The sequence below is a fragment of the Thalassophryne amazonica genome, chromosome 1 (assembly GCF_902500255.1).
Source record: "Thalassophryne amazonica chromosome 1, fThaAma1.1, whole genome shotgun sequence".
Taxonomy (NCBI): Eukaryota; Metazoa; Chordata; class Actinopteri; order Batrachoidiformes; family Batrachoididae; genus Thalassophryne; species Thalassophryne amazonica.
In genome coordinates, this window is record NC_047103.1 from 61,098,575 (window position 1) to 61,344,555 (window position 245,981).

Below are 245,981 nucleotides of genomic sequence, written 5' to 3' on the forward strand. Positions count from 1 at the left end.
AGTCAAAGCAAATGTAAGAATCACTAAGTTGTTTTTTTCTCTTTTTTTTAGATTGTCTATATCATCCCAACTTTTTTGATTTGAGGTTGTATATGGTTCGATGTATGTGGTACACCATTTCTCTGACTGTTATCAATTGTTGTGCATTATAATATACATTTATTTTTGTAGCATGATGAAAAATTACAGCTTATTTTAATGAAGAGAACATATTTATCTGGGGGAATTCCACATCAACTACTGTCTTTCTTTGTCGCCGTCATGCAGACTGACAGGAGGAAGCTCGTGTGTGCATGCGTGAGGTTTTGAGATTGCCTGTGACCTGATCTACTTGCTTGATGCGCCTTTCCACGCTAACATCTGCAAGATGTCTTGTAAATCACTTCTAAATGTGTTGTCTGGGTTCAAAAACAGCATTTTTAGATTTAGAAGTGTTTATTTCTTGCTAACTTTTGCAAACTATGAGAAACATGTTACATTTATACAGAAATAAGCTGTTTCAAAGCATTTTCCACCATCTTTGTTTATTTGTCTGAGCAAGCAGCCAGCTGCCATGACGCTGCCTTTCTTTACTCCGAGTGCCAGTCACTGTGTCCTTCCTGTCATGCTTGTGCAGATCGGGGGAAGCATCCATGTGATCTACTAAATGTATTTCATGGCATCTGATTGCTTAAATTTTTCCCCTTCAGGGGTCAAAATTCTAAATTGCTTCCAGACAGTGCAAATGTAGATCATACTGGCAATATCATATTGTGAATCCCTTATTTAAATGCTCAGGAATAAAATTATAGTGGCACCAAAGACAAAAACGTTTTTTTGTCTTAAGTCTAAAAAACAAACAATAAAACAAACAAACAAACAAACAAACAAAAAAAAAAAAAACAAAACAAAAACAAAAGCTGTACACCTTTAACCTTCAAGTGACCAAGCTATTTTAGCAACTGAATTGACCAAATGGGATCATTTATGACCTCATTATTTTTTTACAAGAAGAAGAATGTGTACACATAAATTTACAAGAAGGATTTTTCCCCTTAATGGCTCTATTTGGACTTATCATACCTTAAGTGTTTCCTTCATGTGTGACACATATTTTAAAATGTTTGAATGTAACTAGTGCATTGCCTGTGGTGATCCATGGGTTCTACATTGGGTAGTGTTGATAAAATAGGTAGCTGACATTTTTCAAGGATGGAAATAAATTATGCAAAGTTTCTATACTGATTTTACCTGAAAGTGCAGGAAATTAAAATGAGAAAGTTTTGTGAATAATTGTACAGTATTATTTGGCACATTTAGTTGACATCATGTTTTACAGATATTGCCTTTGTTCAGAGCCTGTCTGGTTGCCAGGGACTGATTAATGGTGACATCAACGTCCATTGTTCACCACTGTTACTTAATATCCCTTATTTCTGCAAAAACATTAGGCCAATCAACTTTCTGCTTTTGCAGCATTTATCCTTGACCCAAAATACAGAAGCATACCAAACGGCAAATGTCAGCGCTCAGTTTCTCCATAATCAAAGTTAGACACACACAAACATGCACGCACGCATGCACGCACACACATAAACAGAGGCCACTTCGCTTTGAATATGAGCGAAGCGTCGTGCAGCGGCATGAAGCTCGCTCATGGTACAGGGAGTCCTAAACAGGAAGTGCCAAATTTTGAATCCAAAGTAAAACAGGAAATGTTCAAATGTCAAACACTTCCTGGATTGACAGACAAGAGCCCGTGGAATCTCACAGGAACTCAGTGGCAAGCTCACACTCAAACAGGAACTGCCAAATTTTCAGTCACAGTGAAACAGGAAATGTCAAATGTTGAACAATTCCTGGCATGGGAATATTTTGGGCTATCTATGACTGAATGTTATGGAGTTTTGGGGTAAAAACGGCAAGAATGGTGACAAAGGTCAATTTCAGTTTATAATAAGTATTTGAACACCCTGCAATTTTGCAAGTTCTCCCACTTAGAAATCATGGAGGGGTCTGAAATTTTCATCTTAGGTGCATGTCCACTGTGAGAGACATAATCTAAAAAAAAAAAAAAAAAAAAAAGAAAAAAATCTGGAAATCACAATGTATGATTTTTTAATAATTTATTTGTATGTTACTGCTGCAAATAAGTATTTGAACACCTGTGAAAATCAATGTTAATATTTGGTACAGTAGCCTTTGTTTGCAATTACAGAGGTCTAACGTTTCCTGTAGTTTTTCACCAGGTTTTCACACACTGCAGCAGGGATTTTGGTCCACTCCTCCATTCAGATCTTCTCTAGATCTTTCAGGTTTGGAGTTTCAGCTCCCTCCAAATATTTTCTACTGAGTTCAAGTCTGGAGACTGGCCAGGCCACTCCAGGACCTTGAAATGTTTCTTACAGAGCCCCTCCTTAGTTGCACTGGCTGTGTGTTTGGGGTCATTGTCATACTGGAAGACCCAGCAATGACCCATCTTCAATACTCTTACTGAGGGAAGGAGGTTGTTTGCCAAAATCTCACAATACATGACCCCATCTGTCCTCCCTTCAATACTGTGCAGTCGTCCTGTCCCCTTTGCAGAAGAGCGCCCCCAGAGTATGATGTTTCCACCCCCATGCTTCATGGTTGGGATAGTTTTCTTGGGCTTGTTCTCATCCTCTAAACATGGTAAGTGGAGCTGATTCCAAAAAGCTCTATTCTGGTCTCATCTGACCACATGACCTTCTCCCATGCCTCCTCTGGATCACCCAGATGGTCATTGGTGAACCTCAAATGGGCCTGGACATGTGCTGCCTTGAGAAGGGGGACCTTGCTGCCCTGCAGGATTTTAAACCATGACAGCATCATGTGTTACTAATGTAATATTTGTGACTGTGGTCCCAGCTCTCTTCAGGTCATTGACCAGGTCCTCCTGTGTAGTTCTGAGCTTTCTCAGAATCATCCTTACCCCACAAAGTGAGATCTTGCATGGAATCCCAAACCGAGGGAGATTGACAGTCATCTTGTGTTTCTTCCACTTTCTAATAAATAATCATAACAGTTGTTGTCTTCTACCAAGCTGCTTGCCTGTTGTCCTGTAGTCCATCCCAGCCTTGTGCAGGTCTACAGTTTTGTCCCTGGTGTCCTTAGACAGCTCTTTGGTCTTGGCTATGGTGGACAGGTTGGAGTGTGATTGACTGAGTGTGTGAACAGGTGTCTTTAATACAGGTAACAAGTTCAAACAGGTGCAATTAATACAAGTAAAGAGTGCAGAATAAGAGGGCTTCTTAAAGAAAAATTAACAGGTCTGTGTGAGCCAGAATTCTTGCTGGTTGGTAGGTGTTCAAATACTTATTTGCAGCAGTAACATACAAATAAATTATTAAAAAATCATACATTATAATTTCCGGATTTTTTTAAAAAAAATTTTAGATTATGTCTCTCACAGTGGACCCCTCCATGATTTCTAAGTGGGAGAACTTGCAAAATCGCAGGGTGTTCAAATACTTATTTTCCTCACTGCTGTATCAACTGAAATTGACCTTTGTCACCATTCTTGCCGTTTTTACCCCAAAACTCCATAACATTCAGTCATAGATAGCCCAAAATATTCCTTTTTGGAATCTTTATAATCAGACAAGTAACGTGATGTAGTTTTCAATTTGATTGGAGCATTTTTAAATTTTGACCCCTGTGTAATTCTTCAGTTGACCCCTACCTGGTCACCTATTGAAAATTCAAGTGGCCAGTCGGTTTTTTTTAAAAGTGTAGTGTCTAAGCTGCATTTGTGCTGAATTTAATGGTTGTATCACCATTTGAAGGATTGTTTCAGTTATCTGCTGCACTAATAAGCCAACAGAGCATGAACCAGCTACTGTCTGTTAGCTTAAACATGTATATATTAAGGCAACCCGAATTAAAGGAGAAATGCTGCTTTTAACAACCTGGACCTCATTTCTGGCATAAAATATGGTCGTTTACTCACCAATATAAGTTTGGTGTCATTAGAAGTCCATAGTTCAAATGTGTTCAGTTTAAATCTGAGGCAAACGTTTTTCTTCTTCTACTAAAGTGGATTAGAACTTTTTGTGGTACACAGCAGCAACTACTGGACAGGAGGAACCCAGCAGTCAGTGTGACTTACTAATTTCAAAATTCAGCGCTTTCAACCAGATGTGCCGTGACATGTCAATCATCTGTGTCCAATCAGATTTCAGGGGAGTCCAGTGAAACCGTGACCTCTGCTCTAGCTCCACCCATGCCAGGAATTGTTCAACATTTGGCATTTCCTGTTTCACTGTGACTGAAAATTTGGCAGTTCCTGTTTGAGTGTGAGCTTGCCACTGAGTTCCTGTGAGATTCTACGGGCTCTTGTCTGTCAATCCAGGAAGTGTTTGACATTTGAACATTTCCTGTTTTACTTTGGATTCAAAATTTGGCACTTCCTGTTTAGGACTCCCTGTACCATGAGCAAGCTTCGTGCCGCTGCACGACTCTTCGCTCATATTCAAAGCGAAGTGGCCTCTGTTTATGTGTGTGCGTGCATGCGTGCGTGCGTGTGTGTTTGTGTAACTTTGATTATGGAGAAACTGAGCGCTGACATTTGCCGTTTGGTATGCTTCTGTATTTTGGGTCAAGGATAAACGCTGCAAAAGCGGAAAGTTGATTGGACTAATGTTTTTGCAGAAATAAGGGATATTAAGTAACAGCGGTGAACAATGGACGTTGATGTCACCATTAATCAGTCCCTGGCAACCAGACAGGCTCTGAACAAAGGCAATATCTCAACCTTGCCACTTGTAAAACATGATGTCAACTAAATGTGCCAAATAATACTCTACAATTATTCACAAAACTTTCTCATTTTAATTTCCTGCACTTTCAGGTAAAATCAGTATAGAAACTTTGCATAATGAGAAGGAGAAATGCTGCTTTTAACATACAAATAAATTATTAAAAACTCATACATTGTAATTTCCAGATTTTTTTTTTTTTTTTTTTTTTTAGATTATGTCTCTCACAGTGGACATGCACCTAAGATGAAAATTTCAGACCCCTCCATGATTTCTAAGTGGGAGAACTTGTAAAATCGCAGGGTGTTCAAATACTTATTTTCCTCATTGGGGGTCAAAAGGTAAAGAACTGCTCTAATTCTGGTAAAAAGTGATGCAACTTATTGGTTGAGTTAATAGGATTAATAAATGAATAGTTTTGACAGTGCTGAATGTTTGGTCTCCAAAGTAAAGGTCGAACAAGGTCAATGTGCATTGGATTCTGACATGTGACATATGTTACCCTGTAACATGAACTAAGCATGACACATGATGCAGTTACTTTTTAAAACCTGCTTAACACACACACACACACACACACACACACACACGGAGGCAACTTGTCTTTAATTATGTCGATTAGTTGTGGTTTAAAATCATTTTAAATAGACCAGTTGGTATAGACAGACAGACAAACAGACAGATAGATAGATAGATGAATGAATGACCCGGATGTTACAGTTTTCTTCTTTTCTTTTTTAATGTTCAGATATCCTGAAAATACAAGTATAAAATCCATACATGTACTACCCGCAGCTATAGCTTTATGAAGAAGTTTGTTGTCTTTTCTGTCAGTGACATTTACAGACACAGGGTTATTTGAAATGCCTGGTTCGCGCCAATAAACGAACATCCGCATGGCAAGACTTCACATATCAAACGCACAAACCGTTGAACGACGGTTCGAGTTCACAGACTGCGGTTGTTGTTTTTTTCACAGCAGAGAACAACACACATCCTGCCTTACTAATGTACAGGGAGCTGTAAAGATGTTTTTCTCCTACCTGCAGCAGAGTTGATCATCTGACCGTCTCCTCATCCACCCGCCGCTCGGCTCGCGCGCACTCCGCACTGCCGACCGAACACCACGTGACACTGCCGCGCGCACTGATCTGTATCAATCCTACTTCCCCACCTGTTAAAGTGTTCTCCACGTTTTAATCTTGAGTTAAATCATAACTCTGTGAAAGCTTTTCAAAAATTATGAGATTTTTTTTTATTATTATTTGTTTTATTTTGGCAGTAAAAGTAAAATTGCAGAAGATAGCACAATAAAGCATATATATATATATATATATATATATATATAATGAAGCTGTTTGTTGTTTTTAAAGCTGGTGTTGTGTTCTCTTTAGCTGCAACGACTTGAAGGAACTAATTGACACTGCTAATTCTTCTAATGCAAAAAACGTCCATCTTCACCTCATGAAATATTCGTACCATTGAACTCATAAACATTCATTATTTGTATTCTCTTCTCTTCTCTTCTCTTCTCTTCTCTTCTCTTCTCTTCTCTTCTCTTCTCTTTTTTACCATCCACATAGATGCTGACTTGATTGGCTTTGCTCAAAATGTAAATGAGTCCACCCACCACTTTAATCATACCTTAGATCTTGTTCTGACTTATGGTATGGAAATTGAAGACTTAACAGTATTCCCTGAAAACCCCCTTCTGTCTGATCATTTCTTAATAACATTTACATTTACCCTGATGGACTACCCAGCAGTGGGGAATAAGTTTCATTACACTAGAAGTCTTTCAGAAAGCGCTGTAACTAGGTTTAAGGATATGATTCCTTCTTTATGTTCTCCAGTGCCATATACCAACACAGGGCAGAGTAGCTTCCTAAACTCTGTGAGTGAGATAGATTATCTTGTCAGTAGTGTTATATCCTCATTGAGGACATCTTTGGATGCTGTAGCTCCTCTGAAAAAGAGAGTCTTAAATCAGAAGTGCCTGACTCTGTGGTATAACTCACAAACTCGCAGCTTAAAGCAGATAACACGTAAGTTGGAGAGGAAATGGCATCTCACTAATTTAGATCTTCACTTAGCCTGGAAAAAGAGTCTGTTGCTCTATAAAAAAAAAGCCCTCCGTAAAGCTAGGACATCTTACTACTCATCACTAATTGAAGAAAATAAGAACAACCCCAGGTTTCTTTTCAGCACTGTAGCCAGGCTGACAAAGAGTCAGAGCTCTATTGAGCCGAGTATTCCATTAACTTTAACTAGTAATGACTTCATGACTTTCTTTGCTAATAAAATTTTAACTATTAGAGAAAAAATTACTCATAATCATCCCAAAGACATATCGTTCTCTTTGGCTGCTTTCAGTGATGCCGGTATTTGGTTAGACTCATTCTCTCCGATTGTTCTGTCTGAGTTATTTTCATTAGTTACTTCCTCCAAACCATCAACATGTCTATTAGACCCCATTCCTACCAGGCTGCTCAAGGAAGCCCTACCATTAATTAATGCCTCCATCTTAAATATGATCAGTCTGTCTTTATTAGTTGGCTATGTACCACAGGCTTTTAAGGTGGCAGTAATTAAACCATTACTTAAAAAGCCATCAATTGACCCAGCTATCTTAGCTAATTATAGGCCAATCTCCAACCTTCCTTTTCTCTCAAAAATTCTTGAAAGGGTAGTTGTAAAACAGCTAACTGATCATCTGCAGAGGAATGGTCTATTTGAAGAGTTTCAGTCAGGGTTTAGAATTCATCATATTACAGAAACAGCATTAGTGAAGGTTACAAATGATCTTCTTATGGCCTCAGACAGTGGACTCATCTCTGTGCTTGTTCTGTTAGACCTCAGTGCTGCTTTTGATACTGTTGACCATAAAATTTTATTACAGAGATTAGAGCATGCCATAGGTATTAAAGGCACTGCGCTGCAGTGGTTTGAATCATATTTATCTAATAGATTACAATTTGTTCATGTAAATAGGGAATCTTCTTCACAGACTAAGGTTAATTATGGAGTTCCACAAGGTTCTGTGCTAGGACCAATTTTATTCACTTTATACATGCTTCCCTTAGGCAGTATTATTAGACAGCATTGCTTAAATTTTCATTGTTACGCAGATGATACTCCGCTTTATCTATCCATGAAGCCAGAGGACACACTCCAATTAGCTAAACTGCAGGATTGTCTTACAGACATAAAGACATGGATGACCTCTAATTTCCTGCTTTTAAACTCAGATAAAACTGAAGTTATTGTACTTGGCCCCACAAATCTTAGAAACATGGTGTCTAACCAGATCCTTACTCTGGATGGCATTACCCTGACCTCTAAACAAATATGTAGGACTGCTTTTTTTGCATTTGCGCAATATCTCTAAAATTAGAAAGGTCTTGTCTCAGAGTGATGCTGAAAAACTAATTCATGCATTTATTTCCTCTAGGCTGGACTATTGTAATTCATTATTATCAGGTTGTCCTAAAAGTTCCCTGAAAAGCCTTCAGTTAATTCAAAATGCTGCAGCTAGACTACTGACAGGGACTAGAAGGAGAGAGCATATTTCACCCATATTGGCCTCTCTTCATTGGCTTCCTGTTAATTCTAGAATAGAATTTAAAATTCTTCTTCTTACTTATAAGGTTTTGAATAATCAGGTCTCATCTTATCTTAGGGACCTCGTAGTACCATATCACCCCAATAGAGCGCTTCCCTCTCAGACTGCAGGCTTACTTGTAGTTCCTAGGGTTGTAAGAGTAGAATGGGAGGCAGAGCCTTCAGCTTTCAGGCTCCTCTCCTGTGGAACCAGCTCCCAATTCGGATCAGGGAGACAGACACCCTCTCTACTTTTAAGATTAGGCTTAAAACTTTCCTTTTTGCTAAAGCTTATAGTTAGGGCTGGATCAGGTGACCCTGAACCATCCCTTAGTTATGCTGCTATAGACTTAGACTGCTGGTGGGTTCCCATGATGCACTAAGTGTTTCTTTCTCTTTTTGCTCTGTATGCACCACTCTGCATTTAATCATTAGTGATTGATCTCTGCTCCCCTCCACAGCATGTCTTTTTCCTGGTTCTCTCCCTCAGCCCCAACCAGTTCCAGCAGAAGACTGCCCCTCCCTGAGCCTGGTTCTGCTGGAGGTTTCTTCCTGTTAAAAGGGAGTTTTTCCTTCCCACTGTCGCCAAGTGCTTGCTCACAGGGGGTCGTTTTGACCGTTGGAGTTTTTCCGTAATTATTGTATGGCTTTGCCTTACAATATAAAGCGCCTTGGGGCAACTGTTTGTTGTGATTTGGTGCTATATAAATAAAATTGATTTGATTTTGATTCTTCTCTTCTCTTCTCTTCTCTTCTCTTCTCTTCTCTTCTCTTCTCTTCTCTTCTCTTCTCTTCTCTTCTCTTCTCTTCTCTTCTCTTCTCTTCCTGCTGTATTCACATGTTGGCAGTGTGTGAAACACTAAAGGATGTTATATTGTTCTCACCAAGAACATGGGTTACTTTCGAATATTCATACTAGCTTGCTCTATAGTAGAGCCTGACCGATATATCGGTTGGCCAATAATATTGGTTGACATGAGCCTTTCACAGCGTACCAGACCCTTTACACCCCCATGGCAGGTGATGCGCCCTGATGGACTTGACAACATGTTGTTTTTTGTGGCTGAGCCTGACCGAGTCTGACAACTGTAGACCAGGCTACCAGGCACTCACCATCCAGGCCAGGGGCCTCATGGACAAAGACTTGCGTGGACTTTCTACTAAAAGTTGGTGTACGCCAAAACCCTGAATCTGGCGTAAGCACAAATATATTCAGATGTACGAAAGTGTGCGTAGGCATGAATTCACGCACGTTCCGTTTGTGCATCCCACTGAAGATGGAATTGAGTGCAAATATGAAATTTCATGTAAATAGGCCCTTGGAGCAGGGATTCCCCACGATGTCACATCAGACAACATGAACACAGAAAAAAAATTATACTATGGATTACTGGAAATTACCTGGAGACATGTAGGGACAGTTTATGCGGTAATGTGGTAGTTAAACAGATTAATAATAACACTGGAAAAATGTTCATGTGTGAGGCCGCACACACGCAGAACAGCACGCAGACACTGACGTTACAAAGGTGAGGTGCGTCTCTGTTGACAGTGTGACATTCACAATTTACACACACATTTCTTTAGAAATACTGAACACAGGAAGCCTGTGCAGAAGCTCTGCAGCTCACCATCAAGCAAAAATAAAAAAGACATTAATAATAATAATAATAAAAACATATTTGAATGCGCACATGCCCAAATGTGTCTGCACTGGTTTTCGTTCAGAACAGTTGCACAAATAAACTATTTTAACACAAGCAGCCCCCCATGGCTCGCCGTGCCAGCTGCCTGATGCACATTTGTGCATCACATATGATTTGAACATTGATGGAATGAAAATGTTTCCTATTAACAGAAACAAATTCATTATGTGATGGCGCCTTTATAGCAAAATGTGTGCAGTTAATAGCGCTGATTACATTTGGGAATCTGGCTCTTGCTGCAAAATGTGCTGTAATGTTGGAATGTACCTGGATGAAATTTGGATGATTGCGTTCCACACAGCTGGCATGGCTCCGTGCAAGATTGACTGGCACACGTCTGAACGATGACCCAGCTCACGCTGGAATTCCCATGATTCCAGGAAGCCCAGCATGGTCAGCAGCTGTGTGGGCACAGACAACCCTTGGCTCCTCGCTGTATTGCACTTTGGGCTGGCCGCAGTTCTGTGCGCAACTCCAGTTACAGTGGCCGGATTTTGTTGTGATTTGGCGCTTTATAAGCCGATTGAATTGAGTCTTAAAGTAAATAAATATGAACTTGGTCACTGGATCCTTAAACGTTGGACATAATAAACTCTACATGGTGGATCCTTGATCTCTGGACATAAATAGAAAAAAAAAAAACAACAAAATCTGTAGTTTTTGTCAAAAGCATTTCCTTTCAGACTTTATTGGCATAAATGTCTTTAATTCATAAAGAATACAGCACATCTCATTTTGGGAGAAAAAATGTTTTAGTCGATTGTAGTTTCTTGTCTGTAATACAATGTTTGTAAGAGGTGTCATTTTATTTAAAGTGGCAATTCGTTTTGAAGTTATTAATTCCAACCAGACTCTGTCTCAGAGCCGCGCAGTGTTTGGAGATGTGCCAATGGAACAGAGGACAATTCTCATTTCTTGACTGCAACAAGACAAGAGTCCCAGTTCGTGACTTTAATCCACACAAAAATGACTCACGGTATTTTAATGGCTTTGAGAGGGTTAAGAAGCGGACTTGTTGTTTCTGAAGAGCAGCGAATCAAAGAACCAACGAACTAGTGGATTGAAGCATTGCTTCAATGGTTCACGCTTCAAAGTGGAGTCGCGCTGCAGAAACGGTTGATTACAGATCCGCTGCAGACCAAACCCTGAATATCCGTAAGACTTTATTTGTACGTCCGTATGACTTTGAAACTCGGAAAAATCAGTATAATTTACGGACAATCCGTATAGGTTGACATGTATGCTCTGGGTGTTAGAGGATGGACAGACTAATGAATTCTGTCAGGTCTGCAGCAACCTCACAGGCTTTTATTTTGAAGGACAGACTCTTATTGTGGAAGTGCGTATTGATCCCATCACGTTGCTGTTTTGAGGACTTGAATCCTCATGAAAAAATACACAAATTCACAAGGATGAAAGTCAGATTTTTCTGGATTTCAGTTGATACACAAACACACAGAGGCCACTTATCTTTTATTATATGGATGGAGAATGTTCATGTCTTCATCTGCTGACTTGTCAAAAGAAAACTGGCTATTAAAGTGATGATTTGTTTTAAGAAATATTAATTAGATTTAGTTTGCCCAATTACTTACGGCCTCTGAAAATAGAGGGATTGTCACTAGACATCTATGTAACTCTTTCAAGTTTAATGCAACATTTTTCTTAAAACCCTTGAATCAAGGGGATTCATTTATTTTAAATTGGCAAATCTTATTTTTTTCAGTGATGTCTCACTACAGTCTACAACAGAATATAAATTCTTCAAAATTAAGTTTCATCACTGCACTTTTTTAATTTTATAAATTTGTTGCATTGTAACTTCCGTAGGTGGGCCTGGACCGAGGGCACACCGACCTCTCCCTCAACCACCGGAAACAACGGGGGCTGATACCCCAGACACACCTCAAAGGGGAGAGGCCGGTGGCTGAAGACACCTGGCTGTTATGGGCATACTCGATCCAGGCCAAATGGGTACTCCAGGCCGCCGGGTGCGCGGCAGTCATGCAGCGCAAGGCCTGTTCCACCTCCTGGTTTACCCGTTCTGCTTGCCCGTTGATCTGAGGGTGGTACCCGGACGAGAGACTCACCGTGGCCCCCAGTTCCCGGCAGAAGCTCCTCCAGACTTGTGAGGAGAACTGGGGACCGCGATCGGAGACGATGTCTGTTGGAATCCCATCCAGCCGGACGACGTGGTGGAGCAGGAGGTCCGCTGTCTCCTGGGCTGTTGGGAGCTTCGGGAGGGCCACGAAGTGGGCCGCCTTGGAGAATCGGTCCACTATCGTGAGGATGGTGGTGTTACCCTGGGCCGGCGGGAGGCCCGTGACAAAATCCAGGCCGATGTGGGACCAGGGGCGATGAGGCACAGGCAGCGGCTGGAGTAGTCCTGATGCCCTGCGATGGTCAGCCTTGCCCCTGGCGCAGGTGGTGCAGGCCTGGATATAATCCCGGACGTCGGCCTCTAAGGACGCCCACCAGAAGCGCTGCCGGACAACTACCACGGTTCTTCGCACCCCTGGATGACAGGAGAGCTTGGAGCTGTGACAGAAGTCCAGGACTGCAGCCCTAGCTTCTGGTGGGACGTATAGTTTGTTCTTCGGCCCAGTTCCGGGGTCCGGGCTTCGTGCCAGGGCCTCCCGGACGGTTCTCTCTACGTCCCAGGTGAGGGTGGCCATGATAGTGGACTCCGGGATGATGGGTTCCGGTGGATCCGGCAACTCCGCTTTGACTTCATCTTCATGTACCCGGGACAAGGCATCCGATCTCTGGTTTTTGGTCCCGGGACGGTAGGTGATCCGGAAGTCAAAACGGCCGAAGAACAGTGACCAGCGGGCTTGCCTGGGGTTCAGCCACTTGGCGGTCCTGATATACTCCAGGTTCCGGTGGTCAGTGAAAACCGTGAATGGCACGGACGTTCCCTCCAACAGATGTCTCCACTCTTCAAGAGCCTCTTTCACCGCAAGGAGTTCTCGATTGCCGACGTCATAGTTCCGTTCGGCCGGGGTCAACCTGCGGGAAAAATAGGCACACGGGTGAAGGACCTTATCGGCCTCTCCGCTCTGGGAAAGCACAGCTCCTATCCCTGAGTCCAAGGCATCCACTTCAACCACTAACTGGCGACTAGGATCGGGCTGCACCAGAAGGGGTGCAGATGAGAAGCGCCGTTTCAACTCCTTGAACGCGGCATCGCAACGATCCGACCAGGTGAAGGGGACTTTTGGTGAGGTCAGGGCTGTCAGGGGGCTAACTACCTGACTGTAGCCCTTAATGAACCTCCTGTAGAAATTTGCAAAGCCGAGGAACTGTTGCAGCTTCCTACGGCTAGTGGGTTGGGGCCAGTCTCTCACCGCCGCAACCTTGGCCGGATCAGGAGCGACGGAGTTGGGGGAGATGATAAACCCCAGGAAGGACAAAGATGTGCGGTGAAACTCACACTTCTCGCCCTTCACAAACAGCCGGTTCTCCAACAACCGCTGCAGGACCTGACGTACATGCCGGACATGAGTCTCAGGATCCGGAGAAAGGATGAGTATATCGTCTAGATATACGAAGACGAATCGGTGCAGGAAATCCCGCAAGACATCATTAACTAATGCTTGGAATGTCGCGGGGGCGTTTGTGAGGCCGAACGGCATGACCAGGTACTCAAAGTGACCTAAGGGGGTATTAAATGCCGTCTTCCACTCGTCTCCCTTCCGGATCCGAACCAGGTGATACGCATTTCTAAGATCTAGCTTAGTGAATATTTGGGCTCCATGCAGGGGCGTGAACACTGAATCCAACAGGGGCAACGGGTATCGATTACGAACCGTGATTTCGTTCAGCCCCCTATAATCAATGCATGGACGAAGTCCGCCGTCTTTTTTACCCACAAAAAAGAAACCTGCACCCATCGGGGAGGTGGAATTCCGGATCAACCCGGCGGCTAAAGAGTCCCGGATGTAGGTCTCCATTGATTCGCGCTCAGGTCGTGAGAGGTTGTACAGCCTGCTGGACGGGAACTCAACGCCTGGAACCAAATCAATGGCACAATCGTACGGACGGTGGGGGGGAAGGGTGAGCGCCAGATCCTTACTGAACACATCCACAAGGTCATGGTACTCCACCGGCACCGTCCCTAGATTGGGCGGGACTCTGACCTCCTCCTTAGCCTGGGAACCGGGAGGAACCAAGGAACCTAAACATGCCCGATGGCAGGTCTCGCTCCACTGAACCACTACCCCGGACGGCCAATCGTCAGCAGGGGGAGCTGTCACCACACGGAGCGTAGAGGCCGTGGAGCGTGGGGAGGGCGGAACTCGGTCGGAACCAGAAGGGAGAGGGACGGCGCGTGCCCGGCCACGCCCTTCGTCTCGTTCCCGACGGCGTTCTTCTAACCGATTGTCTAATCGCATAACGAGATCAATAAGCCCGTCTAAATCCCGCGGTTCGTCCTTGGCCACCAGGTGCTCCTTCAGGACCAACGATAGTCCGTTTACGAAGGCGGCGCGGAGGGCAGTGCTATTCCAGCCGGACCTCGCAGCCACGATGCGGAAGTCGACTGCATAAGCAGCTGCGCTCCGGCGCCCCTGTCTCATTGACAGCAGCACGGCTGAAGCGGTCTCTCCTCTATTTGGGTGATCGAACACTGTTCTGAACTCCCTCACAAACCCATCATATGTCAGAAGGAGCCGTGAATTTTGCTCCCAGAGCGCTGTAGCCCAAGCGCGTGCCTCGCCACAAAGCAGATTAATCACATAAGCTATCTTACTAGCCTCAGTCGCGTACATGACGGGACGTTGTGCGAAGACGAGCGAACACTGCATAAGAAAGTCCGCGCATGTCTCCACACAACCCCCGTACGGTTCTGGAGGGCTTATGTATGCTTCAGGGGAAGGTGGGAGGGGTCGTTGAACGACCTGTGGAACGTCACTATTGCGCACAGGATCGACAGGAGGGGGAGCCGCAGCAGCGCCCTGAGGGCGCGCTTCCACCTGCGCGGCGAGAGCCTCCACCCTGCGGTTAAGGAGGACGTTCTGCTCGGTCATCAGATCCAGCCGAGCCGTAAATGCGGTGAGGATTCGCTGCAACTCACCGATCATTCCTCCTGCAGACGCCTGTGCGCCCTGATCTTCCATTGGCCGTTCAACGGCCGGTTGACGCCCCTCGGGGTCCATGACGCTGGCCGAGATATCCTGTTGGGAAAGTGTAGGTACACGGACCCACAACAGGGGGCGCAAATGAACGGACAATGGAGGAAGTCAAATAACAACACTTTACTGTTGTGAATGGGCACAACAAACACAACAGATTACAACAATAGACAAAAGCCAAATCACAAAAGGTGTCGTGTGGGCAGGCTCGAAGATAGAAGACGTGTGTCCAAAGTAGAACCGGAACCACACGATTTCCTCCGCCACCAGACCCCGGGAATACTGGAGCCGCCAAGTCCCGAACTCCCAGGTGGCCACTGCCTCCGCATGTCGGACCTGGTACTGCTGGCGAGGAACAAAAAAACAATTAAATGTGGGCGCGTTTGCACCCAGCAATCCACACGGCAGGAAAACTACCTCCACCACTCGTTGGAAAAAGAGTCTGCTATACAATGCACAAAAGTCACAAAAGGTTACTGTCGAAAGATCACACAGTCTGCTGAGAACGTTACCTTCCAGGTAGAGCGATATCTCGGCAAAGAGGTGGAGACGTCGTCCTGCTGATGTACCCCTGCTGATCAGGTGATTGGTAACAGCTGTTGCAGGTGATGCGTGACAGCTGTCACCCTGGCTGCTCCTGTGAGGCGGCTGCGCCCTCAGGTGCCTGGAGCCCGCACTCCAGACAGGGCGCCCTCTGGTGGTGGGCCAGCAGTACCTCCTCTTCTGGCGGCCCACACAACAGATTTCCACATCATATAAAAATACGGGGGTGGGGGGGGACCAAGATTCTTGGCTATTAATTGAGCGTGTTCACTGATGTCATTAACGTGTGTATGAAGAGATTTAACATCTTGAATAACAAAGAGGTCTCCCTGCAGAAATAACTTCAGATTTTCTACTATACTGAAATGATCAGCATTTAATCCCATTGGTTACTTAGATTATTTAGATCAGCGATCTCATAACACTTTGCTGTTTGTATTTTAATATTAAATAGAGCCGACTGGCCTGATATTCTGTCCCCTTCAGAAATGTAGAAGCCATTTTTTCAAGAGGTATTTTAAGTGGAGTCAATTATGGAGAAGCAAATCAAATGCTGCAACAGTTTTAGGCCGAGCACTGAAGTAGAAGCACGTTGTCTGGTCTGCACTCATATTGTAAATCATCAGTTAGTTTCATATAAACATGTGAAAGGCCCACTGTTTCATAGCATATAATCAAATCCTTCTGCAAATGTAACAGACATTCTGTAATGTATCTACACTTGCTACTAGCATACACACACACACACACACACGCACACACACACACACACCCACAGTAAGTTGTCGCATAACATTGAAATGGAGATCTGGAGTCTTTCTTTTTTTATTATTATTATTTCGGAAGATTATATCAAAGATTCCTCCAGAAGTGGAAAAACTCCAGCTTCAGAAAGTAAAAGCACCATGTGTTGCTCCTACCTGTGCACCTAAAACAGGTGCTCTCAATAATTAGCTCACCCACCTGCCTGAAGAGCTGAACTAATTACAATCAGCTGAGTTTATTAGGAAGCTGGAACAAATATTTTACTTTTCCACCTCTGGATTCCTCCCTAATATTTTGGTCATTTCACAAGAGCAACGCAAAAAATTGAATGTAGCAAAACAAAATAAAATAAAATGCAGATGAATAATATATCAAATGTAAAGGGCTCAGAATTAAAAATGCAGGTTCATAGCCATGTTCATATGTTACAATTAACAAATGCAGAGATCAAGAAATCAAATGCAATGTACCTACAGGCTGTTTATGTTACTACTGAATATTTCTTATTTAATTATTAGATTGTTCCATTACACAGGGAGAAGACAACCTGGTCAGTTTTCCTCGTAGCTTGAGTGTGAGTCCACTGGTTTAGATAGTTTGGCTAATATTGGTTGTAAAGAAACATTCCTGTAGCATAATAACAAATATTAAAATGATATTTTCTTTGGTATCTGGATGGGCCAATTGACTGTTGTTACCTCTTGTACCTATGTTAGGGGCTTGCATCATGCTGCATATCATTTATATTGAAATGTTTGGGCGCCTACTTACAGCCTGGTCCAAAGTATTAGAACAACAAGGCCAAGTTACTTGTTTTTGCTACACACTGTAGACATTTAGGATACTGAGATCACAAAATGAACATGTAAAACAGATGAAAATGCCAGCTTCTATAGCCTGCTATTTACATACTCATGTGTTAAATAGTATGGAACATATATTAAGTCTTTATGTATTAAACCGCTCAAATTTTGGGTGAGCAAAGATACTGCAAGAGATCTTTCTTAGAATTAGTAGCACTTCCATTTTCCTTGTTTGCAGTAACTACACTATACCTGTCATTCATCTACTTCCTCTCCTTTTGCATCAACCTGTTTCAGTCACTCTTTTGTGTCTTATGATTTCTTTCCATTGCTACCATCATGAGTTGCATCATTGATAAGGGTTACTGATCCTGTTCCAGAATCAGCCATCCAAGCCAAGACATGACACTACGTGTTTCACAGATGATCATGTATATTTTGGAACATGAGCTCTTCACACTCTGGACTTTCTCTATCACTTTGATTCAGGTTAATCTCGGTCCACATCCGTCCATAAAGGTTGCAGTTCATCTATCACAGTGTTTCTCTCAGCAGCTGTTGTTTTATTTGGTTGATCCATAGAATGTCTGTTGTGGTTTCTTTCTATTTCAGAACATTTCCAGTTGTTATACTGCCGGTGCCCTGTGTTGTGCAATGCCTCTAGTTAATTTGACCTCTTGTTTTCAGGCCTCATTATAAAAACTCTGAAGAATCATGACTAAAATGTTCTATACACAAAAAGGCAGAAATGTGCAGACAGTAGTGTTCAGAATAATAGTAGTGCTATGTGACTAAAAAGATTAATCCAGGTTTTGAGTATATTTCTTATTGTTACATGGGAAACAAGGTACCAGTAGATTCAGTAGATTCTCTCAAATCCAACAAGACCAAGCATTCATGATATGCACACTCTTAAGGCTATGAAATTGGGCTATTAGTAAAAAAAAAAAAGTAGAAAAGGGGGTGTTCACATTAATAGTAGCATCTGCTGTTGACACTACAAACTCAAAACTATTATGTGCAACCTGCTTTTTTAGTAATCCTGTGAATCACTAAACTCGTATTTAGTTGTATAACCACAGTTTTTCATGATTTCTTCACATCTGCGAGGCATTAATTTTGTTGGTTTGGAACCAAGATTTTGCTCGTTTACTAGTGTGCTTGGTGTCATTGTCTTGTTGAAACACCCATTTCAAGGGCATGTCCTCTTCAGCATAAGGCAACATGACCTCTTCAAGTATTTTGACATATCCAAACTAATCCATGATAGCTGGTATGTGATATATAGGCCCAACACCATAGCAGGAGAAACATGCCCATATCATGATGCTTGCACCACCATGCTTCACTGTCTTCACTGTGAACTGTGGCTTGAATTCAGAGTTTGGGGGTCGTCTCACACACTGTTTGCGGACCTTGGACTCAAAAAGAACAATTTTACTCTCATCAGTCCACAAAATATTCCTCCATTTCTCTTTAGGCCAGTTGATGTGTTCTTTGGCAAATTGTAACCTCTTCTGCACATGTCTTTTATTTAACAGAGGGACTTTGCGGGGGATTCTTGCAAATAAATTAGCTTCACACAGGTGTCTTCTAACTGTCAGAGCACTTATAGGTAACTCCAGACTGTCTTTGATCATCCTGGAGCTGATCAATGGGTGAGCCTTTGCCATTCTGGTTATTCTTCTATCCATTTTGATGGTTGTTTTCCATTTTCTTCCACGCATCTCTGGTTTTTTTGTCCATTTTAAAGCATTGGAGATCATTGTAGATGAACAGTCTATAATTTTTTGCATCTGCGTATAAGTTTTCCCCGCTCCAATCAACTTTTTAATCAAACTACGCTGTTCTTCTGAACAATGTCTTGAACGTCCATTTTCCTCAGGCTTTCAAAGAGAAAAGCATGTTCAACAGGTGCTGGCTTCATCCTTAAATAGGGGACACCTTATTCACACCTGTTTGTTCCACAAAACTGACAAACTCACTGACTGAATGCCACACTACTATTATTGTGAACACCCCCTTTTCTACTTTTTTTACTAATAGCCCAATTTCATAGCCTTAAGAGTGTGCATATCATGAATGCTTGGTCTTGTTGGATTTGTGAGAATCTACTGAATCTATTGGTACCTTGTTTCCCATGTAACAATAAGAAATGTACTCAAAACCTGGATTAATCTTTTTAGTCACATAGCACTACTATTATTCTGAACACTACTGTACATGTCATTTTTGGGTATAAAGCCATGTGTATGTATGGTCCTCTCTTAGAAATCTCAGTCATGATAAAGTAATATGCATGTGAACAAATGTGATTTCCTTGCACATTATCACGGCACATCAACAAAAACATAATTATTACAACAACAATAACAATAATAAAACAATATTTCAATGTAAATAAGAAAAAAAAGCTCTTAGACATTTGGCTGCTTTGTTTTGTTAAATTTTGTCTAATTTTATTATTTTCCATTTTCCCATATCATGCTTACTCTGAGAAACATGAGTACACATGGTCTGATGTATACATGAAGTAAACACATTCCAGTTCATATGTAGGAAAGCATGACTTTTATGCATATGCAGCGTTTATAAATGATGCCCTGATACCTCATGCTAAAATCAAGAACAGACATTCAGGGCTATTTGCTGTCTTTTAGTATTCCATCTGTTAGATAATATCTGTGCTAATTCCTTATTCTGTCATTTTATGTTAGTTATCAAGTATTTGCTTTTGTTTAGAAATGCCTATAACCTGATTCAAAGTCTCAACAGAAGAGATACGTTTCACTTCCATTACACATGTGCAAGTTTCAGATAAAGGGAGGGCTCCCCTCTGTCTGTGGGGAGCCAGTAGGATTAGATGTGTGAGACTAAAACCCACCCACTGTACTGCCTACATTGTCCTGTGTAAAAACCAATTGTCGTCCATGTTCAGGGTCTCTCAGAAGATGGAGTCCCGTATGGGCTGTGTCTCTGAGGACCCGGGCCTGGCTCTCAGCGTGACTTTCAATAAATTCAAACTGAGGAATATATCAATTTTGTTTTTTGTAAGGGGCAGTATATTACAGTAAGAACCGGGAAGATTAACACATCCGAAAGGACATACCTGGGACACACACACACACACACACACACACACACACACACACACACACACACACACACACACACACACACACACACACACACACACACACACACACACACACACACACACCAGTGACATGTTTCAATGTTTTTGTCACCTGAAAATTGATAAAGGTGGTATGTTGCATGTTGTTTGACAAATTCCAATGTAACCTGAAAATAAAACCTGACATTTGACGCTGTGTTCTTGAGTTCAAACCCAAACATATTCAATATGTAGCAAAAAAAAAAAAAAAAAAAAAAAAAAGAGCCTAGTTGTTCCATTTATTTCAGAGCTCATTATAAAACAAGAGTGCACTTACAATCTGGTGATTGGGTTAAACCCCATTTTAAAGTGGACCATTTTCTATGTGAAACATTAACGATAAGCTAAAACACCCTGTGTAATCACGTACTAGCTCTTTACATATATAGCTAGTCTTTGAAGATAACAACTTTACCAGATTACTTGAAAATGGCACATGACATCAGTGTCACGTTCTCTGGAATACTTGATCTCTACTCTGGCTGTGTGTGTAGTTCCAGCTCGGGAGCAGTGATCTGTGACTCGTCATCAACCTGCTCTTTTATGCCGCCAGTTTGTTCTGAATCTTTAGCTGTAACCTTCTGCTTGGGTTTCTGCTCCTCTGACTCTGTTTTCTTCTCCTTGCCACTTTCCACTTTTTCTGCAAGAAGACAGTTTGGAATAAAGTGTGCAAGAGACAAGAATCATGACAGTAACTATGACAATAGTAATTCATACATATTTCAGTTCCTTCTCACCTTTTTTACTTGTCCTTTTCTGCATTTCTTTTCCACTAACTGCACTTTTCATCTTTTCCTTTGGGGTATTTGGTCCAAACATCACATTTCCATCTGCATCAGTCCAGTAAGAAGTCACTCCCAGGTCTGGCGTTCCCTCAGTGACCTCTATCTGTGTGGACATAAATTACAGTTGCACATCCCCGTGTATTAAAGACAAGCAATGCTGCTTGCTGCCTGTGCTGTAATATGGTGATAGGTTTCACACATATCCCTAGGTGTGATGAACTAAAGACAAACACTTTAGATCAGAGCCCTTTGCCACACTGCATAGCCCTCTGACTATACTCTCCATGGCTCATAATGTGTGAGAATTGTGAGAGAACTTTGTGAGGGGTTGATGATGGATGAAACTACATTGTGAGTGACTGGAGACAAAAACGATGATCTGACATTCCTCGTGAGAGTCACGCACGAGCTGTCCTGGAAGCACGCCAAAATAGTGGAGATGATGGGAGAGAGACAGCACTTCCGGAAGCGGCCGAGGGAGGCTGGCAGCCATAGCTCAACTGCTGACCCACATGCACGATGACCAGCAGGCTGGACACACCTGTCCACAGTAGCTGGGATTATGTTTTTTCCCCTTCTAAATCAGGGTCGCAATGGGAAAAAGTCTCAACCTGGTGGCTGTGAGCTGCATGCAGGCATGGTCAGCCCACATTCACAGAGGTGGGCTTCAGCACAGCAGTGGACAAATACTGGCCATTACAAGGAGGACATCTGTCCACAGGAGGATGTAGTGGACCATCCATGTGTGACGGTGTCAGCCAAGAGCTCTTCAATGGTGTGGAATGCCTCTTGTGTTTTTGGACCTTTCACTGCCTCTCTGAACGCTCTCCTGCCTATCCCGTCACAGACACTGTAGCCAGTTGTGGCGCACTCTCCTGTGTACCAACCTTTGACCCTTCCCATGTGAGACAATAAAGACTGTTTTTGAACTTGCTGGTGTTATCTTTGCGTTGGGGTCTGAACCATCCTTCCACTCGTGACACCCTGGTGCACAGCTACTGCACACCAGTGGACATGATCACTGCCCCTTCAGGTCACTGAAATTGTTCTACCGCAAAACAGAAAACACCCTCCACTAAATTTCAATTTCAGCCTGTAATTTTAATTTAGCATCAAAGTGACCTCACAGACAAAACTGCATTCAAGCAAAAATGATTTATTTTCAGATGCAGTAACCAAAACAAAACAAAACAAAACAAAACAAAAAAAAAAAAAACAACAAACAAACCTCAATACCATCTGGGAACTTAAGGAACCTAAAGTAAATGACACATACTGTATAACCCCCTATCTGCACAATTTAGAGTCCGATTATTCACTTTTGTGAGATCATGATGGGTCACAACCATAGACTGTATATGCTGGCAGCAGTGGCAGCGCTGTCTCTGGCTACATCACGATGGATCCATAAATGGATAGAGTTGGAGCGTGGGTTACTCAGCTGTCTGACAAAAGAAGCTTGAATATCACTATCTTCGAGTCTGAACCAGATAAACTAACAGGCTAATCTCATTTCAGGTGTTTATTAAATTATATTTTTAGAGACTGCATGGTGGTTCTCATAACGGTTTGCCTTGGTGTGGGCGTTACAAGTTATGAACTGCTTATTTTCTAACTAATCCGTCAGTAAAGTTGTCTACATTAAAATCTTTGAGACCTTCAATGAAGCCTACACCAGGCTTGGTCTCCATATCATCTTGAAGAAGACACGGTTCCTGAATCAGCCTCCACCCAACATGGTCAATCCAAAGCTTCCTGCTGTGAAACTGCACAGACAAGTCCTGGAGAACGCAACCCACTTTCCATAGCTGGTGAGCCATGGATCATCAAAGGCTGACGTTGATGATGAGACTTCACACTGACTTAGGTGTGCAGGAACAACCTGGTCTCACAGCAAGTCATGATTCAGCAGCACGAAATATACATTAATCTATTGGTTTGTGATATTGTGATGAAAAGCGCCTCATTTTTGTCACGGCAGCACAAATTCATTTTAATTCATCCCATGATGGCTGCACGAAATTAAAAGTGAAACGGGGGGTCAGGTAGTTATGATTAGGGTTGTGGGAAGGAGTAGAGTTAGGTTATGGTTAAGGTTTGGGTTGGGGGTAGGAGTAGGGTTAGTAATAGTGATTTAAAAAAAACCCTGTCACGAAATTTGACACAATTCGTGACATGAGTATGAAAAAACGTGAGACTGGGCTGGCAGGAACTGCCTTAGGCTGGCTTTGCACCTGTGTTTTCAACAACGTCAAAAAAAGGTGGGCAAAAGATCCTGCACTTTTCCTGTGAATCAGATAAACTCAAAGAGAACTTAAAATGAAAAGAAAAACGAAGTGAACGTCGACCTCGATGCTTTAAATGAAATCAAAATGAAACATTCACGATGACGTGACTGAAAGCGGGAATAAAACCGAGTGCACATGTAGGCCAGCCAGAAATGGTTGAAACGTAAATAGTCAAAGTAGTTGATAAAATGTTCTTAACGTGATTGTGTCTGGATGAAAACGTTGCTTTTTTGTCCCAAATATGGACGATTCATTAGGGATACAAGGATGTTTCGTTCAGCTCATCGAAGCTTTAGCTACTGATTCATTGAGATATTGTCAACCTTCATTAAAGATGTCGGACCTGGGAGGTTGAACAAAAGTTGGACGACAGCAGGGCTTAATTTGAGGGGGAGCAAGCCGGAGCGCGCTCCGGAACCTCGGACACGCGCTCCGGAACCTCTGACGTTGGCTCTGCCAGCTATTTATACTGGATCCGTGATCCGCCACCTCTCTTGACTAACAAAATATATATATATATAAAAAAAAAATCACCGCGATTGCTCTCACTGCCAGTCACACCGCCGCCCTCCTGTCTGCTGTGCGGAATTGCGCCAAATCTGGCAACAGGTCCAGAGGCTATGCTCGCTGTTTTGATCCGGATGTTGACCGTAGCTGCAGAGCTCTGTGGCCACCGAGAGAGGACTTGGATTCTTTGCGGGTCCCGCATCCGTACTCCCGGAGGCAGTGAGTGAAGGGAGAGCCGCGCATTATGTTCTGCGTGTGTCTGTTTATAATCTTCTCGCACAGAAGAAAAAAAAGAGTGTTTACACAAGAGAGAAAAGTGAGAAAATGTTAATGCCTGTTTGAGAAAAGTGTGTAGTGAGGGGTTTTACAGCCTTAAAACATCTATAATAAGTGTAAAAAATAGCGCTACTTTGCGGATTTCCGCCGCGTTCACACCGGGCGCGATCAGACGCTACAAATTTGCGGGGGTCACCCCGGTGCATCATCAAATAGGAGGAGCTTCCATCATCATGACGGACCTTGATCACACGGAGCGAGTTGTTGTGAAAAGCTCCCAGTACAGAGAGTATCATTATTTGCTGCAGGAGCTGCGTCTGGATGATGGCTGCTTTCAGTGGTCCTTTCGCCTCTGCGGGACCCAGTTTGAGGACCAACTGTCCCGTTCACGCGCGCACATGTAAACAATTAAAAATAAAAGAAACTCCGCTACTTGCTGCAGCTCGCTCTTCCCCCAAAAAACTCTGTCATAATTGTGCTTAGAAACCAGTCACCATTTGTTTTATTATACATCTGTGTAGTTAATTAATAAAATATTCTCCACACAGACAATTCGCTCGTGTGCGCACGTAACAAAAAAAAAAGAAAGAACAAAACTCCGCTGCTTGCTGCTCCTCACTCTTTCCCAAAAAACTCTGTCATAATTGTGTTTATAAACCAGTCACCATTTGCTTTATTATACATCTGTGTAGTTAATAAGTAAAATAATCTCCATGGATGATTCCTTTGCGCGCGCACGTAAAAAAGAAAAAGAAACTCCGCTCCCGCTGCTGTGGGGCTGCTGCTCGCTCCAAAAACTCTGTCATGATTAAAGAGACATAAGTCCTGCTCACAGGCTGCTACCAGAGACAGGACATGTTCACATCCTCAGTCAAACTCCAGACATCTCCATGTCACTACATATTCAGTCCCTGATTGGTCATCGTGGCGCGAAGAGACAAAAAAGTTCATTTTTTTCAACTTGGGGAGGAGGGCAACATGACGTGATTTCTAATTGAGCCTCTTCATTGGAACCAGAAGCCCACACCATTTATCTGTTGTGGATATTTATATAAATGTATCAAAACATGGTTATTTAGGGTCTGCTCCATTCTCTGCCCCTCACCGAGGAAATATCTCTACATCTGGAGTTGGTCCCCGGGTGCCGGACTCTGGCTGCTCACTGCTCCTAGTGGTTTGATTGTGTCTAACTGTCATTAGGATGGGTTAAATGCAGAGGACAAGTTTTCACCAAAAGTCCAGCACCCTGAGCTTCTATGACCATTGCAAGGAGGGTGGGTGAGGTTTAGTGAGTGTCCGAGCCACAATACAGGATGAGATGAGGAACAGCCATGAATACATCAGAAAGATGCCCCCTCCCCTCCCCACCCCAAGATCAGCTGCTACAAGAATGTCTCACGTACCTGAAGACAGACAGTGACAAGGAACACAAGGAGGAGATATCATGCTAGACCAAGCCCCTCCATGGGATGTACCATCGACAGATAGAGGAAGTGGCTGACATCAAGAAGACCTACCAATGGCTAGAAAAGGCGAGCACCAGATCCATAAAAGCAGAAATCTACCAAAGCCGACAGGACTCAAGTTGCAGGCTGTGCAAATATGCCCGAGAGACAGTCCAGCACATAGTAGCATCATGAAAGATGCAAGCCAGGATAGGCTATACCAAAAAGCAAAACCAAGTGTACAGGAACATCTGTGCCGCATACAGATTAGAAGTCCCCACGTCCTGATGGGAGATGCCACCAAAGGTGGTTGAGAACAACAGGGCTGAGGTCCTCTGGGACTTCAAATTCCAGACAGACAAGCAGCTGCTGGACAACCAACCAGACATAGTGGTGATTGACAAGGGGAAAAAAAATGCAGTTGTGATCGATGTGCCAATCCCAGCTGACTGCAACTTCAGAAAGAAGGAGCACAAAAATCGAGAAGTACCAAGGGCTGAAGGAGCAATTGGAGCAGATGTGGAATGTAAAGTCCAAAGTGGTCCCAGTGGTAATAGGAGCACTAGGAGCTGTAACCCCCAAATTGGAAGAGTGGCTCCAGCAGATTCCAGACACAGCATCAATACTTGCTCAATACTTTGTTGATGCACCTTTGGCAGCAATTACAGCCTTACGTCTTCTTGAATATGATGCTTCAAGATTGGTGCACCTATCTTTGGGCAGTTTTGCCCATTCCTCTTTGCAGTATCAGTGCACAGCCAATTTCAGATCTCTCCAGAGATGTTCAATCAGATTCAGGTCTGGGCTATGGCAGGGTCACTCAAGGACATTCACAGAGTTGTCTTGAAGCCAGTCCTTTGACATCTTGGCTGTGTGCTTAGGGTCATTGTCCTGCTGAAAGATGATCCGTCACCCCAGTCTGGTGTCAAGAGCGCTCTGGAGTAGGTTTTCATCCAGAATGTCTCTGAACATTGCTGCATTAATTTTTCCCTCAATCCTGCCTAGTTTCCCAGTTCCTGCTGCTGAAAAACATCCCTACAGCATGATGCTGCCACCACCATGCGTCACTGTAGAGATGGTGCCTGGTTTCCTACACACATGATGCCTGGCATTCATGCTAAAGAGTTCAATCTTTGCCTCGTCAGACCAGAGAATTTTGTTTCTCATGGTCTGAGAGTCCTTCAGGTGCCTTTTGGTAAACTTCAGGCGGGCCACCATGTCCCTTTTCCGAAGGAGTGGCTTCAGTCTGGTCACTCTACCATACAGGCCTAATTGGTGGACTTCTACAGAGATGGTTGGAGTACTGAACAAACCCACTTTGCTAAAGGACAAGATGTCTGTCTTTGTCCAACCGCCAGTATAAACACACTCAAAGCAAAAACTCTAACTAGAAGTACCAAAAAGAGATTACTATGGACTAGTATCCCATACAGGGGGCGGTGTATCCTTGTCACACTATGCTATTCAACAATAATTACTGGCTTGATAGGCCTCAGAGCTTGTATGGGAATTACTTCATGTACTTGTGCAAAAAGCATTCTTTGATCCACGCGAAAATCCAGATATGGATTTTTTGTAGGAATCATTTGGAAGTGTTTGGAAATTGTTATTTTGTACAACATTAACAATCTTTTCTATGTACAGTTTGATATATGAGGGCTCTGGTGTTTAATAGTGGGAAGTGATGGACCACTGCTTACAGAAGCAGCCTTGTAATTATGGGATTGTTCAATCTCTTGAAAAGGCAGAAAACTGACTGGTGAAAGTACAGTACTTGTCTCCCTCTCATTATCAGCATTAGGTACCCTGAAGTAAGGTTGTTAATACCCAAGATTCTCTTGGTGTAAAGATGTCTCTGGAGATTCATCCAGGTCATGGTATCCACGCAGGTTGAGGCAGATCATTCTGATGAAGCTTTTCTGGATGAAGATTGAAATGAGTTAAACTGACACAGCCTGGTTGGATACTCCTGGAGTGATGCTGAGCACCATTGTGTGTTGCTGTGAATGTTACGCATCATTATTAAATATATGAGTGCACAATTGTTTTGATGGTGACGTCATTTCCCTGTGGGCAGGCCTTGAGTGAGATTTGGTCCCGCCCTCTCGGCTGAATTCCTTTGTTTCACACGCTGCTCGAGACGGCGCGCGTTGCTTTATCAAAATTTTTTCTGGACCTGTGAGGAATATCCGAGTGGACACTATTCGAGAAATTAAGCTGGTTTTCTGTGAAAAGTTTAACGGCTGATGAGAGATTATGAGGTGTTTCTGTCGGTGTAAGGACTTCCCACGGAGCGGGACGTCCTGCAGCGCTTCCAGGCGCTGTCGTCGGCCTGTTTCGAGCTGATAACATCCTAATTTAAGGCTTAATTCACCCAGGACATCGTGAGAGAACAGAGAAGATTCAGAAGAGGCCGGCATGAGGAATTTATGCGGACATTCCACTGTTTAAGGACATTTTTTTAATGAAAGACGTACGCGCAAATTCGCCGAGTCGTTTCCGTGACGACTCGGCAAATCTGTGTGCGCCGCGACAGGAAAAACACCTCCGTGTTGAAAACCATTTGTAGAATTCAGGCGGCTTTTAATGGCTTTCAACAAGTGAGTAACTGAGAAATTGTTTAACAGCTTGGGCATGTTCCAACTTGCCCGTTAAGATTTCCAACGGAGGTGTTTTTCCTGCCGCGACCCCCCGCGGTCGGGTCCAGCCCGACATGCGACTCTGCCCGCACGTTCTTTCATTACAAAATGACCGTTAACAATGGAATGTCCGAATAAACTCCTCATGCCGACTTCTTCTGAAAGTTCTCTGTTCTCTGACAACTTACTGCGTCAACAGAGCCTGAAATGTGGAAGTTTTCAACTTGAAACGGTGAGACGCTGCCGCCTCGAAGCGCAGATCGCCGTCAGGCGCCGTGGACCGTCCTTAAAGCGACACTACCAGACCAAAATCTCTCATCAGCCGTTAAAATTTTTAGCGAAAACCAGCTGAATTTATTGAATGGTGTCCACTCAGTTGTGCCTTACAGTTTTGAAAAAATTTTTATCAAACAAAGCAACAGTCTCTGAGCCATTCCTAAACAATGAAAAAAATCGACGAGCGGGTGAACGACTCCTCACTCAAAGACTGCCCACAGGCGAATGACGTAACCGACAGGCGTGAAAAAACTCTCGCATGCCCACGAGGGTTCAAGCATGTCTGATGTAATCACACGTGATTCAAATCCATATGGTTTTTGAAAAAAATAATAAGGTCGGATACTTTTCTAATAGACCTCGTACATCAAGTGATGTCATGATAATGTCACTGAAACATTATGAAATGATATCAATATACTCTTTAAAACACATTTCATGGATATGTACAACCAGCAGGGCTAAATGTACAATCTGGTGTAATGTCTCACTGCTACCTCTCCTTGTATTTTCTATCTTCAGATGACTATGGAGCGCTCTCACAGTTACAGACATTTTGTGGAGTAAAATTTATTATTTTTAGTCCGACTCCAGGGCAACACGGTGGATTAGTGGATAGCTCTGTTGCCTCACAGCAAGAAGGTCACGGGATCCATTCCCATCTGTGGCCTTTCTATGTGGAGTTTGCATATTCTCCGTGTTTGTGTGGGTTCCCTCCGGGTGCTCTGGCACTTGTACGAATTTCATTCCCACACTGGAACGCAATCTGGCATGCCCAAGAGTAAACTGTGTGCTTGGTGCATGCAAGTGCGCACAGAAAATTTTGAAATATTCAAAATCTCTGGCACCCATTCATTTTGTGAACTAGACATGGACATTGCGCAGTCTATTTGAAATCACTGTGTGTCACAGTGAGTCAATGCATCATATTGTTGCACTGCAGCGCATCACATCACATCACATCACATCTGAATGATTATGACATCTACAAGGGCCCCTTCACACATAGTATGATTAAGTACAAATCTAATCGACTCACGGTGGAACAGCTCGTATGAGCGAACCACGAAAACATTGAGCCGCCGGGCAAGCGTGCACGATCCCAGTGCGATGGTATCATCAAAGCAGGAACAAGGTACGAGCAGCTGGGACGAGGTGCACCACATCGCAACGCTGATGTGGAGGAAAATAAAATAAAAACCAGCTGTGTAAGTAATGAATATCACTGGATTGATAGAAATAATACATAAAAGGGGACACAATCAGAGCCCCGTGGTTAAATAACCCTGGTTAAACAAAAAGGAAAAATGCCACTCATTGGATTCAAACCTGTAAGCTCTGATTACCAGATGGAAACTTTACCACTGTGCTACCATCGCTGGCCTGTAATCGAAGTGGAAAAATACCTGAAATCAACAAGGACATGAAGGAGGTGCGCTGTGTCCGGCCACTGCAGCCCGGCGCAAAGGCGAAAGATGTTTTATATATTTCCACGTGAGGACAGCAGGCAGAGACGCACCTCATGGAGGAATGTTGTAAGTTCATGTCCTTCCAAACACAGAATGAGTTCTCAAGCTGGGACGTCCAGGAGCAGAGATCTTTACAGTTGTGTCTGTGAGCGCGTTCAGCGAATGGACCAACGTGTCACTCTGTGTTGTGTGGTCATTCATTTTCATTATTTGTTATGTAATTGCGTATGTAGGCATTGTCGTAATTATTTATATAACTGTCCTTGTTATGGTTTCTGTGTTTATAATGTGTGCACTGAGCTGCCATCCAGCTGTCAGTGTGCTGTGATCAGCTGACAGGCCCCTCCCCGTGCTGTGTGCAATCAGACATCACTGTCCGTTCCCCATGTGATCAGATCTGTAGATACATATAGGCATTTTATGAAAGTGTGCATACTCGCACACATGCGAGACATGCACCACACGTGTGGCTTTTTGTAACTCCACATTCGTGGGGGCACTTAGACAAATTTCACATCCAGCACTAATAGTGCACATGGCCACACATTTTCTAAGCACCAAGCAAGCGGTGTTAGATGTTCGTGTGTGCCAGCTGGAATTTGGCCAACACCTGCTGCGAGTGGGTTCGATGGGCTGTCACAGCGCACACTCTTTCCTTCAGCCAGCCACTGGTGTGCACATATACCAGTAGCAACAGGTGTATGAGGCGTTGGAAGCAGCTACGATTTTACACGCATTGCATACAATTCACTCTATGATTTGAAGGGGCCCTAATAAACATACAACAAAAATATAAACGCAACACTTTTGGTTTTGCTCCCATTTTGTATGAGATGAACTCAAAGATCTAAAACTTTTTCCACATACACAATATCACCATTTCCCTCAAATATTGTTCACAAACCAGTCTAAATCTGTGATAGTGAGCACTTCTCCTTTGCTGAGATAATCCATCCCACCTCACAGGTGTGCCATATCAAGATACTGATTAGACACCATGATTAGTGCACAGGTGTGCCTTAGACTGCCCACAATAAAAGGACACTCTGAAAGGTGCAGTTTTATCACACAGCACAATGCCACAGATGTCGCAAGATTTGAGGGAGCGTGCAATTGGCATGCTGACAGCAGGAATGTCAACCAGAGCTGTTGCTCGTGTATTGAATGTTCATTTCTCTACCATAAGCCATCTCCAAAGGCGTTTCAGAGAATTTGGCAGTACATCCAACCAGCCTCACAACCGCAGACCACGTGTAACCACACCAGCCCAGGACCTCCACATCCAGCATGTTCACCTCCAAGATCGTCTGAGACCAGCCACTCGGACAGCTGCTGAAACAATCCGTTTGCATAACCAAAGAATTTCTGCACAAACTGTCAGAAACCGTCTCAGGGAAGCTCATCTGCATGCTCGTCGTCCTCATCGGGGTCTCAACCTGACTCCAGTTCGTCGTCGTAACCGACTTGAGTGGGCAAATGCTCACATTCGCTGGCGTTTGGCACGTTGGAGAGGTGTTCTCTTCACGGATGAATCCCGGTTCACACTGTCTAGGGCAGATGGCAGACAGCATGTGTGGCATTGTGTGGGTGAGCGGTTTTCTGATGTTAATGTTGTGGATCGAGTGGCCCATGGTGGCGGTGGGGTTATGGTATGGGCAGGCGTCTGTTATGGATGAAGAACACAGGTGCATTTTATTGATGGCATTTTGAATGCACAGAGATACCGTGACGAAATCCTGAGGCCCATTGTTGTGCCATCTAAGAACATCACCTCATGTTGCAGCAGGATAATGCACGGCCCCATGTTGCAAGGATCTGTACACAATTCTTGGAAGCTGAAAATGTCCCAGTTCTTGCATGGCCGGCATACTCACCGGGCATGTCACCCATTGAGCATGTTTGGGATGCTCTGGACCGGCGTATACGACAGCGTGTACCAGTTCCTGCCAATATCCAGCAACTTCACACAGCCATTGAAGAGGAGTGGACCAACATTCCACAGGCCACAATTGACAACCTGATCAACTCTATGCGAAGGAGATGTGTTGCACTGCATGAGGCAAATGGTGGTCACACCAGATACTGACTGGTATCCCCCCCCAATAAAACAAAACTGCACCTTTCAGAGTGGCCTTTTATTGTGGGCAGTCTAAGGCACACCTGTGCACTAATCATGGTGTCTAATCAGCATCTTGGTATGGCACACCTGTGAGGTGGGATGGATTATCTCAGCAAAGGAGAAGTGCTCACTATCACAGATTTAGACTGGTTTGTGAACAATATTTGAGGGAAATGGTGATATTGTGTATGTGGAAAAAGTTTTAGATCTTTGAGTTCATCTCATACAAAATGGGAGCAAAACCAAAAGTGTTGCGTTTATATTTTTGTTGAGTGTACTTTTACGGTACATTATCTAACTCATAAAAAGGAATGAAATTGTAACTGCATTTGAGAGGATAATGAAAGCTTTCTGCCCCTCATGAAGCACAGCAGAAACGCTGCAGCTGCAGATAACTCCCCTGTGATTCTGGGAGCGATTAGAGGTGGTTTCATCAGCCAAGTTCTGAGAGCAAATGATTAATCTGCTACGAAATAATTATTTTATATTACTTTATATTTTATATTCATTATTTTATATTATAAAGCATGGAATCCAGTGGGACAAAGCAGATCGCACAGGCACGATGAATTATGCGGCAGTGTGGGGTTAAATGCATGCAAGTGTCATGGTGCCTGAAAGACATGCAGTTTGGGTGAATTGGAAACTTTAAATTGTGCGTAGGTGTGCGTGCAGGTGTGAATGTGTTTGTTTGTCTACATGTGGACCTGTGACAGACTGGCGACCTGTCCAGGGTGAACCCTGCCTCACGACTGCTGGGAGGGGCTTCAGCCTCCCCGTGACCCTTAATTGAAGTAGGTGGATATAGAAAATGAATGAATGGAGGTAGACCAAATGTAGTCCTGAAAGGATAAATTTTTAGTCAGCCACTTATTGAGTACGTCAGTATTATGCATTTCTCCTCTGATACCTTTCATTTAGTTTACTGTGCGAGTGCATCTCCTCTGGTGAATGTCACATTTTCACTTTCTTTTGGAGAATCTTCATTCCGGCACACCTTATGCAATAATACAAAATTCTAAATATTTGGATCAGGGTATGATTACAGTCAAAGGGGAAGATGTATCCACACTGCTGGTTGATCTACATCCAGGAACTGCACATGTGATTGCGAGTGAAAAATGGAAGAGTCAACTAAAAGGAGAGTGGAAGGAGTGAAAGGTGAAGGGTAAAAATGAGACAATTCAAAAATGAAGAGGAGGTGGGGAAGTACGTGCTCTTTTTTATTAGTGTTTTCAAGTAAAAGGGGAACAGGAAGTGATTCTGAATGATATTAACAATTCTGACAGGTCTCACTGCAGTGACTTCATCATCACAAAGGAAGGAAAGTGGCATCAATGAATGAATGACTGTGAAAAGGGGAGTCATAACATCAGTGAATAGGAGGTGATCAACAGACAGAGACAATGGAGTGGACAGAACAATAACGTTGAAAGAACCACATTAAAGGCCCAGTGCATGTTTTGACTCTTCGACTACAAATTGTGTGTACTTTATGTTACTGCTGAAGGATATTTTCATATCATCTTCTCTTCCTGCCTTAAAGACCGACATTAGTTAGAATTTTTAGGAGCAGAATATGGATATCAACTTACAAGCCAACTTAAACACCTTAGAGCAGTGATTCTCAAGCGGGGTGCCGTGATCGATCGTCAGGGGTGCCGTGGGTATTTTTCATATTCGCGATTATTTTTCATATTCGCGATTACCGTGAATTATTTATTTTATCCACAAAGCATAAAACGACTCAGAATCTGACGTCATTGTGCTGCAGCCTCGCTCTCGTCTTAAGGCGGGACAATAACAAGGAGGCTGACGGCCGATTAAAACAGTGCCGTCTCCTTCAAAAGCCGTCTAAAATGCGGAGCTGTCGGTGTGTGTGTCTGTGCCTGTGTGTGCACGCGCGCGGAGTTAACAGGCTGCAGACTGCGAGGGAGGGGGTGGGTCAGGGAGGGGAGGGGAGGGGGTGGGTCAGGGAGGGGAGGGGGTGGGTCAGGGAGGGGAGGGGAGGGGGTGGGTGAGGGAGATTCCTGAATGCAGGCGCGACACGTTCAGTGCGCAGCGAGCGCGGAGCAGAGAGAGGATTTTAAATGGAGTGAACATGTTAACAAAACGAAAACATGAAGCTGCCTTTACTTCTCTCTGAACTTTCTCTAAAGGTGTGATTCTGCCGTTACCGTCCTGTTCACACCATGTGCGCGTCGTATGCTGAATTTATGAGATCATGAGATGAAATAAACGGTCAAATATCTTTAAAAACGTATTTAAAAAATGAGAATATATGAATGAACTGAGATACAAAAAAAAAATGTTCAGACGCACAGATCACAAAAAGCAGGTGAGAACTCTGAACTTTAACAGCTGTTATTTTCCAAAGGTATTTATTTGTTCAGTCTTGAGCTTAATGTAGTGTTTAAGCACAAAACGTGACTGATGAGGAGAAACAATTTCAGAAATGCAACAGAAACAACCACAAATCAGAAAAAGTTGGGACTGTATGTAAAATGAAGATAAAAATAAAAATGTTGCACCATTCCCAGTTTCTCCACTCACAGAAGCCAAACGTTCTTCCAGAGTTGTGTAATTATACTACAATAGTAGAATATAAAGAAGGGGGAAAAAAAAAATAGACAATATATTCGTCAATCGCAATTATTTGTCTGACAATTAATCGTCTCCAGAAATGTCTAATCGTGACAGCCCTACTTGAGATCAGAGCGCAAAATGCTTGAGGATTTTCGAAATGCGATGTTTTCTGTATCGATTTTCTATTGCGATAATTGGGTTTTGCGCAAAACCAGAGGTAATAGCATTATAATATTATTTTAGTTGGTGGTGTGCCGCAGGATTTTGTAAATATAAAAAGGGTGCCGCGACTCAAAAAAGGTTGAGAAACACTGCCTTAGAGCATCCTATTCCACAACAGTGAACTTAAAGGCTGCAATCTTGAAAGTGTGAAGTGCATCGAGCAAGTGCATTTAGGATGTGTCCAACATGGCGTGCAATCTGAGCACAAAATAAGGCACGAGGTACATAGGGGGTGTATTTAATCTCTTAATTGTTCATGGCTGCGTTTGGCTGTAGCATGAATTGTCATCTGTCTTAAAGGCCCAGATTCACTGGAACCTGGCGCTATTTAGATCGCAGTCTCAAATGAGAGAGTTTCTGTTGAGCTAATGGAGTAGATCTTTGATGGGAGCAGCCACCAAAGTGTCCTGACATGAAGCAACTCAGAGATTGGAGAAGTCTTTAAAGCCGTAATAATCTCCAGTCTAATTATTTATTATTAATCTGCTTTGCACTCACAAAATGCTCAAACTGCCTCCTGTAAAGCAACCATGCTGTCTGAAGAGCATTAAATTCTCTGCATGTCTAATTTTTAAGCTAAATGTCATATTAATGCATTTTAGCACAAGTGATTGCACAGAAAACACTAGAATCTACAAGATACAAGTTCTGGATCTGCACCAACACTCACAGTGCATCACTGTGAAGCCAATTTATACAGCTGCTGTTTTTAAATGCATTTCCATTTAGCATTTGAGAAATGGTTGTTGTGTGCGTTTCCTTGTTCCACTCCTCCAAGGTCATTTAGCCCTTTTCCACCAAACCTGATATGCCGATTAGAGGTGTGGGTGGATCGACCCTAATATCGATAATATCGATACCAATGCTGGTATTGATATTGAATGATCCTCGTGTAAAAAGATCGATACACAAGCTTTTTTTTTCTCCCGCACGCACTGACTGCTGCGCACGCAGATTCATCAAAGTCTACTCTCTGTAAGAGCAGCGCTGCACTGTGTCACACAACACAGAGCAGCGCACCCTTGTATTGTGGTTTGTCAGCCCTCTACCTCAGGAGATTTTAAGTTGTGTTGAGTGATATTTTTTAAACAAAAATGTTGATTCCGATAATAAAGTATTTTGTTGTCACGTACAATGTTTGGCGAAATTCTATCCTTGGTCTTTTGGATCCTTTGGATCTATGAAGCTTAAATATGAAAAAGTATCGGTATTGGTATCGATATCGGCGATACTGGGCCTGTATTTACTTGGTATCGGATCAATACCAAAATTCCCAGTATCGCCCACCTCTAATGTTGATGACAGGTGACCCCAGTTGTGCTCTTAAAGAGTTTGTTTTGGCAAAAAGTCAAGCTCACTGTTTCAAAAGGCCAAAATTTCAAAATATGTAGATTTTCACCAGGATGTTCACCAAATTTTCCATATGTATGTAGATGGGTTCCACAATTGCAAAGTGATTCCAAATTTAACAAAGGTAATTCATTAGTCAATGCCCTGGAGGTTAAAGGTCAAAATTGAAGGTTTTCACTCATATTTACACCAAACGTGTCACACATATGGTGGTGAATTATGGGCAATTCCAGAACATAAAGGTCATTGGTGTCAAAGGTCAAAAATGTAAGTTTTTCTACTCCAATTTCCATCAAACGTGGTGCAAATATGAAGGAGAGTCTTGGAACTGCCCAGCAAGGTCAAATTTAGCAACAGTGAGTCACTGGGGTCTATTGGTTGGTCTTTTGCTGATTTCTACCAAACCTAGTTTGTCAATGAAGACTGACCCTGAAAATGCTGTCATAAAATAATTTTGGCAAATTGCAGTCAACAAATTTGATTATGAATGCAATTGGGACCAAATATGCCACACACTCCAGAATTGCCCTGGAAAGGTCACCTGGAGGTCAAACATTTGGGTGAAGGTCACGGTAATTGGAGTCAAATTTCAGATTGCCATTGCCCTTATTGTTTTCATGCCCATGGATACTGTTACCTAGTATGGTTAAAAAGGGTGTAAATAGTGACCTGATGTTCTGTGTAAGGCTTAAGAATCCATCCGATTATTTCATACTCAGCTGAAAAGCAGGATTAACAACAACAATAATAATAATAGCTAATTTGTAGACTTGTCAGCAGAAAAGTACACATGATTTGTAGTGCATTAGATAGAAATGTTATACAGTCTTCTTTTCTATACAACATGACTAAAGATATTACCCTTAAATTTCTTTTGTAATGTATTGATCTTCAATACAAACACTTAACTGCCAACATGTGCCTCTTGGATGTCAATTTTGTACTTTACACACACAAGCTAAAATTGCAGAAAATATATTTCAGGGGGGAACATTGTGCTTCCTTATGTTCAGCTAACACATTTGTTAATGTTGCACCAAAACTTTGCATTCATTTTTATATTTTGAAGTAACAACAAGACTTTGGATTTCTCTCTGAACTGTTCAGATGGTACAGCACCTTTAGAGTTTATATTAAACACAAACTATCGAACATATGCTCACATTTTTCCACTTCCAGTGATCTTTATACATATTTACGACCAGTTTTGGACCATTTTTATTTTTTCTTGCTGCCCGCCTCTTCAGGGATGAAGACACTTACAGTGAAGTCCCCGCTCTCGGTGCCATACTGGTTCTTCACCAGGATGCTGTACTTGCCGGAGTCCAACATGTTCACAGCTGTGATGTTGAAGCTGGCAAACTTGCCCGACTCAGACTTCAGAATGCAGTGGTCATCAGATGTGATCTCCTTGTCATTCTTCAGCCAAGTGACCTTTGGTATGGGGTCACCTGAAATGTTGCAGGTGAGAGTGAGGGCCTGGGGAGAACACAGGAATTAGGAATCAACCAGAGGGATACAGATGCAGCATCAGAAGATCATAAGATTTTATGACTACATGATTGTTAAGGCCATTATACAGGACGGCAGCATTTGTGAGTCTGTTATGCATTCTAAAACTTTGCAAAGATGCAGAAGGGATGCCAAAAACACCTTTCTGTGTAACTGCTTCAGTGTCCCTTGTGTGTCGTTGTTGTCTCCAGTGGAGTTGAGAGATTATGGAGTGTTACTGTCGCTTTAAGGACTGCCCACAAGCCGGACGGCGCGCCGTGCCCCGAGCCGCCGTCGTCAGCCTGTTTCGAGCTGAAAACTTCCAAATTTAAGCCTCTGTTGACCCAGGACGTCGTGAGAGAACAGAGAAGTTTCAGAAGAGGTCGGGATCAGCAGTTTATCCGGACATTCCACTGTTAAAGGAGATTTTGTAATGAAAGATGTGCGGACGGATTCGCGCGTCGGCACCCAGCCGCTCATGGCGCGGCTGGTTTTCAGCTCGAAACAGGCTGACGACGGCGGCTCGGGGGCGGCGCGCCATCCGTCTCCGTGGGCAGTCCTTAAAGCAACAGTAACACTTCATAATCTCTCATCAGCCCTTAAAATGTTCACCGAAAACCGTCTGAATTTCTCAAATGGTGTCCACTCAGATCTTTCTCACAGTTTCTGAAAAAATTTTGATAAAGCAAAGCGCCAGTCTCTCAACAAGTTGTCAGACAAAGGAATTCCGACGGGAGGGGTGGACCAGTGCTCACTCAAAGCCTGCGCACAGGCGAATGATGCAACCGACAGGCGTGAAAAAACTCAAGCATGCGCACGAGGGTTCAAGCTTGGCAGACGTAATCGCACGTGATTCAGATCCATAGTTTTTTAAAAAAATAAAAAGGTCCGTTTCTTTTCTCACAGACCTCGTATGCTGGATTTGAGTGCTATTGTCAAAAAGCATGATGTCATATTTCCTCACTGTTGATGTCTGTGAGGACATCAAACAACTTGGGGGGGGGGGGAAACGAGCTAAATATGAAATTATTCATTTTGCACAATCTTCAGTTTGGATTTATCTTGTATACATGCGCTTGTGCACACACATGCATTTCTCTGTCATTCAAGTGGGTGGCATGCAGCTACAGTGGGGCAAAAAAGTATTTAGTCAGTCCCTGATTGTGCAAGTTCTCCTACTTACAAAGATGAGAGGTTTGTAATTTTCATCATAGGTACACTTCAACTATGAGAGACAAAATGAGAAAAAAACAATTCCAGGAAATCACATTGTAGGATTTTTAAATAATTTATATGTAAATTATGGTGGAAAATAAGTATTTGGTCAATAACAAAAGTTCAACTCAATACTTTGTAACATAATCTTGGTTGTGTTGGTAATGTTGGTAATGACAGAGTTCAAACGTTTCCTGTAAGTCTTCACCAGGTTTGCACACACTGTAGCTGGTATTATGGCCCATTCCTCCATGCAGATCTCCTCTAGAGCAGTGATGTTTGGGGGCTGTCGCTGGGCAACACGGACATTCAACTCCCTCCACAAATTTTCTATGGGGTTGAGGTCTGGAGACTGGTTAGGCCACTCCAGGACCTTGAAATGCTTTTTACGGAGCCACTCCTTCATTGCCCGAGTGGTGTGTTTGGGATCATTGTCATGTTGGAAGACCCAGCCACGTTGCATCTTCAATGCTCTCACTGATGGAAGGAGGTTTTGTCTTAAAATCTCATGATACATGGCCCCGTTCATTCTTCCCTTAACACGGATCAGTTGCCCTGTCCCCTTTGCAGAAAAACAGCCCCAAAGCATGATGTTTCCACCCCCATGCTTCACAGTAGATATGGTGTTCTTGGAATGCAACTCAGCATTCTTCTTCCTCCAAACATGACTAGTTGAGTTTTTACTAAAATGTTCTATTTTGGCTTCATCTGACCACATGATATTCTCCCAATCCTCTTCTGGAACATCCATATGCTCTCTGGCAAACTTCAGATGGGCCTGGACACGTACTGGCTTAAGAAGGGGGACATGCCTGGCACTGCAGGATTTGAGTCCCTTTCTGCGTAGTGTGTAGTGTGTAGCCTTTGTTACTTTGGTCCCGGCTCTCTGCAGGTCATTCATTAGGTCCCTCCGTGCAGTTCTGGGAGTTTTGTTTACCGTTCTCATGATCATTTTGACCCCACAGGATGAGATCTTGCGTGGAGCCCCAGATCGAGGGAGATTATCAGTGGTCTTGTATATCTTCCATTTTCTTACAATTGCTCCCACAGTTGATTTATTCACACCAACCTGCTTGACTATTGTAGATTCACTCTTCCCAGCCAGGTGCAGGTCTACAATGTTCTTCCTGGTGTCCTTTGACAGCTCTTTGGTCTTAGCCATGGTTGAGTTTGGAGTCTGAGTGTTTGGGGCTGTAGATAGATGTCTTTTATAGAGATAACGAGTTCCAACAGATGCCATTAATACAGGTAACAGGTGGAGGACAGAAGAGCTTCTTAAAGAAGTTGTTACAGGTCTGTGAGAGCCAGAAATCTTGCTTGTTTGTGGGTGACCAAATACTTATTTTCCACCACAATCTACAAATAAATTCTTTAAAAATCCTACAATGTGATTTCCTGGAATTTTTTTTCTCATTTTGTCTCTCATAGATGAAGTGTAACTATGATGAAAATTACAGACCTCTCTCATCTTCCTAAGTAGGAGAACTTGCACAATCAGGGACTGACTAAATACTTTTTTACCCCACTGTAAATCGGCAGACATGACATTACTGGATAATTAACACCTTTCACTGGCACTGGACTGTCTTTGGCTGGAAAACAACTGACAGCCATGAAAAATAGAAACAGATTTTTTTAAAAACCATTGCTGTGACTGAAAAGAAGTCACATGACTGCTGTCCATTTCAGAAAACTCACTTTGTCCTGTTCCGAACAGAGTGCCGCACAAAGCTCTGTGGCAAAAACTCTGAATTCTACAAATCATGGAAAAAGACAAAACTGATGGCGAGTCCACAATGAACTTAATGTACCTATTTACAGCAGATAAAATAAGCATGGAACATGCCACCATATTTCTCAGCAAATATATTTTTAATGATTACTGTTGACATGAAATTTTCACCACATGTTGGTAACAGCCCAAGTAATTCACATGCAAAGAAATCAAACCATAGATGTCCACAAATTCAATTATGTGTAATAATGTGAAATGACACAGGGAAAAGTATTGAACCCCTGAAGAAAGGGGAGGTGCAAAAAGGCACGGAAAGCAAAGACACCAGTTGAAATCTATCAGTAATTAGAAAGCATTCCTGCCCATTGTCAGTGCAAATTAATATCAGCTGGTTCAGTCCCAACTCATGGCCTATGAAAAGGTATCTCATTACCAAGGTGCCACACGTGAAACATCTCATGATGGGTAAAACAAAGAACTCTCTCAAGATCTTCACAGCCTTGTTGTTGCAAAACATACTGATGGCACCAGTTACAGATGTTTTTCTAAACTTCTGAATGTTCCAATGAGCACTGTTGGGGCCATAATCTGAAAGTGGAAAGATCATAATTTCACCATAAACTGGTCACAACAAGGTGCTCCTCGCAAGATTTATGACAGAGGAGTGAAAAGAATTATCAGAAGAGTTGACCAACAGCCAAGGACGATTTGTGGAGAACTTAAGAAAGACCTGGTGGGAGAATATAGTCTGCTCAGATGTCAACAAAATTGAAGTTTGGATGTCATAATACGCAGTGTGCTTGGAGGTCAAATGACACTGCACAGCTCAAACTCACCATAGCAACAGTTTAGAAGTGGGAACATCATAGTGTGGGGCTATTGTTCAGCATACGGCACTGACAAACGTCATAGCATTGAAGGAAGGATGAATGGTAAAATGTACCAAGCATTCTTGATAAAAATCTGCTGCTATCTACCAGGATGATCAGGATGTAATGAGGGTGGACATTTCAGCAAGACAATAATTCCAAACACACAGCCAAGGAAAGTCTCAGTTGGTTTCAGAGAATGAAAATAAAGATGCCAATCACCTGACTTGAATCCAACAGAAAATCTATCGAAAGAAATAAAGATCAGAGTTCATAGAATTCAAGATTTGAAGACTGTCTGTGTGGAAGAATGGGCCAAAATCACACCTCAGCAATGCATGCAACTAGTTTCTCCACACAGGAGGCATCTTGAAGCTGTTATGACCAACAAAGGCTTTTGTACGAAGAATTAAATAAATTTCTGTAAGCGTGTTCAGTATTTTTCCCTGTCATTCCATTTCATTGCACATAACTTAATTTCTGTACTTATTTGTTTTAGTTTCTTTGCATATATGTATTATGTGGGTTGTTACAGACAAAATTTCATGTCAATAGTACCTTTAGAAATATATTTACTGTGAAAAATGGTGATGTGTTCAGTACTTATTTTACCCGCTGTATATATTAAAAGGTTCCACAAGGTCTTTTTATGCAGGTGATGTCAGGCGTAGGGCACTGAAAAAAATGCACACACACAAAATGTAAACTGAATGTGCACTGCACAGAATTGTGGAAAAAGGATTCATTTAATATTTATCTTGTTTTGTCTGCCATGGTGACATGGTGTGCGATTTTGTGCTCACACAAGGGAATGGGCAGAATGAACTCTGCCCCTGTGTAATGGGAGTTTTACTGCACTGGGATGACTGCAGGACAAATAATATGAAAACAATATGAAACACTTTACTTTGCCCTCTTGGATGGTAACCACATCAGGCAGGCCTCCTGCGACGCGAGCACGGTCTATAAAAGCAAGACAAAATACAAACACCTGGATTTAATCTCCATCAGGCATTTGATATAAGATTATTCCCTACAACAAGCTCACACATGTCCAGCAAATGGCAGTATTCACAGGAGGCAGACAGATCTATGGTATGTTCCTTAGGGCCCTGTTGCACTGGGGAGAGGATTCATTGCGCATGAATTGAGTACACAAATTACGGGCGTTTGTTGTCGTCCGCAACAAAAATGGCTAAAAATGACAAATGTCCCAGTATGAATTATGGATATATTAATAATATATAGTGAATATATGATGAACAATCACGGTTGTATAACGCATGTAGTGAGAAAACGGATCTGACGCATTGTGATTATCATGGCAGTATTACGGGTGTATTATGAATGCATTTCGCACGTGTTGCGTGTGCATGGCATATGCATTGCAGTCATAAAAGAAGCGCACTTGCTCCTTTCGGCATCACTATTCACACCAACAATACAGCCTCTGGAGCAATTGCTGGACTTGGGAATAAATACTGTAACAGCTGCAGACAAGAAGGAAAAAACATGCAACTGTTTTATCAAGCCTTGACAATGTAAACAAGTCAAATAATTACCTTTTTAGACGGCTCAAAATGCTTTCTGCAGCTGGAGCTGTTCGGCCCAGCTGCAGCTTCCTGTGATTCAGAAGGTGATTACAGCTGTTTTCAACAGCCAATTTGCAGAATAAAATGATTAATCCGCCACAAAATAATTATTTTATATAGGCAGCGTCCAGCACAGAGTGCGTGGCAGCCGGTAGAACAAAGAACGGCATCCAGCTGTGAACACAGCGCATCTGAGTTGCATCCACTGCAAATCTGATGCAAAGCAGATGTAATAAAAACGCTTTATTTGTGGCTATCTGTATACAGTCGCTACAACTTATTTTAGTTTGTGATGTGGACATGATAGGCACGCAAAATATCCATTTTACACACTGTCTCAGTCCACTGCCAAGCCGCAAATCCCTGTCAGTTGCGGATATCAGCAGATGACGGCGAATATACAGCGCATAGATTATGTATTGTGTATGTATGGAGTATGTAAGGCGGATGTCATCCGCAGCCAAAATTTTGTGCAGCTCAAAAATCCTTGTAACGTGCCTCTGCAGATAATTGCGGACGTGTGCGGGTGTGAGCCGACTCATACAAGCATGTTTCACGCATGTTGCGGATGTTAAGCGAATATGAACCAATTTTGTGCGCAATCCATATGCAAATCCTCCTAAACGCCAGTGGGACAGGGTCCTTAAGCAAAACACTTACATTTTTGATTCATCTGGTGCATCAAAGTTCACCAAATTTTAATCAATTTCTCCACAAAATATGTTGGTTTAATTTGGTGAGTTAAACATTGATGGAATGTATTGTTTTTGAGTTATTGTCATCACTGTCTGGAGGGGTTGGATTCACTGCATTTCATAGGGTACTGTCATGGTTCACATTTTGGTTAACTTCCTTACATTTTAGCATACCTCCTCAGCTGTTCCTCATTGTTCTAAGTACTCTCTTGTATATTTAAACCCTCCTTCTTGCAGTTTGTCCTCCATGTGCTGTGTTTGAATTTTAGCTGCTGACTCTTATGCTTTATGTGTTTGGCCTGTTATTTGACATACTGTTGCCTGGTATGTTGCTCTACTGTGTTATGGACAATTAGCTTAGCTTCCCAAACTGGCATCTTTGTTCGACCCAGCATGGACACACCTTTGCATGTTGATTACTATGTCTGTGTCCTTGGACAGTCACTTGCAATCTGGATGACTGTTTTCCCACTGTGGACTGTTCTTTATTTCCACTGCTGGACTGTAAATACAGACTGCTGCTGTTGCCTGTGTGGTTCACCGCGTTGGGGACCCCTGCCATGTTACATATGTCACATTTTCTGGCCATGTCATTCCCCGTGATCGAGTCCATTCTGGCTTATAAGATGCATGACCAAGAACAGCTGCTGACAGTTGTGAGATATATTTGTGTTCAATTATGGTTTTCTATATTTGTTTTCTGTACTTGTTTTGGTATTAAGGTAGTTATTTTATTTAGGGTTATACTTTTAGTTTCATTCTTATTTTCACTTTCCTTTGTTCTTTCTTTTGATGTGCATGTAGAACTGGATTTAACCAGTTTGTACCACTTGGGATAAAGAGAGTTAGGTTCCAATTATAAATCATATGTCTCCCGTTATTGCGCGGGCCTGGGGCAAGGGGATGGACCTCCCTTGAATGCCCACGGGGACCAATAAGAGAAGGATTTTGTGAAATAAGGTCCGCATCTGTTACGCATATGTAGTCTTGTATAAAAACTGCTTGTATCCATTGTCCTGGGTTCTGTAAGAGCAGATCTTGTCTGTAAGAGAAGTTCTTGCAGGGCCCAGGCCTGATTATTTTTGCTGTGACTTTGATTAAATTTAAAAGTGCGGAATAGTTCAAGTTTGTACTTCATAAGGGGCAGTATTACAGAAAGAACTGGGGGAAGAATTAACACAGGTTTAATGCAACCTATTCAAGAGCTGCAGTCATCTTAGGAAGCCATTGCTAAATTCAAAAATTCTAATTTATTAATTTGTATAGTGCCAGCTCACGATAAGAACAGATCAAGGTGTTTGAATGAATGAATGAAAACTGTTTATTTCGAACATTTGATACAACAACAATTACAAGACAGATCAGTAAAGACAACAAAAAAGTTCCTACTGTGTACCCAACATGTCCGAAAAGGGGTAGGGTGAAGCATCAGCTTCACCCTACCCCTTGTATTGTTTCATACAATACAACACGGAAACAGAACAAATTGAGTTCAAAGATTAAAAACATGATAACAAGCTAAAACAGTTGACTGACCAGCAGAATCACCAGCATGTGACAGGACCAACATGTCATATCAGCAGACCCCCCAGAGGATACCGTGCCATTGTTTGCATGAGCCACCCCTCACACATATTGAGATTACAATGGAGACCCAGGTACTTGCAAGTCTGGCCCAGTTTGTACCCTAAGCATGCCTCCAAAGTGGCCTTTACAATCATCCATCTCATGAAGTTTGCCAGGGAGTGGGTGATGGCAAAGGGACTCACAGAGCTCTCAAGGTGAGATACGCTCAAGGAGCTATTTTCTGCCGAGTCTTGTCTTGCAGGTCATAGCGGTGAAATGTTGGAGAATGTCATGCATTAGCATGAGAGCATGACAACATGTTGAGTCTCACCTTGAATGCATGAGACCTGAGAGGACCACTTTAAAGCGTGAGTCTCACTCCGAATGTGTGAGACTTGAGAGCTCTGGGATTGGCAGTTGTCCATGTGTCAGTCCGCACAGGTTTTTTTCTAAAGCAATGAGACGTTTTTGATGTGTGGGGGTCCTGGATGAGAAGCTGTCAGAGAGAAACTGGTCCTTCAGATGAGTTCTGGATTAGGCAATATATATAAACGCAACACTTCTGGTTTTGCTCCCATTTTGTATGAGATGAACTCAAAGATCTAAAACTTTTTCCACATACACAATATCACCATTTCCCTCAAATATTGTTCACAAACCAGTCTAAATCTGTGATAGTGAGCACTTCTCCTTTGCTGAGATAATCCATCCCACCTCACAGGTGTGCCATATCAAGATGCTGATTAGACACCATGATTAGTGCACAGGTGTGCCTTAGACTGCCCACAATAAAAGGCCACTCTGAAAGGTGCAGTTTTGTTTTATTGGGGGGGATACCAGTCAGTATCTGGTGTGACCACCATTTGCCTCATGCAGTGCAACACATCTCCTTCGCATAGAGTTGAAGAGAACACCTCTCCAACATGCCAAACGCCAGCGATTGTGAGCATTTGCCCACTCAAGTCGGTTACGACGACGAACTGGAGTCAGGTCGAGACCCCGATGAGGACGACGAGCATGCAGATGAGCTTCCCTGAGACGGTTTCTGACAGTTTGTGCAGAAATTCTTTGGTTATGCAAACCGATTGTTTCAGCAGCTGTCCAAGTGGCTGGTCTCAGACGATCTTGGAGGTGAACATGCTGAATGTGGAGGTCCTGGGCTGGTGTGGTTACACGTGGTCTGCGGTTGTGAGGCTGGTTGGATGTACTGCCAAATTCTCTGAAACGCCTTTGGAGACGGCTTATGGTAGAGAAATGAACATTCAATACACGAGCAACAGCTCTGGTTGACATTCCTGCTGTCAGCATGCCAATTGCACGCTCCCTCAAATCTTGCAACATCTGTGGCATTGTGCTGTGTGATAAAACTGCACCTTTCAGAGTGGCCTTTTATTGTGGGCAGTCTAAGGCACACCTGTGCACTAATCATGGTGTCTAATCAGCATCTTGATATGGCACACCTGTGAGGTGGGATGGATTATCTCAGCAAAGGAGAAGTGCTCACTATCACAGATTTAGACTGGTTTGTGAACAATATTTGAGGGAAATGGTGATATTGTGTATGTGGAAAAAGTTTTAGATCTTTGAGTTCATCTCATACAAAATGGGAGCAAAACCAAAAGTGTTGCGTTTATATTTTTGTTGAGTATATTTGGCACGTTTGCACTTTGCTTGCTGTTATCTAGACTACTCGTTTGCTACTGTGGTCTATTCTACTTTTGCTGGTGGACTCTAAGTATAAAGACTGTTGCTATTGCTTGATGGTGTGGTTCTCTGTGTTTTCGGGTCACCTGCTCTGTTACAACCATCATATGTACATGGCTTCCAAATCCTAGGACTAAAAACCTTTTTAAAATTAAATATATGATATTAATAATTTCATTTTTTAAATAGTAGTAATGTGTATGTGTGTTCGTGTGTGCTTTTTAATCAATTTTTACCTTTTAGAGACAGAGAGTCCCAGAGTAACCAGACTCTTTTTCCCACACAAAATGTGAAAACATTGCCTTTTTAAAATAAAACAAATGCAAAGCAGGGTGTCCTGATGTTTCAATGGCTGTATCCTCCAAACGTTTCAAAAGCCAACACAAACACAGTGTCACTTACTTCTCTCTGCAACAGCGGCAGCTCTGGGGTTAAAAAAAGAACATTAAATGAGATCAAACATGAAGATAAACAGTAATGAAAGTTGATTTAAGTCTGACTCTGTGCTTCATACGTTTAAAAAGACCACAAAGACTGTTTTTTTTTTTATTTTACTATTATATACAAAATTTAGATCTGTGGCAGCTGGTATAACTTGAAATAAGTATGAGCTATACCACACTGAATGGTTTATTTAAAAAACAAAAAATAATAACCACAACTTCATACGTCAATGAAAGCTGAGTACACAAAATAGAAAGTATTAAATACAATGACACTTTTAAACATAATATCCCAAAAACATTTAAAAATATCTGTCATCATAAACTACATTAAATCCACAGAGAGAGAGAGAGAGAGAGAGAGAGAGAGAGAGAGAGAGAGAGAGAGAGAGAGAGAGAGAGAGAGAGAGAGAGAGAGGTCACAAATCACAAATTTAAAATTAAATGTTTGACTTCAATCAAACATTTGACTTAACTTAATATATATATATATATATATATATATATATATATATATATATATATATATATATATAGATATGTATATACATATATATATATATATATATGTATATACATATATATATATATATATATGTATATACATATATATATATATATATATATATATATATATATATATATATATATATATATTAGTTTCATCTGTTCTTTGTTCTTTTGATGTTCTGGGAGGGGTTGGGAATGGGGGAAGAGGGTTTTCATTTTTTAAATGCAGGCACACATATATGTCCATTTATTTCTTCTTGTCTTCTTTTTTTACATCCTTTAAATGGCAATGGCAAGACAGGCTAATTTGGTGAGCTGGAATGTTAGGGGTTTGAACCATATTGCCAAAAGGAAGAAAGTGCTAACCCATCTCAAACAATTAAAGGCAGAAATTGTGTTTCTGCAAGAAACCCACTTGCAGTCTTCTGAATGAAGTCTTGTAAATTTTTTCTCAATGGGCAGGGCAGTGCTTTCAATTTTATTTTCTTTATATAGCGCCAAATCACAACCGAGTTGCCTCAAGGCGCTTCGCACAGGTAAGGTCTAACCTTACCAACCCCCAGAGCAACAGTGGTAAGGAAAAACTCCCTCTGAGGAAGAAACCTCAAGCAGACCAGACTCAAAGGGGTGACCCTCTGCTTGGGCCATGCTACAAACATAAATTACAGAAACAATTCACAGAACAATTCACGGACGAATATACAAGAATTGCTGTTGGTGCACAGGAGGGTCGCCAACACAAATACAACTCCCATCTCTGGATGGAGCTGCACTTTAAACAGAGAAAAAACAGAATCAGGCATCAGAAAGACAAAAATACTGTGTAATTTGCCAGCATTAAACAACAAGAAAAACAGAAGAAATACTAAGGTGATCGCCGGCCGCTAGCCCTAAGCTTCACTAAAAGACCCAGAATTTAGGTAAAGTTGAGGCTGCGGCCCGCTCCAATTACTAATAACATGAATTAAAAGAGTAAAAAGCATAAAACAAAATTGTACCAGTATGCTAGCCATATGAAAGGGAAAAGAAGTGCGTCTTAAGTCGGGACTTGAATGTCTCCACAGAATCTGATTGTTTTATTGATGCAGAGAGATCATTCCACAGAACAGGGGTACGATAAGAGAAAAAGCTCTGTGACCCGCAGACTTCTTATTCACCCTAGAGACATAAAGTAGTCCTGCACCCTGAGAATATAAAGCCCGGGCCAGTATGTAAGGTTTAATTAGGTCAGCTAGGTAGGGAGGTGCCGGTCCATGAATAATTTTATAGGTTAGTAGCAAAACCTTAAAATCTGATCTCACTGGGACAGGAAGCCAGTGAAGAGATGCCAAAATGGGTGTAATGTGGTCGAACTTTCTGCTTTGTGTCAAAAGTCTGGCTGCAGCATTGGAGAGCCCTAATGCTAGACTGCGGTAAACCAGAAAATAGAACGTTGCAGTAGTCCAGTCTAGAAGAGATGAACACATGGATCAGGGTCTCAGCATCAGCCATAGACAGGATGGGACGAATCTTCGCTATATTTCGCAGGTGGAAGAAAGCAGTCCTCGTAATATTTCTAATATGGAGGCCAAAGGACAATGAAGGATCAAAAATGACCCCAAGGTTCCTCACTTTGTCAGTGTGCTGTATGACACACGAGCCTAGGCTGAGTCTTAACTGGTCAAATTGATGCAGATGTCTCACTGGACCAAGAACCATCATTTCAGTCTTATCAGAGTTTAAAAGTAGGAAGTTTCTAGACATCCAACTTCTCACTGCTGCAAGGCAATATTTCATTCTACCTTCTGGGCTAGAGCAAGGGGGGGTGGCCATTCTTATGTCCAATGATGTACTGTTTGAACCAACTCACGTCATGACTGACAATGATGGCGGGTTTTTAATTGTCTTTGGAAAGGTTTTTGATACCAGTGTTGTCTTAGTTAACATTTATGCTCCAAACGTAGATGATGTCACCTTTTTTGAAAAAGTTTTTCCAAGCTTCCTGAGTTGGACTCATGTTATCTAATCATGGGTGGGGACTTCAATTGCTGGTTTGATCCAATACTAGATTGCTCTTCCTCCAAACCAACCATGAGGACTAAGTCAGCCTCATACATTCAATCGCTTCTGTTAGAAGGTGGAATCTCTGACGTTTGGCGTCTTCTTCATCCTGATGATAGGGCATATTTCTTTTCTCCCCCATGCACAATACATTCATGAGGATAGATAATTTTTTGTGGATGACAGAATTGCTCCCCAAATCAGCTCATGTGATTATCAGAGTATAGTTATCTCTGACCATGCTCCTTTGATAATGTCAATGAATTTCCCTGGGATTCCAAACCCCATAAGACATTGGTGATTTAATTCTACACTACTTTCGGATGATAGCTTTATCAAGTTTATGGAGGAACATATTTCTTTATTTCTTGAAACTAACAATACTCCAGACGTATCCAGACTCTCACTCTAGGAGGCACTTTAGAGCCTATTTGAGAGGCCAAGTTATCTCATTTACAGCAAACTTGAAAAGAAAATCCCCAAAAGAACAACTGGACCTCCTGTCTGAAATCCACAACATTGACAAGGAATACGCAAAACACCAAACCCCTGAGCTTTATAATAAAAAGACTGAACTCAAAACTAGATTTGATCTCTTGAGACCCTACCAAACATAAAGCATTCTGCTGAAAAACAATTGCACATTGTATGAACATGGAGAGAAATCAGGGGAAATGACTCACTAATTTGCTAAGGGGACGCAGAGCCAAACAACACATATCTGGCATCTGCATTGAAAATGGGGAAGTTACTTCCAACCCCAGTGAGATCAACACTACTTTCAGAAATTTTTACTCCAGACTATATTCCTCTGAATTTGATGGAGATGAGGTTAGTATTAGCACTTTTCTCGACTTATTACCTATTCCTTCTGTTCCTGTAGACCTCATTGAGAAGCTTGAAGCTCCTATAACCCAAGCCATCTCTTCGATGCAGTCTGGGAAGACACCGGGGCCTGACGGTTTTCCCACTGAATTTTTTAAACAGTTTTCAAAACCCCTCTCATCACAATTTGCAGCTGTCCTACATGAAATCACACCAATGTGGCTCACCCCCACTGGCCGAGGCTTTCATATCATTTATTGCAAAGAACGGAAAAGACACGGCTGACTGTGCCTCCTAACGGCCTATTTCTCTCCTTAATACGGATGCCAAAATCCCAGTGAAAGTCCTGACTCTCAGATTAGAAGAGGCCCTCCCTCATATAATATCCACTGATCAGACTGGTTTTATTAAAAGCCGCCATGCTTTTTTCAATATCTGATGCCTTCTCGATGATACGCCCTCCCAAGACAAAATCCCGGAATGCATTCTTTCTATCGATGTAGAGAAGGCATTTGATTGTGTCGAGTGGAGATATCTGTTTTCAGCATTACGTAAATTTGGCTTTGGTCCCATGTTTGTAGGCTGGATTAAGTTGCTCTATGCTGCCCCTACTGCAACTGTACAGATGAATGGCATAACATCCCAACCTTTTGCACTGGGCCGCGAAACACGTCAAGGTTGTCCGTTGAGCCCGATCCTGTTTGATTTAGCAATAGAGCCACTTAGAGTCATGCTCAGAAACAGCATTGACATCTCTGGCATTTATAGGGGCGGTGTGGAACATAAAGTCTCTCTCTGTGCTGATGATCTCTTGCTGTATATCTCAGGCCCAACTAACTCTCTGGCTGCGGCGTTGTCTCTTTTTGAAGAATTTGGATGTATGTCCAGCTACAAAATTAACATCCACAAGACAAAGCTCTTTCCAATAAATGATGAGGCCCTTGCTGCCGATTATAGTAGCACCCCTCTTAAGATTGAGAAACGGCAGTTCACTTATTTAGGATTAGAGATCACCCGTAAATTTAAGGACCTATTCCGTGAAAATTTCACAACTCTTCACAATCAGGAGAGACCTTCTTTACAACAATGGTCACCCCTTTCACTGACACTAGCCGGTTGTATAAATTCCGTAAAAATGAATATACTATAATGGTCCCTCGCTATAACGCGGTTCACCCTTCGCAGGCTCGCAGTTTCACAAATTTTTTTGTGCAATTTTGCATGCTTTTTTTTTTTTTAACAGCGCATTGTGTTCTGCGTCCTTATCAGGCTTCGATCTGTTGGCCCGGAATGGTTAACGGTTGAGTTGAACTCAGTCCAAAATATGTCACTCTCTGCGTTGCTTGGTGCCCCACTTAATTATCCAATACTCAAACAAATAAAAAATCCGGCAGTACGCTCTGCTTTGAAGGCGTGGATTCAGTTTAGGAGGGCATTTAGTTATGCCCAATTTTCCATGCTCAGCCCTGTTGCCTCCAATCCCCTTTTTACTCCATCTCAGTGTGATACCTCCTTCATGGACTGGCATAAAAAGGGGGGCATCACTTCATTCTCACATCTATTCAAGGGCAACAGTTTTTCTTCATTTGAGGAGCTCTCTGAGAAATTCCACTTGCCCAAAATGCATTTTTCTGTTATTTACAGGTCAGAGATTTTATGAGTTGTACTTTACCATGTTTTCTCAATAAGCCTGGTGCTAATTCAATTGATACATTTCTCTCCTTTAATCCAACCTCAAAGGGCGCACTCTCAACACTGTACCGGAATGTCATCACATTTCTACGTTTGACATTGGACAGGACCAGAAAGGCATGGGAACAAGACCTAGGACGTTCGATATCTGCTGACCGCTGGGACTTGATCCTGAAATCGATCCATAAATCATCACTGTGCGCAAGACACTGCCTAATACAATTCAAAGTGGTTCATAGAGCTCACAGGTCAAAGTCTGAATTAGCCAGCATATATCCTGACGTTACCCCCACCTGTATCAAATGTAAATTAGGCAATGCCACCCTCTTCCACATGTATTGGCTATGCCCTCACTTACAAATCTTTTGAAATGAGATTTTTCATGCTCTTTCAAATATCCTGCAGCATGAACTCTATCCAAATCCTATGATGGCTCTATTTGGTACCTCTGGCCTGATGACCCCTGACTGACTTCTGCTGAGCGCCACATGGTCTCCTTCTCCCTCCTCTTGGGCAGGCAGGCCATTCTGTTTAGGTGAAAGGAGGCGACCTCGCCCACACACACTCAATGGCTGAGAGACACTGGGCCTCATGTATCAATGTTGCGCACTTGTGGCGTAAATTTACGGCGTAAACTTGAAATACACCAAAGTTGCCGTGACATGTATCAAGCAGTGCGCACCTGCCCATTTCTGGCATACGCCTGACGTGATCTTGATAAATGTGGCGGGTGGAAACGACCGTAATTATAATAAACACGCCCATAAATATTCAGACTCAGCTTCAGACACACCCTTGTTTTACGACATGGAAGCCAGGAAGACGGCAATGAGTGGCCGTCGTATCAATGTTTTGTAGTATATAATCAATAAAGTGTTACAGTGGTCCCTCGTTTATCGGGGGAGTTACGTTCTAAAAAATAGCCCGTAATACGTGAAACCGCGACATAGTCAGCGTTATTTTTTACAATTATTATAGACGTTTCAAAGCTGCAAAACCCCTGTAAACCCACATTATACACTTTCACAATCAGGCATGAACATTTTCTCACTTTTCTCTCGTGTGTAAACACTCTCAAAGTTCAAACCTTAGTAGGAAAATAAGACCAAACTGTTTTCAGGCCCAAACATTTGTTAGAGAAATAAAAATAGAACGTTTTCCTATAAATAATTATGATGGCATTTAGAACTAACGAATTTAATTTTAACAATCAACGTACGAGGTTGGACACATAAGAAATTATTAATAGTGACTGACCAGTATTCCACAGATCGGGCCTCTGCGTCCTGACGCTGCGCCTTTTCCACTCACACCTCGCTGCAGCAGGTGCTGTTTCCGTGTGAGAAACACAGTTATGAGTAGGCCTATTTGTTGGCGCTCTTTCTTCGTCTGGGCGAGAGGATTCTTATAAACAGACACGTAGAACACAGAACACTGTAAAAAAAATTAATAGCAAGCAAAATTGGACTAAATACTCAGCAGGACTGCGAGGCTGCGTTATAGCGAGGGACCAATGTATTCTCTTTTCACGTCAATAATTCTTGACGTGGATATTTGCTCGCTCAATTAATAAGACACGCCTAATTTGTCAGATTTCTTTATTTTTAAAATGTACCTCTTTATTTATTGCATTGTGACAAACGAATGGAGACGACAAAACCTGATTGCAGCACGGGCGAATTAAGGGAATGACATCAGTACAGTTATAATTATCAATTTCATTGTCTAAAACGATCACACCACATGAAGTTAAGCTCAGTGCTGCTCTGGCTCCAGGCTCGACGTCTGGAGAAAAAGGCGAGCAACGCTTCTTTGCAGTCAGCGCTGTGTCCACGGATGGTGCTCCATAACAATCCTGCAACAGCGGGATTTGTATTAATTATTATGTAGTATAATCAGGAAAGTGTTATTTATGTAACATATGCATTGATTTGTATGATGGCACTGTTTATCGTGTTGATCATCTTCATTTTTATGTGTATTCCAGCGCTGGTTCATTTTGGTGTATAATTTACGCCACCTCTCGACCTGGTGTATATTTTCAGCGCAGCGTACGCCAACGACCACATTGATAAATGCCAAGTAGCGCAGCCGTTTTGGCGTACACCCCATATACGCTCAAATATCGCTGTACGCAACGTTGATACATGAGGCCCACTGTGCGCTGTCTTACTCTTGAAAAGATGCGTTTTTCATTGAAAGGCACTGAGGGAAAATTTTTATAAGACTTGGGGATCCTTTCTGACCTACTTTCATGACTCTCATGTGTTGTAGAATATGCCTTTGGAATAGGCCCCAGACATTTGGGTAGCTCAAGATTTGAACATCGAAAGCCTGCTGACTACTGTGTGTGCCTTAGCTGTCTTTCCTTAAAGGGTGGGGGGATTGCAGGGTCAGTGTTCTACCTCTATCCTGACATGATTAAGGAGAATTTGTATACGTTCGTATACAGGTGTATGCATAATGTATGTGAGGGTAGGTCATTTAATTGTACCTTCCATACTGGTACCTGCCCAATAGGGGATGTTCTGTTGTTGTTATTGTTGTTATTATATTTGTAATGTACATTTCTAATGCACCACAGGCTGTTTTTTTAATATATTCGCTTTGGAAAATTTAATAAAAAGATTTTGAAAAGAAATATTAGTTTTGAATCTGTTTCTTTGTATGGGAGGGGGAGGGTGATTAACTGAAATTCATGAGATTTCATAGTTGGATAACTAGCATTCATTTATTTTACATTCATTTTAATCCTATTTAAAGGATCATATTGTACATAATCCCTTTATATCCAGCTCTTATAGTTAGATATGGTTTGGGTTTTATATTAAACATCACTGAATTCAATAATATTTTGACTCTATATGCAAAAATGTTCCTACTTTAAGAAAATTGGCCTACAAGGACTCATTTTAGACATCTGCAACATACATAAGTCCATAGTCCAAGTCTGGACTCCTGTTGATTATGTGAGACAGAGCCAGTCTGTGGGAGAAAGGTGCAGACACCCTCTCTTTGAAGGATAGCCTGACAACCGGCCCGGCTATGAATTGGGCCGGATACTGGACTCCATTTTGGAGTATGATTTCCCACTCCAAAATGAGCAATAGGAGAGCAGCACTGGAATTTCCTCTCTTAAATGATCATTAGGAGAGCAGTGCTCGCGTCACATCAACGTGAGGCTGACACATGGGCTGACTTCAGCGTCTCGGCCACCAACCAATCACAGGCTAGTAGAGAGAGGCCACTATCTGGTCCAATTCAGGGCCGGTTGTCGAGCTATTTGAAGGAGAGTGAACACTGAGGCAAATGGTTAGGAAACAACAAAACTTTCTGAGGAAGGCCAGCATGTTGTTGCTCCCTGGTGGCAGCTGCCATGGAGACAATTTTTTACACACACATCATAAAATGCTGAAACTCTAGAATCATATTTCAGTAGAAAACTATGTCATTATTCAAATATGAATGTAATTTTTTAGATAATGACTTACTTGAGTCTCTGAAATTCCGCAAAAGCATCATCAAATGCTGTGAAACACAAATACATAAAAATTAATACCTGGATTAATGGTAAAAGGAAATAATGCCTACAAGAATTCATTTCAGAGATTTATTCCTGTTGATTACATTTAGTGCACATGCCATAAAACAACAATTTTGTAAATATGTAGATGATCTCACCTTGTCCACACAACTCAACGGTTCTTCGCAACCCGCCTTTTCCATCATTAAACTCAATGGCATATTTGCCCATGTCTTTCTCTGTGGGCTCTGTGATCTGCAGCCACAGCTGCTCTCCCACAACGCCACTCTTAATCCGATCAGAGAAGGCAATGGCAGAATCCCTGTCGGAGAGACAATACTGATCACTGTGAACAAAAACATGCTGTACGTGCACAACATGCAACTGCTGCTCATGCGTGACAATATGTACAGAACATAATGAAATATTTCACTTTAAAAACTTAGTTTAAACCCTCAGAAATAAATGCCAGAAGTCAAGTACTCTCCGACTATATGCCGATGATGTGATTTTAAATTTTAGACAATGACATTAAGTACTTTTCAGAAAAGCATTAGCTGCTTAATGTCAGTGGGTGAGATCAGTGTTATACATGCGTGTGGACACACGACTGCAGCCAAAAGCCATACTTGTAGTGCCATGTCACTTGGAGTAAATCGTTATAGTAGTTGACGAAGGTGTAGAGTCTGATGCCCTTTTCTGTGCTTGTGATCTTCAGTGGAGTGGAAGAATTTGCTGCAAGAACATAAACCAGAGGCCATTTAGGCTGGAGAGAATTCACGGTCAGCTTCATTATTCATGGGTTATTATACAACGGCTGACCGGATCCTTGTAATTCGATTGGTGGGTTGTATGTCACGTGACATGGATTATTCGTCCCATTGGAATTTGGTACCATTGCACGCTTCTGCTGTGCCAATCCCGAAAAGGAACATCCATCCATCCATCCATCCATCCATCCATCCATCCATCCATCCATCCATCCATCCATCCATCCATCCATCCATCCATCCATCCATCCATCCATCCATCCATCCATCCATCCATTTTCTTCCGCTTTATCCGGAATCAGGTCTCGGGGGCAGCAGCTCAAGCAAAGCCGCCCAGACTTCCCGATCCACACACACCTCCCCCAGCTCCTCCGGGGGAACCCCAAGGCGTTCCCAAGCCAGCCGAGAGACATAGTCCCTCCAGCATGTCCTGGGTCTTCCCCGGGGCCTCCTCCCGATGGGACGTGCCCGGAACACCTCTCCAGCAAGGTCTCCAGGGGGCATCCGAAAAAGATGCCCAAGCCACCTCAGCTGGCTCCTTTCGACATGGAGGAGCAGCGGCTCGATTCCGAGCCCCGCCCGAGTGACCGAGCTCCTCACCCTATCTCTAAGGGAGCGCCCAGCCACTCTACGGAGGAAACTCTTCTCGGCCACTTGTACTCACGATCTCGTTCTTTCGGTCATGAGCCAAATCTCATGACCATAGGTGAGGGTCGGAACGTAGATCAATCGGTAAATCGAGAGCTTTGCCCCCTACTCAGCTCTCTCTTCACCATGACGGTCCAATACAGCGACTGCATCACTGCAGATGCTGCACCGATCCATCTGTCGATCTCACGCTCCATCCGTCCCTCACTCATGAACAAGACCCCGAGATACTTAAACTCCTCCACTTGAGGCAAGGACTCTCCACCAACCTGAAGAGGGCAAGGCACCTTTTTCTGGTCGAGAACCATGGACTCGGATTTGGAGGTGCTGATTTTCATCCTGGACGCTTCACACTCAGCTGCAAAGTGCCACAGTGTACGCTGAAGGTCCTGATTTGATGAAGCCAACAGAACCACATTGTCTACAAACAGCAGAGATGAGATTCTGTGGTTCCCAAACCAGACCCCCTTTACACCCTGGCTGTGCCTAGAAATTCTATCCATAAAGATAATGAACAGAACTGATGACAACCGGTGTCTTTGTTGGTAAGTGGGATCCCGGAGGCACAAGACAGGTACTGGCAGACCAAGCATGCTGCAACCCGTGCGGTCACAGAGGCAAAAACTCGGGTCTGGGAGGAGTTCGGGAGGCCATGGGGGAGTACTATTGGTTGGCCTCGAAGAAATTCTGGCAAACCGTCCGACGCCTCAGGACGTGGAAGCAGCTCTCCACCGGCACTGTCTACGGTGCCGGTGGGGAGCTGTTGACCCTGACTGGGGATGTTGTTGGGCGGTGGAAGGAATACTTCGAGGATCTCCTCAATCCCATCGTCACATCTTCTGAAGAGGAAGCAGAGACTGGGGATTCAGAGGCAGACTCATCCATCACCCAGGCCAAAGTCACAGAGGTGGTTAGAAAGCTCCTTGGTGGCAAGGCTCCTGGGGTGGATGAAATCCGTCCTGAGTACCTTAAGTCTCTGGATGTTGTGGGACTGTCTTGGTTGACACGCCTCTGCAACATCGCGTGGCGGTCTGGGACAGTGCCTCTAGATTGGCAGACTGGGGTGTTGGTCCCTCTGTTTAAGAAGGGGGACCGGAGGGTGTGTTCCAACTACAGGGGGATCACACTCCTCAGCCTCCCTGGTAAGGTCTATAACAGAGTACTGGAGAGGAGAATTCGACCGATAGTTGAACCTCGGATTCGGGAGGAGCAGTGTGGTTTTCGTCCTGGTCGCGGCACACTGGACCAGCTCTACACACTCCACTGGGTGCTCAAGGGTTCATGGGAGTTCACCCAACCAGTCCACATGTGCTTTGTGGATCTGGAGAAGGCGTTCGACCGTGTCCCCCGGGGTGCCCTGTGGGGGGTGGTGTGGGAGTACGGGGTCCGGGGTCCTTTACTAAGGGCTATCCGGTCCCTGTACGACTGCAACAGGAGCTTGGTTCGCATTGCTGGTAGTAAGTCAAACCAAATGGGAACAGCCGAAAGAAAAAGAAGAGCATGCTTCCACCACCACCAGTGTTGTCCCGCTAGTGTGCATGCATGCACTCACACAAGCGGGAAGGCGCTTAGGTTTAAAACAAACATGGCGGAGTTTGTGTTGCTGAAGGACGACGGTTTGAAAGAGCTAATTGACATGCTAGTGCTTCTAACACACGCGCACATACACACACACACACACACATAAATCCACTCCGCCGTAAGCCGTCTGGAGGCATGAAGAGCTGTTTGGATGAAAAGCTGACGTGATTTTTCGTTGGACTGAGGAACTACGCAGTCTTTTTTTTTTCTTTTTTTTTTTTGGAAGTACGAAGTCAGTGCACAGCATCACCAGACTACATGCCACAATTTGGACTCCTATATAAAGTTTGTGTTGGACTTTAGCAGCAGTTGAACACCAAATTGTAAGTCCCTTTTCTGCTGTTTATAAATTAATAAAATATCAAATCACAAGGATCTATTTTAGCCATTATATAAAACAATTTATGAATGTTTTTACATTCTTTCAATGGAACGAATATTTAATTTGGTGAAAGATGGAACATACCATTCAACTCGGCTTCGCCTCTTTAAAGGGTATGTTCCATCTTTCATCTCATGAAATAATTGGACCATTGAACTCAAACATTATTATTTGTATAGTGACGCTTACCGATAAAACTGAAAACTTTATTCATCAGTTCTTTGAAACCTAGAAAAGAACAAGGTTTGATAATCCCAGGTTTGTCTATATTCATGAAGGAAGTGGATCTGTTTGTATGTATGCTGCTATGAAAGCTTACCTTGGTCTGTCAAATTCAATGTTGAAGTGTCCTTTCCTCTGTCATCCTGTAGGATAACCTTATACACACCAGAATCCTTCTTGGAAATCTGACAAAGAAAGAAAAGAGGACAGCAGAATATACAACAGTGAACTGCTAAAGCAAGCTTTCTCATCAGCTAATGTTGCAGCTGAAAACATACATATCACGCTAAAAGCAAAAAAAGCAGACAAACAAATAAACAAAGCATTCTCAGGGAAAATGGCCAAAAGCCATTCACTTATGATGACAACTGATAACTGCTCCCAACTTTCAGTCTTCTCCGGATTACATCATCGACATACTCTGCTTCAGCTGCAGGGGAGTCACACTGAAATGGGACACATGTGACATGAGGTTTATATGTTATAGTTGTAGACAGCTGCTGTGACACTTTACTCCAGGCAGACATACATTTAAGGACAAAACAGTGAGATGGCAATGAGTGGTGAAGATGGAAAACAGGATTAAAGTGAAACTAGAAAGAAAACAGCAGGTTAAAACAAAGCAGAGTTAGAGACAGAAGGTGATAACTGCACTCAAGTTTAGTGTGAATTAATAATGTGTAACAAATTACATGACATTGTAGTGTCCTTTAATATGATGCATTTAATTAATGTTAATTCAATGGGAGATATTAGAGTTTTTCCACTGGAACAAAAAGTGACAAATCGGAGTGTTTAGGTTTGTGATTGACTTGGATGAAGGCTAAGATTCTGGCTTTCAGTGACTTGTTGGACACGACCATCTGAAGTGTATTTTCATTTGGTGAAAGCATCAAATTTGAAGAGACATTCCCTTAACTTGGCAGAGATATTCATGTCTCTGGATCCTGTGCATTTGGGATGGAGAGACACCTTGGAAGATACAATAGAGCCACGAGGTTGCTGGACAGAGGTGTATGGCAATGTCAACAACTTTGCAGGAGAATGAAGGTCCAAGTCTTTATAGTCCTTGTACATCCTGTCAGATTGTATAGTTGTGAATCATGGATGCTAACAGTATTATGGGTGTGGGAACATGCAGGACCAGCACATGCTCTCAGACCTGACCTGACCTCATAAGAGGTAGACAAGCCATGTCTTGGACTGTTCAACCATTTGTCTGACCAATCTCCAACCCTCGTCCACCTAGGGAGGTCTTCCAGGCAAGTCCAACCGGGAACAGGAAGAGGAAGACCCAAGACATGCTGGAAAGATTATATTTCCCAGCTCGCATGGTAACACCTTGGGAAGAGTTACAGGACTTGACCGAGGATAGGAAGTGTGGGTTGAGCTGCTTGCTCTGCTGCCACCGTGACCCAGGCCTGGATAAGTGGCTGAAAATGAATGAATGATTGTTCAGCCATGGTAGATGTATGCATTCCATTGAATGCCTTTCTGGATTTGATCTGTCTATTTTTCTATCTGTCTGTTTTCACTTTCTTGTGTCATTCATGACCTATCTCTACTGCCTCTACTGGTGGTTGGCTCTCACTGCGGTATTGTATCACTTCCTGTTCCGGAGCACAGCGGTGTTTTGCTGTATCTGTTAGCTGTTTAATCTGCGCAGTTAGATTCACAGTGTAATCTTCACGTGCCTTAACTAAAGCACTCCCTCTGCTGAATCACCTCTAAATTATTTACACATTATTCATGTTGTGTGTTTTTAGGAATTGCCTAGCTTAGCGCAGCTACTAGCTCTTAGCCGGTTTAGCATGGCGGCTTCTCCTGTCTCTCCCGCACTTTTCTGCGCTGGGTGTGAAATGTTTAGTTATTCCTCGGCCTCCTTTAGCAGTAATGGTAGTTGTAATAAGTGTAGCTTATTCATAGCTTTGGAGGCCAGGCTGGGCGAATTGGAGACTCAGCTCCGCAACTTGGAAAATCCTACAGCTAGCCAGGCCCCTGTAGTCGGTGCGGACCAAGGTAGCTTAGTCGCCGTTAGTTCCCCTCCAGCAGATCCCGAGCAGCCGGGAAAGCAGGCCGACTGGGTGACTGTGAGGAGGAAGCGTAGTCCTAAACAGAAGCCCCGTGTACACCGCCAACCCGTTCACATCTCTAACCGTTTTTCCCCACTCGGCGACACACCCGCCGAGGAACAAACTCTGGTTATTGGCGACTCTGTTTTGAGAAATGTGAAGTTAGCAACACCAGCAACCATAGTCAAATGTCTTCCGGGGGCCAGAGCAGGCGACATTGAAGGAAATTTGAAACTGCTGGCTAAGGCTAAGCATAAATTTGGTAAGATTGTAATTCACATCGGCAGTAAAGACACCCGGTTACGCCAATCGGAGGTCACTAAAATTAATATTGAATCGGTGTGTAACATTCAAAAACAATGTCGGACTCTGTAGTTTTCTCTGGGCCCCTCCCCAATCAGACCGGGAGTGACATGTTTAGCCGCATGTTCTCCCTGAATTGCTGGCTGTCTGAGTGGTGTCCAAAAAATGAGGTGGGCTTCATAGATAATTGGCAAAGCTTCTGGGGAAAACCTGGTCTTGTTAGGAGAGACGGCATCCATCCCACTTTGGATGGAGCAGCTCTCATTTCTAGAAATCTGGCCAATTTTCTTAAATCCTCCAAACCGTGACTATCCAGGGTTGGGACCAGGAAGCAGAGTTGTAGTCTTACACACCTCTCTGCAGCTTCTCTCCCCCTGCCATCCCCTCATTACCCCATCCCCGTAGAGACGGTGCCTGCTCCCAGACCACCAATAACCAGCAAAAATCTATTTAAGCATAAAAATTCAAAAAGAAAAAATAATATAGCACCTTCAACTGCACCACAGACTAAAACAGTTAAATGTGGTCTATTAAACATTAGATCTCTCTCTTCTAAGTCCCTGTTAGTAAATGATATAATAATTGATCAACATATTGATTTATTCTGCCTTACAGAAACCTGGTTATAGCAGGATGAATATGTTAGTTTAAATGAGTCAACACCCCCGAGTCACACTAACTGCCAGAACGCTCGTAGCACAGGCCGAGGTGGAGGATTAGCAGCAATCTTCCACTCCAGCTTAATATTAATCAAAAACCCAGACAGAGCTTTAATTCATTTGAAAGCTTGACTCTTAGTCTTGTCCATCCAAATTGGAAGTCCCAAAAACCAGTTTTATTTGTTGTTATCTATCGTCCACCTGGTCGTTACTGTGAGTTTCTCTGTGAATTTTCGGACCTTTTGTCTGACTTAGTGCTTAGCTCAGATAAGATAATTATAGTGGGCAATTTTAACATCCACAAAGATGCTGAGAATGATGCTGCAACCTCAACGCTGCATTTAATCTATTGTTAGACTCGATTGGCTTTTCTCAAAATGTAAATGAGTCCACCCACCACTTTAATCATACCTTAGATCTTGTTCTGACTTATGGTATGGAAATTGAAGACTTAACAGTATTCCCTGAAAACCCCCTTCTGTCTGATCATTTCTTAATAACATTTACATTTACTCTGATGGACTACCCAGCAGTGGGGAATACATTTCATTACAGTAGAAGTCTTTCAGAAAGCGCTGTAACTAGGTTTAAGGATATGATTGCTTCTTTATGTTCTCCAATGCCATATACCAACACAGGGCAGAGTAGCTACTTAAACTCTGTGAGTGAGATAGATTATCTCGTCAATAGTTTTATATCCTCATTGAGGACAACTTTGGATGCTGTAGCTCCTCTGAAAAAGAGAGCCTTAAATCAGAAGTGCCTGACTCCGTGGTATAACTCACAAACTCGCAGCTTAAAGCAGATAACCCGTAAGTTGGAGAGGAAATGGCGTCTCACTAATTTAGAAGATCTTCACTTAGCCTGGAAAAAGAGTCTGTTGCTCTATAAAAAAGCCCTCCGTAAAGCTAGGACATCTTACTACTCATCACTAATTGAAGAAAATAAGAACAACCCCAGGTTTCTTTTCAGCACTGTAGCCAGGCTGACAAAGAGTCAGAGCTCTATTGAGCCGAGTATTCCTTTAACTTTAACTAGTAATGACTTCATGACTTTCTTTGCAAATAAAATTTTAACTATTAGAGAAAAAATTACTCATAACATTACTTCCTCCAAACCATCAACACGTCTATTAGACCCCATTCCTACCAGCTATCTTAGCTAATTATAGGCCAATCTCCAACCTTCCTTTTCTCTCAAAAATTCTTGAAAGGGTAGTTGTAAAACAGCTAACTGATCATCTGCAGAGGAATGGTCTATTTATCAGTCAGGGTTTAGAATTCATCATAGTACAGAAACAGCATTAGTGAAGGTTACAAATGATCTTCTCATGGCCTCAGACAGTGGACTCATCTCTGTGTTTGTTCTGTTAGACCTCAGTGCTGCTTTTGATACTGTTGACCATAAAATTTTATTACAGAGATTAGAGCATGCCATGGGTATTAAAGGCACTGCGCTGCGGTGGTTTGAATCATATTTATATAATAGATTACAATTTGTTCATGTAAATGGGGAATCTTCTTCACAGACTAAGGTTAATTATGGAGTTCCACAAGGTTCTGTGCTAGGACCAATTTTATTCACTTTATATATGCTTCCCTTAGGCAGTATTATTAGACGGCATTGCTTAAATTTTCATTGTTACGCAGATGATACCCAGCTTTATCTATCCATGAAGCCAGAGGACACACACCAATTAGCTAAACTGCAGGATTGTCTTACAGACATAAAGACATGGATGACCTCTAATTTCCTGCTTTTAAACTCAGATAAAACTGAAGTTATTGTACTTGGCCCCACAAATCTTAGAAACATGGTGTCTAACCAGATCCTTACTCTGGATGGCATTACCCTGACCTCTAGTAATACTGTGAGAAATCTTGGAGTCATTTTTGATCAGGATATGTCATTCAATGCGCATATTAAACAAATATGTAGGACTGCTTTTTTGCATTTGCGCAATATCTCTAAAATTAGAAAGGTCTTGTCTCAGAGTGATGCTGAAAAACTAATTCATGCATTTATTTCCTCAAGGCTGGACTACTGTAATTCATTATTATCAGGTTGTCCTAAAAGTTCCCTGAAAAGCCTTCAGTTAATTCAAAATGCTGCAGCTAGAGTGCTGACAGGGACTAGAAGGAGAGAGCATATCTCACCCATATTGGCCTTTCTTCATTGGCTCCCTGTTAATTCTGGAATAGAATTTAAAATTCTTCTTCTTACTTATAAGGTTTTGAATAATCAGGTCCCATCTTATCTTAGGGACCTCATAGTACCATATCACCCCAATAGAGCGCTTCACTCTCAGACTGCAGGCTTACTTGTAGTTCCTAGGGTTTGTAAGAGTAGAATGGGAGGCAGAGCCTTCAGCTTTCAGGCTCCTCTCCTCTGGAACCAGCTCCCAATTGGGATCAGGGAGACAGACACCCTCTTTACTTTTAAGATTAAGCTTAAAACTTTCCTTTTTGCTAAAGCTTATAGTTAGGGCTGGATCAGGTGACCCTGAACCATCCCTTAGTTATGCTGCTATAGACTTAGACTGCTGGGGGGTTCTCATGATGCACTGAGTGTTTCTTTCTCTTTTGGCTCTGTATGCACCACTCTGCATTTAATCATTAGTGATTGATCTCTGCTCCCCTCCACACCATGTCTTTTTCCTGGTTCTCTCCCTCAGCCCCAACCAGTCCCAGCAGGTGACTGCCCCTCCCTGAGCCTGGTTCTGCTGGAGGTTTCTTCCTGTTAAAAGGGAGTTTTTCCTTCCCACTGTCGCCAAGTGCTTGCTCACAGGGGGTCGTTTTGACCGTTGGGGTTTTTCCATAATTATTGTATGGCTTTGCCTTGCAATATAAAGCACCTTGGGGCAACTGTTTGTTGTGATTTGGCCCTATATAAATAAAATTGATTTGATTTGATTTGATTTCCGAAACAAGGATAGAGGAAAGCTTCTCAGTAATGTCTTTCAAACTGCATAAAATGATTTGGGTCAAATGGTTTACCTGGATCGTATGTTTCCGTGTAGATGTAGATGTCACACCGGCTGAAGAATATGGTAAGTAGGTATTTTATGTAAGCAGGTATGTTACTGTCTAATTCCACTTATACAGTGAGGCAAATAAATATTTGATCCACTGTGGATTTCGCAAATTTTTCCACCTACAAAGAATGGAGAGGTCTGTAACTTTTTATCGTAGGTACACTTCAACTGTGAGAGACAGAATCTAAAAAAAAATACAAAACATAAAATCACATTGTATGATTTTTAAATAATTAATTTGCATTATATTGCATAAATGATCACCTACCAACCAGCAAGAATTCTGGGTCTCACAGACCTGTTAGTTTTTCTTTAAGAAATCCTCCTATTCTGCACTCTAAACATGTATTAATTGCACTTACTTGAACCCGTTACCTGTATAAAAGACACCTGTCCACACACTCAATCACACTCCAACCTATCCACCATGGCCAAGACTAAAGAGCTGTCAGGGGCACCAGGGACAAAAGTGTAGACCTGCACAAGGCTGGGATGGGCTACAGGACAACAGACAAGCAGGTTGGTGAAATGTCAACAACTGTTGGTGTAATTATTAGAAAATGGAAGAAACACAAGATGACTGTCAATCTTCCTCATTCTAGGGTTCCATGCAAGATCTTCCCTTGTGGAGTAAGAATGATTCTGAGAAACCCCAGAACTACACTGTAGGACCTGGTCAATGACATGAAGAGAGCTAGGACCACAGTCGCAAAGATTACATTAGTAACACGCTATGCCTTCATGGTTTAAAATCCTGCAGGTCAGCAAGGTCCCCTGTTCAAGCCAGCACATTTCCAGGGCCATTTGATGTTCACCAGTGACCATCTGGATGATCCAGAGGAGGTATGGGAGAAGGTCATGTGGTCAGATCAGACCAAAATACAGGTTTTTGGTATCAACTCCACTCACCATGTTTGGAGGATGGGAACAATCCCAAGAACAATGTCCCAAGTGTGAAGCATGGGGGTGGAAACATCATTTTTGGGGGTGCTTTTCTGCAAAGGGGACAGGATGACTGCACCATATTGAAGGGAGGATGGTTGGGGTCATGTATCGTGAGATTTTGAAGATTGAAGATTGGTCATGGCTGGGTCTTTCAGCATGACAATGACCTGAAACACACAGCCACGGCAACAAAGGAGTGGCTCCGTAAGAAGCATTTCAAGGCCCTGGAGTGGCCTAGCCAGCCTCCAGACCTGAACTCCATCGAAAATCTTTGGAGGGAGCTGAAATTTGAAGCCTGAAAGATCTGGAGAAGATCTGTATGGAGGATTGGACCAAAATCTCCGCCACAGTGTGCGCAAATTTGCTCAAGAACTACAGGAATCATCTGACCTCTGTATTTGCAAAAAAAGGTTTCTGTACCAAATATTAAGGTCTGTTTTTTCTGTTGTATCAAATACTTATTTCCTGCAATAAAATGCAAATTCCTCTCTGAGAACCATCACCTTATTGTGGTGGAGAGGTTTGTGTGCCTGTATGAACCTGAGAGCTGTGTTGTCTGGAGCCTTTATGCTCCTGGAAGGGTCTCCCATGGCAAACTGGTGTCAGGCGAGGGGCCAGACTAAGAATGGTTCACAAGACACCATGAAAAAACAAGGTAGAGAAAATTGGACCCAGCCCAGAGGAAGTCCGGGGCCCCCGTCTGGAGCCAGGCTTGGATGGAGGGCCCATCAGCAAGCGCCTGGTGGCTAGTCTTGCCAGAGAGCTCAGTCAGGCACAGCCTGAAAAGGAAACATGGACCTTCCATTTCCACCCTGTGGGCTCACCACTCGCAGGGGAACGTTAGTGTCAGGTGCACAGTCCTATGGGTGGCAGTGAAAGTTGAGGGCCTTGGTGGACCAGACCCCGACAGCAGGGGCTAGCTCTGGGGTGTGGAATGTCACCTTGCTGTGGGGGAAGGAGCCGGAGCTTGTGCAGGAGGTGGAGCGACACCAGTTAGACCTGGTGGGCCTCGTCTCCATGCACAGCCTCAGCTCTGTAATCACTCTCCTTGATTTTGTGTTTAAGTGTTTAAATGGGGTGGCTCCTGAATACCTCTCAGAGTCTTTGACTCCATATGCACCTCTCAGATCAGTGAGGTCTGAAAACCAGCTTTTATTAAATGTGCCCAGATCTCGATTAAAGACTCGAGGTGATCAAGCCTTTTCGGTGGCTGCACCCAAACACTGGAACAGTTTGCCTTTACATATCAAAGCTGCTCCATCTCTAGAGTCTTTAAAAAAGCTCTTAAGACCTACCTTTATGCTTTGGCTTTCAATACAATTTAAGCTCTATGTGTCTGTTTTTTTACTTGACTTTTGTTTATTTGGATTTTAATTGCCCTGTTTTTGTAATGTTTTTGATATTGTTTTTAACATGTGAAGCACTTTGGGCAGCTGGTGTTGTTGAAAATGTGCAATATAAATAAAATGGACATTGACATAGGGGTTGGACCTTATTCTTCTGCCCAGGGTGTGAGGCGCCGCTCGGGTGTAGGGATACTCACAAGTCCCGGCTGAGTGCCGCTACTTTGGAGTTTACCCTGGTAGATGAGAGGGTCGCCTCCCTGCGCTTTCGGGTGGCCGGGGGGAAAACTCTGACTGTTGTTTGTGCGTACGCACTGATCAGCAGTTTGGAGTATTCGGCCTTCCAGGACTCTGTCAAAGGAGTCCTGTATGGGGCTCTGGGGAGGGGGGGGGGGGGAGGAGTCCATTGTTCAGCTGGGGGACTTCAACACACACCTGGGCAATGATGGAGACACCTGAAGAGGCATTATGGGGAGGACTTCTCTGCTAGTCACGGACTGTCCATAACCAACACCATGTTCGAACATAAAGATGCTCATAAGTGTACGTAGTACCAGAGCACCCTAGGCCGAAGATTGATTTTGTGATCGTATCATCTGATTTGAGGCTGCATGTTCTGGACACTCAGGTGAAGAGAGGGGCAGAGCTGTCAACTGATCACCATCTGGTGGTGAGTTGGATCAGAGGGTGGGGGAGGTCTTTGGACAGACCTGGCAAGCCCAAACGGATAGTGCGGGTGAACTGGGAACGTCTGGAGGAGCCGACTGTCTGACAGATCTTCAACTCACACCTCCAGCAGAGCATCCCTGTGGAGGTTGTGGGCATTGAACCAGAATGGACAATGTTCAAAGCTTCCATTGCTGAAGCTGATGGAGGATTATCATCAATTTCCATCGTGGAAGTCACTGACTTTGTCAAACAACTCCGCAGTGGCAAGGTCCTGGGGGCTGATGAAATGCTGAAGGCTCTGGGTGTGGAGGGACTGTCTTGGGAGAGACATTGTGCTGAGGTCTGAGACAGTGCCTAAGGAGTGGAAAACTGGGGTGGTGGTCCCCATAAGAAAGGGGACCAGAGAGTGTGTGGCAATTACAGGGGCATCACACTACTCAGCCTCCCTGGTAAAGTCTACTCCAGGGTGTTGGAAAGGAGGGTTCGGCCGAGAGTCAAACCTCTGATTGAAGACGAACAATGTGGGTTCCGTCCTGGTCGTGGAACAACCGACCAGCTCTTCACTCTCACAAGGATCCTGGAGGATGCCCGGGAGTATGCCCACCCAGTCTACATATGTTTTGTGGACTTGGAGAAGGCATATGACAAGATACCCTGGGAGATACTGTGGGAGGTGCTGCAGGAGTATGGAGTAAGGGGGTCCCTTCTCAGGGCCATCCAATCTCTGTACTCACAAAACGAGAGCTGTGATCAAGCGCTCAGCAGTAAATTCTACTTGTTTCTGGTGGGGGTTGGCCTCCGCTAGGGCTGAGACTTGTCACCAATCCTGTTTGTGATATTCATGGACAGGATATCAAGGCGTAGTAATGGGGAGGCGGGTTTCCAGTTTGGTGGGCTCAGGGTCTCATCACTGCTTTTTGCAGATGATATGGTCCTATTGGCTTTATCAGCCTGTGACCTCCAACACTCACTGGATCGGTTCGCAGCTGAGTGTGAAGTGGCTGGGATGAGGATCAGCACCTCTAAATCTGTGGCCATGGTTCTCAGCAGGAAACCAATGGATTGCCTTCTCCGGGTAGGGAATGTGGTCTTGCCCCAACTGAAGGAGTTCTAGTACTTCAGGGTCTTGTTCACGAGTGAGGGGACAATGAAGCATGAGATTGGCCGGAGAATTGGCGCAGCAGGGGCGCTATTGCATTCGCTCTACGATACTGTTGTGATGAAAAGGGAACTGAGCCAAAAGGCAAAGCTCTCGATCTACTGGTCAATCTTCATTCCTACTCTCACCTATGGTCATGAGGGCTGGGTTATGACAGAAAGAACTAGATCATGGGTGCAAGTGGAAAATGGGCTTCCTTCAGAGGGTGGCTGGTGTCTCCCTTAGAGATAGGGTGAGAAGCTCATCATCCGTGCGGAGCTCGGAGTAGAGCTGCTGCTCCTTTGCATTGAAAGGAGTCAGCTGAGGTGGTTTGGGCATCTCGTAAGGATGCCCCACGGGTGCCTCCCTGGGGAGGTGTTCCTGGCACATCCATCTGGGAGGAGACCAGGGGGAAGACCCAGGACTAGGTGGAGCGATTATATCTCCACACATGCCTGGGAATGCCTTGGGATGCCCCAGTCAGATGTGGTCAGTGTGGCCCAGAAAAGGGAAGTGTGGAGTCCCCTGCTGCAGCTGTTGGCCCTGCGACCCGATCCCAGATAGGCGATAGTGGATCAAATACTTATTTGCCTCACTGTATATCACACCAGAAAATGTCAGTTTCTTTTAGCAATCCTGAAGGAAATGATTTCTCTTGAGACACGTTACACCACACATTCAGAAAAACTGATCTTGCCCATAAAGAAGGCAGGTGAGAAGTGTTGGTAATGCTGTACGTGAAGAAAGTTCAGTCATGTAATTTCAGATTACATTCATATATGCCAATGAATTCAGTGACGATTTCACAGAACAAATACATATGCACACATACGACTCACAGCTTCCCCTCCGCATCATTCCCTTACCTGAGCAATCTCCAGTTTCAGCACTCCTTCACTAAAGCCCAGGTGTTCGTCTGCTTTGATCTCATGTCCATCTTTGCTCCACAGAGCAGAGGTCTCCTTTTTTATATTGCCAACCTGACAAAAACCAACAGAGGAGTGTGACATTTTGAAAAGAAAAGCTCTTTCAAAACAACCTGGCAGGTCGACTTCTCAAAGCTCAGTCTGACCTTGCACTTCAGGATAGCACAACATTCTGGGGTCACCTCGTAATCCAAATACTCGATAAAGTGCGGTCCTGCAATAAAGATAATGAGATACTAGATGCAGAATTAGATCTTAGTAAGTCAGGCAAATGAGCATTCTGTACCTTGTTTTCTGAACCATTCTTTCCTCTGGAACTCTGATTCCTTCTGCAGCTCCTTGAACACTGCAAGAGAAATAAAATGATTGTTGGCGGAAATCAAGACTTACTCATGATGCTAACGGCTGACATATTACTCCATACGTAACTATTTATCTAGACCATAAATGACCTCACGTGTGTGGCTTTGTATGTGTGTATGTGTCCGTGTCCACAGCAAAGCTCTTGGCATAGTGGCTTTCTGTGTACATATGTTGCCACATCACTGAATGAAAAAACAAACAAACTGCTGAACACACCTCTTCGATGATCCAGTAGAACAATTAACTGCACAACAAATGATATTATTACAGATATTTTGTAATAAAATGCTCACAAAAGAGCCATTGAGTCATGCTAATATTAGCCATTATCATCGCACTATGTGATGCTGAAAGATTAAATCAATCATGAATCGCTGCTTTAAGGTGCTCAGCTAAAAGCCTTGTTCAGGTCAACAACCAGTTTTAAACTAAACTTAAAACTTTTAAATAATAAATAAAAAAATAATAAAGCTTGTTCTTCTCCTTCTACGTGTTTATTGGCGGATTGCAAACCAGCTTTTGATGTGCATACCACCACCTACTGCTTTAGAGTGTGCAGAATCATGGCACTAATTATTTCAAGCCAATACAATACAGAACATGAAACAAAAAAATTAAATATAATGCAAAGCTAAAATACCCTCGGCCGTATGAGCATAAAAATAGGAAACAGGATGTGACCTTTTTATCTCTTAAAATAGGTCAGACTTAGCCATCTTTGAACTTGTCCAAGGTCTGTGTCCCAACAGACAGACAGACATGGACAGACACAAGGCCTTCGTAATACCTGATATCATATTTTAGCCTCGGGTGAAAATATAATAATCAAAACGTACAATAAATATCCTAACAGTATTAGGAAAGAACATGCTTGATACATTTAGCACAGTCATACGAGGTCTGTTAGAAAAGTATCCGACCTTATTATTTTTTTCAAAAACCATATGGATTTGAATCACGTGTGATTACATCAGACATGCTTGAAGCCTCGTGGGCATGTGAGAGTTTTTTCACGCCTGTCGGTTACATCATTCCCCTGTGGGCAGTCTTTGAGTGAGGAGTCGCCCACCCTCTCGTCGATTTTTTTATTGTTTAGGAATGGCTCAGAGACTGCTGCTTTGTTTGATCAAAGTTTTTTCAAAACTGTAAAGCACAACTGAGTGGACACCATTCGATAAATTCAGCTGGTTTTCGGTAAAAATTTTAACGGCTGATGAGAGATTTTGGTCTGGTAGTGTCGCTTTAAGGACGGCCCACGGCGCCTGACGGCAATCTGCGCTTCGAGGCGGCAGCGTCTCGCCGTTTCAAGTTGAAAACTTCCACATTTCAGGCTCTGTTGACCCAGGAAGTCGTCAGAGAACAGAGAAATTTCAGAAGAAGTCGGCATGAGGAGTTTATTCGGACATTCCATTGTTAACGGACATTTTGTAATGAAAGAACGCGCGGGCAGAGTCGCATGTCGGGCCGGACCCGACCGCGGGGGGGTCGCAACAGGAAAAACACCTCCGTTGGAAACCTTAACGGGCAAGTTGGAACATGCCCAAGCTGTTAAACAATTTCTCAGTTACTCACTTGTTGAAAGCCATCAAAAGCCGCCTGAATTTTACAAATGGTTTTCAACACAGAGGTGTTTTTCCTGTCACGGCGCACACAGATTTGCCGAGTCGTCACGGAAATGACTCGGCGAATTTGCGCGCACGTCTTTCATTAAAAAATGTCCTTAAACAGTGGAATGTCCACATAAAGTCCTCATGCTGGCCTCTTCTGAATCTTCTCTGTTCTCTCACGATGTCCTGGGTGAATTAAGCCTTAAATTAGGATGTTTTCAGGTCGAAACAGGCCGACGACGGCGCCTGGAAGCGCTGGGCGACGTCCCGCTCCGTGGGAAGTCCTTACAGCGACAGAAACACCCCATAATCTCTCATCAGCTGTTAAACTTTTCACCGAAAACCAGCTAAATTTCTCGAATAGTGTCCACTTGGATATTCCTCACAGGTCCAGAAAAAATTTTGATAAAGCAACGCGCGCCGTCTCGAGCAGCGTGTGAAACAAAGGAATTCAGCCGAGAGGGCGGGACCACATCTCACTCAAGGCCTGCCCACAGGGAAATGACGTCACCGACACGCGTGTAAAAACTCACGCATGCGCACGAGGGTTCAAGCATGATTGGTGTAATCGCACGTCATTCAAATCCATATAGTTAAAAAAAAAAAGTGTCGGTTTCTTATCTAATAGACCTCGTACAGTACTTTTAAAAGACTGAACAATAGCACTCTGTAAGTGTTCCAGGTTATTTATAGCCTAAACTATTTATAGCCTAAACCCACCATGTTGATCCACTGATTTCAACAGTCTGCTTACATTTAAAAAGAAAAAGAAAAAGAATTAAAACTTGGTAATTACTTTTCAGCCGTGCCAAGACAGGTACCTCTGTTACTCATGCTGATACTGGTTCACAGATCTAGCAACTTGCTTCCAATGAACTGCGTGCTGAATAAGCCATCTCACACTCTCAGGTGACGCACTGCATTGTGGGAGAGGTGAGAGGTCATCTGACCCAAACAGCTGACAAATGTGAGTGGCGCTATTTAAATCAAAGTAATTTCTCTCTGTTTATCTGTATTTTGGGGGTAATTCCAGCTCCAATAGCGTATCTTAAAGTTGCTGCAGTTAAAAAGCTTGTAGTTGGATCTTGGTACTCTTAACTGAGTGTCCCGTGGGGTAAATGTTTTTTTAGGACTTTATTAGAGCAAAACAGAACAAAGGAATACAGTGACAACTCTCAGCATATATAACAAATAATCAGATGTAATAATGAAGCAATTATGAACCTCCAAAGAAAATACAATCTTTTTCTCAATGAGTTGGGTGGGTTGTATCCGTTATAATGCGGTCTGAAGCATTTACTTTAAAAATTACAGTGTTTAAAGTGGGTCATATCCCAGCTAGGATAATGGAATTGGACTGCGGTTCTATTTTGTGTTTTCTTCTCTTAACTGGGGTCATGATAAAGAGGAACAGCCAGGGGCAAGAGGTGAAATTATTGGACCAAGAATGTTTCCATTAATCAGGAGCGAAAGTCGGAAGTTTGAAGACAATCACATACCGTAATAGTTCCGACCATAAGCGATGTCAACTAGCGATCCAGCTGTTTATTCCCAGGACCCGCCGGGCAGCTTGTGGTGTATCGGGAAGACGGATGGAGACAGAAGGGCCACCAGGAGTCTGTGGATTAACTTGACTCAACACGGAAAACCTCACCCAGCCCGGACACAGAAAGGATGAACAGACTGATCGCTCTTTTGCTCTCACCGGCTCTTGTCGGTGTTTATTCTCGCTGTTCTTAGTTGGTGGAGCGATCTGTCTGGTTCATTCCGATAATAAATGAGATTCTGGCATGCTAGCTAGTTATGTGGCCCGTGTGGTAGACGTCAACTTCTTAGAGGGACAAGTGACGTTCAGCCACACGAGACTGAGCAAAAAAAACATGGGTAATTATGAGTGTAGTGAAGAAGAAAGCAGGCATGCCATATTGTTTAAGCCTGCAGCAACCAGTGCTTGGGTCCCATGGCCGTTGACCCAGAAATGCTATAGGCTCTCCGAGTCATGCACACTCATAACAGTGAGATGGCTTATTCACTTTATTCAGGAAGTCACGGTGGAAGGCTCCATTTTGTCAAGCAGCTTCTGGTTTGCCACTGCGTCGATGATTAGCCACGTGGGAACACAGTATGCTAGAAGCATCCAAACATGAGCAGCATTAATTGTTCAGTTCATGAGTGCCATAACAACTGGAATAAGAGGAAACTATCGCTTTCAGAATGATGTTTTGAAGATGAGAGATCTGAGTGCTGTGGACCAGGTTTTAATTTGTTCCCTCCTCCATCGAAAGACAAGGATTTCTGGGGCTGGCTAAAGGCGCTGAATTTGAAAAATCCACTCAAACGTCCCTATGTCTGTTCTTTTTATTTTATGGAGAAAAAACCCACACCATTGGATCCTTACTCAGAGGAATGGTTGGGCTACAACGCTTTGTTTTTTTTTTTCAAGATGGCGCTGTTGAAGCAGCAGCCTGTTACTTCAGCTCTGCCTCCTCTTTTCCTACTTTTGCTATTTTTAATACTTTTTAATGGTGCTTATTTGTTTTTATTTGCAATGGGTGGTACCCTGTGCAAGTATGCACATGGGAAACCCACCTTTGGTACTCTTGTGATTATTTTTATGCTGCTCTCGGCACTTTTTGAGGCAGCGCGGGGAAATCCCTTTGTTTCCAGCTCCGGACGTCCCATTGTTTATAGCCAGGATCAGCTGCTTGGACTAAGAGACTCAATGCACAGTGGGCCTGGCCCCCACTATGCTGAGCACCCTGACGTACCTGCAGACATTCGGAAGAAACGTAGGGGCTGCAGGGGCGGCCAGACAAAGCAAAGAAGGAGTTATATTCTGTCTGTGATCATGGGGAATGTAAGATCTCTCCGCAACAAGACCGAGGAGCTAGCAGCGCTAACCCGTTTCCAGAGGCTGTATAAAGGCTGCAGTCTCATGTGCTTCACGGAGACGTGGTTGGATGAACATGTACCGGACTCTTTAATCAACATGGATGGCTTCACACTTATCCGCGCGGACAGGACGCTGGGGGAGAGTGGAAAAAAGAGAGGAGGGGGCGTCGCTGTTTATGTGAGCGAGAGATGGTGCAGCGTAACTCATATTCACGTGAAGGAGCAGATCTGCTCCTCGGAAGTAGAGCTACTCGCGGTGAGCATGAGGCCGTACTATCTCCCATGGGAGTTTGGAACTGTGATTACGCTCTGCGCGTATATTCCTCCCTCTTTGGATGCCGCCGCTGCCTGTGAGCAGATTCACAGCACAGTCACGCGGCTGCAGATACAACAACCACGCGCGCTCTTCCTCATCACCGGGGACTTTAATCACGCCTCCCTCTCCGCCACCCTCCCCACATTCACCCAGTACGTCACGTGTAAAATCAGGGACAATAGAATACTGGACCTTTTTTACGCTAATGTGGAGGACGCTTACACCTCCACCCCCCTCCCCCCGCTGGGATGCTCTGATCACAATCTCGTCTATCTGCTCCCCCAATACACACCCAGGGTGAGAAGACAGCCAGTGCAGAAAAGGTCAGTGAAACTCTGGACTGAAGAGGCCACTGAGAGGCTGAGGGACTGCTTCAGAACCACAGACTGGAGCATGTTTCAAAACTCTTATGGTGAAGACATCAACGGCCTGACCCAGTGTGTCACTGACTACATGAACTTTTGTGTGGAGAGCACCGTGCCCACCTGGAGGGTACGGTGCTTCCCCAACAACCACCCCTGGGTGACCCCTGAGCTGAAGGCCCTGATGAACCAAAAGAAGAGGGCTTTCAACTCGTGAGACAGAGAGGAGCAGCGTAGAGTCCAACAGGAGCTCCAGTGGAACATCCGTGCAGCCAAGAAGGTGTATGGAGGGAAGATGGAGGAGCAGCTGGCCCGGAAAAATGTCAGAGACGTATGGAGGTGCCTCAAGACCACCTCCATATTTGGGCAGGGTGCCAGCAGGACTGCAGATGGGGATTCTTGGTTCGCAGAGGAGCTAAACAGCTACTTTAACTGTTTTGGCTCCTCCACGCCTGCCCCCAACACCCTCCCCCCCCTGCTCCTGGCCCTCCACATGTCTCCAGCAGCCAGCCCTCCAGTCCCTCTGACACACCACCTTCTACCCCTGGTCACCTCCACTGCACCACAGACCTCGCTCCCCCCCTGCGACTGTATTCAGCACAAGCCCACCTCAGCTCACACCCCAGCTGCCCCCTCCCCCTCACTGTAACTCCAACCGAGGTGAGAGGCCAACTCCTGCGGCTGAAGCAGAGGAAAGCAGCAGGACCTGATGGGATCTCCCTGAGGCTGCTGAGGACCTGTGCAGATGAGCTCTGTGAGGTCCTCAGCCACATCTTCAACATGAGTCTCAGCCTGGCGGTGGTCCCCACCCTGTGGAAGACCTCCTGTGTGGTCCCAGTTCCCAAAACACTGCACGCCAAGGAACCAGCCCACTACAGACCAGTTGCCCTGACCTCCCACCTCATGAAGACCATGGAACGGCTCGTCCTGTCTCACCTCTGCACCGTGGTGAGCAACACCCGGGACCCACTGCAGTTCGCCTACAGGCCCAACATCGGGGTAGATTACGCTGTCATCTACCTACTGCAACGAGTGCTCACCCACCTGGAGCGCTGTGAGAGTCATGTTCTTTGATTTCTCCAGCGCTTTCATCACTATCAGACCGGCACTGCTGTGGGGGAAACTGGAGGACGCAGGTGTGGATGGACACCTCGCTGCCTGGACCACTGACTACCTCACTGACCGCCCGTAGTACATGCGGCTGCGCGGCTGTCAGTCTGAGGTGGTAAGGTGCAGCACCAGGGCCCCCCAGGGCACTGTCCTCTCGCCTTTCCTCTTCAACCTCTACACCTCGGACTTCACCTACAACACAGACAGCTGCCACCTCCAGAAGTTCTCTGATGACTCCATCATTGTGGGTTGCGTGTCTGAGGGGAACAAGCTGGAGTACCGGTCAGTCATCACAGACTTCGTGGACTGGTGTGAGCGCAACCACTTGTGTCTCAACACCAGTAAGACGAAGGAGATGGTGATCGACTACAGGAGTAAACCACCACCTCACCCACCGGTGAACATCCAGGGGGAGGACATAAAGACTGTGGACAGTCTCAAATACCTGGGTGTTCACCTCAACAGCAAACTGGACTGGACTCACAACACCGACACCCTGTACAAAAAAGGTCAGAGTCGCCTCCAACTCCTGAGGAGACTGAGAGCCTTTGGAGTGAACAGGCCTCTGTTTAAGACCTTCTACAACTCTTTTGTAGCCTCAGCTCTCCTCTATGCTGCCGTCTGTTGGGCCCCAGGCAGCACAGAGCGGAAGAGAAAGAGACTGAACAAGCTGGTCAGGAAGTCCAGCTCAGTCCTGGGCTGTCCTCTGGAGTCTCTGGAGGAGGTGGCTGAGAGGAGGGTGTTAACCAGGCTCAAATCCATCATGGACAACTCCTCTCACCCTCTGCACTGGACTGTAGTGGAGCTGACCAGCTCGTTCAGTGACAGACTGAGGCAACCTCAGTGCAAGAAGGAAGGATACCGCAGGTCGTTCCTCCCTGCTGCTATCAGGCTGTACAATAACACTGTGAAATAACCACATGCAATAATATGTCCACAAATCATGTGCAATATTAATATGTCCACAAATCATGTGCAATAACAACTCGTTTACAAATCCCAGCACTAATGTCACCTTATCATATCTAAACTCCACTTCACATATTGTAAAGAAGATGCTCCTATCTCCTTTTCGATCCCAATCATGTTTATATATATGCATATGTATATGTGTATGTGTATAGGTATATGTGTGCATATGGGTATGTGTGTATGGGTGTGTGTGTGTATATATATATATATATATATATATATATATATATATATATATATATATATATATATATATATATATATATATATATATGTATGTACGTGGGTGTGTATGTAGATGTGTATATGTGTGTATGTATGTATGAATGTGTACGAGTATCTATCTATCTATCTATCTATCTATCTATCTATCTATCTATCTATCTATCTATCTATCTATCTATCTATCTATCTATCTATCTATCTATCTATATATATATATATATACGATACATGAGTGCGTGTGTGTATACATATACATACATATTCTATTTCTACCTCATTTCTTATGTCTTGTACTGTTACAAGTGTTACTATTATTGCTTATCCTTGCACATGCTGTTTGATGAACATTTTCCTCTACTTGCACCCACCTTGTGTGTTTTCTTAAGAGCTGACGTAACATGTGAATTTCTCCTCTGTGAGATCAATAAAGTTTATCTATCTATCTATCATGGCGGATGCTAGTGAGACAAATGGGTAAGCTATGTTTGTAACGTTAGCTGCTATCTAATTTTCTCATTTTTTGGCATTTGATACAACCAAGCACTGCATGAAATAACACCATACGTATATTAACGTTACGTAATCTTGGCATTACGGTGGTACCACTTGTCGGGTAGTATTTTAACTTGATTGTGCTTTTATACGAGCTTTGCGCTGCACAGCCATAGCCAAACCGTCCACGGTGAGTGACAACACAAAGTAGTTAAAAATAATCGAGGGCCACTTTTTTATGTTATCTTCCCACTCTGTTATGACCTGTGGGTGAGCCAGAGTCATTCCCTTTGAGTTTTCCAAAAAGCTCAAATGGATATTGAAAACACCACTCAGCGGAAGTCCTAAAAAAATGGAAATGCCTCTGTTTTAAAAGTGGGCAGGGCTGAATAAGGTGAATAATGCTCTTCTAATCACTACAAGGTTGTATTTGTTTCAACTGTTTCTGTTTGGCACATCTTTTATTTTTTTAAGTGCATCTTTTGTGCATCTTATTTATCTTAAATTCTGTTGTAAATCTTTGGAGTGGTTAGACTTAGACTTAGACTTAGACAACTTTATTCATCCCACCAGGAGCAATTAATATCAGCAGCCTGCATACCGGCACATCACAAAAAAAAAAAAAAAAAACATACTACATCCCCATAAAATGTGCAACATACTACATCCACATACCCATACATCCACACCTTACAAGGAATTTAAAAGACGGATAACAGAAGGAATAAAAGATTTTAACAACCGATTCGTCCTGCAGACAGGTGAAACATAACGACAGCCCGAAGGGAACAAAGAAAATTCACCTGCCAGCACATGTCCGGGAGAAGACAAAATACAATTTGCCTTCCTCATCATTTGCTGTTCACAAAAACTAGCTAGTTCTCTGGTTTCCAGTGTTTTCGTTAGCTGTTAGCTCGGGCTAGCTTGGCTACACCTTTTTTTGTTGTTGCTGTAATCATTTCTTTTATTGCTGTTACCAGTCTAAGACTTCTTTTCATTTTTCAGTGTAACTGCTGTGAATTGTAGCTCATTATTTTGCTCCTATGTGAATCTTAGTAGTGGTTCACATTTTCATTAGTGGTTAGCTTGTGCTAGCTTGGCTACACTCTTGGATTTTCTGGTGGATAAAGTACACTATTTTACACTTTACATAAATCCTGCGCGATGCTGGCAGATAGGGTGGCTCTTTTAGAGAGCCGTGTCCGTAAGATAAAACAGCTTCTTAGCTCATTGGAGTTAGATGTTACAGGCACTCCAGACGAGGTTAGTGTTGGGCTGGTGAGCGTGCTCGTTAGCAATAGCCTAGAAATGCTGGCTGTGATGATGGCTTTCAGACCGTGGTTAGAGATAAGATAAGATAAGAGATAAGAGAGACTTTATTGTCATTGTAATAACAATGAAACTTCGTTGGGGACAACCAGTCAGTAGCAGCAATTATGAAATATCAAAATAGAATAACTAAGATAAAATATAAGCGTAATAACGTGCAAGAGACAACAATAGACATGTTATTTACAGGAGCAATGGTCTGTGGCTCAGTCTGTAGCTGAAGCTGGTGAGTATGAGAGTGGGGGGGGAGGGGGGGGGGGAGAGGAGGGGTGATGGAGGTTACAGCTCTGGGGAAAAAGCTGTTCCACAATCTGCTAGTCCGGGTTTTTATGTTGCGGAATCATTTCCCTGATGGGAGCGGGGCAAACAGATGGTGTCCAGGGTGAGTTTGGTCAGTGGAGATCCTGGTGGCTCTCCTCTGCAGGCGTCCAGCATACACAGCATCCAGGACAGGAAGCTCAGCTCCAACAATCCTCTAGGCTGTCCTCACAACCCAAACCAAGTCTTTTCTGTTTTCTGCTGTGCAGCTGGCATACCATATAGTCATGCCCTGACAGAGGATGCTCTCCAAAGTGCTCCAGTAGAAGTTCACCAGGAGCTGAGGGGATAGGCCAGCCCGCTTCAGCTTCCTGAGGAAGAAGAGCCTTTGCTATGCCTTTTTCATCAGGTGGAAGGTGTTTACTGACCAAGAGATGTCCTTGGTGATGAGGAGTCCCAAGCATTTGATGTCCACCACCTCCACCATCTCACTGTTTATGTGAAGTGCTTGGGAGGTGTTCTTCCTGGTCCTCTTGAAATCCACAATGACTGCCTTGGTTTTGGTGGTGTTCAGAAGTAGGCTATTGTCTGAACAACACTGGGTCAGATATTGTACCTCCTCTCTGTAGAGAGCCTCCTAATTGTCACTAATAAGTCCAACTATGGTTGTGTCCTCAGCAAACATCACCATAGTGTTAGAAAAGTGGGTGGTGGTGCAGTCCTGAGGAAAGAGGGTGAACAGGGCTGGTGGAAATCACATAGGGCTTGGTGCCTGGTTGTGGTACCCCAATCACACTCGCCACTGCGAAATGTGAATGGATTTTCTCCCTTGGATATGCTTTTTGTTAGTTCTTTGAGCCCACTCCTATCTTCAGGCCAAAATGCAGGCTTTAGTGATACAGGATTCCATCACTCGCAAAGTTAGCCTAAAGATGCCGGCTGACGTTAAATGTATTCCTGGGGCCAGAGCTCCTGATATTGCCTCTCATCTTAAGGTGCTGACGCTACAGAAGCCACCTGTAAGTCGCTCTTCTTTTACAGCACAATATTTCTTTGATTACTTCGAGAAGAAAATAGATGACATTATGTTAAACCTAACCCAGCATGCCTTAACCCAGCCACTACACCCTGGTATTGAGGTGGGTGCCATTACTGAGGTATTACCTAGATTTACAGAATTTCATTGTAACTCACTCAGCATGCTGACGAAAAACATAACACAACATAGCACATACATAGCACAACCTGTTTATTTGATCCGATACCAACAAAACTGTAATGACCTGTGGCCCACTCTTGGGCCGACTGTGCTGGAAATGATTAATCACTCATTAACCTCTGGATGTGTTCTTAAATGTTTGAAATCTGCAGTCATTAAACCATTACTTAAGAAATCTAATCTTGACCCTAGTATATTGAAAAACTATAGGCCGATATCAAATCTATCATTTTGCTCTAAAATGATAATGTGGTTTCACAGCAGCTTGTGGACTACCTTACTGAGAATAATCTTTTTGAGCCACTGCAGTCTGCCTTTAGAAAATATCATTCCACAGAGACAGTGCTCACTAAAGTGGTGAATGATCTTCTGCTTGCAATGGATTTGGACACCACTACGGTTCTGGTGCTGTTAGATCTTAGTGCTGCATTTGAAGCCATGGATCCCCATATTCTATTCAATAGGCTGAATAATAATTTTAGGATTACTGGGAATGCCCTTACATGGTTGAATCATACCTGACCAGTTGTTCTCACTGTGTTTTGTACAACAACACTACCTCTAACCTTAGGGACATGAAATTTGGGGTTCCACAGGGGTCCGTCTTAGGCCCCCTGCTTATCTCCATTTTATAGGACCCCTTGGGCACATATTGTGGCATTTTGGGATTCCCTTTCATTGCTATGCTGATGATACTCAGTTATACATGCCCATAACTGCTGATAATCTCAGAAGATTGCCTTGCATCAGTGAAAAGTTGGATGTCTAGCAATTTCCTACTTTTAAACTCTGACAAGACTGAAATTATGGTTCTTGGTCCAGTGAGACATCAACATCAAATTGACCAGCTAACGCTGAGCCTAGGCTCGTGTGACATACATCACACTGACAAAGTGAGTAACCTTGGGGTAATTTTTGATCCTACGTTGTCCTTTGACCTCCACATTAGTGATATTATGAGGACTGCTTTCTTCCACCTGCGAAATATAGTGAAGATTCGTCCCATCCTACCTGTGGCTGATGCTGAGATCCTGATTCATGCTTTGTCTCTTCTAGATTGGACTACTGCAATGTTCTATTTTCTGGTTTACCACAGTCCAACATTAGGGGTCTCCAATTGGTTCAAAATGCTGCTGCCACACTTTGACAGGAAACAGAAAGTTTGGCCACATTACACCCCTTTTGGCATCTCTTCACTGGCTTCCTGTCCCTGTGAGATCAGATTTTAAGGTTCTGTTACTAACCTATCAAACTATCATGGACTGGCATGCTTAAACCCTATGTACCGGCCCAGGCTCTGTGTTTTCAGGGTGCAGGACTACTTTGTGCCTCTAGGGTGAATAAAAAGTCTGTAGGTCACGGAGCTTTCTCTTATCATGCCCCTGTTTTGTGGAATGATCTCCCTGCATCAATAAAGCACTTATTTTCTCTTTTGTATGGCTAGCATATTTGTCAAATATGCATATGCATATTTGCATTTGAATACACTGTAGCAACTTTATCCTTGTAGCATCTTCATATGTGCAATATCTCATGTTCTTTATTTATTTATTGTATGCTGTGTGTACGCCGATACAGAGACAGTTATCGATAGGGTTTTTTTTTAACCCTATTTATCACTATCACACATCTTGGACTGAGATACTGTGCTTTTATTCTGTGTTCTTATCTATTCGTGCAGTGTATCAATATTTCAGTCTGTGACAGCATCTGTGATGTTTCTTACTGAATGACAATAAAAATGAGTCTAAGTCTAATATCCCTGTGTGACTAAACATACCGTCTCCAATGAGTACTAAGCTGGACTGGTTAGTAGCTTTCCCATCCTGCAGCTGGAAAGTGAAGGTGCCTTCATCTGCTGGAGTCAGAGAATCCATCGTCATTTCAATCACACCGGTGTTCTTGTCAAAGTTCATTTTATATTTCTGCAAAAGGACAACATCTGAACTCACTTTTCAATACTGGCTGTTGACAAAGCAGTATGCTGGTGGATTCCAAGTTTGGGGAATCAACACTTTATGCAATATAATATTTAAAATTAAACACAACTGAATGAAAATTTTATATCAATGTGTGCAGAATGGTGTTTTCTATCGAAACATACCACAAAAAAAAAAATGAGGTGGGCTTCATAGATAATTGGCAAAGCTTCTGGGGAAAACCTGGTCTTGTTAGGAGAGACGGCATCCATCCCACTTTGGATGGAGCAGCTCTCATTTCTAGAAATCTGGTCAATTTTCTTAAATCCTTCAAACCGTGGCTATCCAGGGTTGGGACCAGGAAGCAGAGTTGTAGTCTTACACACCTCTCTGCAGCTTCTCTCCCCCTGCCATCCCCTCATTACCCCATCCCCGTAGAGACGGTGCCTGCTCCCAGACCACCAATAACCAGCAAAAATCTATTTAAGCATAAAAATTCAAAAAGAAAAAATAACATAGCACCTTCAACTGCACCACAGACTAAAACAGTTAAATGTGGTCTATTAAACATTAGGTCTCTCTCTTCTAAGTCCCTGTTAGTAAATGATATAATAATTGATCAACATATTGATTTATTCTGCCTTACAGAAACCTGGTTACAGCAGGATGAATAAGTTAGTTTAAATGAGTCAACACCCCCGAGTCACACTAACTGTCAGAATGCTCATAGCACGGGCCGAGGCGGACGATTAGCAGCAATCTTCCATTCCAGCTTATTAATTAATCAAAACCCAGACAGAGCTTTAATTCATTTGAAAGCTTGACTCTTAGTCTTGTCCATCCAAATTGGAAGTCCCAAAAACCAGTTTTATTTGTTATTATCTATTGTCCACCTGGTCGTTACTGTGAGTTTCTCTGTGAATTTTCAGACCTTTTGTCTGACTTAGTGCTTAGCTCAGATAAGATAATTATAGTGGGCGATTTTAACATCCACACAGATGCTGAGAATGACAGCCTCAACACTGCATTTAATCTATTATTAGACTCAATTGGCTTTGCTCAAAATGTAAATGAGTCCACCCACCACTTTAATCATATCTTAGATCTTGTTCTGACTTATGGTATGGAAATTGAAGACTTAGCAGTATTCCCTGATGTCTGATCATTTCTTAATAACATTTACATTTACTCTGATGGACTACCCAGCAGTGGGGAATAAGTTTCATTACACTAGAAGTCTTTCAGAAAGCGCTGTAACTAGGTTTAAGGATATGATTCCTTCTTTATGTTCTCTAATGCCATATACCAACACAGTGCAGAGTAGCTACCTAAACTCTGTAAGTGAGATAGAGTATCTCGTCAATAGTTTTACATCCTCATTGAAGACAAGTTTGGGTGCTGTAGCTCCTCTGAAAAAGAGAGCCTTAAATCAGAAGTGCCTAACTCCGTGGTATAACTCACAAACTTGCAGCTTAAAGCAGATAACCCGTAAGTTGGAGAGGAAATGGCGTCTCACTAATTTAGAAGATATTCACTTAGCCTGGAAAAAGAGTCTGTTGCTCTATAAAAAAGCCCTCCGTAAAGCTAGGACATCTTACTACTCATCACTAATTGAAGAAAATAAGAACAACCCCAGGTTTTTTTTCGGAACTGTAGCCAGGCTGACAAAGAGTCAGAGCTCTATTGAGCCGAGTATTCCTTTAACTTTAACTAGTAATGACTTCATGACTTTCTTTGCTAATAAAATTTTAACTATTAGAGAAAAAATTACTCGTAACCATCCCAAAGACGTATCGTTATCTTTGGCTGCTTTCAGTGATGCCGGTATTTGGTTAGACTCTTTCTCTCCGATTGTTCTGTCTGAGTTATTTTCATTAGTTACTTCATCCAAACCATCAACATGTCTATTAGACCCCATTCCTACCAGGCTGCTCAAGGAAGCCCTACCATTATTTAATGCTTCGATCTTAAATATGATCAATCTATCTTTATTAGTTGGCTATGTACCACAGGCTTTTAAGGTGGCAGTAATTAAACCATTACTTAAAAAGCCATCACTTGACCCAGCTATCTTAGCTAATTATAGGCCAATCTCCAACCTTCCTTTTCTCTCAAAAATTCTTGAAAGGGTAGTTGTAAAACAGCTAACTGATCATCTGCAGAGGAATGGTCTATTTGAAGTTTCAGTCAGGTTTTAGAATTCATCATAGTACAGAAACAGCATTAGTGTAGGTTACAAATGATCTTCTTATGGCCTCAGACAGTGGACTCATCTCTGTGCTTGTTCTGTTAGACCTCAGTGCCGCTTTTGATACTGTTGACCATAAAATTTTATTACAGAGATTAGAGCATGTCATAGGTATTAAAGGCACTGCGCTGCGGTGGTTTGAATCATATTTATCTAATAGATTACAATTTGTTCATGTAAATGGGGAATCTTCTTCACAGACTAAGGTTAATTATGGAGTTCCACAAGGTTCTGTGCTAGGACCAATTTTATTCACTTTATACATGCTTCCCTTAGGCAGTATTATTAGACGGCATTGCTTAAATTTTCATTGTTACGCAGATGATACCCAGCTTTATCTATCCATGAAGCCAGAGGACACACACCAATTAGCTAAACTGCAGGATTGTCTTACAGACATAAAGACATGGATGACCTCTAATTTCCTGCTTTTAAACTCAGATAAAACTGAAGTTATTGTACTTGGCCCCACAAATCTTAGAAACATGGTGTCTAACCAGATCCTTACTCTGGATGGTATTACCCTGACCTCTAGTAATACTGTGAGAAATCTTGGAGTCATTTTTGATCAGGATATGTCATTCAATGTGCATATTAAACAAATACGTAGGACTGCTTTTTTGCATTTATGCAATATCTCTAAAATTAGAAAGGTCTTGTCTCAGAGTGATGCTGAAAAACTAATTCATGCATTTATTTCCTCTAGGCTGGACTATTGTAATTCATTATTATCAGGTTGTCCTAAAAGTTCCCTGAAAAGCCTTCAGTTAATTCAAAATGCTGCAGCTAGAGTGCTGACAGGGACTAGAAGGAGAGAGCATATCTCACCCATATTGGCCTCTCTTCATTGGCTTCCTGTTAATTCTAGAATAGAATTTAAAATTCTTCTTCTTACTTATAAGGTTTTGAATAATCAGGTCCCATCTTATCTTAGGGACCTCATAGTACCATATCACCCCAATAGAGCGCTTCGCTCTCAGACTGCAGGCTTACTTGTAGTTCCTAGGGTTTTTAAGAGTAGAATGGGAGGCAGAGCCTTCAGCTTTCAGGCTCCTCTCCTGTGGAACCAGCTCCCAATTCAGATCAGGGAGACAGACACCCTCGCTACTTTTAAGATTAGGCTTAAAACTTTCCTTTTTGCTAAAGCTTATAGTTAGGGCTGGATCAGGTGACCCTGAACCATCCCTTAGTTATGCTGCTATAGACTTAGACTGCTCGGGGGTTCCCATGATGCACTGAGTGTTTCTTTCTCTTTTTGCTCTGTATGCACCACTCTGCATTTAATCATTAGTGATTGATCTCTGCTCCCCTCCACAGCATGTCTTTTTCCTGGTTCTCTCCCTCAGCCCCAACCAGTCCTAGCAGAAGACTGCCCCTCCCTGAGCCTTGTTCTGCTGGAGGTTTCTTCCTGTTAAAAGGGAATTTTTCCTTCCCACTTTCGCCAAGTGCTTGCTCACAGGGGGTCGTTTTGACCATTGGGGTTTTTATGTAATTATTGTATGGCCTTGCCTTACAATATAAAGCGCCTTGGGGCAACTGTTTGTTGTGATTTGGCGCTATATAAATAAAATTGATTGAATTGATTGATTGAAATTTGGTAGGAAAACTCAAATAACTTTTATAACATAAAACAAAGTGAAGTTTCTTAAGACAAACCTCATTGGTGTCATTTTTATATCAGGGTATGAAATGAGTTTTAATTTTAATAGCGATACTCCATAATGTTCGTAACCATGTAATAAATGTATGATGAGCTAAGCTAATGTTGTTACGTGGAGAATTCAGGAAATATTTGTTCACAATTGTTGTATTTGAGCAATCTATGAACAATCTTAATAACTTTCCACTCATGCGCGTAAATGTCGGCCTGCTTTGACTTCATTTTGATAGGCTTTGCTCCAAAATATTGCTCAATGTGTTTATTTCACAAATGTGAATGTGCAAATAACAGCATATTGCACAAAATCACCAAATACCCCAAACCTAAAAATATGATAACAGGCCACATATGGAGTACTTCTAAAAATTTGACTCACCCTTTGGATTTAAATTTTTCTTTTTAAGTGATTAAACATTAAAACAATTTAAACATTATTTCTGAAAACTTTTTTTCTTCTTCATCTTCAGGCTGCTCCTTGTCTCACTAAGCACGACTCAGAGCAAACAGCAGCCCAGACACAGACTTCCAAGACATATGTTATGAAAATGCAAAACAAACCATTTTAGGAATAAATTTCATTTAGCAGGGGTGTGGCCACATGAACAAATATAAAATTGTGGCACTTGGATAATGTTTTACATGAAACCGCAAACATATTGACCTGTAAACAGTAGACACAGCCTTATTTAAAGCCAACTTGCTGTAAAAGTGATGATTTACTTGCATGTATTGTTATGGAATCTAGTAGGTTTTGCTTTCTTTAGCTTTAAGATTAAAAACAGATAAAAAAAAATTCTTATGTAAAGCAGCCTGCTGAAGTGCAGACTGTTGCAGTCACTACATTGGTTAGAAATGACACTGGGTTGATGTTTCTTTGCTGCTCACTCACCTCTCCTTGAGAGACAAGATTATCATTGAACACGTAATCGACTTTGCCATTCGCTGACATATTCTCTGCTTGCAGCCAAAATCGAACTTTCCCTTTCTCCAGCATCTCCACAGCCAATTCTGACTTCAGAGGAATAACTATGTTGAAGAAGGATAAATTAGAGAAAGCTCCAAAAACATCAGCTCAGTCTGTGACATCATTAAACAGATGTAACACTGTACGATTGAGATACACTCACTGGGAAATTTGTGGTCATGGCTGATCTGCAGCAGCTTCTTCAACTCTGTGGAGCAGCGTGAGTGAAATAAATTATAAAGAGAAAAAAGAAATGAGGTAATTTATTTCCCCAGATGTATAGGATTACTTAAAATAATTTCTTTTGACTTCTCCCTGGTCGAAAATATGGTGTATAAACTTGCTTCTACAAGTTTATACACCATATTTTTTTACACCAGCCGCCCTCCTGCAGGCAACTCCAGATGTACATGGAGAATGATGCAGAAGGTCACTTCAAACCAGGAACCTTCTGTTTGTGAGGCAAGCATGGTAACCACTTCCACCACCGTGGACCACTTGATTACTTATGCCAAGGATGTAATAAAATCATTGGTGTTTATTTATCAATTTGGATTACGTCAAAACTATTGCACAGATTTTGATGAAATTTTCAACACAGATACGTATTAGGCCATGGAAGACCCCATTAAATTTTGGAGATGATCCGGATTCTGGATCAAGATTTCTCTTTATATAGGCTTTGAAGGATTACTGTTAGCAGGATTCCGTCAAAACTATTGCACGGATTTTGAGGAAATTTTCAACACAGATACATATTAGGCTATGGAAGACTCCATGAAATTTTTCAAATTCAGATTCTGGGTCAAGATTTCACTTTAGGTTTTCAAGGATTATGTCAAAACTACTTCACGGATTCTCATCAAATTTTCATCACGGATACATATTCAGCCATAGAAGATGCCATTAAATTTTGTAGGTGATCCAGATCTGAATCCGGATTCTGGATGAAGATTTCACTTTATATAGGCTTTGTAGGATTTCTTCAAAACTACTTCAGGGATTCTCACCAAATTTGCACCACAGATAGATATTAGGGCATGGAAGACCATTGAATTTTACAGATGATTCAGATTTGGATTGGCAGACAACAGAAATCTCTGATTGCTCTAGTTTCAAAGTGTGATCATTTGTTGTGTGACCTACCGTCCTTGGAGAGATTATAGCTGGATGAAGCTCCATCAGTGTGTGTAACGAGACATGAGTAAATGCCAATATCTTCCTCCCCAGGACTGTTGAACACAGTTTTGGACCTGCAGGAAAAAATTAAGGAAGAGTAATTAAGGCAAGTTGATAAAACATATTTAGTTGAAATGTGTTATATTCTGTAATATTAATTTTTAATCTATGTATATTTTACATTTAAATACTGTAGTTGGTGTTTTATCATAAATATCCCAAAAATTCCATAATTCTATGTATGTGCATGTCAAAAATACAGAGTTATGAGCAAGTTCATGTTTGATTTCTGTGACATACTGTATGTCACAGAAATTCCATTCTGGATTCCAGTTTACTTTGAGATCTGATGATATTTATTTATAAGAATGCATCACTTCAATGAAATACAATGTGTGTGTGTGTGCTTGTGCAAGCTACATTTGTGTTTAGATCACCTTGTGACCTGTATTAGCTTGCTTGAAATGTATACAAAATGACACCTTTAACAAATGATCTCATCTCACTTGTTTCCCTTGGTCTCTATTGCCAAGCGGGAGGAGTCGGTGATTTCCTCGTAATTTTTGGACCACACAAATTTCGAGTCGGGGGTCATGTCAAGGCATTCAAAGTTCAGGGAGATCACGCCGTCATCGTCAACATCCACGACTATCTCCTTGGTGCCTGACAGCCAAAGGTGATAATGAAATGAATTTATACTGAGTTTATAGTCAAAGTGCTCCTCCTCCTCCTCCTCCTCCTCACGTGTCTCGCTTACCCGGTTTGGTCAGGGCCACAACTGGTTCACTGACTTCTGAAGTTTTTCCAACACCGGCTTTATTCTGAGCACGCACACGGAACACGTACGGGTCTCCTTCCTTCAGATTCTTAATCTGGAAATCGAAACTCAAAGTCTTAGTCCAGATGACACTTTTCACAGAATCTCTCAGGATAAGGGCTCACCTTCATGTATGTCTTCTCAGTAGCCTTATTGTTGACTCCTCGCCATGCCTCCTCTTCTGCATCTGCTTCCTTCATGTCAACATAGAACCCGTTCACCTGGTCACGACCCTGGTATACAGGTTCTTTCCACAGCAACACCAGAGAGTCGCTGCGCACCTCTCTTATTTGGAGATCATGAGGAGGTCCTGTGGACCAAACAGCATGATCAAGAAGACATTGCAGAAACAGGTTTTCCAGTTAAATGCAAATAATATCAGTACCAATGAACGTTGATAATGTGTCTAACCCTCGCTTTCTAACTTTTTTCCGTACTTGGTAAAATGTCTGCTGTCAGAAAAAAGCCCTAATTCATGCTACTTGGGTCCAATCAGTGTGACAAGTTGTGTCAAAATCCGATTTTGTACTCAGTGACCCTCGGTCATTGTTGTTATGGTGATCACCCCCATCCCCCACTCCTGCTTACTGGCACTGCCTATGTACCAAGTTTGGTAAATGTGGGCTAAAAGGCCTTGGAGATATAGAGTGGCAAATGTTTAGACAGAAGTGCGACACTCTCAACTCTAGCCCCCACATGATAGACTGTTCAAGTGGGCAGGGATACTGTTAATTTTAAAAGTGTTGGGGAAGAATGAGATCACCTGGGACAGCAATAGTCCACTCCTCACATAAGAAGGTCTCACTAGGCAGAGACGGTATGCCAACACCTGCGATGTTGGCTGCTCGTACCTGGAACTGGTACTTCCTGTTCTCTTTCAGTTCAGACACCTGAGGACACAGACCAGAAGTTGTGCTCGTGGTTGTGCCTATAATAAGACATGTGATGCAGGTTACATATCAGGGTCTACTCACTCTGTAGGCTCTCTCACTGACAGCTCTGACGTTGGCCTCGTGCCACTTCCCAGGCACTCCATCAATGACCTCACGGTAATCAACAAAGTAACCGGTGATGTCAGCACCTCCAATAAACGCTGGCTGTTTCCAGGCCAGCACCATGGAGTCACGTACACACTCCAGGACAGTGATGTCGTAGGGTGGAGCAGGAGATGCTGAGATAACAGAAAACAGAACTTTGCACAAGCAGAGAAACTATGACATAATGGAAATTTAAAGCATGACTGTGAGGTAATATTTCTCATCTCCAAATCCCTTTTTCTTCTTTACTGATGCCTCGGTTAATTTACCTCTTTAAGATTCTCTGAAAACCATATTGGATGAGTATAGAGTTCTGCAGCTTTATGATGTTAGACTTCAGTGTTCCACTATGAACCACCCTTTAAATGGAACTGTAGCCTTGCAGTTAACCATGCTTGATATATGTGCAACAAGCCATGTCACAAGTGGAACAATATATATGGTTATAAAACCTCATATTCCCTCCAGTTTAAGGCCAGAATCAAATCCTTTAAGCACGTTACTGGGGACTGTCGTTATTGGTGATCTTGACCCTGAATCAGACAATGCAAGTTTGAATCTTGGTGAAACCTTAATTTGTTCAGTGGCTGGCACAGTTCAGCTAACCTGCTAACAGCTAATTAGTGATGCTAACTTTTTTGCTACCAGATTAACTTGTTAGCTAATTCTGAAAACCATTAGCTGACCAATTAGCTTCCATTACATTTAGTTCTGCTAACTTTATAGCATTTTTTTTTAATAAAGGTTAATGGTCAAAACTGTTTGTCAACCCTAAAAATCATGTTTGTTCCTGCTGGAATGTATACACTAACCCAATAAGTGAAACTGACAAATTGCGCGAAGGCAGCAAACATCGCCTCGAGTAGATGGAAAAGCAGGATGTCAAACCAGAGTAAAGTTATTAAATTATTTTCCATGTGTATTTTTATTTCTTATCAGGTCTTGTTTGTTTAATACTTTTTGTACTGTGATTCATTTGTATGTTGAAGGTAAATAATTTAATTTAATTTGTATATTTAATTATTCACGTACATGTTGAAGGCAGCACGGTGGCTTAGTGGTTAGCACTGTTGCCTCACAGCAAGAAGGTTGTGAGTTAGATTCCCACCTGTGGCCTTTCTGTGTGGAGTTTGCATGTTCTCCCTGTGCTCGCGTGGGTTTCCTCCAGGTGCTCTGGCTTCCTCCCACATTCAAAGACATGCGCGTTAGGTGTACTGAAAGCTTTAAATTGACTGTAGGAGTGCGTGTGGGTGTGAATGCGTTTGTATGCCTATATGAGGCCCTGTGACAGACTAGTGTTCTGTCACAGGGTGAACCCTGTCTCATGCCCTATGACTGCTGGGATAGGCTCCAAGCCCCATCAAGACCCTTAATTGGCATTCTAAAGCTTTTTGGGAATCTTCATGTTTACACAACAACATATTAAGATTTTAGCTCTTTAGGTGTGGTTTTTTTTCTGGGTTTCGGTGTAAAAAAAACCTAAAACCAAAGCCAAAGCTAAATTCATATAATAAAAGTTAGTGGCCCCTCAATTTGTTGTTTGCTGCATTTCTTTTCAAACAATGGCAAGTCCTTCTTTCTTAAATTTCTCCATTTAACGACACACATTTTTTTTGTTCCAACACAAACATATGAAAACCAACACAGAATGAGGTTACGGTTTGGTAAGGTGTACAAAAATATAACACAAACATTAGGGGAAACCAGGGCACAGTGAATCAAGGGGCACAGTGAATCAGTAGCTATATCTGCGAAACTACATATATATTTGCAGCAGTTATGTCAAATTTTTATTCATCAAGACATCCCCCTTATAAATTAGTGTTTTGTTTTTTGATACATTAAGGGTAAAACTAAGTGGCGAGTGAAGTCAGTTTTTTCCTATCAAAAGTAAATTTTGTGGATGTCAGTGTCTTTGTATTTATTTCTCACAACAAAGGAAAAGTGGTCCAAAAAATTATTAGTTAGAAGACTACCCTGTCCAACTGATGAGCATGTGTTATGTCTTCTCTAGACTATCAAGTATTTGATGACATGACTCGTGTGTCACATGCACCCGGGGCACAGTGAATTGGGGCACAGTGAAGCAGTCTAGAAAGTGATTTACTAAGCCCCAGTATCAAGTAGATGACAAATATTACTTGTTGAAGCTTATACATTTATTTTTCCTTTAATTATTTCTATAATTTGTGTATGTAGAAAACAGTTTGAACAGAAATTATGACAGTTGTATTTATAATAGTTTCTAAATGACTTATATCACTATATAAGACACTCACACATTACATAGCTGATTTGCTGGATTAAAAAAGAATTTTAAAGAAATTTCATAATCATGTGTTTTTTCATTATATTCTAAGTTGATTCACTGTGCCCCGGACATTGATTCACCGTGGCCCGTGAATTAGTGTCCCAGGCACAGTGAATCAAAAAATTTTAAAATCGATGTTAAACACCTATAAATTACACTTGGGGAGACATAAATAACACAGCCTTATAAACAACGACTTGCTGTATTAAATCCACAATAGAATGACCTAAACCTATGCATAATGTGTTTATACTGCCACAAAACAACATTTCTGATCCACTGTGTCCCAGTTTCCCCTACATTTAACACTTCTGAGACCAACCTTATAAAAATAATGATGTGGAGATAATAAATTTTCACAAATATTCATGTGAACTTTCTTCTATATTTAAGGATGACAAATAGTTGAAAGAATCACAGAATGTCCCACTCATGTTTTGGTGAGGTCACCCATTGTTGACCAGGGTGTGTTTGGCTATCTCCTGCTGTGACATACGGTAGTCATGTGTCTGTGTGTTAATGTGCACCATGCGCCTAAAGTGGCAGCAGACTGGAAGGTGCATGGTGAAAGACTCAAGTGCGAGGACGTGTGACAGCCCAGTGAAACACCAGAGAAGCGTGACTGTTTTGAGCGTCAAAGAACAAAGAAAGTACACTTTGGTGCCGCAGAGTGACTTACCTTTCAACAGAGGAGCAACAGAAAACTCCAACTACTGACGTGATTATTCTATGTCAAATACCTGTAAATATGGAAGTAGAAGCTTGCAGAACTTACAGTACACATCTGTCTTTTTATGTGGAAGAAAAAAGTACAAAGTGTTCTTTTAATATTAAATGGATATATTAATATTTAGTGGGGAAAAAAGTAATGTTTAGTAAAGGCCACAGAGATTGTGAGACAAATTTAATCACTTTGTGTGTGTGTGTGTGTGTGTGTGTGTGTGTGTGTGTGTGTGTGTGTGTGTGTGTGTGTGTGTGTGTGTGTGCGTGCGTCCAGAGGAATATCTCAGGAACAGCTTGGCAGATTTCATTCATGTCGCACATGTGACTTGCTAGTGATGACATATCTGCATGTCACGAATATGAAGGTCAAAGCTCAAGGTCAAAAGGTCACTGAATAGTCTAAAACTCAGGTTTTTTGCAGTAACATCAAAACTAAGAGAGCTAGAAGAATGATTTGACTGCATATGACTCAGCAAACATAGTAACATCAGCTGGTCTATATGATGTGATAATGACGGTGATGTTGCGTACAAATCAACATGTGGCAATCTACTGGCCGAATCATATACACCTGAGATCATCTCTCTAGCTAAAGGGTATTGCTGAATATATGGCTTTTTTTAAATCATTTAATGTCACATGACCTCATCATACAATCATTTTCTTATCTAGTGGCGACCACTTAGTGATACATCTCGCACTTCAGCTTTCTTGTCACTACACATTCATATTTGTCATGCACATTAGTTACTTTTACACTCAACAAAAATATAAACGCAACACTTTTGGTTTTGCTCCCATTTTGTATGAGATGAACTCAAAGATCTAAAACTTTTTCCACATAAACAATATCACCATTTCCCTCAAATATTGTTCACAAACCAGTCTAAATCTGTGATAGTGAGCACTTCTCCTTTGCTGAGATAATCCATCCCACCTCACAGGTGTGCCATATCAAGATGCTGATTAGACACCATGATTAGTGCACAGGTGTGCCTTAGACTGCCCACAATAAAAGGACACTCTGAAAGGTGCAGTTTTATCACACAGCACAATGCCACAGATGTCGCAAGATTTGAGGGAGTGTGCAATTGGCATGCTGACAGCAGGAATGTCAACCAGAGCTGTTGCTCCTGTATTGAATGTTCATTTCTCTACCATAAGCTGTCTCCAAAGGCGTTTCAGAGAATTTGGCAGTACATCCAACTAGCCTCACAACCGCAGACCACGTGTAACCACACCAGCCCAGGACCTCCACATCCAGCATGTTCACCTCCAAGATCGTCTGAGACCAGTCACTCGGACAGCTGATGAAACAATCGGTTTGCATAACCAAAGAATTTCTGCACAAACTGTCAGAAACTGTCTCAGGGAAGCTCATCTGCATGCTCGTCGTCCTCATCGGGGTCTCGACCTGATTCCAGTTCGTCGTCGTAACCGACTTGAGTGGGCAAATGCTCACTTTCACTGGTGTTTGGCACGTTGGAGAGGTGTTCTCTTCACGGATGAATTCCGGTTCACACTGTTCAGGGCAGATGGCAGACAGCGTGTGTGGCGTCGTGTGGGTGAGCGGTTTTCTGATGTCAATGTTGTGGATCGAGTGGCCCATGGTGGCGGTGGGGTTATGGTATGGGCAGGCGTCTGTTATGGACGAAGAACACAGGTGCATTTTATTGATGGCATTTTGAATGCACAGAGATACCATGACGAGATCCTCAGGCCCATTGTTGTGCCATACATCCAAGAACATCACCTCATGTTGCAGCAGGATAATGCACGGCCCCATGTTGCAAGGATCTGTACACAATTCTTGGAAGCTGAAAATGTCCCAGTTCTTGCATGGCCGGCATACTCACCGGACATGTCACCCATTGAGCATGTTTGGGATGCTCTGGACCGGCGTATACGACAGCGTGTACCAGTTCCTACCAATATCCAGCAACTTCGCACAGCCATTGAAGAGGAGTGGACCAACATTCCACAGGCCACAACTGACAACCTGATCAACTCTATGCGAAGGAGATGTGTTGCACTGCATGAGGCAAATGGTGGTCACACCAGATACTGACTGGTATCCTCCCCAATAAAACAAAACTGCACCTTTCAGAGTGGCCTTTTATTGTGGACAGTCTAAGGCACACCTGTGCACTAATCATGGTGTCTAATCAGCATCTTGGTATGGCACACCTGTGAGGTGGGATGGATTATCTCAGCAAAGGAGAAGTGCTCACTATCACAGATTTAGACTGGTTTGTGAACAATATTTGAGGGAAATGGTGATATTGTGTATGTGGAAAAAGTTTTAGATCTTTGAGTTAATCTCGTACAAAATGGGAGCAAAACCAAAAGTGTTGCATTATATTTTTGTTGAGTGTAGTTACTTCATAGGGTTACTTCATTAGCAGCTTTATGCAGTTACTTGATTAGCAGCTGCCAACAACTTGTAATTAATAAGTAATATAACTAATAAGGTAACTCGTAATCTAACTTGGTCACTCTTAAGATTGAGCAATCAGCAAAGTAACTAATAGTTACTATCCTGAGTACTCAATCTTAAAAATAACCAAGTTAGATTACTAGTTACTTTATTAGTTACATTCAGCAGCTGCTGACAAGTTGTCCACAACTGCTAATGAAGTAACTGTATCAAGTTCAAAGTTACTGTGGCAACACTCAATAAGCCCTATGTACAAGTCTGTTTACAAATGAGTGTTTACTATTTTAATTATTGTGAATGACTCAATAGTAATATTCCATCTCTGCTGCTGTGTTTACAATATTTGCCAACATGTGTATGGGAGATGGCCCAGGGCGAGACTTACAGTATATATTATCAGAATGCTTGTTGAGTGTCTTAAAATGAACAGACATTTTGGTGTCACTGACTGGTTCTCACCTGTCGACTGTGTCCTGGGCCTTGCATTGTGATCACCACAAGTCTGCACAGATAACTTACGTGGTTGTTCAGACTCAGTGACTGCATCTAACGTGTGACCTTCAGGGGTAGCCAGGTCTAAGCGTGCACACTGGAATACATCAGTAAGTGACTTGCAAACTGAGTCTGACACAGACTCTGAAACCAGGTCTTTTGCCAGGTGAGGCGCACAAGACGTACGGTCTCTGTCGCCCCCCTCGCGTTTACCCTTCACGGGATCAGGCTCTGCGAGGCCACTGCAACCAGCCTTGGGTGCACCCTTGGCCCCACTCCCTGCCCTGGTTTTCGTGTCAGTCTGAGCTTTGCGGTTTTGCATAGTGTCGGGGAGGGGCTGGACAGGTTCATGCGTGGCCGTCCAGCCTGGCCTGTGCTCTGTTAGTTGGCCCACATTACCCCCCGGCCCCATCTCCAGCAACACACCATGAGGAATGCCTCCCCCTATAGGAGTTATCAGAGAAAAGCAAAAGAGGGCATTTTAAACAGGCCAAGGAGCCATTTAAATATTACAATTTTAATCAGAACATTAAAACGTGACAAGCAGAAAAAAAAAACTGTATTCAAAACATCAACCTGTAACTATAACTACAGCAAAATGTCTTCATCTAACAGGGAGTGAAAAATGAAGACAAGATGGCCAACAAGTGACATCTGGGTATTACGTCATTGTGGTTAAAACGACATGCACACGTACAGTCGAGCAGCCAGTGAGTGTGTTTGTCATGCGCACTGTACTTCAGGAAGGATGACAATCGATTTCCACACAAATATGACATCACTGTGTGACAAAGCACAACAAATGACTTCATAATCCATTTCATATGATGGACCGTACTGTGAAAAAGTCTTGTCATGTTTCCACATGAATATTTTTTCTTCATTAGAATATCAATAAAAAAGAAGCTTGAAATTTCAAAATAAAAAAAAAAAGAACTCTAACAGAGTTTTGTGTATTTTATTAACATGATGGTTTTGGACAACCACAGGAAACAACATCTAAAAACAAATTTAAATGTTAGTCATGTAAAGTATTTAATTTGTTTGTTTGTCTTCAATGTTTAGCATTCTTTTTTAGAAACAAATTGATGTTTAGAATTTTTTACTGTATTATTGTTTTAGAAGTATATTTCCTTCATTGACCATTTTTAGTCATATCCAAGATTTTTGTACAGTACTATAATTTTTCAGCAAAATTTTGATACTGAACTTGCCATGTTATGTGGTATACATTCTGTCTGCCTCTTTCTGTGTGGATTAATACTTTCTTTTGTTTATTGGTTATTGCATTTGAATTTCTTGCTTTAAGTAGGCTGTGACGTGCATAATTAGTCTCTTGCCAGATTTGTGAGTTTCTGTCTCATTTACTATTTTATATTTTACTTAATTTATAAATTACCGTAAACCACTGTTGTGTTGTGTTGTGTGTTGCTGTTTTGCATGCCCTTAGACTCTAGTGGATCTTTATATTTCTGTTACCTTATTATTATTATTATTATTATTATTATTATTATTATTATTATTATTATTATTATTATTATTATTATTATTACTTGCACTGTGGACCTCACAGGGTACTGCAATTTCAATCCTGTGTGTGTTTGGTACATATACAGATATGTGTATTGGTATATGGCATTGACAGTAAAGCTGACTTTGACTTAACCTAGCTAACTATGACTTAACATCATCTGTTTAGAAGCGTTTAATATTTTACCAGTGCTTTTATTTTGTGAGAATTTTTTAACATCATGTTTTTACACAGCATTGTTGCTTTCATGACTGATTTGAAATGATCAGGCTTTTTTGTTTGTTTTTTGCAGTGATCTACCTTGACTTCTATGTCATTGCAGATGGTATGAAATCAAGATATTTCACATTTTGTTTGGCCATCTCTGTACCTGCTGACAACAGGCAATGTCAGCAGGTGATTGTAATCATGATTTTTACAAAAACAGTATCTCAAAAAGGCTGTCTTTGGGGAGCAAAGATGGGCAGAGGATCTTTAGTTTGTCCACAAAATTGTTGAAATGTTTTAAACATTTCATTAACTTTGGAAAAGTGCATGCCACAAGCCTAAGATGAACACCTCTGATCTCTGATCTCTCAAGGTACTGCATCAAGAACCATCATTCATCAATAGCTGATATAACCACATGGACAAGGGATTACTTTGGGAAACCTTTGTCAAGCAATACAATGCAGAGTTACATTCACAAATGCCACTTAAAACTTTAATGTGCAAAAAAGAAGCCTTATGATAACCTTATCCAGAAATGGTGTCAACCTCTCTGGGCTCATACTGTTTGCAATGGACTAGAAGTCAAAGTAAATTTAAGAATCAGTGTGTGTATGTGCGTGTTTTAACTTTGCATTTTCCATATCGCCCCAACGTTTTCTGATTTGGGATTGTAGAAATTTAGCTAACTAGCCGCTAACTGTCCAGAAATACATTGTCATCTCCAATATCTTTGTTTTATGAACATGCTTTTTTCAACATGCAACGGCTGTGTTAGTGATGCTGTAGATTATAGGAACACATGCAAGAGGTCACAAAAAGCATCTGTGACAAATACAACAGTAACATTGGTCTGCTTTCAACGATGTGTGTGGAATTTCAGTGTCAAGCGTCTGTGTCCTGCAGACTGGCTAAATAATTGATATTATTCAAGATTGAACATACAAATATGGAGAATTATCAAACAGAACAATGTCACTGTCAGGTTAGGGCTGCTGGGTGAGACAGCAGATTCTGTATGTTAGGCTACAGGCGGGGTGGGAGGTGTTTGCACTGTGGTACCTTCAGCATAATGTGGGATTGTCGACATGCCTCATGTCCAGGATATGTGAGGTGAAATGGGGGTTGGTGGTGTGCAGCTTCAGACTGATTTGCAACAACCACTGAATTGGATCATACGGACCCAAATTAGAGGAAGTCTGTAAGTCCTGACGCTGAACCCGCCTCAGGCTGAACGGGGAGGTGTGGGATGTATGTAGCTGGGCAGGGTGGTTGGTGCGTCAGGGGTGATAGGTGGGCAGACAACAGTACACAATAATGTGACAGGGTGACATTGTGGAGAAAGTGGGAGGGGCAATACTGATGATATAAAAGAGCTGAAGACATTGTTTCAAGGGCACAATCCACAATATCTGAGAAACGATAACAATTATCACATCTCTGTCGTTACATTTAGGATTTGTTATAAAGGAAAATTCCACTTCAATCCATGATGTACACATTATGAATCATTTTGTAGTGTCACAATCTATTCAATTTAACTTTTTAATTTTTCCAATTCCTGCATTTACCAAATAGTGACTGTAATAATTAAATAAATAAATAACTAGACAAATAAAAAAATGTTGCTGCATATGTGAGCTTTTACATGTGTATGAGACACTGTAACACATAAAGTATACAACTATTAGAAGTCCCCAAATCCAAACCTTCAGGCTGCATTGATCATGTGGAATTGCTATTTGTGATAAACAGACAACAAAAAGAAAAACAGACCTTTGTTGGTGGGGCAAGTTGAAGCAATGATTATTTAGTGGCGATGAACCAAATTTCAGTAAATGTGTAACAATGTGTTTTGAAGTACAGTATATATCTACAGTAAGTATTATTCCACGCATGTTAAGACACATACAATTCACAACATAAATAATCAATAGCATTTATTGCTTAAAAATGATCACCCTTCTGACAGGGCATGAATGCAATTTGGAAAAGCTTTCAGCAAAAATGTGATTGTTGGACTGTTGTCCTCCTGTTTCTCAATTTCACCAAGAGCCGCTGTTACTGGATGGAGTTTATTGAAATAAATGATCCATTTTCATTCATGTTGGCACACTAAGACAAATGGAGTAATGAACGACTGGATAAATAAATGATGTCAGGGCTGTATACTTGCTCAGACGATTTCAGTGCCGTGTGGAAAATCATGATTGCTATGGAATCTGGGGTGCTATAAAACAGAATCATTCAGATGGCAGTGATTTAAAACTGAGAATGACAGCAGAGAAATATATATTTTTTTGATGGGTTATGGTGGAACTACTGAAATTCTTGAAGGGTGCGTGGTAATTGATCACAAGCTAAACTTTAATGTTAATACTGACATGTTGTGTAAAAAGGGTCAACAATATTTGTTCTGTCTTCGTAAATTGTCTTATTTTCAAGTGGATAAGACTATTATGATTCTTTTTTCCAAATCTTGTATTGAGTCTGTTTTAACCTTTTCTATGTTGTGCTGGTATGGGAATCTCAGTCTTAAGGCTAAAAATTCACTGGTTAAAATAGTGAAGGCCTGTGGAAAGGTACTGGGAGTACCACAGAGTACGTTGTCTGACCTATACCACAGACAAGTAAAGAGGAAAGCATTGAGTATATTGTCGAACTCTGCTCACCCTCTTTTTAGTGATTTTCAATATTTACCTTCTGGCTCATGGCTCAGGTTTCCCTCTGTGAAGGGTAACAGATTTAAGTTCTCTTTTGTTCCTGCAGCCATTGCTGCTCTGAACGCAGGCCAAGGAAGGAGTTAAAACTGGAACCATTTTAATGGACTGTATTTTAATGTTTGGACTGTAATTGTTTGTGATGCTGCACCATGGTAATGGTACTGGTGTGTGTTCTGTGTGTCATGTGCTTTTGATGTATTCTCAGGCTGCAGAACTGGTTGCCCCATGGGGGACACAAATAAAGTGATAGTGAAGTGGTAATAACCCCATTCTAGATCTGCCTATAGTGATGAATGTGCATAACTGAAAAGAAAATGTATTTCAAAATGACTTTTCAATATGATTGTATAATAAGATTGTATATCCAAATGATACGAAATACAGTAGCTGACATTAAAATTGGTTGCTCAGTGATACTCTTCAGTGTTATTTTAAGATGCTTAAAATTATAATATATTACAATAATATTTTTGCCTTGCACATGTACAGACCCTGTCCTGTGCAGTGGATATTTTTTGTGCATTTGAATATTTTTGATTGTTGGTGAATGCAAAAATATCTACAAAATGATTCTAAAATGTAACACCAATAAAAAAAAATTGTAGTGGATTTTTCCTTAGACTCACATTTTTCCAATCAATATTTCCTAACCCAGTCCTTGAATTTTGTTTTTCTATACGGTATTGGGATGTTTGAATCTTTCAGTGTCCTCACCTATAGCAGCCTTCACTTCCACAGGCTCTGACTCCTGGGAAAACTGGCTGATCCCTGCTGCGTTCACTGCCCTCACTCTGAATATGTATTTCTCTCCTGTCACCAGACCGTGGCAGATGAACCTGCAAGCAAGAGACAAAATGTAACACCAGCAGAGTACATGCTGTGTTGAACGATCAAATATGGTGCCATATAATGAAGTGTCATTTTGACCTGGTGACTTTTACAGGTTTGTTGTTGCATGGCTCCCACACATTGCTGCCACAAACACTGGCCTCAATGTAGTACCCCACCAACTCCTTGGCATCACGAGACGCTTCCCAGGACACGACGACAGATGTATCTGTGTTTCTAGTAGGGACAACTTTGCCCGGTGCGGATGGGATATCTGTGGAACATAACACAGCAAACTAACACATTGCCACTTTCACTAATGTAGGCAGGTATGTTTAAAATGCACAATTTTTAAAATGCTTTGTTTGACCCTTAAAAAGCAGTAATTTTGTCACTAATGCTTCATTTCTTGTTGCAGAGACCCTGAAGTTAATTTTGATACCAAGCAAGTGCCAGGAAAAATACCAAGACTAACCATACAGCAACGGACAAAAATTATTGTATGATAAGTTGCGCGATAAACCAGTAGAACTATCACAAAATGATTTGGGAATTCTATCTGCCTGAGCTATGTACTCAGGCCCATAGGAGAAACAACCTGATCTAGATGAGAACCCACTGGTTTTAGCAAGATGGGGCACGGCCCCATACAGCCAGGGAAACAAGCCATTTTCTCAAACAACACTTTGAAGGCCACTTTAACTCTCTCTACGACGATGTTGAGTGGCTCACGTATTCCCCTGACCTTACTCCTCCAGACTTCTTCTTGTGGGGGTAAATCAAGGACAGGATCTATGGAAACACCAGGCCTCAGACTCTTGATCAGCTGAAGGAAAACATCCACTGAGAAATTCGTAACATTCCTCAGCAAAGTGATGGAGAACATGACAATGCATTTGCAGGCAGAATTGGACAACATGGAGCCTACGTGAGAAAAGAAAACACCACCTTATACCAAAATTTAAATTTTGGTGGCACTTTTGACACAAGTACAGTAACCTTCAGCCTTTCTTCTTTCTATCCAGATTATCATCTATTTTGGCATACTGCTTAGCGGTCTGAAATCAGAGGTTTTCTGGTGTTAAAGGATCTATGCTACATGTATCAGCATTCAAGTGAACGTGGCCACCAAAGCTTCCTGAGATGAAGCAATGAAGTGAAGTTTTGTAATTTTCGATGTGTGTTATATTTTAGGGGGACTCAGAGTGCAGCTGATGCTTTTTCGCATCGAAAGAAGCACATTTGGACATCAGGTGAAGATGCCTCCTGGTTGTCTCCCTAAGGAGGTCTTCCAGGCACATCCAACTGGGAGGAGGTCCCTGGGAAGACTCAAGAAACACTGGAGGGACTATATTTCACAGCTGGCTGATAGGAACACCTCATGATTCCAGAGGAACAGTACAAGTACTTGGCCAAGGACAGGCAAGTGTGGGATGAGTTGCTTGGTCGTGTGCTACTGCAAACCAGTCCCGGATAAGCGTCAGAAAATGAACAACTGAATGAACGAATGTTTGCAATTCAATTTTGTTGTGTATATACAGTGGCTTGCAAAAGTGTTCAACCCCTTGGTATTTCACACATTTTAATTTATAGTGTTTCAAATACATAAAGTAAATCAGGCTTCTCAATATAAAAATTTCTAAAATTATCTTCCTTAGACTCAAACTGAAAACAAATCTCTACAACTTGATATAAATTAATTAAAAATATAAAAGCCAAGATGATGGGTTGCATACGTAATCAGCCCCTTTGGTATAATACCTGTAAATAATCAGTTTAATTGCCAGCTTTCTTCAGACAAGTCAGGAGATGGATACATGAACATTTCCAAGTCATTGAATATGTCTTGAACTTTATTTACATAATTTATGAAGAAATACAAACAATATGGCGCTCTATGGTAAATCTGTGTGGAGTAGACAGTTCTCAAAAACTGACTGACAGCAAGTGCAAGAAGGAGAACAGTGAGGAAAACCACCAAGACTCCCAGACAACCCAGAAGAAGTCTTAGGCTTCTGTGGCTGTGATTGACGAAATTGTGCACAGTGCAAATTCTGCGTTTTGTATCTCCAGTCATAAAGCTTCATGATGAAGTGGTATAGAGGAGGGTCTTCTTTCACTAAAACATCAAATCTAGGCTTGCATCTCAGATGTACCTTCTGGCAAATTATAGGTGAACTTGCAGGTCTTCTTTTTAAGAAAATCCTCCTCTGCTCCACTTCATCATGAAGCTGTATAAATGGGGATCTAAAATCCAAACTTGCACTGTGCACAATTTCTCCAGTCACAGCCACAGAAGCCTATAACTTCTTCTGGGTTGTCTGGGTGTCTTGGTGGCTTTGCTCACTCTTCTCCATCTTGCGCAATCACTCAGTTTTTGAGAACTACCTACTCCACACAGATTTACCATGGAGTGCCATACTGTTTGTATTTCTTCATAATTGATGTAAATAAAGTCCAAGACATATTCAGTGACTTGGAAATATTCATGTATCCATCCCCTGACTTGTCTGAAGAAAACTGGCAATAAAACTGATAATTATTACTGATTACTTACAGGTATTATACCAAAGGGGCCCATTACTTATGCAACCCATCATCTTGGCTTTTATATTTTTAATTAATTTATATCAGAATGTAGGGATTTACTTTCAGTTTGAGTTTAAGGAAGATCATTTTAGAAATTTTTATATTGAGAAGCCTAGTTTACTTTTTGTATCTGAAGTGCCATAAACAAATTCAAATATGTGAAATACCAAGGGGCTGAATACTTTTGGAAGCCACTGTATAAACAGAGCATATGCACATTGACATTCTAACATGTCTTCTATTCATTATTTGCACTCAAACCTGAACATCTTCAGGTTACAACAAAAACAAATGGATTGACGTTGTTGTTCCAGTACTGAGAGGGACATACATGTAAGGCTTGTTTTACTTTCTTACCAAGTTTGTCACCGACAGTGGTGGCCTCAGTTGGGTCAGAAGGCTCACCAACGCCAGCAGAGTTGCAGCAGCGGACACGGAAGTGGTATGATTTTCCCTCGGCAAGATCAAACAGAGTAAAGCGGGGAGATTTGACTGGGATCTCTGTGTTCACCCTCTGCCAAGTGTCTGTACCGGAGGCACACTGAAAAACGAATGAATAAATCAAATTGTCAGTCATTATATGCTACAGTGTAGACTTTCTATTTCACAGACAGACATATGAGGCTGACTTAATTTACCTTTTCAACATAGTACATGAGGCCTTCAAGGCTTTTCTCTCCAGGTGGTTTCCAGCTCAGTACTACATAGTTCTTGGTTGCTTCTGTCACCTGCAGTTCACTGGGTGTACCAGGAACAACGCCCTCTGATGGACAAAAGATTTAGCATTATGTTTTCTGAGCACAAGACTGAGACACTCACTCACTGAATCATTATCTCACTGACTGACTCCTTAGTCTCATGCTTTTGCCTAATGTTGTGTCAGTTTTCTGTCCGGACAGGCACGAAATCGTTCTTACGGTGGTCTGACATGATTAAACTGAGGTATGTCCCGATTGGAATTGGCTCAATAAAGGCATTTTTGTTTGTTTGTTTTTTGACTGATTGTGTTGGATTGATTAAACTCCATTTACTAAATGAGTGTACATTTTCTCCTCACTTTGTCACACAGATCAACCGTCTCACTTTGTTACATAGTGTGGCACCGACACAGCAAAAACAGCCAGCACACCTGCAGTATGTTTGATAAGTACTTTAACTCCATTTATTATATGGCTACAACACTACGTGTGCTTTGATTGGCTGATTTTCGGTGTGATATTTTCCTACATCAGACTGTTACCATGACAACTGGTCCGGACTACGTATCAGAATTGCTACTTTGCTTACAATTTTCAATGTGCAAAATAAAACAAAAACCGAACAAAGAAAATGGAGGAATTAACAGCAATTGAAGTGGACGTACAAAATGAAATGCAACAAGATGAAAACATAGCTCCGAACAGTCAGAACAGATTGAAAACTTCGTTACAAACCTGAAAGCTAAAAACACAATTACAAAAACAAAGCTGGACATGAACATACTCCATAAATATCTAAACAGCATCGGAAAAAAACACACAGATTGAAAGTTTACTAGCTAAAGACTGGACCATCTGTTAGCAAGAAAGTGAACAAGTCTGACTATGAGCCTAGCACCATCAGCAGCTTTCATATTCAGGTGATACTGTAATTTCACGTTTATATAATAGCCATATAATAAATGAATTCCTCACTTGCTCGGCTTGTATGGGAATATCCGACCGTAGTGGTTTTTGCACAGACCTCGCTAACGCTCAGGTCATATTGTCGACACCTCGATCTGATATTTTCCCATTACAGACCTTACGCTCAGTTAATAATCCTATAGTATTTAATATGCAATAAGTCTATTTTATTCACATAGATCCTTAACTATGGGCATCATGAATGTACAGCTTGCAGATCGACAACAGCACATAATATAAGTAATGCATGTCCAACGTGAGTAACACTGTACTTGCCTTGCTAATAACAGGGAAAATATGGCAAATTAAAAACACCAAGTAGAATTTGTTATTGAGAGTACAGATACCTAAAAATCAAGGTTTGGGTCCACAGACTAATAAATAATGTGCAAACCTGCCCAGTATTGCACAAAGAGTGATGTTAAAGTTGCATTAAAAGGAGGAGTTCTTACCCACAGGTTCCTCTTCTGTGACAATGATCTGGCCGGTCCAGGGAGCAGATGTACCTGAGTGGACAGACATAAGAAAGACACTTTTTCTTTATAAAATGTACATGGCTTATCATTGATGTATTCTTCTCAAATATTAACTGTCTTTTAAATGTCTTTCATCAGGTCAAAATCATGTTTCTAGGCAGACTCTTATTCAGGGTAGTGAATTATATAAAACTGAATACTAATCCTGATCATCACATCTCTTAAGTGAGGGAAAAACTCTAAGATGTTAACAAAAATAAAGAATTCATTAACAGAAGTGATATGTGATATGTTTTTGTTGTCTTGCCACACCTTCCAATACCGTATCCAACACTGCCAAAATCAATGCATTCTAATAAAGAACTGCTAAGAGTCTGAGTCTGATATATTAGATTAATTGTGTCAAAATACACAATAAATTGAGCCAGTAGCTTGGGAGCAAGACCAAAATCCTTTTTGAAAGTTATTCATTCATACGGTTACACAAAAGCCATCCTCTGTGGAACTACTGCAAAGTCTATCCTTCTATGTTAGTAATGATAGGCCTCATCATATATTCAGCTTCTTTTTTTGTTGCAGTGTGCTACTGTCCCTTTTTCCCCAATAATGGGATGGTGGTTCTTTCTTATGTTAGTAATACAAAGGTGGTAGTACTTATTTTCAAAAATTTCAGGCATATTGTCTTCAACAGTCATAATAAGATCTTGATAAGTCCACAAGGCAATTTTCGGGAGCTTCTAAGTCTCCACACATTTAATGTTAACAAGATTTAGAAGAAATCCCACTTGCATCATCCTTGTGCACATGCTGGCCAGTTTAGACTTGTCTTGATCACCTGGTTTGTGGACTGTATTAGGAAATATTCTTACACTAAAACCATATATGATAACATTCCTGCATGCAAACGACCCTACAGTTGTGACAAACAATATTAAGACTATGAACAAGTATAAATACAAAAAAAATAAATAAATAAGACTACAAGCCGAAAGTGTGGACACACTTTCCCATTCAGTTGAATTGTAGTTGACTTATGTCCAAAAGGTACAAACAACATTCAACATCTGTTGTTAATATATCCTCAGGAGTTACAGCACAAATAATTTTCTTTTCCTCAGAAGGCGGAAAGCCTGGCTGCAGTACCTCTCATGCGAGCTCTGTCTGCTGGGTCCATGGCAGCTACTGGCTCAGACACTCGGGACGGACGACTAATGCCGCTCTTGTTGACAGCACGCACACGGAAGATGTAGGAACGGCCCTCCACCAAGCCCGTCACGGGGAAACGGGCAAATTTTAGTGGTGTGTCGTTGCACTGAAACCAGTGGTTGGTTCCAACCTCACATCTGCACACATGATAAAATAAACATCTTACATAGAGAAGTTTTTGTTCACACATTCATTTCTTTGTTTTTATGTTTAACAAGAAGAAGCTTGAAGTTTTCAGATGTTGCTTTGTTGATCCATTTTGAGAAAAATAAAATGGCAGAATTTTAGATATTCTTGTGTGTTCGGACCTTAAACAACATTGTGAAGCATGTCTCTATAGTTTACATTTAAAGTTCGAAGCCATATGTTGCAAATCTTTCTTTAAATCTTTGTTTGCCTTATATTACTGTTTTAATCTGTTGAGTGTTCATGTGTGTGACAAGTGTGTGTTGAACAATAAGAGATGAACTGACCTGTCCACAAAGTATCCCAGAATTGAGCTGCCACCATCAACTGCTGGCTGCTTCCAAGTGACAATAATATAATCTTTATTGGCATCCAGAGAGCGCACATCCAGAGGGGCACCTGGAGCCCCTTCCACCTCAGCATCCCCATCTAAGAGACACAATGACCATCAATATCGTCACTGTACGCTTTTATACCCATCCATATTGTCCACACAGATAATCCCACATTTGTGTTCCCAATTAGGATGAATGTTATTTGTCTGGAGTGCAACAATAGACAAAGCAGGAGTGGAATGAACGTGTCCATGTTCCTTGTGCTTAGGACTGTTTGACCATTAGGTTTCTTTCTGTGGTGTTGTTCCACATGTATTATTACTCTAAGTGGAGGTGGAACAAGACATTGCATATCGTGATAATCACATCTTGCTCGTCTCAAATCAAATTGTTTTTGAAATGACAATTATGATATGAAAAGTCAACTGCTGCATGGAAAAATAATAATCTCTTGTAAAAGAATCACAAATGATTTATAAAATATCCAAACTGGAAACAGATAACATCAAGCAGAACAATGTATACTTCAGAATTATTTGTTTCTTTGACATTTGCCACAGATTACGTTCTACATAATTAGTGTGAAGAGCTATGTAATTATGTGTTGTGATATGTATTGTACAGCCCAGTCTCACATTTTTTTTTTGTGATCCCGTGACGAAATGAGTCAAATTCTTGGGACAGGTTTTTTTTTAACTCACTATTACTAACCCTACTCCTACCCCCAACCCTAACCTTAACCATAACCTAATCCTACTCCTTCCCCCAACCCTAACCATAAACACCTCCGACCCCCTGCTTCACTTTTAATTTCATGCAGCCATCATGGAATTAATTAGAATGAATTTGCACTGCCGTGATGAAAATGAGGTGCTTTTCGTCACAATATCACAAACCAGTAGATTAATGTACGTATATTTTGTGCATCATGACACGCTGTGAGACTGGGTTGGTATCGTATCATGGAGCTAATGTATCTTTCCATCCCTTCCACTAAGTGTGTTCTGGCTGGTCTCCTTTGTTAGTTATTCCTTGAACTCTTATTGTGACATCTGTCCTGTGTTTATTTCTGGTGCTTCACATCCTGTCCTTGCGTTGAACTGCTTAATGTGTGTTGTATTAGTATTTTCTTTTGCACATTTTCACATTTTCTTTGCCTTTACCCTATCAAAAACTGACATCACACCCTACGTTTGTTTGTTTGATAAGATTACTAACGCCAAGAGCATTAATCATTTAAAGTTAGAACCCCAAATAGACCCAGTTATGCCCTCAGTTAGATACTGTTAACAAAAAGATATTACTTCACATCCAAAATTACTTATGCAGAAAAATTAAGTAAACATATTTTTATATGTAATTCCACTTTATGCAAAATTTTAGTAAAACTTAGACACAGAATAATATTGAGAAAACATTTTAGTTGTTAAAATTATTATTATTATTATTATATTATTATTATTATTATTATTATTATTATCAGTAGTAGTAGTAGTAGTAGTAGTACGTATGTAGCAATAGTATGAAAAATGTCTTCAAAATGGACTTTTGCCCTAGGGGTGTTTTCAGGAGGTGGGGAAGGGGGTGCTTCTGTCATCTCAATCTGGATAAACCCCTGGTTTGCACAGTTTGGGCAGGAAGGATAAATAACTTGTGTATTTATGTGGAAAGCGTGACCTGATCAACAGGTAAGAAGGTTCTATCCAAGATTTTATCTTATGCCATCCTCAAAAAGAGACTTTGGGCATGTGTGGGAATAAAAGGCAAAGTGTTAATATTTTTTTTTAACTCACCGCGGGTGTGCTGCTGTATTTGTAGTTTCTTTTTTAACCATGCTAACAGAGCCAGAGGACACACAAAAACTTTGAAAAAAGGCATTAATATATTTGTAAAATTCAGCGCTTATGTGCTGCTCTTGTTTGCTGCCACACCACCGCACTGTGAGACACAGCAAAATGACACAAACTGTTTTTTCAACTTTGAACTGCTGCAGAAAACATTGGACTAAGTGCTTGCAACATACAGCACTGATATATCGAAAATATGGCCAGCCTAAGGCACAGATGGCTTCCCTGATCACCGGTGTCCACCGCGGTGTTCAAGGGTTGCTGCCTCTTGAGGCACCTAAGACCTTTAGGTCACAGCTCCTCGCTGCAGCTTCAGCATTGGAGGCTTTGAACACTGCCCATTCTGGTTCAATGCCCCTAACCTCCACAGGGATGCTGGAAAAGCTCTGTCAGAGGTGTGAGTTGAAGATCTGTCAGACAGTGGGGTCCTCCAGGGGTTCCCAGTACACCCGCACTAGCCGTGGGCTTACCAGGTCTGTCCAAAGTCCTCCCCACCCTCTGATCCAACTCACCACCAGATGGTGATCAGTTGACAGCTCTGCCCCTCTCTTCACCTGAGTGTCCAGAACATGCAGTCTCAGATTAGATGATACGATCACAAAATCGATCATCGATCTTCGGCCTAGGGTGCTCTGATACCATGTACACTTATGAGCATCCTTATGTTCGAACATGGTGTTCATTATGGACAGTCCGTGACTTTCAAAGAAGTCCAATAACAACCAAGCCCCCCCCCCCACCTTTTTTTTACTGTGAAATATTCTTCAATTGTGTAATATAATGTTCTTTCTATTTGTTTTTAAAGTTAAGCAGAATTATTTGCCTCAAAAATAACCCAGAGAGAGCAGTTAGGAGCAGTGTGGCCTGTTATTTTCCCTGGAAGGAGATATTTGTCACATCTGTAGTCACAGTCAGACTCATTCCATTAGCTTTCTGAGAATAGCCTGGCTGCAGCGACAGCCAGTGTGGCCTTATCACTGTGGAGGCCCTCACTCATCCTGGCCTCTCATTTACTGCATGACCAGAGGACCACAGTCTATTTTTTAATATGTTTATACTCAGCATGACTCCTTTGTTTAACCTGAAACTTTAGAGGCCAGATTACCACAAAGCCAACATTCATTTGAAAGGACAAAGAGATAACCTCAGCTGACTTATTTTTTCACGTAAGACAAACAGATGGCTCTGTAAGGTCACTATTAGACGGACCCTATTTAAAACCACATTGCTGTCCTTTAGGGCTCCTTCACACATAGTACGAATTTGGTCAAATTGTGCATGAATTGCGCATGAAGCAGAAAATGCAGTAAGTGTAAAATTGCAGCTGCCTCCAACGCCTTGTACACCTGTTGCTAAAACTATTTGTGCACACCAGCGGCTGAAAGACAGAGTGTGCCCTGTGTGAGCCCGTTGTGTCGGCCAAATTCCAGGTGACAAACACGAACATCTAACAGCGCTCACTTGGCACTTATAAAATGTGTGGTCATTTGCACTATCATCATGAAAACAGTCAGCAGACAATCACTTTTGAGCTGGATGTGAAATTTGTCTACAACCCCAATTCCAATGAAGTTGTGACATTGTGTAAAATGTAAATAAAAACAGAATACAATGATTTGCAAATCCTCTTCAACCTATTGTATATTCAGTTGAATACACCACAAAGACAAGATATTTAATGTTCAAACTGATAAACTTTATTGTTTTTGTGAAAATATTTGCTCATTTTGAAATTGATGCCTGCAACACGTTTCAAAAAAGCTTTGACAGTGGTATGTTTACCACTGTGTTACATCACCTTTCCTTCTAACAACACTCAATAAGTGTTTGGGAACTGAGGACACTAACTGTTGAAGCTTTGTAGGTGGAATTATTTCCCATTCTTGCTTGATGTATGAGTTGAGTTGGTCAAGAGTCTGGGGTCTCCATTGTCGTATTTTGTACTTCATAATGCGCCACACATTTTCAATGGGTGACAGGTCTGGACGGCAGTCAGGCCAGTCTAGTACCCATACTCTTTTACTATGAAGCCATGCTGTTGTAACACGTGCAGAATGTGGCTTGGCATTGTCTTGCTGAAATAAGCAGGGACGTCCCTGAAAAAGATGTTGCTTGGATGGCAGCATGAGTTGCTCCAAAACCTGGATGTACCTTTCAGCATTGATGGTGCCATCACAGATGTGTAAGTAACACACCTCCCATACCATCACACATGCTGGCTTTTGAACTTTGCGCTGGTAACAATCTGGATGTTTTTCTTCCCTCTTTTTTCCGGAGGACACGACGTCCATGATTTCCAAAAACAATTTGAAATGTGGACTCATCAGACCACAGCACACTTTTCCACTTTGCGTCTGTCCATTTCAAATGAGCTCGGGTCCAGAGAAGGTGGCGCGTTTCTGGATGTTGTTGATGGATGGCTTTCGCTTTGCATGGTAGAGTTTTAACTTGCACTTGTAGATGTAGCGATGAACTGTGTTAACTGACAATGGTCTTCTGAAGTGTTCCTGAGCCCACACGGTAAGATCCTTTACACAATGATGTCGGTTTTTAATGCAGTGCTGCCTGAGGGATCGAAGGTCATGGGCATTCAGTGTTGGTTTTCGGCCTTGCTGCTTACGTGTAGAAAGTTCTTCAGATTCTCTGAATATTCTGATTATATTCTGGACTGTAGATGATGGAATCCCTAAATTCCTTGCAATTGAATGTTGAGAAACATTGTTCTTAAACTGATGGACTATTTTTTTCATGCAATTATTCACAAAGTGGTGATCTTCACCCCATCTTTGCTTGTAAATGGCTGAACCTTCTGGGGATGCTCCTTTTATACCCAGTCATGACACTCATAGTTAGTGTCCTCAGTTCCCAAACAGTTACTGAGTGTTGTTAGAAGGAAAGGTGATGTAACACAATGGTAAACATACCACTGTCCCAGCTTTTTTGAACCGTGTTGCAGGCATCCATTTCAAAACCATAATTTTCCAGGAAACCTATCAGCTAAAGTGAAAACGGGTCTTTAGGCACGGCTGTTCAACTGCTCCTTAAGGTAAATAACTGATCAATCAATCACGTGGCAGCAACTCAGTGCAGACTGGTCAAGTGGAACTGTTGAATTTCAAAATGAAGTGGCTCTATGTGGCTTAGCGTGGCTGGTATGAGCCATTCGAGGCTCTAATGACAGGTCAGTCGTGGCTCACTAGAGGCTGCTACATGGCACATGCAGGGTACAGAGAGGCACATTGAGGCACCTTAGTAGTGAATACTTGATAGATGAAAATGTGGGTCATTCTTTGAATAATCACTACACACCCATGCATGGCTCATTATTCATGGTTTATTATTCGGTGGGACCGAGGCTTAATGTAGAAGAAGCATGGATCCACCGTGCTGTGATCCAACAGTTGAGCTGGTGGATTGGTGTAGCATCATGCTATCATTTCAGTGTAGAATAAAATGTCTATGGAATCCTTACAACACCATGTTGTATCTATGCCATGATGAATTAAGGCAGTTCTAAGGCAGAAAGTGGGCAAACACGGAGCACCAACAAGGCGTACCTAATGATCAGTTTTAATTAGTTAATTGAACTTATTAGACCAGACCTAACTGGTCAGTACCCAATGAGTGTATATGTGTTGATTATACAGCTGCACAAGGCCACAAAAATGACAAATACAGTTAAGTATTGTATAATAAATAATGTATAATCATAAATACTCTTCATTCTAAAGTAATACGGTATTCTCAGATTAACTACTATCTACTTTGAGAGAGGTATGTGTGCTCCAAGTGTCATCTTTACACTACAGAAAATCTATCATCTACTACTGAGTAAATAAGGAGCCTCACCTCTGACAAACACATAAGCAGAGTAGGTTTCATATCCAGACTTGGTGCTGACACGCACAGTGTACAGCCCCTCGTCCTCTTTGTTGAGGTGTGTGAGCGTAAGTGTGGCTCGGTCTCCACTCCACTGCATGTGATTCCATTTAGAAGGAGTAAGCAGAACATCTGGACAAAAAGGAAAAATGTGTTTTAATCATCTCATTTCATTGAAAACACCTGTAGTGATTGAATAAAGCTGCTAGGTGTGAACTTTGCTTTGGCAAGGTTTGAGTGAGATCCTCCTGCTGGAGTCAAACACCTCTGAGCCTTCAACCTACCATCTCTGTACCACTGGATCTCTGGCTTGTAATGTTGGAGGGCCGGGTAGATGACAGCTGTACATCCCAGACTTAAGGTCTCACCCTCTCTTCCAAAGGATACACCAAACTTATCAACAATGTGAGTCTGGAAGGTGATGCCATATTCAGACACTGGTCCTCCTACAGATGAAGCAGAAGACAGTGTAGTCAGCTGAATGAATACATATTAAAGAGGGCTTAGTTTGAGTTTCATTTACATTGCTTTGTTATAAAAGTTCTCACATCAAGATTAATAACCACAACTTTTTTCCTTTTAAATTCAAGTAAAAAAAACAAAACACACACACGCACACACACACACACACACACACACACACACACACACACACACACACACACACACACACACACACACACACACACACACATATATCTATATATATCTATCTATATCTATATCTATCTATATCTATATCTATCTATCTATCTATCTATCTATCTATCTATCTATCTATCTATCTATCTATCTATCTATCTATCTATCTATCTATCTATCTATCTATCTATCTATCTATATATATATATATATATATATATATATATATATATATATATATATATATATATATATATATCTTTATGACAACTGATTCTTATCCACTTAAAAAATTTTGATTACACTGAACATAGATTTCATAATATTGAATATAATATAGATCCGGATTGTTTTTTTTTTCTTAAAAATATTACTCATCATTGCAATTATTTTTCTGAGGAACAATTTAGCAGACTTGCTGTGTTAAATGGGACATTCTCCATCATACATTTTAATAGCAGAAGTCTTCCCATGAACTTGTCAAACATTCAGGATTGTTTAAATAGTGCAAATAAACAGTTTTCAGTTATCGCAATTTCTGAGACGTGGTTGAAAGAGGAGCATATGGATAGTGTCCAGTTTGAGGGTTATGATTTCTTCCCAATAAATAGGATGAACAAATGGGGTGGTGGTGTCACACTTTATGTTAAATCTGCTTATCACTCATTCAAAACATGTGTTTCTCTTTGGAAAACGTCAAGGAATGTGTCACTGTGGAAATTAAATGCGAAAAATCAAAAAACATAATTGTAAGTTGTGTTTACAGAGCACCAGGATCAAACATAAACATTTTTGTGGGAAAGTTGACTTTGACTTCTTAAATCCTCATGGTCAAATACATATAAATGAATTTATCAATTCTGTGTTTTGTTTGGGAATGTATCCAGTAATTACTCATCCAACTAGGATAACTGCGAACACAGCGACACTTATTGATAATATACCTACAAATGTTACCGTGGGGAATTTAGAAGGGGGATTACTTATTAGTGATATCAGTGATCATTTGCCGGTTTTTGTAGTTTTGAATTCTTTAATTCAAAATTGACCATACTGAAAGTACAAATTTCAAGAGGAAAATAACAGAGGAAACTGGAGTGACATTTACATTGAGGATATTGATCAGTCCTATGAGTCATTCATTTCTATTATTTCTAATTTATATGATAAACATTGCCCTTTGGTATCAAATGTTGGAAATAAGCATAATGTTGACAAACCGTGGATTACTAAGGGACTGCAAAATGCATGTAAAAAGAAAAAAATTCTGTACAAGCAATTCTTAAAACTAAGAACATTTGCTGAGAAAAGATATAAGACATATAAAAAATAAGCTAACTAATATTATGCAATCTTGTAAAAGGCAGTATTATAGTGATTTATTGGAAAAAAAATAAAACAAAGATTAAGGGTACTTGGAAGATTTTAAATGAAGTCATAAATAAGAGAAAAGGTGTTAAAGAATATCCTGCCCTTTTTTACACAAGTACTGGTACAGTTGTTAAGGAAAATAAAGCAATAGCAGATAATTTTAATGATTACTTTGTAAATTTGGGTAAAAATTTTGCTGATTCGATTGTCTTCTGGACTGCGTTCTTTCGATTACTGTAAACAAATAATAAAATTCAGGATTCAATATTCATTAAAGAAACTGATGAATATGAAATAATTGATATTGTTCGTAACTTCAAGGGGAAAAGATCAATTGATAGTGATAGTTTTGATATGTCTTTGATTAAAAATATTATTGATTGTATTGTTAGACCCTTTACGTATATTTGTAACCTGTCACTAATGACTGGGAAATTTCCTTTCAGAATGAAATTAGCTAAAGTGATACCGCTGTTTAAATCTGGAGACAAACATGTCTTCTCAAATTATAGACCAATCTCACTCCTGCCACAATTTTCCAAAATTTTGGAAAAGGTATTTTTAAAGAGGTTATATGATTTCATAACTAAACATCACATACTTAGTGAACAGCAATATGGTTTTAGAAAAAATCGCACTACTTCACTGGCTGTAATTGATTTTGTTGAACAGATTACAAATGCAATTGAAAATAAGCAATATACTGTTGGGGTTTTTTTTTTTTTTTTGATTTACAGAAAGCATTTGATACTATAGACCACACTGTGCTATTGGACAAACTGCCTATGAAAATTACTTATGGGGTGCCCCAGGGTTCAGTTCTGGGGCCGTTGCTGTTTCTTTTGTATATTAATGACATATGTTTGGTTTCCAAGTCCATCAGATGTATTTTGTTTGCTGATGATATGACTGTGTTTTGTAGTGGGGATCACTTGGGACAGACCTTGGACATGATGGAGAAGGAACTACAGAAGTTTAAACAATGGTTTGATTCAAACAAATTATCGCTCCACTTTGGTAAGACAAAGTGTATTATATTTGGGAACAAGTCCAGGATTTCCTGCAGAAATTTATTATTTAATGATATTGAAATTGAAACTGTTAATGATACAAAATTTCTTGGTGTTGTTATTGATGATAAACTGAGCTGGAAAATGCATATTAATTTTGTTAAATCCAAAATGTCAAAAGGCCTATTGTAAGTAGCACAGATTCCATCACATACAATTTGGCCAACCACCTCAAGTGGATTTTGGCTCCTCTAGTGGGTAACTCAGACCACCATGTGGAGAACACACAAGATTTTGTGAACAAGATCAAGGACCTGCAGCTGGAGGCAGATGAAACTATGATGTCATTTAATGTGACTTCATTGTTCACCTGCATCCCCACCGCTGAGGCCATCTCAGCTGTGAGGCAGAGACTGCTGGAGGATGTGTCTCTACCTGAAAGGACCAAACTCACATCAGACCACATCTGCCAACTCTTGGAGATCTGTCTTAACACCACATATTTCCTGTTTAGGGGGAATTACTATAGGCAGACCCATGGTTGTGCGATGGGGTCTCCGGTATCCCCCATTGTGGCCAATCTGTACATGGAGCGAGTGGAGAAGACAGCCTTGACGTCGTTCACAGGCATCTCTCCCAGTCACTGGTTCAGATATGTCGATGACACATGGGTTAAAATCAAGCAACAGGAAGTCGAGGACTTTACAGAACACATCAATTCGGTGGATTCCAATATCAAGTTCACACGTGAGGATGCCAGAAACAACCATTTAGCCTTCTTGGACTGTGATGTTACGATTGGAGAGAACAGGCAGCTCCAGACAGAGGTTTACAGAAAACACACTCACACTGACCAATATCTGCTCTTTGGCTCAAACCACCCCCTTGAACACAAGCTCGGGGTGATCAGGACTCTTCAACACAGAGCCCTACAGGTGCCCACAACTGCAGAGGGAAGGGCTAAAGAAAAACAACTTGTACGGAAAGCCCTCACAGTATGTGGGTACCCACGATGGTCCCTGGACAAAGTGCAGAAGTCCCAGAAAACAAAGAGACCAGATAGACAGGAGACGGAGACAAGAAGAAGAGAAGTGTCTCTCCCTTATTTAGCAGGAGTAGGGGAAAAACTACAGAGGATCTTCAGACAGCACAAAATCCCAGTTTACTTTAAACCGGTTAACACCTTGAGACAGAAATTAGTTCACCCTAAGGACAGGATCCCTAGTTACAAACAGAGCAATGTAGTGTATTATATCAGATGTCAGGAAAACTGTAATGAACACTACATAAGTAAGACTAAGCAACCTTTAAACAAGAGGCTATACCAGCACCGCAGAGAGGTCGCCAGTGGACCTCAGTCTGCAGTTCATCTCCACCTGAAAGACACTAACTACACATTTGAGGACAAGGAAGTTAAAATCTTAGCAAGAGAAAAGAAATGGTTTGAGAGAGGTGTCAAGGAAGCATTCTTTGTAAAACAGTTGAAACCCAGCCTTAACCGGGGGGCGGGTCTCAGACACACTTTGTCCCCTGTTTACAATGGGGTACTCAGGTCAAAGCAGTTTCAGTCTTTTGTTCATGGTAATGAGTCATTCACGTCATTAGCAGAGTCGTCAAGGGAGCCATCAGGGGAGGCTTCCATCCCATCATTAGGAGAGTGCTAACTAGAGCACAATAGGTGCTAATTAGAGCTATTGTTTAGTCACTAGCCTATAGCAGTCTGCCTCTCGGTAGGAGGGGTCTGGTTAGGTTAAAAACTCCAGCTTTTGTTGGCTTCTGGTTTATTCTTCTCTACAAGAGTCAAGACAGAAGTCAGACTACCAGAGCAAGAATTTTAGCTGAGGAAGCTTCTGTGATTTGAAGCGAAACGTCCTCACGTCAAGCAACCCAGTCCAGTCGAAGATTCAAGCGTCTCTACTATGGAAACCACCTGGACAACTGAGAGCCTACACAGAAACACTCATTAACTATTTTATATCACTCATTGCTCATTCCATACATGACCTACTGTATTGAGGTATGGGGAAATACATATAAAACTAATACTAATCCAATATTTTTGTTGCAAAAGAAAGCTGTAAGAATTATTTGTAACAAATTACATTGTGAGCCAACAAATCCATTGTTTGCCTGTTTGCATATTCTAAAATTCTGGGACTTGGTTGATTACTTTACAATACAAATTATGTATAAAGTTAAAAATAAACTGCTGCCACAACAGGATCTGTTTAAACTGAGGGACTCTAGTTATAATTTGAGAGGAATTTTATTGTTTGAAAAATCAAGGATCCGAACTACTGCAAAACGTCATTGTGTATCTGTCAAAGGTGTTAACATCTGGAACAACTGTCCCAACAACATTAAAGTACTTGGTACGTTAGTAGGCTTTAAAAGACATTACAAGAATAACAAAATTGCATGCTATAGTTGAAAACTTAGGGCCCTGTCCCACTGGCGTTTAGGAGGATTTGCGGATGGAACGCGCACAAAAGTGGCCCACATCCGCCAAACAACCGCAATAACCGCGTGACATTCCTGTATGAGTCGGCCGCCATCCGAACACGTCCGTGATCATCTGCAGAGGCAAGCATGTCCGCAGCAGGATTTTTGAGCGGCTCAAAAATCCTGCTGCGGATGAGATCCGCATCACTGCCTGAACACATATTGAAGACATACGCAGGACATACACAACCAACGCGCCGCATATCCCCTGTCATCCGCTGATATCCACAACCGACAGGTTGGCGCGGCTTGGCAGCGGACCGGGACAGCGTGCAAAACAGATATGACGCATGCCCAGCACGGCCACATCACGGTCACAAATGGTATGTCGCGCATGCAGACAGAGTGGGCACGGATGAAGCGAGTGCATCACGGCCGCTGTGCCCCTCATGGGGGCGCCTCCGCGGTTGCCTTCGCTTCTGTCCCTGTTATATCCGCTTTTCTTCCTCATGTATTCGCTGATCCACCCCGGGACATTTATCATTTCCGTCCACCTTTGTTGCGGACGCTCAGCTTTTGTCTCCTCATTTCATGCGCAAATCCTCCTAAACGCCAGTGGGACAGGGCCCTTAGGTCTTGTTATTACTTTTGGGGTTGTGTGTTGTGTGCCAGTATTGTCTGGTTATATTTTGTAAATTTGAGTTCAGTGACTAAGTTTGCATGTTTTTTTTTCTTTTTGGTATTGTCATCGTGTGTGCGTATGTATGTATGTACATGTAGGTATGTGTACGTTTATATATCTGCATATGTGTATATACATACATGTGTATGTGTGTGTATGTATATATATATATATATATATATATATATATATATATATATATATATATATATATATATATATATATATATGTGTGTGTGTGTGTGTATGTGTGATGTATTTATGAAATTTTGTTTGCATGTATATGTTTGTTATTTTTTAGTATAAGGGGTGGGTATTTAGAAGCTCTGCTTCTGCCCTCACCCTTTCAGCCACGCAGTACTTTTGTAAAGTTGCTTTGTTATGAGTTTTTTGTTTTTGTTGTTGGATTGTGTGCCGAATAAACTCATTCATTCATTCATTCATTCATATATATATATATATATATATATATATATATATATATATATATATATATATATATATATATATATATATATATATATATATATATATGTGTGTGTGTGTGCGTGTGTGTGTGTGTGTGTGTGTGTAAAAGACCTAAACTATCTGACTGCTGGTTGAGTCAGATAGTTGGTTTGTCTGATTTAAGGGTTCTATTACTACCAGTGGCAAAAAATCAGTGAATGTAGCTTTAAATACAAAATACAGTAGAACAAAGTGGGAAACAACAATAATAACAAACAATACTAAATTATTACTTACGTCTGGGTGCTGGCAGAGACTCATCAACTTCACCTTTGAACCCTGACAAGAACAGTTGTAGTTACTATTAAAACATACAGCACATTATCAACATTGTCATAACATAAATGCACACTGAGAAAATTCTATTAAAATCAAGCTGAACTGTACACATACACAAAATATGAACAATTGATGATATAGCACTTAGGCATTTTCACACCTGATAATTCAAACCCATGTCCATACCAAGGCTTTTATTGTGATTATTACTTTTGTTACTGGTTTCATATTTCATTTATATGGGTGCAAACATGTTTCTGCAGACATTTATATGTTCTGTCATCAATCATGTGAGTTGCATTTTCCCATACTTGCAACTGGCTGTTTTGTAGACCAGTGTGATTATATGGTGTTACAGCCAGGAGCAACAGTCTCATGTGCAATGTACAGGACAAGTTCAAATCCAACCTGTTTGTGTTAAAGTTACATTGTTGCTGACAGTAAAGAAGAGTGTCATAATTCAAGAAGTCATGGCAAGGCGAGTGATGACAGCATTCACTGCTGAAACCTCCTAATTGGTCAGAAAGCCCAAATCATCATTAAAAAAAACAAAAATCTGAAAACATAAAAAACAACAATAAAATGCAAATATTCCAATGATCTTTCCAGTTGAAAATACAAAGATCTTTTGACGAAATACGTGTGAGCAATAAAACATGACGGTGTTGAAATTTGGTGAAACCTACTTTTAACAACAACGGAGGCAAAAGCAGACAGCTCTCCCTTGGAGTTCATGGCAGAGACGCGGTACTGTGCCGTATCATCAAAATCACATCTGAAAGAGGAGAGTATCAAGTGATCTGTGTACATGATCTGCACATTCTATCTCCAAAGAATTCACGTGTACAACACCCAACCCCCCACATCAACCACAGTTTTCTCAACCATGTAAATAATACCAACTGTAAAGTGTTCCACTGCTGCACGCCAGAAATACTCCAGCAATAAATAGATCCCACAGATGATGTCATCTGTGTCATGTGTTGTGGCTTCCTCTAGATTAAAATGCAGCGCAGTGCACTTAGAAATCATCAGTCAGACTCCAGACTACTATTTTTTCGAAGTTTAAAATACTGCATACACTTTACACTGGTTACACTTTATGTGTTTTAACATAAAAACAAAAAGAGCCCAGTTCATTATTTTCACCAGATTATCAGATTTAACCCTCCTTTCAACACACTATTTTAAAAAACAGAAACCTTCATGTCAGAATAAGGAGTGAGATAACTAGTTTCTGCACTATTTTTAGTCTACACTGAAGGGTTGGTACTCTGATGGTATAGAAGCTTCTACATATATATTCAAAAGAAAATCAAGGCTAAGAGGCTTTTAATTAAGATTTGGAGGTGTTGTGTGCTTTTAATTTGGTTCTCATTTCTTGGTGTGAAAGGCATTTTTTGTTGTCTAAGCAACCTCAGAAATTAAGATCAGTCTGACTGGGATTTAAGCAAGTGGTTTTCTGTCCTGCTCCAGGCACTGTCTATTATCTACCTGTACTACTTTCTGTACTACTACTACTACTACCACTACTACTACTAAAGTGCGCATTAGCCTACGTCACTTCCTGTATGTCAAAGTATATGTGCCAAGTTTGGCTCAATTCTGCAGCATAAAAGTGTCTATCCCCTTAACTACTACTACTACTAGTATTACTACTACTTTGAAAGTGCTCAATAGCCTATGTCACTCCCCGTATGTCAAAGTATATGTGTGCTGAGTTTGGCTCAATTCTGCAGCATAAAAGTGTCTATCCTCTTAACTACTACTACTACTAGTATTACTACTACTTTGAAAGTGCTCAATAGCCTATGTCACTCCCCGTATGTCAAAGTATATGTGTGCTGAGTTTGGCTCAATTCTGCAGCATAAAAGTGTCTATCTCCTTAACGACGACTACTACTACTACTGGTATTACTACTACTTTGAAAGTGCTCACTAGCCTGTGTCACTCCCTGAATGTCACAGTATATGTGTGCCAAGTTTGGCTCAATTCTCCAGCATAAAAATGTTTATCCCCTTCACTACTATTATTACTACTACTCCTTTGAAAATGCTCAATAGCCTATGTCACTCCCCCTATGTCAAAGTATATATGTGTGCCATGTTTGGCTCAGTTCTGCAGCATAAAAGTGTCTATCCCCTTAACTATTACTACAACTAGTATTACTACTACTTTGAAAGTGCTCAATAGCCTATGTCACACCCCGTTATGTCAAACTGTGTGTGCTGAGTTTGGCTCAATTCTGCAGCATAAAAGTGTCTATCTCCTTAACTATTACTACTACTACTAGTATTACTACTACTTTGAAAGTGCTCAATAGCCTGTGTCACTCTCTGTATGTCAATGTATATGTGTGCCAAGTTTGGCTCAATTCTGCAGCATAAAAGTGTCTATCCCCTTCACTACTACTACTACTTCAAAAGTGTTCAATAGCCTATATCACTCCCCGTATGTCAAAGTATATGTGTGCCATGTTTGGCTCATTTCCGGGTGCTGTTTGGACAAGACAGGCACATATACACATATACAGCTGTCTCTTAGTATACTGAATGTTTCTCCTTGATCTGTTGGCAATAATGTGTTGTTTTAACTCATACAATGTACCACACAATGAATGGCTGTTTGAGAAGTTTAATTGCTGAATTGTTGGTTGTAGAAGCTACACCTACCTGTTGATCTCCAGTGAGTGCATATTGTAGTTGCTCTCCACTTTGTACTTGCCCGGGTGCTTAAGAGAGTCAATTGCCACATTGTTTTTGTACCTTGTGGTGGGAAAAGGCAGACAAATGCATGCAGAAGATAAAAAATAAAATAAAAAAAATAAAAAAATGAAGAGGACTAATAAAACCAAATAAACAAGATGGAAGTCAGAGGAAAAATAATGGTAATGGGGGACAAAGAAGAGAGATTATGTTGTAGTGCTTGTGAGTGTCTGAGACCTACCAGACAACCCGTGGCTCAGGCCAGCCGCTGATGGTGCAGTGCAGCCGCACACACTGCTTCTCCCACACAGTGTGGGAGCGAGGCTTAATCACAAACTTTGGAGGGTGCATCAGGCAGTCTTCGTTCATGCGTTTGTAGTGTTCCTCGTGCTCATGGATCTGAGCACAACACAGTCATTTACCAAGAAATCAGCCAGGACACAAATGCTATATATGAAAAGTAAATAAGTAGCTATATATATATATATATATATATATATATATATATATATATATATATATATATATATATATATATATATATATATATATATATATATATATATATATATATATATATATATATCCAAACATTCCCCATTCCATCAGAAATGCATAAATCATGCTAGAAGCAAAAACAGTGCTTTAAATTGTTGAATTTCTTGAGCAGCATGATTGCACAAGATGCATCTTTAAGAGTCATAAAAACCTTGTTTGTATTCAGCTCTTCGTAATAAACATTTTTGATTATTAATAAGGCTCTCATAAGTCATTATAGGATGCTTATTAATGCTGTTTATGCAATAACTATATATATATATATAACTCTCTCTCTCTCTCTCTCTCTCTCTCTCTCTCTCTCTCTCTCTCTCTATATATATATATATATATATATATGAGGTCTGTTAGAAAAGTATCCGCCCCTTTTTTTTTGCAAAAACCATATGGATTTGAATCACGTGTGATTGCATCAGCCAAGCTTGAACCTTCGTGCGCATGCGTGAGTTTTTTCAGGCCTGTCGGTTGCGTCATTCGCCTGTGAGCAGGCTTTGTGTGAGCAGCGGTCCACCCCTCTCGTCGGATTTTTATTGCAAATAAATGTCTGAATGATTTGGAGCTTTGCTGCATCAAATTTTTCCAGAAACTGTGAGAGACCTCCAGGTGGACACCATTCGGAAAATTCAGATGGCTTTCAGGGACGATTTTATGGGGATTACGCAGATTAAGGAGTGCTCCAGCCGGTTTAAAGCCCGCCCACAGCAGCTGAGAGCGCGGCGCACTCCGAGCGCCAATCGACAGGTTGACACCCCACTGAAACAACCAGATCATTTCCAACGTGAAGGCTTTGTTGATCCGGGACGTCGTCTGACTTCCACAAAAATGGCAGAAGACATGGACATCAAGAGTTTTTCGGCACATTCCACTGTTACAGGAGTTTTTTTCATGGAAAGAGAAGCGGAGGGATGCGCCACAGAGCCGCGAATGGCGCGGACAAAAGCACCTCCGTGTTGGTCTCACAGGACGGCTTTCAGATGGCTTTCAGACGGCTTTTGGTGGCTTTTCAGTTGTGTGACTAACCAAGAAATTGTGCATGAGCTGGACATGCCAGGACATGTCCTGTGAGGCTTCATCACGGCGTTGCTTTGTGCCATGCGGCTTCACCGTGACGTGAGGAATTCCTCCGCTCCTCTTTCCATGACAAAAACTCCTGTAACAGTGGAATGTGCAGTTCATTTCCACACTGGACGCTGTGTTGATCCGGGACGTCGTCTGACTTCCACAGGAATTGTGGAAGACGTGGACATCTGCACTTTTTCAGCACATTGAGACAGACGTGCGGAGGAATTCCGCGCGTCGCGGTGGAGCTGCATGGTGCAAAGCAATGCCGTGATGAAGCCTCACAGGACATGTTCTGGCATGTCCAGCTCATGCACAATTTCACAGATAGTCACATGACTGAAAAGCCACCGAAAGCCATCTGAAAGCCATCTGAAAGCCATCTGAAAGCCGTCCTGTGAGACCAACACAGAGGTGCTTTTGTCCCGCACCATGAGCGGCTCTGTGGCGCTTCCCTCCACTTCTCTTTCCATGAAAAAAACTCCTGTAACAGTGGAATATGCCGAAAAAGTCTTGATGTCCACGTCTTCTGCCATTTTTGTGGAAGTCAGACGACGTCCCGGATCAACAAAGCCTTCACGTTGGAAATGATCTGGTTGTTTCAGTGGGGTGTCAGCCTGTCGATCGGCGCTCGGAGTGCGCCTCACTCTCAGACGCTGTGGGCGGGCTTTAAACCGGCTGGAGCACTCCTTAATCTGTGTAATCCCCATAAAATTGTCCCTCAAAGCCATCTGAATTTCTGAATGGTGTCCACCTGGAGGTCTCTCACAGTTTCTGGAAAAATTTGATGCAGCAAAGCTCCAAATTGTTCAGACATTTATTCACAATAAAAATCCGACAAGAGGGGTGGACCACTGCTCACACAAAGCCTGCTCACAGGCGAATGAGGCAACCGACAGGCGTGAAAAAACTCACGCATGCGCACGAAGGTTCAAGCTTGGCTGATGCAATCACACGTGATTCAAATCCATATGGTTTTTGCAAAAAATAAAAAGGTTGGATACTTTTCTAACAGACCTCGTATATACAAACATTCCCCATTCCATCAGAAATGCATAAATCATGCTAGAAGCAAAAACAGTGCTTTTGCTGCGCATACTCGTACTATGTTTGTTATATACTATCTGTGTGTACTTTTTAGTGCGTTGCAATTCATAGATGTGTATTACGTAGCATTATAGACAGAAATTTGTAAACATTCATTGTGCACATGAATAGTCATGACAGTGTTGGACTGTTAATGATTTCTTTAAATTGCTGAATTTCTTGAGCAGCATGATTGCACAAGATGCATCTTTAAGAATCATAAAAACCTTGTTTGTATTCAGCTCTTCATAATAAACATTTTTGATTATTAATAAGGCTCTCATAAGTCATTATAGGATGCTTATTAATGCTGTTTATACAATAACTATATATATATATATATATATATATATATATATATATATATATATATATATATATATATATAAACGGGTGAGTGGATCCTTGTCATTTGATTGGTGTATGTCACGTGACATGGATTATTCATCCCATTTGAGTTGCATTGCATTTAGTGTGCAAATTTGGTTCCATACAGTTTGGTACCATTGCACTCGCAAATGCGTGCCTTCATATTCATGACATACAGATATGTCATCACTAGTAAGTCACATGTGCAACATGAATGAAATCTACCAAGCTGTTCCTGAGATTTTCCTCTGGACACACACACACACAACACGCGCCACTGCACTGTAAGCTGTCTGAAGGCATTAAGAGCTGTTACGAGGAAGTTAGAATGAAAAAATGGTTCATTTCTGACGTGATTTTTTTCGCTGCACTGAGGAAGTACACAGTTTGTTTGTTTTTTTGGAAGCACACACACGTACAAGTGCCGTCCCGCTTATGTGAGTGCACGCTGGATGGCGCTTAGCTTTAAAACAAACATGGTGGAGTTTGTAACGCAGAAAAGCTGATGTGTTTTTTCATTGGACTGAGGAACAACACAAAGTCTTTTTTTGGAAACACGTCTGGACTCCTATTTAAAGTTTGTGCTGGACTTTAGCAGCAGTGGAACACCAAAATGTAAGTCCCTTTTCTGTTGTTTATAAATTAATAAAATATCAAATGACAAGAATCTAATTTAGCCATTATATAAAACAAATAATGAATGTTTTTACATTCTTTCAATGGTATGAATATTTAATTTGGTGAAAGCTGGAACAAACCATTCAAATAGGCCTTGTTGAATGGTATGTTCCAGCTTTCACTTCATGAAATATTTGTACCAGTGAACTCATAAACATTCATTATTTGTATACTATCTCATGGAACGCTGTACAAATAAATTGAATTGAACTGAGTTTGTTTCATTTGTCCATTAAATACTCTTCCAAAAGATGTTTTCTTTGTCATTGTGGTCAGTTGTAAGCTTTCGTCAAGTTTAAATGTGTAAATTTTATGTTGATATATTATTGACTGTCAGCTTTTAAGTGGCATTGTTCAGTTCATACATTAGCAGCAGTAAGGGAAGTGCTGTGATGTTGTTCATAAAACACCAAAAATATTACTGAGAATAATCAGAAATTACTGAAAATTTAGCACACAAGTCTCTGGGTATGCAACATTCCTCATGCAAAAATTTAAATCTCAGACTTTTGTGGTTCTTGAGATTTAGGACAGTTTTGCCGTATGGATAGACAGAAGGACCGAAGGAAGGACGACAATCTCTCTTGACAAGAAAAATTTACAGTTGTGAATTAATACTTTTATGTTGGAACAATGTAACTACCAGCTGTAGTAAATCATGATCACTAATAGGAAGTTAAGAGGTCTTGACTTTTACAGGACATTTCAGCACCACTGATTTAATAATCTAAATGGGATTATGTACAATTCTGACCCATGTTTATTAATAAATAAACAAAAATAATTAAAAGTTGTGTACCAAATTCTTGGGTATTTGTTTTCTATTAAACATATGTGTTATCAAAAAGAACAGCTCAAAAATAACTGAATGCACAGTATTGCCAGGACCTCCGATGATAAGGGTCTGTAAATATCTGACACAACTGTATTATGTCCTATGAATAGTGAAGGATGCTGAGGCTCCATCTAGTTGACCATCCAATGCCTCAACACATATCATGACATCACCCAGGGGACACTGCTTTGTTGTGTCTCAAGAAACACAATCTCCTAAAGAATTTGTCACCTTGTAGTAGAGTAGTGATGGATAAATTCGGCAAGAGGCCACATTAGTCTTTATAATCTCCTGAATGGACTCCACAACTCCACAATAATTCTGGGACATAAATAACTGCATTGTGTAAGAAGTAAGCTTCAGTGATATGTAGTAACCACTTAACCACAAAATCTTGGGATTCTCAAACCTCATTGGTTAGAGTGAATTTTCCATTAACTGAAGGGTCATGGGATTGATCCCTGGCTCCTCCTATCATTGTTGAAGTGACCTTGCAGTAGAGTGTGAATACAGAGTTGCTCTGGAGAACATTTTATGAATGGAAGTTGCTTTTCATAAAAGCAACATGCATAAATATAAATAATACTACACTATATACTATAACACACTACAATAGTACTGTGCGCAAAATGCAGCTTTGCCAGATAACATTAAAGTCTAATTAAAATTGTCGAAAGATACTGCTTTCAGTTGTAGTTTAAAAACATTTACTCATAGACATCACTATTAATAATCAATGTCTGCAATGTTAATAAGTTGAATGCATTCCTGTTGTTTAGTAACAGCTACTAAGAAAACAAATGTGTCAAAACTAGACATTGACATCTCAGCATCACAGTCATATCAACCTTTGTGCATGTTGCACCCCCCAAAATTCAAGTATTTTCTTAAGAGTTCTCAAAAAAGCTCAGTCCAGGACTAACCCTTTTGCTCATTGAGATGCGATTGGCCGACTCGCGTATTGCCTCCTTCCTTGAGATCTGCTCTGACCTCTCCACCTCCAAGCCACTGGTGAACAAACCCCTGCAGGACATATGTGTGGAAGTGTCCCTCAACCTTGTCTCTCCTGCATCCGAAACTCCAGCAGCAAACTCTTGACTTGGAGGCAGTGGAGCAGAGTCAGATTTAGATTTAGGGATTAGAGTACAACACCTGTAAAATATATTCAAATATTCTTGCACTTCTTGTTTTATAGATGAAGAGTTAATTACCTGCCCCTGAAGATCGGCACTACATAGCCAATGATTTGGTTCTCTTTATCCACAGCCAAGTAACTCGGCTTGGCTCTCTTGGTTACAGGGCTCAGTCTGTTCTCGTCCAGGTAAGTTTGTGAAGACACTTTAAGTCTGAGACATGTAGAAAACTATCAGCCTGCAACTCAATCAGACAGGGCAGCTAACAACATCAAGATGTGGCAAGGAAGCCAAGATCAGGAGTTGGTGAGTTACAGGTTATAAGGATGAGGGTCATAGCATGTTGGATGGTTTAGTTTGGGTGTTGTTTTTAAGACTGCAATAATTACATGTGTACAATTGACAATGAAATGCAGATAATACTACCGAGTACAACTGAAAACAATTTTTCTGTCAATAAAATATCCACATTAATCTTTGCTGAAGTCTAAATTATGCTTCACTGTGGTACCAACCAGATGTGCAAATCTAATGCGATCTGAGTCCACCTGTGCTGTAGCTTGTACATCTCGATTAACAGCTATAAATCCTAAAACACAATAACAACCCACCGATATGACCTTTGACCCTTTTAGTCCACTACTACCTTAATACAAATTAAAGAACATGATACCAAGTGCAGTGTAGGCTTGAAAGAAATGCAGTAATACATCCTGACATTGATGCTTGTCTTACAATATGGTCACACCCGTTATGGCTATACATAGTTTATAGGATTCTATATCTGGAAACCTATATTCTACCTTGTGCAATGGAGGACACAGCAGTGCACAGGCAATATTGAATGTGGTTTTCACTTCCAAATCTCACTCCATCTAAATACTGAATAGAATTGTTCTCATTTGTGCTTACATGTGTGTATTGATCCAAATAGGAGTGTAATGAGGTGCATTGCTAGTGTGTTGATATCTTCAGGCAGCAGAATTTGATTGCACCATAAACCAGCAAAAACATGGTCTCAAATGCAGTATTTCTGGTATTTAGAGGAGGCGCAAAACTCAGTCGGTTCATGGCCTGCTTGTATACACCCTGTTTACACCGAGTCCACGACTGAATTGCGATTGAAAAATGGCCTCTGCTCGCCATCACTCTCATTGACTCCCACTGGGGTTGAAGCCTGGACACAGTGGAGTCTCCATGGTTGGACGAAAGATTTTTGGTCGCCATCACTCTCCATCATTCCCCATCGGTCTCCAATAGGCATGTGAATCTCATCACTGAAAATGATTCCATACGCATCTCGATACACTACCAGCGATATGATACATATTGCGATACATGACGATACTGACGATGCAATGCAATACGATTCACCCCTGTTCCTGATTCAATGTGATTTGATATGTATTTGATGGTGATTCAATTCCTCACAATGCCATATGATGTGATTTGGTGCAATATGATTAATGATGGGTGTTGATAAGATTTTATCAATATCAATGGCATTATCGATTCCGCTTATTTATCCGATTCTTTATCGATTCCCTTATCAATACCTCTTGTGAATTTTCTGTGTACTAAAAGTAGGCTTTACAGGCTTTCTATGTCAACATTTTATTGAGTCTTAAAGTAAATAAATATGAAATTGGTCACTGGATCCTTGATCTCTGGACATAAATAAAAATCAATAAAAACTACATAATCAATGGATCCTTGATGTACATGATGGATCCTAGACCTCTGGACAGAAATAGAAATAAACAAAATCTGTAGTTTTTGTCAAAAGCATTTCCTTTCAGATATTAATGACACAAATGGAACCCCATAGAATCTGAGCTGTTCTCTTCAGCCGGCTGCACGTCAATATCAATGTTTCATAAAGAACAGAAGATGTCTCACTTTGGGGGAAAAAAATGGGCTTGGTCAGTTGTAGTTTATTGTTTGTATTATAACATTTGGAAAGAGGTGTCATTTGATTTAAAACGGCGATTCCCTCTGAAGTTATTAATTACGACCGAAATCTGTGCGGCTCTTTGAAGTTGTGCACTTAGTCCCACAAAACAGAGGATATTATTGTTATTATTATTATTATTTCCTTGTCCATCCTTTCCTGATGGACAACTTCAGTTTATGCATGGCTGGTGCTCACGTGAAAACCATTGTGTCCCAGTTTGTGATTTTAAACAGCACAAAGCTGACTCATGATTGACATCTTTAAATGGCTTTGAGAAGAGTTAATGAAGACATTGTGAACCTGCCTCTTCTGAAAACCAGCGAAGCAGAGAACCAGCGAACAGTGGGTCGAAGCACTGCTTCTGTGCTTCAAGCTTCAAGCAGACCCACCGCAGTCTGCAATCAACATAGAGAAATGATCATTTTCCAATAAAACCCTCAAAAGCAACAGCTACTCTGGTGTCCTGAAACTGAAGGACAGATATAGAAATCATTAAGGTTTCTGGCTTCCACCTGTGGCGCATTCAATGTGCATTGGAAAAAAATCGATGCAAACAGGCAGCGAGCGATGCAACACGATTTAACCCATCAAATGAATCAATTCACACTGAATGAATCGATGCACTCGGATCACGCACATTTGTATCTAGATACCAATTCGTATCGATTAATCTCCACATGCCTCGTCTCCAGTACGTGTGTGAATGTACTGAACTGTATTAAACACTTACACAAACACTCTCAACTATATCCTGTGGGTTGTAATAGACTTTAAACTGACTCTGCATGGGGTTGCACCAGTGATCGCAGATATTAACATATTTTTTCACTCGCAAAAATTCGCTCGCAATGCAAGCTTGGTGTAAACGCAAATAAGAGATCACAACGGACACCAGCCAAGACTTGTGAGAGTTGACAATATGCCATGATCGTGTAGGTCTTATATAGGTCTCAGTCTGGTGTAATGGTCCAGTCACACGGCATATGATGATTCCTGAACAAAGGGGGGGGGGGAAAAAAGGGTTGGTTAGGGTTGGGGGAAGGATTAGTTAGTAATAGTGAGTTAAAAAAACTGTCACGAAAATTTGAATCATTTGTGAGACTGAGCTGATAATAACGAGGTGGGACATGCCCCAAACACAGCTCCTCTTTCTTTCAGACCATGTGCCACACACTCTCATAGAAAAGATAAGGTTTGTTACTAATCTGGTATTAGGAGAATTACTCTGAATTACTCTGGACAACATGAACAGAGGCGGTGAAATCTGTCAGTTTCCTGCTGTGCTTCTATTGACACATTTACTCTTATGTACGCCACAATTTTAAATAGTGTGTTTATTTTTAAATCTAAATAAATGCACTCTATCAACAATTATAGACTTGTATCGTTTCTAAAAATTACATTTCACATGAGCTCCACAAAGGATAAAAAGATACTTTCTTTACTGGTCCATGGCGGTAATGCAGAAATAATTTTCTATTTAGATCACACACGAGAAAAAAAAAAATTAGAAAGCCAATATATGTTACCATATTCTGCTTTTGTCCATGTTTTGGGGCCTTTCTTATTAACATCAAGTGGTTTAACCATCAGTGCAATGCACAATATGGTATGCAGTTTTAAAGCAGCCCCAATGAATTATTATTATTATTATTATTAATCATCATCATCATCATCATCATCAAAGATATAAAGAAGCTTTCACCTGTCTGCAGATGCCCTCAACCCTAGCTCCCCCCAACCCAGGTACTTTTTGATTAAAATACATTTTCTGACTTTTGATTAATGGTAAAAAGCACTCATTAGCTGGGTTGTTACTTGACCCATTACAGAAAATTATAATATTTAAATAAATAAATAAACAAACAAATAAATAAATAAATAATAATTATTGCTTAACCTGCGAGTACACATTTTAAACTGTGCAAAATAAAGTAGGTGTCAGGTTTGGGATTTTGGTGTGTGTCTGTGTGATGTTGTGGTCTTTTGTTTTCTGCTCAGGGTTTGTGTCACTGCTTTCTGTTGCCTGTGACTTTTGTGCTTGGTGTTGGGCGGTTCCCTCTTGCTTTCCACGCCCTGCTCTGGATCTTTCTCTCACACCTGTTTCTCATTTCCTGCTATTCACCTTCTGTATTTAAGCCTCTCTTTTCCCTCTCATCTCCACCAGATCGCTGTGCATTTTCACTTTTGCTTCCACCCATTTCTCTTGAGTTCTTGTCTTCATTGAAATGCTGTGTATTTTTGAACAAACCTGCCTATTTTCTAGCCCTTGCTTTAGCCTGATGTTTCTGTAACAGTTGCTGATCATTGACTGCCTTTTGGTGTACCGAACCCTGCTTGTGACTTCAGTAAAACTTTTTGAATGCCTGTGTCTGATCCCAGCATTTGTGTCCAGCCATTTTGATTCACAGAATCTGATAGTAGGTTCAGAGTACGGCCAAATATTAGTCTCTCCTGCCCACTGGTTTTATTACACTATGTAACAAATTTTATTTTTGTTTTGTTCCTGGGTACACAGTGTGTTTTCCTAACCTGTTATGCCTTAAATAAATAGAAAATAGTTGTTATTCCACAGAAACTTTGCTTCTGTGATCAGGACAATGATATTTTGAAATTTGTCTGTTTTCAAGAATATTCTCGATTCACCTTCACTACTACTGAGTAGTCTTCTAGAATATTCTTTAACTGCTAGAACTGTCCAGAATTTTCTAGAAGTTTTCAGAATTATCTAGAAATTTCAAGAAACTTTTAGAACTTTCTAGAACGTAAAAAAAATAAATAAATAAACTCAAAGTTTGTGCTGAATGTAGTCATTTTTCCATAGACTTTAGACATAAGCAGTTGAAATATAACACTTAGAAGCCGGAACAAAAATTGTGTTACATAGTGTTATTCATCTTCATGTTTTACTCCAGATGTCACTCAACCCGATCCCATACATGACATAACAAGGACACATGAATATTAAAACACAATGTAGAGGGGTGGGCCTTGTGTCATTTTTTTAAGATAGAAGATCATCTATCACAGGTTGGTTTGGTGGAAAGAGTGAAACAGCCCAACATACTGTGTCTATTTGTATCACAGCTTCCTCCCTTTGACCTTTTGCATTATCTTGACTTTCCAGGATTGGGTTGTAAAAACGATATGGAGGAGCTTAACTTTAATTGCTTTCTAGCCCAGTTAACTTTGTATAAAAATGTTATACAGCCAGACTGAGTGTTCAGATTCAGTGGATGGAGCAGGCTGTGAGTGTCGAAGGAGTGCCCAAAACTGTTCATACTGTCAAGGCCAATATAAGAACTGCCAGGGACCGCAAACTACTCGATTACCAGTATTTTACAATGGCAGGGTAGAAGAGCTCCCTGGATTCCTTTCAATAACTGCTGTACGAGAGAATCTCTATTAACATGAAACTGTGTAGGAGGACTGTAACGGTTCACCATATCCTGTTCATGGCAGATATAAATGTACCTGTCATCATGGATGTGGCCTCCTATGTACCCATGTAAGTCTTTACCCAGTCCCAAATGAACTCCATTTATTTTAAAATTTGACAATGTGACACACACACATAAACTCATCTTCAACCACTTATCCAAGATTGGGTCACGGGGAGCTGATGTCTATCCCAGCAATCACAGGGCTGGACAGGATGCCAGTCTGTTGCAGGGCCACATATAAACAAACACATTCACACCCACACAGAAAGGCCACAGGTGGGAATCAATCCCATCACCTTCTTGCTGGAGGCAACAGTGCTAACCACTAAGCCACCATGCTGCCCAGACAATATAACTTTAAATGGTAATTGGACTGCATTTATATAGCAGGTTTCCATCAGAGGCTCAAAGCGCTTTACAATTACGCCTCAAATTCACCCATTCACACAGACACCCCGATGTCAGGAATCAGGATGCTGCCGTGCATGGCGCTCCTTACACACCGGGAGAAACAAGGAGATTAAGGACCTTGCCGAAGGATGCTTTGTGATTTTCCATTCTGGCTGGGTTTTGAACCGTGGATCGTCTGGTCTGAAGCCCAAAGCTTAACCACTAGACTAGACCATCACCTCCCTTTAAACTTAACCCTACTACACTGGTTCCATATACAAGTGAGAGCAGACTTCAACGTTTTGACAACACAATTGGTATGAAGAAAAAGAAGTCAGCAGGCTGTTGGACCATCTCCTATCATGTGCACTTTGTATTTGCCTGCAAAAATTACAGTCTCTTTTAAAACTACAAGCACTAATCAGAAAAAGTTAGGATGCATTGAAATTGCAAATTAAAAAATGCAGGGATTCTCCTTTTTCCTTGGCTTTCTTTTCATTTTTAGCTTTTATTTAACCAGGTTAGTCCCTATGAGATCAAAATCTCTTTTGCAATCAAGACCCGGACAATTATGAAGCTTCCAATTCACCTAACCTGCATGTCTTTCAATGTGGGAGGAAATCAGAGTACCCAGAGGAAACCCACACAAACACGGGGAGACCATGCAAACTCCACACAGAAAGGCCACAGGTGGGAATTGATTTCATGACCTCCTTGCTGTAGTCAAGGAGCTCAGATGCATCCTGTTTTCACTGATCATCCTTGAGATTCTACAGTTTAATTGGAGTGTATCTGGGGTAAATTCAGTTAACTGGACAAGATTTGGAAAAGCACACAGCTGTCTACATATAAGGTCCCACAGTTGACTGTGCATGTCAGAGCACAAACCAAGCATGAAGTCAAAAGAATTGTTTGTCGACCTCTGAGACAGGATTGTCTCGAAGCACAAATCTGGGGAAGGGTACAGAAACATTTCTGCTGCTTTTGAAGGTCCCAATGAGCACAGTGGCCTCCATCATCCATAAACGGAAGACGTTCAGATTCAACAGGACTCTTCCTAGAGCTGGCTATCTGTCTAAACTGAGCGATCTGGAGAAAAGGGCCTGAAACAGGGAAGTGAATAAGAACCCAATGGTCACTCTATCAGAGCTCCAGCATTCGTCTGTGGAGAGAGGAGAACCTTCCAGAAGGACAACCATTTCTGCAGCAATCCATCAATCAGGCCTGTATGGTCAAGTGGCCACACGGAAGCCACTCCTTAGTAAAAGGCACATGGTGCCCCACCTGGAGTTTGCCAAAAGGCACCTGAAGGACTCTCAGACTATGAGAAACAAAATTCTCTGATCTAATGGGACAAAGATTGAACTCTTTAGCGTGAATGCCAGGCATTATGTTTGGAGGAAACCAGGCACCATCCCTACAGTGAAGCATGACGGGCTGACTGGCAGGCGTGCACAAACCCGGTGAGAGAGTTCATGCACGTGCTGGTGTCCGTCGAGCAGGAACAGTGCCATGTGCAGCACATGACACTGCTTATATGGAAGAAAAGAAAACCAGCTGGTACGTATGGAACCACATCGCTCCACTTATGTGGAATAATTTTTAAAAAAAAGAAAAAAACACACCACCCGGGACACAGACTCAAACCTTTCCAAACCTCCAATCCACAGTCAGAGACTTTACCGCTGAACTACAGAACTGTTCTTTGAAAGTTGTGGGAAGCTGCCTCATATCAGGAAGGACATGGAAGTATTACAAAAAAAAAAAAAAAAAAAAAAATTTAAATCCCACACCATATAAAAACACCACATTTATCAAGTGAGCAATACAAATATGATCCGTCTGTTCCTCTGTCTGTATGTCAGTGACCCATGGTCACTGACATACAGACATAAATGACATGAATGAGAAGCAGTGTGCTTTGATCATGTCCACATCTACTGGTCAGGTTCACACATGTTCTGCCCAATATGCGTGTCTTGTCCACATAAATACAGCAATCAGACACACGCGACTCACAGTGGACAGTTGTTTGTCCATGACTGTCCAAATACAGTAGGTGTTGTGTAGCTGGAATGTCCAGAATGACAGATCACAGCTGTTTCTGTTGGAAGCCACGCCTCCCGTGAGTGGAGCGCACACACCCATGTGTCAGTGTGTGTGTGTGTGTTTGCAAAGTCACACTCGCGGGGAACTTATTTCACAGCATTACGACAGTGGTCGTCTGCAGCCTCTTGTTGTGGCAAGAGTGCGACTGGCCACACATTTTCAAAGTGGCGTTAGGTGTTTGTGCGTGTCACCTGGAATTTGGCCGACACCTGCCACGAGAGGGTGCGATGGATTGGCACAGCACACACTTTGTCTTTCAGGAGCTTGTGTGTGCAAATAGTTGTAGCAACAGGTGTATGAGGTGTTGGCTGCAGGGACAGCATTACATGGTTTGCACACGATTCCTGCGTCATGCACACTAAGTGTGCACTTCGTCCAAACTTCGCACTATGTGTGAAAGGGCCCTAAGAAACACACCCTGATTCATTAGGGCCCTGTCCCACTGGCGTTTAGGAGGATTTGTGTATGGATTGCGCACAAAATTGGCCCATATTTGCCAAACATCCGCAATATCCGTGTAACATGCCTGTATGAGTCGGCCGTCATCCGAACACGCCCATGATCATCCGCAGAGGCACGCATGTCCGCAGCCAGGATTTTTGAGCTGTTCAAAAATCTGAACGCGGATAACATCCGCCTTATATACTCAATTCATACACAATACATACTCAGTCTATGCGCTGTATATCTGCAGTTAACCGCTGATATCCGCAACTGATGGGGATTTGCGGCTTGGCAGCGGACCATGACAGTGTGTAGAACAGATATATATTATGCCTATCATGTCCACATCACAAACTAATATATGTTGTAGCGACTGCATACAAATTGGCCACGAATAAAGCGTTTTTATTACATCTGCTTTGCAACTGATTTGCGGACAATCTGTGAATGCATAACAAACGTCGCGTAAACCCAAAGTACTACATGTGGCAGAAAGTGACATACCTGCCAGTCAGTGCCGGTCTGGCTGTGTAGAGCCACAAAGACATAGCTGCTGCAATCCAGGACTTTTATTTAACACCAACAAAAGGAAGAGTTACTGTTTAGCCACAACTCATGCTGAAGTCTGTTTTCTGTGACACTCTCAAAAAAAAAAGAAAAAAAAAAACACCGTCTCACACCCCGAGCGCCCCCCCCCCCCAAACTCATGAACAGTTAACCCTCGCATGACAACACTCTGTGATCAACTTGTCCAAGTCCAGCAAATGCTCCAGAGGCTGTATTGTTGGTGTTAATAGTGATGCTGAAAGGAGCGAGTGCGCTTCTTTTATGACCGCAATGCAGATGCCGTGCACGCGCAACACATGCGCGATGCATTCATAATACACCTGTAATACTGCCATGATAATCTCAATGTGTCGGATCAGTTTCCTCACTACATGCATTATATAACCGTGATTGTTCATCATATATTCACTATATATTATTAATATATCCGTAATTCATACTGGGACATTTGTCATTTTTGGCCATTTTTGTTGCGGACGACAACGAACGCCCACAATCTGTATACTCAATTCATGCGCAATTAATCCTCTCCCCAGTGGGACAGGGCCCTTAGGGACCTCAAATAGGGGGGCAGCAAAACCAGCCATGAACAAGAATAACTGCTCTCCTTATGCCTGTTGGCAAGAAAGTGAAACATATTGTGTTATTCCTGTGAGTGGAAGCATTTCAAATGCACAGAATCATCCATAAGACTGCTGTTCAGATTGAGAAAATGTGTATGTTCCTTGCATTGGTTGCGTTAAAACTACACAGTAAATGGAAACTGTTTCCTATAATAATTTTATGATCTTTCATTTTTTATAATCTTTAAATACAGCCTGCATTGCAGTGCATTTGAAGATTATTAAAGTAGTAGTGTGTTTCCCGTGGGGATCCACGGTCTCTAGATTGGGTGTGTTTATAAAATAGGTAGCTGACATTTTTCAAGGGTAGTAAAAAAATTTTGCAGTTTCTATAATGAGTCGGAAGGGCCGGTGAATGCAGAAAGTTTTTAGGACCTTAGACTTCAACAATTTTTAGAAAAAGAACTCAACCCTTTTATTTCCTTTTAATTACGTATTTTTTAATGTTTTAATTTATTGTCTTAATGTATATATAAATTGTTTAGATTGTTGCTATCATATGTACGTTATTATTGTCATTCTTATTAGTCGTATTGTAATTATTATTTTATTTTTATCATGACTTCTATTTTGTCATTGGATTTTTAAATGGACCATTATGGAAATAAGTGTTTTTACTATCTTGTGTCATCCATGTTTTTTAATGTATTTGCAATTACATTATGTACTTACATTGAACTTACGAAATAAAATCACACCCGCACACCCGCTTTTAATACATAGATGATTTACTGCCTCCTGCTGGAATGCCATGTGAATCCAGAATGTATCAACCTCCATTGTTCACTGTTAGCTAATATTTTTATTATAAACTATATTTTTTATTTTAAACTGTTCTCTAATTTGTGTCTTATGTTTAAGATTTTAAATGGCTTGGCTCCTTCCCCATTACGTCAATTTATTAATATTCGTCTGAGCAGTCCATAAAATTCATTAAGAATATCTTCAATAAGAGATTGTTCTGTGCCTTTCCATCGTGCTTTTCTGTTTTGGTCAGTCTGCTTTCTCTGTAAAAGCCACGATTCAGTAGAATGCTCTCCCCGAAAACATTAAGATCTCTGATTCTACTGGAAGCTTCAAGAACAAACTCAAAAATTTACTGAGACACTCAACTCTGTAACCACTGGTTTTAGAACATGTTAAATATGACTGTGTGAATGTGTTTGTGTATATGTCTGTGTGGGTGATCTACAGCTCTGCAGCCTTGAGAAAATGTGTTTGTTTTGTTTTATTATTCATGTTTTAATTGTGGCCACTGTAGTACTGCAGATGTAAATTAGCTTTAAGCTAACTCTGGTACAATGCATCAAATGGAAACATTTATGTTTTTTTTATTGTACATGGTCCCTTTTACAAAGAAAAGAAAGAAAGAAGAATATCCATAGTTTCTCCAAAAATATTAGTCCTATTATGTTCTGTTTTGGCGACGTTCATTCTTGACCCAAATACATAAGCATGCTAAATGTCAGCTCTCCACAGTTTGTCCATAATTAAAGCTGCACACGCAGCTTTTTTGTATTTTGTCTTTTCTGCATTCTACCACAAGCTGGTGCTTTGACACACCCACAAACAGACACGGTGGTAGAAGACATCAAACGCATTGCAGTTCTTACTCATGATAATGGTAACATGACACTGAACTAAACTGACTAAACCAATTGACCTGTAAAAACACAATGAACTAATAACACTAACAGCACTGTTAAACTAACATGAACCACAATAACAACATTTAAAACCCCAAAACCCAAACTCCCATGGTGCATTGTAGCACAACATCCATTGTTTACTGTTGTTAGCAAATACCACTAATTTCTCTGAAAATATTAGTCCTATCCACTTTCTGTTTTCACAGCATTCATCCTTGACCCAAAATACATAAGCATACCAAATGGCAAAAGTCTGCTCTCCCCAGTTTTTCCTTGATTGAAGCCATACACATGCACGCACACATACATGCACACAGAGGCCACTTGGCTATTAATATAGATGATGATTATGGAGGATAGGTGTATTAAAGATAAAGGTTTGTGAGTGGAACATTTGGCAGTGTACATGTGCAACACTCGTTAGAAATTCATGCTGGTTTCAAAGCTTTCTTCAGGCGGTGCAATGTTATCGAACAAATGATGCTTAAGAGGTAAAGTCATTCCAAAGCTCTGAAGCAAGTGATTCAATAGGGTTGAACATCATCAGAGATAAGCAGTGCACTGCGGGTGTTGATAGTGTTAAATGGGGGTAGGGTTTGGTCACCTGTTGATCAAATCACTAAACTACTGGGGACTCCTGTACAAAGGCTGCATATGCACAAAAATGTGGCATACGTCCTTCTCCACGCTAACATTCAGATGTATCAAAAGTGAAATGACCGTGGAAATTTGCGGTGCATCACTCAAAGATCATGGCTGGCATACACATGTTTTGACAGCTGTTTTTCCTCTGCTGATACGGAGAGGTGATGCTGGGAAACTACTATATATGACACATGAAGTCATCAGAGTGATGTGCACACCAGAGACATACTTATGAACAATTAACACACCCATGTGTTTACAATTATATGGGTGGTGAGGAAAATGGCATTAACAGTGGCTGCATTAGCATTATTAGAGAACCTTACAAATGGTGCAATCCAACGTGAGCATGTAATCGAGGATTGCGAGGATTTACTTGCAAATGACTATAATTGGCTCATAAGCCGATTTTGATAACCAAGGAGTTGCATGCAGAACTGTCGTGGCCCTAGACCACAATACAGCGAGGAGCCAGGCGGTTGTCTGTGCCCACACAGACGTTGATTAAGCTGGGTTTCCTGGCAACAGGGGCATTCTAGCAGGAGCTGGCCGATTGGTCAGGAGTGTGCCAGTCAAGTTTGAACCGAGCCATGCCAGCTGTGTGGAATCAATCAATCATTCGAATGTCATCCAGATATATCACATTCCAACATTTAAAGTGCAGTTTGCAGCGACAGCCAGTTTCACTAATGCGATCGGAGCACTGATTGCACACATATTGCTATAAAGATGCCATCACATGATGAATTTGTTTTTAATAGGAAACAATTTCATTCCATCAATGTTCAAATCATATGTGATGTGCAAATTCACCGAAGTAACATCATTGCTAGGTGGCCTGGTTCAACGCATGACTCATTCATCCTGACTAGCAGTGTGGTTGGTGCAACCCAGTCTTGGGGCAGGTTGGGACAGCTTTTTTTTTTTAATGCTACCATCACGAAATGAGTGACATTTCCATGACATGGTTGTGCTGTTTTACTATCTCTAAGCCTAACCCCTTCTTCTAACCATAACGTAATTGTCTACCTTCCCCTAACCATAACCATAACTCCTCCCCGGTGTTATTCCACATTTCATATCCCCGTTTGGCACGTGTGCGATGAGTAAATAGTAGTTTATTCGCATAATTGTTCCGAATGAAACCAGCATGAGCAGACACATTTGGGCATGTGCACATTCAAATATGTTTCTTGTTGTTGTTGTTTCTTGATGGTAAAACTAGAGCTTCTTAAGAAGACCCCGATTGTCCCCCTGTGTTCAGTATTTGTCAATAAATGCGTGTGTGTATAGTTGTGATGTCACACACTGTCAGCCACAGTGCAGTCAGTGTGTGCTCTGCTTTTTCTTTTTCAATTAATTTAAATTTATATAGCGCCAAATCACAACAAAGTTGCCTCAAGGTGCTTCACACAAGTAAGGTCTAACCTTACCAACCCCCAGAGCAAGCACAGAAGTGACAGTGGTAAGGAAAAACTCCTTCTGAGGGAGAACCTTCAAGCAGACCAAACTCAAAGGGGTGATCCTCTGCTTGGGCCACGCTACAGACACAAATTACAAAACAATTCACAAAACGAATATACAGGAAATGTTGCCGGTGCACAGGTGCTGCTTCCACTTCATGTTTATTCCAGTTGACAGGGTACCAAATAAAATATCCCTGCATATCTCCACTTCATTTACTTTATTTACACAATTTTATCTGTAGCTCACAATCAGTTAAATTTCTTTTCTTACCATTATCATCCCGGACAGAGAGGGGAATTCCCAGGGCCTATTTAAATATACTTGCATATTTAGAAAGGTGTGGACAGGGAACAGTTTGATACTTCTGCATGTTTGCTCAATTCCACATTCAGTGGGATGTACAAAAGGAACGTGCTTGGATCCACGCGGATGCACACTTTGATACATCTGAATTTTTTTTTTTTTTTTTTTTTTTTGTGCTTTCACCAGTTTCTGGGTTTTAGCATATGCCATGTTTCAGTAGGAAATCCACAAGTCTTTGCACATGAGGCCCCTTGAAATTAGATCACCCATTTTCTTCTTCCTTATCCTTACCCCTGGCTCCTGCTTGTAGAAAGAGATGTGCTGCCAGCAGTGTATCTGCTGCTCGACTGGTACTGGCTCTTAATAGATTCCATCTCTTTGGTATGGTAGCCATGACCGTGGTGGCGCTGGTGCTTTCGGTAGAATGGTATCAATCCAGACATGCTGCAGACTGATCGACGGCCCAAAATCTCTTCCTGAACTGTGTTTTGCTGTTTGGTTGTTCAGCTTCAAGAACAGGGGGATTGACTTTGTCTGAATTAGAATTTGAAGAATTTAACACTCGTAGACATCATTAAGTGGCCGGACTATCAATATTACCATGCTTGCATTTACTGACCAGAAATCTCTTTAAAAAACTACAAAATACAGATATATGCAAAAGTCAATTAAAATTATGGTGCCAATTATGTTGCACTAATGTAGCTATAATTATAATATACAGTGCATTTGGAAAGCATTCACAGCATTTCAGTTTTTCCACATTTTGTTATATTACAGCCTTATTCCAAAATGCAGTAATTTCATTTTCCCCTCAAAATTCTACTCACAGCACCCCATAATGACAGCATGAAAAAAGGTTTATTCAAATTTTTGCATATGTATTCAACATAAAAAAAACTAAGGATCACGTGTACTACATAAGTATTCACAGCCTTAGCTCAATACTTTATTGATGCACCTTTGGCAGCAATTACAGCCTCAAGTCTTCGTGAATATGATGCCACAAGCTTGGCACACCTATCTTTGGGCAGTTTTGCACATTTTGTCTTTGTACCACCTCTCAATGTCCATCAGGTTGGATGGGGAGTGTCGATGCACAGCCATTTTCAGATCTCTCCACAGATGTTCAGTCGGATTCAGGTCTGGGTTCTGGCTGGGTCACTCAAGGACATTCACTGAGTTGTACTGAAGCCACTCTTTTGATATCTTGGCTGTGTGCTTAGGGCCATTTTCCTGCTGAAAGATGAACCTTCACCCCTGTCTGAGGTCAAGAGCGCTCTGGAGCAGGTTTTCATCCAGGATGTCTCTGTACATTGCTCCATTCATCTCTCCCTGAGTCCTGACTAGTCTCCCAGTTCCTGCGACTGAAAAACATCCCCACAGCATGATGCTGCCACCACCATGCTTTACTGTGGGGATGGTGTCTGGTTTCTTCCAAACATGATGCCTGGCCTTCAAACCAAAGAGTTCAATCTTTGTCTCATCAGATCAGAGAGTTTTGTTTCTCATGGTCTGAGAGTCCTTCAGGTGCCTTTTGGCAAAGTCCAGGTGGGCTGCCATGTGCCTTTTACTCCACAGAGGAATGCTGGAGCTCTGACAGAGTGACCATTGGATTCTTATTCACCTCCCTGTCTAAGGCCCTTTTCCCCAGATCTCTCAGTTTAGACGGGTGGCCAGCTCTAGGAGTCCTGTTGGATCTGAACTTCTTCCATTTATGGATGATGGAGGCCACTGTGCTCATTGTGACCTTCAAAGCAGGAGAAATGATTCTGTGCCCTTCCCCAGATTGGTGGCTTGAGACAATTCTCTCTCAGAGGTCTACAGACAGTTCCTTTGACTTCATGCTTGGTTTGTGCTCTGACATGCACTGTCAGCTGTGGGACCGTATATGTAGAGAGGTGTGTGTCTTTCCAAATCATATCCAATCAACTGAATTTACCCCAGGTGGACTTCAATTAAGCTGTAGAAACATCTCAAGGATTATCAGTGGAAACAGGATGCACTTGAGCTCAATTTCAAGCTTCATGGCAAAGGCTGAAAATACTTATGTCCATGAGATTTCTTATTTTTGTGTTTGTTTTAATTTTTTATAAATTTGGAAAAAAATCTAAAAACAAACAAATAAACCAAAAAAACTTTTTTTCACGTGGACATTGTGGGATATGTGTAGAATTTTGAGGGGGGGAAAATGAATTTCATCCATTTTAGAATAAGGGTGTAATATAACAAAATGTGGAAAAAGTAACACACTGTGAATACTTTCCAGTGGCACCGTAATTCCTTGACCAAACAAGAAAACACAAGGGGAAAGAGTTTATGCTGCAGTAAAACATGTAAATTCACATTTACATCATCTTGCAGAACACGACATAAAATTCAAGCAATCGGGCATTTTCTCATCATGCTGAAGCAAATGCAGTGACAATGCAGCATGTGTCACTTCTTTCTTTGCTTATTCCAAATTACCACTTACCTCTGGACCCTCAAAATCCAAGCTTTAAAGTAAAAAGGTGTTTCAAATCCACACTTAGAGCTTGATATCCCAGTAAAGCCTACAGGTAGCGGCGCACAGGCGCTGTGGTCTGCACAGCAGAAATAATGTTGACCCTTGCTGGAATGTCCAAGCAGCAGTCATGTCCTTCTATGGCGAGAGTGCATTTAAATATAGCTCAGAGCAGAGCGGGGGGCATGTCAGCTCATTTATGGGTGCAGTTCTATGCCAATGAGCATTGATTGGTACACAGGTAAACAAAGTCTCTTCAAGTTTGAACATTTGACATTGTTTTATAATTTTGTAATGTTGTGTGAATGAAGGTTAATGAAGCATGTTTTCTTGTGTTTGCTGTGCTCTTTATTAACTATTTTTACATGTATGATAGCAAGATATCTGAAGAAAGCCAAATGTGATTTTCATCAAGCTTGTCAGGTACATTGCCCATAGATGAGACGACTTTATTTGGCTTTGGTTAGGAAACATCAATAATCAGGGTCAGAGGTGAAGGTCAAGTATGCACATGTATGTTTGCAAGATATTTTAAGAGCACCTTATGTAATTTTGATCAAATGTGGTCGACACATTGCCGATAGATGGAAAGAAATTCTGTCATTTTTGGTCAGAATCCAGCAACAATCAAGGTCAGAGGTCAAGGTCAAATATGCTAATACATAAGTCAATAGTTCATTCTGTGGAAATAAGTTCAGATATTTTATTGTGTAACATTTTCACAAATGCCTTATACCTTTAAAAAGTGGGTGTGGCATCACTGTGCTCTCTTTGTTCTTTTGATCTAATTGGAAATTTGGCCAGCTTAAGAGTTCCTATGCATAACATTTATGTATCAGTCCTGTTTGTAAAAATAGAATAAAATCAGTTTTTTTTCTCTTTTTTTTAACATTTAGTCATTTATGACTTGTTACCATTCATTTAATTAATCATTGCCTGCTTACATGTAATCAAAAGTAGTCTGAGTTAAGTTTCTGCTTCTTGTGAAATGAACTGTATCAACTATCTGTTATCTGTGTGATGTGGGAGTGAAACCAGCCACAAGACTGAAAGAATATGTCTTAGCTGACTTGTTAAAGGATTCTACATTTATTATTGTCTGAATTATATTCTTTTATACTTCATTTACTCATTCAATCATAATAATTATGTACCCATTCATATATGCTGCATTTAAGCTAAATGATTGCTCAGCCACAGTGATGAACTAAAGGTTGTTTCAGGACTCTGTTGACATCGAAACTTAACTGCTTACTCCCTTCTTTCAGTGAAAGAAACGAGCATGTTTCACAGGAAACCGTAACTCACAAGCAACCGTTCACCCCTCCCTTCCCCAAACGCAATGTACCCTAATGCTACATTGTATTGTTTATGATTTTTTTCTTTCCTAATAAAAGAGCAAGCGTCGGGGGGGGCGCGGAGAGGAGCAGGAGAAGCAAGGTTGGTCTTAGGTTTGTACGCTCTCTCCGAAGCTTCTCCCCTTTGCGCAAAGCTCACAAAAGAGATCTCTGTCTAATGTTGTCTCTTTTTATGTGATTGTGCTTTGAGAAACAGTGTTTTGCAGGATACGATCTCAGGCACAGTTTAAGTGCCAGGTCCAGTTAGGGCAACGGACCTGACAAACATTCATTATCGATAACAATAATAATAATAATAATTATTATTATTATTATAATTATTATTATTATTATTATTATTACCATTTATATAGGATTCAAAGCACTAAACAAAACTCTTGTAATAAAAGAATAAATGCCAATAATAAAAAGTACACTACAATAATGCACAAAAGTCTAAAATTAAAGTGCTGATAATACAGAAATAAGGTGCAACTTATCCTCTGGGATGACTTATATATGAGTTTTTCTTCAAGAGACATCTTTAACAGGTGCGACTTATAATTCAAAAAATACGGCAAGTGTTTGGCTCAATAGTTCACAAAATATTTTGTCCAAATAATTATCTGAACCTTTAGACTGATGTAGTTAAATACTATAGTACTAGTCCATCTTTGGCCTGGTAGTATAAATATTTAGCTAAATGTAAACCTTAATATTTAGCATTTTATATATATATCTGTTGTGTGGGCCGCTGAAGAGGAGGTACTGCTGGCCCACCACCACTAGAGGGTGCCCTGCCTGGAGTGCGGGCTCCAGGCACCGGAGGGCGCTGCCGCCTTACAGGAGCAGCCAGGATGACAGCTGTCACCCATCACTGGAGACAGCTGATCCCAATCAACAAGGAGGTATATCAGCAGGACGGCATCTCCACCTCATTTGCCGAGATATCGCCTTACCAAAGAGGTAACAATCTCCGCCTACACATACGTGTGACTATAATTGTATTCTTGTTGATTATTTGTAGGACAGCTGACTACCGGACAGCATTTGGATAAGTACTCACCTTCCTACACTTCTTGATTGTTGTTGACGAGAGGTGGAGGTGGACTCTCCACCCTCCGTGTTGCTGGGTGCAGCCGCACCCACACCTGACTGTTTTTGTTCCTTGCCAGCAGTACCGGATCCGACGAGCGGAGGCAGTGGCCACCTGGGAATTCGGGACTTGGCGGCTCCAGTATTCCCGGGGTTCGGTGGCAGAGGAAATCGGGTTGGTTCCGGTTCGACTTGGACAGACGTCTCCTATCGTCGAGCCTGCCCACACGACACCGTTGTAATTGAACTCAGTCTCAATATTGTAATCGGTTGTATTTGTTGTGCCTGTTTCACAACAGTAAAAACAGTGTTATTTGACTCCTCCATTGTCCGTTCATTTGCGCCCCCTGTTGTGGGTCTGTGTTCCTACACTTTCACAACAGGATATCTCGGCCAACGTCATGGATCCCGAGGGGCGTCAACCGGCTGTTGAACGGCCAATGGAAGACCAGGACGCGCAGGCGTCCTCGGGAGGGGTGATCGGTGAGTTGCAGCGGATCCTCGCCGCTTTCACGACTCGGATGGATTTAATGACCGAGCAGAACGTCCTCCTGAACCGCAGGGTGGAGGCTCTCGCCGCACAAGTGGAAGCGCGCCCCCTGGGCGCCGCTGCGGCTTTCCCTCCCGTCGACCCTGTGCATAACAGCGATGTTCCACTGGTCGTCCAACGACCCCACCCACCTTCCCCTGAAGCTTACATAAGCCCCCCAGAGCCGTACGGAGGTTGTGTGGAGACGTGCGCAGATTTTCTTATGCAGTGCTCGCTCGTCTTTGCACAGCGTCCAGTCATGTACGCGACCGATGCTAGCAAGGTAGCTTATGTAATAAACCTGCTTCGCGGTGAGGCACGCGCTTGGGCTACAGCGCTCTGGGAGCAGAATTCACGGCTCCTTCTGACATATGATGGGTTTGTAAGGGAGCTCAGAACCGTGTTCGATCACCCTAATAGAGGCGAAACCGCTTCAACCGTGCTACTGTCAATGAGACAGGGGCGTCGGAGCGCAGCTGCCTATGCAGTCGACTTCCGCATCGCGGCTGCGAGGTCCGGCTGGAATAGCACTGCGCTCCGCGCCGCCTTTGTAAACGGACTGTCGTTGGTTCTTAAGGAGCACCTGGTGGCTAAGGACGAACCGCGGGATTTAGATGGGCTCATCGATCTTGTCATACGGTTAGACAACCGGTTAGAAGAACGTCGGCGGGAACGAGACGAAGGGCGTGGCCGGGCACGCGCCGTCCCTCTCCCTTCCGGTTCCGACCGCGCTCCGCCTTCCCCACGCTCCATGGCCCCTGCGCTCCGTGGGACCACAGCTTCCCCTACTGACGAAGCTATGGACACGAGTAGGGCAACATTTAGGGCACCGGATGCACAGAGGAGACGGGCCCACGGAGCTTGTTTTGTTTGTGGTGCCATAGAGCACCATATGAGAGACTGCTCCGAGCGGTTAAACTCCAACGCCCGCCCCTAGAGACTGGGCTGGGGTGGGCCGAGACATTCACGTGGGACACACCCACATTGCCACACGACTCCCAGTCACGATCCTTTATGAGGACTCAACCCTGAAGGCCCCAGCACTGGTGGACACGGGCTCTGAGGGGAATCTGTTGGACAGCAGATGGGCCAGGGAGATAGGGCTCCCTCTGGTGGCGCTTACCTCGCCTGTTCAGGTTCGGGCACTAGATGGCTCCCTACTCCCTCCGATCACGCATAAGACACCTCCTGTAACTCTGGTGGTGTCAGGAAATCACCGGGAGGTGATCGAGTTTTTTGTGACCCAGGCCACCTCCCGTGTGGTTATAGGATTTCCCTGGATGTTGAAGCACAATCCCCGGATTGATTGGCCGTCCGGGGTAGTGGTGCAGTGGAGCGAGACCTGCCATCGGATGTGTCTAGGTTCCTCGGTTCCTCCCGGCTCCCAAGCTAAGGAGGAGGTCAGAGTCCCACCCAGTCTGGTGACGGTGCCGGTGGAGTACCACAACCTTGTTGACGTGTTCAGCAAGGACCTGGCTCTCTCTCTTCCCCCCCACCGTCCGTATGATTGTGCCATCGATTTGGTTCCGGGCAGTGAGTTCCCGTCCAGTAGGCTGTACAACCTCTCACGGCCTGAGCGCGAATCAATGGAGACCTACATCCGGGACTCGTTAGCTACCGGGTTGATCCGGAATTCCACCTCCCCGATGGGCGCAGGTTTCTTTTTTGTGGGCAAGAAAGACGGCGGACTTCGTCCATGCATTGATTATAGGGGGCTGAACGAGATCACGGTTCGCAACCGATACCCGTTACCCCTGTTGGATTCAGTGTTCACACCCCTGCATGGAGCCCAAATTTTCACCAAGCTTGATCTTAGAAATGCGTATCACCTGGTTCGGATCCGGAAGGGAGACGAGTGGAAGACGGCATTTAACACCCCCTTAGGTCACTTTGAGTACCTGGTCATGCCGTTCGGTCTCACAAACGCTCCCGCAACATTCCAAGCGTTGGTTAATGATGTCTTGCGGGATTTCCTGCACCGGTTCGTCTTCGTATATCTAGACGATATACTCATCTTTTCTCCGGACCCTGAGACCCATGTCCAGCATATACGTCAGGTCCTGCAGCGGTTGTTGGAGAACCGGCTGTTTGTGAAGGGCGAGAAGTGTGAGTTCCACCGCACGTCTTTGTCCTTCTTGGGGTTCATTATCTCCTCCAACTCCGTCGCTCCTGATCCGGCCAAGGTTACGGCGGTGAGAGACTGGCCCCAACCCACAAGCCGTAGGAAGTTGCAACAGTTCCTAGGCTTTGCTAATTTCTACAGGAGGTTCATTAAGGGCTATAGTCAGGTAGTTAGCCCCCTGACAGCCCTGACCTCACCAAAAGTCCCCTTCACCTGGTCGGGTCGTTGCGAAGCCGCGTTCAAGGAGTTGAAACGGCGCTTCTCGTTTGCACCTGTTTTGGTGCAGCCCGATCCTAGTTGCCAGTTAGTGGTTGAAGTGGACGCCTCAGACTCAGGGATAGGAGCCGTGCTGTCCCAGAGCGGGAAGACCGATAAGGTCCTTCACCCGTGTGCCTATTTTTCCCGCAGGTTGACCCCAGCCGAACGGAACTATGACGTCGGCAATCGAGAGCTCCTTGCGGTGAAAGAGGCTCTTGAGGAGTGGAGACATCTGTTGGAGGGAACGTCCGTGCCATTCACGGTTTTCACTGACCACCGGAACCTGGAGTATATCAAGACCGCCAAGCGGCTGAATCCCAGGCAAGCCCGCTGGTCACTGTTCTTCGGCCGTTTTGACTTCCGGATCACCTACCGTCCCGGGACCAAAAATCAGAGATCGGATGCTTTGTCCCGGGTACACGAAGATGAGGTCAAAACGGAGTCGTCGGATCCCCCGGATCCCATCATCCCGGAGTCCGCTATCGTGGCCGCCCTCACCTGGGACGTGGAGAAGACCGTCCGGGAGGCCCTGACACGAGACCCGGACCCCGGAACCGGACTGAAGAACAAACTCTACGTCCCACCAGAAGCTAGGGCTGCAGTCCTGGACTTCTGTCACGGTTCTAAGCTCTCCTGCCATCCTGGGGTGCGTAGGACCGTGGCAGTCATCCGGCAGCGCTTCTGGTGGGCGTCCTTAGAGGCCGACGTCCGGGGTTACATCCAGGCCTGTACCACCTGTGCCAGGGGCAAGACCGATCACCGCAAAACCTTGGGTTTGCTACAGCCGCTGCCCGTTCCTCATCGCCCCTGGTCCCACATCGGCCTGGATTTTGTCACGGGTCTCCTGCCGTCCCAGGGAAACACCGTCATCCTCACGATAGTGGACCGATTCTCCAAGGCGGCCCACTTCGTGGCCCTCCCGAAGCTACCAACGGCCCAGGAGACAGCGGACCTCCTAGTCCACCATGTCGTCCGTCTGCATGGGATACCATCAGACATCGTCTCCGATCGCGGTCCCCAGTTCTCCTCGCATGTTTGGAGGAGCTTTTGCCGGGAACTGGGGGCCACGGTCAGTCTCTCGTCCGGGTATCACCCCCAGACCAACGGACAAGCAGAACGGGCCAACCAGGAGATGGAGCAGACCCTACGCTGTGTGACAGCCACGCACCCGACGGCCTGGAGTACCCACCTGGCCTGGATCGAGTACGCCCACAACATTCAAGTGTCATCAGCCACCGGCCTCTCCCCTTTCGAGGTGTGCTTGGGGTATCAACCCCCGTTGTTTCCGGTGGTTGAGGGAGAGGTCGGTGTGCCCTCGGTCCAGGCCCACCTACGGAAGTGCCGTTGGGTGTGGCGTGCTGCCCGTTCTGCTTTGTTAAGGGCCCGGACGAGGGCGAAGAACCATGCAGACCGGCGGCGGGCCCCGGCTCCCACGTATCGTCCTGGGCAGGAAGTGTGGTTGTCCACCAAGGACATTCCCCTACAAGTGGACTCCCCAAAACTGCAAGAACGATACATCGGTCCGTACAAGATACTCAAGGTCATCAGTCCCGCCGCAGTGAGGCTCCAGCTTCCGGCCTCACTGCGGATTCATCCAGTATTCCACGTCTCTAGGATTAAACCTCATCACACCTCACCCCTCTGCACTCCGGGTCCGGCGCCACCTCCTGCCCGGATCATCGACGGAGAGCCGACTTGGACCGTGCGCCGGCTCCTCGACGTCCGACGGATGGGCCGGGGTTTTCAGTATCTGGTGGACTGGGAGGGGTACGGCCCCGAAGAACGCTCCTGGGTGAAGAAGGGCTTCATCCTGGACCCGGCCCTCCTGGCCGACTTCTACTGTCGCCACCCTGACAAACCCGGTCGGGCGCCAGGAGGCGCCCGTTGAGGGGGGGGGTCCTGTTGTGTGGGCCGCTGAAGAGGAGGTACTGCTGGCCCACCACCACTAGAGGGTGCCCTGCCTGGAGTGCGGGCTCCAGGCACCGGAGGGCGCTGCCGCCTTACAGGAGCAGCCAGGATGACAGCTGTCACCCATCACTGGAGACAGCTGATCCCAATCAACAAGGAGGTATATCAGCAGGACGGCATCTCCACCTCATTTGCCGAGATATCGCCTTACCAAAGAGGTAACAATCTCCGCCTACACATACGTGTGACTATAATTGTATTCTTGTTGATTATTTGTAGGACAGCTGACTACCGGACAGCATTTGGATAAGTACTCACCTTCCTACACTTCTTGATTGTTGTTGACGAGAGGTGGAGGTGGACTCTCCACCCTCCGTGTTGCTGGGTGCAGCCGCACCCACACCTGACTGTTTTTGTTCCTTGCCAGCAGTACCGGATCCGACGAGCGGAGGCAGCGGCCACCTGGGAATTCGGGACTTGGCGGCTCCAGTATTCCCGGGGTTCGGTGGCAGAGGAAATCGGATTGGTTCCGGTTCGACTTGGACAGACGTCTCCTATCGTCGAGCCTGCCCACACGACACCGTTGTAATTGAACTCAGTCTCAATATTGTAATCGGTTGTATTTGTTGTGCCTGTTTCACAACAGTAAAAACAGTGTTATTTGACTCCTCCATTGTCCGTTCATTTGCGCCCCCTGTTGTGGGTCCGTGTTCCTACACTTTCACAACATATATCTATCTAATTAGTATATAACTACCTCACTCACTCATCTTCAACCACTTCCAATGAAGGGTTGGGGGGGCTGGAGCCTATACCAGCAGTCATAGGGCATGAGGCGGCGTACACCCTGGGAGAGGATGCTGCAGGGCCTCATATACACAAACTAACACATTCACACCCGCACCTATGGACAATTTAAAGTTTTCACTTCCCCTAACCTGCATGTCTTTGGATGCACTTTTTACTCGTCATAAAAAGTGATCTTAAACACAAAATTAAAACCTGAACAGTTAATTTCAACATGTCTTAGTTGACAAATTCCACCCCATGTGTAGGATTGCATTTATATGCACATCTATTTCTGTATACTGATTTAGGGGCGGTGGCCAAGCGGTTAGTGTGCTTGTTTCCAGTGCGGGATGTTCCTAGTTCAAGACCCCCACCTGCAAATCCTCCATCCAATGTGGAGGGCATTTGGCATGAAACTTGTGCCAAAGCAACTCAGATCTGCTGTGATGACCCCAAATGAAACAAGGCAGAAGCTGAAAGGACTTACTTTACAATATTATAGGCTACGAACTGAAGAATATAATGAATGACAGCAATCTTACAACTATCACATTACTAACTAAGTTGTCTTAGTGGCTAGCAAGTTGCAATTTTGTGAAAGTATTGTTTAAATGCATTTCAATATATTCCCCTTTTTTGTATTTGTTAATTGCCAAATGTTGAAAAGTGAAGCTCCTCACTGACCTGTAAGTTATGAATAGACTTTGCAAAACAAGCCTCAGCTGTGATTGTTCTAACTTTAGATAAGCTATTGTTACTTGCTTCACATGTTGTACCACAAATGCATGTAGTCCATGTCATACGATCGTGTTGGGATGTGACCTTTCATTCACAGTAATAACAATATGTTCCAGTGTTTCTGCCATAACAACTTTCACAAAAAGAATCCAGAAATCTAACGTAAGCTGCAAAATAAATCCTTATAAAATGTGCACTATTCACATAACATCGGTGCGGTAAAAGCTGTTTCAGAATACCACAGGCATGCTGATGCTGAAAAGGCTTTCTTGAAAGATGTGATTCCTTCCCAGATGGATTTAAGTGGAATGTTGGTTCAAAGCCCTGTCTCATATCTTAAAATATAAACATCCTGACACCATCACAAATGTGTGCTGTAATATTAACTATAAATGCCATAAAGACCACTTTAACCAGAGCTTCCAATACTGTGGCAGCATGGTACTGCAGTGATTAAAATAAATAATTTCTCCTCCAACATGGTCTGAGTCAGATTTGTTCTGTTGTGCAAAATAAATATACAAACAGTCATCGTGGCTTCCGGCTATGTTCCGACAGCAGCAGATGGTTAAGTTTGATGACAATGTTGGCAAAGTCAGTGAGCTCCACAAAGTCAGAGGTGATGATGTTGACTCCGCCCACTCCCGGCCTCTGGGCCTCAACCCAAGACATGATGGTTGGCAGGTTTCTGGTTTATGGAACAGGAAAAATAGAACTTGAATAAGCCCTGTGGAGTTGTTCACTTTATAAAAAGCAAAAATACAGAAAACAAGGAATGCTGGATTGGGCATAGTATGTGAACATACTGTAATTCCTCAAAGTTGTGTTACAACCTGTATCAGTAGTTTTTATTTTTAAACTGATTTCTTCGCCTTACTAACACATTAAAAAATAGCAATTGCTTTCATTGTAACACCTAGAAAACACGTAATTGAGAGTTTCCAGGAATGAAGCATGTGCAGGAGTGTGAGTAAATGTCCTCGTATGTCTTGAGTGACCAGTAGAGGGCAGAACAACAAACGCTAAAGGATTTGTGACCTTTGCATGTTCTTGAAAGGAAGAAAATTGAAAAATGGTAACATGATATCAGTTTGAAAAGCTGACAAATACACTGTATTCAGACGAGATTAGTTTCACATGATAATATGGGGTAGTGAAATTATTACCAGAGTTTCTCTGTGAATTTTGTCCCATCCAAGTAAGGTGAAAGACTGTAGCCCCAGTGGGTGAAATATAATAACTGCATATGATGGTTACAGATGTCTTGTCATTTACAATAAAGCAAAATAAACAAAAAAAACAAAAAGTGCAAATACTATAAATATGCTTCATTTGTTAATGATCACACATGCCATACTGTTAAAATACATAATGTGACATTTTACTGATCTTCAATATACTAACTGGCTGGAAATCAAATAGCACTGAGTGTAAGTAAATGACATTAAAACCATTAAAAATACTTAATTGCTGGAGCCTCTCAATTACATGAGTTTCAAAGCAAGATTTACACTTAAAGGTGGATTTAAAAGAGCCAATATAGAGAATTTGACATGCAACATCTATCCACATAATCCATGTGTGCCACTCTGTCAGTCACGCAACACTGCACATACACCACCCTTGTCGCTGACCTCTCCACAAGGTAGTCTCGAAGCCCCCAGACCAGGCCTTTAGCCACAGTGTTGACTCTGGGTGTGAGGATGGCCTGGGACACGTGGAAGGCACCCTGCTTGACTCTGTCCTTCAAAGTGGTTTCTAGGAACTAGAGAAGAATAAAACTAAACAAAACTAAACTATAAATCTAACTTTAACCATTTGGGGTCTGAGGGCATTTTTTGGACAGTTCACTCGCCTGGCATAAATGTTTGATTATTGCTGTTAACAGCTCTCCCTGCATCCCACAATCAAGTTTTATGTATCTTTTTTCAGGACAACCTGTACTTTCATAATATATATGCTATAATGCTGTTTTATAAGTGTAATAAAGGTTTACAATCAGAAATAAGAAAGGAAAAAGTAAAGCGGGAATAATTTTCCACACACATTTATTCAAAACACACAGCAGACTATAATAAACAACTGTTTTGACACTTTATAAAGGTAATTTGGGCTCTTGTGTAAAAGGCTGTACAACAAAAAGGTTCAAACAATAAACACAAATGCACATTTTGAGCAATATATACAAAATGGTCTATGCGTTTTGTTTGACTTCATCTCAAAACAATTTCTGTCTGCTATTACATAAAGGTCACATCACAAACTTCTACCATGAAGTTGACTGTGTGTGTTGACTGTGGCTGCACTGTGAAAGCAGCTTCCACACTTCGAGGCCCATTCACACTCTGAGGAGCGGCCCCTCCCCACTCGCTGCATTGATATGGTAAACAGTACTTTACGCCGGAGCGAGAGAGCTTGCCACAGGCTTATCCAATAACATTCACAGGCAAACTAGTGGAGCAATCCTGATACTCACGCACTCTTTGTTTGAGCACGTGAGATTGTCATCAGAGGCCCTCCGTCTGCTCACTTTCACTGATCGCTGTGCGTAATGGCGCAGGGCGCATTGGAGCCAGCAGCCAGGGGGCTATTCAAATGGGCCAACTAGTAACACATCACTCCTAAAAACAAACTTTGGTTTATGACGTGAGGTAAATCTGCCCTACGATTGGATTTTGGAAAACTATGTGACGTGAACCAATTCCGATTGGACACTCACATTGCACACGTCATCACACAGCTTCTATGAGGAGTACAAAGATGGTTGACAGCTGGCTCGAAGTCCGTGGAGTTAACTTTTCAGCAAAAAAAAATGTAAGTTTCTATCTCATATCATTAAAAAGTTATTTATAATTTAGCAAAGCTTGGTCTCAGCCGTCGTATACGACAGCGTCGGTCCCAGAGGGTTAAAGGTAGAAAAAGTCTGGAAAATATTGCAATATGACTGTCAGAGTTCACTATACACAGGTATTTCTTTTAGGGCCCCTTACACAAAACACGAAAGATGCAGAAACTGGAAGACAATCTGCAAAACAAACACAAAATGGGGAATCACTAACCATCGTGCACGTGCACGAATACAGTGCGAGCAGCTGGGATGTGTTGCACCACATTACACCGCTGATGTTGAGAAAAATAAAATAAAAACCAGCTGTATAATTAGTGAATATCACTGGGTTGATATAAATAATAAATAAAAAGGGACACAATACAGAACCCTGTGGTTAAATAACCCTGGTTAATTAAAAATAAATGCCACTCACAGGATTCGAACCTGCAATTTACAAAAGCTGTGATTACCAGATGGAAACTTTACCACTGTGTTACAATCACTGTCTAATAACAGGAGCGTAAAATGTCTAAAATCAACAAGCAGATAAACATATTTTTTTAAAAAGAAAAAAGCAGCATAATATCTGATGGAAAGGCATTTGTTAAGGCGTATTTTTGGTGATATATGACTGAAAGTGGCATATTTGTGGCGCTGTTGCCTTGTCATACTGTCATAGTCCTGTGGCGTGCGTGTTCTGCCAGACACTCTGTTGTGACATTCAGATCGCCTGCTGCATGATCTGATGGTCCGTTTCACATAGAGCAGCCTGCCGAGGTGTGCTGTGTGTGGCTGCTGCAGCCCGGCTGTGTGCGCTCAGATGTCACTGTCCGACCCCCATATGATCATGTCTACATATCATCACCATCTCATACAAGTGTGCTGTCCCCCCACACGCCACATGTGTGTTGCTTTTTGCAACGCCACACTTGTGACTTTGACAATTTTCACATCCAGCTCGAAAATGATCGTCTGCTCACTGTTTTTGTGCTGACAGCACGAACGGTACTGTCTTTCAGCCACTGGTGTGCGTGAATAATTGTAGCGACAGGTGCACGAAGCATTGGAGGCAGCTTCCATTTTTCACCAATGACATGCAATTCCTCCATTGTGCGCTAGTCGGCTTCAGTTGTGTTATGTGTGAAGGGGCCCTAAGTAAGGTCATAGCATAAATCCCCTGAGCAGACAGGAAAAATATCAGTTGAAACACGAATGGCTGACAAATATCTAGAGTACTTCATTCTACAATACAGTTGTCAGCATAATTGCTAAAGATATAAGACTATCAATTCATTCCAGACTTGGACAGACATCAAACTCTGATATCGTTTTGAGACACTACCTCTACTACAGCTGCCAGACTAGGTCTCTCAGACCAAACACTCTGACGTTATTCATCCCAGGCCTACAGATCCTTCATCTACAATAAGATCAGCAATATAAATTAAGCTCTTGTGCACCCGAGCTCCATCTAAAGACTTCCTATTCATTTATGGGAGCTCCAGAGGGTGCAAGTGAAATCCTTTGAAATGGATCCCCAACACTGAGTCTCACCTCTGCCTGAAGAACATCTCCATCCAATAGTTCCACTCAACCCAGTCAGCTTACTCTATGCCCTATCTCAAGGACATAGTTGTTACTCGTGAAATCACCTCTATCATGACATATGTTACCAAACTTTAAACTTAATTTCCTTTTAAACACACTGGGAATCATGGGTCTGACCATTGAGCTCTGACCTGTATGAGTTTGTTGGGTTTGGTGGTGTTCGCCCATGGAGCAGGAATCTTGTAGCCAGGCCACATAACAGGGACATCCTGAGCTGAAGGATGATGGTAGAACACTATCACCTGAGGACAGAAGATTTTTTTTTTGTAGAAGCATGTTTATAATGGTTAAATAAAGGTATATGTGTGTGTTGTTTTTCTTCTTTTGTCTGGGTTCGGATGTGATTATTTCATACCAGAGCAGCAGAATCTGATGTAATATATGTAAAAATGAATGCAAAATAAATACCTACTACATACAGTGTATATTTTGTAATTTACAGATGTAATACACAATAAAGACAACTAACAATTGCATTTGTTGAATCAAAAGTGACAATCACCCTTCCGAGAGGATCCATGTGCAAATGTGTTACATTCCTCTGGGTATGTGGAGCTCAGACCCCCAAAATGTGAGTCAGGCAATAAGTCACAAACAACTGTACAGAGGACCTTCCAGTTTTGCACAATGGTGAATATGACAATGAAAATTACGTGATTGCAGTTTTGTCCATTTCACCACACTCCTTCATGCTGATGGTCTGCATGTTGATATAGGTTGTTATTTTTATTCAGGATGCCCTTCCTGACACAACTCCACCTTACATGAAGAATAGGCACAGGTGGTACTGAACTGGGAACATTCTGCTCCAGAAACAAGCACACTAATTGCTTGGCCACTGTGCTACTCTGCATGTGACGATTCTCAGTCAATAGATACTGTTTGATTACCACTGACTGACATGTTGTTGCTAAGACACATGATCCCACGCTGCTACCTAGTGGGGAACGACACACAGTAAATGCTTATAGGTGACTGTTAAAAGATGAAATCCTTAAGAGTACTGAATACTGTATGTCATTACAGGTTCAAAATTTATTCACTAGTATGTAACAAAGACTGATATCAGACTGCTGAAGTTATCACATAATCATGTACTTACTGCTATGATATTACATTACTTTCTTAAAAAACCTACAGGTGGAACATTAGACAAACTGCACAGCTGAATGCGAGGACACGACCATATTTTGGCCATGTGGAGCATCTCTCTGGGCATGTTATACCCTTACTTTCTAGAAGTGGGGTGAGGACCTGTTTTCTGCCTAGTTGGTTGCTATCCAGGATCCAATGTGGGTCTGTAGTGTGTTGGATGCAGATGCCTGTTGGAGGAGTGCAAACTCCCAAACCTGACCTGAATGTAAGAACCTAAAAACACTGGAATTGGAATAGAAGTAATTTTTAAGTGGGGTTATGGTGGGAGTACGGCCCTACCGCTTATGTCTGCCATCCCTACAGGACCTGTATGCCTCCAGAGCCCTGAGGCGAGCAGAGAAGGTTGTGGCCAATCCCGCCCACCCAGGTCACAAATGTTTTGTCATCATCCCCTCTGGCAGGTGGCTGAGGTCCATCAGGACCAAAACCTCAAGAGACAAAACAGGTTCTTTCCATCTGCAACTGGACTCATAAACAACACCAGAGACCGCCACAACCATAAAGTACATATTGGCCACAGTCCCATTTCATTATGTTATATTTATTTAACAGTGAATATAATTTTGCTTTTTGCTTCTGACAGAAGTGTTTTTCTTTTCTTTGTCTTATTGTTTATGCACCAATAACACCAGATCAAATTCCTTGTAACTTAACTTAACTGCTTCCTTGTAACTTAACTCAAATTCCTTGTAAACTTACTTGGCATTAAATTCAATTCTGATTCTGATTTAGCTCTCTCTCCTTTGCCAACTAAGACCGTCACAGATTAAGGTCACAGGGACAGGAACTCAAGTGTGGGGGTTTGAATGACACACTGACATGGAATTAGACAGGCAAAAGAGACACAAACAGACAGACAGACCCGTTTGTTCATATGCACACTGCTGCTGCTTGATTAATTTTTACTCACCTTATATGTCTCTGCAAGGTGAGATTAAGAAAAACATCATATAAGTGCGGATAACTAGAGGGAAGAATTTAACAGGAAAGTATTAAGAGAAACAAGTGTGCAATCCAAAAACAGACAAGGAGAATGAAAGTGAGAAGACGGGCTGGAAGATGGACGACATCTTGGATGGTGGAACAAGTGTCAGCTACGTCCTGTGCAGAAGTCACAGGTTACAGGGATTACCTGACCACACATTTTGTGTTTAGTCTTCCAATGGACATGGATGTGTGTGCATGCAAAGAATGCAGTGCATTAATTAAATGTTTTTGTTTTTTTTTTGCCAGCTTGCACTCGGCCGAGACGGACGCATTTCTTCTCTCTACCTCCTTATCTTTTCCTGCTTCTGTGGCGTGTTGTCTGTGAGGCTCCAGTTTTGCTCTTCTGGAAAACAACAAAAATGGATTTGTTAAAGTGGTCTCTGAACGCAATTGACACTATTTTTTCCACAAGACATTCGGGGGCGGAGGACCCGACCTGTCCTGCTGGGACACAAATAAAACCAGTTTTATTTGTTATTATCTATTGTCCACCTGGTCATTACTGTGAGTTTCTCTGTGAATTTTCAGACCTTTTGTCTGACTTAGTGCTTAGCTCAGATAAGATAATTATAGTAAGCGATTTTAACATCCACACAGATGCTGAGAATGACAGCCTCAACACTGCATTTAATCTATTATTAGACTCAATTGGCTTTGCTCAAAATGTAAATGAGTCCACCCACCACTTTAATCATATCTTAGATCTTGTTCTGACTTATGGTATGGAAATTGAAGACTTAACAGTATTCCCTGAAAACTCCCTTCTGTCTGATCATTTCTTAATAACATTTACATTTACTCTGATGGACTACCCAGCAGTGGGGAATAAGTTTCATTACACTAGAAGTCTTTCAGAAAGCGCTGTAACTAGGTTTAAGGATATGATTCCTTCTTTATGTTCTCTAATGCCATATACCAACACAGTGCAGAGTAGCTACCTAAACTCTGTAAGTAAGATAGAGCATCTCATCAATAGTTTTACATCCTCATTGAAGACAACTTTGGATGCTGTAGCTCCTCTGAAAAAGAGAGCTTTAAATCATAAGTGCCTGACTCCGTGGTATAACTCACAACCTCGCAGCTTAAAGCAGATAACCCGTAAGTTGGAGAGGAAATGGCATCTCACTAATTTAGAAGATCTTCACTTAGCCTGGAAAAAGCGTCTATTGCTCTATAAAAAAGCCCTCCGTAATGCTAGGACATCTTACTACTCATCACTAACTGAAGAAAATAAGAACAACCCCAGGTTTCTTTTCAGCACTGTAGCCAGGCTGACAAAGAGTCAGAGCTCTATTGAGCCGAGTATTCCTTTAACTTTAACTAGTAATGACTTCATGACTTTCTTTGCTAATAAAATTTTAACTATTAGAGAAAAAATTACTCATAACCATCCCAAACATGTATCGTTATCTTTGGCTGCTTTCAGTGATGCCAGTATTTGGTTAGACTCTTTCTCTCAGATTGTTCTGTCTGAGTTATTTTCATTAGTTACTTCATCCAAACCATCAACATGTCTATTAGACCCCATTCCTACCAGGCTGCTCAAGGAAGCCCTACCATTATTTAATGCTTCGATCTTAAATATGATCAATCTATCTTTATTAGTTGGCTATGTACCACAGGCTTTTAAGGTGGCAGTAATTAAACCATTACTTAAAAAGCCATCACTTGACCCAGCTATCTTAGCTAATTATAGGCCAATCTCCAACCTTCCTTTTCTCTCAAAAATTCTTCAAAGGGTAGTTGTAAAACAGCTAACTGATCATCTGCAGAGGAATGATCTATTTGAAGAGTTTCAGTCAGGTTTTAGAATTCATCATAGTACAGAAACAGCATTAGTGAAGGTTACAAATGATCTTCTTATGGCCTCAGACAGTGGACTCATCTCTGTGCTTGTTCTGTTAGACCTCAGTGCTGCTTTTGATACTGTTGACCATAAAATTTTATTACAGAGATTAGAGCATGCCATAGGTATTAAAGGCACTGCGCTGCGATGGTTTGAATCATATTTATCTAATAGATTACAATTTGTTCATGTAAATGGGGAATCTTCTTCACAGACTAAGGTTAATTATGGAGTTCCACAAGGTTCTGTGCTAGGACCAATTTTATTCACTTTATACATGTTTCCCTTAGGCAGTATTATTAGAAAATTAGAAATTTTCATTGTTACGCAGATGATACCCAGCTTTATCTATCCATGAAGCCAGAGGACACACACCAATTAGCTAAACTGCAGGATTGTCTTACAGACATAAAGACATGGATGACCTCTAATTTCCTGCTTTTAAACTCAGATAAAACTGAAGTTATTGTACTTGGCCCCACAAATCTTAGAAACATGGTGTCTAACCAGATCCATACTCTGGATGGCATTACCCTGACCTCTAGTAATACTGTGAGAAATCTTGGAGTCATTTTTGATCAGGATATGTCATTCAAAGCGCATATTAAACAAATATGTAGGACTGCTTTTTTGCATTTACGCAATATCTCTAAAATTAGAAAGGTCTTGTCTCAGAGTGATGCTGAAAAACTAATTCATGCATTTATTTCCTCTAGGCTGGACTATTGTAATTCATTATTATCAGGTTGTCCTAAAAGTTCCCTGAAAAGCCTTCAGTTAGTTCAAAATGCTGCAGCTAGAGTACTAACGGGGACTAGAAGGAGAGAGCATATCTCACCCATATTGGCCTCTCTTCATTGGCTTCCTGTTAATTCTAGAATAGAATTTAAAATTCTTCTTCTTACTTATAAGGTTTTGAATAATCAGGTCCCATCTTATCTTAGGGACCTCATAGTACCATATCACCCCAATAGAGCACTTCGCTCTCAGACTGCAGGCTTACTTGTAGTTCCTAGGGTTTGTAAGAGTAGAATGGGAGGCAGAGCCTTCAGCTTTCAGACTCCTGTCCTGTGGAACCAGCTCCCAATTCAGATCAGGGAGACAGACACCCTCTCTACTTTTAAGATTAGGCTTAAAACTTTCCTTTTTGCTAAAGCTTATAGTTAGGGCTGGATCAGGTGACCCTGAACCTTCCCTTAGTTATGCTGCTATAGACTTAGACTGCTGGGGGGTTCCCATGATGCACTGAGTGTTTCTTTCTCTTTTTGCTCTGTATGCACCACTCTGCATTTAATCATTAGTGATTGATCTCTGCTCCCCTCCACAGCATGTCTTTTTCCTGGTTCTCTCCCTCAGCCCCAACCAGTCCCAGTAGAAGACTGCCCCTCCCTGAGCCTGGTTCTGCTGTTGGTTTCTTCCTGTTAAAAGGGAGTTTTTCCTTCCCACTGTCGCCAAGTGCTTGCTCACAGGGGGTCGTTTTGACCGTTGGGGTTTTTACGTAATTATTGTATGGCCTTGCCTTACAATATAAAGCGCCTTGGGGCAACTGTTTGTTGTGATTTGGCACTATATAAATAAATAAAATAAAATAATGTGATGGGTTACGTGATGGACTCGTGGAGGAGATGGCAGGTCATGTGCCTTTACACGCTGTCTGTGGAGGACGTCGAAGATGTGTATACATTTGGCTTGGTGGTGACCGGCTTTCTGCTGTGTGGAGCGGGTATGGCGCTGGTTTACCGGAAAATTAAGAAGGTGGAAGCAGCAATAATTGGGCCGTCCAGGCTGCCCCACATGATTGATTCGATTGGGAAGGCAATGACTGCGCAGTCGGCGGGTGTTAACCGCATGCTGGAAACCATCTCGGGTAGGATTGCAGCTCTGGAAAACCGCTTTGACCGTCAGTAGAGACCACATCCTACATTCAGATGTATTGAGAGCCACTCTGTTTTCAGAACTGTGGAATCTTTCAGGCGTCTGCTAATCTGGATATTCATTTGGCTTCCCCAAACACAGCTGCACTTCAAGGCCACTGCGATAAAAAGATCAACACTTAAGCCTCGCTCCCTGGTCATCCCCCTCCCCTCAGCTTCTCCAGCTCTGACATTGACTGTGGACAGTGGACTGCTCATGGCTGAGCCCCTCCCCCTTCCAGGATTGTCAGACAAGGCCGTTGATGGCGCCTAATAGGCTGCCTCCAGAGTGTTCTGATAAACTGGACTTTCAAATCTCGGTTGTTGTCCTGCATCTTTGTTTGTCTGTGTGATTATTGTTTTTCTGTGCTGATGGTTTTTTTTTTTCCTCATTGTTGCTGTGTAACGCAGCGGCTATGAGGGTTTTTTTTCTCTTCCTTACCTCGTGTGTGCTTTTTATACGTGTTTATGTACTGGGCCGGCTTATGTGTGTTGTGTGTTATGTGTGTGTCGTTTGTTATGGGTCGGTCTTGGTTTGCTCAGCCCTGCTGTTGACCAAGGCAGGGATGTACATTTGGAGCTGGTCCCCGGGCGCCTAATGGCGACTTCTGCTCCTAACTGGCAATTAGGATAGGTTAAATGCAGTAGACACAATTCATTGTGCAGGGAACATGTTCCTTTGTGCATATGACAATAAAATTCTTTTGAATCCTTGAATCCTTGAATCAAATGCAAGCAAAACGAAACAAAACAACAAAAAAAAAACAACAAAAAAGTCTACACATTTAGTCCCACATGCAAGAGCACACACACAGACACAAGACCAATGAATATAGAACAGCTCACAGTGTATACAGTATTGTGAAGATGTTTTAGGCACTTTAGATGACACTGCAGTGTTTTTCCTCCCTTTGTAGAAAGTCACATCGAAAATGACAAAACATATCTACAGCATATTCCAACAAAAATCAAATGTGACCCCCCCCCCTCTGATTATCAATCTGCAAACCCAAATTCCCCAAATGAATTGTTCTTTAGGAGAAAATAAGTTCTTTTGGCTTCTCCCTTGTTCACTTGGACTCAACATGGCAGATCTGATATGGACCTGCAAGCTGATTTGGCACAGGTTTTATGCCATATGTCTTTCCCGATGGAATTCCACATAAAATGGAGAAGAAGCAGAGGTCTTGGAGGAGGAGGTCTTGAATTGGGAACCTTCTCCTGTGGATGCAAGCACACATACTGCTTGGCCACCACACTGCCTAAATTGTTCTATAGGTGTTCAACACAAACAGATGGGAAGGTGTGAACCCTCAACAATATAGATTATAATAACCTAATTAACTACAACCTTAATTTCTGTTACTGAAGGAAACCAACATACAGAGCAGTTTTATCACCAAAAAATAATTATGGATTTTTAATGGTGAAATATGGCCATACAATGTACATATTTATGTGCTTTTAAAAATTATTATTATATTTAATAACTGGGAAAAACCTTTTGCACTGTATGGTAAATTAATAAAAGACTGATGAATGCCTCATTTCTTGAAGCACATGCGTGTGTGCACACACACACCCACACACACACACACACACACACACACACATACTTTCTGTGCATCCAGAAAGTATTATTGGTATTATTATATTACTATCAGTATATTAATTTTTTTCCTAAACATTCTACACACAATACCCCATAATGACAAAGTTAAAAAACGTTTTTTGAGATTTTTATTAAAAATAAAAACTAAGAAATCACATGTAGATAAGCATTCACAGCGTTTGTCATGAAGCTCAAAATTGAGCTCCGGGACATCCTGTTTCCACTGATCATCCTTGAGATGTTTCAACAGCTTAATTGGAGTCCGCCTAGGGTCAATTCAGCTTATTGGACATGATTTGGAAAGGCACACACACATGTCTACATATAAGGTCCCACAGTTGACAGTGCATGTTAGAGCACAAACCAAGCATAAAGCCAAAGGAATTGTCTGGAGACCTCTGTGATTAGAAGTATTCCACCTTGCATGGTGAGATGCTATTTAGACAATAAGCATGAACTATTGACTACAAAGTGGACCTACTACTCTGATTTGATTAAAAATGGTGTCGTTCAAAATTAGAAGTATTACACCTCACGTGGCATGATCCTATTTTACACCATAAGCATGCACTACCGGCTACAAAGTGGGCCTCTTACTCTGATTTGATCAACAAAAACAAGCATAATTCAAATTTCATGTATATATATATATATATATATATATATATATATATATATATATATATATATATATATATATATATATATATATATATATATACGAGGGCTGTCAATAAAGTAACGGTCCTTTTTATTTTTTTCAAAAACTATATGGATTTCATTCATGTTTTTACGTCAGACATGCTTGAACCCTCGTGCGCATGCGTGAGTTTTTCCACGCCTGTCGGTGACGTCATTCGCCTGTGAGCACTCCTTGTGGGAGGAGTCGTCCAGCCCCTCGTCGGAATTCCTTTGTCTGAGAAGTTGCTGAGAGACTGGCGCGTTGTTTGATCAAAATTTTTTCTAAACCTGTGAGACACATCGAAGTGGACACGGTTCGAAAAATTAAGCTGGTTTTCAGTGAAAATTTTAACAGCTGATGAGAGATTTTGAGGTGATTCTGTCGCTTTAAGGACTTTTCACGGTGCGAGACGTCGTGCAGCGCTCTCAGGCGGCGTCATCAGCCTGTTCAAGCTGAAAACCTCCACATTTCAGGCTCTATTGATCCAGGACGTCGTGAGAGAACAGAGAAGTTTCAGAAGAAGCCGGTTTCAGCATTTTATCCGGATATTCCACTGTTAAAGGACATTTTTTTAATGAAAGACGTGCAGACGGATCCGCGCGTCGGGACGCAGCCAACGCGGTGCGGCGGCACAGGAAAAACACCTCCGTGTTGATAACCATTTGTAAAATCCAGGCAGCTTTTGATGGCTTTCAGTGGAGTGAGTATATGAGAAATTGTTTAACAGGCAGGACATGTTCCAACTTGTCCTTAAGGCTTTCAACAGAGGTGTTTTTCCTGTGGCGGAGCGTCGCGGCGGCTGCGTCCCGACGCGCGGACCCATCCGCACGTCTTTCATTAAAAAAATCTCCTTTAACAGTGGAATATCCGGATAAAATGCTGAAACCGACTTCTTCTGAAACTTCTCTGTTCTCTCACGACGTCCTGGATCAATAGAGCCTGAAATGTGGAGGTTTTCAGCTTGAACAGGCTGATGACGCCGCCTGAGAGCGCTGCACGACGTCTCGCACCGTGAAAAGTCCTTAAAGCGACAGAATCACCTCAAAATCTCTCATCAGTCGTTAAAATTTTCACTGAAAACCAGCTTAATTTTTCGAACCGTGTCCACTTCGATGTGTCTCACAGGTTTAGAAAAAATTTTGATCAAACAAAGCGCCAGTCTCTCAGCAACTTCTCAGACAAAGGAATTCCGACGAGGGGCTGGACGACTCCTCCCACAAGGAGTGCTCACAGGCGAATGACGTCACCGACAGGCGTGGAAAAACTCACGCATGCGCACGAGGGTTCAAGCATGCCTGACGTAAAAACATATGAATGAAATCCATATAGTTTTTGAAAAAAATAAAAAGGACCGTAACTTTATTGACAGCCCTCGTATATATATATATATATATATATATATATATATATATATATATATATATATATATATATATATATATATATATACTCACTGGCACTTTAGGTACACCTGTTCAATTGTTTGTTCATACAAGTAACAAATCGGCACATCACATGGCAGCAGCTCAATGCATTTAGGGATCTAGATGTGGTGAAAACAACTTGCTGAACTTCAAACTGAGCATCAGAATGGGGAAGAAAGAGGATTTAAGTGACTTTGAACATGATGTAGTTGTTGGTGCCAGCCGGGCTGGTCTGAGTATTTCAGAAACTGCTCATCTACTGGGATTTCCACACACAACCGTCTCTAGGGTTTACAGAGAATGGTTTGAAGAAGAGAAGCTATCCAGTGAGCATCAGTTGTGTGGACGAAAATGGCTTGTTGATGTCAGAGTTCAGAGAAGAACAAGCAGACTGGTTGAATGGGTGACTGCATGATGCTCTCATATGATTATGGTCCAACGTTTCTGAAGAATGTTTCCAACACCTTGTTGAATCTATGCTATGAAGAATTAAGGCAGTTCTGAAGGCAAAAGGAGGTCCAACCCGGTATTAGTAAGGTGTACCTAATAAAGTGGCCTGTGAGTGTATTTCACAATATTCAATACATCTTTTTAACATTTGCAGTTGTCAGAAATAGCACACATCCTGGTACAAGACTAATCCCACAATTGCAGTACGTCAGCCTCAATCCATCATGGCCTATTATAGAATGTTCTAAAATTTATATTAAGTGGAAAGAAGTGTAAATTACTTAATACATTGTGACACAACTCAAATGTGTTATGACTGGGACTTCTGTCACCCTCATCTCACCTGATATTTCTTCTTCCAGAGGTAGTCTAGAGTGATGATCTCTACAGCACAGTTGTTGCACAGTTTACTGCCAAACACTTCCTGGAGCATGCTGATGAGGTACGCATGGTGTTCTGCCTCCATAGCATAGTAGTGGTTGAAGTCCAGAAACACTACCTTGACAATTAAACAGTCAGATCAGGTCGTTATGTGCGAGTGTTTCATGATGTCAATAGCGCTGCACAAAGTGCTTCTCACCTCTTTCCTGTGTCTGCTGAGAAAAGAGCTGATTTGTAACAAGCCATCCCTCACCTTTGGAGTAAGAGAGAATTGGGGGTCAGTTACTGCACAAAATCATATACCGAACAATTACAAACGCTGCTCAGTTCAGATGCAGTCAAGTGTGCAAGAAATTCCATCACATTTGACCATGAAACAATTAAAATATCAAGTACTACAAACAAAAAATGCACGTGAAAGGCATCAGCATGCTGATGCATACCCTGCGTGCTCCACACATCACAAAATAAATGGACAAGCAAATGTACATATGTCTGTAATGGTGTGATTGAGTGTTGCATCACCAGTTAGACAGCTTCATGATGAAGTGGCATAGAGGTTTCCTCACTCTTCACCTTCTTATACAGTCACTCAGTTTTTGAGAACTATGTACTCCACACAGATTTACCATAGAGTGCTATACTGTTTGTATTTCTTCATAATTCATGTAAATATTGTCCAAGACATAGTCAGTGTCTTGGGAATGTTCACGTATCCATCCCCTGACTTGTCCAAAGAAAACTGTATATAAAAGTGATGGTTTACATGTGCTATACTAAAGGGGGCACTTACTTATTCACACCATCGTTTTGGCTTTTAGATTTTTAATTAATTTATATCAAACTGTAGCGATTTACTTTCACTGTGAGTTTAAAGAGCATGATTTTGGAAATTCTAATATACAAGGCCTGAATTTTTGTTTTGTTTTTTGATGTCCTAATAAAAATCTAACATGTAAAGGGTCAAGAGGGCAAGCAGTTTTTCACAGCACTGTATGAGTTCACCATATGACTTCTGTGTGACTTCATCATGAAGTCATACATACCAGTCAATCACAAATATTTTTTTTGATCTATATGTATGCTGTAGATCATTCATCTAGGTTTCTTGGTTGTTGAGATATACAAAATAGGTAGTTTTTTGGACTATTTTTCCTTGATCTTGACCTTTGACTAAACTACTCCAAAATGTAAGCACCTCTAGATATGTATCCACGTAATATTCCAACCAAGTTTGACATTTAGGAACAAGTTTTATATATATATATATATATATATATATATATATATATATATATCAACAACCAAGAAGGCTTGATAGATCAATGTGTCCTCAGCAAGATCTCAAATTTCAAAAACAGATTTGTCTTGCGGCACATATCCACCACAAGGACCCCACATTCACATGAGAACACTGCATAGAGAAAGACAAACAGCTGTGGAAATGTACACACCACACAAACCTGGATGTACAATCGAGAGAAGTGGAAAAGTGGAAATGCAAGGATTGTGATTTGATGTTTGAAATACTGACATCATGCCTCTTGCATCGATGGTCTCTGATCGTTCACTTATTTAGTTTACAGTTTCACTGCCATGTTTAGTGGAAAAACCTTATTTATCACTGCAGCAACACATCAACTCCTCAACTATGATTGGGCATTTCCCAAATGTGAAGCTAGGATATCAGGCAATCAGTCGACAGTGTTGTGGACAGTTTAAACTCAGCGCTCAAAACTACACTCGACATGATTGCTTCACTGATATTAAAATCACGGCCCTCCAAAACACAGTCACCTTGGATCAGCGATTACTTGTGTGACTTTAAGCATAAGGCTAAATGTCCAGAACGAAAATGGTGTCGTTCAAAATTATAAGTATTCCACCTTGCGTGGCGTGATGCTACCTTAGCGGACCTATTACTCTGATTTGATCAACAAAAACAAGCATAACTCAAAGTTTTTGTTCGACACCATGGCAACACTTATTCATGGACAACCACCTGTAAGTCGCTCTCCTTTTACAGCACAATATTTCTTAGATTACTTTGAGAAGAAAATAGACGACGTTATGTTAAACATATCCCAGCATGCCTTAACCCAGCTACTACACCCTGCTATTGAGGTGGGCGCCATTACTGAGGTATTATTACCCATACTAAGGTCATAAGTTCTCTTGCCTGCTCCTTTGTTTTTAACTCTGCGTCGCCACACAACAGATGCCCTTTCTGATGCAACTCCATGAAATGTGGAGTAATGTGACAGGGGTGGGGTTTGAACCAGGAACCTTCCACACTGAAACCCAACACATTTACCATTTGGCCACCACTACTGCTGTCACCCATACTAAAGGTAACCAGCAAATTTTAACAGTGTGGATCTCAGCAGTGAAGCTATTTGTATGAAGGGTTATGTTCTGTCAGAAACTGGATGCAATCACTTTTCACTCTAACTAGGTAGTCAAGGACAATACTCTCATCATTCTATCCTATGAGTCTATCGCAGGGCTCAGGGAGCACAATATTTTTATTCAGTGAAGTGTAACATATATGATTGCATTGATTTCTGAAGTGTTTAACTATGTGAACATGGCGGTGACGGAACCTCACTCATCTGTACAGGTGGAGATTTGTTTTCTCCTACGACACATATAAATGTGTGGATAACCAAACATCTGATTAAAGGTGTGGCTATGTGGGAGGTGGGGGTCAAGGTGTATGCACAGTCACACTGATTTATAAAACAGAGACACACATATGTACATTTCTGCTTTTGTGTGAAAACAGTCTTTTAGTCTTCATTCTACATGGTTTTAAGCACACTGGCCCTAGTGCAGGATGTCAAAAAAGATCTAACATGGAGGACTGACACCAGAAACTACAACCCCAATTCCAGTGAAGTTGGGACATTGTGTAAAATGTAAGTCAAAACAGAATACACTGAGTACACTAATTGCTGAAGCTTTGTAGGTGGAATTCTTTCTCATTCTTGCTTGATGTACGACTTCAGTTGTTCAACAGTTCGTATCTCCGTTGTCGTATTTTGCACTTCGAAATGCGCCGCACATTTTCAATGGGCGACAGGTCTGGACTGTAGACAGGCCAGTCTAGTACCCTCACTCTTTTAGTACGAAGCCTCACTGTTGTAACACGTGCAGAATGTGGCTTGGCATTGTCTTGCTGAAATAATCAGGGATGTCCCTGAAAAAGACGTTGCTTGGATGGCAGCATGTGTTGCTCCAAAACCTGGATGTACTTTTCAGCATTGATGGTGCCATCACAGATGTGTAAGTTGCCCATGCCATGGGCACTAACACACCCCCATACCATCATAGATGCTGCTTTTGAGCTTTGCGCCGGTTACAATCTGGATGGTCTTTTTCCTCTTTTGTTGGGAGGACACGACATCCATGATTTCCAAAAATTATTTGAAATGTGGGCTCAACAGACCACAGGACACTTTTTCCACTTTGTGTCTGTCCATTTCAAAAGAGCTCGGGTCCAGGGAAGGCAGCGGTGTTTCTGGATTTTGTTGATGTATGCCTTTCGCTTTGCGTGGTACAGTTTTAACTTGCACTTATAGATGTAGCGACAAACTGTGTTAACTGACAGTGGTTCTCTGAAGTGTTCCTGAGCCCATGCGGTAAGATCCTTTACATAATGATGTCGGTTTTTAATGTAGTGCTGCCTGAGGGATCGAAGAGTCATGGGCATTCAATGTTGGTTTTCGGCCTTGTCGCTTACATGTAGAAAGTTCTCCAGATTCTCTGAATCGTCTGATTATATTATGGACTGTAGATGATGGAATCCCTAAATTCCTTGCAACTGAACATTGAGAAACATTGTTGTTAAACTATTTTTTTTCAAGCAGTTGTTCACAAAGTGGTGATCCTTGCTCAGTATTTGCTTGTGAATGGCTGAGCCTTTTGGGGATGCTCCTTTTATACCCAATCATGACACTCACCTGTTTCCAATTAACCTGTTCACCTGTGGAATGTTCCAAACAGGTGTTCTTTGAGCATTCCTCAACTTTCCCAGGCTTTTGTTGCCACTCCAACCTTCCTTTTCTCTCAAAAATTATTGAAAGGGTAGTTGTAAAACAGCTAACTGATCATCTGCAGAGGAATGGTCTATTTGAAGAGTTTCATTCAGGTTTCAGAATTCATCATAGTACAGAAACAGCATTAGTGAAGGTTACAAATGATCTTCTTATGGCCTCAGACAGTGGACTCATCTCTGTGCTTGTCCTGTTAGACCTCAGTACTGCTTTTGATACTGCTGACCATAAAATTTTATTACAGAGATTAGAGCATGCCATAGGTATTAAAGGCACTGCGCTGCGGTGGTTTGAATCATATTTATCTAATAGATTACAATTTGTTCATGTAAATGGGGAGTCTTCTTCACGGACTAAGGTTAATTATGGAGTTCCACAAGGTTCTGTGCTAGGACCAATTTTATTCACTTTATACATGCTTCCCTTAGGCAGTATTATTAGAAAGCATTGCTTAAATTTTCATTGCTATGCAGATGATACCCAGCTTTATCTATCCATGAAGCCAGAGGACACACACCAATTAGTTAAACTGCAGGAATGTCTTACAGATATAAAGACATGGATGACCTCTAATTTCCTGCTTTTAAATTCAGATAAAACTGAAGTTATTGTACTTGGCCCCACAAATCTTAGAAACATGGTGTCTAACCAGATCCTTACTCTGGATGGCATTACCCTGACCTCTAGTAATACTGTGAGAAATCTTGGAGTCATTTTTGATCAGGATATGTCCTTCAATGCGCATATTAAGCAAATATGCAGGACTGCTTTTTTACATTTGCGCAATATCTCTAAAATTAGAAAGGTCTTGTCTCAGAGTGATGCTGAAAAACTAATTCATGCATTTATTTCCTCTAGGCTGGACTATTGTAATTCATTATTATCAGGTTGTCCTAAAAGTTCCCTGAAAAGCCTTCAGTTAATTCAAAATGCTGCAGCTAGAGTACTGACGGGGACTAGAAGGAGAGAGCATATCTCACCCATATTGGCCTCTCTTCATTGGCTTCCTGTTAATTCTAGAATAGAATTTAAAATTCTTCTTCTTACTTATAAGGTTTTGAATAATCAGGTCCCAACTTATCTTAGGGACCTCTTAGTACCATATCACCCCAATAGAGCGCTTCGCTCTCAGACTGCAGGCTTACTTGTAGTTCCTAGGGTTTTTCAGAGTAGAATGGGAGGCAGAGCCTTCAGCTTTCAGGCTCCTCTCCTCTGGAACCAGGTCCCAATTCGGATCAGGGAGACAGACACCCTCTCTACTTTTAAGATTAGGCTTAAAACTTTCCTTTTTGCTAAAGCTTATAGTTAGGGCTGGATCGGGTGACCCTGAACCATCCCATAGTTATGCTGCTATAGACTTAGACTGCTGGGGGGTTCCCATGATGCACTGAGTGTTTCTTTCTCTTTTTGCTCTGTATGCACCACTCTGCTTTTAATCATTGGTGATTGATCTCTGCTGTCTTCCACAGCTTGTCTTTTTCCTGATTCTCTCCCCTCAGCCCCAACCAGTCCCAGCAGAAGACTGCCCCTCCCTGAGCCCGGTTCTGCTGGAAGTTTCTTCCTGTTAAAAGGGAGTTTTTCCTTCCCACTGTCACCAAGTGCTTGCTCATTGGGGGTCGTTTTGACCGTTGGGGTTTTTCTGTGATTATTGTATGGCTTTTGCCTTACAATATAAAGCACCTTGGGGCAACTGTTGTTGTGATTTGGCGCTATATAAATAAAACTGATTTTTTTTTTTTTTTTGACTGTCCCAACTTTTTTAAACGTGTTGTAGGCATCCATTCAAAATGAGCAAACACTTGCACAAAAACAAAAAAGTGTATCAGTTTGAACATTAAATATCTTGTCTTTGTGGTGTATTCAATTGAATATAGGTTGAAGAGGATTTGCAAGTCATTGTATTCTGTTTTTATTTACATTTCACACAACATCCCAACTTCATTGTAATTGGGGTTGTTAAGATAAAAAAGTTTCAACTGCAAAATTCTAAATCACAACTGGACAACAACACATTGCCCACCTTGTGGCCAAACAGTCCATGGATAAAGTAGATCTCGTATCCAGGATCACCCGGTTTGGAGGACACCCTCAGGTCAAAGTAACGAATTCCTGCATCCAGCTGCTCTTTAAAGGACAAATTCTATGAAGGATAGCCAGAATCCAGAAATAGTGGATTAAAAACTGCTAAAGACTGGATCTTATTAACGGACATTTAAAATTCATCTAGCTCCCCAGGGTTTTGTCATGGCTTTGATGGCTACCTGGGTCATGGACCACTTCACCATGACTTTTTTGGCAAAATCTCGAAAGACTGTGGCCAAATACTTGACGTAGGTCTTCTGATCAGGACCCACAGGTGCTTCCGCATCCACCCAGAATGTAAAAGAATCATGGGATCCTGGAAGACAGAAGTATGATGAGGCACTAGCTATTTTGGCCATATGTGCATGTGAATAATGATTATTGTTACAATCAGTCACATTTAAGCCCAATCCCATTCCCGACACATAGACCTCCAAACTAAGATTTTTCTTGACTGCATTTTAAACGAAGGGGTATGAGAAATTTCCCAGCACACCAGCAACATGGCTGCACAAGCGAACAGAGAGACCCATAAATGTAAATATTTTTGATATTAATAAGAATTTTGAATTATGTTGTACCCATATGGCCTATTTATGGCCCTGTTCTTCATAGGAAAGATTAAAAAAATCCCCAAATGCTATGTTTATAATGTCAAAGTTACATCTTTTTTGCCAATTTGTACGACAGCATTTTTACATGTATTTTTAACATGTTTTTTGTATTTTTATTTTTATTTTTACGTGATGCATGGCATAGTAGTGGTGTCTCATTTATTGAGGGAATATATCTCATTGTCTTAAAAATTGTAGCTGCACAGAGTTTTGTTGCTGTAGCATCTTTTAGTGCAGCAGATAAATGAATATTTTCTGAGGGATCCTTCAAATGGTGATGCAAGCACCAAATTTGGCACACGTACTCCTTAGACAATACTCTTTTGTAAAAGCACATTAGCCACCTAAATTTTCAATAGGCAGCCAGGTAGGGGTCAATTGAAGAATTACACAGGAGTCAAAATTTAAAAATGCTCCAGTCATGTTGAAAGGTGTTCCATATTATTTGTCTGATCATAAAGATTCCAAAAAGGTATAGTTTGGACTATCTGTGAATGAATGTTATGGAGTTATGAGGTAAAAACAGCAAAAACACTAAGAAAGGTCAATTTCAGTTTGTACAGGGGTCAAAAGTTAAAGTTGCTCCAATTTTGGTAAAAAGTGGTGCAAATTACTGGTTGAGCTAATAGGATTAATAAATGGAATAGTTTTGACTGTGTTGCGTGCTTGGTTTTCAAAGTGAAGGATAAACAATGTCGGCATCCATTGGATTCTATGACATGTGACATATGCTACCGTGTAACATGATAACTAAGCATGATACATGATGCAAACTATTCCTTTTTAAAACCATATTCACTCAACTAATAATTTGCATCACCTTTTACAAAAATTTGAGCAACTTTAACTTTTGACCCCTGTACAAGCTGAAATTGACCTTTGTCACCATTCTTGCTGTTTTTACCCCATAACTCCATAACATTCATTCACAGATAGTCCAAACTATACCTTTGGCTAATGTGCTTTTACAGAAGAGTATTGTCTAAGGAGTACGTGTGCCAAATATGGTGCTTGCATCACCATTTGAAGCTTTTTGTCAGTTATCCGCTGCACTATTTTCAAATGGTCAATCATTCCTCTCAGAGGAGTTGGACATGTGCCCGTGGGAAGAGCTGTAACATCTTGGTACATGAAAATCTTACCTGGCACAGCGAGGTATTTGAGGGGCATGGCACTAAGCTTGGAAGGGAGTGAACCCATCCAGTCAGCATTAACGTTGCCAATCCCTGCAGGTCGTGTCTTCATGCCTGTCACATGCAAACATCCTCAGGACAGTACTCTGTGCTGTAGATGGGATCTCTGTCATGGGTTCCCCTGAGCTCCCAACAGGTCAAAATCTCCATAGAAATTTCATCCTCTAATGCAGTTCCAGAACTGGTGCAAGAATACAACTCCAAATGGAACAGTTTCTCTGTGACCTTTGTCCACTGTTGCACAGTAGTGGTGTTTTGTTCCTAACCAACTGGACAACCACTGAGAAGACAGGGAGCTGACGATTGACTAATCCTCTTAGATGGAAACTCCACTTGTTAACCCCCTACTTGCTATAAGTCACCAGGGATATAAGCAGTCCTTTTGGGTCAGTGAGCCGCCAGGTGTGGACTGAAAGTGTAAAAGAAAAATGGATCTGGACTTAAATTCTTCTGGAGACACATTGTCGTCTACACAGATTACATCACACTTTATAAGAATTAAGTAAAAAAAAGAATGTGCATTAAAATTTTCCAGAGCCCAACATTACATCTTCAAATTGCCTGCTTCATTACACCTAAAGCCTATGGTACACAAGACTCACCCCCAGTCCATGAGACTTTCACCACAGGAGTCAGGCACAACAGACTAGTGACACACAAGCCTTTTGATTGTGTCCATTACAGGACGATGCGTCCAACCGGAAATATTAACACAGTTGTTACACAACAAAACTGTTAGCATTTAAATGTTTGTATTAAACTGTACGGTACTTGGTAATGAAGTCTTGCCTTGTCTTTGGCCAAAATAAATAAATAAGAATAAAAATAATAGTAATAATAAAAACAAGCTCACAGTTGTTAAATGTTAAACGTCATTCTTTTTAGAGGGTGCAGAAGGATGAGATGATAGTGACTATGGTATACTCCATCAAATGGTGGTTGTAGTGCCTTTTTCAGCCATGTTGGAAAAGCCTTTGTGGGTACATTTTTGAGACTACCCACTCTCAGGCTACACAGCCTGTCATCACAATTTCATACAATTCAGCTGATTGGAACCCCAGTTGCAATTGAGTGGAAGAGTGTCCCCAAGCAAAACATTGAAAGGGATGTAAAGTACTCAGCTTTGGGACATATTGCCCAACACAGGGACATGGGAAATAATATAGAGAAAGAAGACCTGCATAACTAAAAAAAAAAAAAAAAAAAACCCACACAGCTGAAGTGGTGTGACAGAGATAAAGACAGAATAACCTTTATGTCAATGGATAAAAATTGAGATTTATTTGATCAGTGGAAAATCAGAGAAATCAGTTTGGGGGTGGGTTGGTACGTATGTAATGGGGAGGTGATGGTCTGAGGTTAAAGTGGTGGGCTTCAGACCAGAGCATCTTTGGCTGAAATCACTGTCAGCCCAGAAAAATCACTGAAAGCCCTTAGGCAAGGCCCTTAATCGCCAAGTTTATCCTGGCATGCAGTTGAGAGCACCTTACAAAGCAGCACGCTAACCTCGGTGTGCATAAATGGGTGAATGTGAGGCGCCGTTATAAAGAGCTTTGAATGTTTGCTTCAGATGGATATGCAGTCCATTTACCATTTCATTTATTTATAATTGTCATTTAAAAAATATTGTGTCACTTATTTTTGTTGTGATAGAAATATTTGGACTTTAAAAACCAGATTTTCTGATGACTGTCATTTGTTGATGTATATTGGTTTATAATAGTTTCTTCTTCATGCCCCTTTTATTCACAATGATGTGAAAGTAGAGTTGTCTCAATGGCATTAACAAGCAAAAATAATGTACTGTATGTGTTTTTATGTATTTTTTTCGAAAAAAAATCAAAACAACACTCCAAACAACAAACAACAACAACAACAAAAAAAACAACTCCCCCTCCCCAATAAAACAAAACAAACAAAAAAAAACCCCATTCCGTTCTAAATAAACGTGATATTTTGACAGAATTCTGGGGTGCCTAGCACACTTCTTTTTATGACTTAACCAATTTAACAACGAACAAAATAAAATAACACAAACTGTTCATGTAGTTTTACACACAAGATTTTCAAATTCAATATTTTAAGGCAGCTTATAGTGAAGTATAATCATGCAGCGCCATCTGCCGATGAAGGACCAAAAGAGCAGCCAAAGCTCACACAGCCACTTTCCCTCAGAATGTACTGAGTGATAGTTTTATGGCCCAATAATAACACGTCTTTATTACTTTTCCTTTGGAAACCTTCAGTCCGACGACATAAACACGCCTGCGTTCACACTTTGTGCTTCTGAAATCAGAAACTGCTTGAAAATACGGAATAAATGGTTCATCGCACAACAAGGGCTGCGTAAAATCGTTGGGAGGATACTTCAAAAATTCGAAAGCTTTCTCACAATCAAAGATAACATTCGCCCTTCCGCAACTTCCATCAGAAAGCGGACTACAAATCCCACAAAGCATTACGCGCATAAATTGCCGCCTGGTTCGACAACAGATATCGCATGCTGCATTGTGTGTCTGTTGCCATGGGGAGCAGGGACGCGCTCGTTATCGCTACCTCTGTGAAATTTATCTGAAGAAACTTCGTGCTATCAGCGGACCCAGACAACCGTCGAGAAAAGAGAGTCCCCCCGAGGACATGGTGAGTTTAGGAAAGTAAAAACAAGAGGCAAAAGAGAGGAACAGGCCTGTTTTTTAAGTCTGGTTGTCTTCTCTGGCAGACTTTAATCACTGTATTATTTCAGCTCGTCCTATGTTACTGTATGTTTTATTGGTCGGGTTTGTGTAAATTACGCTTACAACATTAAAAGCTACACAAGCTGTTTGTATGAAAAATTACTCGCAATCGTGTGCGTGTGTGTGCGCGTGCGTGTGTGCACACCTATACATGCCTACATGCATATTTAGGGCTGCTGCGGTTATTTTCATTATCATTACTAATTAGTTGCTAGGTCCATAAAATGTCAGAAAACGGTGAAAAATGTCAGCTTTCCACACCTGAAGAAGATGCCTTAAAATGTATTATTTTGTCCACAACCTAGAGCTGTTCAGTGGGTAAAGGATTTAGATAATAAAAAATGCTCAAAATAATTACTCAATTATCAGAATAGTTATTGATTAATTTAAGTTGATTAATAATCAGTTAATCTGTATATATTATACATGTGAGTTTTAAATGTATGACCTTGAAAAGCTTTCTAATGTCATGTGGCCTACATGTTAATTCCTTTTAAATCCCTCTACAGCAGTCTGTCATGTGCGCTGAGTTCAAGTAGCAGCCTGCTGATGGCCTCAACACTCACAGCAGAGTGAAGTGAGAATGAAGCGAAACATTTCTGGGTCAGAATGAAAAGATAAATATTTAGACTACTACATAAAGTAAACAAACAAATTTGTGTGTGTATGTATGTATATATAATATACATACACATTTGCATTTTGCATCACCACTCTTGGCTTCATAGTGGAGTACAGCAGAGAAGGATTTTCTTTCACCAAAACAGATCAAATCCAGGCTTGCATCTCAGATGTACCTTCTGGCAATTTGTAGCTAAACTTTCAGGTCTTCTTTTTAAGAAAATCTTCCTATATACCACTTCATCATGAAGATGGATAACTGGTGACACAAAATGCAAAGCTTGCACTGTGCATAATTTCTCCAGTCACAGCCACGTAAGCCTATAACTTCTTCTGGGTTGTCTGGGTGTCTTGGTGGCTTTCCTCACTCTTCTACTTCTTGCACAGTCACTCAGTTTCTGAGAACTGTCTACTCCATGCAGATTTACCATACAGTGCCATATTGTTTGTATTTCTTCATAATTGATGTAATTAAAGTCCAAAACACATTCAGTGGCAGCATCAGAGAGCCTCGTCCACAACTACCACAGAAGACTCCAAGCTGTCATTGATGTTAAAGGGGGCAATACACAGTATTAAGAACAGGGATATGTAAACTTTTGATCAGGGTCATTTGGGTAGTTTCTTTTGTCATTATTATTTGAAAAGCGTAAACACTGTTGTTTGCCAATAAATGGCTTCACCCAACCACTAACCATGAGTAAAAAAAAAGGTTTTGTGTTATTGTTCATATTCTCTTAAGAATGGCCAAAAAATAAAATAAAATAAAATAAAAAAATCTGCCAGGGTATGTAAACTTTTGAGCACAACTGTACATACATACACATTTTGTCCATTTTTGTCCTTTTCTCATTCATTAAATGTATTTCAGGTAATTTTATTAATTTAATTTCAGGTGGGCTTTAAAGCAACTTTATTCAAAAAAGGGGGTGGGCTGATACTTTGCCCTGGGCTCTCCAATGGGCAAACGCTATATCATCTCATTCAGGCCCTGTCCACAGGTTTATGTGTATCCATAAAAGTTTTGTGTTGTATTGTCTTTTCATCCACATAGTGCTGGCGTTTTCTGTGGATGAAAGTGGGTCCCAGAGTGGATAAATCTGAAAGTGCCAGATTTGATTTCCGTGTTGACAGCCTATACCGACCTTTTATGAAACAATGTTGTCATAGACCCGCTTCTCTAACCTTAGCTGCTCATAATGCATGACTTGTTGTTAACAGTGTACGAGGTCTATTAGAAAAGTATCCGACCTTAATATTTTTTCAAAAACCATATGGATTTGAATCACGTGTGATTACATCAGACATGCTTGAACCCTCGTGGGCATGCAAGAGTTTTTTCACGCCTGTTGGTTACGTCATTCGCCTGTGGGCAGTCTTTGAGTGAGGAGTCGCCCACCCTCTCGTCGTTTTTTCATTGTTTAGGAATGGCTCAGAGACTGCTGCTTTGTTTGATCAAAATTTTTTCAAAACTGTAAGGCACAACTGAGTGGACACCATTCGATAAATTCAGCTGGTTTTCGGTAAAAATTTTAACGGCTGATGAGAGATTTTGGTCTGGTAGTGTCGCTGTAAGGATGGCCCATGGCGCCTGACGGTGATCTGCGCTTCGAGGCGGCAGCGTCTCGCCGTTTCAAGTTGAAAACTTCCACATTTCAGGCTCTGTTGACCCAGGAAGTCGTCAGAGAACAGAGAACTTTCAGAAGAAGTCGGCATGAGGAGTTTATTCGGACATTCCATTGTTAACGGACATTTTGTAATGAAAGAACGTGCGGGCAGAGTCGCATGTCGGGCCGGACCTGACCGCGGGGGGTCGCGACAGGAAAAAAACCTCCGTTGGAAACCTTAACGGGCAAGTTGGAACATGCCCAAGCTGTTAAACAATTTCTCAGTTACTCACTTGTTGAAAGCCATCAAAAGCCGCCTGAATTTTACAAATGGTTTTCAACACGGAGGTGTTTTTCCTGTCGCGGCGCACACAGATTTGCCGAGTCGTCACGGAAACGACTCGGCGAATTTGCGCGCACGTCTTTCATTAAAAAATGTCCTTAAACAGTGGAATGTCCGCATAAAGTCCTCATGCCGGCCTCTTCTGAATCTTCTCTGTTTTCTCACAACGTCCTGGGTGAATTAAGCCTTAAATTAGGATGTTTTCAGGTCGAAACAGGCCGACGACGGTGCCTGGAAGCGCTGCAGGACGTCCCGCTCTGTGGGAAGTCCTTACACCGACAGAAACAACTTAAAACTTAAACTTTTCACCGAAAACCAGCTTAATTTCTCGAATAGTATCCACTCGGATATTCCTCACAGGTCCAGAAAAAAATTTGATAAATCAACGCACGCCATCTGGAGCAGCGTGTGAAACAAAGGAATTCAGCTGAGAGGGTGGAACCACATCTCACTCAAGGCCTGCCTACAGGGAAATTACGTCACCGACGCGTGAAAAAACGCACGCATGCACACGAGGGTTCAAGCATGATTGGTGGAATCGCACGTCATTCAAATCCATATAGTTAAAAAAAATAAAAGGGTCGGTTTGTTGTCTAATAGACCTCGTATTTTAACTGTTTTTTTTTTTTTTTTTTTTTGCCTTGGTGGATCATAAGGTTGCTGCAGAGATGATAGCGTTGAACAATGATCATAAATAAAGGGACCATTGTGACACGAATACAAAAATTACAGAAAAGACTTTCAATTTAAAAAAAATTTTTTTGTTTGTTTTTTTTTTCTTGTTAGTGGTGGGAGAAAACCTGGCGTTTTTTCTGGCTCTGGAAACTTCTTTAAAAATGCTGCATTTACTCACAAGTAATTTTCATGTTCAAAAATGTATGCATTTCCAGACATCAGCTTCCAAAACAAGGGCATCATGTGGATAACAGTTTTCAGCAGGCTCTGATGATGAATCTGGCTGAAAGCATGCAACGGGTTAGATTAAAATACTTTTTTTTTTCACTGTGTGTGTTGCTTTGTAAAGTTGTAGTTTCTGATGCTACATTGATTAGCTTCTTATACCAGTTATGCACATGCTCCACATCTTCTCTATTTTTTGTGGAAGCATTACCGTGCTATTTACAGGCCTGGCATATATACTACAGCATTATCAGGTGGGGTAAGCACTTTTGTGTGGACGCAGATATTTCTTGAAATGGTGCCGTGTTTATGGAACACTTTTTGAAAATGACAAAGAAAAAGAATGTATGGGGAAAGTTTCATTTCCATGTGGACAAGGCCCCAGATAATCATAGTGCTTTACAATACTGCCTCACGTTCACCTATTCACACACACCGATGTCAGGGTGCTGCCATGCAAGGTGCTTAGCTGCACAATGAAAGCAATTTTAAGGGACTCTAGTGATTTTTGTGTTGCAAACCTGCCTCTGTAACCATTCTCTATTACTTAATTGTTTGTACTCATCTTGTAAGAGATCTTTTTCTTCTAATTTTTTAATTTAATTCAGCAAAACAGTCCAGTCACTGTGGTCTATGGCATCACTCAAATCCTCTTGTTCGACAAGGAACTTGGGGAAGATAGTAAATGCTGGTAAGCATGATGGTGATGTAACATCCTATTTGAATCCCTGTTGGCCTAATCTGCCAAGAGCTGGCTGTGTCATCTCTCTTGGGTGACCATGTTGGAGCCTCCGACTAGAATGACAAACACCTAATCCTCTTCACGGGGAAAAAACAACCAAAAAAAAAAACAAGACAGGATCCTGGCGTTTCTTTGTTCTCATGTCTCTTAATGCTCTCCTTTTGGGACATTTTCAGGAGTTCCTGGGACAGATAGCTGCAGTCAGTGGTGTTATTGGTGTCTTTGTAGGTGTTACATGTTTCTGCTGCTGATTATTTTTATTTCTTTGCTGTCACTGAAGGTTTACAAGGATGCCATGCCAACCAGGATACAACATTTGCAACAATGGTCCAGTTGCTGAAAATTGGATATTTGAACTTCAGGATTCTGTGAACTCCATGGAAGCTTGACCAACTTAAAATACTTCTTTGTGGAGAGGAAAGGCTCAGGTTTCTTCAAGAAGATCGGAAGCAGAAATAAATCTTCTGACCAAGACATCAGGAACCCGAACACCTACAGTCAACTAGTCAGCAGTGTGTTTTGAGATTTAGTTTCATACACGATTACATTTAGTAAGCTGATGAAACCATCTTGAGAGATAATGAATCGCTACACCACCCTGAAGCAGCTGGGTGATGGCACCTATGGCAGTGTCCTGATGGGAAGAAACATTGAGTCTGGAGAACTCGTGGCTATCAAGAGGTGAGGACATTTAATCTTTTGCAAATAGATGTGCTTAAACCTTTCAGAAACAGGAAATTAATTCAAGGGGCAATCCTTGTTACACACATAAACAAAAAACAAAAATGGCACCCTGGCAGTGGAGTACAAAACACTTTTTGAGCCTGATAACATTGAATTTGACTGAAATGAGTGATTCTAAATTAAGTAGCACAAGATGCCCATTAGAGAGACATAAAAAAGGCTAGTTTTGATCAACTGACAAAGATGTGTGCAGCCAGGCAGCATATACCTTTGCCATAAACGAACAATGCTCAAATTCTAATATATAATAATTTTTCAACATTACATATGATTGTATAATACTGTATATTTGTTGCTGTTGTCTCTATTGTTGCTCTGTTCTTTATTTGGGGAGGTGATGCTCTCATGGTTAAGCAGTAAGCTTGAGACCAGAGGATCCTTGGTTTAAACCTCCGCCGGACCAGAAAATCACTAAAGCCCCTTTCACAACGGGCCCACTTCGAGTTGCTTCCTGTGGCGTCATGACGACGCAGGAATGCCTGTGTCAGGTGCAAGCAGCAGGGGGCAGAGAGGAGGTGAGAACACAGCCTGCAGGTTCTCTGCACAGAGAAATCAGAATGCACAGATTGGCTGCAGCCAGACTGTGCATTCTGATTTCTCTTCTAGTTTAAATTTGTTGTTGTGCTGAGCTGCAGGGCTGCACTCTGAGTTCTGTTATAGTTTATCTTTTCTCCTTTGACCGCGAGATGCACGAACGAACCGTCCGTGAGCAAATGTGGAGATGTCTGGAGTTATCCTTGATGTGGATGTAATGGAGGCCAGCAGGTGTCGCTGTGCAGATGTAGTTAGTAAACCTCAATCTCAACAGCTCAAAAGGATTCTCTGGTCACAAGGCCAGAGCCCTGGGTTTTAGCCTTCTGGTTAGAGAGTCGGACTCCCATGCCGGAGATCGTGAGTTTGCGTCCCGAGGGGAGCGAATGGGCGGAGTCATAACAACACAGTGCAGAGTGCAGCTGCTACAATGGTGCTGTGACCCGGATGGGAGTGAGTTTAGGGGGGTGAGTGTAACGGAGGCCAGCAGGTGTCGCTGTGCAGATGTAGTTGGTAAACCTCACTCTCAACAGCTCAAAAGGTTTCTCTGGTCACAAGGCCAGAGCCCTAGGTTTTAGCCTTCTGGTTAGAGAGTCCGACTCCCATGCCAGAGATCGTGAGTTTGCGTCCTGAGGGGAGCGAATGGGAGGAGTCATAACAACACAATGCAGAGTGCAGCCGCTGCATGGACATGTCCTGTCTCTGGCAATCAGTGTGTGAGCAGGACTTATGTCTTTTTGTGTCCTTTTTTTTAACACAGTGATGAGAGAGTTTGAGGGGAGAACAAGGAACTAACTGCCTGCAGCCAGACAGTTTTTTTAATTTCTCACATGTGTGCGCGCGAACGAATCGTCCATGAGTGGACTGGAGATGTCCGGACTTTTTACTGGATGTGGACATATCCTGTCTCTGGCAATCAGTCAGTGAACAGGACTCTTATGGACTTTATTTAAACACTTTTGTGAGAGAAGCGCGAGGAGCTGCAGCAGCTGCTGCAATTAGCACTTTTTTCTTTCTTTCATTTCTTTCTTTTTTTCTTTCTTTTTTCTGTGCTCTTTTTGAGTGTGTAGTTTTACTGCATTGTGTACATGGTATAAAAACAATCCTGCGTGATTTATACTGCAGGAACAATGGAACACGGCAGAAATCATAAATTGGCGTCAGGTAATGTTGTCTTGTGAGGGTGTAGCTTCCAGTCACGTCGAGTACCGTCACGTTGCTCTGATTTGCGCTGAAACCAATTAATTTCTAGCTGTGTCGAGCACAGGATGCAAAAAAAAATTAAACATGTTTAATTTTTGGTGTCCGATTTGCTTCGTTCTTTGCGCCCCTCGCTGTGTTGTGGCATTGAGCTGCATCATCTCGGCACTGGTTGCTTCCACGTAGCGTCGTCATGACACTGCACGATGCAACTCGAAGCGGCCTCAGTGTGAAAGGGGCTTAAGGGTTCTTGGGCAGGGTCCTTAATCCCCCATTTGCTCCTGGTATGCAGTTGAGTGCCTTGCATGGCAATTGAGCAGTGCAGTCTCGTTTGAGGGTGAGTGCTAAAGGGGTAAAATATGACGGATATGACAAATTTTTCTACATCTGGGGACAGCCCTCGTCTGTCCTCAGCAGAAACATGGAGCTTTCTCTGAGTTTTTGGGGAAATTACATGGCAAAAAAAGTGAAAATGCAAAGAAAAAGTGACGATGCGGTGGAAAGTGGACATATGTTGCGGTTTGTTTATGACCCAGAGCTCAAACGTGTCGAGGCGGTTGTGCAGGTAAGAGAACGCAACTACTCTGGCTAGGTGTGTAGGCTAACACTTATTGACACAACCTCTCCCATTTGCCTTGTCTTCCCTTCTCCACTGGGAACCAAAAAAACTGCACTTTTTGTGACTGCTTCGGTGATTACAGCCGGAAACAAAACGGTACAATATTTTTCCATTCGAAGTAATGCCGTTTGTGGGAGAGACTTATACCCGGGTGGAGTGTGGGAGTGACAGAACAAACCATTCGGAGGATGAGGATTTCAACGGAAACCATTTTAAACTGGCACGTCTGCTAGGTGGCAGCGTGTATGCGTTTAAGTTTAACGAGCTGGGCCGAATGGTTTGTGCTGACACTCCGCCTGAGGATTAGTCTCTGCCATGCTGGTGCAGCCTGTTCCCAGATGTGGTCAAATCCCATGATATCACTTAGGGCAGGCACTGACATTAAGCTTTTTAGTGCACCTCCACAGGACAAGTAACCCTGGCAGTTTACTTGTCCTATAGGAAAAGCTGGTTGTCCAGACGACCCGTGAGTGAGATTCAAATTAAATATTTATCACATATACTTTGCTCTGACTTGTCACTGAATAAAAACCTGTCATACTTCTTTTGTTTGTAAGTACTTTAACTTTAATATTCCAACATAAGAATTTTAGCTGAAATAGAAAAGTCATTACATTTCAACATTTTCTGGGACTGAGATTCAGATTAAATATTTATCACATCTACTTTGCTGTGATATATCACTTCATGGAAAAGTTAATACTGTCATTCTTCTCACCCTGTTCAACTGTGAAAATTAAGCTTATTTATTATTGTTTACAATGACTGCATGTTTGATTAATTAGGAGATAACTTCTGTGGAAGTACTGAAATTACATATTTTCATCAATTGCTTCTCTCCTGTGTGGGGTAACATTCAATTTCCAAAAAATACATTTTATTACATATTGCATGCATAGCCTGTAGCCTTTTAATCTGTTAACCAAGACATAGCTCATAATGTTTCTCTCCTGCGATTGTTCATAACTGGGGAAAAAATTAAAATAATTGGTACATGCCAGTATGCATCTGCTTCTCTCCTGTGTGTTTTCTGAATTCATCACTGTTCAATGCATGATCATTTGCCAGTATGTATTTTATAAAGCAAATCAAATTCTTTTTTTTTTCAACATTCAAAAATGACTTACTGGTCTGCAATTGAAGGAAAATCGCGACAGACATGGCAGTATATTGTGTTGTCCTCTTCCTTGTGCCCCAGCCACGGATAATCCTGTGTCCAGCTACTCACAAACTTCCTCTCTCTTCCTTTCTCTTCATACCTCTTCTTTGAAGCTTCTACACTTGCAGGGATTGATGCTTTGCATTTGACTGGCGCTTTCCCTGGAATCTGGCCCAGTTTCGTAGGTTTTAGAAAAGACATTCTGTTCAATATATTCTTCAAAAGGCGTGTTAATCAATGCAATGTTCGTTATCTAACGTTTCCCTCCACAGCATCTCACAAGAAGATGCTACGAACTTGGGCTGCCACAAATGACTATTTTGATAGTCGACTAGTCAGTGATTATTTTTGCAATTAGTCGACTAGTAGGATCATACATAATTTCCTAAATTAAGGCCTGTGCCATTTTCTGAGAAAGTTCAGGGGATGAAAAATCAACATTTCCAAATCAGTGACTATTTCTTAGACTTCATTTACATCAATCATTCAGAAATACAAACAGTGTGGTACTTTATAGTAAATCTATCTCAGGTAGGCAGTTCTCAAAAACTAAATGTCCATGCTGGAAGGAGACAAGTGAGGGAAGCCACCAAGACACTGTTTGTATTTCTGAATGATTTTTTTTGGCTTCTGTGAGTGGAGAAACTGGGAATAGTGCAACATTTTTATTTTTGTCTTCATTTTACATATAGTCCCAACTTTTTCTGATTTGTGATTGTTTCTGTTGCATTTCTGAAATTACAGAACTGCTATAAAGAAAAGTGTGAACATTGTATTGTGTTTTAAAACTTTGTGGTGCAAATGCAAACACCAAACCCGGACATGTGCAGGAAAACCTTTAGTGTGATGAAGTCATCCTTTTTTTTCTCATCAGTCACGCATTGTGCTTAAACACTACATTAAGCTCAAGATTGAATAAATACATACCATTGGAGAATAACAGCTGTTAAAGTTCAGAGTTCTCACTTGCTTTTTGTGATCTGTGCCTCTGAACACCACTGCACAGCTTCTCCACATCAGGGTTTTTTTTTAACCCATGTATGCGTAATTTTTGCTCAGTTCATTTATATATTCTCTTTTTTAAGGATGTTTTAAGGATATTCGACCATTTATTTCATCTCATGACCTCATAAATTCAGTATACGATGCGCACATGGTGTGAACAGGATGGTGCCATCAGGACTGCGCGGGTAGAGAAAGTGGAAAGCGAAGTAAATGCAGCTCCATGGTTTGGTTTTGTGTGTGCGTGTGTTTTTTTTTTTACATGTTCACTCGGGTTAAAATCCTCTCTCTCTGCTCCGCGCTCGCTGTCTCATGTGCGCTGATGGTTTTCAGCAAAATGTAACGTCTCGTGTCTCCGTTCAGGAATCCCCCTCCCTCCCTCGCAGTCTGCAGCAAGTTGACTCCGAGCTCATGCACACACACACACACACACACACACCGACAGCTCCTTCGGCTTGCTGCCTAAAACTATGAATTGAAAGAAAAACAAAGACTTAAATAAAATAAATGACTCGGGAGGGCCACGATCGTGAGGACGGTGGTCATGCCCTGGGACGGCGGGAGGCCCGTGACGAAGTCCAGGCCGATGTGGGACCAGGGGCGATGAGGCACAGGTAGCGGCTGGAGGAGTCCCTGTGCCCGTTGATGGTCAGCTTTTCCCCTGGCGCAGGTGGTACAGGCCTGGACATACTCCTGGACGTCGGCTTCCATAGACGCCCACCAGAAGCGCTGCCGGACCACTGCCAAGGTTCTTCGCACCCCTGGGTGACAGGAGAGCTTGGAACCGTGACAGAAGTCCAGGACTGCAGCTCTGGCTTCTGGTGGGACGTACAACTTGTCTTTCGGGCCAGTTCCCGGGTCCGGGTTCTGTGCCAGGGCCTCCCGGACGGTCTTCTCCACGTCCCAGGTGAGGGTGGCCATAACAGTGGACTCGGGGATGATGGATTCCATTGGATGTGACAGCTCGGTTTTGACTTCCTCTTCGTGAACCCGGGACAAGGCGTCAGATCTTTGGTTCTTGGTCCCGGGGCGGTAGGTGATCTGGAAGTCAAAACGCCCAAAGAACAATGGCCAGCGGGCTTGCCTGGGGTTCAGACGCTCGGTGGTCCGGATGTACTCCAGATTCCGATGGTCCGTGAAAACCGTGAATGGCACCGCAGCTCCCTCCAACAGGTGTCTCCACTCCTCAAGAGCCTCTTTCACCGCAAGGAGTTCTCGATTGCCCACGTCATAGTTTTGCTCAGCCGGGGTCAACCTGCGGGAAAAATAGGCACAGGGGTGGAGGACCTTATCGGACTCCCTGCTCTGGGACAGCACGGCTCCTATCAATAAACTGGCGGTTAGGATCGGGCTGCACCAGAACTGGCGCAGTCGAGAACCGGCGTTTCAACTCCCTAAACGTGACTTCGCACCGATCTGACCAGGTGAAGGGGACTTTGGAGGAGGTCAGGGCTGTCAAGGGACTAACCACCTGACTATAGCCCTTAATGAACCTCCTGTAGAAGTTTGCAAAGCCGAGGAACTGTTGCAGCTTCCTACGGCTTGTTGGTTGGGGCCAGTCTCTCACCGCCGCAACCTTGGCCGGATCAGGGGCGACGGAGTTGGAGGAGATTATGAACCCCAGGAAGGACAAAGAAATGCGGTGGAACTCGCACTTCTCTCCAGCTTTGTGAAAATTTTGGCTCCATGCAGGGGCGTGAACATTGAATCTAACAGGGGCAACAGGTATCGATTGCGAACCGTAATCTCGTTCAGCCCTCTGTAATCAATGCACGGACGGAGTCCGCCGTCTTTCTTGCCCACAAAAAAGAAACCAGCACCCATCGGGGAGGTGGAGTTCCAGATCAGCCCGGCAGCTAACGAGTCGCAGATGTAGGTCTCCATTGATTTGCGCTCTGGACGTGAGAGGTTGTACAGCCTGCTGGACGGGTACTCAACGCCCGGAATCAAATCAATGGCGCAATTGTACGGCCGGTGCGGGGGAAGAGAGAGTGCCAGATCTTTGCTGAAGACGTCAGCAAGATCATGGTACACCTCAGGCACTGCCGTCAGATTGGGGGGGACTTTAACCTCCTTAGCAGTCAAACCGGGTGGAACCGAGGATCCTAAACACTCCTGGTGACAGGTTTTGCTCCACTGAGCCACAACCCCAGACGGCCAATCAATCCGGGGATTGTGTTTAATCATCCATGGGAAGCCCAAAATTACGCGGGAGGTAGAAGGAGTTACATAAAACTCAATCTCCTCCCGATGATTCCCAGACACTACCAGAGTTACTGGTCGTGTCTTGTGTGTGATTAAGGGAAGAAGGGTGCCATCTAGTGCTTGTACCTTCAATGGTGAGGGGAGCACCACCAGAGGGAGCCCTACTTCCCTAGCCCATCTGCTGTCCAGCAGATTCCCTTCTGACCCCGTGTCCACCAGAGCTGGGGCTTGAAGGGTTAAATCCCCACTCAGGATCGTAACTGGGAGACGTGCGGATATGCGTGTGTGTCCCACGTGAATTTCTTGGCCCACCCTTAGCCCAGTTTCTAAGGGCGGGCGTTGGTGTTTAACCGCTTGGGGCAGTTTTTCTGCAGATGCTCACTCGAGCCGCAGATGAAGCACTCCCCGCAGGCCAGTCTCCTCTGTCTGTCCCTCTGGTGGTGGGCCAGCAGTACCTCCTCTTCAGCGGCCCACACAACATGCTGTGACAGACGAGTTCCTTTTGTCTCAGGCCCTGTCCACATCGAGATGGGTTTAGGCGTATCCACAAAAATTTTGTGTTGTATAGGCAATTCTTCCACACGGAAAAAGTGTTTTCAGAGGCCAAAATCGCTGATTTTTGAAAAAAGATCCCAGAGAGGATAAATCTGAAAATGGTGGATTTGCAACTTTGTTTGGACAAGCAATACAGAACTTTTCTGAAACAATGATGTCATAGTCCCACCTCTCTAACCTCAGCCACTCATAACGAAAGACATGTTGTTAACAGTGTAATTTAACATATATATTTTTTTGTCTCAATGGATACTTAATGGGATTTATTTTCATTGCTAGCAGAATGCGAGAACGAAGGATGGCTGTGGTGAATGCTGATCGTGAATAAAGGGACCGTGACACAAATATAATAATTGCAAATCATTGGGGATTGTATTGTGGTCATCATTGTCCATATGAGGAGGTGTTTCATGTCTGAGGGTACTTTGAATATCATCCAAAAGAGTTGCTGGGCAAAGATTGGTGGAAATGCGAGGCTGTATAGGGTGCTGAGAAAGCAAACTGCGCTTGCCCTGAGTTGACAAAGAGGCATTTGTTTGAAGATTCTGTGATCAGGTGACTCACCAGTTGTGGTTTTGTGACCCTCGATTGGGCCTACTTACAGAGGAATCAAAGCACTCTGTTCCTCCAAATCTGCACCATGTCTCACTGCAGTCATGGAGGTGAAAGAGCAGTCCCAGCATAAGTATCTGCTGTACTGCCCTGTTGGGCCAGCTATTTTGATTTTGTTGTTAAAGGCTGTTTGTCCCACTTGGATGTTAGAGAGCTTCAGTGCTAGGGTTCTTGCACATGATTTTAGAATCAACTATGAAACACCAAATGTTAGTGAAATTGCAGAGGAAGTGAAAGAACTGAGGTTAGGAAAAGCTCTTGGGATCTGTGACAATGGAGCTGAAGCCCTCCAGGCAGGTAGAGATGCTGTTGCCCTGGCATAGCATACAATCTTTATTTCAGTCTGAGAGGCAGATATCATCCCTATGGACTGGAAGAAGGAACTTGTCCCACTCCTGAAAGGGAATGGTGATCATCTGGATTTCAGCAGGGGCATAACGTTAGCCTCTGTGCTGGGGGAGGTGCTTGTAAGGATTATTGTTAACATAATTCAGTCCCAGTTACTTGCCATTGAACAACTGGAGCAATCCCACCCAAGAAGTCATCCATTGACCACAACCTAGCTCTGCAGGTACTTATTGAACACAAACCTGAATATCAACAGTATATTTGCAGCCTCTGTTAATTTTCACAAAGTGTTTGACTCTATTGTCTGGGCTACTGTCTGGGACATCCCGAAAATTTGTGGGATCCACAACAACTAATATTGAGAACCTCAGAAGGGATTTATTGCGCCAAAATTGGTGTGAAATTTATTGTGATGATGTTGATGACTCATATGAATCATTTATTTCTATTGTATCTAATCTGTATGATAAACATTGTCCGTGGGTGCCTAAAATTGGAGTTACGCAAAGGACTGATAAACCTTGGATAACAAAGGGACTCCTGAATGCATGTAAAAAGAAAAATTTATTGTATAAGCAGTTTTTAAAATTTAGAACCAGTGAAGCCGATAGGAAATATAAGACATATAAAAATAAATTAACAAACATTATGCGATTGTGTAAGAAGCAGTATTACTGCGATTTGTTGGAGAAAAATAAAACTAACATATAAAAATAAATTAACAAACATTATGCGATTGTGTAAGAAGCAGTATTACTGCGATTTGTTGGAGAAAAATAAAACTAACATTAGGGGAACCTGGAAGCTCTTTGGCGAAATCATTAAAAAGAAAAAAGTTGTTAAAGATTATCCATCTTACTTTTATATAGACTCTGATAAAATTGTAAAAGGAAATAAAATTATTGCTGATTATTTTAATGATTATTTTGTTAATGTTGGTAAAAAATTTATCAAATTCAATTGTAACCACGGCAAAGTGTTCTATGGACAGCTGTAAATTAATTAATAAAATTCAGGATTCAATGTTTATTAGAGAAATGTATGAAAAAGACATTTTTAACATAATTCATAAAATTAAGGGGAAAAAATCCACTGACATTGATAGCTTTGATATGGTTTTGATTAAGAACATTATTGACTGTATTATTAAACCCTTAACATATATTTGTAACCTGTCACTTATGACTGGGAAATTTCCCTCCAGAATGAAAATTGCTAAGGTGATACCATTGTTTAAATCTGGCGATAAACATGTTTTTTCAAATTATAGGCCAATCTCTTTGTTACCACAGTTTTCTAAAATTCTGGAAAAAATATTTGTAAAGAGGTTGAATGACTTTATAGAAAAACATCATATACTTAATGAACAGCAGTATGGTTTCAGAAAAAATCAAACAACTTCTTTGGCTTTAATAGATTTTGTGGAACAAGTTACAAATGCAATAAAGAAGCAATACACTGTTGGGGTTTTTTTTGATCTACAGAAAGCATTTGATACAATTGATCATACCGTATTATTTAAAAAATTACATATGTATGGTATTAGAGGACTGGCCTTTAACTGGATAGCTAGTTATTTACATAATAGATAACAGTGTGTTCACCTTGGTGGGATAAAATAGGAAATTTTGAGGATTACATGTGGAGTGCCCCAGGGGTCAGTTCTCGGGCCATTATTGTTTTTGCTGTATATTAATGCTATAGGTTTGGTTTCTAAGTCTTTGAGTTGTATTTTGTTTGCTGATGATACAACTGTGATTGGTAGTGGAGATAATTTGGCACAGCTCTTGGACTTGGTGGAGAGGGAACTGCAAACATTTAAATACTGGTTTGACTCTAATAAATTATCACTTCATTTCGGTAAAACTAAGTGCATTATATTTGGAAATAAGCCTAGAAATTTAAGCAGTAAATTATTGTTGAATGGTATTGAAATTGTATCTCAAACTAAATTTCTTGGAGTTTTTGTTGATGACAAGCTTAGTTGGAAAACTCATATAAAACATATTGAGTCTAAAATATCAAAAGTTATTGCTATCTTATACAAAGTACAATACTTTCTCCCCCAACATCTGTTGGTTTCATTGTATCACTCTTTACTTGTTCCTTATATGACTTACTGCATTGAAGTTTGGGGAAATACATATAAAACAAATACTAATCCAATATTTCTGTTACAAAAAAAAAGCTATAAGAGTGATAAGTAAAAAACCATATCGTGAACCAACAAATTTACTGTTTGTTCGTCTTCAGTTTTTGAAATTTTATGACTTGGTTGATTATTTTACAATACAGATAATGTATAAAGTTAAAAATGGACTCTTGCCTCGTCATGTCCAGGAGCTGTTTAAAATGAGAGTCCAGTTATAATTTGCGTGGAACTTTGTTGTTTGAAAGAAGAAAGATTCGAACTACTGCTAAAAGTCATTGCATTTCTGTAAAGGGTGTTAGAGTGTGGAATGACTGTTTAGATTGTATTAAAGTATCCAGTACATTGACTTGTTTTAAAAGACTGTATAAAAATAACACATTAACTTGTTATAGTTTGCGTATTTAAGTAAATTGACTGTGTGGCTATTTTTTTATTTTATTTTATTTTATTTTTTTTGTCTGTTGTGGTGAAGAGAGAGCTGAGTAGGGGGGCAAAGCTCTTGATTTACCGATCGATCTACGTTCCGATCCTCACCTATGGTCATGAGATTTGTCTCATGACCGAAAGAACGAGATCGCGAGTACAAGCGGCCGAGATGAGTTTCCTCTGCAGGGTCGCTGGGCGCTCCCTTAGAGATAGGTTGAGGAACTCGGTCACTCGGAGTCGAGCCGCTGCTCCTCCACGTCGAAAGGAGTCAGTTGAGGTGGCTCGGGCATCTTTTCCGGATGCCCCCTGGACGCCTCGCTGGAGAGGTGTTCTGGGCACGTCCCATTGGGAGGAGGCCCCGGGGAAGACCCAGGACATGCTGGAGGGCCTATATCTCTCGGCTGGCTTGGGAACGCCTTGGGGTTCCCCCGGAGGAGCTGGGGGGGAGGTGTGTGTGGATCGTGAGGTTGCTTGAGCTGCTGCCCCCGCGACCCGACTCCGGATAAAGTGGAAGAAAATGGATGGATGGATGGATGGATGTCTGTTGTATTAATTTGTATGTTTCACTGCTGACTGGTAATTGTTTTTTTTGTTTATTTTGGATGTACACAGAAACTGATGTACGGGGTAGGCGTTTATAAGCTTTTGCTTCTGCCCACACCCTTTCAGCCACACTAAATTGGTAAATTGTTTGAGTTTTGTTCTATTTGTTCTACATGTTTTAATTTTTGTTTTCTCTTGACTTGTTTTGTAAACGAGAGATTTTGTCTGTATGTGCGTGCTGAATAAACCATTCATTCATTCATTCAACTGGGTGGCATGGTTGAAATCCACTAATTGCTTCAGATCTACACAATAGATGACTTGTTGACCATCTCTCACTTTGACTGTATGTAAAGATGGACAACATGACAGCTAAGCAAATGAGAAACCCAACTTCCTCTATCGTCACTTAAAAATCAACTCTTCTGATCTCAGCCTCAACATTTTTTAATTCAATGAAAGTTGGAAAATTTTAGAATGATAAATTTGGTATTTTAGAAAAGATAAAAAGAAAAATGTTGAGGCAGTTCTGGATTTGCTTCCATATTTCATCACCCCCCCCCCCCCTCTTCAAAAGTGTAAAAATTTCTGCATTCATTTTGAAATATAGTGCATAACAATTAAATATACAGACAGGAGTGATTACCAAACCTACACTCTGTTTTAGTGCTTCATTGAGATAAAATGTACAATTTTTGAACAATTGAGATGAAGATTTGAAAGTGATAGTGATCAGTGTGATGCATAATCCTCTTGATGTGTCATCATTATGCTTTAGGAAATACTGGCCTGTGCCGAGGAGGGCCATGCTGCCCAAATTTTGCATTCTGTGTTTTGTTTTTAATATCGTCATGGATTTTAATTTCTTTCTCACTTTGTTGGTACAACCCACTGTCTCACATTGCCCAAGCATTTTAAAAAACAAAAACGGCGGCTAAAATGTAAAAAAACTTGCATCTAATTAAACTGTCTGCTACTTAAACAATCCAGCCAGCTTGATTACTGTCACGCCAGCCGGCATTGCTAAGAACTCACAGATGGAGTGTCCGGACGTGTGATTGAGTCAATAGACTAAAAACACCTCTCGGATTTCAAAGCAAGTAGTGCGTAGTGCAGAAATTGGCCACTTAGTGTACCACTCAGATTTCTGTCGGCTGTCATCTGTGACAACATCAAAACTGATCGAGAATCAGTGATATTCTTTAAATCTGAAGTAGAATATTTACACAAGTGTGAAAATAACATAGAGAATTAAGAATATTTTATTCTAGGCCATGTTTCCTGCCAATTTATTTCTCTGAATCAAATTAATTTGACTTTTGTTGCAATCAAATTGTGATCGCCGGTGGCCCCCCCTCACTCCCCCGCCCATTTTAATAAATATTTTGTTGAAATTCACATCCTTAAGCAGTCATTAAAATTTACATCAACCTACGTCGATATTCCGTCCAAGGCTTTGCTTTAATTATTACTTTGCCTTGGATGATTTGTTTAATAAAGAAAACAGTCATGTTTGATGAATTCATGTTTTTTTTTTTATGAAATCACCAGGGAAAACAGACAGGCTTACAAGACTTTGTTTCAGCAGCATGCCAGCAGGATTCAATAATAGATGAGGTTAGAGGAAATGCATTCTCTGGCAGATAATTTGGTTACCATGCAAGACAGTAAGCGTAATGACAGTGAAAGGGAGTGAAAGTCAAGGGGGCGTGTCAGGTTGCTAACCTTGTGGAATAGATGACCAAAGCTGGCGGGTTTCCAGTGAGAAGAAAGTGATCTCTGCACATTCTTGAACACTTAAATGATCCAAATAGGGAACAGGGCAAATAATTTACTGTAAGGTGTGCCGAGAACCAAACCCAGACATGTGCTTTTGAGGTACATAACAGGATGTATTATAATGGCACTATTGAGGAAATTAAAGATAACTTTTTGGTCAGTGATTTTGCATTCAGTCTTTTATAATATTGGATGTATAATTTGTGTCAGAGATTGGATGAAGTCAACATCAAGTCACTCTCAAGTCATGAATCGGCAAGTCTCAAGTCATAATGACCACCAATTGTTTGCAAGCTGACATTTCAGGACAGTTCTAGAGTTGTTCTGAAGCAACTCTTTTGATATCTTGGCTGTGTGCTTGGTCATTGTCCTGCTGAAAGATGAACCGTCACCCCAGCCCTGACTAGTCTCACAGTTCCTGCCACTGAAACACGTCCCCACAGCATGATGCTGCCACCTCCATGCTTCACTGTAGGGATGGTGCCTGGTTCCCTCCAAACTTGACGCCTGGCATTCGCACCAAAGAGTTCAAGCTTTGTCTCACCAGACTAGAGAACTTTGTTTCTGTGCTCATTGGGACCTTCAAAGCAGCAGAAATGTTTCTGTACCCTTCCCCAGATTGTCACTCGAGACAATCCTGTCTCTGAGGTCTACAGACAATTCCTTTGACTTCATGCTTGGTTTGTGCTCTGACATGCACTGTCAGCTGTGGGACCTTATATGTAGACAGGTGTGTGCCTTTCCAAATCATGTCAACTGAATTTACCCCAGGTGAACTCAAATTATGCTGTAGAAACATCTCAAGGATGATCAGTGGAAACAGGATGCACTTGAGCTCAATTTCAAGCTTCATGGCAAAGACCGTTGTATACTTATGTACATGTGGTTTCTTAGTTTTTTAATAAATTTGGAAAACTATAAAAAAGACCCCAAAACATTTTCACATTGTCATTATGGGGTATTGTGTGTAGAATTTTGAGGGGAAAAAGTGAATTTCATACATTTTGGAATAAGGCTGTAACATAACAAAATGTGGAAAAGTGAAGCGCTGTGAATACTTTCCAGATGCACTGTATATGATTGATGTACCTCTGTTGTCTGCAATGTTGAATTTTCCATTTTTGCTTAATTGATGGATGATGAATTTTTCTCTCCGCTGTCTTTCAGGATGAAGCGGAAGTTTTATTCTTGGGATGAATGTATGAACCTGAGAGAGGTGAAGGTGAGGATGGTGGGATTTTTGTGAGGTTGCGGGTCAGTTACTATCTAACACTATGCAAAAGGTTTTGGAACCTTTGCATTTGGTTAAAATGTAACTGTTTTTCATTAGTGAATAAACAGAAAATACAGTCGTTTTTAAACAATACTGTTGACATGAGTCAATATTGTGAAATTTGTTTCTGTGTAATTAAAGAAGGTGTTGCAGACCGAACAGTCCCCACCTATAAACTGGTCCGCCCTGCCTCCAATGCGCATGTGTCATTTGGGACCACAGGAGCTCATCTGAGACAAACTCACTTCATCCAAAGTGATCAAAGGGAATAATGGGATTATTAACCATCAGATGACAAGGTAAAACCTCTTAAATCATTCTAAAGTCAGTTTTAAGCAGAAACAAGGCCATTTTAAGCAGAAATGAGGCGATAATCTGTGATACTTTGAAATGACGGAGGCGCAGTGAACGCAGCAGGTGCAGCTCGTCATGGCTGCTGCTGCACTTTGATTGCTTCTTCCGTCTTTTATTATGAAATAATGGTGAATTTATGTGGAAAAGATTGTTGTACAAAAGCTTCAGATATCTGTCGCTGAGATAGATGATGACTGGAGTGCAGTTATAAGCAGAAATGAGTTGATAATCGGTGAAATACTGCTCATGCTCCGAAATGAAGGGAGCAGCATCCATTATTTCATATCCATTTATTTCATTATTATCCAGGTTTCTTCCTGTTAAAAGGGAGTTTTTCCTTCCCACTGTCGCCGAGTGCTTCCTCTCAGGGGGTCGTTTTGACCGTTGGGGTTTTTCTGTAATTATTGTATGGCTTTTGCCTTACAATATAAAGCGCCTTGGGGCAACTGTTTGTTGTGATTTGGCGCTATATAAATAAAATTGATTTGATTTGATTATTTTTATATAATCAAAAAACAAAAGAAGACACTTCTTTGCAGGTGTTCTGTCCAGTGACAGCACAAACACAATTGTCAAAAAAAATCACTCAATAATGATCGCAAATACCTAACTACATATACAAGCAAATTTACATGCCGGTGTCGCCGACCGAACAGTACCCCTAAAAATCAGTCCACCCTGCCATCACTGTGCATGCATCATTTTGGGACATCGACAGTATTTCACTGATTATCACCACGTTTCTGCTTAAAACTACACTCCAGTCATCATCTATCTCAGTGACAGATATCTGAAGCTTTTATACAACAGTCATTTCCTCACAAATTCAGCATTATTTCCATAAAAAAAGACTAAAGAAGTGATCAGAGTGCAGCAGCCAGACAAGGTGCTGCTGCTTCATTCACTGCACTTCTGTCATTTCAAAGCATCAGTAGCAACTCACTGATTATCACCTCATTCTACTTAAAACAGCCTCGTTTCTGCTTATATTTATATATTTATTTATTGGTTAATAATCCCATTGTTCCCTTTGATCGCTTTGGGTGTAGAGACACAGTCTCAGACGAGCTGCTGTGGTCTCAAATGACGCATGCGAAGTGAAGGCAGGGTGGACCAATTTTTAGGGGGGGACCGTTTGGTCTGCGACACCGGTATATTGCAGGAGACCATGGTGTGTGTGTGTGCGCATACACACACACACACACACACACACATACATATATATATATATACACAGTAATGTTCAGAATAATAGTAGTGCTGTGTGACTAAAAAGATTAATCCAGGTTTTGAGTATATTTCTTATTGTTACATGGGAAACAAGGTACCAGTAGATTCTGTAGATTCTCACGAATCCAACAACACCAAGCATTCATGATATGCACACTCTTAAGGCTATAAAATTGGGCTATTAGTAAAAAAAAGTAGAAAAGGGGGTGTTCACAATAATAGTAGTGTGGCATTCAGTCAGTGAGTTCATCAATTTTGTGGAACAAACAGGTGTGAATCAGGTGTCCCCTATTTAAAGATGAAGCCAGCACCTGTTGAACATGCTTTTCTCTTTGAAAGCCTGAGGAAAATAGGACATTCAAGACATTGTTCAGAAGAACAGCATAGTTTGATTAAAAAGTTGATTGGAGAGGGGAAAACTTATATGCAGGTGCAAAAAATTATAGGCTGTTCATCTACAATGATCTCCAATGCTTTAAAATGGACAAAAAAAAAAGAGTCGCGTGGAAGAAAACGGAAAACAACCATCAAAATGGATAGAAGAATAACCAGAATGGCAAAGGCTCACCCATTGATCAGCTCCAGGATGATCAAAGACATTCTGGAGTTACCTGTAAGTGCTTTGACAGTTAGAAGACACCTGTGTGAAGCTAATTTATTTGCAAGAATCCCTCGCAAAGTCCCTCTGTTAAATAAAAGATGTGCAGAAGAGGTTACAATTTGCCAAAGAACACATCAACTGGCGTAAAGAGAAATGGAGGAATATTTTGTGGACTGATGAAAGTAAAATTGTTCTTTTTGGGTCCAAGGGCTGCAGACAGTTTGTGAGACGACCCCCAAACTCTGAATTCAAGCCACATTTCACAGTGAAGACAGTGAAGCATGGTGGTGCAAGCATCATGATATGGGCATGTTTCTCCTACTATGGTGTTGGGCCTATATATCGCATACCAGGTATCATGGATCAGTTTGGATATGTCAAAATACTTGAAACAGTCATGTTGCCTTATGCTGAAGAGGACATGCCCTTGAAATGGGTGTTTCAACAAGACAGTGACCCCAAGCACACTAGTAAACGGGCAAAATCTTGGTTCCATACCAACAAAATGAATGCCTCGCAGATGTGAAGAAATCATGAAAAACTGTGGTTGCCTCGCAGATGTGAAGAAATCATGAAAAACTGTGGTTATACAACTAAATACTAGTTGAGTGATTCACAGGATTGCTAAAAAAGCAGTTTGTACATAATAGTTTTGAGTTTGTACCGTCAACAGCAGATGCTACTATTATTGTGAACACCCTCTTTTCTACTTTTTTTTTACTAATAGCCCAATTTCATAGCCTTAAGAGCGTGCATATCATGATGCTTGGTCTTGTTTGGATTTGTGAGAATCTACTGGTACTTGTTTCCCATGTAACAATAAAAAATATACTAAAAACCTGGATTAATCTTTTAGTCACATAGCACTACTATTATTCTGACACTACTGTAAAAAAAAAAAAAAAAAAAAAAATATATAGATATATATATATATATATATATATATAGATATATATATATATATAGATATATATATATATATATATATATATTGGTGTGATATGATGAGGGGTATCGTTTTTGTAATAGGTGTTTCCAGCTGTTTCCTTTCAAGGGCAAGTTTGTGTGGTAATTTATTTCACCACTGTATTAGACTTTAGGCAGCTTTTGGTTGTTTTGAAAAGGTGTATTTGAATTAAATGTGTTTTCCACCTCTGCAAAGTAGGTATGCTATTTTTAAATAGCATATGTGTAATACACCTGTTATTAAATATATGTTGCGCTTTTATTACATGTACATGACATAACCTGTTTTTGCTGCCCTTTTTTCTGCTGTATTACACCAGTCACTAAAGAAGCTGAACCATGCGAATGTGGTGAAACTGAAGGAGGTAATCAGAGAGAAAGATCACCTGTACTTTGTATTTGAGTACATGAAAGAGAATCTCTACCAGCTTATGAAGGACAGGTAAAATCTTTTGGACAAAACTAATAACAGTGATCGTGAAGTTTGATGTTATTATTGTCATAAAGCTTCCAAATGTGAATATGTGGAACCTCCTTCCCAATGCATGTTTGGCCTAAAAAGACTTAAGAAACATTCTTCTGATCCAATTCTTGCTTTCAAGAATCAGTCAATCAATCAATCAATTTTATTTATATAGCACCAAATCACAACAAACAGTTGCCCCAAGGCGCTTTATATTGTAAGGCAAGGCCATACAGTAATTACGTAAAAACCCCAACGGTCAAAACGACCCATCAGAATCATCATGATTTTAAGGTTAAAGTATTTCTAGACAAAGCAGAGAAAAAAACGAGCACTCACAGGGACCAGGAATGGAGGTGCAGGGCTCAAAAACTAAGTCAATAAAAATATAGCCAGCAACACTCAAGTGTCCTTCTTAATAAAAGTTTTAATGACTCACGGCAAGACGACAGGATCAGGAGCACAGACGCATCAGTGTGTCACACTGATGAAGACCTAGTCGAAACGACAAAAAGCATTTGTGTGTTCTGAGTGTGGTCAAAGGTTTGGACGAAAGGGCAAACACACATGATAATTCATAAAAGAGAAAACAGCCAAAATCATCGATGTGACAGTCCCCAATGACTACGGCCTGAATCGAGCTGAAAGGGGAAAGATCTCGAAATACCAAGACCTGAAAAATGACCTACGAACAACATGGTCATTGAAAGACATCGATATCATCCCAGTTGTGGTGGGAGCAACAGGCCTGATGAAGAAGAACCTGAAGAAATACCTTGAGGCAGTCCCCGGTCACCCAAGTGCACATGAGGTGCAGTTGTCTGCGATTAAGGGAACGATCACCATCTTGAAGAGAGCCCTCGGATACAATGCCAGATCTGGTTAGGATAACTATAGAGCCTAGGGTGCAACTTTAGACCCCAGGTTTGGGGCCCATTGCATTCTACAAAAAAGACATCAAAGATAAATGAAAAACCAAAAGACAAAAGTGTGTGAAAAATTGTGGAGACCACTCTTTGAAGACCCAAAACAACACCAAGAGGCTGAGTGGATTAAAAAAATAAAACAGAAAAACAAAGACAAACACAAATGCCAGCAATTCTATCACTGAAGAGGAGATCAGAAAGAAAATGAGTGAATACAGTAACTTCAAGGCACCTGCATCGACAAAATCCCAAATTTTTTCTGAATAGACTGACAGCATTACACCAACATTATGCTGTGATTTTCACAAAAATATTAAACGGAGAAGAGGACACACCAGACTGGCTAACGACAGGGAACACAAGCCTAATTCCAAAGACCAAGGAAACACAGCTTCCCAACAAGTACAGACCCATCTGCTGCCTAACAACAACGTACAAATGGCTGACAGGAATCATAGCTGATGCCATTTATGAACATCTTGACACTGGTGGCTACCTGGAAAATGAAGATTAGGAGCTAAAGACCAGTTACTGACAGACAAAGTTATCCTGGAGGATTGCAAAAAAAGGCAGAGGAACCTCAGCATGGCTTGGATTGACTACAAAAAGGCATTTGTCAGTGTACCACACTCCTGGATCATGAGGTGCTTAGAACTCTACAACATAAATGAGGAAATAAGATCTTTCCTGAGAGCACAAATGAACAAGTGGAACACCACCATCACCCTCAGTCATACAGAGGGACAAATAACAATCCCAGACATACGAGTTCAGAGAGGGATATTTCAGGGAGACAGCCTTTCGCCTCTCTTATTCTGCTTAATCATGGACCCGCTCAGCAAAACCCTGAAGGAGCATGACATCGGATATACACTCAACAAAAATATAAACGCAACACTTTTGGTTTTGCTCCCATTTTGTATGAGATGAACTCAAAGATCTAAAACTTTTTCCACATACACAATATCACCATTTCCCTCAAATATTGTTCACAAACCAGTCTAAATCTGTGATAGTGAGCACTTCTCCTTTGCTGAGATAATCCATCCCACCTCACAGGCGTGCCATACCAAGATGCTGATTAGACACCATGATTAGTGCACAGGTGTGCCTTAGACTGTCCACAATAAAAGGCCACTCTGAAAGGTGCAGTTTTGTTTTATTGGGGGGGGGGATACCAGTCAGTATCTGGTGTGACCATCTCCTTCGCATAGAGTTGATCAGGTTGTCAATTGTGGCCTGTGGAATGTTGGTCCACTCCTCTTCACTGGCTGTGCGAAGTTGCTGGATATTGGCAGGAACTGGTACACGCTGTCGTATATGCTGGTCCAGAGCATCCCAAACATGCTCAATGGGTGACATATCCGGTGAGTATGCCGGCCATGCAAGAACTGGGACATTTTCAGCTTCCAAGAATTGTGTACAGATCCTTGCAACATGGGGCCGTGCATTATCCTGCTGCAACATGAGGTGATGTTCTTGGATGTATGGCACAACAATGGGCCTCAGGATCTCGTCACGGTATCTCTGTGCATTTAAAATGCCATCAATAAAATGCACCTGTGTTCTTCATCCATAACAGATGCCTGCCCATACCATAACCCCACCGCCACCATGGGCCATTCGATCCACAACATTGACATCAGAAAACCGCTCACCCACATGACGCCACACGCTGTCTGCCATCTGCTCTGAACCGGGATTCATCCGTGAAGAGAACACCTCTCCAACGTGCCAAACGCCAGCGAATGTGAGCATTTGCGCACTCAAGTCGGTTACGACGACGAACTGGAGTCAGGTCGAGACCCCGATGAGGACGATGAGCATGCAGATGAGCTTCCCTGAGACGGTTTCTGAGACTTTGTGCAGAAATTCTTTGGTTATGCAAACCGATTGTTTCAGCAGCTGTCCGAGTGGCTGGTCTCAGACGATCTTGGAGGTGAACATGCTGGATGTGGAGGTCCTGGCTGGTGTGGTTACACGTGGTCTGCGGTTGTGAGGCTGGTTGGATGTACTGCCAAAATTCTCTGAAACGCCTTTGGAGACGGCTTATGGTAGAGAAATGAACATTCAATACACGAGCAACAGCTCTGTTGATATTCCTGCTGTCAGCATGCCAACTGCACGCTCCCTCAATCTTGCAACATCTGTGGCTTGTGCTGTGTGATAAAACTGCACCTTTCAGAGTGGCCTTTTATTGTGGGCAGTCTAAGGCACACCTGTGCACTAATCATGGTGTCTAATCAGCATCTTGGTATGGCACACCTGTGAGGTGGGATGGATTATCTCAGCAAAGGAGAAGTGCTCACTATCACAGATTTAGACTGGTTTGTGGACAATATTTGAGGGAAATGGTGATATTGTGTATGTGGAAAAAGTTTTAGATCTTTGAGTTCATCTCATACAAAATGGGAGCAAAACCAAAAGTGTTGCGTTTATATTTTTGTTGAGTGTAACTTAAGCAGAAGCAGGAAAAAAAAAAAAAATTTGTGAACCATCTGCTGTTCATGGACGATTGAAACTCTATGCAACACAAAAAAGGGACTCAGTCAGCTCGTAAAAACTGTCCATAAGTTCTCAAAAGACATTGGTATGGAATTTGGACTGGATAAATGCTCAAAATGCACAATGACAAAAAGTAAAAAGACAAAAACCGAAAACATACAATTGGATGAAGGGAGCTACATTGAAGATCTGGCCGTAGACTCCACATACAAATACTTGGGAATCGAACAACATAATACAATTGAGCACAAGAAAATGAGAACAAAAACAACACAAAAATACCTAAACTGCTTAAAAAAGATCTGCAAAACACAGTTGACACCAAAGAACAAGATCACAGCCATAACCAGTTGCAATACCAGTGGTGACCTATGGGTTTGGCATAGTAGACTGGCCACAGCGTGAGCTTAATAAGTTGGACACAAAAACCAGGAAGATGCTCACCCTCCACAAAGTCACATACAGAAATCAGTGCATGGACAAAATATATCTCCCTCGCAGAGAAGGCGGTATGGGTCTCACTGAAATCAACCAGGCCTACAGAGCATCGATAATAAGTATTGGACAGTACTTAAAGAGCTCTGAAGAAGAAATCCTAAAAAAAGGTCGCACAACACCACGAGGCCTTAATCGAACAGACCTCAATCACTAACTGGCGAAAAACTTTGGCGGAGAACTTCTACAAGAGAGGAAAAAGCAACAGTCTCATGCCTGCAACAAAACTTGCAAGACAGACCAGAGACCATACAGCAAAAGAGAAGGAAACATTGAGTGGAAAGATGAAAACAGCACAAAAGAGCCGGACGTTTCCAAGAAGAACTCGAAAAGGAATACATCGACAAAGTTGGATCAATGCAGTGGCTAAAAAATGGAAAACTTGGTTTTGATGGAGAAAGAATTCTAACAAATGGCTTCAAAAAAATGGCAGGGATCTCACAGAATGATAAATGCCGATTCTGTCATACAGCTGTTGAGAGTGTAAACCATCTAACTTCTGCATGCCAGATCCTCATGGCAGATGGGCATTATAAAATCCAGACACAACAAGATCTGTCAATATCTCCACTGGAAGGTCTGCAAGGAACTGGAGATGGAAGTCAAAGAACATGTCTGGGAGCACGAGCCAGCACCAGTCTCATCCAACGGAAAAGTACTGTCTTCTACGACAAGAGATTCCAGCAGGAAGACACATCGAAGGAGGCGCAATCAAACCTGATATTGTCATCTGGAACAAGCAAGAGAAACAGCCAAAATCATCGATGTGACAGTCCCCAATGACTACGGCCTGAATCGAGCGGAAAGGGAAAGATCTCGAAATACCAAGACCTGAAAAATGACCTACGAAACAACAGGTCATTGAAAGACATCGATATCATCCCAGTTGTGGTGGGAGCAACAGGCCTGATGAAGGTCTTCATCAGTGTGACACACTGATGAAGACCTAGTCGAAACGCGTCTGTGCTCCTGATCCTGTCGTCTTGCCGTGAATCATTAAAACTTTTATTAAGAAGGACACTTGAGTGTTGCTGGCTATAAAGTATTTCTAGTGTAATGAGTAGCTCCAGATCATCTGTGATATCTTGGAATGTATCTTCAGAAGAGTGTCTCAAAAAGCTTCAGAAGCTGCAGATGGATCCAAAAACTCTATTAGTGAGTGACTGCTTTGGTTCAGTTACTTAAATTTTTAATCTATATCTCTTGTCATAGCAAGAGTGTTGAATTGCTGGTGGGGGCACTACTATGTCAAATACAATATCTACCTCATAAAATTATCGTGGAGCCATGTGCAAATTCAGATCTATCTAAAAATCTCATCAACTCATCCTTGACCAAAGACATACCTCGCCACCAGGTTTTAAACTTAAGTTTACCTCAGGCAGACAATATAACCAATAATATTACCGGTACTTCTTTGGCAGAAGTAAATACACATCATTTTCATTTGTTCGTGTATGGTCGGACAAATGGAGGAAAAAATTAGAGAAAAATATAAAAATATGTATCGTATCAAGAAAGTAGTAGAGGACAGATAGTGGATAGTAGCAAGAATAGTGCCCTTATAAATGTAACAAACCTGGATAATTATTTTGTAAGGTGGTGTGGCTTGAGGAATAGCTGAATAATCAGTTTCCATTGAATCAGTAGCTTAGAAACAAACTGGAACTGAACTGCAGAATGAACATCAAATTCAGTTTCATAGATGGATTCACAACTCAAGTATCAAATATTTCCAGTTTCATTTGTAATATCTTTAAAGGTTTTAGTGCCAAACATACTTTTTAAAAAGATGCTTTAAAAAACAACAACAAAATCTTAAATACAGAATGAGAAAGGGGGCAGGTTTGATTTATCAGGAAAGAGGGCTCTTATTCAGATTTGCAATATACGAGGTCTGTGAGAAAAGTATCCGACCTTTTATTTTATGCAAAAATATATGGATTTGATTCATATGTTTTTACGTCAGCCAAGCTTGAACCTTCGTGCGCATGCGTGAGTTTTTTCACGCCTGTCAGTTGCGTCATTCGCCTGTGGGCAGGCTTTGAGTGAGCACTGGTCCACCCCTCTCATCGTTTTTTCATTGCGAGGAAATGGCGGAATGATTTGGGCTTTGTTCCATCAGAATTCTTTCAGAAACTGTTAGAGACAGGCAACTGGAAACCATTTGGAAAATTCACATGGCTTTCGGTGAAAAGTTTATGGGCTTCGCAGAGATTAAGGAGTGTTACTACCGCTTTAAGAACGGCCGACAATGGCGCACGGCACGCTGCGCTCCGAGCCGTGATCGACAGGCAGAAACGACCATTTCATTTCTAAACGGATCGCTGTATGGATCCGGGACCATTGTGTGCAATTTCTCTGGTTATCACAAGAGCTGGACATCAGCCATTTTCCGGCAGATTTCACTTTTAACAAGAGATTTTGTCATGGAAAGCCGCACGGAGGCTTTGCGCATCACGACAGATTCGCTGATGGAGCGAGACAAAGAACACCTCCGTTTTGGAGTGTCAGAGGACAAGTTGGGACATGCCCAGGTCTCCACAATTTCTCTTATACTCACTCGACTGGTAAGCCACTGAAAGCCGAGATAGGCATGTCCCAGCTTGTCCTCTGACACTCCAAAACGGAGGTGTTCTTTGTCTCACTCCATCAGCGAATCCGTCGTGACGCGCGAAGCCTCCGCACTGCTTTCCATGACAAAATCTCTTGTTAAAAGTGAAATCTGCTGGGAAAATGGCTGATGTCCAGCTCTTGTGATAACCAGAGAAACTGCACACGATGGTCCCGGATCCATACAGCCATCTGTTTAGAAATGAAATGGTCGTTTCTGCCTGTTGATCGTGGCTCGGAGCGCGGCGCGCCGTGCCCCATTGTGGGCCGTCCTTAAAGCGGTAGTACACTCCTTAATCTCTGCGAAGCCCAGAAAATTTCACCAAAAGCCATGTGAATTTTCCGAATGGTTTCCAGCTGCCTGTCTCTAACAGTTTCTGAAAAAATTCTGATGGAACAAAGCCCAATCATTCCGCCATTTCCTCGCAATGAAAAACGACGAAAGGGGTGGACCAGTGCTCACTCAAAGCCTGCCCACAGTGCGAATGACGCAACCGACAGGCGTGAAAAAACTCACGCATGCGCACGAAGGTTTCAAGCTTGGCTGACGTAAAAACATATGAATCAAATCCATATATTTTTGCATAAAAATAAAAGGTCGGATACTTTTCTCACAGACCTCGTATAGCAGTCTATCTTGAAGAATGGATGTGGTCATTTCAATTTGTGGCAGCTTTTAGGTTTGACAGCTGTTTTTATTTTTTCTGGTCCTTTATTGTCAATACTTTAAGTTTATTGTGTGTATTTTAAGTTTGCTATAATTAAAGGCATCCAAAGAAGCAGTTATTTGATGACTTATATTTCCAACGCATGGAATTGTTGTCAATTTTATGTTTACAGAAAAAAAATTGTTTCCTGAATCAGTGATAAGAAACATAAGTTTTCAGATTTTACAAGGCCTGGCATTTATTCATAAACATGGTAGGTTTACTGTGCTCTAATAATGACTTATAATTGCATGTGTGTGATAACATTCTGCAAGAATGACTAAACATTTCTAAAATATCAAATTAGTATACGAGGTCTGTCCAAAAAGTAACAGACCTTTTTATTTTTTTCAAAAACTATATGGATTTGAATCACATGTGATTGCATCAGCCAAGGTTGAACCTTCGTGCGCATGCGTGAGTTTTTTCACGCCTGTCGGTTGCGTCATTCACCTGTGAGCAGGCTTTGTGTGAGCACTGGTCCACCCCCCTCGTCAGATTTTTATTGTCAGGGAAATGTCTGAATAATTTGAAGCTTTGCTGCATCAATTTTTTCCAGAAACTGTGAGAGACAGCCGGTGGACACCATTCGCTAAATTCAGATGGCTTTCAGGAACGCTTTTATGGGGATCACACAGATTGAGGAGTGTTACAGCCGGTTTAAAGACGGCACACAATGGCGGAGGGCGCGCCGCGTTCCGAGCGGCGATCGACAGGCTCAAACGACCAGATCATTTCCAAACTGAACGCTGTGTTGATCCGGGACGTCGTCTGACTACCACAGAAATGGCAGAAGACGTGGACATCAAGACTTTTCGGCACATTCCATTGGTTACAGGGGGTTTTTGTCATGGGAAAGAGGAACGGAGGAATGTGCCACCAGGCCGCGAATGGCGTGGCACAAAACCACCTCCGTGTTGGTCTCACAGGACGGCTTTCAGATGGCTTTCAGACGGCTTTCAGTGGCTTTTCAGTCGTGTGACTATTCGAGAAATGGTGGATTAGCTGGACATGCCAGAACATGTCCTGTGAGGCTTCATCACGGCGTTGCTTTGCGCCATGCGGCTCCGTCCCGACGCGCGAATTCCTGTGGTTTTGTGCCACGCCTTCGCTGCATGGTGGCGCATTCCTCCCGCTCCTCTTTCCATGACCAAAACTCTTGTAACAGTGGAATGTGCCAAAAAAGTCTTGATGTCCACGTCTTCTGCCATTTCTGTGGTAGTCAGACAACGTCCCGGATCAACACAGCGTTCAGTTTGGAAATTATCTGGTCGTTTGAGCCTGTCGATCACCGCTCGGAGTGCGGCGCGCTCTCAGCCACTGTCTTTAAAACCGGCTGTAACACTCCTCAATCTGTGTGATCCCATAAAATTGTCCCTGAAAGCCATCTGAATTTCCGAATGGTGTCCACCTGGAGGTCTCTCACAGTTCTGGAAAAATTTGATGCCGCAAAGCTCCAATCATTCAGACATTTCCCTGACAATAAAATGCCGACAAGGGGGTGGACCAGTGCTCACACAAAGCCTGCTCACAGGCAAATGACGCAACCGACAGGCGTGAAAAACTCACACATGCGCACGAAGGTTCAAGCTTGGCTGATGCAATCACACATGATTCAAATCATATAGTTTTTGAAAAAAATAAAAAGGTCCGTTACTTTTTGGACAGACCTCGTATAGTGCTTAAACTTAAGTATTTGAAAAAAAAATTATATCATAAATTAAAACACCCATTATCTTAAATTTTACATCCATGGTGATCATCAATTAAGTAAATCTTGCAGTTTGTCAACAATCATGGCTTAACAGTCTTATCTAACTCTCATCTGGATATGTGGATGCCTCTGATGTGTACATGCATGCAAGTGTCTTTGAGCACAATAAGTCATTGGGTACAGACACACCCATGGTTCCACATAGGCAGTGGCTATGCATGCGCTTTAAGAAATTAAATACTATATTTATTTAATCTAGTTATGTCTACCGGTCCCACAAATCCTGATGTTTAAATGGAAACAAATTTGTGGGCTGAGTGACATAACTAGTTTATGTAATGTAGCATTTCATTGTTAGAGTATGTAGATTCTGCGCTCCACTTCCATTTAACTTCCGTTTGTGCTTTTCTCTCTTTCACCCTTTTTTTAATCTTTTCATTTTGTATGCATGCTGTTAGGGAGAATAAGATGTTCTCAGAGAATGAAATTAGGAACATCATGTTTCAGGTGCTATCTGGGTTGGCTTTTGTACACAAACATGGTAAGAATCCTTTTTCTGTCCTTCTTTGCCTCTTTTACTGTAGTAGCTTCAGTTTTTCATGTATATACTTGTAAAATTGTTTGACAGTCCTCAGGTAATCTGCTAACTGTACAATGTAGATAATGTATATGGGTTAAGTATGCAGTGCGTATATATAAAATATTGATGTAACAGCTCTGTTTTATTATGATCACTGGTATACTCATGCACATACTTAAATATATTGATGAGAAACTTGATTCAAAATTAATTTCACCCAATGTAGTCTCATATCCATCTCATATCACATTTTGACACAAATGGTTCATTTTCACTGAGCAATATGTGATGAGCTATATGTACACAGGTGTGTACCTTTCCAAATCATGTCCAGTCAACTGAATTTACACCAGGTGAACTCCAGTTAAGCTGTAGAAACATCTCAAAGATGATTAGTGGAAACAGGATGCACCTGAGCTCAATGTACATGTGATTTCTTAGTTGTTGTTTCTTTTTAATAATTTGCAAAAATCTAAAAAAAAAAAAAAAGTATGCAGCATTTTGAGGGGAAAAATGAATTTCATCCATTTTGGAATAAGGTTGTAACACAGCAAAATGTGGAAAAAGTGAAGCACTGTGAATAGTTTCTGGGTGCAATTTAAACGTATGGCCTCAACTGTATGTCACAGTCAAATAAAAATCCAGCTAGGTTTGAAAGTAACCCAAGCAGTATTAATATTTTATTTTATATAGCGGCTGAGTGGATCCTTGTCATTTGATTGGTGCGTTGTATGTCACTGGACATGGATTATTCATCCCATTTGTGTTGTGTTGCATTTACAGTGCAAATTTGGTTCCATTACTGTGTAAATTTGGTTCCATACGTTTGGTACCATTGCACGCTGCGTCAGCTGCTTCCGCATACACTAGCGGGTGTGGCATTTAGCTAAACATGGTGGAGTTTGTTTTGCTGACGGATGACGATTTGAAGGAGGTAATTGACAATGCTAATTCTTCTAACACACAAAAAAGCAAATCTACTACACCATAAGCCGTCTGGAGGCATAAAAAGCAGTTAAGAGGATGAAGTTAGAATGAAAAGCTGGACAAATTTCTGACGTGATTTTTCACTGGAATGAGGAAAGTGCAGACAGCAATCTGTGCATGAAGTCAGTGCACGGCATCACAGACTATATTATCAGAATTGTTTTTTGCAAGTTGACAGAACAATTTTGGTCTCCTATTTAAAGTTCGTGTTGGACTGTTGACGTCAAAGCACCAGTGATGAACACAAAATGTAAGTCCCTTTTCAGTTTATAAATTAATAAAATATCAAATGACAAGGATCTGTTTTTGCTGTCATATAAAACAAATTTGAGGATTCACGTTCGATTAAAAACCTTATAGTCAATTCAATTTCAACTGATTTATTATGCAGTGCCAAATTACAACAAAGATGCCTCAAGGTGCTTCACACGAATAAGGTTAACAGGAACAGGAACTTAGAGAACGGAAGAGAGAGATGATGAGTGATTGTACTCATAACACTGAAGCCTTTAACAACAGACTGAAGGCTTAAAAACAGGAATGTTCACAATTCTGGAAATAATGTTCTCCATTCAGGAAATAAGGTTTGGTGTTCAGGAATCTTTCACAGTCATAAATTATCTTCAGAGGTCAGATGTCAAGTGCTGCGCACCCTGTGATGCAGTTCCAGTTAAGCAGGGCTTGACTTTAGAAACGACTTGGAGTGTTCTTAGTAGTTCAATGTCAGAGTTCATAAAGTCTTGGAAAACAGTTCTTGGAACAGTTCTTGGATTCGGTTATTAGTCATGCACAGTCACTGGCAGGAAGGTGTGAGAGCGGAATCCACAGAACATGAAGGAACTTAACTGCAGCGTTGCAGACTACATGCTCTGTGGCAGAGAGCCTGAGAGTTCCAAAGTGATGTTGTTGTGCAGGTAGCTGTGGAGCCAGGAGTTGAGCAGCATGGAGCCACACAGGATAGTGTCTGTGAACACCAGGAAAAACACGCTCTAATGAGGGAATTAGATTTGGCCAGGTTACCTTGAATATAGCTGCAGAAAGCGCTGTCATCTGAGTGCATGGAAGCAGCAGGAAAAGGACAAGATCAAGGTCAGCGAATGATCATGGAGCGTCAGTGATCATGGAATCTCGATGAAGAATCTGCCAGTGAATGAGCTGAAAGCCGGGTTTATGTAGCCCGGTGCTGATCAGCCGCTCAGCACGCCGGGTGTGTGGCAGTGAGGAACTGCAGGTGTTTCCTCGGCTCAGAGTGTGCCATCTGGGGGAAAACTCTCAAACTACACACAAGGTTAAAAACAGGGCAGGGGTAAGAGGCAGCCAAAAGGCTGGCCACACAATTTAGTATTTAGTAAACATTTTCATTTGGTGCAGACCAAATTCAATTTAAATTTATTTAGTTTATATAACACCAAATCACAACAAAGCTGCCTCAAGGCACGTCACATAAGTAAGGTCTAACCTTTCCAACCACTAGAACAAGCACGCATGTGACAGTGGTAAGGAAAAACTCCCTTTGATGATATTGAGGAAGAAACCTCAAGCAGACCAGTCTCAAAGGGGTGACCCACTGCTTAGGCCATTCTACTAAAAAGGTTTTCAAATCTGACTACACTTGACCTCAACAGATTTAAAACTGTCCTCGAAAACATTGAAATGTTAATTTCATCTAGGGCTAGGCCAAGCTACAGTGTTTATCTGGTTTAGCTGAATCTGCCTGCATTTTTATTTGGACTGTGACAGACACATTACTTTTAATATCCACATTATGTGGGCCTAGGCAACTTAAACAGCTTGGCTAATGTAAGGGAAAGGATGTCAGTGTGAATTACAAGGTCTGGGAGTTCAAGCTGCTGCCGTCAAAGGAAAAAGATGTATATATCATATCTTGACTCTACTTTTTCATGCTGTTATTTGAGTGCCACAATACACATTTCCAACACCAATTTCAGGTCCATGTGAATGTCTCATTTCAAGGATTGTTCTCTGTAACTTGTTACTTTTGTAATTTTTGCAGGTTTTTTCCATCGTGACATGAAACCAGAGAATCTATTGTGCATGGGCCCAGAACTGGTCAAGATAGCAGATTTTGGACTGGCTAGAGAGATTCGCTCTAAACCTCCCTACACTGATTATGTATCAACCAGATGGTAACTACTTTTAAGATCTCAGTAATCCAGTACAACCAATCAAAATACAAAACAAAGCCTCTGTTTTGAAGATATGTTCTCCCATATCTATTTTGTTTTCAGGATGTTTTTTGTGTGTTCTTTCCCCAGGTACCGAGCTCCAGAGGTCCTGCTTAGATCATCGACTTACAGCTCGCCCATTGATTTGTGGGCCGTGGGCTGCATCATGGCTGAACTCTACACTCTCAGGCCCCTTTTCCCTGGAAACAGTGAAGTGGATGAGATCTTTAAGATCTGCCAAGTCCTAGGCACTGTGAAAAAGGTGAGAAGTAAAATTTGGTCTTTGGTGGATTGTGCTGTGGTTGTGGTTTCATTTCAATCCATTTGTAATTGGAAAAGTGCTGCCGTTGTTGTTGGGGGCCAGATTTTTAGGTTTGAGTTGGCATTACTGTTGATGATTGTAGATCCAAGAGTGTATTTGGCATCAGTCAAATACAGAACTTCAGCCAGAAAGGGCAAAGAAAAGTAAGTGATTTAGGTATCTAGGAACTGGTGCAAAGTAGGTGCTCTTTAATTGTCTCTTCAGACTTTGACAGATTTTGTGTAGTGCAACAACTGACCTAGGAACACCACTGTTTGTGATTATCAATACACTTGCATGTTAGGACTATTGATGAGTTTACAGGAAAATTCTCTTGTCCTGTTACACTGTTTTTACGGGGTCTGTTAGAAAAGTATCGGACCTTTTTATTTTTTGCAAAAACCTGATGGATTTGAATCACGTGTTCTTGCATCAGCCAACCTTGAACCTTTGTGCGCATGCATGAACTTTTCACGCTGTTGATCACTCATTTGCTGGTAAGCAGCCTTGTGTGAGGACTGTGCAGCGCGCTCGGCAAATTTCATTTCAAGGAAAAAGACGGAATGACTGGAGCAGCCACCGCATCAATTTTGCCAGAAACTGGACGACAGCCAGGTGAAACCATTCAGATGATTCAGATTTCGATGACAATGCTCTGGGCATCACACAGATTAAGGAGTGGTATAACCGTTTAAGACGTCCGTACAACGGTGGAGAGCGAGCCACGCTCCGGTCGGCCATCAACATGCTGAAATGACCAGATCATTTCCAAGTGAATGCTGTAGTGATGCGGGACCGTCGTGGTGACTATCCGAAAATTGAGGAAGAGGTGGACATCAGCACTTTTTCGGCACATTCCATTGTGACAGAAGATTTGGCCATGAAAGAGTGGCGGTGAAATTCGTGCGATGGCTTCGGCATGAAGCTGCTGATGGCGGAGCAAAAGCAACTTCCTGTTGAAGTCTCACAGGACATGCTGTGACATGCCCACCTCTTCCAAATTACTCGGATAGTCACACGACTGAAAGTCACTGAAAGCCGTCTGAATCTTCCGAATGGTTTCCACCTGGCTGCCGCCCAGTTTCTGGCAAAATTTGATGCGGCGCTGCTCCAGTCGTTTCGTCTTTTTCCTTGAAATGAAAATCTGCAGAGCATGCTGCACAATCCTCACACAAAGGCTGCTTACCAGCAAATGACGCAATCGACAGGCGTGAAAAAGTTCACGCATGCGCACGAAGGTTCAAGGTTGGCTGATGCAAGCACACGTGATTCAAATCCACCAGGTTTTTGCAAAAAATAAAAAGGTCCGATACTTTTCTAACAGACCTCGTATGATGAATTGTGTAACTGCATTGGATATTTTTCAATCATGCCATTTGATGACGCTGAATACAGTATGCAGTATGTGTTAGTGTTTGCTGGATGCTGTTTGAGTAATAGAATTATCTTGTCTCCTGTATTAGCTGGATTGGGCTGAGGGCTACCATTTGGCTACTGCTATGAACTTTCGCTTCCCCCAATGTGTTCCGACACATTTGAAGACCCTGATCCCCAACGCCAGCAATGAGGCTATCACCCTAATGAAGGACTTGCTTCAGTGGGACCCCAAAAAAAGACCCACTGCTGTACAGGTAGGCCAGGCATGAGAATGAAGGGTCTGAATTTTGAAAATACAAGGCTTTGTTTTCTGTGCTGTGGGTCCTTGGGAGGGAACCTGTTGGGTTCTGATGGTGAGCTCAGTGCTCATAATCTTGAGGCTAAGTTTGGAGCCCTCTGAGAGGACTCTGAGAATCTTTGTGAATATGGACCCTGGATGTTTTCAACAGGCATGGAGAACTGCTCTACCTGAAAGGGGATATTGTTGGACAGTGAAAGAACACCTTGAGAAACTCTTAAATCCTACTGACATGCAATGTTTAAAAATGCTAAGTTGCAGGACTTTAAACAACTGCAGCCAGTCTGCTCTGTATGTACCTGCTCCTGTCATCTCTTAAGCTAAGCAGAGTGGGTCCTGATTGGTACTTGGATGTTACTGATTGGTACTTGGATTGGTACTGTTAAAAGATGATGAAATTTGGTGAGCAGATGGACAATGCCCTCGAAAGGGATTTTATTTTGAATTTGATCCAGAACTTTTTTTGGATCCAGGAATGAGAAGATGTCTTAAGCATTCTAACATGTGGCCTTAGCTGAGGCATAGTTAATTCCAGTTATGATTATTTTTAATGTTCTCATAAAACCTTACATTTGAGTTCCATTACTGCACTACATAACTAACTAACTTTTATTTTGGTGAAGTAGTGCTTCCACTGGAACTTATGCACAATTAGACAAAGTGCTTTGACGTGCAGTCAAATACCTAATTTCTTTGCCTCTGTCTTTCTAGGCCCTATGTTACCCATACTTCCAGGTAGGTCCGGTCTTACGTCCTCGTCCTGAGAGCCAGGAGAAGAAGAAGGTCCATGCCCGACAACTGCCCTTGAACCAATCATCTGTGCCCAAAGCTGATACACTGCATTCTTCCTCTGGATCCAAAGCTTCCACATCCTCCTCCAAAAGCCAGCATCAACCTCTTCAGCAGATCCCCCTCCCCCAAGTTAAAAGCAAACTAGGAGGTTTCAGCCATGTAGTAAGTACTCATGTGTTAATCAGAAGCATGTTTACTGAGTTTAATTTTCTTAGAAAACGCACCTCAGGATCTCCCAGAAACAAAAATGCAAGAACAAGGAATTTTGGATTCTAGGTCTGCAGACTGGCAGTTTTCAGATCTGAGGGTGGGGGAGAACCGTTTGAACCGTTTCTTTGCATCCTTGTTGTATCATATTTATAGAAAACCATATCGCTGGGCAGTGAAAATACCATTGCTGGTGGTGGGACAGGAGTACTGAAGAGTGGACGTCGTCGCTGGGGTCAGACAGTGGCTCAGACCTCAGACAGCTGGGAGGAATCTGATCCCTCAGAAACTACAGCTTCTAACTCTAAGAAACCCAGCCTGGGGAATGCAGATGAGGAGAGGAACTCAAAGGAGCACCACCAAGAGTAAGTTCTGTCATTTAAGAATATTTGCAAAACTCAAACATCAAAAAACAAAAATAAACAAACAAAAAACCTTTCAGTTTTTCATTGCTTTACATATGATAAAATTGTTGAATTGATAAAAATTCTCTCATCCATCATCCATTAATTACCATGTGTTTATGTGAGTACAGATGCAAGTTATTATAGGCCCACAGGTTAGAAAAATGTCTGCATACAAGGTCTGTTAGAAAACTATCCGACCTTTTTATTTTTTGCAAAAACCATATGGATTTGAATCACGTGTGATTGCATCAGCCAAGCTTGAACCTTCGTGGCATGTGTGAGTTTTTCACGCCTGTCGGTTGCGTCATTCGCCTGTGAGCAGGCTTTGTGTGAGCAGTGGTTCACCCCCCTCGTCGGATTTTTATTGTGAATAAAATGTCTGAATGATTTGGAGCTTTGCTGCATCAAATTTTTCCAGAAACTGTGAGAGACCTCTAGGTGGACACCATTCGGAAAATTCAGATGGCTTTCAGGGACGATCCAGCCGGTTTAAAGACCGCCCACAGCGGCTGAGAGCGCGGCGCACTCCGAGTGGTGATCGACAGGCTGAAACCCCGCTGAAACAACCAGATCATTTCCAAAGTGAAGGCTTTGTTGATCCGGGACGTCGTCTGACTACCACAGCAATGGCAGAAGACGTGGACATCAGCACTTTTTTGGCACATTCCACTGTTACAGGGGTTTTTGTCATGGAAAGAGAAGTGGAGGGATGCGCCACAGAGCCGCGAATGGCCGGGACAAGGCACCTCCGTGTTGGTCTCACAGGACGGCTTTCAGACGGCTTTCGGTGGCTTTTCAGTCGTGTGACTATCCGAGAAATTGTGGATGAGCTGGACATGCCAGAACATGTCCTGTGAGGCTTCATCACGGCATTGCTTTGCGCCATGCGGTTCCGTCCCGACGCGTGAATTCCTCCGCACGTCTGTCTCAATGTGCCGAAAAAGTGCTGATGTCCACGTCTTCTGCAATTTCTGTGGTAGTCAGACGACGTCCCGGATCAACACGGCGTTCAGTTTGGAAATGAACGGCACATTCCACTGTTACAGGAGTTTTTGTCATGGAAAGAGGAGCGGAGGAATTCGCGCGTCGGGACGGAGCCGCATGGCGCAAAGCAACGCCGTGATGAAGCCTCACAGGACATGTTCTGGCATGTCCAGCCCATCCACAATTTCTCGGATAGTCACACGACTGAAAAGCCACCGAAAGCCGTCTGAAAGCCATCTGAAAGCCGTACTGTGAGACCAGCCGCTGTGGGCGGTCTTTGAACCGGCTGGAGCACTCCTTAATCTGTGTGATCCCCATAAAATCGTCCCTGAAAGCCATCTGAATTTTCTGAGTGGTGTCTACCTGGAGGTCTCTCACAGTTTCTGGAAAAATTTGATGCAGCAAAGCTCCAAATTGTTCAGACATTTTATTTGCAATAAAAATCCAACGAGGGGGGTGAACCACTGCTCACACAAAGCCTACTCACAGGCGAATGAAGCAACCAACAGGCGTGAAAAAACTCACGCATGCGCACGAAGGTTCAAGCTTTACTGATGCAATCACACGTGATTCAAATCCATATGGTTTTTGCAAAAAATAAAAAGGTCGGATAGTTTTCTAACAGACCTCGTATATTAAATGCTTACTGTCCTCTTAAAATTTTAAGTCTGTTATATTACCAAATTAATCATATTCATTGTGCGTTTTTTGTTATTCAGCATCACCATGTTAACCACTTCCTATACATTTAACAGCCTTTTACACAGTATTTTTATATACACCACAAACAAAAATGGGAGGGGGCTATATGTAGGAATCACCTTGTCTGTCCATTTCTCCATGAAATCCTTCTAAACCATTTGTTAGATTTCACTGAAACCTCACCCAAAATAATTCTGGTCCAATAGTGTCAGCAGGACATAATTGGACTTTTGTGTTGATACATCATATGATATGATTTTGTAAGCCCAACTCTCCAGTCAGTTTATGGATATAAATAAAACATGCAATAATAACACCCCATATGAAGATGTGAATAAAGGAAAATAGTTCCGGTACGATATTGTCAAGGGGAGATAATTTGGGTTTGTGTGTAATTTATTCATCATATGATACTGATATTTTAAGTGCAACTCCATCAGAATAGAATAGAGCCTTTATTGTCATTGTACATTTATACATAAAACAAGGAAATATGTCCTCTGCATTTAACCCATCCTAATTACAGTTAGACACAATCCAACCACTAGGAGCACACAGGCACTAGGCTGCCACAGTCTGGCACCCAGGGACCAACTCCAGATGTAGAGATGCTGCCTTGGTCAGGGCCAGAGACAGGAACAGACCCTAAATAAGCATTTTTTGACCACAACTGCTTTATGGATTTAAATGAAATATCACACAATGGCAGTATATCATATGAAGATATGCATGAAGGAAAATATTTCATGTCTGAGATTGTCAAGTAGAGAAAATTGGAATCTACAGTATTATAATAGCCAAGTGGCCTCTGCAGACGTACATGTGTGAGTGCGTGCGTGCCTGCGTGTGTATGGGTTCGATCACAGAGGAACTGGGGAGAGCTGACATTTGCCGTTTCGTATGCTTATGTATTTTGGGTCAAGGATGAATGCTGTGTAAACGGAAACTTGATAGAAGTAATATTTTTGGAGAGATTAGTGATATTAGCTAACAACAGTGAACAATGGACATTGTGCTGCAATGCACCATGGGAGTTTGGGGTTTAAAATGTTATTGTGGTTCATATTAGTTTAACCGTGTTTTTAGTGTTATGATTTATTGTGTTTTTGTGGTTCTGTTGGTTTAGTCAGTTTAGCCAAGTGTCATGTTGGCATTACCATGAGTGACAAATGTAGTGCGTTCATGTCTTCCATCACTGTCTCTGTTTGTGGGTGTGTAAAAATAAAAGCACCTCCTTGCGGCATAATGCAGAAAAGACAAAAGCTCTGGCTCAGTTTTCGTTCTTCCGTACAGCTCGCCACAATAAATTAAAAGAGAAGTGGCATCTGTGTACATGTATATGTACATGTGTATAACTTTGATCATGGACAAACTGGGGAGAGCTGACATTTGCCGTTATTATGCTATATTTGGGTTAAGGATGAATGGTGCCAAAATGGAACCTATGATAGGACTAATATTTTTAAAGATGATATTAGTTAACAACACTAAAAAATGGACATTGATAATTACATTCTGGGCTCATGGGTGGTAGATCATCTACATATTAAAAGCATGCATGCGGGCATGTATGTGTGATTTTATTTAGTAAGTTCAATGTAAGTGCATAATATAATTGTCAATACTTTAAAATACATGAATGACACAAGTGAAAACACTTATTTCCATTGTGGCCCATTCAAAAATCAAATTACAATAGAAGTAATATAATAATAAAAAAAATGATGATAATGATAATAGTGTGTATATGATAATAAGAACTTAAGTAATTTATAAATTAAGACAGTAAATTAACATAAAAATTACATAATTAACAGGAAATAAAAGGGTTGAGTTTTCCTTTAAAAACTGTTGAGGACTAAGGTTCTGAAAACTCACAAATTATTCCAACTCATTATAGAAACTTTGCATAATTTATTACCACCCTTGAAAAATGTCAACCTATTTTATAAAAATTACACAGTGTAGAGCCCGTGGATCCCCATGGGCAATGCCTTAGCTTTGTGTTTAATTGTGGCATCAGCCTGTATATTGCCTTTATAGCGCAAATCCCCCAAAACTGTGTTACGGAGTTCAGTGGAACTTCAAGCAGTCAGCGATAGTTCCAGTGTGACGTCTTCAAGTAGAGATGATTGTAGTTATGTTATTTTTATACATCATTTATTCATCATATCAAGTCTAATATCCAGTCTTTCAGTAACTTCCTGGACTCAGTCATGAGAAGTGTTTCATGCAGTGAAAGTGTCACATGAAGAGAAGTTCCCTTATCTTGACACTAGCATTCTCCTGGCTGTGAGAGATAGATGGTTAATTTCAAGAGGTGGAGATGGACTAGTTGGATGGTGATTGCAATTTAGGACACAAAGTAGTTCCACGTGTGGTAAATGCAGTGAAGCACAGCACAGCACCCGTTCCTACTCCCACACCTAATTTAATCTGTATTTGTCAGTTACATTTACAGAGGTTGACCAGTTACAATACGTAAGCAGCATACAAAAATACAAGCAGAGTAGGAGGTATCATTTTGTGAGCTTGCACAAAGACCTTTAGTTGTCTAATGTGACTCATAATCAATTCATATATATTCGGAAAAATGGTAAAATAAACAATCAAAAACAGATCTCCAGCTGTGGTAGGCCTTAGGATCATGTTTTTGTAATACATTCAGCTGCTCTGAAGATGGCATAACAGTAACATATCACTCAAACCATAACATGATCATGATTTTGTTACTAGTTTGGGAGGTCTTGCGACCTGTACTCGGGTGCAACTTATGTACTGAAAAATCACCAATTCATTATTAATAATAAGTCCCTTTGACTTCTCCCTTGTTTTCACATGGGGTAGCAACAGCAGATCAAAGGTGAATCTGCATATTGATTTGGCACAAGTTTTACACCAGATGTACTTCCTGATGCAACTCCACATTCCATGCAGGATGGGGGTTGAACCGGGAATCTTTCACACTGGAAATGAGCTCACTTAACCACTTGGCCACCACCCCTGCCAATTATAATAACTATTTATATAGGACTTTTTTTATATAGGACTTTCCCAGGAATCAAGACATAAAGCAAAATAAACTCCAATAAAAAAGGTGATTCATACTCTGAAAAATACAGTATAATGTTATTCAGTACATCCAAGATGAAAGGGGCAATAATTTCTTTCGTGATTCAGAAGGTTTGAAATTTATTTTAATTTGGAATCTGAGGTGTCGGAATTGCAGTCAAGATTTGACACTAAATGCATTTTTTGAAGATGAAAATTAAGTGACTGATCACAACAGAACCTTCTTTGCTTTTCAGATCCAAAGAGCAGAAACCTTGTATTCCTTCAGCACAGTTACTAAGCTCCCGAGCAATGTTAAGATTGACCAGATGGACTCCAATCTCCCAGGATCAGCTGCAAGGCAGCATTATCTTAGCCAGTCACGATCTCCCTGGTAAGACTGCATAAGCCAATTAGTTGTCTTGGTCACATGATTTATTGAGAGCTAAATGCATTCTAGAGATTAACCTGAAAGAGAATTCCTTTCATAAAAGTAGCACATTTCTTATACAAAAAAAAAACCCAAAACAAACACCAAATATAGCAGTAGGTACTATGTCAAACATAACTGTAAAATAATGAAAATTCATAGGTTTTGAATTAATATGTGTGGTAAGACATTACAGAGCTTTGTATGACTTTGATTCCAGTTACCTCAGATTTCTACAGCTTGTATAATTAAGAACCATGTTGCAAGTTCCAGATCCTTGTATACTTGTGAAATGCAAAGGATCTAGTCATCACTAGCATACAATCTACACAGTGCCATATTACATCACTTTAATGTGTAGCAAATATTTTATCCTTGGATTCAGTTGGAATGTCCATTCTGTGTAATTTGTCATTGCTGTTGCCTTAAGGGTTGATTGGCAAGAATCAGTCAGCAAAGGAGCTGAGCGGTATGATGCTGCAAAGTATGTGGGAGAACTCCTCAAACGCTGCAAATAAACCACTTGCTCCGATTAATGGAGGGTGTCTGTCACCAGAGTCAAAGGAGGTTAGAATAAAAGCTCTTTTCTGACATGTACACTACAACATTGCAGTCACCCTCTTATTAGTCCAAGAGCCAAGGGCCATTTAATTACGTAGAATGACAGGTTGTTTAATGGGTATTTTTTGAAAGGAGGAACCTAGGCACATTCAAAACAGGAATGCTTGCATGTCCAAGGCGGGGCGTATAGTAGGAATTCACCATTTTTGAATAAAAGTCTACATTAAAACAAACATTTGGTGTATAGAACTTTTTTCTACTTATGGAGATATTGAGGTTTTAATTTGCCCTACCCCATTATTTTTCGATAAATGCGAGTGCGGGAAAATAACAAAAGGGTTAATTCCTACTATACGCCCCGGCTGGGACACGCAAGCAGTCCTGTTTTGAATGTGCCTAGGTTCCTCCTTTCAAAAAATACCCATTAAACAACCAGTCATTCTACACAAATAAATGGCCCCTGGCTCTTGGACTATATGTTCTTACTGACTTTCAACATGCACCTGCTTTAGAGCAAAATCTGTACTTACACATCTTTGTTCCACCTAAAAATGTTTTGATTCTTGTACGTGTTCCAAATGGTCATGGTTCCAGTACAGAGCAAAATAATATATTCCTATTCAGGATACTGTTATGGTTCTTACTTCAGGTCCTGCTATTGTGATACAAAGATAAACCTTTTTTATTTCAAGCTATTTTATTTTTGACCAAAATGCCAGAAACGGATCCATAATACGGCCACACCCCATATTGTGTTTGATGTAGAGTAAGCTTCTCACCCTGTCATAGGGTGTAAGCCCAGATACTTGGTGGAGGAATTTCATTTTTCCCACTTGTATTCAAGTGGGAAAATTGGAGCAACTTTAACTTTTGACCCCTGTACAAAATGACACTGACCTTTGTCACCATTCTTGCTGTTTTTATCGCGTAACTCGTAACATAGAATTCAGTCACAGATAGTCCAGACTATACCTTTTTGGAATCTTTATGATCAGGCAAATAATGTGGAAATAATGTGGAATATTTTTCAATATGATTGGAGCATCTTTTAACTTTGACCTCTGTGTAATTCTTCAATTGACCCCTACCTGACCACCGATTGAAAAGTCAAGTGGCCAATCGTTTTTTCAAAAGAGGAGTGTCTAAGGAGTATTTCTGCTGAATTTGATGCTTTTATCACCATTTGCATGATTGTTTCACTTATCTGCTGCACTAAAGGAAAAGGTCTCTGTGAAGAGATCCTCCATTTCATTAGTGAAATGGAGGACTGCTACTATCCATAGATGGAGGGCCTTTGATAAACTGTAGCACCCTCCTAAAATCTTGCAATTGTATTCTTCTTCTTCTTTTTCTTCTTCTTCTTATTGTTATCAACATTTATTTTTTTTCTATTGTTATTGGGCTTGAGACCAGAGGATTGACAGTTCAAATCATGGCTTTGAACCAGAATTTTTTCGCAACTGGCTCGTTACGAACAGAAATGCTTCAGGTTTTGGGTTCCACCCCAAAATTGACATTCCCAAACTAGTTAATAACATTCCATGTCTGCTGTGGGACACTGAAAACACTGTATATGCCAGACCTATATGTGGCGCTGTAATGCTCCCATGAAAAATGGAGAAGAAGACAATACAGCATACTGTAGCAGGCGGCAGAAGCTATAACTTTTCAAAACAGAACACTGAGTAAAATAAACTCTGCTAAGAGTAAGCAGGTCTGTGCTGATGTATATTTATATATACATATTTATATATTTATATTTGACCTGTTGTATATTTAAAGCGAATCAGTGTGTTTCTTGTATTTTTAAAAGACATGACGCCAGTGGTGGGCACAGTTCCAATAATCCGATAACCGATAATTATCGAAGATAATGTTTTCATTATCGGATTATCTTTTCAGATAACTTAGAAAACCATTATCGGACTAATTATCTTCCGATAAATTTTTGTTTTTAGACCGTTAACGTGGTCTAACACAGCTACAAACATATACAAAATTTAAAATCAGTTGAGCACCTACCTGTTAAATGTTTTGTAGCAGATGTGTAGCTCTACCCTCTGCAGGCAGATGAGAACTGGTCACACAAAAACAACACCACGGACAACAGCATTAAACTCTAGTGCCTAAAACTCTCGTGAATATATTCTCTGGGTTTATAGACGTTATTGTGCTTGCGTTTATTAAATTCCACACATCTTAAACGTAGCAACACAGATTATCTGGAATTTTGTTTTGGCAAAATAGTGTTCATGGCAGTATTCGCCCTGAAGCTGGGCTGATATTTTCAATCACTGTACTCGGTTCCAGCTCAAACTGTACGACAGAACCGCACGGTGTAAAAGTTCAGAGCGCAAAATTTATGTTCTGACACACATTGTACATTCAAAAACCACACGTTGGACTCGTGTTTCCAGAAGCAAAATGTAAACAGAAGCTTTTTTTTTCAAACTCAATTTACAAAAACTCTCAATGGGAGACATCAAAGTAAAAAAAAAAACAAACACAAAAAAAAAAAACATGGCAAGACAGGTCTGCGGGTTTGCACAGGCACAGTGCGAGAGGTTGGACGCTTGTAGCGCTTTAGCAGCGGGTTACCCTCACAACGGCCGACCAGAATAGGTGGTGGTTGTGAGATGTTAAACGCAGCTCGTTACCATGTATAGTAAACAATAGAGAAGCTGAATCTTCTACTGGACTGGGTTGCTTGACGTGAGGATGTTTCTTCAAATCACAGAAGCTTCCTCAGCTAAAATCTTGCTCTGGTAGTCTGACTTCTGTCTTGACTCTTGTAGAGAAGAAAAATCAGAACAACAAAAGCTGGAGTTTTTTAACCTAACCAGACCCCACCTACCGAGAGGCTGACTGCTATAGGCTAGTGACTAAACAATAGCTCTAATTAGCACCTATTGTGCTCTAGTTAGCACTCTCCTAATGACAGGACGGAAGCCTCCCCTGATGGCTCTCTTGACGACTCTCGCCTGATGACGTGAATGACTCATTACCATGAACAAAAGACTGAAACTGCTTTGACCTGAGTACCACATTGTAAACAGGGGACAAGCGTGTCTGAGACCCGCTCTGCGGTTAAGGCTGGGTTTCAACTGTTTTACAAAGAATGCTTCCTTGACACCTCTCTCAAACCATTTCTTCTCTCTGGCTAAGATTTTAACTTCCTTGTCCTCAAACGTGTGGTTAGTGTCTTTCAGGTGGAGATGAACTGCGACCTCTCTGCGGTGCTGGTATAGCCTCTTGTGTAAAAGTTGCTTCGTCTCACCTATGTAGTGTTCATTACAGTTTTCCTGACATCTGACATGATACACTACATTGCTCTGTTTGTAACTAGGGATCCTGTCCTTAGGGTGAACTAATTTCTGTCTCAAGGTGTTGACTGGTTTAAAGTAAACTGGGATTTTGTGCTGTCTGAAGATCCTCTGTAGTTTTTCCCCTACTCCTGCTAAATAAGGGAGAGACACTCCTCTCTTCTTGTCTCCGTCTCCTGTCTATCTGGTCTCTTTGTTTTCTGGGACTTCTGCACTTTGTCCAGGGACCAACGTGGGTACCCACATACTGTGAGGGCTTTCCGGACAAGTTGTTGCTCTTTAGCATTTCCCTCTGCAGTTGTGGGCACCTGTAGGGCTCTGTGTTGAAGAGTCCTGATCACCCCAAGCTTGTGTTCAAGGGGGTGGTTTGAGCCAAAGAGCAGATATTGGTCAGTGTGAGTGGGTTTCTGTAAACCTCTGTCTGGAGCTGCCTGTTCTCTCCAATCGTAACATCACAGTCCAAGAAGACTAAATGGTTGTTTCTGGCATCCTCACGTGTGAACTTGATATTGGAGTCCACCGAATTGATGTGTTCTGTAAAGTCCTTGACCTCCTGTTGCTTGATTTTAACCCATGTGTCATCGACATATCTGAACCAGTGACTGGGAGAGATGCCCGTGAACGACGTCAAGGCTGTCTTCTCCACTCGCTCCATGTACAGATTGGCCACAATGGGGGATACCGGAGACCCCATCGCACAACCATGGATCTGCCTGTAGTAATTCCCCTAAACAAGAAATACGTGGTGTTAAGACAGATCTCCAAGAGTTGGCAGATGGGTCTGGTGTGAGTTTGGTCCTTTCAGGTAGAGACACATCTTCCAGCAGTCTCTGCCTCACAGCTGAGATGGCTCAGCAGTGGGGATGCAGGTGAACAACGAAGTCACATCAAATGACACCATAGTTTCATCTGCCTCCAGCTGCAGGTCTTTGATTTTGTTCACAAAATCTTGTGTGTTCTCCACATGGTGGTCTGAGTTACCCACTAGAGGGTACTTGAGGTGCTTGGCCAAATTGTATGTGATGGAATCTGTGCTACATACAATAGGCCTGAGTGGCACGTCCTGTTTGTGGATTTTGGGCAGTCCATAGATGCATGGAGTGGCGTCCCCCGGGTACAGTCTGTAGTATGTCTGCCTGTCGATGAGTCCCGCTTTCTCCAGGTTTTGGAGGCAGCTAATGATTTTCTTCTTATAGCCACTGTGGGGTCTCTCTTCAGACGTTGTATGTACGGGAGTCATTGAGCAAGTTGTTGATCTTGGCCTTGTAGTCCGATGTGTTCAGGACCACCGTGCATCTGCCTTTATCTGCTGGCAGGATAAGGATGCTTTGGTCCTTCTGCAGTGCTGCCAAAGCTTCTGTTCTTCTCCTGTGATGTTGGACGGAGGAGGCTTAGCACTGTTAAGCGCTGCTGTGACTCTTAGTCGGAGGTCCCCAGCTTCTGACTCTGACAAACTGTTGTGTTTAATGGCTGACTCTACTGCAGTGATGTAATCTGCTGTCGGTATATGTTTAGGGGTCACTGAGAAATTTAGTCTTTGGTGAGCACATCCTTTTCCGTCGTGTAAGAACCCTGTCGGACAGATTCTTTACCCAATTTTCCCTGTTGTCACTAATTTGTCTGGGTGTCTTTAAAACTACCACTGAAAGTACACCTTTCTGCACTAAAAGGTTGTGAAACTTCCTGATTTGCCTCTCCTTACTTTTAAATGCTCAGCCATTTGAATTTTAACTATGAACTTTGTGATCTTTTATGGGCCTCTTCCCCCACTAAGGTTTCTAACCTTTTGTAAAGACTATCAAGATTATTTTGGAGGTCATATTTTAAAATGAAGCCTTCTAATTCTAAGACCCAAAATCCTCCTAAGGTGCTGGATCTTTTCTGCTGTGTGGCCTGCTTCTAGTGCCTTTGCTTCATGCATTTGGGAATAACATTGTTTTGTTTGCATCTTAGGTTAAATCTTAAGTGGTTTCTAAAGTTAGCTATCTTTTAGCAGTCCTTTCCAGCTTACGTACCAGTGCCAGGGCCTCATGCCCACAGTTGGTCGCAATGTTCTGTGTAGGCTCTCAGTTGTCCAGGTGGTTTCCATAGTAGAGAAGCTTGAATCTTCTACTGGACTGGGTTGCTTGACGTGATACTAAACGATGCAGGACACGCGATTAACTTGAAACTCGGTGCGATCCAAAAAATTCTCGCACGAATGAAAAATCAGCTGATAAAGGGCCAAAACTCGGCACTGGCACAGTAGATCATGGCAGTGTTCTATTTATTTTGACACCCGTTATATCAGATGGTTATCTAATTACAACTTGGCTTTTTTTTTCTTTTTCTTTTTTGAAAATGCCTTTTTTTTTTACAAATAAAAAATGGCATATTTTACAAAAGCATTTATCTGTAAACACCAAACACGACACATACCTAACCTGTTGGTTTACATAGAATGAATGAGTCAACCAATCAGTGTTAGCGGAGGCACATTTACCAAGAATGCCATCTGTCTGTGTTTGTTACAAAACGTCTGAATTAGTGCATGAATAATTATTCAACATTAAAAGATATACACTCAACAAAAATATAAACGCAACACTTTTGGTTTTGCTCCCATTTTGTATGAGATGAACTCAAAGATCTAAAACTTTTTCCACATAACAATATCACCATTTCCCTCAAATATTGTTCACAAACCAGTCTAAATCTGTGATAGTGAGCACTTCTCCTGCGAGATAATCCACCCACCTCACAGGTGTGCCATACCAAGATGCTGATTAGACACCATGATTAGTGCACAGGTGTGCCTTAGACTGCCCACAATAAAAGGCCACTCTGAAAGGTGCAGTTTTGTTTTATTGGGGGGGATACCAGTCAGTATCTGGTGTGACCACCATTTGCCTCATGCAGTGCAACACATCTCCTTCGCATAGAGTTGATCAGGTTGTCAATTGTGGCCTGTGGAATGTTGGTCCACTCCTCTTCAATGGCTGTGCGAAGTTGCTGGATATTGGCAGGAACTGGTACACGCTGTCGTATATGCCGGTCCAGAGCATCCCAAACATGCTCAATGGGTGACATGTCCGGTGAGTATGCCGGCCATGCAAGAACTGGGACATTTTCAGCTTCCAAGAATTGTGTACAGATCCTTGCAACATGGGGCCGTGCATTATCCTGCTGCAACATGAGGTGATGTTCTTGGATGTATGGCAAAACAATGGGCCTCAGGATCTCATCACGGTATCTCTGTGCATTCAAAATGCCATCAATAAAATGCACCTGTGTTCTTCGTCCATAACAGACGCCTGCCCATACCATAACCCCACCGCCACCATGGGCCACTCGATCCACAACATTGACATCAGAAAACCGCTCACCCACACGACGCCACACACGCTGTCTGCCATCTGCCCTGGACAGTGTCAACCGGGATTCATCCGTGAAGAGAACACCTCTCCAACGTGCCAAACGCCAGTGAATGTGAGCATTTGCCCACTCAAGTCGGTTATGACGACGAACTAGAGTCAGGTCAAGTGTTGGGAAAGTGTAGTGACACGGACCCACAACAGGGGGCGTAAATGAACGGACAATAGAAGGAGTTAAATTAGAACACTTTACTGTTGTGAATGCCACAACCAAACACAGCAGATTACAGAATGTATACAAGTCAATCATAAAGGTGTCGTGTGGGCAGGCTCGACGATAGGAGACGCCCGTCTGGAGATGAACCGGAACCACAGGATTTCCACCGCCACCGAACCCGAGGGATACTGGAGCCGCCAAGTCCCGAAGTCCCCAGGTGGCCACCGTCTCGGCGTGTCGGATCTGGTACTGCTGGCGGAAAACAAAAACAGTCAAGTGTGGGTGTGTGTACACCCAGTAACAATTATGGTGGGAATTCCACCTCCACCTCTCACTCAATATGTGTAAGCAGTGATCCTTCAGAGGAAAAGAGTGCCGTCCTGCACTCACTCAGCCTCCACAAACTAAGGACCAGTACTCCTGCAAACACTCACAATCGAAAGATTAGTAGATTACCACAAAGGCTGAGGATATTACCTCTCACTGAAGATGATATCTCGGCGATGTGGTGGAGGTGTCTTCCTGTTTTTATTCCAGATGTGATGTAGATGATCAGTGACAGCTGTCATGGTTGATGGGTGACAGCTGTCACCTCGGCTGTTCCTGGAGGCGGCAGCGCCCTCTCGTGCCTGAAGCCCGCACTAATCTCCAAGTTGCTCCCAGTGTGTACTGTAGTTGAGCACCTTGCATGGCAGCATACTGACTTTGGTGTATGTGAGTGTTCATGAACATGTGAATGTGAGGCATTATTGTAAAGCACTTTGAGCATCTGCTTCAGATGGGAAAGTGCTGTAGAAATGCAGTCCATTTAACAACTGAATGTGAGGCATTATTGTAAAGCACTTTGAGCATCTGCTTCAGATGGGAAAGTGCTGTAGAAATGCAGTCCATTTAACAACCACAATGGGAACTTGTTCATCATTGGCGGATATAGAATTACACACACACTCACTCACGTTCATCCTCAACCGCTTAGTCCAATCAAGGGTCGCAGGGGGGCTGGAGCCTATCTCAGCAGTCATAGAGCGCGAGGCGGAGTACACCCAGGACAGGACGCCAGCCTGTCACAGGGCCACAAACAGACAAACACATTCACACCCACTCGCACACCTATGGACAATTCAAAGATTCCACTCCACCTAACCCACACGTCTTTGGATGTGGGAGGAAACCGGAGCACCTGGAGGAAACCCACGCAAACACGGGGAGAACATGCAAACTCCACACAGAAAGGCCACAGGCGGGAACTGAACCCATGCCCTTCTCGCTGTGAGGCAACAGTGCTAACCACTAAGCCACCGTGCTACCCCATATAGAATTACAGATTTAAAATACCTAAAGACAATATCTTTGAAAGTTTAATCAAATTTAGGAACAAATTAAGAACATGCTGTCAGTATTGACTACTCATAATTTGTGACACAAAAGCTGTAAATGTTTATCAGTGAGCTATTATCTTCTGATCAGTAGTTACAGGGCCATGGAAAATATTAGGAGCGCCTGCTACTTTTGAGACGGGAGACTTCTAGAATTCATTTGTCATGCAGACAGACACGCAGTACGTGTCCCTGCTGTTTCAACTTGTGTCTCCAATTCATTACTTATTCATGAGATTAAAGCTGATGGTGTAAGATCAAGTGATCCCTAAATGACCCCAGTCTTTCCACTCACCAATACATACAGTAGTGTTCAGAATAATAGTAGTGCTATGTGACTAAAAAGATTCAGGTTTGGAGTAGATTCTCACAAATCCAACAAGACCAAGCATTCATGATATGCACACTCTTAAGGCTATGAAATTGGGATATTAGTAAAAAAAAAAAAAAAGTAGAAAAGGGGGTGTTCACAATAATATTAGTGTGGCATTCAGTCAGTGAGTTCGTCAGTTTTGTAGAACAAACAGGTGTGAATCAGGTGTCCCCTATTTAAGGATGAAGCCAGCACCTGTTGAACATGCTTTTCTCTTTGAAAGCCTGAGGAAAATGGGACATTAAAGACATTGTTCAGAAGATCAGCATAGTTTGATTAAAAAGTTGATTGGAGAGGGGAAAACTTATACGCAGGTGCAAAACATTATTGGCTGTTCATCTACAATGATCTCCAATGCTTTAAAATGGACAAAAAAAACAGAGATGCGTGGAAGAAAACGGAAAACAACCATCAAATAGATAGAAGAATAACCAGAATGGCAAAGGCTCACCCATTGATCAGCTCCAGGATGATCAAAGACAGTCTGGAGTTACCTGTAAGTGCTGTGACAGTTAGAAGATGCCTGTGTGAAGCTAATTTATTTGCAAGAATCACCCGCAAAGTCCCTCTGTTAAATAAAAGACGTGCAGAAGAGGTTAGAATTTGCCAAAGAACACATCAACTGGCCTAAAGAGAAATGGAGGAATATTTTGTGGACTGATGAGAGTAAAATTGTTCTTTTTGGGTCCAAGGGCCACAGAGAGTTTGTGAGACGACCCCCAAACTCTGAATTCAAGCCACAGTTCACAGTGAAGACAGTGAAGCATGGTGGTGCAAGCATCATGATATGGGCATGTTTCTCCTACTATGGTGTTGGGCCTATATCGCATACCAGATTTCATGGATCAGTTTGGATATGTCAAAATACTTGAAGAGGTCATGTTGCCTTATGCTGAAGAGGACATGCCCTTGAAATGGGTGTTTCAACAAGACAATGACACCAAGCACACTAGTAAACAAGCAAAATCTTGGTTCCAAACCAAAAAAAGAATGCCTCGCAGATGTGAAGAAATCATGAAAAACTGTTTATTATACAACTAAATACTAGTTTAGTGATTCACAGGATTGCTAAAAAAGCAGTTTGAACATAATAGTTTTGAGTTTGTAGCGTCAACAGCAGATGCTACTATTATTGTGAACACCACCTTTTCTACTTTTTTTTTTTTTTTTTACTAATAGCCCAATTTCATAGCCTTAAGAGTGTGCATATCATGAATGCTTGGTCTTGTTGGATTTGTGAGAATCTACTGAATCTACTGGTACCTTGTTTCCCATGTAACAATAAGAAATATACTCAAAACCTGGATTAATCTTTTAGTCACATAGCACTACTATTATTCTGAACACTACTGTACATGTTTCGACTCTTCTCACCTTCTATGATAGTCATTAAGCCTTGGCAAATGTCGATTTAGTCTCTTTATACTTTAATGCTCTGTATCTGTTCTCTTTTCATGTATTCTCAACTATTTTTCTCCTTTCTGATTGCATGTCTTTCTGATCCATCTCTGCTTTTTACTGCGTCATAGAAGTGAATGCTTCTAAACGTGTGGAAAGTCCATCTGAGAAACCTGTTGTTAAAGAAAGAACACTGGAGAAAATTGATCTCTCCAAAGGTATTCAGTAACTCCGTATCCAACTGAATTTATTCCCTTTCTTCATCCTTTGCTGTAATTTAGTGATGACTGTGTTTTGTGTTCAGACATCATGGTTTTAGAATGGTTTTTGGGCAGCGTGTGATAAACGGGCCAATGCAGCAAGCTTCAGGTATACAAGCGGCGCCTTGATGTATAAAATACGCGTGCTGCTAAAAGCTCTGCATTAGACAAGGGTCCAAATACACACTTAGCCCAAAGAACAAAGAGCGCCAGCTGATAAAGACTGTAAAATGCAGCAGCGGGTTTTCATAGGTTAAGGAGATATTTGACTGATCTTCATACTATTTGCAACTATTGCTGAAGCAAGTCAATGTAAAGGATGACTTCAGTCACGTATTCAACGGTTTGATTCCTCGGCAGTTGCTGGTGGCACTAAGTGAGTATCTAACACTACATGAGAACAACTATTAGCTTTAAAATATTATTGCACTTATTTTGTTGTTTGTAGTGCAGCAGATTTCTGCTTGATGAGGAAATAAAATGACAGTTAAGATTCACATTTAGTTTATCTGGGTTTTGTTGTGTGTATGTGTTTTTCTTGCCCAGGGAATTTTGTGAGTACAAAGTACAACCTCTCTGGTGGTTACATCCCTTCATTCCAAAAGAAGGAGGTGGGCTCAGTCGGGCAGAGAATCCATCTTGCTCCTTTGGCTGGTCAGCACAAGTAAGGTTTCAGATCTTCTCTGTATAGATGGCAAAATGTACAATGCTCTACAGAGATTCCAAAGACACTTCAACCAGATGACATTAATAATACATTAGTACACACAGAACAGAACATAAGATGTCAAATTTTAAGGCTGTTGCTTCAACAGTTTGTCTATTATAGTCACACCACACTTGGGGAAGATATGAGAAGCAGACTTCCAAATGTAATATTTTCTTCATTTATGACTCATTTGTCATTTTACTAATTTATTGACTGCATCTGCTTTGTAAAAGTTCATCACGACCATGGAGGAAAAAAAATGCTACCAACCTGCAAGACATGATTGCACATTTGACCAATCTGAAATTGAGTTAAAATCAAATTTAAAAATAAATTTATATTTATATTTATATTATTAAATTTTATAATAAAATTTGTCGTGCCCCCATGACTGTGAAGTTGCCAAGTACGCATGTGACGTGCCAGAGTGTTGGCTCCCCGCACAACACGTGTGCGTGTGTTTCGCCCGCTTCCCCCAACATGTGTGTGCATGTGCCCCCCCGCAGGCGAGGCGCGTCTTACCTGATCACAGAGTGACGCCTTGGTCTGTGCACTGAACGGACGGGAGCGTGATTAGCTGCTAACAGCTGTTGAGACATCTCTGGTCCTGGACATCACAGCTATGTGTGTGTGCTGTCCTCACGTGGAAGTACATAAAAACATATATCGCTTTTGTGAGAAACGGACCGTCGGTTCATGTGGACACACAGCAAGCGATCTGAATGTGTTGGGCCTGACACGCGTGTCCTGTGAGCGGCAAGGGACTATATGACAAGCCAACAGTGCGACAAATACACCACTTTCGTATCACGTATCAGCAGAAATACGCTGTAACAAATGCCGTTTGGCCAGTTATCACGGCGCTTTTTTTTTCTTTTTTAAAAAATGCATTTATCTGCTTGTTGATTTTAGCAATTTCGCTCTGCTGTTATAAGACAGTGATTGTAGCACAATGGTAAAGTTTCCGTCTGGTAATGAGAGCTTTTGTAAATTGCAGGTTCAAATCCTGTGAGTGGCATTTATGTTTTAATTAACCAGGGTTGTTTAACTGCGAGGTTCTGTATTGCGTCCCCTTTTATTTAGAATTTATATCAACCCAGTGATTTTCACTAATTATACAGCTGGTTTTTATTTATTGTTCACCACATCAACGGTGCGATGTGGTGCAACACGTTCTAGCTGCTCGCACTGTGTTCCTGCTCACACGACACTGTCGCGTTGCTCGTTGGCTCGATGTTTTCGTGGTTCGCTCATACGAGCTGTTCTGCTATGATTCGCCCTTATTTGTACTATGTGTGAAGGTGCCCTAATACCGGTTCATTGTGACCAGTGTATAAGCATCCAGAATAACTACATTTGATTACTGAAAAAGGTTTAAATGCTCTAAAACACCCAAATCTTAAGTAGGTACTGTAGATTGCTCAGTTGTTTGATCATCTCAGCTCTAATGTTCTTTTCACATTTCCATCTCCTCATTTATAATATTTCCATCCAAATCCTAACTGGAACCATGTTTCCCTCTTTCTTCACTCTTTCAATCTTTCTTCTACTGATAATAAAAAGAAAAATCTAAATCTGTAAAATTCAAGTCCATATCCAACTCATCTTTAAGTGAGAACAATGAAGGTAATATGTATGTGTCGCTTCTGATTTTCCAGTAGATGCTTATCTAAGTCTTTTCCTTTTCAGATAAATTTTAGTTGCCCCTCATTTTTATCGGTTATAATGGTGCCTTGCTTTACATGTTAAATGCTGTAAATCCACATAGTGGGGAATATTTTATGTGCACTCTTTAATATTGTGGCATATGATCACAGATTATGAAGACTGGAAGAGGAGAGCAAACAGGACTCAGGTGAAGGGCAGCAGCTACTCTGCACTGGGAAAAACCTCTGGGAATCTCCTGACCAGAGCTCCTCCTGTGCAGCCCATGCATGGCCGGGTGGACTGGACATCCAAATACGGCGGGAATCAGTAGTTCTAGACAGATGGTGGTACTACCTCTATTGTCTGTTGGACTATGGTGCCTAATTTTGTAGACTTTTGGAAACTAATTTTTACTTAAAGCTTAAAGTAATTTCAATGTCATTGCTGCGGTAAATACAGACTTATAGATGCTTGCTGAAGAAAATTACAGCAAGAATGTGTTGTAGATAACACAACACATCTGGGGTGTAGATGGCACACCGGTGTTATTGTTTGTTGTGACCTTAGTATTGCAAATGTAAGATGGACATGAAATTTGTTTTGGAGATGATGTGATGATGTTTAGCCAAGACTGTTGAAGTGTCTGAGACAATCCTACCGTATCCAGTACAAGCCAATTCTGTTAACGTTGGGATTTTTGGACTAGGATTTAACTGTAAAAATTGTTTTTCAGTTTTATACATTAGTTTTATTTTCAAGTATTGTGATTGTTTACTAGCTTTAAACAAAACTCAATTAAAGGGGTCATGTGCAAAAATCATTTATCCAGCTTTTATTGTTAAAAACAGTTTGGGTTTCTTGTTAAACATCCTCAAAGTCTCACAATTTGATTATTTAATGGAGCAACACCCCTGCTGTAAGAAATAACTAGGCCTTAAACTGCTCGCTTTAGATTCCCTTACATATGTGAGATAAACCCACTTTGTCTTCGGCAGGTCCGCTGAGCTGGTGGGCAGTCAGTGAGACACTCCCACAAAGTCTGTGGGTGAAAGACTAAAGGCCCCCTGACACTTGCACGCACATCGTCGTGATGATCCTACCCACTGTGCTCCCAGCTGGATGCCGTGCTTTGTTCCACTGGATACCATGCGCTGTGTGCTGGACGCTGCGTATATAAAATAATTATTTTGTAGCGGATTAATCATTTTCTCTCTGATGTGGCTGTTGAAAATGCCTCTAATTGCTTCTGGAATCACAGAGGACTGTTATAGCTGCAGCTTTTCCTCTCTCGCGTGGGTGCACTGAACGAGGTGGAGAAAGCATTTGGAACCGCCTAAAAAGGTAATTATTTGTCATGTTTACATTGTTATGGCTTGGTAAAACGGTTGCATGTTCATCCCTTCTTGTGAGCAGCTGTAAAAGAACGTTTATGATAGATTTAACATTTCGTTATAACCATTCAGATGAGCTGTGCTCTGATGTGGTGCGCTGACGTAATCACTCACACGCTTTGTTTTAATTGTTTATTTAATGTTCACATAATTAATGCGTGATGGAGATTTTGAACATTTCAAAATTATCTGTGTGCACTTGAACGAAGCTGCGCACAGTTTACAATGGTTTATAACAAGTTTGAGACAAGTTTACTCTCGTGAACGACAGAGTACGTGCAAGTGTACGGATCAAAGCCGTGCAAGTGTCAGGGGGCCTTAAGCATGTCTGTATGAACAGCAGTGATATTAGTGTCCCAGTGTTTTAAGTGACAGGCATCATATTGTTTCCAGTGCCCGAGTGATTGAGCATTACTACACATCACACATACAGTGAGGAAAATAAGTATTTGAAAATCCTGCGATTTTGCAAGTTCTCCTACTTAGAAATCATGGAGGGGTCTGAAATTTTCATCTTAGGTGCATGTCCACTGTGAGAGACAATCTAAAAAAAAAATCCGGAAATCACAAGGTATGATTTTTTTTTTTAATAATTTATCTGTATGTTACTGCTGCAAATAAGTATTTGACCTCCTACCAACCAGCAAGAATTCTGTCTCTCACAGACCTGTTAATTTTTCTTTAAGAAGCCCTCTTATTCTGCACTCTTTACCTGTATTAATTGCACCTGGTTGAACTTGTTACCTGTATAAAAGACACCTGTTCACACACTCAATCAATCACACTCCAACCTGTCCACCATAGCCAAGACCAAAGAGCTGTCTAAGGACACCAGGGACAAAACTGTAGACCTGCACAAGGCTGGGATGGACTACAGGACAACAGGCAAGCAGCTTGGTAGAAGACAACAACTGTTATGATTATTTATTAGAAAGTGGAAGAAACACGATGTCTGTCAATCTCCCTCGGTCTGGGATTCCATGCAAGATCTCACTTTGGGGGTAAGGATGATTCTGAGAATGCACAGAACTACACAGGAGGACCTTGTCAATGACCTGAAGAGAGCTGGGACCACAGTCACAAAGCTTACATTAGTGACACATGACGCCGTCATGGTTTAAAATCCTGCAGGCAGCAAGGTCCCCCTGCTCAAGCCAGCACATGTCCAGGCCGGTTTGAAGTTCACCAGTGACCATCTGGATGATCCAGAGGAGGCATGGGAGAAGGTCATGTGGTCAGATGAGACCAGAGTAGACCTTTTTGAAATCGACTCCACTTACCATGTTTAGAGGATGAGAACAACCCCAAGAAAACCATCCCAACCATGAAGCATGAGATGGAACCATCATACTCTGGGGGTGCTCTTCTGCAAAGGGGACAGGACGACTGCACCGTATTGAAGGGAAGATGGATGGGGTCATGTATTGCTAGATTTTGGCAAACAGCCTCCTTCCCTCAGTTAAGAGCATTGAAGATGGGTCATGGCTGGGTCTGTAAGAAGCATTTCAAGGTCCTGGAGTGGCCGAGCCAGTCTCCAGACCTGAACTCAATAGAAAATCTTTGGAGGGAGCTGAAACTCCAAATCTGAAAGATCTAGAGAAGATCTTTATGGATGAGTGGACCAAAATCCCTGCTGCAGTGTGTGCAAGCCTGGTGAAAAACTACAGGAAATGTTTGACCTCTGTAATTGCCAACAAAGGCTACTGTACCAAATATTAACATTGATTTTCACAGGTGTTCAAATACTTATTTGCAGCAGTAACATACAAATAAATTATTTAAAAAATCATACATTGTGATTTCCGGATTTTTTTTTTTTTAAGATTATGTCTCTCACACCTAAGATGAAAATTTCAGACCCCTCCATGATTTCTAAGTGGGAGAACTTGCAAAATCGCAGGGTGTTCAAATACTTATTTTCCTTACTGTATTTCAGTGCAGTGGGTTGTTGGATGTATGGTTTACTCTCCAAATAGTGCATATGGATGCAAAAATCATTCCAAAAGAAAAAAATGATTATAAAATGTACAGATTTCCTGCAGATACAGAATGGAGAGAAAATATATAGAAAATAAAGTCACAAGAATTGGAAGGAAAACAACATCCAGCTCATGTCTCAGTCAGGCAAGTTCACATTCAAGATAGTGTATACATGCTGTGTATGCCTTCAGGCTTTTATACTATAATCAATTATAGCTGACAAAGTAATGCATTAATATTGATAATTACAGAGCATATAAAAAAATTTAACTTGATAAAACTCAGGCAAAGTCAGAAATATTCAAAGGTCTGGATGGTTCTGCCTCTTACACAATTATTTTAGTAGCAAGTAAGATACTTACATAGAGTACATATCTGCTTTAGGTTAGATTCACACTCTTGACAATTAGCCCGCTGTTTGCCAACAGAGATTAGAGAAAAATATAAAAATATGTATCGTATCAAGAAAGTAGTAAGAGGACAGATAGTGGATAGTAGCAAGAATAGTGCCCTTATTAAATGTAACAAACCTGGATAATTATTTTGTAAGGTGGTGTGGCTTGAGGAATAGCTGAATAATCAGTTTCCATTGAATCAGTAGCTTAGAAAACAAACTGGAACTGAACTGCAGAATGAACATCAAATTCAGTTTCATAGATGGATTCACAACTCAAGTATCAAATATTTCCAGTTTCATTTGTAATATCTTTAAAGGTTTAGTGCCAAACATACTTTTTAAAAAGGCTTTAAAAAACAACACAAAAAATCTTAAATACAGAATGAGAAAGGGGGCAGGTTTGATTTATCAGGAAAGAGGGCTCTTATTCAGATTTGCAATATACGAGGTCTGTGAGAAAAGTATCCGACCTTTTATTTATGCAAAAATATATGGATTTGATTCATATGTTTTACGTCAGCCAAGCTTGAACCTTCGTGCGCATGCGTGAGTTTTTTCACGCCTGTCAGTTGCGTCATTCGCCTGTGGGCAGGCTTTGAGTGAGCACTGGTCCACCCTCTAATCGTTTTTCATTGCGAGGAAATGGCGGAATGATTTGGGCTTTGTTCCATCAGAATTCTTTCAGAAACTGTTAGAGACAGGCAACTGGAAACCATTTGGAAAATTCACATGGCTTTCGGTGAAAAGTTATGGGCTTCGCAGAGATTAAGGAGTGTTACTACCGCTTTAAGAACGGCCGACAATGGCGCACGGCACGCTGCGCTCCGAGCCGTGATCGACAGGCAGAAACGACCATTTCATTTCTAAAGGATCGCTGTATGGATCCGGGACCATTGTGTGCAATTTCTCTGGTTATCACAAGAGCTGGACATCAGCCATTTTCCGGCAGATTTCACTTTTAACAAGAGATTTTGTCATGGAAAGCCGCACGGAGGCTTTGCGCATCACGACAGATTCGCTGATGGAGCGAGACAAAGAACACCTCCGTTTTGGAGTGTCAGAGGACAAGTTGGGACATGCCCAGGTCTCCACAATTTCTCTATACTCACTCGACTGGTAAGCCACTGAAAGCCGAGATAGGCATGTCCAGCTTGTCCTCTGACACTCCAAAACGGAGGTGTTCTTTGTCTCACTCCATCAGCGAATCCGTCGTGACGCGCGAAGCCTCCGCACTGCTTTCCATGACAAAATCTCTTGTTAAAAGTGAAATCTGCTGGAAAATGGCTGATGTCCAGCTCTTGTGATAACCAGAGAAACTGCACACGATGGTCCCGGATCCATACAGCCATCTGTTTAGAAATGAAATGGTCGTTTCTGCCTGTTGATCGTGGCTCGGAGCGCGGCGCGCCGTGCCCCATTGTGGGCCGTCCTTAAAGCGGTAGTAACACTCCTTAATCTCTGCGAAGCCCAGAAAATTTTCACCAAAAGCCATGTGAATTTTCCGAATGGTTTCCAGCTGCCTGTCTCTAACAGTTTCTGAAAAAATTCTGATGGAACAAAGCCCAAATCATTCCGCCATTTCCTCGCAATGAAAAAACGACGAAAGGGGTGGACCAGTGCTCACTCAAAGCCTGCCCACAGGCGAATGACGCAACCGACAGGCGTGAAAAAACTCACGCATGCGCACGAAGGTTCAAGCTTGGCTGACGTAAAAACATATGAATCAAATCCATATATTTTTTGCATAAAATAAAAAGGTCGGATACTTTTCTCACAGACCTCGTATAGCAGTCTATCTTGAAGAATGGATGTGGTCATTTCAATTTGTGGCAGCTTTTTAGGTTTGACAGCTGTTTTTATTTTTTCTGGTCCTTTATTGTCAATACTTTAAGTTTATTGTGTGTATTTTAAGTTTGCTATAATTAAAGGCATCCAAGAAGCAGTTATTTGATGACTTATATTTCCAACTCATGGAATTGTTGTCAATTTTATGTTTACAGAAAAAAAATTGTTTCCTGAATCAGTGATAAGAAACATAAGTTTTCAGATTTTACAAGGCCTGGCATTTATTCATAAACATGGTAGGTTTACTGTGCTCTAATAATGACTTATAATTGCATGTGTGTGATAACATTCTGCAAGAATGACTAAACATTTCTAAAATATCAAATTAGTATACGAGGTCTGTCCAAAAAGTAACAGACCTTTTTATTTTTTCAAAAACTATAGGATTTGAATCACATGTGATTGCATCAGCCAAGGTTGAACCTTCGTGCGCATGCGTGAGTTTTTCACGCCTGTCGGTTGCGTCATTCACCTGTGAGCAGGCTTTGTGTGAGCACTGGTCCACCCCCCTCGTCAGATTTTTATTGTCAGGGAAATGTCTGAATAATTTGAAGCTTTGCTGCATCAAATTTTTCCAGAAACTGTGAGAGACAGCCAGGTGGACACCATTCGCTAAATTCAGATGGCTTTCAGGAACGATTTTATGGGGATCACACAGATTGAGGAGTGTTACAGCCGGTTTAAAGACGGCACACAATGGCGGAGGGCGCGCCGCGTTCCGAGCGGCGATCGACAGGCTCAAACGACCAGATCATTTCCAAACTGAACGCTGTGTTGATCCGGGACGTCGTCTGACTACCACAGAAATGGCAGAAGACGTGGACATCAAGACTTTTTCGGCACATTCCATTGTTACAGGGGTTTTTGTCATGGAAAGAGGAACGGAGGAATGTGCCACCATGCCGCGAATGGCGTGGCACAAAACCACCTCCGTGTTGGTCTCACAGGACGGCTTTCAGATGGCTTTCAGACGGCTTTCAGTGGCTTTTCAGTCGTGTGACTATTCGAGAAATTGTGGATTAGCTGGACATGCCAGAACATGTCCTGTGAGGCTTCATCACGGCGTTGCTTTGCGCCATGCGGCTCCGTCCCGACGCGCGAATTCCTGTGGTTTTGTGCCACGCCATTCGCGGCATGGTGGCGCATTCCTCCGCTCCTCTTTCCATGACAAAAACTCTTGTAACAGTGGAATGTGCCAAAAAAGTCTTGATGTCCACGTCTTCTGCCATTTCTGTGGTAGTCAGACAACGTCCCGGATCAACACAGCGTTCAGTTTGGAAATTATCTGGTCGTTTGAGCCTGTCGATCACCGCTCGGAGTGCGGCGCGCTCTCAGCCACTGTCTTTAAACCGGCTGTAACACTCCTCAATCTGTGTGATCCCCATAAAATTGTCCCTGAAAGCCATCTGAATTTTCCGAATGGTGTCCACCTGGAGGTCTCTCACAGTTTCTGGAAAAATTTGATGCAGCAAAGCTCCAAATCATTCAGACATTTCCCTGACAATAAAAATCCGACAAGGGGGGTGGACCAGTGCTCACACAAAGCCTGCTCACAGGCAAATGACGCAACCGACAGGCGTGAAAAAACTCACACATGCGCACGAAGGTTCAAGCTTGGCTGATGCAATCACACATGATTCAAATCCATATAGTTTTTGAAAAAAATAAAAAGGTCC

General features: G+C 41.8%; 3 protein-coding genes and 1 long non-coding RNA gene across 8 annotated transcripts; 2 read left to right on the forward strand and 2 right to left on the reverse strand.

Moving 5' to 3' along the window:
* Positions 1-20,230: 20,230 nt before the first annotated feature.
* Positions 20,231-147,020, reverse strand: myom1b (myomesin 1b). Of its 5 annotated transcripts, XM_034170970.1 has the most exons (41): positions 146,866-147,020; positions 144,681-144,923; positions 130,874-131,008; positions 130,586-130,760; positions 125,319-125,476; positions 125,045-125,137; positions 123,058-123,146; positions 122,330-122,371; positions 115,723-115,884; positions 115,409-115,570; positions 109,665-109,806; positions 109,129-109,328; positions 107,962-108,015; positions 106,484-106,608; positions 106,203-106,386; positions 103,356-103,530; positions 103,143-103,264; positions 98,394-98,411; positions 91,942-92,138; positions 91,731-91,857; positions 91,093-91,277; positions 90,908-91,022; positions 90,657-90,813; positions 90,118-90,224; positions 89,135-89,179; positions 88,897-89,033; positions 83,961-84,105; positions 71,322-71,381; positions 71,182-71,249; positions 70,976-71,089; positions 60,333-60,392; positions 60,044-60,131; positions 59,914-59,952; positions 56,973-57,078; positions 56,502-56,665; positions 56,312-56,348; positions 47,713-47,735; positions 42,661-42,716; positions 37,707-37,922; positions 21,219-21,369; positions 20,231-21,121 (listed from the first exon to the last, which is right to left on the reverse strand). In XM_034170970.1, exons 2-41 carry the CDS (start codon positions 144,830-144,832, stop codon positions 20,955-20,957), a joined length of 4,752 nt encoding a protein of 1,583 aa, XP_034026861.1. In that variant the 5' UTR covers positions 144,833-144,923; positions 146,866-147,020; the 3' UTR covers positions 20,231-20,954. The 5 variants fall into 5 exon arrangements, with proteins under 5 accessions (XP_034026861.1, XP_034026868.1, XP_034026875.1 ...); XM_034170977.1 differs by lacking the exon at positions 98,394-98,411; XM_034170984.1 differs by lacking the exon at positions 60,333-60,392.
* On the forward strand, positions 41,430-55,851 carry LOC117511056. The gene is made up of 3 exons (XR_004560873.1): positions 41,430-41,569; positions 42,047-42,053; positions 55,842-55,851. It is a non-coding gene; the product is annotated as an uncharacterized LOC117511056 (long non-coding RNA).
* An 8,507-nt stretch (positions 147,021-155,527) lies between the features above and the next one.
* Positions 155,528-178,696, reverse strand: plcxd2 (phosphatidylinositol-specific phospholipase C, X domain containing 2). Its single transcript, XM_034180855.1, has 8 exons — positions 178,453-178,696; positions 176,876-177,012; positions 176,635-176,754; positions 170,759-170,812; positions 170,522-170,677; positions 160,241-160,351; positions 157,306-157,436; positions 155,528-156,359 (listed from the first exon to the last, which is right to left on the reverse strand). Exons 1-8 carry the CDS (start codon positions 178,553-178,555, stop codon positions 156,200-156,202), a joined length of 972 nt encoding a protein of 323 aa, XP_034036746.1. The 5' UTR covers positions 178,556-178,696; the 3' UTR covers positions 155,528-156,199.
* Positions 178,697-185,738: 7,042 nt separating this feature from the next.
* Positions 185,739-239,227, forward strand: LOC117506375 (serine/threonine-protein kinase MAK-like). Its single transcript, XM_034165912.1, is given in 18 exon segments — positions 185,739-186,132; positions 200,494-200,548; positions 204,071-204,192; positions 213,632-213,714; positions 216,755-216,887; positions 217,017-217,188; positions 218,691-218,858; positions 219,614-219,856; positions 220,058-220,266; positions 225,303-225,319; positions 225,322-225,430; positions 225,432-225,439; positions 225,906-226,019; positions 236,211-236,294; positions 236,883-236,999; positions 238,577-238,606; positions 238,609-238,671; positions 238,863-239,227. Coding segments are annotated over 18 exon segments (1,989 nt in total). The 5' UTR covers positions 185,739-186,031; the 3' UTR covers positions 239,024-239,227.
* Positions 239,228-245,981: the final 6,754 nt, after the last annotated feature.

Excerpts from the sequence above, each read along its gene's own strand:
- myom1b (XM_034170970.1), bottom strand. The coding sequence starts at position 144,832 with ATGTCTGGATTGATACCATTCTACCGAAAGCACCAGCGCCACCACGGT. Across the intron at positions 131,009-144,680 it reads TCTACAAGCAGGAGCCAGGG|ACTTAAAGTGTCTTCACAAA; the intron begins GTAAGGATAAGG and ends TACATGTCTCAG. Across the intron at positions 42,717-47,712 it reads TGCCGCTGTTGCAGAGAGAA|ACCGTGCTCGCGTCGCAGGA; the intron begins GTAAGTGACACT and ends TTGCTTTTATAG.
- plcxd2 (XM_034180855.1), bottom strand. The coding sequence starts at position 178,555 with ATGAAGACACGACCTGCAGGGATTGGCAACGTTAATGCTGACTGGATG. Across the intron at positions 170,678-170,758 it reads TCAGCAGACACAGGAAAGAG|GTAGTGTTTCTGGACTTCAA; the intron begins GTGAGAAGCACT and ends TTAATTGTCAAG. Across the intron at positions 160,352-170,521 it reads TCTGGAAGAAGAAATATCAG|GTGATAGTGTTCTACCATCA; the intron begins GTGAGATGAGGG and ends TTCTGTCCTCAG.